This window comes from Saimiri boliviensis, chromosome 7, assembly GCF_048565385.1.
Source record: "Saimiri boliviensis isolate mSaiBol1 chromosome 7, mSaiBol1.pri, whole genome shotgun sequence".
NCBI lineage: Eukaryota > Metazoa > Chordata > Mammalia > Primates > Cebidae > Saimiri > Saimiri boliviensis.
Window position 1 is genome coordinate 24,149,319 of NC_133455.1, and position 241,657 is coordinate 24,390,975.

Here is a 241,657-nt window from a genome sequence, read left to right on the forward strand (position 1 = left end):
ATAAGCCAGATGTGGTAGCACATTCCTGTAATCCCAGCTACTCTGGAGGCTGAGGCAGGATAATTGCTTGAACCCAGGATGGGGAGGCTACAGTGAGCTGAGACCCCGCCATTGCACTCCAGCCTGGGCAGCAGAGTGAAACTCTATCTCCAGGAAAAAAAAAAAAAGGCAACAAAAGAGGTGACTCTCAAACAAACCTATGTTTCCAGGGAGAGCCATCTGTGATTCAAGGACATTTTTATAAAATTCCATTGAAAAAAAATTCTTAGGCTTTCATGACATGAAAAAAAAAATTATTTCACAATGATTCCAAATAATTGTGATCTAGGCAGAGTATTGACGGTGGCAAGACCATTGGGCTTTGAAATCATGCTGATGTGGGTTCAAATCCTCCCTCCATGAGCCGTGACTTAGAGCAAATGGCTGAGCTTCAGTGTCCTGATTAATTACTTCACCATGTGGTTGAGAAAATGAAATGACTGGTATTGAGCTTCTGGCACAGGGGCTTGCTCATGACAAGCACTTAATATCTAATGAAATTAATTACTTTCAAAAAGCCTAGACATACCCACATGTACAGAGGAAGAACTCAGCAGTGGTTCAGTTCTCCTAGACTCTATCTCTTTAAGACACAAGTATTTTCTAGAATATAATTGGAAGGCTTGAAAACAATGTTATTCATAAACTCTTTCCGTCAAACACAGGAACAGTAATAGAAATGTATTTCTTCAAACAGCTCTTAGTTTCAGAAAGTCACAGGCATCAAGTTACATTTTTTTGTTTTGATTTGTTTTAGAGATAAGATCTTGCTCTGTTGCCCAGGCTGGATGGAGTGCAGTGGCATGATCATAGCTCACTGCAGCCTTGAACTCCTGGGATCATATGATCCTCCTGCCTCAGTTTCCCAAGTAGCTAGAACTACAGGCACACACCAACCCTGGTTAATTAAAAAACTTTTTTTTTAGACACAAGGTCTCATTATGTTGCCCAGGATGGTCTTGAACTCCTGGCCTAAAGCAATCTTCCTGCCTCATCCTCCTAAAGCACTGGGATTACAGGTGTGAGCCCTGCACCTGGCCCCCCAAAATTATTAAGTGACCACATGGGCTAACAAAACAAGGCACCTGGAAAAAATCACCAGTCCTGCTGCAAATCAGACCCTTTATGAGAATCCAGATGCCTTCCCCCACCAATTAAATCAGAATTTTCAGCGATGGGGTCTGACTTTTGTACGTTTTCGTTTCTCTAGGCTGGAGGAGCACTAGCCTCTTGTTGGAAGCCTCCCTACCTTCCTCTCCCACACCTTTATCACAAACATCATTGAGAGAGACAAAAGAACATACTATATACACAACTAAGAAGGCGAGAACAAAGATTATCGATCTCCTGGTCTGCTCCACTCACCAATATTTATATTTCCAAGTATATTTCAAAAATTTAAAAACTGGTTCCCTGGACTGGGCAACATAGCAAGACCCCACTTCTATTAAAAACTTAGCCGGGTACAGTGGTGCACACCTGTGGTCCCAGGTGCTCAGGAGGCTGAGGCAGGAGGATCGCCTGAGCCCAGGAAGTTGAGGTTGCATTAAGTTGAGCTATGATTAAGCCACTGCACTCCATCCTGAGCCACAGAGTGAGACTCTTATCTCAAAAAAATAAAAATAAAAATTGGTTCCCATTGAGTTAAACTACAATGTTAAACATAAACTTTATGTTGTTGGACCCAAATTACAGTGTCAGAAGGACTCTAGACAAGGAGGCCATCTCCAGCAGGGGAATGTTCTAGCTTTTCTCAGCTTGAGTCAACACCAGTCAACATGTGAGGTCCCTTCAAAGTAACCCAGAGCACCTCCCCCCAACCTGTTTTTCCTTGTATATCTTGAAGGTTTGGCAAGGTTGAAAAGCCAACACCGCATGCATACAACAAAAAGTTCACTTCTCCATCAAACCTTTGCTGAGACTTATATGAAGAACAAACTGAAGCAGAAAGTGAATTTTAACAGAGAGACGTATTATCTAATAATGCAAACATACTAGCAACATGCTAAAGTCTATTTTTTTTAAATGCAAACAATTTACAGTCCTTGACCTTGCCCTGCTTGGATGCAAATCAAAAGCAGCCAGTGACTTTCACACAATTAATTATTGTCTTAAACCAGAGGTTTCCAGTTCAACATTAATAACTGACTTCCTTGTGTTACCAATTCCAAAAGCTTTCAGAGCTCTAACTCACCTGGGAAGGGAGGAAACAGGAATCATTCCGCCAGGTTCTCAGAAGCCTCGCAAACCTTGCCATGTGGAACCTTCCAGCTCCACACCCAGCACGCGGGTACTGACTTTGCAGAGGCCAGCTCCTCAGTGTTGAATGCTCACGTTCCTCTTCGTGGCTGGAAACTTCAATATCCACTCAGACATTCCCTCCACTGGGAAATTTCTTCTTCCTGGGCTGACCTAGCTGTTGCTGCCTTTTTGTTCCCATTACACGGACGGTGGGTGCACACGGGTCTGCAGACCATGGCTGGAGATGCCTGTTTTCCTATAGCTCCCAAGCTAGGAGTGGTTTTTACATTTGCTAAATGCTTAGGAGAAGAAAAATTCATGACACATGAAAATTATATTAAATGCAAATCTCAGTGGCCATAAATTAACAAAGTCTTATTGGAACATAACCTCACCTGTTCCTGTACATTTCGCCCATGGCTGTTTTCTGTGCAATGAGTTGTTGAGCAGTTCCCACGGAGAACAGATGACCGTAAACCCCCAAATATTTATCACCTGACCCTTCGCAGAAAGTTTGCCAACCCCTGACCTAAAAGGCTAAAACGGCCTTTTATGCATCTTTGCATACCGAGTGCAGGAATATAGGAGACTTGACACGAGAAAAAAGCAACTATCACATAGCTAAGAGTTCATCAAAACGAGTTGCCTCATTTCTAAAGAATCAGTGATTACATTTTCCGAGGGTCACAGACCACTTATGAAGCTGCCCTGTGTTCTAAGTGTCACCACATGACTAAAGTTCAATATTTATACATATACATATTGAATATGTATACATAGTATATATATTGAACTTTAGTCATGTGGTGACACTATGTATATACAACATACGTGTATATATACTATACATATTCAATATATATATACATATATTCATATATATGTACATATTGAATTATATAGACATTTAAAACGCAAATAATTGTGTTTTGAATTATTCCTGGAAACTTGGAGCTCACTGCTCCCAGTGCTGCACAGGGAGAGAAGCGTGAAAATCTAAATGGTGTAGAACAATTATCCCTTCACTTCTCCTTTGGCTAAAGGGAGCCACTGTTGTTTAGAGGAAGATCCCAAAGTTACCAGAGGGCAAAACGACCATGCCTCCTCCTCCTGAAAGCCTGTTTGCTGACCACAAAATGCAGAATGATAAACCCTTTCCAACATAGATAAGGAAAGGAAGCTGTATTTTCAAGCAAACCTCGGGTCTCCTCTCCCTAACCTTTTATGAAATGCAGTTGCTAGTCTTGAGATTCTGGCTGAATGCATTCTTTCTTGCCCATTTAGTTAAAAGCGTCTCTACTAAAAACAGAAAAATTAGCCGGGCTTGGTGGCGCACGCTTGTAATCCCAGCTACTTGGGAGGCTGAGGTGAGAGGATCACTTGAACCCTGCAGGCAGAGGTTGGAGTGAGCGGAGATCGCACCACTGCACTCCAGCTTGGGCGACAGAGCCAGACTCCCTCTCAAAAAAAAGAGCACACTTGGGGCTTCCTTCTTCGGACTCTGGGGGATCCCACAGAGCATCCTGACGGTCCCCCACTACCTGAGCCTGGGCTGGGAGCCAGTGCGCCATTAGGGAGTCTTCCCGAAGCCCTGGCCTCACCCCCGAGTTCCAGATGTCTCGGGGTCTAGAAATACGGGCTGAGGGGGGATGAAGGAGGCTCCCCTCGACGGTCACAGGGCTTGGCAGAATGCAGCCATGACCAGCACGCCATGTTCTCCGAAGAAATACTCTGCTAAGACCCCTTTGGGGTCTCGGCTGACACAGCAGCCAGTCTCTCAGCCCTCCACGGTGCTCGGAGTGGCGGCGCAGCTCCAGGCTGGGGGTGGGGCCCAGAGCTCAAGGCAGGCAGCGGACAGACGGATGGGCGGCCCCTCCCGCAGACAATGGTTGCTATGGGGACCCCGGCAAGCGCCAAGGGCAAGGGCAGCCCAAGGACGTCCACAGATCTGCGGCCCGGACACAGAAAGGACACTCGCAGAAAAATTTTTAACAATCTTTTATTACCAAACCCCGCGTAGGACCAACTCTAACCTGACTAACAGCAAAAATAGTATCACTAACAAGATAAAGGATGGAGGTGTAGACCCAATATTCTCTCTTAAAAAAAGGATTGGGAGGAAAAAAATATATACATATATACACACACACACACACATATATATATATGTATCTGCGTGAGCACTTCTTAAAAAACTAAAACATTTCAGTATTGCAGAAAAAAATATCCCAAAGTGATTTCAGTTGGTAAGAAAACAGCACTTGACAGTCCGTGGTGCCCTAAAAACCCCAACTCGAGATAACCTGAGGAGAAAATCATCCCGACCCCATAAAGACAAAATTCCTTCTTCTCTTCCTTGTTCAAATTCCACTGCTTATTCCACCAACACTCAAGGGACAAGGCCCAGCTTACTGAGGGCTCACAGCAATCCTAGCATCTTCCTCTACTACAATCAGGAAATTGAGCCCTAATTTCTGGGCCAGATTCTGGAAACTTGCAAAACATCCCTATGCTTTGAGGGGCCCGAAGACTCCTTCAAAGATCAAGGGGGCAGTGGAACAGGCAAAGACTGGCATGCTTGCCCTGCAGGGCTGAGACAAGAGGACCTTTCTAAGCAATAACACCCCAACACCTGTCACTAAAACAGGCAAAACTACGAACAGCAGGCACCAAACTAGGACTGTGCCTAAAAGGTGCACATCTCCCGTCCACCGTAAAAGGCAAGGGAGACAAAGACAGCCAACTGAGTATTTGACCTCATCTGTCTTCTGACAAGTTGGCGTACTTTAGGCTGAAGCCATGTTGCAGAGAAAGACATTTGGTCAAAAGGTAGCCTTTGCTGTTTGTGGCTGAATACAGCTGCCATTCCTGGGCAGCCTGTTCGTGGCTGCTTTTTGGAAACTTTTCCTCCTTATGCAGAGTACCTAAGAAATAACAGGAAAATTTTCAATGGAACTTCGTAACTGACAAAAACGTTAACAGTAGCTTCTCAAAAGAAACCAGTGGAGACAGGCCACCCCTCAGCTGCTGATCACAGCTCCTTCCAGTCGATGGGCTTCTTGCCAGACTTCCGCAGCAGCTCATTAGTCTTAGAAAAGTGTCTACATCCAAAGAACCCTCTATACACTGACAACGGGGAGGGATGAGCCGTCTGTAGGACATGGTGCCGCTTCTGAAAAAGATCAAGAATAAAAGGTGGTAGACTTGGGACTTTTTTTTTTTTTTTAAAAGGACTGTGGCTGCGGCACTTTAAGACCCTATGCAATTCCCCTTTGCCCTCTGTAAATTCTCTCACTTCCCTAAGTGGAGCACTTAGTATTTGCATTAGAGCATAAGTCCATCTGTTGAGCAGCTACCTACCTTTGCTAGGCTCTGAGAAAGAGGACCAGCCTCGGCCTTCAAATGGGCAATTATGCAATTTTCGTGTGCTCTTACCGTATAGCCAGCAATTTCCATTGCTAAGATTGTATTTGCTAAAGGACATCATGATGCATACATACACAGATAACTACTCAACTTATTAATACCATGGACGGGGTTAACACCATGGAAAACCCATCCTAAGTAGAACATATCCTAAGTCCAAGATGCATTTACGACATATAACCTGCTGACAATCACAGCTTAACCTACCCTACCTTAAATATGCTCAGAACACTTAACGTCAGCCTGCAGTTGGGCAAAACAAAGCTTATTTTATAATATAGTGTTGAGTACTTCATGTAACTCACTGAACACTGTACTGAAAGTGAACAATAGAATGGGGCCCGTCATGGTGGCTCACACCTGCAATCCCAGTGCTTTGGGAGGCCAAGGTGGGAGGACTGCATGGGGCCAGTTCACAACCAGCCTGGGCAACATGGCAAGACCCCATCTCTACCACAAAATTTAAAAGTTAGCCCAGTACGATGACGTGCACCTGTAGTCCTAGCTACACAGGAGACAAAGGTGGGAGGATTACTTGAGCCCAGGAGTTCGAGGCTGCAGAACGCTATTTATAATCATGCCACTGCACTCCAGCCTAGGTGACAGGGGAAGGTCTTTTTTGAGATGAGTTCTTACTCTGTCACCCAGGATAGAGTGTAGTGGCATGATCGTGGCTCACTGCAGCCTCCGCCTCCCAGGCTCCAATGATTCTCCCACCTCAGCCTCCTGAGTAGCTGGAATCACACAGGTGTGTGCCACCACGCCAGGCTAATTTTTTGTTTTTTAGAGACAGGGTCTCTCTATGTTGCCCAGGCTGTTCCCAAACTCCTGAGTTCAAGTGATCCGCCCACCTTGGCTTCTCAAAGTTCTGGGATTACAAACATGAGCCACTGCTCCAAGCCAAGAGATCTTAACTCTTAAAGAAAAAAAAAAAAAAAAAAGTAAAAAAAAAGTATGAGTGCTCCAAGTATGGTTTTATGCACCAGTGTAAATCCAAAAAAAAAAAAATAATAAAGTCAAACTTCATTATGCAGGGACCAGGTGTACCTACACAAATAGGTACAGATGAAGGGACTCACTGATGCACTCCCTTATGTCAGCTAAAACCTAGTATAAATCCAGTGTTACAGAACTGGATATATTTTTCTAAAGTTCTTACAGTGTAACACCACATAACTCCTAGAAAAACATGTGAAAGATAAATATACTGAAATGAGATGACCTCCAAAATTTATCAAGTAAACAAAATGCAAATAATTTTTTTAAAAAAACTTTAGAAAAAAACTCAAGACACTGTATTTTGTATTTCCTTTCAGGGAAAGAAACAGTGGAAGCCATTTACTTTCCAATTTGTGCCTTTCTGAACTGGTTGAAGAGTCTTGCAGCTCCTAAGGAAGAATTAAAAACAAAAAACAAAAAACAAAAAATTTCACCACAAAAGGAATAGTTAGCAGCCAGATGTGGCAGCTCACGCCTATAATCCCAGCACTTTGGGAGGCTGAAGCAGGAGGATCATTTTAAGTCCAGGAATTCAAGACCAGCCTGGGCAACATGGGGAAACCCTGTCTCTACAAAAAGCACAAAAATTAGCCAGCATGGTGGTGCATGCCTGTGGTCCCAGCTACTCAGGAGGCTAAGGTGGGAGGACTGCTTGAGCCTAGGAGGTCAAGGCTGCAGTGAGCTCGGATTGGGCCAGTGCGCTCCAGCCTGGGTGAGCAAGACCCTGTTTCAAAAGAAAAAAAAGCAATAGTCATACCTGACCTAATGACAGGGATACATTCTGAGAAGTGTGCTGTTAGGCAGTTTCACTGCTATGTGTACACCATAGGGTGTCTGTACACAAACCCAGGCGGGATAATCTATTACACTAGGCTATATGGTGTAGCCTGTTGCTCCTGGGCCACAAACCTGTACAGCTCGTTACTGTACTGAATCCTGTAAGCAACTGTGACACAATGGTAGGTACTCGTGTATCTAAATGTGGAAAACATGCAGTAAATATACAATACTATAATCTCATGGGACCACCATCATATATGATGTTGCAGTTTATGACTGAAACATCATTATATGGCATATGACTACTTTGGTTTTTTTTAAAATGTCAACTATAGTTATTTCAACAGGGGGATATAGATCATTTTTGCTTTCCTCTTAATTCTTTTCTGTATATAAAAACTAACAAACAGGCCGGGCGTGGTGGCTCAAGCCTGTAATCCCAGCACATTGGGAGGCCGAGGCGGGTGAATCACGAGGTCAATAGATCGAGACCATCCTGGTCAATATGGTGAAAGCCCATTTCTACTAAAAAAAAATACAAAAAATTAGCTGGGCGTGGTGGCGCATGCCTGTAATCCCAGCTATTCAGGAGGCTGAGGCAGGAGAATTGCCTGAACCCAGGAGGAGGAGGTTGCGGTGAGCCAAGATCGCGCCATTGCACTCCAGCCTGGGTAACAAAAAAAACAAAAAAACAAAAACAAAAAAACAAAAACAAACAAAAAAAAACCTAACTAACAAATCACTGTTTCTTAAAACACTGCTGCCTTCGAGGGGTCGGTCCCGGAGAGATGATGCAGGGTGATTAAAGCCGGGCAGCCCAGTGTGGTGAAGGACACAGAGCCTGGAGCCTGAATGCCTGGGGTCGAGGCCTATCTCTGCCAGTCAGTAGCTGTACCACAGGGAAGTTGCTGCAACTCAGCTTCAGTTTTCATCTGTAGACTGGGAATAACAATAGCACCCAGCTTATGAAGTTACTGTGACCAATCAAAGGAGGATCACAAGTGCCGAGTGTTCTTAGAAGTCATGGACGTCAAACACTGAACACACACGCAAGCAGAACAGGCCCCTGTAAATGTCAGCTTTGCTGAGCTTCGAAGAATCCCAGAAGAAAATGACCTCCACACCGTGGGCAGAGCAAGCAGGATATGCAAAAGCAGGGAAGTGGGGCACAGTGAAAAAGTAAAGGGGAATGGGTCAGCCTAGCAATCAGAGTGCAAACAGGGAGAAAGTTAAGGCTGGGGGCCACCCCTGCCGCCGAAATCAGCTCTTCAGCCACTGAACCCTCCAGGGAAGATGAGGTGAGGGCCTGAATGAAGGCAAAGGTGGTCAGGCGGGGACAGACTTGGAGGGGGAAGAAATAACACAGGTATGAACGACTGATTGTATATGGGAAGGGGGTGAAAAAAGGACAGAAGAGGGTAGAAAGGTAGGCAGGTGTCAGTAATGGCATCAGATTTCTGCTTGGACAACCGGGCAGATGGTGGTGCTTTTCGCTGCTAGGGAGTACAGAGAAGCAAGTTTAGTGAGGCATGGATGAGGAAAGGAGAAATTTTGTCTGGAAAATGTTGAATTTGGTATGTTGATAATAAGAAGGCACACTATAGATCAGGAGAGACACTGGGCTGGAGATATGCAACTTGCCTTTAATGATCAAGCTACTTTAACAACTGTTTGCTTTCAGACCAAAGCATGATTAAAGACTACCAATATACTGAGTAACAACAACACTGGCCATAAACCTCCCTAGGAGACAGAGATTAGCAATTACTCCCACGCACACTTCTTACATACCTAGATAATCAGATCTTACCAGTTCATACCCATCAGATCTTAGGTCACTCATACAAGTGTATGCCCACCTCAAAGCCTTTGAGTCAAGTAAGATACTGCATGCAAAGTGCTCAACCTGGCCAGGTGCGGTGGCTCATGCCTGTAATTCCAGCACTTTAGTAGGAGGCCGAGGTGGGTGGATCACTTGAGGTCAGGAGTTCAAGACCAAACTTGCCAACATGGTGAAACCCCTCTCTATTGCCTACAGCACCAGCTGCACTCAATCACAAGCTGGCCAGTTGCTTTCCTCACTCATCACTCCTACAATTTGCCTAGATTCTTCTCAGTTTTCAATGGGAAACGCTTATAAACAGGCCTAAGGGAAAATATATTCGGGATTCCTAGAACTCTTTATTTTGTTTCAAAGTGTTTAAAAAAAAAAAAAAAAAAAGACATACCCTATCAATGGCACTGCCCTTCTTCTGAGCATAAGAGCCCCAGAGCAAGAATACAAGGCCATTCGTGTTCTGATTTAGCCAGGACACAACTGCATCGGTGAATTGCTCCCAGCCTCTCTCCTTATGAGAGTTGGCCTGATGTGCCCGAACCGTGAGGACAGCGTTGAGTAGCAGAACACCTACACGCAGGAGAGAAATAGGTTAAATGTAGGCTCAGGCAAATCAGCCCCAAACCCAGCAATAGGGGCTAAATTCATGATGAAACCCGTGCTTGATGGGATCCAGTGTAGCTGAATGAAATAGGCCATACGGCCAGCAGTGACCTCTGCACAGGATTAGAGAGTTTTATTCTCACCACTGCCCTTTCAGCTTCTTCCAAGTTTACTGCAGTGAACATGCCTTATATCCTTTGTCAAGAGGGATTGTCCTAAAAAATATCCTAAGTGATATTAAATAACTCAGAACACAAAAAGTAGGCCAAAACATTTCATAGAAATAAAAATCAAATAGAAAGAAATCAGAGTAAACATTCTTTCCTCATCCTGGTTGTAGACAGTTTAAAAAAAAAAAAAAAAAAAGGTACATAAGCAGAAAAAAGGCATCTGTAAAGAAGTAAGAAAAAAACATGAAAAAATTAAAAGAAAAATCTCCCAGATAGGTATTAACAACCCAAATGTCAAAATGAACAGACTGTGGCCACCTTCAGAGTAGTCAAAAGTGAAATGGATACATTTAAAATATTAACAAGGAACAAATCTTTGTCTTGCAAACTGTAATTAACATAAGTGGCCAGGCACTTGGCACCTGGGAGGGTCTCAAGGCCAGGAGTTCAAGATTGGCTTGGGCAACATAGTAGCCATCTCTACACAATAATTTAAAAATCAGCCAGGCACAGTGGTGTGCTCCTGTGGTCCCAGTTACCTGGGAGGCTGAGGTGAGAGGATCACTTCAGCCTGGGAGGTTGAGGCTACAGTGAGTCATGATCATACTACTGCACTTCAGCCTGGGTGACAGACTGAGACCTGTCTCAAAAACAGGAAAAAAAAAAAAAAAGAAGAAGAAAGAAGGAAGTAAAGAAAGAAAAGAAAGCAAGCAAACACTGGCTGCAGGATAAAACAGATTTTTTTTTTCATCTATAAATTAGTCATTTATTAGCATTCTCTAGTTCTTCATTATAACCCTTTAAAAAGATAAACAAGCAAGACAGAAAAGACTGTCAGTATTAGTCTAAAAAACATCTGGCAGGCCAGGAGTGGTGGTTCACATCTGTAATCCCAGCACTTTGGGAGGCTGAGGCAGGTGGATGACCTGAGGTTAGGAGTTCGAGACCAGCCTGGCCAACACAATAAAACCCTGTCTCTACTAAAAATACCCCAAAAAAAAAAAAAAGAAAAAAAAAAAAATTGGCCAGCCATGGTGATTCATGCCTGTAGTTCCAGCTACTTAGGAGGCTGAAGCCTAAGAATCGCTTGAACTGGGAGGCAGAGATTGCAGTGAGCCAAGATCACACCACTGCAATATATCTAGCCTAGGCAAGAGAGTGAGACTCAGTCTCAAAAGAAGATAAAACAAAAACAAACAGACAAAAAAGATCTAGCAGTAACTGGCTTACCTTGCTTGGCCCACCCAGATAAATCTCCATGGCCAGGATGGACAAAACCCTCTATGTCTGTAGACAGCTCTTTATAAATGTTCTCCAAACTGAAAGCAAGCCACGAGAAAAACAACAATCAGAATCTTAGGCATAATTTGAAAGTTCAGTAACGTCTAAGACACATGTGAAAAGGTGAGAAGTTATAGCCAGCCCTTGGAAGGCACACTGGCACATGTGGCACTGATAAATGAGATCATCACCACCAGTCCTCCTTCTAACAGGTCAATCTGCCAAAGACCTTTACTCTAGTCCATGCTTGGAAGAGCGCTTTGGAAAACCTAAGTAAATCAACCCAATAGTTACACCCCTAACCCCCACTGCTGCTCAGTGACAGTTTTCTGTCCTTAGTGTATTTACGTATATATATTACACACCAAATTCTCCAAAGCATTTTTCCTTTCTTTCGAGACAGAGTCTCGCTCTGTCACCCAGGCTAGAGTATAGTGGCGCGATCTTGGCTCACTGCAACCTCCACCTCCCAGGTTCAAGCGATTCTCGTGCCTCAGTCTCCCGAGTAGCTGGGATTACGGGTGCCTGCCACCGCACCCTGCTAATTTTTGTATTTTTAGTAGAGATGGAGTTTCACCATGTCGGCCAGCCTGGTCTCCAACTCCTGACCTCATGATCCGCGCGCCTCAGCTTCCCAAAGTGCTGGGATTACAGGGGTGAGCCACTGCACCCAGCCCAAAGCCGTGGTTCTTAACCAGGAGTGATTTTACCCACTCCAAAGGACTTTTCGCAGTATGTGTACATTTTCCATTGTCATGAGTTGGGGGTTGCTCCTGGCATCCAGCGGTATAGGCCAAGGATGCAGCTCAAGATCCCGCAATAGCACAAGACTCCTCCTCCACAATGAAGAATGACTCAGCTTCAGTGTCGTGGTGCTGAGGTTGAGAAATCCTCCTCTGAGGCTGGTGAAAAGTGCCTGAGATAGTCCCACTTGTCATATGCTAAGTACACATCTGAAAGGAATCACGAATGGACTGCAGTCATCCGTAAGGCAACCGTACCTGGGCGGAGGCGGAACAGGCCTTTGAACACTGAAGCAGAGCCCATGAGCTTGATTAGGTCCATGATATGGATCCTGTCCCAGGATGACAACCTTCACCTGTGAACCACCAAGGGTCAGGAATTAAATATTGTAATACAGGCAGCATAGACCTTGCCTTAAACATAAACAAAACAAACGAAAGACTTCTATGCCACAGATTGCTAACAGCAGAGTTGCTAGTCAAAGGATAAGCGTATTTTAAACTTTCAAAGATATGTACCTAGCTGCTTTTTTAATTTTTTGAGACAGGGTTTTGCTTTGTCGCCCAGGCTGAAGTGCAGTGGTGTGATCATAGCTTATGGCAGCCTCACCTTCCTGGGCTCAAGTGGTCCTCTCACCTGAGCCTCCAGAGTAGCTGGGACCACAGGAGCGCACCACGACACCTACCTAATTTAAAAAAATTCTTTTTTGTAGAGACAGGGCCTCCCTTCTGTTGCTGAGGCTAGTCTCAAACTGCTGAGATCAAGCAATTCTCCCTCCTAGGCTTCCCAAAATGCTGGGATTACAGGCATGAGCCACTGTGCCTGACCCCTAGTTACTTTTCAACAAGTTAAAGCAATTCAGATTTCTCCCCAGCAGCATATGAGGGTGTCTGCTCCCCTATATCCTCTAATAGGCAAAGCCAGAAGAGAACGAGGTCAGATGGAAAGGGCTGTGGGAATAGGTGGCAAGAGACAATGAAATGAGGTCCCTATCACAGGCAGTATTGCAACACAGGCCAGCTCATCCTTTCCATCCAGTGCAAATCTAGTCTTCATTCTCAAGCTTCTGCTCGTTGTGTTCTTAGACTCTTCCTCTACAGCTGACGAGCTCTATCCTTCAGAATCCAGCTCCAGATGTTCCCATGCCCAGGAGACTTTTAGGGACCACTTGTCCTTCCCCTTGGTACTCACACCATGCCAATCTATTCTCTTGTGAAACAACCCGTCCCTGCAGGGCAGCTTTTGGGCCCAGAGCTTCTGGCCCTAGGGGGAGGATCCTGGGTGAGCCACCTAAACTCCCACACTCTCCCAGTGCTGGTGTGTCAAGAAGCCCCACTGGCCCATCTGATCCTCACAGGTTTGAAACTAGTTTTTGAGTCTTCTCTCAAAATATTCGGTTAATACTGATCACTGGTATTCAGAATAGGGCATTCAAACAAGAAGCAAACTAGTACTGATTTTAATGAAATTCAATTTAGTTTCTAAACCAAAGAGCTAGAGTCCAAGTTCATGTTCTAAAATTAAGCTTCCAAGATTTTCTAAGTATTAGGCGTGGCTCCCTTATCAAGATGGTTTACTCAACTATTTCACTTCTACTTCATTTCACAGGTATTCATTAAATCACAAGATTCTTGCCCCAGTTTACAAAATGGGGGAGGAAAACAGGTAAGAAACCTAAAAGTCCAGTATCAGCAGGTGCTAAATGCATCATAGGAAAACCAGATCATAGAGGTAGCAGGCAACAGGATTCAAGGAGGCACCACAGAGGCATCCACTTGATTTTTAAGAGACAGAAGTGTCGGGAGGGGTTTGTCGCACTGACCAGCTCTGGAGTGGGAGCTGGAGGTAGGGCTGAAAGGTAGGACACAGCCCTATTTAAAGAGGATTGCTCTGCTTTCATTGTTCAACAGTAAAGAGCCAGTTTTGTTTTTTTTTTTTTTTTTTGAGACCAGAGTCTGGCTCTGTTGCCTAGGCTGGAGTGCAGTGGTGTCATCTGGGGCACACTGCAACCTCCACCTCCAGGGCTCACATGGTTCTCCCACCTCAACCTGAAGAACAGCTGGGATTATAGGCATGCCCAATCATGTTTGGCTAATTTTTGTATTCTAGGAGAGACCGGGTTTCACCATGTTGGCCAGGCTGGTCTTGATCTCCTGACTTCAACTGACCTTCCCACCTTGGCGTCCCGAAGTGCTGGGATTACAGGCACGAGCCACCACGCCCGGCCCCACAGACTTCTGAACATGAGACTGATGAGAGCCACCAAGCAGCAACTGTTAGTAAGATGAACTAAAGCAAAGGGATCTGTTAACAGAACCATAAAACCGTTCAGGCCAAAAGTAAAGTTTTTGAAAGTGCTAACTTTAAGACAGTGTGGTCAGGTCAAGGTGGGTTCGACTATAGCTGCAAAACATTTAACTGTTTTGTGTGTCAGTTTGAACTTCATTGGCACCAACATAATATGTAACACTGCGAGAGGTTTCCAGATTTAAAAAAAATAGGAAAAATAAGAGTATAGGATGTACATATTTTTCCTTTTTGCTGTATAAATAGCACGTGTTAAATATTAAAAAGAGTAAATACAGGCTGAAATACAGTCAGCCAAACCTCACCAATTTCAGTGTTTTATTTACTGAATGGTGGACTGTGGCTTAACTCCGGTGTCCCTAAGTTAAAAATACTATTTGACGCCTTCTCCCCAATAAAAATCAACAACTTATACTTACATCTCTTATGTCACACATCTGGGTCCAGGTGAAGACTTGGTGTTGGGGTGGATAAACCGTGTAATGCTTTCTTTCTTCTGCAACAAATCCCATTAGCTGATTTAAAGATAAACTAGACTTAAAATCAGATTCTCATTGGAAACCGTAAGAATTCATAAGAAAGCTTCTAAGGCATGTTATTTGAAACATCGTGTTTTATATCCAAATTCTTTTTAAAAAACAACAACAAATTAAAACAGTGCCCGCGCCTCACCTAAGTGGTTCAATCAGGTCAATTCCCTGCCTCTTTCTCTGGGCTGGGTCCTGACAGTACCACTCCTCCCCGTTTCTCTTTAAACGTCAAGCCAGGTTTCATTCAGGATGGTTGGTGGTTTTACCATGCCAGCCTTTCCTGGACAGCAGACTATGTGGCTAAAATGAAGCCACGATACCATCTCACCGGTCATTAACAACTTTAACCAATATAAAGGTGCAGATTAAAACATCACGGCTTTCTTAAACCCCTATGTGAGTAAGGACGTTGAAGGGGGTACAACCTGAGCCTACGGAAACGTGTACTTGGCTGGCTACACTAACAAGACAAAGGGCCGGCAGCTTCCACATTTACCACTTATGGAAGGTGTATTTCCATATTCACCTTGATAAAATACGGTTTCCCGAACTCCCCGCTGAGGTGCTTCTTCCAGCTCTCCCCAAAGCCCACGGGCACGTTGCGGGCCGCGAGTCTGAGGAGGGCCGCGGCCTTGTTTCTCTGGATCCGGTCCAACTGCTCCGCACTCAGCGGCGAGGAGGGTGGCGTCCCGGGCTCATCCTGCTCGGCCCGGGCCTTCTTGGCGGGGCTGGCCTGCAATGAGTCCCCGCAGAGGCTGCTCCAGAACTGTAGCGGCCCCTTCCCAGGCGTCCGCAGCTTCCGGCCCAACCCCCACAGCCCAAGGCAGAAGATGCCCATTTGTGGAGCAGGGCTGAGAAAAACCGGACAATAGGAGGCCAGGGCTAGGCCTGCTCCGGGAACTGGGAGTTAGGTTCTAAACTGGAACGGGGAGAGAGGCTGGGAAGCGTCCCCGCGGGGTCCCGAGGGGTATCGCGGGGACTGGGGACCCTGCACAGATGCGCCCCGCCCCCGCCAGACCCGCCTCCCGCGTCCCCACGTGGCCTTTTCGCGGCAAAAACCTTCCCTCTGGGTCCCGCCCCCCTCCTCTGATTGGACAGCGCGCCGAGCAAGGCGGGCCTACGGCGCGCGGATTGGCGCGCTGGGCCCCGAGGCGCGTTCCCATTGGCTGACCCCTCAGCATGGCGGCCCACGGGGAGACCGCGGCGGCTGTTTTGAACACGTGGAGGCTGTTTGGAAAGGGGACCCAGGGTACGGAGTCAGAGGCGCGCTCCTGCACGCCCTTCAGTCAGACCACCTTCCTCCCCCTTCACCACCCCAGCCCCGGCCCCACGCCGCGCCTCACCGCCGCATCTCCGCTCTCTTCAGCCACGGCCACCACGCCAGTCCCCAGGTCAGCCGGCTCGGGGCTGGGGGCGCGTCGCTTCCTGGCGGGGCTGGGGGAGAAGAAGGAGTAGAGCGTCTTCTGGCCGATCATCCCGGAGCCGAGGAGGCAGCGAATGCGCGCCGCCGGGGAACCCGCGAAGCTGGTCCTGGCTGTGGCGGTCAGCAATTGGCGCCAAGCGGCCCGCGCATGCTCCGAGCGGGGGGCTTTGCTGGGGGCGGGGGGCTGTGGAAGGCCCAGTGCGCATGTGCGGGGGGCTGCCTTGCAACGCCCCTGGGAGGAGGTGGGGCGTGCAACGGTGCCCCGGAGCCTATTATTTCATTAGCTTTGTGCCTTCGTCTCTACTCAGACCGTTGGGAAGTCTCTCCAGGCTCAGCTGCAAGAAAAAAAAGCCGGGCGCGGTGGCGCATGCTTGTAATCCTAGGGCTTTGGGAGGCCCTGGCGGGAGGATAGCTTGAGGCCAGAAGGTCGCAGCTGTAGTGAGCTTTGATCCGGCCATTGCACTCCAGCCTGGGCGACGGAGCGAGACCGTCTCTGGCGTGGCGTGGGGGGTTGGGGGAGAAAAGTACCTGCCCCTTAGGGGTGTTGTGGGAGTGCAATGAACAATATAATAGTACTGCCCAGGCTTGATGGCTCAAGCCTGTTATCCCAACACTGTAATCAGAGGCAGGTGGATCGCCTGAGGTCAGGAGTTCCAGACCAGCCTGACCAACAAGGTGAGACTTCGTCTCTACTAAAAATAGGAAAATTAGCCGTGCGTGGTGGCGCGCGCCTGTAATCCCAGCTACTTGGGAGGCTGAGGCTGGAGAATCCTTTGAACCCGGAAGGTGGAGGTTGCAGGGAGCCGAGATTGCGCCACTGCACTCCAGCCTGGGTGACAGAGTGAGACTCCATCTCAAAAACAAAACAAACACACAAAAGATATAATAGTATTTGTTGAACTGTTATATACATTATCTAATGGAATTTTCATGGCCTATTTTATGACGATAAACTAAGGCTTAGAGCAGTCAAACATTTTGCCTAATGTATCAGGCTTGTGGGAGACTTTTGGTTCATAGAGGTTAAACCCCAACGATTTATTCTCCAAATGACACCACTGTGCCTCCTCCCCACCACTACTAATACACTTAGGATTCTCTTTCCCTCCCTCACATCCAAACCATCCATATCTCCCTTTGGTTCTTTCTCCAAAACAAACCTCAAATTCAACTGCTGCTCTTGCATCTCCGGGCTACAGAAGACCAGCTGCGAAGTGTTCTCCTTTCTAGAGAGAGATTTTTTACATCATGACAATACCCGGGACCGGCCCAGTGCTATGGCTCACGTCTGTAATCCCAGCACTTTGGGAAGCCGAAGGGAGGAGCGTATCCCTTGAGCCCAGGAGTTTGAGACCAGCCTGGCCAACATGGCGAAAACCCATCTCTACTAAAAATACAAAAATTAGTCAGGAGTGGTGGCATGCACTTGTAATCCCAACTACTCCGGAGGCTGAAGCAGGAGAATCACTTGAACTCGGGAGGTGGAAGCTGCAGTGAGCTGAGATTGCACCACTGCACCCCAGCCTGGGCAACAGAGCAAGACCCTGTCTAAAAACAAACAAAAAGAAAAAAAAGACAATCTGTGGGTTAAAACCCTTCTATGCTTTCCAAATAGGCCTAGAATAAACCCCAGCTTCTTACCCAGCTCTCAATGCTGCTTCCTCTCTGATGGAAGCCCCCACTACTGAATCCACCTCCAGGCATATTTGCTGGACACACCCAGCTTGTCCCCCGGTGGCCTGCACACCCTCGCTCTCACCATGCCCTGGCCTGGAAAGCCTCAGGTCTCCGCTCAGGATCTTTCCCTGAAAAGGTCTTCTCCTGCCCCACTTTCTAGCCCATTGCTCTATAGCTGCTATACTAGACAAAAGCATCTTATTTATTTGCTTATTTTTTCTTTTTATACAAGTTCTTTTCTTTGTTTTTTTTTTAGAGATGGAGTCTCTCTCTGTCACCCAGGCTGCAGTGCAATGGCATAATCTCAGCTCACTGCAACCTCTGCCTACCGGGTTCTAGCAATTCTCCTGCCTTATCCTCCCAAGTAGCTGGGACTGCAGAGGCACACTGCTACAGCCAGCTAATATTTTGTATTTTAGCAGAGATCAGGTTTCACCATGTTGCCCAGGCTGGTCTCGAACTCCTGAGCTCAGGCAATCTACCCGCCTCAGCCTCCCAAAGTGCTGGGATTATAAATGTGAGCCACTGCGCCCGGCCTTTATACAATTTCTTTAGAGACAGCATATTATTTATTGTTTCCTCATGTGTTTCTGTCTCCATCTCCAGTTGTAACCTGAGTGAAGAAAGGAACTTGCTCCTTCTTGTTGCTGGTGTGTCCCAGTGCCTAGGACAAGGAGCTGAAGTCTAAGAAGGAAGAGAGGCTCAGAGCTGAAAATCATTTGCCCTCAGAGCCACTTTGAGAAAACAGTTCCACAGTTTTGTATGCAGGGAAGCATACACTTAGCATGTGACCCAGCACTCCCACACTTAGGTATTTACCCAAGGGAAATGCAAATATATATTCACACAAAAGCTTGTATGTGAATGTTTACAGGGGTTTTGCTCATAGTAGCCTAAAACCAGTGAACAACCCCAATATGGGACCCACTCCCATGGGGCACCCCGACTATACCAGTAATAGAAAGGAACAAACAAGTGGGTATACAGCTGGGCACAGTGGCTCATGACTGTAATCCCAGCACTTTGGGAGGCCAAGGCAGGGAGATTGCTTCAGCTCACCAGCTGAAGACGAGGCAGATCAGCCTGGGCAATGTGGCAAAACCCCATCTCTACAAAAAACACAGAAATTAGCTCGGTATAGTGGTGCATGTCTGTAGATCCAGCTGCTTGGGAGGCTGAGGTGAGAGGATCACTTGAGCCTGGGAAGTGGAGGTTGCAGTGAGCTGAGATCATGCTACTGTACTCCATCCTGAGCAATAGAGCCAGATCTTGTCTAAAAAAAAAAAAAAAAAAAAGGTAAATAAATCTTAAAAGCAATATGCTTAAGTGAAAGAAGTCACACAAATACTATATATATTTTAGGATTCCTGTCTCAGTCTGTTTTCTGTTTCTTAGAATACCTGAAACCAGGTAATTTACTGACAAAAGGAATGTATTTCTCATAGAGACTGAGAGGGCTGAGGTTGAGGGATTGCATCTGGTGAAAACCTTCTTGCTGGTGGAGACCCTGGAGCCGTGCAGGGCATCGCATTGCAAGGGGCCTGGGTGTGCTAGCTCAGGTCTCTTTTTCCTTTTATAAAGCCACCAGTCCTACTCCCGTGGTAACCCATTCATCTATGAATTCATTGATTGGGACAGAGCCCTTGTGTCCCAATCACGTCTTAAAGGTCCCACCTCTCAATAGTGCCACATTGGGGATTAAATTTCAGCATGGATTTTGGAAGGACAAATATTCAAACCATAGCAGTTCCACATGTATGAAATTCTGGAAAAGGCAAAACCATAGGGAGAAGACAGATCAGTGGTTGCTGACGCTGGGTGAGGGGGCAAGCCGATGAGAGGCCGGAGCGGTTTTATGGAGGGATGGAACTGTCCTAGATCTTGATTGTGGTGGTGATCATACAATACTTACATTTGTCAGAACCTGTCAGAACAAAGCCTCCAATCTCACGGAGCTTACATTCCATTGAGGGACGAGAGGGGGAGAGACAGAGAGTAAGTACAAATTAGGAGCCGGTCGTGGTGGCTCACGCTTGTAATCCCAACAATTTGGGAGGCCCAGGTGGGAGGATCACTTGAGACCAGGAGTTTAAAACCAGCCTGGGCAACATAGCAAGACCCCATCTGTACTTTAAAAAAAAAAAAAAAATTAGCTGGGTGGGGTGGGGTGTGCCTGTAGTCCCAGCTACTCCAGAGGCTGAGACGGGAGGATCGCTTGAACCCAGGAGCTCAAGGCTGCAGTGAGCCATGATCACGCCATTGCATTCCAGCTTGGGCCACAGAGTGAGATCCTGTTTCAAAAAAAAAAAAAAAACAAAACAAAAGAACAACAACAAAAAACAAGAAGCCAAAAAGCAGGAGCCATAATGGAACCAACGTTTGTTGAGAGGTCGGCGCATCCTGCCGCCGCCTCAGGCGCTCTCGTGACACGGGTGCTGCCGCTGCCACTCACAGGTGAGGCAGCTCCACCCGAGGGGAGCCGAGCTGTGGGGGCCCGCACAGCCAGGGCGGAGGGGATGGAGATGGAAGCCACGATGGCCGACTGCAGAACTCGTGCTCCCACTCGCGACAATATACAGGTGGCCCGACGTTCTTTCCGGACACTAAAGGAACCCCCAGAAAGACCTGACACCAAACCACAGCTGTCACTTCAGCGGTGATCCTCAGCCGTGGCCGAACAGACCGATGATCAACCGGAACGCGGCAGCGCTTGCCACGCACAGGGAGGGCCGGCAGGTGGCGCCAGAGGGCCGCCTGGCTGCTCGCTTCGAGCCCTTGCCTGCCGTTCCCAGCGCGCTCCGGAAATGACGCAGCCGATTCGCGGGGTCGCGTCTTTCCCGCCCCCAGTGGTTTGTGGGATTGCGAGTTGCGCAGGGGCTGAGTTTCTACAACACTCTCGCAACCTCCACCCCACGCACGTGTTGCAGTAGTATCAGAATTTGGCGTGCGGTTTACCCGTGTTTACCGCTTTGCGTCTCCTTTCTAAATCGTCTCCGTTTGAGCATTACGAGGCTGACCTATTATAACACTGGTGGGGGGGCCGCGAGGTCAGTTACAGGTCCCTCCTTAAAAGGGGTAACCTGTTGACTTTGGGCAAATTCCTTTCCTTCTCTGGGCAGGAATTTCCCCTTCTGCAAAATGAGGGCTTGGATTGTAGTTTCTAAGTTTAACTGTGGCTTGCAAATTCCCGGGGTGTTCTTTAACAATTCAGGTGCTTGGGCGTGGAGTGCAGAGCTCCGGGTTTCTGCAAGCAAGCCAGCTGATTCTGATGCACAGGTGGACGTGGGAGACCCTGGATCAGATTGTCCCGAGGGTCCGGCTTTAACATCTTCTGCTTCCTTTCTAGGACGTGGTTTTAAACTTGAAAATGAAAACGTAGAACTAGGAATGTTGCTGTGAGACCCCTTGGACAAACTGATTTTTGCACGGAGGACAGAACTTGAGCAATCTCTGTCTTGGCCTTACCACTGACGTCCTTTCTTTACTGTGGCGACGGGATGGATAGATTCCTGGTGAAAGGGGCTCAAGGGGGCCTTCTGAGGAAGCGAGAGGAACAAGAGGCAACTGGAGCAGAGCCCATTGTGTTGGGAGGAGACCAAGAAAGCACAAGGAAGAGGCCCAGGAGAGAGGCCCCGGGGAATGGAGGCCACTCCACAGGCCCCAGCTGGCGTTACATTCGGGCGGAGGGCCTGGACTGCAGTTACACAGTGCTGTTCGGCAAAGCTGAGGCAGATGAGATTTTCCAAGAGTTGGAGAAAGAAGTAGAATATTTTACAGGTAAGCAGAGGGGTGTGTGTGTGTATGTATGTATGTATGTATTGAGGGCTTGTTTGGTGCAATTAATGATCGTATGTTTGGAGAAATCTGAACTCAGGATCTTTATTCACTGATGGGTTCACTAATGGATTCAACCAATATTCTTTGAGCACCTCTGGGCTAAGCCCCTTAGGTGCTTAGGACATAAATTTGAAAAAAACTGGATTTGCCTGTCCCCTGGGAGCTGATAGATGACTCAAGTGAATCTCCACTTGGCTACTGATAAGCATCTTCTGGAAAAGTTTACAAAACAAAGTGAAAAAACGTGCTAGGTTCTACTGCAGACCACTTCAATCAGAATTGCTGCAAGTGCAGGCTGACCATTCGTGTTTTTAAGAAGCTTCCAGGTGATTCTCATGGGTAGTCAGGGTTGCGAATCACTGGTCTCATAGGAGAGATGACAAATAGCCAGTGGTTCTCAGCATCACCGGGTGGACTTGCTGTTGGCAGGACTTGGGTTGCTGGGCCCCACCCCTGTGGTTTAGTTTCTAGGGAGATTCCTGGTGCTGCTGGCTCTGCTGGTGCTGCTGGCCCAGGGAGCAGATGTTGAGAACCACGGCTGTACCCTGTAATGAGGACACAAGGACCTGGCAGAGAGGCATAGAAAAGCCCACAGGAGGCGGGGGCATAGTGACTCACATCTGTAATCCCAGCCCTTTGGGAGGCTGAGCAGGTGAATCATTTGAGGTCAGGCGTTCCAGACCAGCCTGGCCAACATGGTGAAACCCCTAAAATACAATTCCACTAAACTATAAAAAAAAAAAAAAAAAAAAAAAAAAAAAAAAAAACCAGCTGGGCATGGTGGCACGTGCCTGTAATCCCAGGTACTCGGGAGGCTGAAGCAGGAGAATCGTCTGAACCCGGCAGGCGGAGGTTGCAGTGAGCTGGGATCGTGCCACTGCACTCCAGCCCGGGCAACAGAGTGAGACTCTGTCTCAAAATGAAACAAGAAAAGAAAAGCCCACACACCAGGCATGGTGACACACACCTGTAATCCCAGCTACTCTGGAGGCTGAGGCGGAGGATCACTTGAAACCAGGGGTTCAAGTCCAGCCTGGGCTACATAGCAAGATCCCTTGTCGCTTTATCCTTTTATGCCTTGAGACAGGGTCTCACTCTGTCGCCCAGGCTGGAGGGCCAGGGGCACAGTCCTGGCTCACTGCAGCCTTGACCGCCTCAGCATCCTAAGTAGCTGGGACCACAGGCCTACGCCACCAGCCTAGATAATTTTTAACTTATTTATAGGCCTCACTGTGTTACCCAGGCTGTTAACTAAATTCCTGGTCTTGAGTAGTCCTCCTGCCTTGGCCTCTAAAAGTGCTGGGACTGCCTGCATGAGCCAGCACGCCTGGCTCACCATCTCTTTAAAAAAAGAAATGCCCACAAGAGACCCCAGCTATGTGAGCCCCATCTTTAATGGGACCATACCCCCTTAGGCCCCACAGCTGGCAAAACCATCCTAGCCTGCAAACTGACTTTATTGTCTCCAATTTCAGCCTCTTTATTCTGCTCTTACTGTAGTTCAGGCAGTTAAGTTACAGTGTTCACTAAAACAATAGCCCAGGACCATGTTTCCTACTGATAGGACAAGACTCACTGTTCTCACATGAGCGTTTGGGGCAATTGGCTGGGTGCAATGGTGCACACCTGTAATCCCAGCACTTTGGGAGACCGAGGTGGGTGGACCGCTTGAGTCCAGGAGTTCAAGAACAGCCTAGGCAACATGGTAAAACCCTTTGTCTACAAAAAAAAATACGAAAAAAGTTAGCTAGGCATGGTGGCATGCCCCTGTGGTCCCAGTATTCAGGAGGCTGAGGCGGGAAAACTTCTAGAGCCTGGGAGGTGGAGGTTGCAGTGAGCTGAGATTGTGCCACTGCACTCCAGCCTGGGTGACACAGGGAGACCCTGTCTCAAAACAAAAGAAAATTTGGGGCAAGCCAAAATAAATGATTGAGGAGGGGTTTTAAATTACATGGAAAGGCAGGGCATGGTGGCTTATGCCTATAATCCCAGCACTTTGGGAGGCCGAGGCAGGTGGATCATGAGGTCAGGAGTTTGAGACCAGCCTGACCAACCTGGTGACCTGACCAACCCGTCTCTACTAAAAATACAAAAAATTAGCCAGGCGTGGTGGTGGCACGCGCCTGTAATCCCAGCTACTCAGGCTGAGGCAGGAGAATCACTTGAACCTGGGAGGCAGAGGTTGCAGTGAGCCGAGATTGCACCATTGCACTTCAGCCTGGTGACAAAGCGAGACTCTGTCTCAAAAAAAAAGAAAATGCATGGAATGACAGGGAAATGTTATTCCTGTCTTACTGCAATACCCAGGGATTGTGTGTGGGGCATTGGATTTCTGGTGGTGGCGGTGGTAGTGCTGTCTGGATTTCTGGAAGGGGTGTCGGGAGGAAAGGAACTGCCATGTTTCCTCTGCCCAGGGGTGCTGGCCAGGGTCCAGGTGTTTGGGAAGTGGCACAGTGTGCCCAGGAAGCAGGCAACGTACGGCGACGCTGGGCTGACCTACACATTCTCAGGCCTCACGCTGTCTCCAAAGCCATGGATCCCAGTTCTAGAGCGCATCCGGGATCGTGTCTCTGTGGTGACTGGACAGACCTTCAACTTCGTGCTTATCAACAGGTGACGACACCCTGTCTGTTTAGTGGACTCAATGTTTCAAGGCTTCTATCTCCTCCAAAAGGAAGTGTTTAGGCTTCCACCCTGTTTGGTTCATTGGTACACATCATTCTTTAGTGCCCCAGGGCTCTAGGACTGGAACAACGCCAGCATCGGTCTTCCTGGAGCAGGAAGTGAGAGGTGATTAACTCCTGAACATACAGTCAAATGAGATACTTTCTTCTTCTCTTTTTCTTTTTTTTCTTTGAGACAGGGTTTTTCTGTGTTGCCCAGGCTTGGTCTCAAACTCCTAGGCTCAAGTATCCTCCTACCTTGGCCTCCCAAAGTGCTGGGATTACAGGCATGAGCCACTGTGCCTGACCCTAGGCAGTTTCAGACAGCGATAACCATCTTACAAAACATTAAACAGGCCGGTCCGACTGAGAATGGCTGAGAAGTTTGTGTTTAGGGGAAGGTTTCTCAGCGGCAGCACTGTGGACGTTTGGGGCTGAATCATTCTTTGTTGTTGGGGCTGACCTGTGCCTTGCAGGATGTTGGGCACATCCCTGGCCTCCATCCACTAAATGCCAGTAGTGTTCCCCACCCCCAATATCTGACCTCTCAGACAGAATCACCCTAGCGGAGAACCCTGGGTGAGTTTCAGGGAAGGTCACTTTAGATGGAGTGGTTAGAGGAGGGCTGAGGCAGTGCGTTTGAGCTGGTAACTAAATGGAGAGTGCCAGCCACAGACATCTGGAGGAAGAGCAGAGGGACTCTGGAGTGTCTGTGAAGCAGAAATCCTGCTGGGGTGGCCGGAAAGCAGTGAATGAGGGAAAGAAGGAGATGGCATGAGCTCAGAGGTGGACACGGGCCAGACCGTGCAAGGAATGTGGCCTTTAAATGCAGGGCGAAATCACGTGATAAAGGCTTACATAGATCAGCCAAGGGGGCTACAGTAAGATGTGATTTTGGCTTTGGGTGTTTTCAGGGTTTTTTTCTTTTTTTAATTTTTAAATTATTTATTTTGTACTTTAGGATCTGGGGCACATATGCAGATCATGCAAGATTGTTGCACAGGTACACACATGGCAAGGTGGTGTGCTGCCTCCATCCCCCCGTCACCTGTATCTGGCATTTCTCCCTGAGTTATTCCTCCCTACCCTCCCCACCTCCCTGCTGTCCCTCCCTTAGCCACCCCTCAACAGACCCCAGTGTGTGATGTTCCCCTCCCTGCTCATGTGTTCTCATTGTTCAACACCCGCCAATGAGCGAGAACGTGGTATTTGGTTTTCTGTTATTGTGTCAGTTTGCTGAGAGGGTGTTTTCAGTTTTAAAGCATATGAACTGGTCAGGCATGGTGGCTCATGCCTGTAATCCCAACACTTTGGGAGGTCAAGGAGAGTGGATCGCTTGAGCCTGAGTTTGAGACCAGCCTGGGTAACATGGCAAAATCCTGTTTCTAGAAAAGAAAAAAATTAGCTAGGTGGGAGGCTGAGGTGGGAGTCTCACTTGAGCTCAGGAGGTCAAGGCTGCAGTCAGCTATGATTGTGCCACTGCACTTCAGCCTGGGTGACAGACCGAGACCTTGTCTCATAAATAAATAAGTCACATGAACAAATAGGTCAAAAAAACCCCATCATCAGGGTTGGCTCATCGTAGAGCCCGCTGTGGACCTCAGGCCCTCACAGAAACACGGCACCGACAACTGTGCACAGAGCGCAGTTTCACACCGAGCAAATGAGGGCTGGCAGTGCAGGCGTTTCAGGAGATGGTGGTTTTCATGCACTGGGCTTGTTTTCTCATTGCAGGTATAAAGATGGCTGTGACCACATCGGGGAACACCGAGACGATGAAAGAGAACTGGCCCCTGGGAGTCCCATCGCCTCTGTCTCCTTCGGTGCCTGCAGAGACTTTGTCTTCCGGCATAAGGATTCCCGTGGGAGAAACCCCTCGCGGAGGGTAGCGGTGGTCAGGCTGCCGCTGGCCCACGGGAGCTTACTCATGATGAACCACCCGACCAACACGCACTGGTACCACAGTCTTCCCGTGAGAAAGAAGGTTCTGGCTCCACGGATCAACCTGACGTTTCGTAAAATTTTGCTTACTAAAAAATAAAAACGTTTTTAACAGTTCTCTTTTCTCTTTCTCTCCAAGAGCGAGCTGGCATTTCCTTTACCAGTAGGGAACAGAAAGGTTTAAAGCATTTATGTAACAATGCAGAATTCAGAAAGATGATGTTTATAACAGATCAGTGCATTACAAAAGAAAACCACGTGATTTTTTTCCTAACAAAATGATTATTTTATTGCTATAATACACAGCAGATACAAAAGTACCTTTAGCAAATACATATGTCGGCAGTTATTATGGCAAAAACTATTAGTTTAACTTAGGTTTTCCCCAAAAGAACTACTTACTTTGAAAATAACTTAAAACTAGAAATCAGATTATTGGGCTGCTACTTAATGCCTAATAATTTACAAAAGAAGTCAGGTTAAAAGACTTTGCACAGATATTGTTGACATTTACAGCCTTGGCTGAAACCCTGGCCTCTGAGCAAAGAAAGATCTGCTTACAACCGTATGTTCCAAGACTCAGCTCCTTTTCTTCATCTTTTTTTTAATGGTAGATTTCAAAGAGTTAGCAGTGGCAGAACAGCAATCACTTAAAGCTACAGCTTTGCAGTATACTTTAAGGTCACATGATTGGGCATTTGTTCCACCAGACTTGGGTAAAACAGGTGCGTTCATTTCAACATGAAAGCCAAGGTCTGCAGTGGGCGAGGGCAGAACGGACACATAGTTCAAGCTGCCCCTTCCACCCTGGCGCCCAGGGCCTGGAGAGCCTACATAGTCTACTCTGTTGAGAGCAAGAGTTACTGAGTCCTCAGGGTGTCATCTGGGCCCAGCAGACAAGTGACCACCAGGGCTTCCTGCACCATGAGCTGCTGCCAAGGCACTGTTCGGTGTGTCTGCCAGCTCGCCCCCAGCCGAGGAAGCACAGCTCTTAGCCTTACCTCAGGACCTTTTGGATAGGTCTGATTCCAAATCTTATCTCTGATACCAGAGTCAGTTTGAATTTGGTACTCATTTTTTTTTTTTAATTAAAAATCTAGCTTAACACATAGGTATTACTGTATCATCAAAATTCCTTTGGCCCTGGGCTGCATTCAGAGACTTATCTGTGCTCAGTACATACTCTTTGTATTAGGCTACTGGAAATGAATAAATTTAGAATATGGACCTAGAGCAACATGACAATACTAGATGCCAGCTGTAGCTACGTGTTGAAAAGTCAAGCTGCTTTCTTTTTTTGTGGAAAGGGCTGGTTGTCAACTCTAACCCTTCACTTCACAAATGAAAACACTGAGGTCCAGGGAGACTGTAGCCCCATGGTCAGCCCTTCCTTCCTAAGCCAGCTGTCAACTCAGGGCAGAGATTGTCTTTTTATACAAGCTCCTACCCGTAAACCTTAAGAGCTCTGCATGGCAATAAATAAACAGATGAAGGTAACTGTGCACAGTGGATCCTTGTGTAAGAAAGAGTTTTCCACAGTAGAGGAATCAGGTGTTCCAAAGATACTGCTCAGTTCTGGCTATTCACAGTTTTATAATACACTATAATAACATCTCAGTCCAATATACAAAAGATAAAAGCAACAAGTAAGCTTTTCACTTATAACTGACAAAGTAGTGAGAGTTTCCCCAGGGGGCAGATTTGGCAGATGAACCTTGACTCCATAGAAAGAATGGAAAGGTTAGAAAAGGCATAGAAAAAGGAAGGTGTTCTCTAGGCAACTCTGACCTGTTCTCTTGCTGTCCTTTGACCTGGAAGGAATATTTCAGAATGGACGTGTTACAAAAGCAATCGAAAGTGAAAGGCACTTTTTCTTCTAAATTCTTGCCTTTAATAATTTCACTAATTCTTGCCAACAATTTTTCATGGGCCTGCTTATTAAAAATAAAAGATCTATTTGGAAATGTGGGAGGATTAGACAAAGGTACCTCCCCTCTGAGAACACCTAACATTACAATATGAAAAGAGCAGCTTCAAGAATCTGAATTTTTTAAATTACCTGTATCAGATGAGTAAAAAGACACTCTAGCCATAACGAACGCTTTCTTAACATGATGGTGCCATGTACACACACAAATAGAGCTGTTCAGGGAGCCTGATTTGGTATGAATTGGGGCTGGCTCCCAGGTGGAGCCTGCTCTTAGAACACACTGGAAGGCTGGAAGGCTCTAGTGGGGCTGCTTGCACACACAGTAAGTTTTACTTTTTTCCAGGACAGTGCAGACAGTGCCATCGTCTCTAGCCTCACAGGAGAGCAGTCATTCTTCAGACTTGTACTCCTGGTTCTGGTGCTGCATCCTGGAAAGGACACGCTCATAGAACAGCAGGTAGGCGCTGGAGGACAGGACTTCCTGCAAGCTGGCCTTGCGGACGGTGTCATCGGAGACCCACAGCCACTGGTTGCTGGTTGAGAGAGGGTTCCTGGCTGAAGGTGGGGACCGTCGGTAAGTGACAAAGTGTCCAGAGTGCATGTCTCCATGGTGGACGACAACTGCCATCAGCCGGAAGAGGTATGTGGAGGAGCTGAACGACAGGAACACGTGTCAGGGGTTTACAATTTTAACAAAAAAGACTTTATAGGCAAAAGCAAAAGAATCCTAATGTTAAATAGGAGATCAATACAATGGTAAGTCCACACCACCGAATGCTACACAACTATTAAAATACAGATCTGTATTTACTGGCATGGCAATATGTCCATTCAATGAGCATATATATATATATATATATAGTATATGTGGATGTTTGTATCAAATGAGTGTGTTTATACTGTATGTATGTGTGTTCACATACCCACGTATGACTTTTTAGAGTGCATGACCCTAAATGTTTAATTGGCTATCTCTAGGTGGTATCCCAAGAAATTTTTAATTTTCTTTATATTTTATACATACACACATATATACACACATATATATGCATCTGTAAATTTTATGTACTTTAAAAATTCTTAGTTTAAAAGTGATTTCCATTTTGGACAAAAATAAATAGGAATGTGTAATCATGAAACTTAACCTTAAAATGAAAAATAAACCTCTACATTTTCCTGAATTCGTTTCTGTGAAAAGCTAATTTTAGAAGCTAAGAGCTGTGGTAGCTCTAAGATGGGGCTTGTAAAGGGCAGCTCACCTGTAGTCGGGAACGACGGAGAGAGGGAAGGGCATCGGCGCTGACAGTGTTGGCAATAAAGATGGGGAGCAGGCGCCATTCATAAAAATCTGTGTTTTGGGGGCCCCTGGCTGATTCAGAACTGCAAGAGAAAACGGCCTGAGTCAATAAAAATTAGCAGTGGCTCTGTAAACAAAGCCTGGTTTTGATTACCTTGAAAGTTAACTCCCCATAATATTACAAAGAAAAAAACGGATTTCATTTGGTATTATACAGATTCATAAAATAATCTACCCTTTATCCTTAATCCCAAATAGGGGGATAATCTGTCTCAATCCCAAATAGGAAAAACGTATCTAGCTCCATGTTTATGGCTAGCCTGGGATCTTTGAGCTTCCTAGCCCTGTTTGCTAATGGCATGTATCAAAGTTAATCAGTAGCTAATTTACTGGCTTTCAACCTAAACCAAGGTTTCTCAACAGTGACACCATGACGGTTTTGGCTGGATCATTCTTTGTTCTGGGGGCTGTCCTGTGTGTTACAGGATGTTGAACAGCATCTCCAGCCTCTACCCACTAGATACCAGTAGCATCCCTCCCCCAGTAGTGACCACCAAAAATGTTACCAGACATTGCCCAATGTCCCCTGAGAGGCAAAACCCCTCCAAGTTGAGAACCACTGATCGAAGCATCCTATTTTCTTAATTCTGTCAGCTTCTAATGAACACCAACACATAACAGCATTAATACATGTTTATGGGTATAGATAAATAAGGCCATATTTACACGTCTTTTCCTTTCAAGTGTCACTTTTGGAGGCCTTTACGTACCAAGTAGTTTACTGATGACTTTTTTTTTTTTTTTTGAGACAGGATCTTGCTCTGTTGCCCAGGCTGGAGCACAGTGGCATGATCACAGCTCACTGCAGCCTCAAACTTCTGGGTTCAAGCAATCCTCCCACCTCAGTCTCCCAAACTGCTGGGATTACAGATGTCAGCCACCACGACTGGCCCTACTGCTGGCATCTTTAACCACAGCCAGCATGCTCTCAACATTAGTAAACCTGCACCCCAGCCCAGGAGAGGGGGAAGCTGGGGTGAAGAGGTCTTTGATTTAAAACCAGGGCCAAGGACTGAGCCTGAGTCTGCTCCCTACCTCATCTCTTTCTGATGTTAATCTAGTGGCTTGATGAGAAAGAGGAAAACACGGTCTCCCTGACATGATGAGGTGTCAGGCCACGCACAAAAAGAACAAAAGGAGTAAGGGACCCGAAAACAGGAAAGTACGAGGTATGAGACAATCCTGACCCAACTGGGGGCGTTAGGCAGGTGCTGAGTTCAGGCTGTGAGCGCTTAAAGTGAGTGGGTTTTCCTAATCTCTAAAGAACTCAATGAGTCACGTGCGACACCTTTAGAAGACGGCCCAACACTCCATTCTAGGGCCAGTTCTCCCACGTGGTGTTTACTCTTGGACCAATCATCCAAACCTGTGGAGCCTCCACATTCTTGCCAGTAAGACCGTTGGGTGATAAGAGCTACCTGGCTTAACTGAGACCCCAGCTGAGGGCAGTCACGGAATCAGATACAGAATTCAGTAAAGTAGCCATTTCAACCCACAGAAGAGGCTCAGTGATCTTTAGCCAGAACCTGTCCTCCCTACATTTCCTGTACTGACAGGAAATGACATGACTGCAAAAGGAAAAAGAAAAAGATTCACTGGAATGACGTGAGCCAATGATTATATCATTTAGTGGAAAGATCAGAAGGCAAGGCTGCAATTTTAAGCGTTTCTCTCTGTACTTTTTCATCTGGAATATGGTTTCAAAAATGATACATCTCACTACTACATAATTTTAACCTCTTCTAAGAAACCTTCCTTCTTCCACCCCCAATCCTGCTGTTCTCAAGAATTTAAACAACCATTGTACAAGCCTTGTGCTTGTGACATAAGGGACCCAGAAGGTGGTGATGCCAAACTGCTTTTCTCTGTGCTGAAAATTCCTGCTGCATCAGCTGCTCATGCACACACCTGGTGTGGGTGCTGCCGGCCCATCCTGCAGCTCCAGCGTAGGCCCTGGGTTCTTGGTCAGTTTAGGGTTGTATTGACTGGGTTCCGGGGTGGGCCCTGGGTTCTTGTTTAGTTTAGGGTTGTGTTGACTGGGTTTATGTCCAAGGAGGTGGTACTTGTAAATATCCATCATCAGGAACTCATTGAACTGCACATGCTCATGCCGCTTCAGAGGCGTGCCGTGGCTGGACCAGCTCAGCCGCTGTAGGTGGATGCACAGACACTGAGGGAGCTGCGGGTGGAAGAGAAACCGGGAGAACTGAGTTATTTCAGGGCAAGACACTGGGAGTCCTCAAAACAAAGTCAACAGGGTGTGTGGTGTGGGCTCACCTTCCCTAGTTTTAACTGTTTAACAAAAGTGGTCCTCTGGTGTTCCACCTTTTCCCCGTTCAATGTTCCCTTGGCTTCAATCTGAAATAAAAGAAACATTTCTTTGCAGAAATGCCTAAAATAGCACAGTTATGGAGAGCTGCAGACCATGGTGGTGTTATAGTGGCACATAATGGGCACTTGACTGCTACCTGCTGAAATAAACTCGGCTGCCCGGTGATTAGGGTCATTAAATAACAGAAACATCGGAGGGAAGAGAACATGAAGAGTGAACACTGACGCCCTGACACTAGCATGTCATCTATTCTGGTCTCTGTTTTCAGAAATTCTGTTCCATACAGTTCCTCTTGAGTCAGAGGGGAAATAGCTACTGAGGGGAGTCAGGCAGGTAGCACAGGGGAAAATGAAGGTGTAAAACAAATGGGATTGGAGGCAGCTGCAGCAAATTGGAGAAGGCATGTCTCATCGCAGGGTGACAGTTAAGTTTATTTTTTTTTTTTGAAATGCAGTCTCACTCTGTTGCCCAGGTTGGAGTGCAAAGGCATGATCCTGACTCACTGCAGCCTCCAACTCCCGGGTTCAAACGAGTCTTCTGCCTCAGCCTCCCGAGTAGCAGGGATTACAGGTGCATGCCACCACACCTAGCTAAAGTTTATTCTTTAAACAGTGTGCATGAAACAAAACTCATCTGGGAAAGAGATTTGGTCCATGGGCTACCAATGTCCAAACCAGGTTAGGGAGAAATAGAAGTGGCTGAAAAGACCCACTGGGTACAGTCAGAAGAGCTCAGGGTCACTAGTGTGAGACCTCAGCGTCACTGGTGTGAGAGCTCAGCGTCACTGGTGTGAGAGCTCAGGGTCACTGGTGTGAGAGCTCAGCGTCACTGGTGTGAGAGCGCTACATCAGCAGACACAGGCCAGCTGGGAGATGACATTTGGGGTTAAATGCATACCTTTGTACAGTTGTCACACACAACATCCCGCACTGATTCTGATGAGATGAAGTGGTGAAGGCAGTGGTCCAGGGTTAATGGGTGACCCTACAGCATGAGAAGAAGAAAATTACTACAATTCAAAGGACAGCTATACTGAAACTATTAATAGATGGCAGTGAGAAGACCAGAGCTTTATTTTGATGTATGCAGGCAGTGAAGTTTTATAGTCACAACTGGATGTTTCCTGGACAAATGTGAGGCTCAAAGCATCCTAGACTGCTACTACTAACAGATTCTAGAGCATGAGGATGTAACTGGACAAACTTGTGGACTTCCATGCTGTTTTAGGCATCTCTGAATTTGAGGTTAGTGTGTATGTGTGTATTAAAAAAGCCAAAATTTCTGGAGCAAAAGAAAAACCATTCCTCTTCCTCTCCCCCATAATCATGCCACATATTAAAGTTAAGATGGGGTTCAACCAACCATGTATCTGAATAACACATAGTGCCTGAGCCACAGAAAATGCCTCGAAGCCCTTTCAAATTGAAATGTCTTTGAAACAGACTCCAAATAGACCATAAATCAGTACATACCCATGTGGCAGCTGGAATACTTAGTGAAAGGCTATCGAAGGTATCAAATCGAACAGGACTCTGAAACAAATATTGCAGAAAATCCATAAAAGATTTAGGTTTGATTCAAAGTTTTAAAGATGGAAGATATGACTATGAAACAGTTTAATATTGAGATGGTCAACATTAACATAGTAAAATGGAATCCTATTATATTAGAATCAAACTCTATTAAAAACAACCTCGTAAACATAAGAGGTACAATAATACTAAAGAATTGCTTGGAACAACTGAAAGATTAAATACCTGACCCAGTAATAATTTTGGGATTTTATTTTAAGGAAGTAACCCTGGGCATAACTACAAGGATATTCATCAACATTATTTATAATAGCAAAAATTTGAATACAGTCATCATCACTTAACAATGGGGATACATTCTGAGAAATGCATCCTTAGACAATTTCGTCATTTTGTTAGTGACACATTTCGTCAACTGTCATTCATCATTTTGCCATCACAGAACGCATTTACAAACACCTAGATGGTGCATCCTACTACACACCTAGACTATGGTATAGCTACTGCTCCTAGGCTACAAACCTTACAACATGTTACCGTACTGAATGCTGTAAGCAACTGTAAGACAATGGGCAGTATTTGTGTATCAAAATGTAGAAAAGGTACCGTAAAAATAAAGTATTATAATTTTACGAGACCACCATCATATATGTGGTTTGTCATTGACCAAAACATCACTATGCAGCACGTGACTGTAGGTGAAACGTCTAGTGAATGATTTAATAAATTAGAGCATGTCCATAGAATGAAACACTATGTTAAACAAAATACAGAACGTATGATCATGTGGAAAGATGTTCATATTATTCATTGCAAAAAAGCAGACAATGGAGTAGGGGAAGAGAGTTCCTGCTTTTGGTGATGGCAGAGGTGATGATGGCAGAGGTGCTGATGGCAGAGGTGCTTGGGTAGATTAACCTTCCTTGAGATAACAACCGTAAAGTCTGGACCAAGACTATCTGAATGAACGGAGAGCTACCAAAAGCAGGCAGAAATGGAAAAGAAGTCAACTCTTGGAAAAACGGAACTCCATGGATGAGATATGTGTGTTTGTGGCTTTTTTTCCCAGTGGATGTAGTGCTGGGTGGCAAAAAAGCAGCATCCTACAGGATTGACTGGTCAGAAGACAAGAGTTCAAGAATCAGGGCTGATGCAGAGACCGAGGGAAATCCCAGGAAGAAAGGAGACATAGAGGGGATGAACCCCACAGTTTATACCTAAACTCTATTCAGTTCCAGGGCTGATCCCTGAACCACACATGCATAGGTGGAAACTCCAGGGAGCCTGGCAAAAAGTAGCAGCTGGAAGCTAAAAAAACTGAGCAGAGGTTTTGCTGCCCAATGTAGGGAGGCAGAGTTGAGTTTGAGCCCAGCTGGGTTAACTGCAGGCCAGAAGAAAATTAATTTTTCTTCAGAGAAATGAACAGAATCCCTACTCTCTCTGTCTCTACTATAATGTTAAGAACACAATAAAAAATTACTAAACATAAAATACAAAGAAGTCAGCACACAAGGACCTCACAGATGTATCATAAATATGCTCAAAGATGTAAAGAAAAATACACAGTGACAATGAGTGAACAAATTGACAATCTCAGAACAACAATGGAAACGATTAAAAAGAAGGAAATGGAAATCCTATAACTAAAAACAACAATGACTACAATGTAAAATTTGCATAGGCAGAGATTGGAGATGAAAAAAGAATCAGGCCAGGCATGGTGGCTCACACACTTATAATCCCAACACTTTGGAAGGTTGAAGTGGGAGGATTGCTTGAGCCCAGGAGTTCAGGACCAACCTGAACAACACAGTGAGACACCGTCTCCACAAAAATTAAAAAAATAAATCAGCTGGGTGTGGTGGCACTCTCTGGTAGTCCCAGCTGCTCAGGGGGCTAAGGTGGGAGGATGACTTGAGCTTGGGAGGTTGAGGCTGCAGTGAGCTACGATCACGTTATTGCACTCCAGACTGAATGACAGAGCTAAGACCCTATCTCAAAAAAAAAAAGAAAGAAAGAAAAGGAAAAAATCAGTATCAGTGAACAGTGAACATGAAAATAAGTCAATAGAAATGATCTAAAGAACACACAGAAAAAGACTGAAGAAAATTGAACAAGACCTCAGTGACCCATGGAGCCACATTAAGTAAACTAGCAAGTGAAAAATGGGCATAAAATCTTTGTTGAAAAAATAATGGCCAAGAATTTTCAAATTTGGTTTAAAAAAAAGTACAGATTTAAGAAACTCAGCAAATCCCAAACAAGATAAATACAAAGAAAACCACATCTATGCACAGCATGAATAAAGAGAAAATCTTGTAAACAGTGTAAGCAGAAGAAAACGAAATGAGACATAAAAAAGAATGATATAAATAACATTGAAAAAATGAAGGCCAGAACAATGTCCTTAAAGTGATGAATTTAAAATAAACCAAACAAAATCAACAGCACCACTGTCAACTCAAAGTTCTATATTCAGCAGTACTATCCTTCAAAAATGAAGGCAGAACAAAAATTTTCATGTAAATGAAATCTAAGTGTATCTGTAACCAGTCCACCTATAGGAAATGTTTTAAAATAATGTTTTTAGGCTGAAAAGGAAAAAAACATCAAATGAATTTTGATCTACAAGAAAGACTGAGAACAACAAAAGTGATAAATATAGTTTTTTCTATTAATTTCTTTAATAGAAGGTAACTCTTGCACACTATTGTTGGGAATGTAAATTGGTACATCTTTTTTTTTTTTTTTTTTTTTTTTTTTTTTTTTTTTTTGAGACAGCGTCTTGCTCTGTTGCCCAGGCTGGAGTACAGTGGCTCGATCTCAGCTCACCACAACCTCCGCCTCCCAGTTTCAAGCCATTCTCCTGCCTCAGCCTCCCGAGTAGCTGGGATTACAGGTGTGTGCCACCATGACTGGCTCATTTTTTGTATTTTGAGGAGAGATGGGGTTTCACCATGTTGGCCAGGCTGGTCTTGAACTCCTGACCTTATGATTCACCCACCTTGGCCTCCCAAAGTGCTGGGATTACACACGTGAGCCACCACACACGGCTGGTGCAACTATTATGGGAAATGGTAAGGAGGTCCTTCAAAAAGTTAAGAACAGAACTATATGAACTAGCAATACCACTTCCGAGTATATATCCAAAGAAAATGAAATAAAACACACGTAACTGTTTAAAGCAAAAACTATGACACAGTATTGTGGGGTTTATAATATACATACAATAGCACAAAGGCTAGGGTAACAGAACTATACTTTTGTAATATTCTAATATTTTACATGAAGAAGTATAATATTAACTCTAAATAGAATGTGATAAGGTAAAACTGCATAAGGTAATCACAAACACACACACCACACACAAACACATAAGAGTAAAGCTAAAAGGCCAACAAAGGTATTAAAACAGAATACTAAAAAGCATTTCATCAACCTGAAAGAAGCCAGTGAAGGAGGAACCCAGGAACAAGAAAATATGTAAGACAAACAGAAAACAAATGGTAAAATGGCAGACCTAAATCTAACCATATCAATACTTACATTAAATGTAAATGGACTAACCATTCCAACTGAAAGATTGTCAAGCTGGATAAAAAGCAAGACCCATGGCCGGGCGCGGTGGCTCAAGCCTGTAATCCCAGCACTTTGGGAGGCCGAGGCGGGTGGATCACGAGGTCGAGAGATCGAGACCATCCTGGTCAACATGGTGAAACCCCGTCTCTACTAAAAGTGCAAAAAATTAGCTGGGCATGGTGGCACGTGCCTGTAATCCCAGCTACTCAGGAGGCTGAGGCAGGAGAATTGCCTGAACCCAGGAGGCGGAGGTTGCGGTGAGCCGAGATCGCGCCATTGCACTCCAGCCTGGGTAACAAGGGCGAAACTCAGTCTCAAAAAAAAAAAAAAAAAAAGCAAGACCCATTATAGGCTGTCTACAAAGCCACACTTTAAATATAAAGGCAGAAAATAACAGAAAGAAATTACCAAATAAACATTAGCTAGATTAAAAATGAATCATTTAAATAGATTTCAAGTAAAGGAGTCTTAGCAGAGATGAAAAGGGACGATTTATCATGACAAGATGAGTCAACTCATCATAATACGTATGCTTGTATTCAATAACAAAGTTTTAAAAAGTAGCAGAAATATAGCTAAAGAAAAACATATTTTAGCAAACACTTAAGGAAGAAATAATACCAATATTAAACAAAATCTTTCAGTAAACAGAGGAGGGAACATTTTCCAGCCTATTTTATGAGGCTAGTATAATCCTTATAGCAAAGCCTGACAAAGACATCACAAGAGAAGAAGGTGTAAGAACAATGTTCCTCATAAACATAGATACTGATATCCTTTAGGAAATATTAGCAAATCAAATTCAATAATATATAAAAAGAAAAAAGCATCACGATCAAGTGGGGTTTATCCTAGAAATAAAAGGCTGGTTTAACATGAGAAAAAATCAATCACCGTAATTCACCATGTTAACAGAAGAAGAGAATCAAATATGATTATCTCAATAGATGCAGAAAAAGCATGACAAAATTCAATCACTATTACAAAAATTATTAGCAAACTAGGAACAGAGGGAACTTTCTCAGTATGACAAAGGGGTGTACTAAAACCTAAAGCTAATATCATACTTAATTATGAAACACCAAATACTTGCTTCAGGAGATTCGAAACAAAGCAAAGATGTCTGCTATCATCACTCTTATTTAACTCTGTACCAGAAGTCTCAGCCAGGAAAATAAGGCAAAGAAAAAAAAAAAGGAATAAAGACTGGACTGGAAAGGGAGAACTACAACTATTTCCATTCATAAGGAACATGACTGTTTACATACACAGAGAATGCTAAGAATACATAATAAAACTTCTACAGCTTCTAGAAGTAACTAATGTTTACAATATCTCAAGATACAAGGTCAATACATAAACAACTGTATGTCTACATACTAGTGGCAAACAATTTGAAAATTAAAAAATGTTAATTCCACTTACAATAATATCAAAACAAATAAAATGCGAGAAAGAAGATGAATAGTCAACTTACAGATTACAGTTCCTTAACATATCTTACATATCTTTTAATATATGAAGCTTATTTTTAAAAAAACCATTCAACATATTAGTCTTCCGGGTAATGCCACTCAGAACTACAATGACACAGCAAAGGAAACAGTAAGCAAAATGAAAAAGCAACATATGGAATGGGAGAAAATATTAACAAACCATATATCTGATAAGGTATTAATATCCAAAATATATAAGGAATTCATATGGGCCAACAGCAAAAACAAAAAACAAAAAACAAAACAAAACAAAGAAACATGATTAAAAAATGGGCAAAGGACCTGAATAGACACTTTCCAAAAAAAGACATACGAATGGCCAGCAGGTATATGAAAAGGCACTCAATACCACTAATCATCAAGGAAATGCAAATAAAACCACAAAGAGCTATCACCTCAGACCTGTTAGGATGGCTATTACCAAAAAGACAGCATGTGCCAGGCACGATGGCTCATGCCTATAATCCTAGCACTTTGAGATGCCAAGACAGGTAGATCACCTGAGGTCAGGAGTTCAAGATTAGCCCGGTCAACACGGTGAAACCCTGTCTCTACTAAAAACACAAAAGATTAGCTGGGCGTGTTGGCAGGGACCTGTAATCCCAGCTACTGGGAGACTGACGTGGGAGAATCACTTGAACCTTGAACCCAGGAGGCAGAGGTTGCAGTGAGCCAAGATGGCACTACTGCACTCCAGCCTGGGTGCCACAGAGTGAGACTCCGTCTCAAAAACAAAAACAAAACCAAAAAACCCCAGCATGTAACAAGTGTTGGCAAGGGTGTGGAGAGAAGGCAACTTTTGGTGGGAACATAAGTGGAAAAAAGTATGGAGGTTCCTCAAAAAGTTAAGCATAGAATTACAACATGAACTAGCAATACCACTCCTAGGTATATATCCAAAGGAAATGAAATCAGGATCTCAAAGATAAACCTGCAAAACAATGTTCACTGCAGCATTATTCACTGTAGCCAAGATACGGAATGTCCACAGACAGATGAATGAGAAAATGTGGTAAACATGAATAATGGAATATTATTCAGCCATCAAAAAGGGAAGTCCCACCAACTCTGACAACATGAATGAACGTGGAGGACATCTACTGTGTGAAATAAGCCACACATAGAAAGAGAAACACTGCCTGATCTCATATATGAAATCTAGAAAAGTCAAACTCACAGAAGCAGAGCAGATGGTAGCTGCCAGGGGCTGGGGAGGTGGGAGATGTTGCTCAAAGATGCAAACCTTCAGTTATAAGATGAGTAAGTTCTGGGCTGTTAACGTACAGCACAGTGACTACAGTTAATAATACTGTACAAATTCTTGAAATATGCTAAGAGAGTAGATCTTGAGTGTTCTCACCACACACGAGCATAGACGCATGTGCACACACAATCACATACGTATGAGGTGATGGGTATGTTAATTAGCTTTAGATTGACTGTAGTCATCATTTCACAATGCATACATATATCAAATCATCACTTTGTACACCCTAAATATCTACAATTTTTATTGTTGATTAGAGCTCAATAAAGCTGGAGGAAAAGCCACAACGAGATACTACTTTGCACACAGTCAGAAGGCTGGAACCAAAGTGTCAGACAGTACAAGTGTGGGTGAGGCTGTGGAGAAACTGAAACCTTTCATACGCTGCAGGTGGGAATGTAAAATGCCATAGCCGCTTTGGAAAATAGTCTGGCAGTTCCTCAAAAGGTTAAACAGAGTTACCATAAAAGCTAGCAATTCTACTCTGAGGTATATACCCAATTGAAATGAACATACATGTCCACACAAAAACTTGTATGTAAATGTTCACAGCAACATTATTCCTAATAGCCAAAAAGTGTTAACAATCCAAATGCCTGGGCCAGGTACGGTGGCTCACGCCTGTAATCCCAGCACTTTGGGAGGCCGAGGCGGGTGGATCACAAGGTCAAGCGATCGAGACCATCCTGGTCAACATGGTGAAACCCCTTCTCTGCTAAAAATACAAAAATTAGCTGGGCATGGTAGCACACACCTGTAGTCCCAGCTTGGGAGGCTGAGGCCAGAGAATTGCTTGAACCCAGGAGATGGAGGTTGCAGTGAGCTGAGATTGTGCCATTGCACTCCAGCCTGGGTAACAAGAGGGAAACTCCGTCTCAAAAAAAAAAAAAACAAAACACAATCCAAATGCCTATCATCTGATGAATGGATAAGAATGCTGTAGATAAAAAAAAAAAAAAAAAAAAAAAAAAAGCTGTAGATCCATGTAATACAATATTATTTGGGAATAAAAGGAACAAAGTACTAATTCATACCACAATATGAAATAACCTTGAAAATACTATGATAACTGAAAGAAGCAAGACACAAAAGGCCACGCATTACATGATTCCATGCATATGAAGTATCCTGAATATGTAAATCCATAGAGACAGTGGTAGATTCATGGTTGACAAGGAACAGGGGGATGGAAAGAATGGGGAGAGACTGCTAATAAGTATGGAGTTTTTTTTAGGGGGCAATAAAAATGTTATAAAGTTGACTGATCCCAGAGTCAGTAATGGCTGTGAAAAAGATAAAATAAAATGAATTGGGGTGACAGTTGTACAATTCTCTATTTTTGAATGATGTTGGAAATTTTCAACAAATATGCTCAAGCTGTACAGAACATAAAATAAAAAGTTATTTTAAAACCTCAAAAGCAAAGGGGGAAAAAACCAGCCCTAGAATCTACTGTGTCCAATCATGAGCACAGACTCAACCACAAGACTTTGAGACCCTGCCAATCCGCAGTGGGTCTGCTGTTCTTGATGCAGAAGATGCCATCTGATGATCAAATGCCATGTCGACACCGACCAAAGTGGGGCAGTCAGTCCACCCACCAGTGTGCAGAGGCCAGGTAGTCACCAACACCAGTGACCAATGTCAGCTCACTCTCTAGGTCCTTTCAAGAATCCTAACTTTTTTACACTGTTGGCGGGAGTATAAATTAGTTCAACCATTGTGGAAGACAGTGTGGTGATTCCTCAATGACCTAAAAAGAGAAATCCCATTTGACCCAGCAATCCCATTACTGGGTATATATCCAAAGGATTATAAATCATTCTACTATAAGGACACATGCACACGAATGTTCATTGCAGCACTGTTTACAATAGCAAAGACCTGGAACCAACCCAAATGTCCATCGATGATAGACTGGACAGGGAAAATGTGGTACATATACACCATGGAATATTACGCAGCCATCAAAAACGATGAGTTCGTGTCCTTTGTAGGGACATGGATGAACCTGGAAACCATCATTCTCAGCAAACTGACACAAGAGCAGAAAATCAAACACTGCATGTTCTCACTCATAGGCGGGTGTTGAACAATGAGAACACATGGACACGGGGAGGGGAGCATCACACACTGGGGTCTGTTGGGGGGAAATGGGAGAGGGACGGGGGGGTGGGGAGAGATAGCATGGGGAGAAATGACAGATATAAGTGAGGGGAAGGAAGGCAGCAAATCACACTGCCATGTGTGTACCTATGCAACAATCTTGCATGTTCTTCACATGTACCCCCAAACCTAAAATGCAATTAAAAAAAAAAAAAAAGAATCCTAACTTTTGGAAAACCTTGCCCAGAAATATCAAGTGTTAGTATTGTATTTACCTGGTGTTCACAGTGTTTGCAGACCATATTACTAGTGAGTCTTCCATGAAAAGGATGTTGAGACTTCCAATGATTGGATGTGGGGTGAGGTGACCCTGGAATGCAAAAAGTCTTTTGATATGTCACTTTTAGCTCTTTGGCACCATGCTCAACATTCAACTTCCTTTCTAGTATGTGGTAGAAACCCCCTCTGGAGAAAAAAGTTCTTGAAAAGTACATTGAAATAGCTTTCCTCATTGACTTTCATCCAAAAGACATCCCATTCCTTCGTAGGAGAATTTACACAGATCTATCTTTACATGTGGTTTCTGTATAACAGGTAGAGCCACATGTAAAAAAGGAATTTATGTTTAATAATGTCTTTTTACAAACATATTCTTAAAATGTTTGAGATGTCAAAAGAAGGAAACCACCAGTGAACATTCCATAAAGTGAGATAAAATCTTCTGAAATAATCGGAATAAGCAAGTTCTGAATAAGTGAGTCTTTCTTTGGCTAAAATGGGAGTTAGTGGAAAGAACACAGTGAAAAACCCGGGCTCTGGAGTCAGGCAGTCCAGGGATCAGCTTTGCCTCTGCTTCTTATTTGCTACCTGACCTGGGAATGCCTTTAATCTCTGCAAGCCTCAGTTTGCAGAAAATTGGGATAGTTATTATCCCATGATCTCCAGTATCATCAGCTTTGTAGAGCTGCTTAACGAAGCTAAACAGCATGGGCTCAGAAAATATTTATTCCTATTACTACACAGAGGAATTGATAATTGTATCGTTTAAGTCTTAAGAAAACAATTTCCTTCTAAGAATGACTGTGGTAATATGCAGCAAAATTTGGCAACACTGGAAACGCTGAGGACATGACAGATTCATCAGCTTATTATGTTCTTCCCAGGGTCACTTTGAAAAGGTAAAAAGTAAGCCTTTGTGTGAAGTACAAATAAGCCAGTTTGACAAAAGTAAGCTGGGCTGGGGTACAAGGGGACACCAAGAGAATCATGTAAAGCTGTTTCCAAAATACAAGTTCCTTTGCAAGCACATCACATTTCAAGCTGGCCTGTATGTCACCAGAAAAAAAATATTTTTAAAACAAGCAAATTATTATCATATCTTAAAAGTACACGTCTTATGTATTATATTTCAATGGAAAACGGCTACCTCTTGTGCGGCAGGTAATTTGTGTGGGAGTTATTTCTGACTGCTGCTGTAGGGAAAAAAAAAAAACAGACTGAAAATCCTATAATCCCTTTCATCACCCTCACCCCACCCCTACATCTTACAAGTTTCTGTGTTGATTATACCACTAAAAATCAACTTTTAACAAAGCTCAGGTTTCTAAAGGTAGCCTCAATTAGCCTATCTGGCTGGATACTATGCATATTCCTTCATCAAATGCGACAGAAACATATTTCCTCTCTCCAGAATATTTTCATCTTTACTGGTTAACTTTTATGAACTCTCCCAATATTTACTGTTACAGGGAAATGAGGCTCATTTAGCATTCCTATGGCCCTTGTTCCCCTGTATTAAATAGTAAAAAAAATTACATTTTTTCTTCTCAAAGCCAACACAAATTGCAGCAATGAATCATTTAAAAGAGTCTTGACACCCCAAATCAGAGTCACCAACTGTAAAGCATGTAGTTTAAGACCCTCCCCTGGCCTTACTCCCACCACTGATTTTTACTGAATCTTACTTTTGAGTTTAAAGTTGTACAAAGATTACACTTGCCTCTCCTATACTTATTAAATATGTACAATCTGCACAGAACATGTTGGAAATGTTAATGGTTTACCTCCAGGGAATGCACATCAAACAAATGCGTGACCCGAGGCTGGCGGTCTCGCTCATCTTCCAATGATGAGGTAATGACATGGAATAATTCGTGAGCATCCTGTCAAAGGGCAAAGCATTCTTTAGAGAGGCCAGGTGAGGCAAGAGCAAGATCAGAACCACTCCTGTCAGCAGATACTCTATAGTGAATGTGGGTAGAATTTGCTTTCTACCTTCTCAAGGCTCAGCTCACTAAAGGAAAACAGTTATGTCCTAGACACTGTCACAAGTAAAGACCCTCAACCAAGAGGTCCAGGAGCAGAGAGAGGAGAGAAAGCCAGGTGGCTGCCTTCACACCAGCAATCTCCGAGACCATCCTGTTTCACTGAGACAGTCCTGACCCCTGCTCCACTTGACTTCAAAAGATTATGCTTTTTGTTAATTGTGGTAAAATACGCATATCTATAAAATCTATCATCTTAACCATTTTTACATGAATGATTCTGTGGCATTACATACATTCATGTTATGCAATCCCCACTGCCATCCATCTTCCTCAGCTGAAATGCCATACCTGTTAAACACTAACTCTCCATTTCCCCTTCCCCTGCCTCGGCACCTACCATTCTTTCTGTCTCTAGGAATCTGCCTAATGTAGGAACCTCATAGAAGTGGAATCATACAAGGTTTGTCTTTGTAACTGGCTTATGTTCCTTAGCACAATGCCTTCAAGGTGCACCCATGCTGCAGCATAGGGCAGAATTTCCTTCCTTTCTAAGGCTGAATAATAATTCATTGCATGAGAATTTTGTTGACCTGTTTATCCGCTGATGAACACTTGGGCTGCTTCTACCTCTTGGCTATTGCGAATATGCTGCTATGAACCTGAGTATATAAATACCTTCTTGAGTCCCTGCTTTTAAGTATTTCCAGTTGTACCCAGCAGTGGAATTGCTGGATCCAATGGCATGGAACTACTCTTGAAGGATCAACTCAAATAGCCCTGTCCCCAAAAACCCAAGCCACCCCTCACTCTTCCGAGAGTAACAGGATCACAACACAAGCCCTCTGCTTCTCCTCTTGGCACTCCCCACACTGCCACCAGAGCAGTGCTTTAAAAGGCAGATAGCTTTACTCTTCTGCTTTTCACTTTCCAATGGCTTCTACTTAGAGTAAAACCTACCACTCTTATCTGGCCTACAAAGCCCCCAACATTCACAATGCCCCCACCCCTGGCCTCTTTTGTGTTCCTTGGACACATTCAGCTTATTCCCATTTTGGGCTGTGCTCAGACCTTCACACAGCTACCTCCTGTCCTTCACGTCTCTGACAAAGAGCTCCTAGTCAGGGCATACTCCCCAACCAACTATCCAAAGCTGCCTCCACTCCTCTGAACCCAGCCCACCCCCAGCCAATTGAGCAAAGGCCCCTCTTCCAAAATATGCCCTAAATTCCTGAGGCCTCTCAGCTCCCCTGCCTCAACCCCAGTCAGAGCCGAGCCATCTCAGCCAGATCCCCCGCAGCAGCCTCCCACCTCTCTTCGCAGCTTGCATTCTTACCCCGCCAGCCTTCCTTTTCTAACAAGTCAGATCAAACTAGTCCCCAGTTCAAAGCCCTCTAGTGATTCCCTGCTGCACACACAATAGAATCTGAAGCCGCTCATGGCCTCCCAGTCCCTGCACAATCTGCTCCCTGCCAACTTTCGTCAGTTCCTCTCCTCCGCCGCCCGCCCCCACCCTGGCCTCCCTGCCATTCTCCACAGGTGGCAGCTTTATAACCATCTCCGGACTTCCACCCTAGCTTCTTCCTCTGTCTGGAATGCTGTGTACCCAGGTCTCCACACGCTTCACTCTCTTTTATACTTCAGGTCTCCGCTGAAACCTCACCTCCCGAGAGGAGCCTCCCTACCTGGAGCAGTCTCCTCCTGCGGCGTGGTTCCTCCTCCCCTGCCCTCCCCACCCATGCCATGTCATTACCAGACAGTTTCTTGTTGGCATATCCTGAAATTCCCTGCTTGTTGTCTGCACCTACCCCAGCCCATTATCCTTATCCCCAACTTGAATCCCAGCTCCGAGAGAGCAGGAAACACCTGTAGGTCATGTCTGCTGCTACAACCCCATTGCCCTCCACAGGCCCCACCCCAGGCAGGCATTCAGTCAATACTCATTGCCTATATAAATGAATTCCCTTCTGGGCTATAAACTGCAGTATAAAGTGCAAGTAAAAATCCAAAGGTAAATAAGGCAAGGCTCTGGCCCCTGAGGGACTCACAATCCAGGGGAGGTATGTCAGCCCAGCCATTAGCCAACAGCACATCAGGGCTGCAACCCTGTGACAAGCAGGAAGCAGGAGGGCCAGAGGAGAACCAGCACTTCCTCGGGGGCTCAAGGAGCCCTAAAACACCAGGTATCTGGGCCCAGCCTTGAAGCAGATCCCAAGACAGGATGGAGGTGGATCTATAACCTAACCTGGGGGTCAGCCATATAACGACTAGGCCTTGAGGAAAGGGACAGCATTGCAGAGGAGCAGAGCTTGAATGTGCACTGTAGCATCAGACTGACTTAAATCCTGGCTCTGCCTCTTAAATAGCTGTGTGACTCTGGGCAAATCATTCCACTTCTCTGAGCCTCAGTGTTTCTATCTGTAAAATGGGGATAACAGTAACTCCTTACAGGGTTATTTTGATAATAAAATCAGGTAATTTGCATAAAGCAAGCACTGAGCCCAATGCATCCTCTGAAGCTCTAGCTTTAGGCAAAGAAAATGGGAAAGTCTGATTCTGATTGACCAGATCGCTGATAATAGAGATGTGGGCAAGGCCCATGCTAGATGCTCTGGGTACCTTCGAAGAGAAAAAGGCCGCTGGACAGACATGTTCATCTCTTTTTCGCGCAGACTATAGCATCACGTGGGCTCAGTGACTGCTGTGGGACAAAGATGTCAGAAATACTTCCAAGGAGTGACTGCGACTTAAATGAGTCCTTGATGAAGAAGTCGGACTTAAAAAAAGTGATCTGATGGCCTTGGCAACTGAATCTCAAAGTTATCTTCTCAGTTTAGGGAAATGTAAATTAAATAATTCCACTTACCAGAGGAGGATTTTAAAAGTATTTTCTAAGTAGAAAAACATTGCAACATACAATTGGATTAATTGAGATACATTTTAAGAAAGTATAGATATCACCACAACCATGTCTAAAAAGTGACCAGTGGCTTCAGAATAAAGGAAAAACAAGAGAACATCTTTAAAAATAAGGGGAGCTAGAAAGCCTCCTCACCTCCCTTTGCAAAAGTTTCTCAATGTCCCTCACATCAACCCCACAGTTTTGTGAGGTCCAAGATGCCACCTCCCATTTCTCTGGACAGTAGTGGCAGAAGACGCCTACACAAAGCTGGACAAGGCCACGCTGGAAGTGTGGCTGCGGAGGATGCACCTGTATGCCACTGCAGGCTAGATTTTTTCATCCCTAGAGCTTCACTCTCTTGGCCTCTGTTTCAGACTTGTTGTTGCTAGTGGTCTGGCAGGGAGGAGGGTGGTCAAGTTCCAAAGAAGGTAGCGAAGCTGCAGTTGTGGAAAAGGGAGGTGGGAGTGACTCAATACAGCCTTGGAATTGCATATGACATCTGCTTCAGGTTTGGGGCCACTTTAAGCTAAGCTCTGAAAATAGATTTTTTAAAAAATGAGGGTGAGGTCCAGAAAAGAGTCTTACCTGAACCTCTGAGCCTCCAAGGTAAAGTCACCTGCCTCTTTCTAAAGAACCCAGGTGTCCCTATCACTTACCGGAGTGCCAAGTCACTCAAGAACTAAAAAGAGCTTTGCTCTTTGGCAACTGTGTGTTTCTGTCCCATCCCACTAACTTTCTACCCACTGGGTGAAAACCAGCTATATCTCCCCTCTGGTCATGAGAACAGGAACAAAGTTGGTACTCTGGTTCCAAAACACTAAAGTTGTCTAAAATGTCACAGAAATGTACACTGAGGCCAGGCAACTGCAAGGTCAGGCCCCAAGAAGTCACTAGGGGAAAGCATTCTCCAAGCTAAACCTGTTTGAATGTTTTACTCACCTGTTCTTCAAATGATGAGATCTGCCATCTGTACATTCTTAAGACATCCAACAAGCAGCTTGCATCCAAGACCTCATCATCAGTAACTTCTTGGCAGGATAAGGCTGGAAACAAAAAAGGTAAGACAATTATTAAATTCACCAGCATAACTAACCAGAAAACCTGCACAGTATAACATATCAATCAAAGTTAATTAAAAATTTAGGGACTGAAGGATTTACCCTAGAATTAAATATTTTTCATCATTCTTTGTAGCTTTACCTAATGCTTAGTACTCTATTAGGCACTTTATGTTTATTGAATGAATGTAATTTTTAATAAGGCTGCAGCATTTAAATGAAGTAACTGATTCCTGGATCTTCACACTATCATCATCAATATAAATTTGTTGCAAGGTTCTTATTGAGTAAAATGATTTTAATTCACAACTCTCAGGTTTGGAGAGCCCTTAATCTTTCATCTAGTCCAACCCCATATTCAGTGCTACACTCCTCTCCACAGGGCTGTTTCCCATCACTGTAAGGCCTTTGCTTCTATTTGTTTACATTTGCGTTTCTGATTTTCAAGGCAAGGTATCAAGCTATATACAGCAGCCTGAAAGGGTCTTTTACATGATTTATTTTTCTCTCTCTCTCTTTTTTTTTTTTTTTTTGAGACAGAGTCTTGTTCTGTCACCTAGGCTGGAGTGCATTGGCGTGATATCAGCTAACTGCAACCTCCACATCCTGGGTTCAAGTGATTTTCCTGCCTCAGCTTCCTGAGCAGCTGAGATTACAGGTACGCGCTACCACGCCTGGCTAATTTTTTGTATTTTTAGTAGTGATGGGGTTTCACCATGTTGGCCAGGCTGGTCTTGAACTCCTAACCTCATGATCTGCCCACCTCAGCCTCCCAAAGTGCTGGATTACAGGTGTCAGCCACCTTACCTGGCTGAGTGGTTTACTTTTCAATCACAGGTAGAATCAGGCCTAAAAAAAGTTTGATGGGCTTATGAATTTATATTATAATTACTTCTAGAACAAGGATTGGCACTATTTTTGGTACTACTCAACGCTGCCATTGTAGCACAAAAGCAGCTATAGATGTAAAAAGAAAGTAACATTTCAGGACCTTCTACATGTATTATGCCAAGGGGAAAAGAGCTGGAAACAGTCATGTAACACAGCGCTTTTCATCTCCGGCACATGGCTGCTACTTTCTGACCTTTGTGTTGAGATGTTACATATTAACTAGACTCCCTGTTCTTCACTCATACCTAGGCTGAATGACACTGGAGATAGAGACCCTTGTGATTATTATCTCTTTACAACAGAAGGGTGGGCAACCCCCTAAGAGTGTAATCCACAGTAGCCAATCCAATCTTATATCTGTATGTTAGCTACCGTATGGAAAATGATCTAATTCTGTTCAGCACCTCCGTTTTTGTCTATATAAATGATCCCTACTTTTCCCCACATTGGGAGCACTGATCACCATTTCCTGGTATTTGTGTGTCCCCAGGCAACTACCTTCACAATTTGTGCTTGAATAAACCCTTTTAGCTGGATCTCGAACCCTTTGATTATTTTAGGTTGATATAGGCAATACCTAAACAAATGGGCATGACTGTGTTCCAATAAAACTTTATTGACAAAAACAGGTGGTGGCCTGGATTTGGCCTATGGGCCATCCTGTGCAGACTCCTGACTTGGCCACCCTCTTCCTGTCTCATGTTACACTGGACCAATACTGCTAGAGTGTAAGAGAAAAAAATATAGGAGCCTGCCTCTCAGTGCAGTTTCTGGAAGTTCAGTGACAACCAAGATACAGTAGGCCAGCCTGTTTTTCCTTTCCGATTTGCCATCAATAGACTTGGAAGATTCCTTTAAAGCCCAGACTTCTGGGCTGCTCTGCCTATGGAATAGCCATTCTTTTATTCCTTTACTTTCTTAATAAACTTGCTTTCACTTTAAAATCATCATCATAATAAATCCTCGGCTTCTGCATCAGTGTGCATATACTCTGGGCCAGTCCTTTCCCTCCCAGGACAAAGGGAGCAGGGTTGGAAAAGGAATCGCACTTTTCTCCCACACCCCTTGGGCAGCCATTCTGTTAGCTCCCCTGCACCGGCCACCCCCAAAGGAAAATTTTAATGCCCCCATTAACCCAATTTTGTCTAAAATACTATGGGCAACTTGGCAGTATCTACTAACATTTTTGTATCCTACAATCCAGCAATTTTACTTTCTCAGGATCTACCCTAGAGAAATGCATGCTTGGCCGGGCGCAGTGGCTCACGCCTGTAATCTCAGCACTTTGGGAGGCCGAGGCGGGCAGATCACGAGGTCAAGAGATCAAGACCATCCTGGCCAACATGGTGAAACCCTGTCTCTACTAAAAATACAAAAAGTAGCTGGGTGTGGTGGCGTGTGCCTGTAGTCCCAGCTACTCAGGAGGCTGAGGCGGGAGAATTGCTTGAACCCGGGAGGCGGAGGTTGCAGTCAGCCAAGATCCCACCACTGTACTCCAGCAGTGCTCCATGTAACTTATCATTAGGGAAATGCAAATTAAAACGATACCATACCTTTAGGATGGCTACTATCAATAAAAACAGAAAACAGTATGTGTTGGTAAGGAGAAACTGGAACGTTTTTGCATTGCTGGTGGAATTATAAAACTGTGCACTCCAGCCTGGGCAACAGAACAAGACTCTGCCCCAAAAAAAGAAAAAAAAGGGAATGAGGTTTGCAAATCACATCTGATAAGGGATTAATACCCAGAATATGTAAACTTAGAACTTATAATACCCAACAACAACAACAACAAAAGCAAATAAGGCCAGGTGTGGTAGCTCACATCTGTAATCCCAGCACTTTGGGAGGCCAAGGCAGGCAGATCATAAGGTCAAGAGATAGAGACCATTGTGGCCATGAAACATGGTGAAACCCCATCTCTACTAAAAATACAAAAATTAGCTGGGTGTGGTGGTGCGCACCTGTAGTCTCAGCTACTGGGGAGGCTGAGGCAGAAGAACTGCTTGAACCCAGGAGGCAGAGGTTGCAGTGAGCCAAGATTGCACAACTGCACTCCAGCCTGGTGACAGAGCGAGACTCTGTCTCAAAAAAAAAAAAAAAAAAAAAAAAACCCAAACAATCCAATTCAAAAATGGGCAAAGTACTTGAACAGACATTTCTCCAAAAAAGAAAAAAGATACACAAAATGGCCAATAAGCAAATGAAAATATGCTCCATGTAACTTATCATTAGGGAAATGCAAATGAAAATGATACCATACCATTAGGATGGCTACTATCAATAAAAACAGAAAACATGTATTGGTGAGGAGAAACTGGAACGTTTGTGCATTGCTGGTGAATTATAAAACTGTGCACCATCTGTAGAAAACAGCACAGCAGCTCCTCAAAAAATTAACAGAATTACCATTTGATCCAGCAATTCTGAGTATTTACAGAAAATAACTGAAAGCAGGGACTTAAACACTTGGCTTAATTTCATTCTTTGGCTATCATGAATAATGTTCACAGCAGCATTATGCATGATAGCCAAAGAATGAAAACAAGCCAAATATCCACTGACTGATGGATAGACAAACACAATGCTGCATATACATGCAACAGAATATTATTTAGCCCAGACTGGGCACGGTGGCTCACATTTGTAATCCCAGCACTTTGGTAGGCCAAGGTGGGCGGATCACTTGAGGTCAGAATTTCGAGACCAGCCAGGCCAACACGGTAAAACCCTGTCTCTACTAAAAATACAAAAAATTAGCCAGGCATGGTGGTGCATGTCTGTAATCTCACCTACTCGGGAGGCTGAGGCAGGAGAATCAATTGAATCTGGGAGATGGAGTGGCAATCAGCCAAGATCACACCACTACACTCCAGCCTGGGTGACAGAGTGAGACTTCATATTAAAAAAAAAGATTATTCAGTCTTAAGAGGGAATGAAATTCTGATACATGCTATAACATAAATGAATCCTGAAGACTTTAAGTGAAATATGCCAGTTAAAAAAGGATGACTATTACATGAGTCCACTTAATGAGATACATCTTATAGATGAGGAAACTCACCACTTAATGAGGTCTGAGTCAAATTCAAAGAGAGAGAAAATAGGGCAGTGGTCACCAAGGGCTGGGGGAGGGGAGAATGAGAGTGACTGTTTTGTGGATAGAGTTTCAGTATGGGATGATGAAGAGTTCTGGAAAGGGATGGCGGTGACTGCTGTACAGCAGTGTGGCTGTATTAATCTACTGAACTACACACTTCAAACTGGTGAAAATGGTAAATTTTATGTTACGGATATTTTGCCACAGTTTTTAAAAGTAGGCAAAGGATATAAACAAGCAATTCACAGACAAACTCTAAGACCAATACACTCAAAAAAGAAACAGTGAAGGAGGTAGAGCTACATGTACTAAAATGGACGCTTCTCTAATGCTTATTATATTTGGCCATGAAAATCACAAACAAAACAAAACAATATACAGGCCAGGTGCAGTGGCTCATGCCTGTAATTCCAGAACTTTGGGAGGCTGAGGCAAGCAGATGGCTTGAGCCCAGGAGTTCCAGACCAGCCTGGCCAACATAGTGGAATCCCATCTCTACTAAAAATACAAAAATTAGCCGGGTGTGGTGGCATGAACCTGTCATCCCAGCCACTCAGGAGGATGAGGTGGGAGGATAGCTTGAGCCCAGGAGGCTGAGGTGCAGTGAGCCAAGACTGTGCCATTGCACTCCAGCCTGGGGTGGAGTGCAAAAAACAAAAAACAAAAACAAAAACAAATAACAAAATACATCATTTATATGGATGCATACAAACATATTTAAATACACAGAAAAGGGTCTGGAAGGATCTACCTATAGCTTCCTTTTGGGAAAGGTGGAGGGGAGCAGGATAGGAGAATTGACAAAGGGGACTTTGGATTCTCTGTAATGCTTTAATTTTTTTTTTTTTTTTTTTTTTTTTTTTTTTGGTTGAGACGGAGTTTCACTCTTGTTACCCAGGCTGGAGTGCAATGGCGCGATCTCGGCTCACCGCAACCTCCGCCTCCTGGGTTCAGGCAATTCTCCTGCCTCAGTCTCCTGAGTAGCTGGGATTACAGGCACGCGCCACCATGCCCAGCTAATGTTTTGTATTTTTAGTAGAGACGGGGTTTCACCATGTTGACCAGGATGGTCTCGATCTCTCGACCTCGTGATCCACCCGCCTCGGCCTCCCAAAGTGCTGGGATTACAGGCTTGAGCCACCGCGCCCGGCCCAATGCTTTAATTTTTTAAAAAGAGAACGATTCATGCATTACTTGTATAATTAAAAACTATTTATATGCCAGGCATAGTGGTTCTTGCCTGAAACCCCAGCACTCTGGGAGACCAAGGTGGGCAGATTGCTTGAGCTCAGGAGTTCGAGACCAGCCTGGGCAACAAGTCAAAACCTTGTCTCTACCAAAAACACAAAAAATTAGCCGGGCATGCTGGCATGTGCCTGTAGTCCTAGCTACATGGGAAGCTGAGGTGGGAGTATCATTTTGAGCCTGGGAGGCAGAGGTTGCAGTGAGCTGGGGTTGCGCCACTGCACTCCAGCCTGGATGACACAGCAGAACCCTATCTCAAAAAAAAAAAAAATTTTTTTTTTTAAAAAAACCAAAAACCAAAGTAAGAGGCATTGGAAAGCAGCAGAAAAGGGAGCAGACATCCTGAGATAGCAGCCCAAGGATGGCTCTGGCTCCTAGCACTGGGTCCCATGTGAACAATAAGGGCAGTGCTGAGGTCAAGATTAGGGTAACTCATGTGGACATTTCAGCTTTCACATAATCTTTGGAGTGGTGTTTTTAACCCATTTCCCATTTTCCCCAAGAATACTCCTTTCTCTAATCCTAATGTAACATCATACACATAGACAAGTTCTATTTAGAAATAACTCCAAGAACATGGCTGGGTGTGGTGGCTTACCCCCGTAGTCCCAGCACTTTGGGAGACTGAGTAAGGAGGGTCACTTGAGGTAAGGAGCTTGAGACCATCTCAGTCAACATAGAAAGACCCCACCCCTATTTAAAAAAAAATTTGTTTTAAAGGCCAGGGGCCAGGCGTGGTGGCTCACGCCTATAATCCCAGACTTTGGGAGGCCGGATGGATCACCTAAGGTCAGGAGATCAAGACCAGCCTGACCAACATGGTAAAACTCCGTCTCTACTAAAAATACAAAAAAAAAAAAAAAAAAAAAAAAAAAAAAAATAGCCAGGTCTGGTGGCGGGCGCCTGTAATCCCAGGTACTCAGGAGGCTGAGGCAGGAGAATCACTTGAACCCAGGAGGCAAAGGTTGCAGTGAGCTGAGATTGTGCCATTGCACTCCAGCCTGGGTAACAAAGCAAGACTCTGCCTCAAAACAAAACAAAAATAAAACCAAAAAGAAAAGGCTGGGCATGGTGTCCCACGCCTATAATCCTAGCACTTCAGGAAGCTGAGGCGGGTGGATCATTTGAAGTCAGGAGTTCGAGAGCAGCCTGATGAAACCCTGTTTCTATTAAAAATACAAAAATTAGCCTGGTGTGATGGTAGGTGCCTGTAATTCCAGGTACTCAGGAGGCTGAGGCAGGGGAATCGCCTGAACCAGGGAGGTGGAGGTTGCAGTGGGCTGAGATTGCGCCACTGTACTCCAGCCTGAGTGACAAAGCGAGACTCTGTCTCAAAAAAAAAAGAAAGAACTACAAGAACAGTTTTTATATTTTCACATTTAAAATCAGTCAGATTTGCTTCAGCCTCAAAGAGCATGTTTACGTAAAATTAGATGAACACTGGCAGCAAGTTGCACTTTTTTTTTTTTTTAATCTAAACCAGAAATGGGCTAAAACAAGAAAAACAGGATAGTAAAAGAAATTATTCTCAAGTCACCTCTTCTACAGAAAAGTACACTTACTTCATAATGATTTCTGTGTCAAGCAGAGCTCACATGGGAAAATAACTCAGTGAAGCAAGATTTAGCTGAATGTTTTTTAAACCCAATTTTCTCCTTACAGTGAGAGCAATATATCCTTATTGTTAAAAGTAGAAGTATAGTTTTTTCCCAAAAATGATGTTTAAAACTGCTAATGACTGCGCAATCCCAAGATGACCACTGCTAACATTTGAGCCTTTATCAGTGCAGCCTTTATCTGTGGAAGTTCCTGCCTGATGAAGTCAAATTATATTTTCTATGCTGCTCATTAAATTTAATATTACAGCCTACGCCTTCTCCCAAATTACAAAAAAAATTCATAAAAGCGATTCTTAATGGCTGTATGCCATCGATTGCGTAATCATTTTCCCATCTAAGTGCTAGCCAAGCCCTACCCTGCTTAGCTTCAGACGTCTGATGAGATCAGGTATGTTCAGGGTACTATGGCCAGAGGTGATTGCTTAATCATTCTGTTAGATATCTACATTATTTCTCTTTATTGTCATTATAATTAGGTATTGGAGATCTTTGTGCATACATCGTGCTCTATATAATATCCATGGAATGTCAGCGGATGTTGTGAAGAAAAAAAAAAAACAGTTCTACAGTCAAAAAAGTTGGTTTAAAAATGAATTTGGGCTGGGCGTGGTAACTCATGTCTGTGATCCCACCACTTTGGGCCAAGGCAGGCAGATCAACTGAGGTCAGGAGTTTGAGACCAGCCTGGCTAAAGTGGTGAAATGCCATTTCTACTGAAAATATAAAAATCAGCCAGATGTGGTTGGCATGCACCTGTAATCCCAGCTACAAGGGAGGCTGGGACAGGAGAATTGCTTAAACCTGGGAGGCAGAGGTTGCAGTGAGCCAAGATTGTGCCACTGCACTCCAGCCTGGACAACAGAACAAGACTGTCTCAAAAATCAAATCAAATAAAATAAAATAGAAGTTGAGGCCAGGTGCAGTGGGTCATGCCTGTAATTCCAGCACTTTGGGAGGCTGAGGCAGGCAGATCACTAGAGGCCATGAGTTCGAGACCCGCCTAGTCAACATGGCAAGACCCTGTCTCTACCAAAAATGCAAAAAAATCACCTGGGTGTGGTGGCAGAGATCTGTCATCCCAGCTACTAAAGAGGCTGAGGCAAGAGAATCACTTCAACCCAGGAGGTGAAGTTTGCAGTGAGCTGAGATTGCACCACTGCACTCCAGCCTGGGCAACAAGGTGAGATTCCTAAATAAATAAATAATGTTGGGTAGGTTTTTCTTAAAAACTTTACAAGCCAGTGTATATTGTGACTCTGCAAGTTGGGGGCCACCATGCAGCCATTCCTAAACTTGCTTTTAGGACTCCATTTTTCAAGCTAGTTAAGTCACAATCCACGTTTCTAACCATTTTCATAAGGCAGACAGACTCCCAGACATGGAATTACTAGGTCAAATGGTACTGAATATTTCACAAGCTATTATTGTGTAGTTACAAACTGCTTTCCAGAAATGTTGCACTAAGTTACACCCCTGTTGGCAGCATATGGATGTACTGTCTAACAGCTAGCCAGGGCTGCAAATCTGTTTTTTAATCTTTGCTGACAGGTAGAAAATTGCACTTTTATTTTGTTTATACTTCTTTGATGATGGTCAAGTTGAACATTTGAGTTTGTTAGCAGTTTGTATTACTTCTTTTGTGAATTACCTTATTTTCTAGGTAAAATGGACTTTTTTTTTTTTTTTGAGACAGAATTTCATTCTGTCACCAGGCTAGAGTGCAGCGGCACAATCTCAGCTCACTGCAACCTCCACCTCCTGGGTTTAAGTGATTTTCCTGCCTCAGCCTCGAAGTAGCTGGGACTACAAGCACGCGCCACCACACCCAGGTAACTTTTTTTTTGTATCTTTAGTAGAGATGGGGTTTCACCGTGTTGGTCAGGATGGTCTCGATCTCTTGACCTTATGATCTGCCTGCCTCAGCCACCCAAAGTGCTGGGATTACAAGTGTGAGCCACTGCACCCAGCCAGATTTTTTTTTTTCACTTTAATGTGTTTGAAACCAGAGTACTTCTTACAATGAAACTGTTTATGTGGCAATGGATTTCCTTCCTTCCTTAAAAAGCTGCTATTAAATTGACAATTTAAAAAATAAGTGGTTCCATCTTTGTTTTTTAAAAAACACCTTTTTGTATCTATTGGGCTCTTAGTGCTTTGTTTTGTTTTTTTGTATAATGACCTATATGATCTTTTCCTACAATAAGGCTATTAATTCTTTGTCATCTGGACTTCTTTGAAAAGGTACATAATCCCCTTGAAATTCCCATCTAGATACCTTTCAGAAGGTGCAACAGTGTTAAGGACAAATACTGATGTGAGGGGGGCTCCTTCTGATCCCTGGTGTACTGAGTGGTGAACTCTTCCAGCCACTTGATGAAAGCAGGACAGGCAGACAGGCCTTGAAGCAGGGAGTTCATGAAGCAGGTGTTCCCTAAATTGACAAGGCCAGGCACAAGCCCTAAAATGAAGCAGGGGGGAGATGAGAACAGCTTATCACATTTGACCCATTTCTCTCCCATTTGGGACCCAGAGTTCCATCACTGTGGCCTTAAATTTGGAATCCTAACCCAAGAAGATCCTTATCCACAGAGATCTGGCGTCCAGGCCTTCTGTCTGTGCCAAGGCTTGGTTCTAGTACTGCTCCTGCAGACTGTAAGCGCAGAAGGACAGATCCCCCTTGTATGTTATTTTTGAAACTTATCATGGTATCTAGCATTGCTTGGTTCTTTCCAAATGTATAAAAACACTTAGTAACCATCTCCTGTCTTTTTCTCTTCCTCATTCTCCCTCACATGCTCTCTTTCTTCTTTAATCAGAAAGCAATGTTTCTCAGAACAGAAGAAAACAATTGTTCTGTTGTTACTTCCCCAGTTCAATGACTCTGTTCTTATCTTAACAATCACTGGGAAAGACACCACTATACCAATTCTGATCAGGCTTTCTGCAGAGATCAACATAGTCTAATACAATTCTTTCTTCTGCTGGAAATCTTTTTGAAAAAACTTTTTATTATCAAAGTCCTCAAAGACACACACAAGGAAGGAGAATGTATAATTAACCTCAATTATAACTGTCCCCAGATTTAACAATTATCAAATTTTGCTACATTCTTCTTTTCGCTACATTTCTTCTTTTTTCTTTGCTGAATTTTAATCAATGTTAAATAGAGCAACATTTACAAAAGAGAGCATTTTTTAAAAATAAGAAAATAACATTTTAGTAATGAAGGCATTCACTTGAAATTTTTACCAGTTCCTAGTAAGCTAGCCCAAGAGAACACAAATGTATGATGTAATCAGTCAGTTTGCACTACTGAAAAATACAATTGCCATATTAATGAGAACACTTAAGACAATTACGCCGTTTGACATTTTTCATTACAAAGCATGCCTCAGACTCCAGTCTGGAGAGGGGCTGAAATAGAAATGTTTTTACTACAGGATATAAAGTAATGGCTAATGGTAAAAGTACTGTTTCAAAACCCGAAGTCATCATTTTAAAGATACAGAGAACAAACATGACCAACCTCCTCAATTCTTTGAGCTGTTTTCGGATAATAGGGATTTGGGTCAAGTCTAAAGACCACGGTGCAGTGTTCTCATTCTTACCTTTTCTACGCTTCTTTCTTTCTGTAATGGGTCCCCAAATAACATATATTCCTGCTGCAAGAGCAGCAGCAATTCCACCTATCACTCCCCAGTTCTTCATGACTTTATATCTAAAAAAGAAAACAAGTTTACTGTCTTCCCTCAACGCAAACACAATACGCGAATATACAGATATAAACAGAATAACATTTTGTCAAAATAACCCATTAAACCTAATTTCAAGTTAAAGTGATATATAGTCATAGGATTACATCTTGAAAATCAGGATGTCTAGACATTAGGATTTAAAATCTAAGTCAGCCGGGGACAGTGGCTCATGCCTACAATGCCAACACTTTGGGAAGTCAAGGCAGGTGGATCCCTTGAACCTCAAAGTTTGAGACCAGCCTGGGAAGCATGGTGAAACCCTGTCTCTACTGAAAACACAAAAATTCGCTGGGCACGGTGATGTGCACCTGTAATCTCAGCTACTCGGGAGGCTGAGGCAGGAGAATCACTCAAATCCAGGAGGCAGAGGTTGCAGTAAGCTGAGATTGCACCATTGCACTCCAGCCTGGGTGACAGAGCAAGATTCAGTCTCAAACAAACAAACGAACAAAAACAAACAAACAACAACAAAACAACAACAACAACAACAAAAACCTAAGTCAGATCATAACATTCTAAAGGCTACTTCTCTCTCTGAGAAAAAACTGAGGTTACCTTCTGCCTCTCACTCCACTTCCTCATAGAATGTCACCAGCCAGTGCTCCAACCTCAAGGCCTTTGCACTGCTCTTCCCTCTGCTCAGATTGCTCTTCCCCCAGATCACTGCTTAGCTGACTCCTTTACCTCCCTTCGCTTCGCAAGAGGCCTACCAGAACACATCATCGGGACCTGTCCTGGTCCCCTTGACATGATTCTACTTTTTCTTTTTACCATAGTACTTACCAGCTTCTAACAAAACATTCATTTATTCACTACGTTTGTTTGTTTTCTTTCTTTTTTAATGCACTGGGTTTGTTGTCTGTCTCCCTCAGCTAGCATGTACTTTGTTTTACTAACTAACAAGCTCAAATGTCTAGATCATGCTTGGCACATAGTAGGTTCTCAATAACATTTATTGAATGACTGAATACTGGAGAAAATATACAGAAATGAATTTCTCTTTTAGAATATTAGACAGGGAAGGGGCACACATACAATGGTATGAAAGAGCTGAGTATTTATGAAGTTAAAGGCTTCTTAACTTCAGGCTTGACTTGAATACTGAAGTTATTCTTTTGCTACAAATTAAGAAATTTCACCAGCAATTTAAAACATTGTTTTTATACAAAGTTATGTATTTCTACAAAATAAGGCAAACCATCTATGTGTATATAGCTTTGTGATACATATCTGCATATGTGTTGCCCATGTATATATACTTGTTTGTGTGTGTGTAATACATTATTATCTCAATATTTGGATCATGTGAATATTATTTTGATTTCAGTTCATTAAACATTAACTTCAGTAAACATTAACTAGAGTCACTGGTGACAATAGTGACTCTATTTTATAATCAGCATTTCCTAGTGTCATAGCTGATAGCTAAATTTTAGATAAATATTTGTTTTTCAAGACAGAGTCAACAGAATATGCACCAAACTTGGTGAAGAAAGTGGGATCCCACTATTCTGGTTCAGTCCTGGCTTTGCTACTTCATTCGGCATAATTTCACCTTCTAAGCCTTAGCTTCCTCATCTGTACGATGGGGACAATCCATAAGACCTACCTCACAGGGTTGTTGTGGGATTAAATAAGTGTGAATGCATAGAGTACACAGTAAGAACTTAATAAATGTTAGTTGCTACAAATTAAGCATTATAATCTCAGGTTCATTCATGAAAACCATTCTTTCTTTCCTTTTGTTCTTTTTTTGTTTTTGTTTTGTTTTTGTTTTTTTGAGACAGTATCGTGCTCTAGTGCCCAGGCTAAAGTGCAGTGGTGCCATCTCAGCTCACCGCAGCCTCCACCTTCTGGGCTCAAGTGATCCTCCTGCCTCAGCCTCCCGAGTAGATGAGACCACAAGTGCACACCACCACAGCCAGATAATTTTAAAATTCTTTTGTAGAGACAAGACCTCACTATGTTGCCCAGGATGTCTTGAACTCCTGAGCTCAAGCAAACTGCCTGCCTCAGCCTTCCAAAGTCCTGGGATTACAGGTGTAATCGCCCAGACAGCGAAAGGTATTCTTGAAGATTCTTAATGCATCACTGTGCTTTTACACAATACAATGATACATGAGTTCACAAAAGTGGCTACTAAGGTTAAAAGGACTGTTATTGAATACTAAAGCACTTTGCCAGTGCCTTAAAATCCCCTTATCAAACACTAATATTTATGGGTGCATACTCTATGCCAGGCCCTTTAACAATCTTATCTTATTTTTAAAACAACCCCACAGAAGCAAGTTCTACTATCACTTTCTTTCTTTTTTTTCTTTTCTTTTTTCTCTCTTTCTTTTTTTTGAGACGGAGTCTCACCACTTTGTCACTCAGGCTGGAGTGCAGTGACATGATCTTGGTTCACTGTAACCTCTGCCTCCCCGGTTCAAGTGATTCTCCTCCTTCAGCCTCCTGAGTAGCTGGGATGACAGGCGTGCACCACCACGCCCGGCTAATTTTTTGTATTTTTAGTAGAGATGCTGTTTCACCATGTTGGTCAGGCTGGTCTCAAACTCCTGACCTTGTGATCCGCCCGCCTCGGACTCTCAAAGTGCTGGGATTATAGGCGTGAACCACCACACCCAGCCTACCACTTTCATTTTTATAGCTGAAGAAACTAAGTCCCCAATTTCGTCACAGTGAGTAAAGGAACATGGCTCTGAATCACGCCTGTTTGTCTCCCAAGTCTGTGCTTAAAACCACAAAGTTCAAGATGGCAATTGAAGGAAAGAGTGTAGAGGGGATGGGAGAGAGGTCTCGTCCATGTCATTAGCTGCGTAAGGAAAAAGCACCCAGGGACAAGTGGTGACTTTGGAAACTCCATTCCTCTGCAAAATGACATCCCCAGGAGAGTGGTGAGGCCTAAGGATGAAAAGATCTGGCTTCTCCTCTCAGCTCTGCTATCAGGTTAGCTGTGGGGCCACACTTCCCACCTGCAGAACGGGGGCACTAGACAGGATAGCTATTGAGGACTTTCAGCCCTGGGATAATAAGCTCTTTAGACTTGCTCCAGTTCCAGAGGAAGCCGCCGTGAGCAACAGGTCTCAGTCATTTGGGGTCAGCAGTGGGGGAGGGAGGACTCAGTTCTGAAAGCAGGAACCCTTGGGAGGGTAAATAAGAGGGAAATGGGGGCCCTGATACGACTGGGAACCCAGGCAATCAAGGAGTCCTAACAAAAACGAAAGAGCCTTAACAAGACCAAGCAACCTTAAGAGGTTAAAGGGGCCTTCACCAATTTAGGAACCCTTGCAAAATAAGGGCCTTTACTCACTCTAATAACATCGAGAACCCAGGCAGAAGTGGGGATCCGTATTAGACTAGAGGGCGAGCTGACAGGAATAGGGGGAGGTACTCAGAAAACGCAGGGCGTGCAGGCCCGGGGCACTTATAGGACTGTAAGAACCACGCCAAGATTGGGGAACCCTGGAGGTCCAGAAACATAATTATGAGTGGGGGACCCAGAAGGATTGAGGGTATACCACCAGAAGGACTGAGGCGCTGACAGAATTCGGGGCCTAGAGGCACCGAAAGGACTGGGGGCACTGATAGAATTCGGGGCCTTGGCAAGACGGGAGGGCCCTGGGTGTCCTGCGAACAATGACAGGAGGGGGAGGGACCGACAGACCCGGGGAGTGCAGACAGCATCTGTGTTGCCGAAGGACTGGAGGCCCGTCCCGTCTCCCACCTAAGGGCACAGGCCTCCAACCCTAAAGGATGCAGAAGCTTCCGGACTGCCCGTGCAGGCCCTGGGACCCCAACTAGGGCATGAAAAAGCCGTCACGGGCCCAAGCTGAAGACCTTGGTCCCGGCCTCTTCGGCCGCCCCGCCCCCCAAAAGCTCACCTGACAGCCGCTCCGGTACGCAGGAAGCGCTGAATGGCCCTGTCGGCCGCAGTCATCGCCGCCTCGGCCCGGGAGCTCAGCATTGCGGCCGCACCGGAGGCCTGAACCCGCCTCCGCCGCTACTGCCGCCGCCGCCGCCGCCGCCGCCGCCGGACCGAGGGCTACGAAGGTTCCCGAGACAGCGGAACCTGCGGCCGCAGTCCCAGCACTTCGGCGGAAGGTAGACCGCAGGACCGCGCCTATGGGGATCGGAAGTAGCTGGCGCCGGAGAGCAATAGCTGACGGACCACAATTTTTTTTTCGTTTCCTGTAGCAACAGGCGCCGGCATCGGTTGCTACGCTAGGCTCAGCTGCCCAGGGCGGCTTGGTTTTCAGATTTTGATTAGGCTCCATTCATTCATAAATATAGATGGCACGCTTCTAGGATGGACCCTGGGTCATGATTTGAAATTTTCGATGTGGAGAAGAGGCCCCAGGCCAAAAGTCGGGTCAGGCCTCTGCTATAATTAGTTATTATTGTGGCCAGAGTGGAAATAGGTCATAAAGGAAGGAACTTTAATGCGCATGAGTCTCATCTATGATGATATCAGTAGAGAAACCAACGTCTTTAATAATAATAGCCAACAAACTTATTGTTTACTTAGGTGCTAGGTATAGAGCTAAGCATGTCACATGCGTTATTTACATTTAATATTCACACCAGCTCTACATTACCCACATTTTACATCTCAGGGAACCCAAAATATTTAAAGAGATAGTAAGTTTTTGACACAACTTGTAAGTGGTGAAAAGAGATTGGCATTTCAGTCTGTGTATCTCCAGAAGAGTACTCTCCAACAGAAATATACAGGAGCCACACAGGTAATTTTACATTTTCCAGTAGCCACATTAAAGTAAAAAGCAAGAGCTAACCTGGATGCTGCGGTTTACGCCTGTAATCCCAGCACTTTGGGAGACCGAGGCTGGTGGATCACCTGAGGTCAGGAGTTCAAGACCAGTCTGGCCAACATGGTGAAAATACAAAAATTACTGAATACAAAAATTAACCAGGCGTGGTGGCAGGCACCTGTAATTCCAGCTACTCAGGAGGCTGAGGCAGGAGTATTGCTTGAACCCAGGAGATGGAGGTTGCACAGAGCTGAGATCATGCTACTGCACTCCAGCTTGAGTCACAGAGTGAGGCACCATCTCAAAAAAAAAAAAAAACAAAAAAAAAAAAACTAACAAAAAAACACAAGAGGCCAAGCATGGTGGCTCACGCCTGTAATCCCAGCCCTTTGGGATGCCGAGGTGGGTGGATTGCTTGAGGTCAGGAGTTCGAGACCAGCCTGGTCAATATGGTGAAACCCTGTCTCTACTAAAAAACACAAAAATTTTCGGGGGGTGCTGGCACGTGCCTGTAATCCCAGCTACTTGGGACACTGAGGCAGGAGAATCGCTTGAATCTGGGAGGCAGAGGCTGCAGTGACCCAAGACTGCACCACTGCACTCCAGCCTGGGTGACAGAGGGAGACTCTGTCTCAAAAAAAAAAAAAAAAGCAAGAGGTAAATTAATTTTAACAATATATTTTCCTCGACCCAATATGTTTAAAATTTTGGGCCAGGTGCAGTGGCTTATGCCTATAATCCCAGCACTTTGGGAGGCCAAGGTGGGAGGATGGCTTGAGGCCAGGAGTCCAAGACTACCCTGGGCAACACAGCAAGAACCCATGGCTACCAAAAAAAGAAAAAAAAATTGTCATTTCTATCTGAAAATTATTGATGAGATAATTTACATTCTTTTTTTTTTTTTTGGTAGTAAGTACCTCTCAATTTGGAGTACCCACTTTTCATGTGCTCAATAGCCACAAGTGGCCAGCAGCTACTGTATTGGACAGCACAGTTTATAAAGGGTTAGGGCCAGGGAGAGTTTTGCTCTCTTTGAATCACTTTCTCCGACTTTGGACTGAGTAATTGCATTCATGCTGGGGATGGTGTCGCATACCTGTAGCCCAAACTACAGAAACAAAACAAACAAAAGAAATCAATGTGTTAGATCAGCGGTTCTCAAAGTTTTGTTCTCAGGATCTCCTTGTAAGCTTAAAAAGGATTCAGGGATTTTGTTCATATCTAATTGTATCCTGTTAGAAATTAAAACTGTGGAGTTGGGTGCTATGGCTCATACCTATAATCCCAGCACTTTGGTAGGCCGAGGTGGCTGGATCACCTGAGGTAATCAGCTTGGCCAGCATGGTGAAACCCCATCTATACTAAAAATACAAAAAATTAGCCACGTATGGTGGCATACTCCTGTAGTCCCAGCTACTCGGGAAGTTGAGGCAGGAGAATTTCTTGAACCCAGCAGGTGAAGTTTGCATTGAGCTGAGATCATGCCACTGCATTCCAATCTGGGCGACATAGCGGGACTCCATCTCAAAACAACCACAACAACAACAACAACAACAACAACAAAAAAAAAAAAAAAGAAAGGAAGAAAGAAAAAGAAAGAAAGAAAGAAGAGAAATTCAAATTCAGAATTTTTGTTTCTTTAAAATTGAGGTATGTAGGCATATCTTGTTTTATTGCACTTCACTTTCTTGTGCTTCACAAGTTCAAGGTTTGTGGCAACCTTGACTACAGCAAGTCTATTGGGACCATTTTCAACAGCATGTGCTCACTTCGTGTCTCTGTACCACATCCCGGTAATTCTTGCAATATTTCAAACTTGTTTTCTTTAGTTTTTTGAGATAGGGTCTCACTCTGTCACACAGGCTGGAGTGCAGTGGCACAATCTTGGCTCACTGCAACCTCCACCTCCAGGGGTTCAAGCCATTTTTGTACCTCAGCCACTCAAATAGCTGGAATTACAGGCACACGCTACCATGCCCGGCTAATTTTTGCATTTTTAGTAGAGATAGGGTTTCACTATGTTGGCCAGGCTGGTTTTGAACTCCTGCCTCAGGAGATCTGCTTGCCTTGGCCTCCCAAAGTGTTGGGATTACAGGCGTGAGCCACTGCACCCAGCCCCAAACTTCTTCATTATTATTATGCCTATTAAGGTGATCTGTGATCAGTGGTCTTTGATGTTCTATTGTAATTGTTTTGGGGTGCCACAAACGGCATTCATGTAAGACAGCCAACTTAACAGTACTGTGTGTGTTGTAAGTGCTCCAGTGACTGGCTGTTCCCACCTCTCTCTCCCTCTTCTCAGGTCTCCCTAGTCCAGACACAACAATATTGAATTTCAGTCAATTAATAACCTCACAATGGCCTCTAAATGTTTGAGGGATAGGAAGAGTCGAATATCTCTCACTTTAAATCAAAAGCTAGAAATGATGAAGTTCAGTGAAAAAGGCAGGTCAAAAGTCAAGACAGGCTGACGGCTAGGCTCCTTGTACCTAATATTTAGCCAAGTTGTGAATTCAAAGGAAAATTTCCTGAAGGAAATTAAAAGTGCTACTCCAGTGAACACAATGTAAACTAGAAATCCTAAGCCCCCAACTGACTGAAAGGGCCCCCTCTTGGCAAGGGGGACCTTCGAGAAACCTTAAACACTGAGTTCCCAGCCATGATGAAATGGGAGTTCAGACATGCCTCATTATATACACTATCTTCCTTTAGAAGTTCAGCCACAACTGACCAGCACTGATGCTAAAACAGTGATCATAAGACAGACAGAGTGGACTCTGTAGCAATAAGATATCAAAATATAAACAATATCTAAGGTTATGCCGGGCAAGGGTTAAGTCACACCCCTACATTTAAAGAATAATCTGTTTTATATCAAATTTCTTTCTCTTCTTTCTTTTCCCTCCCTCACTCCTTCCTCTTTCTTTCCTTTTTTCTTTTTCTCTCTTTCTCTCTCTCTCTCTTTTTTTCCTCCCCTTCCTCCCTTCCTTCCTTTCCCTCCTTTCCCTCCCTTTCTCCCCCACTCCCCTCCCCTCCCCTCCTTTCCTTCCTTCCTTCTCCCTCTGTCACCCAGGCTGGAGTGCAGTGGGGCAATCTCGGCTCACTTCAACCTCTGCCTCCCAGGTTCCAGCGATTCTCCTGCCTCAGCCTTCTGAGTATCTGGGACTACAGGTGGGTGACACCAGGCCCAGCTAATTTTTGTATTTTTAGTTTCGCCAGGTTGGCCAGGCTGGTCTCGATCTCCTGACCTCAGATGAATCAAGATATGGAATCACCATTGCCTGCAAGTGACCCCCTGGCTCTTTGTACTCACCACCCCCCCACCTTTACCCACCTTCAACCTCTGGCAACCACTGATGGAAATAGAAATATTTAAAACCCAACAATACTGAAGCAGGCCAGCACTTTGGGTGACCGAGGCGAGTGGATCCCTTGAGCCCAAGAGTTTGAGACCAGTCTAGACAGCATGGTAAAACCCTGTCTCTACAAAAAAATACAAAAGTTAGCTGGGTGTGTTGGCATACACCTGTAGTCACAGCTACTTGAGGGGCTGAGGTGGAGGATAGCTTGAGCCCAGGAGTTAGAGGTTGCAGTGAGCCATGATCTGCCACTGCACTCCACCACACAGCCTAGGCAACAGAGCAAGACCCTGTCTCAAAAAAAAAAAGCAGCATACATTTTATTAGACATCAGACCGATATCACTCATTGTATAGTCTCTAAAAAAACTCCGAGATACACTGATGTGTGAATGGGAGTGGGAAAGGCTTAGTATTATTATGAAAAATTCTGACCCCGTGAACCTCCTAAAAGGGTCATAAATACCCTTAGGGGGCCTGCAGACTATACTTTGGAAACCACCACGTTAGTCTGCTGGGTGAATACTAAAATTAGTCTAGCTCATCTTTTGTAATTTTTGTAGAGGCAGTGTTTCACCATGTTGCCCAGACTGGTCTCGAACTCGTGGGCTCAAGTGATCCACCCTCCTTGACCTCCCAAAGTGCCCTGTCTTTAAGTGCTATGCTTACCCACCACACTCTGAGTAAGCCCGGAGAGGAGAGGGCTGGCCCAGAGGATGGACCATAGTTTGTAGCCCTTAGAATATGCAGAGCTTGCTTCCTTTTGTCCTCAGTGCTGGGTCTTAGCGTCTCTTGTGGAAAAAACAAGATGTTTTCACACGTATAAAATATTTGTTTTGTTCACAGGTAGAAAGAATAAACACAGAAAGATTCAAACATTCACAGGATTTTCATTTATTTTTTCCTTATGTGGTTGTTTTGGAGGCCAAAACAAAACAATAACAAATGTCTCAAAATCATTTGAATTCCACTTCACACAGTATGTCAGAACTGTCTGTTGTAGCTCTCACTTTTTCTCGTCAATCTTCTGACCATGGTCTCAATTATGTCCGCAGCACATTCTGTTTTTTTTGAGATGGAGTCTCCATCTGTCGCCCAGGCTGGAGTGCAGTGGTGTGATCTCGGCTTACTGCAACCTCCGGCTCCTGGGTTCAAGCGATTCTCTTGCCTCAGCCTCCCGAGTAGCTGGGACTACAGGTGCATGCCACCACGCCTAGCTCATTTTTTTGTATTTTTAGTAGAGACAGGGTTTCACTGTGTTAGCCAGGATGGTCTCAATCTCCTGACCTTGTGATCCACCCGCCTCGGCCTCCCAAAGTGCCGGGGTTACAGGCGTCAGCCACCACGCCTGGCCAGCAGCATGTTCTTAGCACTGATTCACTCTTCTCCCCAGACAAGTTTGTGGGTTGACCCCCAAGGCCAGAAGAGGATGAAGTGTAGAGTAAACGTCATTTCTTAGATAAATAAATGTTGAGAGAACACAAGAAGGGTTTCCTCAGTTTAAAAAAAATCATCCACCTTTATTATTTACACAGCAGCCATGGAGGAGTGAAGGGTGGTTTTACTAAGAATTATGCTGGGGCAGCAGGTGTTGAACTGAGACCATCTCCAAATATGTGGTCACCCTAGTCAATGAAATAAAAAATCTTTGGTTCTAGATCTGGCTCAAAACTTCCAGCTGGCCAGGCATGGTGGCTCATGACTGTAATCCCAGCACTTTGGGAGACCGGGGGAATGGATCACCTGAGGTCAGGAGTTCGAGATCAGCCTGGCCAACATGGTGAAACCCCGTCTCTACTAAAAATACAAAAATGCTGGACATGATGGTGCACACCTATAATCCTAGCTATTCAGGAGGCTGAGGTGGGAGGATTTCTTGAATCTGGGAGGCGGAGGTGGCAGTGAGCTGAGATCATACCACTGCACTCCAGCCTGGGCCACAGAGCAAGACTCCATCTCTGTTTCAGTAAAACAGCTTGTCCTTCAAATAGTTGGTGGGTCTCGTCCAATTAATTGAAGTACTAAAGAGGAGGGGAAAAAAAGAGACTGGTCTGGGCGCAGTGGCTCATGCCTATAATCCCAGCACTTTGGGAGGCTGAGGCAGTTGGGTCACAAGGTCGGGAGATCCAGACCAACCTGGTCAACATGGTGAAACCCCATCGCTACTGAAATACAAAATAAACAACAACAACAAGAAAAATTAGCCGAACATGGTGGTGCGTGCCTGTAGTCCCAGGTACTCAGGAGACTGAGGTAGGGGAATCGCTTGAAACCAGAAGGCAGAGGTTGCAGTGAGCTGAGATCGCACCACTGCACTCCAGCCTGGCGACGGAGCAAGACTCCATCTCAGAAAAAAGAAGAAAAAAAAAAAAAAAGACTGACTTCCTCCAAGCAAGAGGGAATTCTGCTCACAGTCTGTCTTTAAACTTGAATTGCAACACTGGCTTTCCCTAGGTCTCCAGCTTTCTGGCACACACTGTAGATTTTGGACTTGCTAGCTTCTACAATTGTGTGAGCCAGTTCTTTAAAATAAGGCTCTCTCTTATATCTATATCTATGTCTACATGAATAGCTATTTCTGTATCTATATGTCTATTTCTATGTCTCTGTATCTGTATGATCTATATGTGCGCACACACACACACACGTCCTACTGATTGTTTCTCTGCAGAACTCTGACTGGTACAATGGCATCACAGTTTCCTCACCTGAAACATAGTGATTGCAACCACCTGCCAAAACTTGTTATCAACAAGACCCCATGCTAGGTACCTACATGTACTGCCCTGTTTTATCCTCCCAACAGCACCCCCAGTAGGTTCTATTAAAATCCCATTTCACAGAAGAGGAAACTAAAGCCCAGAGAAGTGAATTGACTTGGCCAAGGTCATACTGTGGGTTTGTGACCAGGCAGCAGGTCTGCGTGGTTCTAAGGGCTGTGTCTTAAGCTGAATAATTCTGCCTCAGACCTGAGCCCATCAGGCTGGGACCATCACCCCACACCCCCACTGTGATCTGCACCCCACATTTCTGTTGGTTTCAAGACACTGCCTGGGCATATGGATTAACCTAGCCCTGATTCTAGCTGGGATCTCATTTACATCAGAGTGGGCTAAAGAGGGGATAGGAAATAGAAAACATAAGTAGCTCTTACTCCTTCAGAAAGATGTTTGGCCAGGCACAGTGGCTCATGCCTGTAATCCCAGCACTTTGAGAAGCCAAGGCGGCTGGATCACCTGAGGTCAGGAGTTCAAGACCTGCCTGGCCAACCTAGCGAAACCCTGTCTCTACTAAAAATACAAAAATTAGCTGGGCATGGTGGTGCATGCCTGTAATCCTAGCTGCTAAGGAAGCTGAGGCAGAAGAATCGCTTAGAACCCGGTAGGTGAAGGTTGCAGTGAGCCAAGATTGTGCCATTGCACTCCAGCCTGGGTGGCAGAGAGCGACTCTGTCTCAAAAAAAAAAAAAAAAAAAAAAAAGTTTGACCTTACTTGTAACAAAAAGAATGCAGATTAAAACTATGATTAGAAAACTTTTTTTTAACCCATCAGATTAACAAAGCATAAAGAAATGGGATAACATAGTGATGATGGTATATGAGTAAATAGAACACTTGGGTATCTCTGTGAGAGGTATAGTCTCCAGGGAGAGCAATTTGGATGTTTATCAAAATTACAAATCTTCATACTCAGTGACAATATATTTATCATATATGTGGAAGAATAAGCATATTTATTACAGCATTCGAGAGGTTTTTTTCCCCAATTTTTTTATTGTGGCAAAATACACATAACATAAAATTTGTCATCTTAATCATTTATTTTTATTTTTAGAGAAAGTCTCACTCTGTTGCCCAGGCTGAAAGTGCAGTGGCATTATCACAGCTCACTGCAGCCCTGAAATCCTGAGCTCAGATGGATCCTTCTACCCCAGCCTCACAAGTAGCTAGGACTGCAGATACAAGCCATTGTACCTTGCTAATTTTTCTTTTTTTGTAGAAATGGAGTCTCATTATGTTGCCCAGGCTGGTCTCAAACTCCTGGCTTCACTCAATTCTCCCACCCCAGCCTCCCAAACTGCTCAGATTGCAGGTGTGAGCCACCATGCTTGGCCAACCATTCTTAAGTGTATAGTTCAGTGATATTGAAAGACATTCATAATGTATGTAACCATCACCACCATCCATCTCCAGAACTCTTCATCTGCAAAACTAAAATTCTGTACCTACCTCATTCTACACTCTCCTCAGTTCCTGGCAACCATGATTCTACATTTTGTCTCTATTTATTCAACTACTCTAAGTATCTTATGTAAATGGAATCATACAGTAATTTGTCTTTTTGTGTCTGGCTTATTTCACTTAGCATAATGTCCTCAAGGTCCATTTATGGTATGGCATATCGCAGAATTTCCTTCCTTTTTAAAGCTGAACAATATTCCTCATTATATACCACATCCTGTTTATTCATTCATTGATGGACATGGGTTGCTTCCAAATTTTAGCTATTGTGAATAATGTTATGAGCATGTGTATACAAATATCTCTTCAAGACACTGCTTTCAGTGCTTTTGGATATGTACCGAAACTGATGTGAATTCTATATTTAAGTTTTTGAGGAACCGTCATACTTTTTCCACAGCAGCTGCACCATTTTACATTCCCGCCAACAGTGCATGAGGGTTGCAATTTCTCCACCTCCTTGCCAACACTTGTTATTTTCTGTTTTGTTTTAAGAGTAGCCATTATAATGGGTGTGAGGTGGCATCTCATTGTAGCTTTAACTTGTATCGCTCTAGTGAGTAGTGATGCTGAACATCTTTTTATGTGCTTATTGGCCATTTGTATATCTTCTTTGGGAAAATATCCTTTTCCCATTTTTGAATCAGGTTATTTTGTTATTGAGTTTTGGGAGTCCTTTATATACTCTAGATATTAATTTCTTATCAGATATATAATTTTCAAAGATTTCCTCCTATTCAGTGAGTTGCTTTCTTACTCTTGATAGTGTCTTTTGATGCACAAAAGTTTTAAATTTTCATGAAGTCCAATTTATCAATTTTTTTTGTTGTTTCCTGTGTCTTTGGTGTCATATGCAAGAAATCACTGCCAAATCCAATGTCACAAAGGTTTTGCCCTATACTACTTTTTAAGAGTTTTATAATTTTAAGTCTTGCCTTTTGGTATTTATCCATTTTGAGTTAGTTTTTGTACGTGTTGTTAGGTAAGGGGACAACTTCATTCTTTTGCACATGGATATCCAGTTTTCCCAGAACTATTTGATGAAAAGACTGTCCTTTTTCCATTCGGTGGTGTTGGTACTCTTGTCAAAAGTCATTTTGACCATGTATGAGAGAGTCTGTATCTGGGCTTCATTGGTCTATATGCCTATCTTATGCCAGTACCATACTGTTTTGATTAGTGTAGATTTGTAGTAAGTTATGAAATTAGGAAGAGTGAGTCCTTCAGCCTAGCTTGTCTTTCTCAGGTTGTTTTGGCTATTTGGGGGTCCCTTGAGAGTCCACATGAATTTTAGAATGGGTTTTTCATTTCTTCAAAAAATAAATGGGATTTTGACAGCGACTGTACTTACTCTGTAGACCTCTTTGGGTAGTATTGACATTTTAATGATATTAATTCTTCCAATCCATGGACTTGGGATATGTTTCCATTATGTCTTCTTTAATTTCTTTCAGCAATATTTTGTGGTTTTCATTGTAAAAGTCTTTCACCTCCTTGGTTAAGTTAATTCCTAAGTATTTTATTCTTTTTGATGCTATTGTAAATGGAATGGTTTTGTTACTTCCTTTTCAGATTGTTCATTGTTAGTGTCTAGAAATGCAATGGATTACTGTGTATTGACTTTCTTTGTATCCCGCTACTTTGCTGAATTCATTTATTAGTTCTAACAGTTTTTTCAGGGACTCTTCAGGGTTTTCTGCATATGAAATTATATCCTCTGAAAACAATGATAATCTTCCTTCTTCCTTTCTGATTTGGATGCCTTTTATGCCTTTTTCTTGCCTAATTGCTCTGGCTAGAACTTCCAATACTACGTTGAATAGAAGTTGTGAAAGCAAGCATCCTTATCTTTTCCTGATTTTAGAGGAAAAGCTTTTAATCTCTCACCACAAGTATAATGTTCTGCAACATTGTTTTTAATAATAAGAGATTGGAAGCAATCTGAATATCTGGCGAAATTATTATATACCCACACAGCAGAGTTCTGTGTAGCTATGAAAACAGTGAGCCAGCTCTTTCTGTACTGTTAGGAAAGATGCTCAGATGTATTGTTAAGAGAAAGTAGGGGGCTGCAGGAAAAAGGGGAAATGCTATCATTTGTGTGAGAGAATGAAAGATTAGACATGTATAATTGTATTGATAAATAAGTAACTGGGATCACACATTGCTTGCCTCTGGGAAGAGAACCGTATGGCTGGGACAGAAAGGAATATCTTTTTGTTCTTAGTGACTTTTGTACCATCTCCATGCAGTATTTACTCAAAAAATATTTTAAAAGTTGAAAAACATAATGGAAACACAACATCAAAGTTGACATTCCTTTTGGGGGTAAAAAAAGCTCATTAGAAGCTTATACAAAGTGAAAAAAGGTCAGCTAATATGATAAATATGGTCACAAACTTGTAAAACGATATCTATGTGTGAATGTTACTGAAAAGAAAAAATAGAGATTATGCCTCTTAGAGTAGTCTCTCCGGGTTACCTCTCTGTGGTAAAATTACTAGTAATTTTAATTTTCTTCCGAATGTTGTTTCATAATATGTGAGTTTCCACAATGATTATTTACTTTTTATAATTAAAAAATTTATTTGAGAGATTACTCTATAAGTGTGTCTTTCTTTATGCAGTTGTTCTGAATTGTCACAATCTTTGAATTCAAACTATTTTTTTCTGGTTGAACTTCAATTGACAGAGGGATCCTAAAATCCCAGTTTAAAGATTTTCTTGTCTCAGATCTTCACAACAATAAACCCACAGTTCTACCTTCCAAGGTAGCTCTTTAAGGAATGCCATGATAAATCCTTTATAACAATTATTTGCTATGGAATAGTCATCACCTAATTTATATGATTGATAAGTTCATACTTCACATATATTCATTTTCTTAAGTCGTGAAACCCCAGCAAGCTTTCAGGAACTTGAATGTAATGAGTTGTGCATGTGTCCTCCTATTTGTTGCTAATTTATGTGTTGTCAGCGACTGGGTTTCTTTTGTTTTCCCCAGCAAGAATTGCATTTGCCTGAAAGTCACCTCATCCTGTTAAAACAGAAGTCCTGTAAGTCTTCAGTACATTGCTTTGCTGATCATCTAATCTTAAGGAAACAATTGTTTTCTTTCTAATTTGGAAGGTCCTCAACTGAAGAGACTATCAGAGCCCAGCTCAATTGACTGATGAGGAAACAGAGGATCTGAGAATTTAGATGAGGGCAGAACCGGAAACAGATACCCCATTTCCTGATTAGAGAATCTGATTCTTTCTCCACTGTCTCTTCTGAAAATTTTGATGATGTATGGCAATATGGGAGAAAAGCTGAGTGTGGTAGCCTCCAAGATATGTCCCCAATGACCCCCATGTTCTGAATTCACGTCTTACATTGAATAAGGGTGACATGTGCAAACAAAAAACTATTGTGAGAGTGGTGCTATTGTGAATTCCAAAGCCAGGTCACAAAATACATTGTTGCTTCCACTCACTTTTTCTTTGAACACTTGCTCTAGGAAAAGCCAGTCACCATGTTGTGAAGATGCCCAGGCAGCACTGTGGAGAGGTTCATGTGGCAAGGAACTGAGGCCTTCTGCCAACAGCCATCACCATCTTGTCAATTATGTGAGTGCATCATCTTGAAAGTGGATCCTCCAGCCCCAGTTAAGTCTTCAGATGAGACCACAGCCATAGCCAACATCTGACTACAACCTCATAAAAGACCCTGAGCAAGAGACACCCAACTCAGCTACTCTTGGATTCCTGACTCACAGAAGCTGTGTGGGATAACAAATGTTAATTTTTTTTTTTTTTTTTTTTTTTTTGAGACGGAGTTTCGCTCTTGTTACCCAGGCTGGAGTGCAATGGCGCGATCTCGGCTCACCGCAACCTCTGCCTCCTGGGTTCAAGCAATTCTCCTGCCTCAGCTTTTTGTATTTTTAGTAGAGACGGGGTTTCACCATGATGACCAGGATGGTCTCGATCTCTCGACCTCGTGATCCACCCGCCTCGGCCTCCCAAAGTGCTGGGATTACAGGCTTGAGCCACCGCGCCCGGCCTCAAATGTTAATTTTTTTAAGGATGCTAAGTTTTGGGGGTAATTTCTTACATAGCAAGAGAAGTACTATACTAGGAGTAATGTTCCTCAAAGTGTGGACTGTATACCATCTACCTAAAATGCCCTTGAGCTGCTTGTTAAAACTGTGGGTTCCAGGCCTCATCCCAGTCAAGTGGATCAGAACATAGCAGTGTAACGCCTAAGAATCTGCACTTTGACAAGCTTCCCTAATAGTTTCCCTAACAGCTTCTCAAATAGTTTCTACTTCCCTGATAAACTCTAAAGTTTCCCCAAACTTCAGGTATTTTGGTAGCACTCTAATTTTTTTTTTTTTTTTTTTTTTTTTGCCATATCTAGACTTCACCTTCACTATTTTATTAATCAACCTGTGGCATATAATATTTTCAATGTTCTTTTTAAAAACTGTTTTCACAGTTAGAAAAACATATTTTTCTAAATGTGAAAATAAGTATCTACATCTGATAATTAAAATGTGATACATATTTATATCATACATCACCTCAAATCATCTTGATTACATTCAGAGGGAAACATTCCATCCATTACATTCAGTGTAACACTGAGATAGAGAAAGAAAGAAATGAGATAGAGGAAGAAAGAAAATTCTTATCACTAAGTGATAAGAACAATCACAACACCCCACATTTTAACTAGATCAGTTCTAAGTGCTGACTTCTGTATAATCTCCTTGTATTCTCACTACACTCATGGGCGTAGATAAGGTGTGATTAGTGTCATTTTGCAGATGAGAACATTGTAGGAACTTATCTAAGGTCACAAGACTAGAACACAAGCCAATCTCCTGTCTTCCCACTCAAAGCTTTTTGCAAGATATGACATTCCTCTATGGCCAAAATAAACTGTAGAGAACTACAGAATAAGACACATAAAAATATAGAGGGTACACTACTGTAAAAGAATGTAACAGGACATGTAACTTGAAATGAATCATAGATCTACAATTAAAAGTTAAAACTAAAACTTTCTGAAGAAAAGTAGGAGAAACATCTTTGCAAGCTTGGGGTAGACAAAGATTTCATAGATAGGTTGCAAAAAGCACAAACTAGAAAAGAAAAAACTGGTACATTAGATCTTATCAAAATTTAAAATTTTTGCTCTTTGAAAGACACTGTTAAAAAAAACAAACCATAAAATGTTTATAATACATATACCTAATAAAGACTTGTATCTAGAATGCATAAAGAACCCTTGCAATTCAATAAGAAGACAAACAATTCCCTCCAAACTGGCAAAATATCTGGACAGATACTTCACAAAACAGGATATGAGAATGATCAATAAGCACAAGAAAAGATGGTCAACATCACTAGTCATCAGGGATACAAAAATTCACACCATAATATAAAACCACCACACACCCATTAGAATGACTGAAATTAAGCAAAATGAAAATATTACATGTTGGTGAGGATTTGGAGCAACTGGAACTATCATACATTGCTAGCAGGAATATAAAATAATATCCTTTGGAAAACTCTTTGGCAGATTGGCATAAAGAGAAACATAAACTTACCAAAATGATCCAGCGATTCTTATTCTAGGTATTTGTTTATCCAAGAGAAAGGGAAATGTAAGCCCACACAGACTGTTTGTTAGAGCATTGCAGGTAAGTATTTTAATAAATAACATTAATTGCTGAAGCAATTAATAACAATTGCAGCAAAAAGATTTGACTAACAAAATGCTTAAAAGGAAAATGTTCACTATTCACAATAGCAAAGACATGGATTCAACCCAAATGGATGTTGGGCTTAATACCTAGGTGATGGGTTGATCTATGCACCAAACCACCATGGCACACTTTTACCTATGTGACAAAACTGCATATCCTACACATGTACCCTGGAACTTAAAATGAAAGTGGAAGAAAAAAAAAAAAAAAGAAAATCTGAGGAATGAGATATTCAGGGGCTTTAAAAAATTCAGACATATTCCTGAGTATCTAGAAGGATATACACATGTTCAGGGCTGTCTACACGCTTAGGATAAACCTGAGAAGGCCCTAAGTTCTCACATCTGGCTGACCTTGATGTTTGACACAGTAGGAAGTGAAGGCTAAGATAGAGTTTTCAGCTGACAGGCTAACGGTTGAAGGTATGCCCCAACACACACACAACATTCCTTGAAAAAGACTGGAAGATTTATTGGTTGTAGGCAGTTCCAGGCATTTAATCTCTAGCAGTTCCAGGCATTTGATCATTAATTGACAACTAAACTATCTAAATCTTCAGTGGCCACACCTGTAGGCCACTAACTGGCTTATGGAAGTAGTTCAGAAAAGTCACAAAATAAACAGCAACTACAAGCAGCAGCAGCAACAAGCCCTGAAGAGGGAGTAAGATCTGATTTCATGCTCAGCTTTTGATTATAAAATTGACACATGCAAATAACAAAAAAAGTAAGGCCTATGCACAGGGGGAAAAACAGTAAAAACTGTTTGAGAAAGTCCAGACATTGAACTTCTAAAACAAAGACTTTAAATATATTTTAAATATGATCAAAGGAAATCAGATGTAAAGATCTAAGGGAAAGAATGAGAACAATGTCTCCCCAAATAAAAAATATTAATAAAGAAATTATTAAAAGGAATAAAGTAGAAATTCTGAAATTGAAAAGTAGAATAACTGAAATGAAAAATTAACTAGAGAGCACAATAGCAGATCTGAGCAGGCAAGAACATGAAGATAGGTCCATTGAGATGAGTAATGGAAGGAAAAAAGATTGAAGTAAAACGAACATAGGCTCAGGGACCTGTGAGACTCCACCAAGCATACCAATTTAGGCATAATGGTAATCCTAGAAAGAAAGGAGAAAGACAAAAGGGAAGAAAAAATACTTGAAGACATAAATGACCCCAAGCTTCCAAAATTTCATGTAAAACACTAATCTATACATCAAAGAAGCTCAATGAACTCCGAAAGAGGATATTTCAAAGAGGTCCACATCTAGACACATTCCAATTAAACAGTAGAAAACCAAAGACAAAGAGGATTTTGAAAGCAGAGAGAAGCAACCCTAACATAAAAGGTATCCTTAGTAAGACTGGTAGCTGATTTCTCATCAGAAACCGTGGTAGTCCAAAGGTAGCAGAATGATCTATTCAAAGTACTAAAACAAAGCTGTCAACCAAGAATACTATATCTGGCAAAACTATCCTTCAAAAATGAAGAAGGAATTAAGACATTCCCAGATTGTTAAACAAAACAAAACAAAACAAAAAAACAGATTTGTCACTAGCAGACCTACCCTATAAGAAATACTAAAGGGCACCTGTAATTCCAGCACTTTGGGAGGCCTAGGTGGGTGGATCACCTGAGGTCAGGAATTCAAGAGCAGCCTGACCAACATGGTGGAAGCCCATCTCTACCCAAAATACAAAAATTAGCTGGGCATTGTTCACACCTTTAATCCCAGCTACTTGGGAGGCTGATGCAGAAGAATCTCTTAAATCCGGGAGGTGGAGGTTGAAGTGAGCTGGGATCATGCCACTGCACTCCAGCCTGGGTGACAGAGTAAGAAAAAGAAAGAAAGAAAGAAAGAGAAAGAGAGAAAGAGAGAAAGAGAAAAAGAGAGAGAGAGAGAGGGAGGGAGGGAGGGAAGGAAGAGAGAGAGAAAGAGGGAGGGAAGGAGGGAGGGCCGGAGGGGGAGAGAGAGAGAAAGAAAGAAATAAAGGAGAGGGAGGAAGGGAAGGAAGAAAGGAAGGAGGAATAAAAGGAACATTTCAGGCTAAAATCGAAGGGCAGTAACAGTAATTCAAACCCACATGGGGAAATAAAGAGCATCAGTAAAGTTGGCTACATAAATAAACATAAAAGAAAGTATACACACACACACACACACATATATACATATATATATATATATATATATATATTTTTTTTTTTTTTTGAGATGGTCTCACTCTGTCACCCAGGCTAGAGTGCAGTGGTGAAACCTTGACTCACTGCAGCCTCCACCTCCTGGGCTCAAGCACTCCTCCCACCTCAGCCTCCCAAGTAGCTGGGACTACAGGCACATGCCACCATGCCCAGCTAATTTTGTTTATTTATTGCAGAGATGAGGTCTCACTATGTTGCCCAGGCTGGTCTAGAATTCCTGAACTCAAGCAATTCTCACACCTAGGCCTCCCAAAGTGCTGGGATTACAGACATGAGCTGTTGCACCTGGCCCATGTATTTTTTGTGTATAACTTTTTTTGTGTATCTGATTTCAAAGGCAATTTCATAAAGCAATAATTATAAATTTATGCTGATGGGCATACAATGCCTAAAGATGTAATCTTAACCATAACAGCTTAAGGAGAACTGAGATACATATAAGAAAATTTTTTATATATTATTGAAATTAAGTTGTTGTCAATCCAAACTAGATTGCTATACACTGAAATGATAATGGTAATCTCCAGGGCAACTACTAAGAAAATGACTCAAAGTTATATAGTGAAATAAAAGACAAAGGAAATAGAATGGTACACTAGAAAATATATATTGAACACATAAGAAGACAGTAGTGGACTGAGTGTGGTGGCTCACACCTGTAATTCTAGCACTTTGGGAGGCCAAGGCAGGTGGATCATCTGAGGTCAGGAGTTCAAGACCAGCCTGGCCAACATGGTGAAACTCCATCTCTATAAAAAAATTAAAAAGGGAAATGAGAAAATATTTTGAGTAAGAGTAAAAACACGAGGTACAAGTTGCACTATTGTGGAGAGAAGACCACTATTCCTTTGATAACAATGACTCAGACACCTTGAGCTGCTTTTGTTTGATGAGTTTTCCTTAGGTCTGGACAGGTTTACCAGCTTTTGAATTACCTCTTCTTGTTTATATAACAGCCCTCTAGGAACACACTGTCTGAGGAATTAGGGATTTTTTCCTGGGAGACTTTGGAGTTTGTCCTTTGAGAAGATATACAGTTGTTCTCTCTGCCCTTTTTGGCCTCCCTAGTTATTGTACCGATTAGACATCTAGTATTTTCGTGGAGGGATGAGCTATGTGACCAAGGGACTCTTTAAAGTTGTGCGCCTTTATATTTTTTAACAAGGGTTTAACTTCTTACTTAACCAAGCCTCACCTTTTACCAGCTTCTGTGGCAAAGTCAAGAGGTACTTATCTGCTCCCAGCACAGTGCCAGGGACCTAAGAGTGACTTCAGATGGAAGTGCCATCCCATCAGCATGGCTAGCAGACTAGGGACTTTCCATCAATGTTTTAGTTCCCTTTCCCTCTTTTTTTTCTTTAAATCATGTGAAATTTGCTCATACGAATTGGGTCATTCTTGTCATACCCAACTGAAACAGAGTCAAGAGGCTCAGGGAGAAAAAGCACTCAGGGCACATAGCATTGCTCCAGGAATGTATTAATAATTCTCTGTAAGCCTGGCTGCTCAAACTGCCTGCTGTCACCTGAAACCAGTGTTACTAAAACAACCTGCTGTGACTCTAAGACTAATGTTACCCACCCCTGTCACTTATCAATTAGAACTTGCCAGCTCCTTTAAACTTTATCAGTGCCAATTAACTTCCTTTCAAAACAATACATAACATTTCTCCATTTTATAAAAACTCCTAACTTTGTTTGTTCTTTAGACATTCTGAAGACTACCTGTTCTATGTGTATGCCTTGAAGTGCAATCCTTCTTTCTCAAATAATAAACTTTAAGTTTAGAGGTTCACCTCTATATTTTGACTTTGACACTCCAACTTAAGTTTCCCAAAGAAAAAAAGACAACCCTGTTTTTGAATTTAAATCCATGGTCTTTTTTTTTAAGTGCCATTTTCATAACTACTAGAATACTGTCTTGATAAGAATAGGATTTAGAACACAGTTGATTGGGGAACTGCTTGTACGTGGCACATGCTTTTTATTTTCACTATTTTAGGCTAAGGGGCAGCTTGTCAGTCTCTATTCCAGTCTCCTTTAAAATATTCACTTTTGTTTTAAGAATCTGAGGGGGGAAATCATGATGCATTGCTCTGGTGTGAAATAAAACCCATCTGGCTTTTGGCATGCCCCCATTTCCCAGACAGATGGATAATGTGGTGGGCTGGAGGCAACTGCCTTTAAAGTGTGCAATTTAGTGGGGTTTTAAAAAAGTATATTCACAGGGTTGTGCAACTATCACATCTAATTTTAGGACATTTTTATCCCCTCTAAAAGAGTCCTCATATGTATTAGCAGTCAATCTCCATTCCCACTCCCCATCCCCATTCTCAAAAGACCACTGATCCACTCTCTGTCTCTATGGATTTGCCTATTCTGGATATTGCATGTAAATGAAATCATACGATATATACAACATGTGGCCTTCTATGCCTGGACTGTTACACCAAACACAGTGTTTTTAAGGTTCATCCATATTACAGCATGAGTCAGTACTGCATTTCTTTTTTATTGACAAATAATATTCCATTGTATGGATATACCATATTTTGTTTATCCATTCATATCAGTTGGTAAACATTTGACTTGTTTCCAATTTTTGGCTATTATGAATAATAACGGTATGAACATTTAAATACAAGTTTTGCATAAAGCATTTGTTATTTATTTATTTATTTATTTGAGACAGTATCTCATTATTTCTACCAGGCTGGAGTGCAGTGGCATGATCTTGGATCAGTGCAACCTCCATCTCCTGGGCACAAGTGACCCTCCTGCCTCGGCCCCCTAAGTAGCTGGGATGACAGGTGCAAGACACCGTACCCAGCTAATTTTTATATTTGTGTGTATGTGTAGAGATGGGGTTTTACCATGTTGCCCAGGCTGATATTGAACTTCTGAGCTCAAGTGATTCACCTGCCTTGGCCTCCCATAGTGCTAGGATTACAGGCGTGAGCCACCATGCCCAGCCTGCATGGAGCATTTTTTTTTCCTCTTGGGCATTCACCTAGCAGTGGTATTACTGGGTCAGGTGATAACTCTACTTTAAACTTTTAAGGGGTTGCCAAATTGTTTTCCATAGTGGCTACACCATTTTACATTCCCACTAGCAGTGTCCAAGTGTTTCAATTTATCCACATCCTTGTCAACGCACTTGAGGGCTCAAGCAATCCTCCTGCCTTTGTCTCTCAAAGTGCTCGGATTACAGGCTTGAGTCACCACGCATGGCCTCTACCTTCTGTTTCTATGAGTTTTACCACTTTTGAGACCTCCTGTATAGAGGAATCATGTAATCTTTCTTGTTGTTACTGGCTTATCTCACTAAGCATAATGTTCTTAAGCCTTGTCCATATTGTAGCTTCTGTTGGAATGCCATTCATTTATATGGGAGAATGATATTCCATTGCATGGATAGACCACATTTTGTTTACCCATTCATCTGTTGATGGACACATGGGCTGCTTCCACTGTTTGGCTATTGTGAATGATGCTGCTACGAACATTTGTTGTTCATATTTTTGAGTCCCTGTTTTTAATTCTTTTTGTATATACCTAGGAGTGGAATTGCCAGATCATAGAGCAATTCTACATTTAACTATCAAAGGAACTGTCAGTGGCAAATTTTAAAAGTGCTGTATCTCATACAGCTGAATTGGAAGTGAAGATGACGTGCTCTGGAAAAAAACTGAGTTCAGGGAGTCAAAAAGTGGATCCAGCACGACAGATACAATGCCATTGAGGACACATGTGTAGAGTTTGAATGAAATTGTTCCATAAGTATGATGAACAAAAGTAGCATTTGTAAATAGGTTATTGTTTTATGTAATGTGCTATGTTAAATGTATGCAGTCACATTAATAAATTAAAATTTTAAATAGACATTAAACATTTTTATCTAGTTCTATAAAATATACTATAGTAAGATGACTCAGCCAGGTGCAATGGCTCACTGCTGTAATCCCAGCATTTTGGGAGGCCGAGGTGGCCAAATCACCTGAGGTTGGGAGTTCAAGACCAGCCTGACCAACATGGTGAAACCCCATCTCTACTAAAAATTCAAAATTAGCCAGGTGCGGTGGTGCATGCCTGTAATCCCAGCTACTTGGGAAACTGAGGCAGGAGAATCACTTGAACCCAGAGGCAGAGATTGCAGTGAGCCGAGATTGCGCCATTGCACTCCAGTCTGGGCAACAAGAGCAGAACTCCATCTCAAAAAAAAGATGGTTCAAAAGTATGCTTTTTGTTGCTACTTTTTTAAATTAAACATTTAATTTTTGTATAATTTTGAATTTACAGGAGAGTGATAAAGACAGAACAGAGGGTTCTAGTATACCCTTTGCTCAGCATCCCCTGATTTTTGAAATACTGTATATGTTTAAGATGTACAACTGCATGATTTGATATATGTGTACATTGTAAAATAATCACAGTCAAGCTAATGAACATATCCATACCTCATATACCTACCTTTTTTGTGTGTGTGTATGGTGAAAATGCTTAGAATCTACCCTCTTAGGAAATTTCAAGTATTGTTACCTATATCACCTTGTTGTACATTAGATCTCCAGAATTTATTCATATTGTATAACTGAAACTTTTTACACCTTGATCAAACATCTCCTATATCTCCTTTCTTCCAAAAACTTGTTTTTGATCTTGTATTAAGATCTTGCTTATAGTGGGGGGTTGGCATTTATTTGCTTCATACAATCATTTGCCATGCACATGAATATCCACCATCTTGTTTAATCTCCACAGCAGACCTGTAGGTTGGTATCTGTCTCTATTTTATAGATGAGGCAACTGAGACTCAAAGAGGGAAAATAACCTGTCTACCATCACACAGGTAGTAACTCACAGAGTGGGGTGTGTCTGACTCTAAAGCTGGTGCCCAATACGCAATGGCTGACAGCTGGGCAGGATGACAGGATTTTTGTAGGTGTGGGAAAGGTATAAAGTAGGTACCCTGCCTTGATATTACAATGTAACTTGCAGGGAGAAAGTGAGCATGTATTCAACAGTAGAAAGTATAGTTCAACATGCTGCTTGGTTAAGAATGTAGAGTGTTGTACAGATGCTGGCACGGGGGGGATTATGGGAGGACTGGAGGACTCTGGGAACTTTCTCAGAGGCCTTAACAAATAGGATACCATTAATGTCAATCAAAACTTGTCCTTCTCACTCCACCTTCTAGGAACCTTCCCTACCCACAGCCTTCCCTCCTCAGCAGCTGTGTTCCCTGTTATGGACTGCCATATGCTCTGGCTGACAGAGCAGGAGCACCGTCATCTCGGACAAACACTGCCACTTTAAGTTTCAGCTCTTTTTCTAATCTCATGCATTTCAAGGAAAACATTTCTCTTCTAATAACAGGCAGCCAGGAAAAGCAGACAGTAAAACACAGTTAAGTCAGCTCAGGCACAGAGGGAGGGGGGAAAGTCTCTTGGGTAACCACCAAACTTCATATCCATACAATGGGCCCCAGTAAAACAGTGGGCCCTAATAAGTAGATTCCCTTCCCTTTAGGTGCAATAAGATAGGAAAGCTAAATGCAGACTCAGGGGGCCAGAAAATGCAGCAGCAGGAAAATGTATGGGAGCAGACACACAATTCTCCTTCCCAGATAAGCAAGACAAAGAGACACAGAAACATTCTGAGCCTGTGATAAGCTCTCCCACCCTGAACGCTTAAAAACTCAGTCTGTAAGAGAGAGTGCCTCTGACCTAACTTGTCCGGAAGCCCCTCTTAGGTTTATTCTCCAAAATAAACTTGTCTTTAACTGTTGAACCACTTTTCATGTTTCTTTCCTCTTTCTTTAATTCTTACACTGGCCACAGGTGATTGGTCCAGATGGCTAGCTCTGGACCAAACTGCAACCAATATCTTTCTGTGGCACGTCTCCATGATCCATATAAGCTAGTTTAAAAAGATGTACTGTGGCAATCAGAAGCTTCTCTTAGAAGGTAGAAAACTTGACATGATTCATGACTGAGCAGTTGTAAGAATGCCATGTAATTAGGTAAGGACCACAGCAAGCCAACATTTTAATTATACATTAATATTTTCAAATCTCAAGGACATTTGATATTGTTTGGATATTTGTCCCCTCCAGATCTCATGTTGAAATGTAATCTCAAGTATTGGAGATGGAACCTAGCAAGAGGTGTTTGGATCATGGGAATGGATCCTTCATGAATGGCTTAGCACCATTCCTGTGGTGGTGAGTAAGTTCATGAAACATCTGATTGTTTAAAAGTGTGTGGTAGCCAGATGTGGTGGCACACACCTGTGATCCCAGCATTTTGGGAGGCTGAGGTCGGTGGATCACCTGAGGTCAGGAGTTTGAGACCAGCCTGGCCAACATGGTGAAACCTCATCTCTACCAATTTACAAAAATTAGCTAAGTGTGGTGGTGGGTGCCTGTAATCCCAGCTACTTGGGAGGCTGAGGCAGGAGAATTGTTTGAACCTGAGAGGCTGAGGTTGCAGTGAGCCAAGATTGCACCATTGCACTCTATCCAGCCTGGGCAGCAAGAGAGAAACTCTATCTCAAAAAAAAAAAACAAAAAACAAAAAACAACTGTGTGGCACCACCCCCCCACCCCTTGCTCCCTCTTCGCCTTCCATCATGATCCTAAGTTTCCTGAGGCCCTTACCAGAAGCAGATGTCAGCGCCATGCTTCCTGTACAGCCTACAGAACTGTGAGCCAATTATATCTTTGTTCTTTATAAATTACCCAGTGTCAGGTATTCCACCATTACAGCAATGCAAAAATGGCCTAATACAATCCAATTAAAAAAATGGGTGAGGGATTTGCATAGACATTTCCCCAAGGAAGATATGCCAATGGCCGATAAGCACATGAAAAGATGCTCAACATTGTTAGTTATTAGGGAAATGCAAATCAGACCACTTCACACTCACTAGGATGGCTATTATCAACAAGTGTTGAGGAGAATGTGGAGAAATTGGAATCCTTGTACATTGCTGGTGGGAATGTAAAATGGTACAGCTGCTGTAGAAAACAGTTTGGCAGTTCCTCAAAAACTTAAACATAGTTACCATATGACTCAGCAACCCTTCTCCTATTTATATACTCAAAAGAATTGAAAACAGGGACTCAAAGGGACATACTGTAGACCAATGTTTATAGCAGCATTATTCACAATAGCCAAAAAGGTGGAAACAGCCCACGTGTCCATCAACAGATGAATGGATTAACAAAATGTGCCATATAAGTACAAAGAAATATTATTCAGTCATATAAAAGAATGAGGTTCTGATAGATGCTACAACACGGATGAACCTTGAAACCATTATGTTGAGTGAAATAAGCCACACAAAACGATCAAGTATTGTATGATTCCACTCTTATCAGGTAGCTAGAGTAGGCAAATTCATAGAAATAGGTAGTAGAATAGGCCTGGTCCAGTGGCGTGCACCCGTAATCCCAGCACTTTGGAAGGTTGAGGCAGGAGGATCACTTGAGGCAGGAGGATCACTTGAGGCTAGGAGTTCAAGACTAGCCTGGGTAACATAGCAAGACTCTGTCTCTACAAAAAATAAAAATAAAACTTAGCTGGGCATGGTGGTATGCACATGTAGCTTCAGCTACTCAGGAGGCTGAGGCGGGAGGATTGCTGAGAAGGTTGAGGCTGCAGTGAGTCATGATGATTGCATCACTGCATGCCAGTCTGGACAGCAGAGTGAGACCCTGTCTCTAAAAAATAAAAATAAAAAAAGAAAATAGAATAAAGGATACCAGGGGCTGGGATGAGGGAGAAATAGGGAGTTATTACTCAATGGGTAGAGTTTCTCTTTGGGATGATCAAAAAAGTTCTGGAATTCAATAGCATGATGGTTATATAACATAATGAACATACTTGATGCCACTAAACTGTACACTTCAAACGTTATGATACATAGTTAAGGACTGAATGTTTGTGTCCATCCCAAATACACATGTTGAAGCCCTAACCCCATAATGTATATTTGAAAATGGGGCTTTGGGGGAGTAATCAGGGTTACAGAAAGTCATGCAGGTGGGGCTGACATGATGAGATAGTGCCCTTATAGGAAAATATACCGGAGAGCTTGCTTTCTCTCTTTATGCTTATGTGCCAAGGAAAGAGCATGTGAGCATACAGAGAGAAGATGGCCATCTGCAAACCGGGAAGAAAGCCCTCACCAGAGGTCTGGGGTTACAGGTGTGAAGCACCACGCCTGGCCCCTAAAGGGGCTATTTAGAATGAGTACAATGAATATTCATAGAGCCCTGGAAAGCCCCACTTGACACCAGGATTTATAGAAAAGGAGGGGTGGTTAGAGCAAAAGCCTTCAGAGACTTTTGAATCCACCATTGGAAAGGTACCAGATTGCCCAGCTCCCTCTCCCAGCAATGTCACAATGGGGCTACTGACAAGTGTTTGGATTGGATGTCTGTAGACAAGTGTCCACCCTCTCAGCCAATCAGCTGTGGCCAGGAATCATGTGATACCAAATGCAGTGCACAGCAGGGATGGGGAGATTCCTTTAGAAATAAGTGTGAGTGGGGCAAGTTGTAACTGACTCTCCAGTATGAGGCGAGAAGGAGCCATGATTAAGTTCAAACTATTATTGTGACGGACACATAGTTGTTGTTCCATTAATACTTACTCGATAAATAATACATTGGAGCTTGGGTACCACCATATAATTAGTTTTCCCAACATTTGATTTGCTTAAAGTATCCAGTGTTTCAATAATTTCCATTTCTCCTACCATACCCACAATGGGTGGTTTCTTTTGAGACACTCAAAGAAAGCCTAGCAATTATGGACTTAGGCTGTGGAGACAGACGGCCTGGGTTTTAAGTCCAGATCAAGTCTTTCCTGTCAGTGTGACCTTGTGCAAGCAAACCTACCCTTCTCTGAGCCTTGTTTCCTCATCTTACAAAATAAAAATAAAAATCACACCTGTTTCATAGAATTGTTGCAAAGATCAAGGGGGACCATGGTGAAATACACAGCCAGGGGCCTGGCATACATTCAATTTTGGATTTTCAAGTCCTTTTATGGATTTGGTATGAGATTGTTCTCAGTTCTCAGATTGGTTTCCTTGTACCCTCTTCCAACTTCCCCCTCCCTTTGTCAACAATGAAAGAAAAAAAAAGTTTCCTTCTTCCTTTAGTTCCTTGTAAGTTCCGATTCAATCGTCATCCTCATAGCTCCTGCCAGCTGCCATCATGGATTATCTTGGCAGTTTTCTGTTGTATCATTTTTCTGCTTTTCTCTTCATTTGTTCCCACTCGATCAGTGGTTTTCACTTCATGGTGCTGGGAAGCTTTTTAAAAATACCCAGGGCCAGGCTCAGTGGCTCACGCCGTAAGCCCAGCACTTTGGGAGGCTGAGACAGGCGTATCACCTGAGGTCAGGAGTTTGAGACCAGCCTGACCAACATGATGAAACCCTGTCTCTTCTAAAAATACAAAAAATTAGCTGGGCATAGTGGCAGATGCCTGTAATCCTAGCTACTCAGGAGGCGGAGGCAGGAGAATCATTTGAAACAGGGAGGCAGAGGTCGCAGTGAGCTGAGATTGCTCCATTGCACTCCAGCCCGGGCAACAAGAGCAAAACTCCAGCTCAAAAACAAAACAAAACAAAACAAAACAAAACCCTGAGGCCGGGTGCAATGGCTCACGTCTGTAATCCCAGCACTTTGGGAGGTCGAGATGGGAGGATTGCTTGAGCCCAGGAGTTTGAGACCAGCCTGGGCAACATAACAAGACCCCATCTGTACAATAAATAAATTAGCTGGTATGAGCCTGTGGTCCCAGCTACTCGAAAGTTTGAAGTGGGAGGATTGCTTTAGCCCAAGAGGTCAGGGCTGCAGTGAGCTGTGCTCATGCCACTGCATTCCAGCCTGGGCAATAGAGCAAGAACCTGTCTCAAAAATAAATAAATAAATATTGAAAAAGTAAAAAACACCCAGGCTTGGCCTCACCTCCAGAGAGTTGGGTTCAATTTGTTTGAGATACAACCAGGTGATTCTTATATGCAGCCTGAATTGAGAACCATTCATTCAACAAATATTTATAGAGTACCTTCTATGTGCCAGATACTGTTCTAGTACTAGGACACATCAGTGAAACCTCATGGAGCTTAAGTTCTGAAGGGGGCAGAAATTCTAGTGAGAGGTGGGCTAGGAGAACTATTGAACTAGCTAGGATCTTGAGGGGAGAGACTTTATTTTTTTCCTATTTTTATGTAGAAATCACCCAATAACGCTTGTTGAAAGGATGAGTGATCTTTGGCCTTCTCATACCTAACTTACATTTTTTTTCTTGATTCGTTTCACTAGACCCTCAGCTCCACGATGACAATGACGGGTTGAGTTGGTCTGTCATACCTCCAGTGCCTATTACAGTGCCTGGCACATAGGCGCTCAAGAAACAGTACTTAAATGCATGGCTGTATTTGTTATAGCAGCTCGGGTTTCAAGAGTGATTACTGATAACATTAATGAATCCCTGCAAATAACATTTAGACAGGCGTCGTCAACAAAAGGGTATTCTTTGGTTCCTGGACAACCATTTCACAGACTGGTGTGCCTTACAGGCATCTCAGTAGTGCATCACCAGCCAGAGAGCCTGTGAACTCCTCCGAGCAGAAAGGCTCTCCCTGCCCCCTCTCCCCGCGCAGCTCGCTCTGCCCTCCGCCTCCTCCTCTCCGCCCACTCTCGCCGCGGTCTCCTGGCGGCGGCGGCTTTGTCTCGTGGGCTAGTCCCCAGCGGCTCCCTCCCCAGCAGCTGCTGCCCGCGAGAGGAAGCCGCGCGGGTGCTGTCCAGCATCCCGGTGCTGAAAACCGGAGGGCTCGTCATCCACCACTACCATGTAAGAGCCATGAGAAGGGCTCGTCCTGGCGCAGCGCGGACATGGAGGAGGACTTATTCCAGCTAAGGCAGCTGCCGTGAGTATCATGGGGGCGAGCAAGAGGCAGACAGGCTTTCTTTTAAAAAACGAAAACCTGCAGGGGGGGTGGGGGGGGTGCATCTCTACATAGCTTCTTGAATTTAAAGGGAACTGTTTCAGAGGAAGGAATTAGGGCCTGGAGGAGACAAGCCATTTTCCTTCCCCAGCAGCCCAGCTTCTGTATCTCTGACTCAGTTCCATTTTTCAGATCTGTCAGGACCTTATGGGGAACGACGGGGTTTATGATTTCCCTTTTAATTCTCTCAATCCTGAAGGGATTTTGAGATGTGTGCTTTAAGAAAGCATTAGCTGCGGTTTTGAAATGTGAACAGAATTGGTGAGTCCATGCAATGACATCGGTCCTTTCCAGCCCTAATCCTATGCTGTGAAATCCATAATTTTTCTGCAAGGTCTTTTGGAACGGAATGATACTGATGTTGCAAACTGGTTGCTAAAAAACTGGAATGCCTTCCTAGAGGAGAGGGTTGGGCAAAGTCCTGTTGTTTATGAAGTGTATGAATGAGAAGGCTGTGCACGGTGGCTGAAACCTCTTGCCTTCTTCTGAATGAAAGGTTTTTGTAGCAGCTAGCTAGAGTGAGACTCACCATCGGAACATCAGGAATATACTCCTTTGAGGATGGGGATTTTTAAGGAAAACCAAATTTGCTCTGAGAATCTTGGGGGAATACCAAGCAATGGAAAGGACAGGAGCCTTGTAGAGGGGCTTACAGACTTTTCCTACCACAACCAGATAGTGATCTGTTAAGTAAATTCGAAGAGTATGAAAGGGGGCATTAAAAAGAACATTGCTGGGGGAAGGAGGTTGTTTTAATTTTTAGAATCACTAAGCCATTTGTGTGGTAAGAGTAGATTCCCTTTGGGTTTGCTAGAAAGGATAAATTATTGTTAGTATGTGTGTATTTTCTTGACTTTAAAAATGGTGGATTTTTTTTCTATAAGCTACTGAGGAATTCTCCCAAGTGACTTTTAGTGTGACTGATACAGTTCTCTGAGACTCTGAGTACTGAAGGTGATTGTAATGTTTACTTTTCAATCAGTGTAAAATTAATTTTCACTTAAAATTTTAATTAAAATTTGCTTTAAATCTTTTACTAATTGATGTACAAATGGCATATCTGATTATGTAATACAGCATTATTTCACAAATGCTAAAGGATGTTTAGTTATAATATCCAGAGGTCGATATAAGAGCACATAAAAATGTAATGGTCTGATTACAAATTTCCCAAGGAAAACATACTTTTTTGAGAATGAATATCATGTTCAAAAATAAAACTATTATCCCCAAATAAAAAATAGTTTAGTATCGGAAATGTGAACTGTGGTACTCAGAATAAGATTGCATATTGGAACTGTGGTTTTCCTGGGATACATTTTTCAATAATGTCAGAGCATGTGAACTTTTCAAAGATTCATGTGTATATGAACTTTGCAAAAGGGTCATGCATATTTAATCTATTAATATATAGACCAGACATTATCATAATTCCTTCCTTAATTGAAAAAAGGAAAAATAGGAAGTTCTTACTTATTTAAATTTAAACATTTAGGCTTTTATAGGAATATAATATAATATACCAATAAATAAAGGTAAATAAGGTTCAAAGAAAAGCACAAGAATAAAAAGTAAGTCTCCTTTCTTTTCAAGCCCCAGTCCTATTCCCCAGAGTTAAGTTTCTTGATTGTTCTTTCTGTGTTTAATAGGCATAAGAGCATATATTATCTATTAGAGAGGCCAAATTGTATACTGGTTAAGTACATTATCTCTAGAATCAGACATACTTGGATTCAAATCCTTTCTCTGCCACATCCTGGCTGTGTGACTTTAAGCAAGTGATTTAACCTTTCTGAGACTATTTCCTTAGCTACACAATGAAGAACATAACAGTACTTAATTCATAAGGTTATTGTGAAGCTCAATGAAATAATGCATGCTAAGGCAGGCACAAAGCACTCAATGCATATTAGCTATTATTATTACATCTGAAAAACTATAAAAACAAAATACATAGGTTCACTACACCAGACTCCTCAAAATCTTAATCTGCAAACCCCAAATGACATTTGAATCAAGTCAAAATTAGCCCTGAAATGTGTTGACCTCAATTTCTAAAAAAAAAAAAAAGAGTAAGCTAAAAGGAATGGCCACATGAATCTGAGTGGGTTACAAATCACGATTCAGATGTTTTTTAAACCACACCCTTCGTATATTATGCACAGATTGCAGGCAGCAGATTTCCCGAGAGCAATATGGCTAAAAAAAAAAAAAAAATTCAGAGTGCCTTGCAGAGGGTTGGCAAGAGTGGACTTTGGAACAGGCTGAGTCCCGTGGGAGGCCAAGTGTTAGCAGATTATAAGCCACTAAGTAGTTTACATGGTTGGGGAACGGGGAGAGGGAGTGAAGGTGTCTAAGAGAATAGTCCTTCCTCCCACTTGAAGGCACCTCACCTTCACGCAGCTCTGGGGTGGTTCATTCGAGACCACAAAAAACCACTGCCACTCACATGCTGTCCACTCTGGGACAGCACCACATAGAGGAGATATGAGAGGCTGAGAGTTTGCATCCAGTTCTCCCTTTTTGTGTGACCTTGTTCAAATCAGACTTTTCTAGGTCTATTCTTTCTAGGATGATTTCTTGAAAGCAAGTTTGTAGACCTTGATTGACCGATTGCTTCATTCATTCATTAATTCATTCACTGATTTAGTTGGATACTATCCTAAGTACAAAGGATTCTACAGCTGAGTGAGGTAGAATGGTTCTTGCCCTTAAGCAACTCACAATCTAGAGCTGCAATGTCCAGTAGTACATGCAGCCACTAGCTACATGTGGCTATTTAAATTTAAGCTTAAATGAATTTAAAGTATACAGTTTGCACATGAAATAATTTATATAGTATAACATGCAATATAAAATACGTGGCTGGATGTAGTGGCTCACACCTATAATCTCAAAACTTTGGGAGGCCAAAGCGGGCAGATCATTTGAGATCAGGAGTTCGAGAACAGCCTGATCAACATGGTAAAACCCTGTCTCTACTAAAAATACAAAAAAATTAGTCAGGCATGGTGGCACATGCCTGTAGTCCCAGCTACTTGGGAAGCTGAGACAGGAGAATCGCTTGAACCCGGGAGGCAGAGGTTGCAGTGAGCAGAGATTGTGCCACTGCATTCCAGCCTGGGCAACACAGACTCTGTCTCAAAATATATATATATATATATATATATATATATATATATATATATATATATAAAATATATATTTTATAAAATAATTAAAATAAATTTTAAAAATCTGTCCCTCAGTCATATTAACCACATTTCAAATGCTCAATAGCTACATGTGGCTAGTGGCTACCACATTGGACAGCATACATCTAGGCCAGCGGTCTCAACGTTTTTGGCACCAGGGAGCAGTTTCTTGGAAGACCATTTTTCCATGGATGGGGGTGGTTAGGTAGGGGAAGGGGTTGGGATAAAACTGTTCCACTTCAGATCTTCAGGCATCATATTCTCATAAAGAGTCTTCAGCCTAGACCCCTTGCATGTTCAGCTCACAAAAGTGTTCATGTCCTATGAGAATCTAATGCCGCTGCTGATCTGACAGGAGGCAGAGCTCAGGCGGTAATGCTCACCCACCACTCACCTCCTGCTGTGCAGCCCAGCCCCTAACAGGCCATAAACCATTACTGGTTATCGGCCCTAGGGACTAGGGACCCCTGATCTAGGACATTTCCATAATTGCAGAAAGGTCTATTGGACAGCACTGGTTTGGTAGAAGGGAGAACACTGAACACATCACTGCAAATAATTATGAGAATTGTCTTAAGTGCTATCAAGAACTAATACAAGCCTGGGCAATATATTGAGACCTGTTTCAAATAAAAACATTTTTTTTAAAATTAGCCAGGTCTGGTGGCTCATGCCTGTGGCCCCAACTTCTAGGGAGGCTGAGTTAGGAGGATTGCTTGAGCCTGGGAAGTCAAGGCTGCAGTGAGCCATGATCGCAACACTGCACTCCAGCCTGAGTGACAGAGTGAACTAATGCAGGGTACAAGTAAGGAGACTAGTTTTAGATGGGAGGGAGTATCACGGAAGGCTTCCCTGAGGAAGTGACGTTTGACCTGAGCCTCTGGAGATGTGTAGGAGTCATCCAAGAAAAAGAGGATGAGGAGCATTCCGGAAAGAAGAAACTGAATGGGTAAAAGCCTGAATTGGGAAAAAAGCTTGGCGTGTCTCAAAACCAACCAACAGATCATTAATGAACAAGTGGCTTGAGGGGCAACTGCTGAGGACAACAGGGACCAGGCCATACGGGGTCTTGTATTATATGACAAGGAGTTGGGATGTCATCCTGCATTTGCTGAATCTACTGTCTCCTTTCTTACAAACACTGTCTTTCAAGATTGAGTATGGGTCCACTATTTTAATAAATCTGTCCCTGACTTCTGCCGGTCTTAATAGCAGAGGTAAAAACGTGGAAACACTGAGGCAGACCTGGGTTCAAACTCTAGCTGTGGCCCTATCTGGGTGGCCTCGGGCCAAAGACTTCTTCTCCCCAAGGCTGAGTGCCTATCTGCAGAGTCAGAACAGTGATAATACCTGCAGGGCTGTTGTAAGGATCAGGGAGATCATCACTGGGATGCTGTCAGCACAGGGCCTGGCTAAGTAGGGGCTCGATTCGTGGTGCTGGTGTTTCCTCCACTGTGGATTTGTTTCCCTGATCTTCCAACTTATTAGATAGTAGGAGTGCCTGGAAGCCACATTCTCTTGTGTAAAACACTAAGAAGATGCCTGCTGTGGTATGAGAACACGTGTCTGAATTTGAACTCTTTGTCTGTCCTCCACCTCCTCCTTTTTCAGCCTCCCTCATCTCACCTGATGACAACTCCAATTATCCCATTCAGCCAGAACTCTGGAGACAACTTAGACTCCTCTCTTTCTCCCACTCTCTGTTTTGTTTTGTTTTGTTTTGTTTTGTTTGTTTGTTTTTGTTTTTTGTTTTTGAGACAGAGTCTTATTCTGCTGTCCAAGCTGGAGTGCAATGGCATGATCTCAGTTCACTGCAACCTCCACCTCCCAGGTTCAAGCGATTATCATAGCCACCCCTGTAGCTGGGATTACAGGCACACACCACCATGCCCACCTAATTTTAGCATTTTTGTAGAGACAAGGTTTTGCCGTGTTGGCCAGGCTGGTCACCTGGCACCAAGTGACCCTCCTGCCTTGGCCCCCAAGTGCTGGGATCACAGACCTGAGCCACCACACCTGGCCTCATTTCACTTTCAGTCCATCAAGAAATCCTTTGGGCCTGCCTTCAGCTTACACCCAGGCTCCCACCCCTTCTACTGCTGTCCCCTGGTTCAAGTCCCCATTCTCTCTCACTGGGATTGATTGCAGTGATCTCTGTGCTCGTTTTCCCACTCCTGCCCTTGCCTCCCTATGGCCTGTCCTCAACCCAGTGGGCAAATGGATTCTTTAAAAGTCAGATCATGTCCTCCCTCAGCTCAAAACTCTCCCATGGTTCCTATCTCATCTCATCTCTTTCACTATCCTACCCACATGCTGCTGTTCCTCAACCATGCCAACCAGGATCCACTCCCTAGAAAGCTCTTCTCCAAGGTACCTGTTTCACCCTCATCAAGTTGCAAATGCCACCTTCTCACCAAAACTTCCCCTGATAACTCTCTTTAAATTTGCAGCCTTCTCTTGTACCTGTTAGGATGGCTACTACCGAATAACAAACACCTGAGCCGGGCTTGGTGTCTCACGCCCATAATCTCAGCACTTTGGGACACCACTTTGGGAGGACTGCTAGAAGCCAAGAGTTGTAAGACCAGCCTGGGCCACAAAGCAAGAGCCCGTCTCTACCAAAATTTTTAAAAAATTAGCCAGGCATGGTGGTGCATGCCTATAGTCCCAGCTGCCTGGGAGGTTGAGGAGGGAAGACTGCTTGAGCTCAGGGTTTTGAGGCTGCAGTGAGCTATGAATGTGCCACTGCACTCCAGCCTGGGTGATAGAACGAGACCCTGTCTCAAAAAAGAAAGACCAAACAAATCAGAAAGTAACAAGTGTTGGCAAGGATGTGGAGAAATCGGAACTTTCACACACCGTTGGTGAAATATAAAATAGTGTAGCCATTATGGAAAACAGTATGGTAGTTCTTCAAATATAAAAATACAAATAAAATTGCCATATGATCCAGTAATTCGACTTCTGGTTACAGATGAGAGACCAGGGGGAGGAGGGTGTTGAAGAGATCTTTGTACTTCTGTGTTCAGAGCAGCGTTATCTGCAATAGCCAAACATGAAAACAACCCAAGCCCGTGGACTGATGAATGGATGAATAATACTCCATTGTGCAATATTACTCAAATCTCCTCTCTTAGCAATTTTCCAGAAACAAAATGTGGTCTATTCATACTTGGAATATTAGTCAGCCTTAAAAAGGAAGGAAATCTGGGCTAGGCACGGTGACTCATGCCTGTAATCCCAGCACTTTGGGAGGCCGAGGTGGGCAAATCACTTGAGTTCAGGTGTTCAAGACCACCCTGGCCAACATAGCGAAACCCTGTCTCTACTAAAAATACAAAAATTAGCTGCGTATGGTAGCACACACCTGTAATCCCAGCTATTTGGGAGGCTGAGGCAGGAGAATCACTTGAACCTGGGAGGTGGAGGTAGCAGTGAGCCAAGATCATGCCACTGCATTCCAGCCTGGGCAACAGAGTGAGACTCCATCTCAAAACAAAAAAAAAGGAAAGGAAATTTGGACAGTCATACAATGCAGATGAACCCTGCAGACATTGTGCAAATAAGGCAGTCACAAAAAGACAAATCCGGCACAATCCCACTTACATGAGGTACCTAGAGCAGTCATATCCGTAGAGACAGAAAGGAACTTGGTGGTGTGGGAAGGGGGAATGGGGAATCGGTGTTTAATGGGCACTGAATTTAAATTTAAATTTTGCAAAATGAAAAGAGCTCTGCAGATGGATGGTGGTGATGATTGTACAACAACGTGAACATGCTTAATGCCAGAGAACTGTACATTTTTAAATTGTTAAGATTGGGCCAGGCACAATGGCTCACACCTGTAATCCCAGTGCTTTGGGAGGCTGAGGTGGGCAGATCACTCGAGGCCAGAAGTTTGAGACCAGCCTGGCCAACATGGCGAAAACCCATTTCTACTAAAAATGCAAAAATTAGCCAGGTGTGGTGGCATGCACCTGTGATCTCAGCTACTCAGGAGGCTGAGGCATGAGAATCACTTCAACCTGGGAGGTGGAGATTGCAGTAATCAGAGATTATGCTACTACACTCCAGCCTGGGTGACAGAGCAAGACTGTGTCTCAAAAAAAAAAAAGCTAAGACTGATTAAAAGACATGCACAGAACCTGAATTGTCCCAAGGATTTCCTTCTCTCTTAGGGCTGAGTAGTATTCCATTGTGTATATGCCACATTTTCTTTTTCCATTCATCCCTTGATGCACACTTAGGTGGATTCATAGTTTGGTGATTGGGAATAATGCCGCAATGACTATATGCCTATTGCTGTTGAACTTGTCCCAGGTAAACTCTTTGAGCCTACGTTAAGCCAGGTAAAAAACTGTGTTTGAGTTCTAGGGGAGAAGATCGCTGCACAGAGACACAGGACCAGAGGAGGTGGCAAAGGCACACATGAACTTCCTGCTGGCTCCCATCCCCCTGAGACCTAGTGGGGCCAAAGGGGAGGGAGGATCCCTGGACCAGGAGGAGAGACAGGGCATCATGGTCACCAACTTTAGGCAAAAAGTAGGGACTTATTGTAATAGCCTGGGCATCCTCCAAGGGAACCCCCAAAACCTTTAAAACCTCACACTCAAAGCTGCTCAAACCCCTTCATTTCAATGTATGCCAGCCAGCTTCACCTCTTAGGAATGTGCGTTTCAAGGACTTAAAGGGTAACAGTCTGGGCTGGGTGCAGTGGCTCTCGTCTATAATTCCAGCACTTTGGTGGGGGTACAAGGCAGAAGGATCGCTTGAGATCAGGAGTTTGAGACCAGCCTGGGCAACATGATGAAACCCATCCCTACTAAAAATACAAAAATTAGCCAGGTGTGGTAGCGCAGGTGGTCTGTAGTCACAGCTAGTTGGTTGAGGCAGGAGAATCTCTTGAACCCGGGAGGCGGAGGTTGCAGTGAGCCGAGATAGAGCCACTGCACTCCAGCCTGGACAACAGAGCAAGATCCTGCCTCAAAAAAAACAAAACGAAACAAAAAACCTCACACTCAAAACTGCTTGCACACCTTCATTTCAAAAATGTTTACATTTTATGCCAGCCAGCTTCACCTCTGAGGAATGTGTGTTTCAGTGACTTAAGGGGAACGATCTGGGCCGTGTGCAGTGGCTCGCGTGTATAATCCCAGCACTTTGGGAGGTCAAAGCGGGAGAATCACTTGATTTGAGGAGTCTGAGATCAGCCTGGGCAACATAACAAGACCCCCTCTCTAAAAAAAAGTTATCTGGGTGTGGTGCCTGTGGTCACAGCTACTTTGGAGGCTGAGGCAGAAGGATTGCTTAAGTCTGGGAGGTCAAGGTTGCAGTGAGCTATAATTGCACCACTGCCATCCAGCCTGGGTGACAAAGTGAGACCCAGTCTGAAAAACAAAACAAAACGAAAACCACAACTGTCTGGAGGCCTAGAAAAGAAAGTCTGCTCAAAAAGAGGCCATTGTTTGGGTGGCCTTGGGTCTTAGGGAGGATTATTCTAGGGCTCCCTGGCCTAGACAGTGGCTTTACAGCCCCAGCTAAACTCTTCTCTGGGCTGTCTAAAAGAATTATGCAGATTTGCATGTGAATGTTGCGTGATGGTGGGCAATTTATTTAGCTTCCTTGAGACACAAGGGGATGCCCGGTCAGCTTTGAGGGCATTTTCAGCTCTACAAGCCTCATTCTCAGCTCCCTAGATGAATGTACCTGGCACCAGCCTGGATCATGACAGTTATTCTGGTATATTTATTAACTTATCTATTTAATTATTATTATTATTTATTGAGACAGGCCCCCAGTCTGTCACCCAGGCTGGAGTACAGTGGCATGATCATGGCTCACTACAGCCTCCAAACTCCTGAGCTCAAGCAATCCTCCTGCCTCAGCTTCCTAAAGTGCTGGGCTTAAAGGTGTGAGCTACCCTGCTTGGCCTGGTGTAATTATTAATTGCATCTCATTCACCCTTTAACCCAGGTTTTTCAGCCTCAACACTATTCACGTTTTAGACCAGACAAAATACTTTGCAGTGGGGGGCTGTCCTATGCATTGTAGGATGTTTAGCAGCATTTCTGGCCTCCTCTACCCACCAGAGGTCACTCTCACTCCCACCAGTTGTGACCATCAAAGCTGTCTCTAGACATTCCTGATGCCCCAGAAGACTAAATTGCCCCAGTTGAAAATCACTGCTCTATGGCTGGGCGCGGTGGCTCACGCCTGTAAGCCCAACACTATGGGAGGCCAAGGCAGGGAGATCATCTGAGGTCTGGAGTTCAATACCAGCTTGGCCAACATGGCAAAACCCTATCTCTACTAAAAATACAAAAATTAGTCAAGACTGGTGGCATACACCCGTAATCCCAGCTACTCAGTAGGCTGAAGGGTGAGAATTTCTTGAACCGGGGAGGTGGACGCTGCAGCGAGTGGAGGCCATGCCACTGCACTCCAGCCTGGGCGACAGAGTGAGACTCTATCTCAAAAAAAAAAAAAAAAGTTAGAAAGACAAATGACCTTGAAAGTTGCAGCACAGGTTTTTTTGAAAGTCCTCCAATCAGAAGAGTAACCCACTCCTCTCTGCTGAGGCCAAGTCAGAGAATGAGTAAGTGTGTGTGTGCCCGACTCAGGCAGACCTGGTTTTGCATCCTGACGTTCTGGCTAATGTGGTGGGTGATCTTGGGCAAGTTTCTTGTTTTTCTTTAGGCCTCACTTTTATCATCTATAAAGTGAGGACAGCAATGGCACTCACCTCCTAGGGCACAAGTGTTCCTTGAGATGATAATAATAATATTCTTATCATCTCATAATGTGCTTAGTGGAGCTACCAGCCCCTGATAAGGGCTTCATGAATGCTAACTATGATTTTTGTTTTTTGAGATGGAGTCTTGCTCTGTTGCCCAGGCTGGAGTGCAATGCTGTGAACTTGCCTCACTGCAACCTCTGCCTCCTGGGTTTAAGGGATTCTTCTGCCTCAGCCTCCTGAGTAGCTGGGACTACAGGCATGCACCACCACACCTGGCTAATGTTTTGTATTTTTAGTAGTGATGGGGTTTCACAATATTGGCCACGCTGGTCTGGAACTCCTGACCTTGTGATCCACCCACCTCGGCCTCCCAAAGTGCTGGGATTACAGGCATGAGCCACCAGGACTGGCCGATTTATTTTTTATCATTACCTTTTGTCCAGGATATAAGCTAATGGTCCGCTAACCTAGGAACAAGTTCATTGCTATTCAGGTTGATCGGGGTGGCAGAAAAACGCAAATAAATAAAATCTACAGAGAACTAAACTTCCCATTAATTATAGATGTCTAACAAATTCAGAAAGGGAAGGAAACTTAAAGGTCCTCACATCCAACCCCTCACACCCCATCTCCCCGGTTCAGAGCGGGCAGGCATCCGCTGGTGCCTTTCAAACTTCTATGGCTGCCATCAACATTTTATTAAAATTCAGGTTCTTGGGCCCCACTCTGTAGAGATACAAAAGCATTATTAGGTTTAGAGTATGGCCCAGGAATCGGCATTTTAATCAGTTCCTCAGGGATGTTCTTGGCTTCAGGTACAGAAGCTTTGGCTAAGGGTCAAGAACATGGGTTTTCGAGTGACTTGAGCCAGGGTCCTAACACACAGTATATTATCTAGGAGGCCTGGGACCACTGGTGTAACCTCTCCTAGCCTCATTTTATTTGTCTAAACTGTCATGGTGGCTCATGTCTGTAATCTCAGGCATGGATTTTTTTTTTTTTTTTTTTTTTTTTGAGACAAGGTCTTGCTCTGTCACCCTGGCTGGAGTGCAGTGGTACAGTCATAGCTCACTGCAGTCTCAATCTCCTGGGCTCAAGTGATCCTTCCACCTCATCCTCCCCAGCAGCTGAGACCACATGTGCATCCCACCACACTCAGCTAATTTTTTTTATTTTTTGTAGAGACATGGTCTTGCCATGTTGCCCAGGTTGGTCTCAAACTCCTGGGCTCAAGTGATCCTCCCACCTCAGCCTCCCAGAGTGTTGGGATTATAGGTGTGAGCCACTGTGCCTGGCTGAAACTAGTTATTAATAATACTTGCCTCTTATGATTGTTGAGTGCATTACATAAGATAGTTTATAACACTCAGGCTTGGACCTGGCATGCTGAAGTGATGCATAAATATTAAATATCATTACTCCTGAGCCAATCACATGGACAGCTGCCTCTGCTGCAATGCCTCTCATGAGAGGGAGCCCAGAGCCTTCTAAAGCAGCCGTTTTCATCTCTGGACTTCTCTGCCTGATAAGCCTCCTCTTTATACTGAGTTGAGATCTGCTTCCTTCTTTCTTATACCCAGAAGTTCAAGCTCTGTTCTTAGGACTCAAGTTGGGAAGTACTTTCTTTCACAGGTCAGAAGCTCAAATATTTGAGAACAGAGGTTCATCTCCTGGGAAGACTCTTCTCAAATCCTGCAGAGGGAGTGCCCCAGGTCTTGTCTTGAAGGAGACAAAGCAAGTCCATATGTTAGTGACCTTGGCAGTCTCTGCTGCTCCAAGTGCACAGCATCTAACTCTATTTGTTGATAAATTTCAGATTCCAAAGGCACCCAAAGCCACATCACCAGGGCATCTGAGACAAAGCTGAGGGATGCTGGTTATCAGTGTTTTTGAGAGTTCCCCAAACAAGATGACCCCTTGTTGCAACCCTGCCTTCCACTGGCAGATGGACCTCCCTGTGAAGATGTCTTCCTGTACTATTTGGAAGAGTTGGGGAGAAAGGGATGAATATGAAGCAAAAGCCTCAGCCCGCCACCTCTGCAGCCCCCGTAATCCAAACCACCATCACCTCTTCCCCCACTGGCCACACAGCTTCCTTCCTGGCCTCCGTGACTCCTCTTCAGCCATCTTTTTGTGTTAACCAGGCCTTTGATTGTTTATATTCTGATGCTTTGACATCTTGGAGCCTTGCTGACCCATGGAGGAGCTTGCCCCTCTCAGAGTTAACTAATTCCTAGAGATAGCAAACAGCTCCTCTGCTAGCGTGCCTTTCCTATACAAACCAACCAGGCCAGAGCCTATTTCCCTTCAGCTGCCTCCTTTATCCAGCTCCCAGACTCTGGGCCACATCTGCCTACCCTCATCACCCCAGAACCAGGCATGAGACAATCAAGGACAGCCCCTATGCTCCAGAGATGGACGAAACTATTCAAACGAACCGATCCTAAACCTATAGCCTCTGCCTTGCCCATTTCTTTCCTGGGAAACCACAACAAAGGCTCTTGCTCCTGTTCTCCCCACATTCCCTCTGCCTCCTGACAAACGCTGGGGCTGCCGTGTGTGCCCCTCACAGTGTGGTATGGCACTTCTTGGGATCTGTAAGTATGATAGAGTACATCTTGCCAATGACTTGCATCTCATCATCTTTCAGCCTTGCAATACCTTAATAGTGTTAAAACTTATGTTTTAAAACCATTTTCTGGGGTGGGCATGGTGGCTCACGCCTGTAATCCCAGCACTTTGGGAGGCCAAGACAGGCGGATCACCTGAGATCAGGAGTTCGAGACCAGCCTGCCCAACTTGGTGAATCACCAACTCTACTAAAAAAAAAAAACAAAAATTAGCCAGGTGTGGTGGCAGGCGCCTGTAGTCTCAGTTACTCGGGAGGCTGAGGCAGGAGACTTGCTTGAATCCGGGAGGGAAAAGTTGCAGTGAGCCAAGATGGTACCATTGCACTCCAGCCTGGATGACAGAGACATATTCTGTCTCACAAAACAAAACAAAACAAAATAACCCGTTTTCTGCCATTGATTCCTCCTCCTGTGGGAGAATATGCTGAGTGACCGTCTCAAAACTTAACTCTGATCATCTTCCACCCTCTCACTGCTTCTTGAAACCCTTCTAAGTCCCACTGGTCTTAGGACAACACAGAAAATCCTCACTGTGACTTTGAGGGTTCTGTGTGATCTCAGCTGCCTCTCTGACCTCTAAGGTGGGTCCCTGGTCCCAACTCCAGGCCTTTGCACTAGCTGTTCTCTCTACCCTCCCCCTATTTGTGTGGGAACACCTTTGTCCCCTTGATCTCTCTCAGGGAGGTCTTCTCTGATCACTCACTTTTTTTCTTTAGGCCTCAGTTTTATCATCTGTAAAGTGGGGACAGCAACGGCACCCACCTTCTAGGGCATAAGGGTTCCTTGGGCGCCATTGCTGTTCCCACTTGCACCCTGTTTGCTTCCTCCTCAAGATATATTTCCTTTGCAAATGTATAATGATGTATTTGTTTATTTGTATATTAACCACCTCCCCAGCCGGAGCATCCATTTCTCAAGGGCAGGAACCATGTCAATTTCATCCTTCACTAGACCTCAGCATTCAGCACATAGCAGCCCTCAGTACATGCTTATGGAAATACTGAACGGTCTTGCTAGGCTCTTCCAGATACTATTGATAGATAGACTCCTTTGATCTCCATGGAAACCCTGTGAGGTAGGAATCACCATCACCATTTTATAGGTGAGGAAGCCAAGGCTCAGAAAGGTGAAGCAGCCTCTAGGGTCACACAGCTACTGAGTGGTGGGGGGAAGGGATTCTAACCCAAGTCAGTCTGTTTGCAGAGTTGGGCTCTCTTCTCCACTATGGTGGACCATCTCTCTGTGCAGGACTCTGAATGCCACGCAGGGATAATCACAGCTTAAGCTTCCTTTTCAGCCTGATAGCTTGAACTCTGATAGGCTGAACTCAAGGGATAAAGCTCCAGAAGCCCAGATGAAAAGAGAGGAAATTTCCTGTGGCTCACGTCTGTAATCCCAGCACGTTAGAAGGCTGAGGCAGGAGTATCACTGAAGTCAGGAGTTCCAGACCAGCCTGGCCAACGTGGTGAAACCTCATCTCTACTAAAAATATAAAAATTAGCCAGGCGTGGTGGCCGATGCCTGTAATCCCAGCTATTTGGGGAGGCTGAGACAGGAGAATGGCTTGAACCTGGGAGACGGAGCTTGCAGTGAGCCAAGATTGTGCCACTGCACTCCAGCTTGAGCAACAGAGCAAGACTCCATCTTAAATAAATAAATTAAATTAAATACCTGAATCAGGGGCGGGCATGGTAGCTCATGACTGTAATCCCAACACTTTGAGGATCACTTGAACTCAGGAGTTTGAGACCAGCCTGGGCAACATAGCAAGACCTTGTCTCTACTAAAATTTTTAAAAAGTTAGCCGAGCATAGTGGCGCATAGCTGTAGACCCAGCTACTTGGGGGGGCTGAGGTGGGAGGATTCCTTGAGCCTGGAAAGTTGAGGCTGCAGTGAGCCCAGATCATGCCACTGCACTGCAAGCTTGGGCAACAGAATAAGACCCTGTCTCAAAAAAATACATCAATAACAATACCTGAATCAAATCACAGGCGCTAATTTAAGGTACCGAGGAAAATTCTATGGTGGTACAAACAAGATCTTTAGGTTGACAGCTATTTCCTCAAGTTCTTCTCTTCCTTAAATAGCAAAATTATGTAAAACAAATGTTCCCTGCTATTTTGGTAAATTATATGCTATATATATACATATACAACAAATGGCAAGAAATTGTGAGCCAGCCTGTTTTGAAAAGCCTTCATATATTTAACATATGCCACTGCTATTTTCTTTTTCTTTCATATTACTTTTTTTTCCCCTCAGGAAATCTTGGCTCATATAGTTGATAAATTCTTTTAGGAACCTGACTGATTCAAAATGTAGACTGGCTTTCTGAGTACTGCATAATTTAATGTCAAAGGTCCCTCTTTATTTCTGTTTTAAAACAAACTCTAATAAACAAAAGTGCCCTCACTTCTTGTGGTTTGCCAGAGAAAAGAAATGTGAGCAGGTCCAGATTTAAAACTGTGGGGAGAGGCTGGGTGCGGTGGCTCTCGCATGTAATCTCAGCATGTAATCTCCCACCTTGGGAGTCCGAGGTGGGCAGATCATGAGGTCAGGAGTTTGAGACCAGCCTGACCAATATGGTGAAACCCTGTCTCTACTAAAAATACAAAAATTAGCCAGGTATGGTGGCACACGCCTGTAATCCCAGCTACTCAGGAGGCTGAGGCAAGAGAATTGCTTGAACTCGGGAGGCAAAGTTTGCAGTGAGCCAAGATCATACCACTGCACTCCAGCCTGGGTGACAGAGTGAGACTCCATCTCAAATAATAATGATAATAATAAAACTGCAGGGAGGTTGGGCATGGTGGCTAGTGCCTGTAACCCCAGCACTTTGGGAGGTTGAGGCAGGAGGACCACAAGAACCCAGGAGTTTGAGACCAGCCTGGACAATATAGTGAGACCCTATCTCTATAAAAAAAAAAATTTTAATTGGCTGGATACCGTGGTGCACACCTGCAGTCCCAGCTACTGTGGAAGCTGAGATAGGAGGATCGCTTGAGCCCAGGAGTTTGAGGGTGCAGTGAGCTTTACTGCACTACTGCACTCCAGCCTGGATGACAGAGCAAGACCCTGTCTCGATAAATAAATAAATAAAACTGCAGGGAGCTACGTTATTTTCTCAAAGTTACATTTTACAAGGGTCAATGGACTCCAAACTCGGGGTAGAGAGGTCACTTGGAGAAGACTGCTTGCAGGAAGCTCCTATTTCCTCATTGCTCACAATTTTCCTGTTCATCAAGCTCAGTGAATGCTCACGATCGTCTGCAAGCCGGATGTCACCACCACTTCACAGACGAAAGTAGAGTGTAGCCATGCTTAGCCACGTGCTGCTCCATCCGCTAGGGCCGGGTCAATAGTCGCTGTTGTTGTTTATATTTATAGTAAGAGCGGTAGATGCCCAGGTTAAAAGTCTCAAACATTACAGAAGCGTCCAAAATGAATAAACAAAGAAAATGTGTCTTCCCTCAAAACTTCCTATTCCCATCCAGTTCTCCGTCCCAGAAGAAACCAGTTAGACTTCTTACATGTCTTTCTGGAATGCCTATGATTGTTTAAGCATATCTCTTCTAGAATAGTATTTCTCAGACTTGAGCATGCACACAAATTGCCTAGAGACTTGTTAAAATGCAGAAGCTGATTCAGTAGGTTTCATACAGGGTCTGAGACTCTGCATTTCTTGTTAATTTTTTTTTTTTTTTTTGAGACAGGGTCTTGTTCTGTCACCCAGGCTGGAGTACAGTGGTGGAATCACAGCTCACTGCAAACTCAAACTCCTGGGCTCAAGCAATCCTACCACTTTAGCCTCCTGAGTAACTGGAACTTCAGGCACACGCCACTATGCCCGGCTAATTTCTGTGTATTTTGTAGAGATGGAGGTCTCGCTTTGTTACCTAGGCTGGTCTATAACTCCTGGGCTCAAGCAATCTTCCAGCCTCAGCCTTCCAAAGTGCTGGAATTACAGGTATGAGCCATGATGCCTGGCCAAGACTCTGCCTTTCTAACAAGCTCCTAAGGGGTTGCTGAGGCCTCTGGTTCAGGACCACACTTAAGTTTTTCTTTCTTTTTTTTTTTTTGAGATGGAGTTGCACTATTTTGCCCAGGCTGGAGCGCAGGGATAGCCTCTCAGCTCACTACACCTGTCTCCCAGGTTCAAGCAATTCTGCCTCAGCCTTCTGAATAGCTGGGATTATAGGCACAAGTCACCATGCACAGCTAATTTTTGTATTTTTAGCAGAGATGAAGTTTTACCATGTTGGCCAGGCTGGCCTCAAACTCCTGATATCAGGTGATCTGTTTGTCTTGACTTCCCAAAGTGCTGCGACTACAGGCTTGAGCCTCCGCATCCGGCTGGGACCACACTTAAGTTTTTGAGTAGCAAGGATCTAGCTCACAGGACCATATTATACCACTTTTTCTTTTTGGAGACACAGAGTCTTACTTTGTTCTCCAAGCTGGTCTTGAACTCCTGGCTTTGAGCAATTCTCCCACTTCTGCCTCCCAAAATTCCAGGATTACAGGCCTGAGCCACTCATTGTGCCCAACCCATTTTATAGCACATTTAATAATGAGCCTCAACAATCTTGCCCTGTTGACCCTTACTGATCAACATGTGTGTATGTATGTGCGAGTGTGTGTTTTTGTGTGTGTGTTTATTGTGGTAAAATATATGTAACATAAAATTTACCATTGACAATTTGTTTTTTTGAGATGGAGTCTACCTCTGTTACCGAGGCTGGAGTGCAGTGGGGTGATCTCAGCTCCCTGCAACACCTCCCCCTCCTGAGTTCAACAACTCTCCTGCCTCAGCCTCCCAAGTAGTTGGATTACAGGTGTGAGCCAACATACCTGGCTAATTTTTGTATTTTTAGTAGAGACAGGGTTTCACCATGGTGGCCAGGCTGGCCTTGAACTCCTGACCTCAAGTGATCTGCCCTCCTGGGCTTCCCAACAAGACCATCAACAATTTTATCCAAAATTAGCTGGGTGTGGTGGTGCATGCCTGTAATCCCAGCTACTTGGGAGGCTAAGGCAGAAGAATCACTTGAACCTGGGAGGAGGAGGTTGTGGTGAGCCAAGATCATGCCATTGCACTCCAGCCTGGGTAACAAGAGCAAAACTCTGTCTCACAAAAAAAAAAAAAAAAAAAAAAAAAAAAAAAGTGTACAGTTAAAGGCATTAAGTACATTCACAATGTTGTGCAACTATCACTATCATCCACCCCCAGAATGTTTTCATCCACCCCAACTGTACCCATTAAACACTAACTCCCTAGCCCCCCTTCTCCCCAGCCCCTGGTAACCACTATCTTAGTTTCTGTTTTTGTATTTTCTTGAGATACAGCTTCACTCTGCTGCTTGGGCTGGAGTGCAGTGGTGCGATCTGGGCTCACTGCAACCTCCGTCTCCCAAGTTCAAGTGATTCTCCTGCCTCAGCCTCCTAAGTAGCTGTTATTACAAGCGCCCGCCACTATGCCCAGCTAATTTTTTGTATTTTTAGTAGAGATGGGGGTTTCACCATGTTGGCCATTCAGGTCTCGAACTCGTGACCTCATGATTCACCTGCTTCAGCCTCCCAAAGTGCTGAGATTACAGGCATGAGCCACCACAGCTGGCCACCACTATCCTACTTTCTATGTCTGTGAATGTAACTGTTCTATGTCCCCTCGTTAAGTGGAATCCTCATATAGTAGAATCCTCATCTAGGTAGAATCTTTTTGCGACCGGCTTATGTCACTCTACATAATATCTTCAAGGCTCATCCATGTTGTAGCATGGGTCACAATTTCCTTTCTTTTTGAGCCCGGATAACATTCTACTGTACGTATTGATGACATTTTGTTTATCCATTCATCTCTGGTGGACACTGGTTGTTTCTGCCTTTTGACTATTTTGATACAGGACAACTTAAAAAATTTTTAAACATTTTATTTATTTATTTATTTATTTATTTATTATTGGATACAGGGTCTAGCTTTGTTGCCCAGGCTGGAGTGCTGTAGTGTGATCGTGGCTCACTTCAGCTTTGACCTCCCAGGCTCAAGTAATCCTCTCACCTCAGCCTCCCAAATAGCTGGGAACACAGGCCTGCCCCACCATGCCTGGCTAATTTTTTTTATTTTTGATAGAGATGAGGGTCTCACTATGTTGCCCAGGCTAGTCTTGAACTCCTGGGCTTGATCGAGCGAGTCTCCCATCTCGGCCTCCCAAAGTGCTGAGATTGCAGGCATGTGCCACCCTGCATGGCTATGAAGACATTTAAAAAGTGGATGTCCTATATTCATGTAATCATCCCTGTCCTAATGATCACTTCTAGTGTCCTTTTATCACAGTCAAAGCTGCAAACAGCATGCTAGCACCAGAAGGGACTATAGCAGGGTGGCTGGGACTGGAGACTCTGAAGTCAGATGGCTTTGCCAAAGCCTGGCTTAGCCACTTACTGTGTGACCTTGGGCGAGCTTCCAGCTCCTCCGTGCTCACTGTCCTCATTTGTAAAACAGGGATAGTGGAAGCGAATATCAAATAAGGTAATCCATAAGGCACTGAACTCTGGGTATATTCCCATATATCCTGACACATGGCAAACTAATGGTCCATATCAGCTGTTCTTTATTATTATTATTATTATTATTATTATTGACAGAGTTCGCCATGTCACCCAGGCTGGAGTGCAGTAGCACAATCTCGGCTCACTGCAACCTCTGCCTCCTGGGTTCTAGCAATTCTCCTGCCTCAGCCTCCTGAGTAGCTAAGATTACAGGCGCCCGCCACTGTGCCTGGCTGATTTTTGTATTTTTGGTAGAGATGGGGTTTTACTATGTTGGCCAAGCTGGGTTGAAACTCCTGACCTCAAATGATCTGCCTGTGTGCTCGGCCTCCCAAAGTGCTGGTATTGTAGGCGTGAGCTACTGTGCTCAGCCCCAAATCAGCCATTATTGGTATCATAAGCAATTGCCTACTTGTTTCCATGTCCGTAATGAATTGCCAGCAGAACAAAGCCGGTGGGAGCACAGAACATTTAAACATTGTGAAAGATATCACAAATTACCTTCTAAAGGGTTGCAGTGGTCACTGTTAGTCCCAGAAGGAAGTAGGGAGCTGTGGACGGTCCCTGTGGAGAAGATGTGATAAAAGGAGTACTCAAAGATGATGATCAAGCCACACAGCGATTTTTTTCTGTGATATCCTCAGAGTCAAGGGTGCTGATCCATTGACCTTGCCTTCATCCCTAAAGATCAATTGATAGTGCACGTAAACGTTCATGTCCTTCTCTCCCCAGATAATTTGCTATGTGTCCATCTTCTGTGAATACCTTAGGGGACTGTTTACATTTTTAATTTTGGGGTTGCTGTTTTGGGGCTGCGGGTTCTACTCATTTGTAGTTTTCTCTCTGGCCCATTTCACACCACACCTCACTTAGTGGGTTCCAGATGTGAAATGTCACCCCCACCATGGGCCTTTCCCATCACCCAGTTTATTTTTATTTGCAGCATGTCTTTTTTTAAAAATACATATTTTATTGCACTTTAGGTTCTGGGGTACACATGCAGACCATGCAGAATTGTTGCATAGGTACATACATGGCAATGTGGTTTGCTGCCTCCATCCCCCATCACCTATATCTGGCATTTCTCTCCATGTTATGCCTCCCCAACTTCCCTACCCCCTCCCTTATTCCCCACAACAGACCCCAATATATGATGCTCCCCTCCCTGTGTCCATGCGTTCTCATTGTTCAACACCCGCCTATGAGTGAGAACATGCGGTATTTGATTTTCTGTTCTTATGTCAGTTTGCTGAGAATGATGGTTTCCAGATTCATCCATGTCCCTACAAAGGACATGAACTCACTGTTTTTTATGGCTGCATAGTATTCCGTGGTGTATATGTGCCACATTTTCCCTGTCCAGTCTGTCATTGCTGGGCATTTGGGTTGGTTCCAGGTCTTTGCTATTGTAAACAGTGCCATTTGCAGCATGTCTTACAATGTGCCAACCATCTATATAGTGATGTCCATATATACTCGTTATTTTTCTTTTTAAAATTCTTATCCCCTCCTGGTAGACTACGAGCACTGCAGAAAGGCGTTGAAGTCTGGTGACCTTTGTGATCCCAGCAGCGCCACTGGGCCTGACACAAAGCAGGTGCTCATTCAATATCTGTTGAATAAGGGATTCCAGTAACATCCGTGGCAGTGTTAAGAGTTAAGGATTTTCGTGTTTTATTTGTTAAGGTGGAAGAATACACATAACGTAAACTTTACCATTTTAACCTTTTTTTTCCCCTTAGAGATGGGGTCTTGTGGCCAGGCACTGTGGCTCACACCTGTAATCCTCACACTTTGGGAAGCCGAGGCAGGTGGATCGCCTGAGGTCAGGAGTTCAAGACCAGCCTGGCCAACATGGTGAACCCTGTCTCTACTAAAAGTATAAAAATTAGCCGGACGTGGTGGTGCCTGCTTGTAAGCCCAGCTACTCCAGAGGCTGAGGCAGGAGAATCTCTTGAACCCGAGAAGTGGAGGTTGTGGTGAGCCTGGGTGATGGAGTGAGACTCCGTATCAAAAAATAAAAGATGGAGTGTCGCTGGGTTACCCCAGCTGGTCTTGAAGTCCTGGCCTCAAGCAGTTCTCTTGCTTTAGCGTATCCCTGTAGCTAGGATTACAGACATGTGCACCACCCCACCCCCGCCACCATGCCTGGCTCTATTTTAACCATTTTATTTATTTTTTATTTTTTCCCATTTTAGCCGTCAACGAAAGTGTGCAATTTTACAAGGTTGTACAACCCTCACCTCTTTCTAGTCCCAGAGCATTTTCATCACCCCAAAAGGAGACCCCACGCCCATTAAGCTATGAATCCCCATTCCCTGGCAGCCACTCATCTGTTTTCTGTTTCTATGAATTCTCAATACTTCATGTAAGTGGACTCATATCTATTTGAACTTTGTGACATTTTAAAATGTGAAACACCTGTGAATATGTGGTGATGTGGCGATGGAGACATGGTGGCTTCAGCTGATTTGGGGATGAATGTTGGTGATTTCCCGTGGTTCAACCTAATAGCTGTGTTTAATCCTTTGGTTAGACAGCAGAAACAAAGACATTTCTCTCATTGTTATGTATGTGATTTTATATGCTCGAAATGTCTCAAAATAAAATATCTTTATGAAAAAAAATAGAGTGAAGGGGAAGGAATGGAAGAGTTTGAAGAGGTGGTGCCCTCTCATTGGCCAGAAATACAAGGTTTTAAGCCAGACAGACCTGGGGTTCAATCCTGGCTCCATGCCTGTTCAGCTATGGGGCTGTGGGTAAGCCATGTGACTTCTGGGGTCTCAGTGTTCTTGTCTGTAAAACGGTGATAATAATACCAATTTCAGAGGTGCTGTGCGGATCGAGTGCACAGAAAACAGCGGGAACTTGCACAGAGCACAGACTTGATGCTATTAGAGCGTGACCGTGGTAGATGGGGTGAAATGTTAGCACTGAGCTTCAAACCCTCCCGTCTGTCTGCCAACCCTGTGCTGGGGCCTGCATTTCCAGCCAAGATGAGCTTGACAGCTCAGGTTTTCCAAGCCCAGCCTTGCCAAGGAATGGAATTTCAGGTGTTTACAAAATGGTTGTGATTTAATCTGTCTTTCCTCTTCTAGAACTTGACAAGCTGGTTATGTTCCCTGCACTTCTGAAATCCAGAGATTGACCCTTTCTATGCCAGTGCCACAGTTATTTCTTTGGTGAAATACATGGAATGAGGCAGTCATTAATAATAATAGCAGTACTTTGTACTTAAATATTTCTTTTGTTTTTAACCTTTTAAAAACATGGATCAAATGTGCAGTCTATCTGCTCAAATACTACCTCTGCTATTCATGTCCATGTAACTCCAGACTTTTTTCTCTTTCTTTCTTTTTCTTTAACAAAGAAACAAAATAACCCAGGATCTTGCTCTGTCACCCAGGCTGGTGTGCTGTGGTGCAATCTTGGCTCACTGCAACCTCCACCTCCCGGCTCAAGCAATCCTCCCACCTCAGCCTCCCAAGTAGCCGGGACCACAGGCACACGCCACCATGCCTGGCTAATTTTTGTATTTTTTTGTAGAGATGGGGTTTTGCCACATCACCCAGGCTTCTCTTGAACTCCTGGACTCAAGTGAACCTTTTACTTCAGCCTCCCAAAATATGGGGATTATAGGCATGAGTGACCATGCCCAGTCAGACTTTTGTCTTTTTCTTTTTCCTCTCTCCCTCCCTCCCTCCTTCCCTCTCTTTCCTTCTTTCCCTCTTTTTTCTTTCTTCCTTCTCTCTCTCTTTCTCTCACTCTTTCTATTTTTTCTTTTCTTTCTTTTTATTTTTCTGGTAGGGTCTCTCTCTGTTGCCCAGGCTGGAGTGCAGTAGTGGGATCATGGCTCACTGCAGCCTCAACCTTCTGTGCTCAAGCGATCCTCCCACCTCAGCCTCCCAAGTAGTTGGGACCACAGGCATCCACTACCATGCCCAGCTAATGTTTTTTTTTTTTTTTTAATTTTTCAAAGATACAGTATCTCACTATGCTGCCCAGGCTGGTCTTGAATTCCTGTGCTCAAGCAATCCTCCCACCTTGGCCTCCCAAAATGCTGGGATTACAGGCATGAGCCACCACACCCAGCACCCTGGACTTTCTTCAAAAAGTCTGTAAGGACTCAAAGCCGTGATAGAAAGGACTTGCACATCGGTATCACTATCCCCTTGAGAGATTGTGAGGTCAGAGCACATCTGCAAGGTCAGACACGGCTTCAGGAGAGCAAGAAGTCCAGACTGAAGGGGCCTGCATGGCCCTAGAGGCTGTGGAGCTGGATGATGGGGCAGATGTGCCCAAGGAGTTTGCCAACCCCATTGATGGTGAGAGGGTCCTGCAGTTGGAGAATCAGCCTGGGCCATGGTCAAGGTTGCCTTCCCAGCAGGCAATTTCAGTGCTATAACCCCAAAACCCATCCCAAAGCTGGCAGACAGCACGAGTTTTGTGTTTGGGAGTGAGAAAGTTGGAAGGAGACAGGTAATTTTGTCCCTGAGTCCCAGATGAAGAAACTGTTGCCCAGAGAAATCAAAGCTTCTTCCAGAGCAGCAAGAAACAGCATAGTTTGCAGGAACATACTGCATAAGAGTGGGGCCCGTGGGTCTCAAACTCAAATGCCTGCAGGGCCTGGCAAACGGGACCACATGCCAAGTGAGAGCAACACAGAGCATGTGCAAGGAGAAGAGCAAAAGACCCTTAGGGCTGGAGATAATCCAGAGAAGAGGAGACAGTGGCCAGCTGTGGAGGGCATGACCCATCTAAAACAGGGGTTGGTGGGGGGCTGGGGTCACCACTGCCCAGACCTAGCACAAGTCCAATGCAGGAATGTGGGCTCCAGACGGCCAGGTATTCTACTTTTGCAAGAGACATTGGGATTCTGGCTTTTTATGTGAATTTTCCTTATTCAAACATTTTGGCACCAGGCACGGTGGCTCACACCTGTAATTCCAGCACTTTAAAAGGCTGAGGGAGGATCACTTGAGCCCAGGAGTTTGAGACCAGCCTGGGCAACATAGTGAGAGCCCGTCTCTATTTTAAAAAATGGTATCCACTTTAACCTTTTGAAAATATGATGTGAGAAAGTTTTTGTGGGCCTAATGTGACCTTTAGATGACCAAAATGTTAGATATAGACAGATAAGTCTAAATTCTGAAACAAATGTACTTACAAACAGTATTCTGACTTAATACAAAGATATCCTCACTCACATAACCTACTATGTGAATAGGAAACCCAGGAATTGTGCAGTGCCCAATCTGCCCAACTGTACATGGCAGTCCTGATACTGTAACTCTTGAAGTTATTAGTCTTCCCAACCCCAGTCCAACTCAATAGAAATGCGAACCCTCATCCATTAACTCTCCAAACCATGAGAAGAAGTCTTTCACCTGTCTTGGGCACTAGCGCTGTCCAGTAAGGCCATCTAGGGGAAGCTTTAGCCATCTTGACCAGATTTGCTCTGTTCTCTAGGGTTGTGAAATTCCGTCGCACAGGCGAGAGTGCAAGGTCAGAGGACGACACGGCTTCAGGAGAGCATGAAGTCCAGATTGAAGGGGTCCGCGTGGGCCTAGAGGCTGTGGAGCTGGATGATGGGGCAGCTGTGCCCAAGGAGTTTGCCAATCCCACCGATGGTGAGAGGGCCCTGCAGTGGGGAATCGGCCTGGGCCACAGTCAAGGTTGCCCCCAGCAGGCAGTTTCAGAGGGGTCTTGTGAAGGGGCAGTTGGGAGGGCCCAGAGGGCCAAGGGGTGAAGCTGGAAGTGGGGGTTGAGCCTCCAGGGCTTACTTCAGCTGGCAAGGTTACATCACAATCCCTGCAAGTCAGCATCACTGCATAACACTTGGCTGAGAATGGCACTAACAATGACGATGATGACAAAGATGGTGATGGTGATGATGACGGTGGTGGTGATCATGATAGTAATGATGATGATGGTGATGATCACAGTGATGAAGATGGTGATGATCACAGTGATGAAGATGGTGATGATAAGGATGGCAATGGTGATGGTGATAGTGATGATGATGAAGGTGGTGATGATGAGATGATGGTGATGATTGTGGTGGTGATGATGATGGTGATGATGATGATGGTGGTGATAGTGATGATGGTGATGATCATAGTGATGAAGATGGTGATAATAAGGATGGCAATGGTGATGGTGATGATAGTGATGACAATGAAGATGGTGATGACAGTGATGATGAAGATGGTGATGATGAGATGATAGTAATGATGGTGGTGCTGATGATGGTGATGATGATGGTGGTGATGATGATGCTAGTGATGCTGGTGGTGATGAAGATGATGATGGTGGTGATGATGGTGTTGATGAAGATGATGGTGGTGATGATGATGGTAGTGATGATGGTGTTGTTGGCAAAGATGATGATGGTGTTGATGATGAAGTTGGTGGTGGTGATGATGAAGATGATGATGATGGTGTTGATGAAGATGGTGGTGGTGATGATGGTAGTGATGATGGTGTTGATGATGAAGATGACAGTGGTGATGGTGATGATGATGATAGTGGTGATGATGATGAAGATGATGGTGGTGGTGATGATGATGGTAGTGATGATGGTGATGATGAAGATGATAGTGGCAATGATGAAGATGATGGTGGTGGTGATGGGATGGTAGTGATGATGGTGTTGATGAAGGTAATGATGATGATGGTGGTTGTGCTGCTGAAGTTGATAATCGTGATGATGAAGATGATGGTGGTGGCAATGATGATGGTGATGATGGTGGTGGTGTTGATGATGATGGTGGTGATGGTGTTGATGAAAATGATGAAGATGATGGTGGTGATGAAGATGATGATGGTGATGAAGATGATGGTGGTGATGATGACGGTGGTGGTGATGGTAGTGATGATGATGGTGGTGGTGGTGGTAATGATGGTGGTGGTGATAATGATGGTAGTGATGGTGTTGATGAAAATGATGAAGATGATGGTGGTGATGATGAACATGATGATGATGGTGATGATAGTGGTGGCGATGATGATGGTGATGATGAAGATGATGATGGTGATGATGATAAAGATGGTGCTGGTGGTGATGGTAGTGATGATGGTGTTGATGATGAAGATAATGATGATGATGGTGGTTGTGTTGCTGAAGATGATGATAATGGTGATGAAGATGATGGTGGTGATGATGATGATGGTTGTGGTGATGATGGTGGTGATGATGATTGTGGTAATGATGATGGTGATAGTGATGATGGTTAGGATGACAGTGTAATGACAATGGTGGTGATGATGTTGATTATGATGATAGTGTGATGCTAATGGTGACACTGATGATGGTATGCGAGCAGCTAACATTGGCTGAGCATTTACTCTGTGCCAGGCACTGCTCTAACCAGTTTACATGTTTTATCCATTTAATCCTCACAACAGTTCCAATTGGAACTATTACCAACATCTTCCCCATTTTGCAGGTGAGGAAACTGAAGCACAGAAGGGTTAAGTATCTTGCTGAAGGTTATACAGCTAGGAATTAGCCAATTTGGATTTATACCCAGGAAATCTGGCCTCAGAGCCCACATTCTTACCCATGACCTTGTGCTACCTCTGAGGCAGTGCTGTGGGACCTGTTCTCCAACTTCCCTCACTTCTTAATGCTGTTGGATAAAAACATTCTATGAATTCCTGTAAAGACTCAGATTCCAAATCTAAGAAATGTCTAATGATTTGAACCCCAGGCCTGTTGTTGGCAAAGATAAGGTGGCAATGACGGGGGACAGAGGCAAGCTGAGGCTTTACTCTGAGGCTGATCTGGGCCTGACTCCCAACTCTACAACGTGCCACCTGTGTGACACAGGGCAAGCCCATGTCCTCCTCTGTAAAATGGGGCTGATTCTAGGCCTTAACTCATAGGGTTGTGATGGTTATTAAATGAAATAATGCACATCTAGCTTTTGGCACAGTGCCTGGCAGACAGTAAGCACTCAGTAAGTGCCCCACAATAGTGTTACTACTGTTCTTCCTATGGATGACTTTTTTTTTTTTTTTCTGGAGAAAACCACAGCCTGCTAATGTGATCAACACCAACTCACACATCTGGAGAAAATTATTATTGACATACAAGGCCCATGGTTGAAATTCCAAAAAGTTAACAACTCCCAGCAGGGGCTGATGAGATCCTCGGAGGTCGCTCATGGGGCAACCCAGCATCCTCCTTTCGTATTTTTATTTTTTTCAGATGGAGACTCACTCTGTCACCCAGGCTGGAGTGCAGTGGTGCAGTCTTGGCTCACTGCAACCTCTGCCTCCCGGGTTCAAGCGATTCTCCTATCTCAGCCTCCTGAGTGGCTGGGACCATAGGCATGTACCACCACACCGGGCTAATTTTTGTATTTCTAGTAGAAATGCAAAACACATCATTCCATCTGAGTGAGGATGGAAACCCCTAGTAAAGACAGGGTTTCGCCATGTTGGCCAGAATGGTCTCAAATTCCTGGCCTCAGGTGATCCACTTGCCTCAGCCTCCCAAAGGGCTGGGATTTCAGGTGTGAGCTACTGCACCCAGCTGTATTTTTAATTAACTGTTCATTTTTAAATTATTATGGCTTTGCAAAAAAAAAATTTCAGATATAGTACAGACAGTTCTCACATACCCTTCACCCAGCCGCCCCTAATGTTAACAGCTAAAAAAAATATTGTCAACACTAAAAAAAATTAACGTTGGTGTGCTACTATTAGCTCAACTCCAGACTTTACGTAGATTTCACCAGTCATTGTGGTTGTGCTGTTTCCAGATACAATCCAGCACGGCACGTTGGGTTCAGTGTTGGTGTTGCAGTTTAGTTTAGTTTTGCTTTTTTGGATTTTTTTTTTTTTAACAGAATCTTGCTCTGTCACCCAGGCTAGAGTGCAGTGGTGTGATAACAGCTCACTGCAACTTTGAAACCTCCCTGGCTGAAGCCTCCCAGGTAGCTAGGACCATAGATATGAGCCACCACTCACTGCTAATTTTTTTTTTTTAATTTTTAGTCTCACTATGCTGCCCAGGCTGCTCTTGAACTCCAGGGCTCAAGTGATCCTCCTGCCTCAGCCTCCCAAAGTGCTGGGATTACAGGCATAAGCCACAGCACCTGGCCATCTTTTAGTATGTTTCAAAAACTTATTAGCTTATAAATGATAACTATGTTTTTTCTGAGCATGAAAATAACACCTGTTTATTTGGAAAGCATTCAGACATTAAAGAAATAGCCAAAGTAGGAAAGTGAGTATTGTTTTCAAAGACGAGTCTGGTAACAGTTTGTAAGATGTCCACCCCTGCTTGGTGCACTCACACACACACATATACACATTTTATCACAAAGAAAACTCCTGCAGTACGTACCTCTCCACAACCTTAGCTTTTCACTTAAGAATAAAGCGTTCACATCTTTCCATCTGAGTGCCGATGGAATTGTGCCTTTCAAAAGTATTTCAGGCCAGGCGTGGCAGCTCACATCGGTAATCCTGACACTTTGGGAGGCCGAGGCGGGAAGATAGCTTGAGCTCAAGAGTTAAAGACTACCCTGGGCAACATAGTGAGCCCTCATCTCTACAAAAAATAGAAAAAATTAGCTGGGCATGGCAGCATGTGCCTGTAGTCCCAGCTGAGTAGCCTCTTGAGTAAGAGGCTGAGGCAGGAGAATGACTTGGGCCCAGGAGATAGAGGCTGCAGTGAGCTCTGATTGCACCACCGCACTCCAGCCTGGGCCGCAGAGCAAGACCCTGTCTCAAAAAAAAGCAAAACAAACAAAAAAGTATTTCTTTTTTTCTGGCCATGGAAAAAATAAAATTGTAAAAGGAAGAAAGTGAATTCTCATATAATTTTTTCCTTTCCCCCTCTGACAGCAAACAAATTAAACCATAATTCAAAGCCTTGTATATATTCTATGCATAGACACATGTGCATATATTTATGCCCACATGCATACATTTCCAAGAATAGAACCATGCTCAGTACTTTGTTGTCGATCTTGTTTTGTTTTCAAACATTAGTTAAAAATATACTTTGTGTATCTTTCTATATCTGAACATTCCTATTAACATTTGAGTCATATTTCATAATGTAGATATTTAATAATTTATATATGTATAATATCTGCTTAATAATTTATTTAACCAACCCCCTGTTGACGGACGTTCTGGGTTTTTCAGTTTCTCCTGCTATAAGCAATGCTGCAGTTGTAGGATATCGCTTCACACCGGAATATTGTTCTAGGATAAGTTCTAAAAGCAGCATGTAGTGCCTTTAATTTGCTTGGCTGGGGACCACCCCAGGCAACCCCACTCGAGGACAGCTGGAAGGCACACTGATTCCTTCCTCCCCTCTCCCTTTCTCCTTCCCAGATACTTTCATGGTGGAAGATGCGGTGGAAGCCATTGGCTTTGGAAAATTTCAGTGGAAGCTGTCTGTTCTCACCGGCTTGGCTTGGGCAAGTATTTCTGGGGGGCAGTGGCTCAGTCTCCAAGAAACCCCCATGCTGTTCCACTGGGTTTCCATGGTCTGTAAGGAAGGACACAGTTCTTTGCACATGGAGACTTTGATTGAATTCCAATCAACAAAATTTGTGTGGAGTGAGAAATGGTGATAACGAGGTGTATGCTTGAAGAGAGCTGGATGTGGTTGGCCGTTGCCCTCAAGGAGGAACTGAAGTTTCTAGCTAATTAAGTGGCTTTTAACTCTTTGGGCTCAGGGCTACTGTGAGATTAAGGTGTCAGCTGTGGATCTCTCCGTAGAAAAACATGCACAGGTTAAAAATGTTCCTTCTGCTTCAAGACTCTCAGCATCCCTCATTCAAATCCCCTAGTTACGGCAAACAGCGCAGCCAAACCTTTAATATACTTGAAATTAATTTTTGTGAATGGCAGGAGATGGCAATCTAACTACATATTTTTCCAAATGGATCATCAATTTCCCCACATTTCTCCCACTAATTGGAAAAGCTGCCTTTATCGTATGCAAAATTCCCATGGCCACATGGGCTGTGCTTCTAGGTTCCACGTCCGTCCTAGTCTGTCTAGTTTCGTAAAGGCACATGATGTTTAATTGCTAGGGCTTCCGAGTTTGCTTTAATGTATTAAAAGGTCACACTTGTTAACTACACTGATAATTATATTCTATTCTACATGAACAAATTACCTATAAGCCAAAGACAAGCTAGTCTTTAATTGCACTAAAAATATCATTGTCTCTCTGCCTTTATGAAAATGTTTTTTTCCCTCAGATTTTAGGAATATGTTTTCCCACTTTGTTTGTGGGGTGCTCATATTTTTTATAACACAGAAAACACCCACAAAAATAATATAAAATGTCTATCTGTCCATTCCTGCAATGGTGATGCAGTTTTAACTGCTGGAGCTTTAAGTGTGGTTTGATGTGCGGCAGGGCACTTGCAGTGGGTAGAGAGGGGTATGCTCTGTCTCTGCCTCTGGGGTTATGGACTTGGCCAGCCTTCCCTGGCACCAAGCAGCGTCCTGGCCTCATGGTGTCTCCGTCCTCTCTGCAGATGGCTGATGCCATGGAGATGATGATCCTCAGCATCCTGGCGCCACAGCTGCATTGCGAGTGGAGGCTCCCAAGCTGGCAGGTGGCCCTGCTGACCTCGGTAGGCAGCCCAGCAGCTCCCTCCTGTTGCATACAGTTCTGCTCCCCTGGGGTGTCCTGTGGGATATCTTCCTTCTTCCACTGCCGAAGGCTCAGCAGAAAAGAATTAAGCCCTGATGGAAGCACTGTCCTCCCCCCACCTCACGTATCTTAGCAGGTTTATAGCCAACTCTACTCCACCCAGAGGGTGTCCCGGACATCCTGTTCCATCGTGAGGAGCTTGAAACCCACCTGTGCATATCACTTAAACTTTATAAGCCTGTTTTCTTGACTGCAAACAGGACATGCCAATCCCCACACCCCTAGGATGATTTGAGGACTGGAAACAACACAGTGCCTGGCATATAGTAGGTGTTCAATAAATTGGAGTTATTGCTCCTTGGAATTAAGGCTTGAAGGAGGAGGCTGCAGAACTCTTACTTTTTGTCTGGAACAGATAAGCAGCAACCTCTTAAAAGAGAGAGGAATGGGCCAGGTGCAATGGCTCATGCCTATAGTCAAGGCGGGTGGATCACCTGAGGTCAGGAGTTTGAGATCATTCTGACCAATAGGGTGAAACCCCATCTCTACTAAAAATACAAAAATTAACCGGGCATGGTGGCACCTGTAATCCCAGCTACTCAGGAGGCTGAGACAGGAGCATTGATTGAACCTGGAAAGTAGAGGTTGCAGTGAGCTGAGATCGTGCCATTACACTTCAGCCTGGGTAACAGAACGAGACTCCATCTCAAATTGAAAAAAAAAGAAAAAGAAAGAAAACAGAGAGAGAGAGGAATGGCCAGGCTGGATAAGAGGATAACAAGGATAATCACAAAAGCTAATCACTAATACTTAGTGGAGCACTTACTGTGCAAAGGCCTTTACTGCACTGCATACAATATATGCATAACTTACACGTGCTCTTTAATCCTCACAGACCTATGAGCTAGGCACTATGATTAGTTGAGCAAAATGAGGCACAAAAAGAGGTTAATCACTTGCTCAAGATCACAGACCTAGCCAGTAATGGAGTCACTGCCAATTCAGGATGCCTCCCAGAATGCTGCTTTTTTATAGATAACTGTTCTGGAATGGCCTGAGTGCCTTCCACACAGCATGACCTAGTCTGATATTGGCAATAAGGTCACGCAGCTCAGTGGGAAGCACTTCATGGCACAGACACCTGTGTTTTTGTTGTTTAGTCAGCTCCAGAATTGTGACCTTGAGTGAGGTGCTTGATGGCCATATTTTGTGGCCTGCAAAATGGGTTGACAATGCCTGTTTTTCTGCAGTGGGGTAACAAAATACACACAGCACCTAGCACGCACCAGGGGCTGAGTCCATGATACTTCTTTCTTATATTCCTCCTTCTCACCAATACCTCCTAAAGAGTAACTGCAGGCTGGGTGCAGTGGCTCATGCCTGTAATCCCAGCACTTTGGGAGGCTAAAGTGGGCAGATAACTTAAGGCCAGGAGCTCAAGACTAGCCTGGCCAACATGGTGAAACCCTGTCTCTACCAAAAATACAAAAATTAGATGGGTGTGGTGGTGTGTGCCTATAATCCCAGCTACTTGGGAGGCTGAGGCAGGAGAATTGCTTCAACCTGGGAGGTGGAGGTTGCAGTGAGCTGAGATCTCGCCACTACATTCCAGCCTGGGTGACAGAGTGAGACTCCGTCTCAAAATAATAACAGTAATAATGATGTTAATAATAATAACTGCTGGTTTGTGTTTTTGCAATGCAGGGCCTTTCTGGTCTCTTGCCATTGGATTATAACAACCACAATTTACTGAGCACTTATTTTGGGCCAGGCTAATGGTTTTGCATACATTATCTCTTTAGCCTTCTCAAGCCTATGAAAGAGGTGTTTTATTACTGTCACTTCTACAGATAAAGTAACTGAGGCTTAGAGAGAGACATTGACTTGCCCAAAGCTCAGACAGCCTGTAAGAGGCAGAGGCAGAATTGAAAGCCAGGCCTGGCGGGCTCAGAGCCCCTGCCTCAGGCTACTTTCTTGTGTTATGAGGTTTAGACCTGTTAAGTCTCATGGCGAATTTTCTATGGAAAAGTTAAGAGTCCTGCAGGAGTTGCTCCAAAGGCATGAAGTACCCAAGGAGGATATTACAAATGCACATTGTTGCCACTCAAAATACTGTGTAAGATGACCATAACTACTGTGATATAAGGAAATACAATGCAAGATTACCGTAATTACTGTAATATACAACCAGTACTAGGCTGTGCCAGAATCTCTCCTTTTGGGAAAAATGGGTGTTTTGAGGGATACTTACCTCTTTCGAGATGTAAGAATATCACTTAGCACATGACTAAGGCAACACTTTATCCCAAGACAGTAATCTTCAAACATCTTTGTTCTAGGTTGATCTAGAAAAGAATTAAAAACAAACCTTGTAGAATCCAGGACTGTCACACGTTTTTACATTGACATGAAATTTTTTAAATTGTAGGTTGCAGATGATACCATTGGGAATGTACTGAAATATAAAAATAAAAATAAAATGACTATATCATTTTAAAAAAATGTGTCTAATGAAATTGAAATACTTACCTGACATCTACCATCATTTGCTTTAAAATTAGATGAACAAGCTCTTTAGAGGAATTTGGAAAATTTGCACACCTGTTTTCTTGGAATTGATATTTCCATTCATTTCTCCATATAATTTTATCTTAATGTTTTCTTTTCTTTTTTTGAAATAGGGTCTTGCTGTGTTGCCCAGGCTGGAGTATAGTGGTGTGATCTTGTATCACTGCAACCTTTGCCTCCTAAATTCAAGTGATCCTCCCACCCCAGCCTCCTGAGCAGCTGGGGCCAAAGGCACATGCCATCACACTCAGCTAATTTTTGTACTTTTAGTAGAGACAGAGTCTTACCATGTTGGTCAAGCTGGCCTAATGTAATGTTTTCTTGTTTGAAAGGATCACATTCATTATCCTATTACAATTCTCTGTGACAGAATAAATAAGTGTTAAATTATTAGTTTTAATTCTCTGAGAAGGCTCTAAGCACTAAAGGTTTTCTCCTGCATTGACTTATTATAATTTTTAGTAGTATGCAATAGACCATAACAACAAGATATAATTAATTTTGGTAAATAATTGTTAAACATAAGCAAGCTTTTATCAGAAATGTATCCCTTAATGAATAGTGTGGAATGTTTCCCAAATATTTTATGTATTCCTGAATGATTATTGCTAAAGTGAGACAGGGTTCAGCACCAGTTATGTTCCTATTTGTCATTTCTCCTGAATGAATATGCATATGAAAAGCTGTGTTCACACGAAAAAAAGTTTTGAGGAACTGACGGATTCGCTAGAACCCAGCAAACTGATGCCACTTGATTTTTAAAAACACTTTCCAAAATGTGTGTGCCAAAGAGCACGCGGCTTTCATTTCTGAAAAACTATGTTCTGTGATCTAACTTGCCTACAGCTTGATTAGACTGTCCTTCGATTCTGTTGAAAGTAATAAGAAAGGTATCGGAAACCAGATGACTTGCAGAAGGATTTGTCAGGGCATCATTGGCTCCCCTTCGGAGGTACCCTGAAGGGTTTCCATTGAAAAGCAATGCCCTTTGAGGTGCCCTGGTCAGACTGGCCTAGAGAGGCATGGTGGAGGGGTGGCTGAGAAAGAGGGAGTCAGGCAGGAAATGGAGAAGACCCCTAACTCGTTCTTGAAAAAGAGTCTGCAGGGAAGCTGAAAACTTGGAAATGAATTCCCTTAAAATGATCCATTCGGGACCAGATGCAGTGGCTCTTGCTTGTAACCCCAGCACCTTGGGAGGCTGAAGTGGGAGGATCATTTGGAGCCAGGAGTTCAAGACCAACCTGGACAACAAAGTGAGATCCTGTCTCAAATAAATAAATAAATAAATAAATAAATAAATAAATAAATAAATAAATAGATAAATAAAATTAACCAGGCCTGGTGGTGCACAGCTGTCTTACCTACTCGGGAGGCTGAGGTGGGAAGATCACTTGAGCCCAGGAGGTTGAGGCTGCAATGAATCGCAACCACACCACTGCACTTCAGCCTGGGTGACAGAGCAAGATCCCATCTAAACAAACAAATAAAAAAAAATTATACGTACATAATCTGTGTCTGCTTCTACCTTGAAACACTTCTGTATACCATCCCCACTTCTCACCCTCAGACATGCCACAAGAAATGCTTTTGGGGTCAGACCAAACTGAGGCTGTGCCCTCCCCTCTCTGGCCCTCAGCTGCCTTATCTGTGAAATGGGGATAATAGAAGCACCCCCCTTGTAGGGCTCCTGCAAGGCTGTGGTAAGATGTGTGCATAAAGCCTTCAGCATGGTGTCTGGCACTTGCAGAGGGAAGAGCGTGGTGATGAGGCGCCAGTCTGCCTGCTCTGGTTTAAGACTTGTCTCTACCTTCTCCTTTCAGGGAGGCGAGCCGGTTTCTTAACCTATCTGAGCCTCAGTTCCCCATTCTGTCAAATGGGTAGGATCATTCAAGCCTCACCAGCTGCTACTCCAAGGATTAACAATGTAACAATTGCTTTGCCTCCCACATAATGAGTGGTTTCTCTTACTAATAGTTTACAGCTCCCAGCCCAGCCTCCCTGTGTCTGATTTTCCTACTCTCCAAACTCCACCTTGCAGCCCTTGGTATTTTCTCAGCAGTAGGGCAAGTGTTTCTTTGGGAAGGTGAGAAACTGGTCAAAAGCTAGCTCCGGGGCCAGAATGCCTGATTCCAGTGCCGGCTGCACCACTTAACACCTGTGTGACACTGGTTGCGCCTTTGCCTCTCTCTGAGTCTCAGTTCCCTCATCTGTCAAACAGGAATAATAATAGCACCCTCCCAATGGGATTGTTGGGCAGCTTGCCAGAAGCACTTAGAATAGTGTTTGACCTTGGCAGGTGCTCAGTGAATGTTAGATCATGGCTGTTACCTCGAGTGTGACATCACTGCTTACATTTGTTGTTCCTTTCTGTGCAGTGCTCCAAGTCCTCTGTCTAATGAAAACTGTCTTTCCCCCACAGGTGGTCTTTGTAGGCATGATGTCCAGCTCCACGCTCTGGGGAAATATCTCAGATCAGTACGGCAGGAAAACAGTAAGGCAACCTCTTCTAAACGCATGTCCTTGGGGGTCACTTGGTGATGGTATGGACAAGTAGCAAACCTGTTTTGCGTTAGCAATTGGGAAGCCTAATGAGGATTACGTTAAAGTACTGTGAGAAGACGTTGTTGTAAGGCTGCTGTGGACTCTTCAAAGCATTCCTAGTCGGGTCCAACCATATACATTTTGGAATCTAGACAATCGGTGCCTATTCATATCTCCAGGACAGGAACCATATCCTCATTGGCTGGGGCAGTCAAGAGATAGTAGATAAAGCCATTGATTCTCTTGCCCTAAAGACAGCCATTTCTCAAATTTTTTGTTTGTTTGAGACAGGGTCTTGCTGGGGTGCAGTGGCACAGTCTCAGCTCACAGTAGCCTCAACCTCTGAGGCTCAGGCAATCCTCCCCTTAGCCCCCCAGGCAGCTGGGACTACAAGCATGTCCCAATACGCTCAGCTAATTTTTGTATTTTTTTGTAGAAATGGGGTTTCACCATGTTGCCCAGGCTGGTCTCAAATTCCTGGCCTCAAGCGATCCTCCTGCCTTGGCCGCCCACAATACTAGGATTACAGATATGAGCCACTCACTGCACCCAGAGAGCCATTTCTCCATCCCAGCAGGACTGGGCTCCAGTGTCTGCTGTGGGAACCTGTTCACGAAGACGCCCTGAATGATCTGCCTTCCCTTCCCTGTCCCACTTCTCCACTCCCCTACTGGAATCACTGCTCAAATAACTACCTGTGCTAGGGTCCTTATCTTTGAGCCAGCTTTTGGGGGAGCCCAGACATGATACGAAATGGTTTTGCAAACAAGAAGGAAGAGAGACCTTACAGCTCAGGGCCTTGAAGTCAGGTGGACCTGGGTTCAGTCTCAATTTTGCCACTTCTGGCTGTATGACCTTGAGCGAGCAAATTGACTTTTTATTTATTTATTTTTTTAGACAGAGTCTTGCTCTGTCATCCAGGATGGAGTGTAATCGTGCAGTCTCGGCTCACTGAAACCTCTGTCTCCTGGGCTCAAGTGATTCTCCTGCCTCAGCCACCTAAGTAGCTGGGATTATAGGCACTTGCCACCACACTCGGCTAATTTTTGTGTTTTTAGTAGAGACGGGGTTTCACCGTGTCGGCTAGGCTGGTCTCAAACTCCTGACCTCAAGTGACCCAGCCACCATGGCCTCCCAAAGTGCTGGGATTACAGGCATGAGCCACAGCACCCGGCCAAATTGACCTCTCTGATCGTCCATTTCCTAATATGTATAAAGAAGAAAATAACAGAACCTGTACTGGAGGGTAAATAGAGGTGAATTAGGGTTAATTGAGGTGTAAATCACTGCTTCTTTTGGGGTTTTTTGTTTTTGCTTTTTGAGACAAGATCTTGCTCTGTTGCCCAGGCTGGAGCGCAGAGGTGCAATTGTAGCTCACTGCAGCCTTGACCTCCTGGACTCAAGCAATCCTCTCACCTCAGCCTCCCAAGTAGCTGGGACAAGACTTGTCCCACCATGCCCAGCTAACTGTCTTTTAATTTTTATATTTATAGAGAGACAGGGTCTCACTATGTTGCCCAGGCTGGTCTCAAACTCCTGGCCTCAAGCAGTCCTCCCACCTCAGCCTTCCAAAGTGCTGGGGTTACAGATGTGAGCCACTGTGTAATCACTTTGTACAATAGCAGGCATGTGGTAGGCACAGGACACGTGTAAACTGAAACTCCAAGTGTAACTTTTTTTTTTTTTTTTTTTTTTTTGAGAGTGAGTCTGACTCTGTTGCCCAGGCTGGAGTACAGTGGCGTGATCTTGGCTCACTGCAACTTCCACCTCTTGGGTTTAAGCAATTCTCTGCCTCAGCCTCCTGAGCAGCTGGGATTACAGGCATGCACCACCATGCCCAGCTCATTTTTGTATTTTTAGTAGAGACCAGATTTCACCATCTTGGCTAGGCTGGTCTTGAACTCCTGACCTTGTGATCCACGCACCTTGCCCTCCCAAAATGCTGGGATTACAGGAGTGAGCCACCGTGCCTGGCCCAACTATAGCATTTCTGACAAGTCCCCATGCAATATCAATGCTGCTAGTCTTGGGACCACACTTTGAAAACGATTGGCTTAGACTAAGAATAATCTACTACTGGAGCTGGGAATGGGCTACCTGAACAAACCTAGAATTCTGTTAGGAAGGAAGAAGTGAGATCTGGATGCTCGGTAGGTAACAGGCAATCTCCACTACAGCTAGCAAGTCATGGGCCTAAAACAAAATAGTGCCTTGTCTAGCAGGCGCGATACAAAGTGTGGTTCATGCATTAGCTCATCCAATCCCCATAATAACCAGTGAAGTAGGTGCTGTTATCACTCTGACTTGACAGAAAAGGAAACTGAGGCACAGAGCGTGGGCAACTTACCCAGGGCCACACGGTTTGTGTGTCACAGAGCCAGGCCTTGCTCATTCTACATCTAGTGCTTTGTCTTCACTGTGATGCCAGTGGCTTGAATGTGTAGGTGCTCTAGAAGCAGGCGATGGCTCAATGAATGAGTGAATGTTCCAGCAACGCCGTAGAGGAGGCAGACTCCTGCTGCATGCCCTCTCACTGCTACTGCGCAGGAAACTTGGGCCAGCAGACACCTGGAAGACAGTGATCAATATAACAGCTAGGACATGGTGCTCAATGTAACGGTCAAGAATGTAAGTCCGGAGGCAGAAGGTTGGAAACTAAATGCAGCCACGATGGCCCTCGTGGTCTTCATTGGTGATGGGGCTGGAGAGGGCAGTTGGGAAAGCCTCTCCCAGACTCCTCAAGGAAGCAAAAGCTGCTATTCCCCACCTCCCGGTTAACCCAAGAAGGAATTACTCTTGTCCTCAGTGGCAGCTCTCTAGATCCTGCTCCCATCTGCCCTCCCACCCATTTCCTGTTTCTGGAGCCTATGAGTGATGGCATCGTGATTTGCTGGTTGGAAGAATGAACAAGAGGGACAGGACAGGAGGGAGGGAGGGAGGGAGGGATGGGAAAGGGGGAAAGGAAAAAGGGAAGGAGGGGGAAGGAAGGAAGGAGGGAGGGAGGGAGGGAGGGAAAGAGGGAAAAAAAGGGAGGAAGGAAAGAAGAAGGGAGGGAGGGAAAAGGGACAGAGGGAGGGAAGGAAGAAAAGAGGGGCCGGGCGTGGTGGCTCATGCAGATCACCTGAGGTCAGGAGCTCAAGCCCAGCCTGACCAACATGGTGAAGTCCCATCTCTACTAAGACTACAAAATTGCGCTGGGCGCGGTGGCTCAAGCCTGTAATCCCAGCACTTTGGGAGGCCGAGGCGGGTGGATCACGAGGTCAAGAGATCGAGACCATCCTGGTCAACATGGTGAAACCCCGTCTCTACTAAAGGTGCAAAAAATTAGCTGGGCATGGTGGTGCGTGCCTGTAATCCCAGCTACTCAGGAGGCTGAGGCAGGAGAATTGCCTGAACCCAGGAGGCGGAGGTTGCGGTGAGCCGAGATCGCGCCATTGCACTCCAGCCTGGGTAACAAGAGCGAAACTCCGTCTCAAAAAAAAAAAAAAAAAAAAAAAAAAAGACTACAAAATTAGCCAGGCGTCGTGCCACATACCTGTAATCCCAGCGACTCAGGAGCAACACTGTGCCATTGCACTCCAGCCTGGGCAACAAGAGCAAAACTTCATCTCAGGGAAAAAAAAAAAAAAAAGAAAGAAAGAAAAGGGGGAAAGAAGAAAGGAACAAGGGGGAGAGGCAGGAAAGGAGGGAGAGAGGAAGAAAGGAAGGCGGTAGGGAGAGAGAGTGAGGAAGGGAGAGAAAGAAGAAAAAAGGAAGAAAGGAGGGAGGGAAAGTGGAAGGAGAGAAGGGAAAAAACACTTCTGAAAATAGAGTCGTTTTTGTTTCGGTGGAGCTGAGCAGCAGTTAAAAGAACTGTAAACCTGTGGGTGTCTGAGGCTGAACCCAATGTTAATCTTCAAGCCTTTAAAATCAACAAAGGAGGCCGGTTGTGGTGGCTCAGGCCTGTAGTCCCAGCACTTTGAGAGGCCAAGGCAGACAGATCACCTGAGCTCAGGAGTTTGAGACCAGCCTGGGCAATATGGCAAAACCCCATCTCTATAAAAAATACAAAACTTAGCCAGGCACAGTGGTGGGTACCTGTAGTGCCAGCTACTTGAGAGGCTAAGGCAGGAGAATTGCTTGAATCTGGGAGGCAGAGGCTGCAGTGGGCCGAGATTGTGCCATTGCACTCTAGCCTGGGCAACAGAGCAAGATACTGTCTGAAAAAAATAAAATTCATTTATTTGTTCCTGAGACAGACATGCACACGTGTGCACACATGCACACACACACACACACACACACACACACTCAGGAATCCATAATGAGGAAATTTGCGGAAGCCCAAATTCTGCTATCCAATTGCTGAAGTATAAAGCAGTGAGGAATATAAGGGAAAGTGAGTAAAAATACCTTGACTTTGGGCTTAGACCCAATGCTGCGTGACTAAAGCAAGCCACTCCTCACCTAGGGCCAAAAGTTCCTTATTTATATTAGAGGAGGTAGGATTAGGTAACATAGATACTCATAGCTACCATTCATTGAATCCCCAAAATGAAAGGGCAAGTGGGTTTTTGTCCCTGTGTCTGTTCTAATCATTTATTAGAGGATGCCAGAAACATGGACTTGAGGAGTCAGAAGACTCAGTGGGACAGTGCTGTGATTGATTAGTGATGTCTGCCACACGCACAGCACTGAAGAGTATGCAGGGAATTTAGTAAACTCCACGAGGAAAGCGGTTGCATTTGTTTTGTTCACTGAGTTGACCCCAGAGCCTGACCTCCCTGGCTCAGAGTGCGCAATCAAGAAATACTTCTCGAGTGACTGAGCTGGGGTGGATGAGAACCAGACCTCCTCATTTCCACTCTCTGCTACTTTCTTATCCTCTCCAGAGTAGCAACTGCCTCAACTAATGAATGTTCATTGTTGACCTGGAAAGTTCACAAAGGTTGTTCCTGTAGGATCCTAACTTCCCTTGGATGAGTATGTTTACTCTGCCACCAGGGGCATTAATTCACGTGGTGTTCCCATATGGACATCTTCATGTTGGTGAGGGGCCTCAGAGGAGACAGCTCTAAGCTGGGATTTTAAATAGATTTATAGAGGGGTTTTCAGATTGTAACCATATTTTGGCACCTTCCGGAAGAGTAGTTCGCAGTGCAGAGCTGGGGGGACTTAGCAATGTCTAGAGACCTTTTTGATTGTCACACCTTGGGGGAGGGGTGTGCTACTGGCTGGCATCCAGTGCGTAGGGGCCTAGGATTCTGCTCCACAGCCCACAGTGCATGGGACAGCCCCCACCACAAAGAGCGACCCAGTCCAAGATGTTGAGGTTGAGAAACCAGGCTCTGGAGAACACGTGCAGACAGTATCACCAAGTTGTAGTGATGTGGCACCCGTTCTTCATGATCTTTCTTCATCTCCTGGGCCTGCTCAGCCCTCATTTCAATATTTACCTAACAAGCTCATTTTGACAAATGAAATAATGCAGTGTCATTGTGAAAAGCCTGGGTTTTGAGGCCAGACTGCTTGGGTTCAAATCCCAGCTCCTCTACTTAAGGGCTGTATATTGGGCAAGCTATTCAACTTCTTTGTGTCTGTTTTCTCATCTGTAAGTGGGATAATCATAGCCTCTCCCATAGGACTGTTAGGAGGAGTAAATGGCTCTTGTACATAAAGCTCTTGGCACAGAGGAAATTACATAAATGTCCATTATTATACCTATCATTTGCCAAGCTTGTGGTGCCTGTAAATGGCAAAGCCAGCACTGAAATGCAGGCATGCCTGGCTCCAGAGTCCACACCCTTAACCCTGACCATGGCTGCCAGGAGACATAACTTAATTATTCCCCAGAATTTCGTTGATTAGTTGGACATTCACTCATCCCAAAGAGATGAAGCCCAGGAGGGCTGCCCATATGGTGTCCCACCAGTTCTCCCAACCAGCATGATAAATTCCACACCCAACATGAAACCGGCCTGACCAGAGAGAGAGAGAAAGAGTCCCCAGATTGCAGAGCTTCCTCCTCCCCAGCATGGAATTCTGGCCCAACCTCAGGAAGGACAGATCAGATTCTAATTATAAAGCTTCCCCAGAATTCCCCCAGGAACTGGGCAAGCCAGGCAGCTGGCGAGCCTTGGCAACCACCGAGAACCTCCTAGATCCGCCCTGGCTTAGCTACAAGGTTCCTGCCAGGCCGTTCACTGTGTGATACTGCGGGGCATTCACATGCAGGGTTAGGACTCAGGGAGCCACTTTGGTTCCTACAGAAGTTTCTACCACCTGGGAGTTTGTGGCGGCCACGGAAAGGCGAAGGCAACTGTAGGTGTGTGGTCTTGAAGACGTGGAGATAAACACATCCAGGTTCATATCACAGTACATCCCTGTTGACCGAGGTGACCTTTAGCAAGATGCTTCACCTCTCTGAGCTTCAGTTTCCCCATCTGCAAAATACTCCATAATAGGTATTTGAATGGGGGAATTAAATAAGAAAATGTATCCAGGCATGGTGGCACGTGGCTGTGGTCCAGGCTACTTGGGGGCTGAGGTGAGAGGAGTGCTTGAGCCCAGGAGTTCAAGGCTGCAGTGAGCTGTGATCGTGCCACTGCACTCCAGCCTGGGTGACAGAGCAAGATGTCATCTCTAAAAAGGAAAGAAAAGGAAGGAAGGAAGGGAGGGAGGGAGGGAGGGAGGGAGGGAGGAAGAGTCTAATACACTTAGAATATGGTATGGACCTGTAATGCTAGCACTTTGGGAGGTCATAGTGGGCAGATCATGAGGTCAAGAGACTGAGACCATCCTAGCCAACATGGTGAAACCCCGCCTGTACTAAAAATACGCAAAATTAGCTGGGCATGGTGGCATGCGCCTGTAATCCCAGCTACTCAGGAGGCTGAGGCAGGAGAATCATTTGAACTCAGGAGATGGAGGTTGCAGTGAGCTGAGATCACACGACTTCACTCCAGCCTGGCGACAGAGCAAGACTCTGTCTTAAAACAAAACAAAACAAAACAAAACAAAAACAAAAAACGGTATGGAGAGATCATTCTCTAGTTCAAAAGCCATTAGGTCTATGTTATCTTTAAGAAGGTAGTGGAGGTATCTGGCAGGCACTAGGACCGCCTCCGAGGATCCTTGGGACTCCTCCACCTGTGACTACTGTCCTTTGGTTGAACGTATTAGAGAATACCACTGGCCATATTTGGCTCACGGGGCACCAGGCTTTCTAAGCTACAAGTTATAAACTGTAATCCATAGGCCAAACACGGCCCCCCGATGTGTTTTATTTATCCTACACAATGTTTTATAGGATTTTGAATCAGTTGCCTCCATTTCAAAAATGACATCTTGCTTAAAAATAAAGTTATGATTTTTTTTTTTAATCAGGTAATCTGGAAGCCTGGAACCCACATTTTATCATGGTAACTTTTGGCTAGAGTTGAACAGAGGCTGACAGGACAGGTCAGGTTCTCTGTAATTCTGCCAGGCCCCCCGATCCTTGCTGTGTTACACTTGCATTGTGGATTTATGTTCTCTGTCAGAGGTAACTGGGAGCCATCAAAGGCTCTAGAGGAAGGGAGTGGCTAATCCAAAGTTGGAAGTTCTGGCTCCAATCTTGGCACTACTTACTGATCTTCAGCAAATCGCTCAACTACTTTGGCCCTTGCCATGCTAATTTGTAAAGCAGACATGAAAATAACAAACTTTGTTCACAGGGCTACTGTGGGGATCCAGAGTGACGATGCGACACTGGTTAATAAAATGCAAATGAAAGTTCCATGAAGTCAGAGATTCTGGCTGCCATGTTCCCTACGGTAGCCCAGGGCCTAACAAACAGCAGGTGTTCAATATATGCATATTTTATGCATGAATGGATGATTAATACATATCTTTGCCGGGCGCGGTGGCTCGAGCCTGTAATCCCAGCACTTTGGGAGGCCGAGGCGGGTGGATCACGAGGTCGAGAGATCGAGACCATCCTGGTCAACATGGTGAAACCCCATCTCTACTAAAAATACAAAAAAATTAGCTGGGCATGGTGGCGCGTGCCTGTAATCCCAGCTACTCAGGAGGCTGAGGCAGGAGAATTGCTTGAACCCAGGAGGCGGAGGTTGCGGTGAGCCGAGATCGCGCCATTGCACTCCAGCCTGGGTAACAAGAGCGAAACTCCGTCTCAAAAAATAAAAAAAAAAAAATACATATCTTAATGCTCAGTACACAGCAGGTGCTCAACATATGTTTATTGAATGGATGGATGAAGAATATATGTCAGTGTCTGGTATACAGCAGGTGCTCAAAACATGCTTATTGAATGAGTAACTGAATGAGCAAATTAATGAATGCATAATGCCTATGCGTCTACCCCTGGAGCCTGATATACAGGGGCTGCTCAATAAATGTAAAAAGAAAGAAGGGAGAGAGAGAGAAGAAGGAAAGAAGGAAGGAAGGAGCTCTCAATTTGCAAAGGGCAGAATAGATATTAGACAGAATGACAGTCACAGTTAATGAGAAGCCCAAAGGCCCAGGAGACATTTCTGCAGAGTCCCAAACGAGCTCTTGGGTGGGGCTGCCTGGTAGTACCCCTGCTTTTGTAATGGCCATGGCAGTCCTTACACAGGCTTGCTGAGCCCTCATTTTGGGGCAGCTGGAAAGCCCTGGCAGCAGCGGACAAATGCAGAGCCAGCTGCAACCTGTTGTGACCAAACAGGACCGATTAGCGTGTCTCTGCTGCCTGGCAGCGGGATAATCCAGCTCCCAGTGGACCTTGAAGGAGGGTTAACTCCCACGTGCTGCTCTCAGTGCTTTCTTTTCTCCCACAGCTGCTAATTAATTCTTGTATTTGATTCAAGACTCCTTAGATTCCAAGGAAGAAAGTCCCTATTAAGTTAGCTTAAACCAAACAAAAGGAATTAAATGTCTGCATGGCCAGTACCGATGTTACGGATTTAGGAGTGCAAAAATGTTGCTTTATTATTATCATCGCTTCCTGGACTTTAGTAAATCCTCAGCCACTTATAATCTTATTATTCACTTAATATCTTTCTGCTTTTTTCTTTTTTTTTTTTTTATTTAATTTTTGTAGACCAAGGGTCTCACTATGTTGCCCAGATTGGTCTCAAACTCCTAGCCTCAAGTGATCCTTTTGCCTCAGGCTCTCAAAGTGCTGGGAGGACAGGCATAAGCCACCTTGCCCGGACCTTAATAACTTTCTTTATATCAAATTGCTGTTTAAAAATCTATCACCTGTAATATGGGGCTAATAAAAAATGGTAATATATTTTTGGAAATGAAACTATGGAGTCTTAATTGGAAGATCAATAACAATTGCCTTAAGTAGGAAATGTCTGCAAAAATAAATGCAACACAAACAAAACAATTGTTACTAAATTCTAAGTGGTTATGGTAGCCCCAGTGCCTTCTGTGTTAAACAGAGAGCAGAGTAGCTACATTTAAAAGGTGTTGGCTGGGTGTGGTGGCTGATGCCTGTAATCGTAGCACTTTCGGAGGCTGAGGCAGGTGGATTGCTTGAGTCCAGGAGTTCGAGACTGGCCTGGCCAACATGGCGAAACCCCTTCTCTACTGAAAACACAAAACTTAGCTGGACATGGTGGCGCAAGAGGAGGCTGAGGCAGGAGAATTGCTTGAACCCAGGAGGCAGAGGTTGCCTTGAGCTGAGGTACAGTGAGCCACTGCACTGCAACCTGGGCAACTGAGCAAGACTATATGTCAAAAATAAATAAGTGAATAAAAATAGGTGTTAAAGACCGACTGCCACCTCATGGACTCTTTCTCTTTGACATAATCATAAAAATGACTGAAATGAAAAACAACTTCCTTGCAAGGAGATGCAAAATTATTTAAAAGATTCTCTCTGCCACCTAAAGTCATTTTCTAAAAGCCACGAAATCATCTAATAGGCCTCCAAATTTCCTCACTCAGCTCCTTTAATTCAGTTTAATATCTTAAAGCAAAACATCAGTATGTTTCATGCTTTCCCCCTGAAGTGTTCCCAGGGGAACAGGAAGGTGAACTCACCCTTGGAGTTCTGGGAAGAGTATTGCAGAAAGAGGCCTGCCCCAAACCTCACACAGCAGGTTGAAAATTCACATGAAATTTGCATTCTACCCTGTCATAATTGTATTTGTTTACCTTTAATTTTTTTCCAATCCATATGGGTAATTAACACTCCAGAAATATATACCATGTTTGTCTTTTTTTTTTTTTTTTTTTTTTTTTTTTTTTGAGATGGAGTCTCACTCTTTTGCTCAGGCCAAAGTGCAGCGGCATGATCTTGGCTCACTGCAACCTCCACCTCCCGGGTTCAAGCAATTCTCCTGCCTCAGACTTCCAAGTAGCTGGGACTATAGGCACCCAGCACTCTGCCTGGCTAATTTTTGCATTTTTAGTAGAGTCAGGGCTTCACCATGTTGGCCAGGCTGGTCTCAAACTCCTGGCCTCAAGTGATTCGCTGACCTCACCCTCCCAAAGTGCTGGGATTACAGATATGAGCCACCGCGCCAAGACCCATGTTTGTCTTGAAGCTTCGTGTCCCTCTGTGGTTCTTGACCCTATTGAACAGATGTTCCCTTTACTTTAAGAATGTGAGCCGGGCGCGGTGGCTCAAGCCTGTAATCCCAGCACTTTGGGAGGCCAAGGCGGGTGGATCACAAGGTCAAGAGATCGAGACCATCCTGGTCAACATGGTGAAACCCCGTCTCTACTAAAAATACTGAAAATTAGCTGGGCATGGTGGCGTGTGCCTGTAATCCCAGCTACTCAGGAGGCTGAGGCAGGAGAATTGCCTGAACCCAGGAGGCGGAGGTTGCGGTGAGCCGAGATCGCGCCATTGCACTCCAGCCTGGGTAACAAGAGCGAAACTCCGTCTCAAAAAACAAAACAAAACAAAACAAAAAAAAGAATGTGAAAATTTTGCCTCTGTAGTCCCAGGTACTCAGGAGATCGAGGCAGGAGGACCCCTTGAACTCAGGAGTTCAAGACCAGAGTGGGCAACATAGCAACACTCTATTTCTTTTAAAAAGTGAACAATTTGAGGGCTGGGCACAGTGGCTCACACCTGTAATCCCAGTACTTTGGGAGTCCGAGGCGGGCAGATCACCTGAGGTCAGGAGTTCAAGACCATCCTGACCAACATGGAGATACCCTGTCTCTACTAAAAATACAAAATTAGCCGGGCATGGTGGCACATGCCTGTAATCCCAGCTACTCGGGAGGCTGAGGCAGAAGAATTGCTTGAACCCAGGAGGTGGAGGTTGCAGTGAACTGAGATCACGCCATTGCACCCCAGCCTGGGTGACAAGAGCAAAACTCCATCTCGAAAAAAAAAAAAAAAGAACAATTTGAATAATGCCTTCTTAACTATGCAGAAAAAATTTTCAAAGATAAAAATTTCCACATACTTTAAAAAAGAAATAAACCGGGCGTGGTGGCCCATACGTGTAATCTCAGCACTTTAGTACACTGAGGTGGGTGGATCACTTGATCCCAGGAGTTTGAGAACAGTGTGGACAATATGGTGAAACCCCACCTGTACAAAATATACAAAAATTAGCCAGGCATGGTGGCACACATCTATGTTTCCAGCTACTCGGGAGGCTAAAGTGGGAGGATCACTTGAGCCCAGGCGGTGGAGGCTGCAGTGAGCCAAGATTTCACCACTGCCCTCCCAGCGTGGGCAACAGAATGACACCCTGTCTCAAAATAAAAAACAAGAATGAAATAAGTTCTTTGTTTGGTTTGCAAATTAGGAGGATGCAAGAGTATGTCATTCATTAAAATAACCTCAAAGTGAGTTTGCCAACACAGGAAAACACCTTTATATTATGTTTCATTCTTCACAGTAAAGATATCACTCAGTACCATTATATGTCGATATAGTTTTATCCTGGTACAACAGATGTTAGAATAATGATGCCAAAATAAACTTGTTAGTGAGAAAAAGAAATCGGTTCTGAAGTTCTAACAAGGAGAGAGAAATTTTTAAAGGCATTAATAAAATAACGTTTATTTTTAATATGCAAATCTTTTCCCACAACTCCATCTAGATGGCAAGAGGAGGGGGTCAAGATCTGCCCCTGGTTATAAATACGTTTGGATTTAACTGAATATTGTTGGTGCTTTTTCTTTACATTTGACCTTTTGAAATAAGGGTTAGATCAGTCTAGTCGTAGATAAACACTGTGAACGGAACCTGACACTGGAGCTTCCTTCCAGGATCAGTGGCTCAAACGCTGCACACAGCGCTGTCATTGACAGCACGATTTTCTGAAAGGAACAATTCTGTAAAGTTCCAGGTAAAACAAAGTAAATTTTCTTTTGACATACCTGAAGGTTGCATTCATTCTAGTTGCATTCCTGAAAAACTATATTCACACTATGCCAAAAAAAAGGAAAGTCTTGAATGTGTGAAAAGGGGTGTAGGTGCAGATAATCAGAAACAACGTTTCAGCTGCATGATGGGTGGGCACAACATTCGAGATGGTTGGGATCCAGGACAAGTCTATTTTCTCTCCTGCATTGTAGAATATCTGACATGTCTGGGCCCAGATTGGCATTCAATGCCAATCATTGGGACAACCAAGAATGCCCCACGATTTTCTCACCCATCCCCCATGGGTTGGCACTCCCCATACAGAGGGCCCCAGTACCCTCTTTGTTGTGCAGATTCCCTTTAGAGTGACCACATTATCGGCAGCTTTCAATGCAGTGCAAACGCTACCTGGAGGTGCCGAAAAGCCCTCGTGATTCCATGTCTTCCTTCTCCGCAGGGGCTGAAGATCAGTGTGCTGTGGACTCTGTACTATGGCATCCTTAGTGCTTTTGCACCCGTGTACAGCTGGATCCTGGTGCTCCGGGGCCTGGTGGGCTTCGGGATCGGAGGAGTCCCCCAGTCGTAAGTAAATACCCAGTGCTGGCTATGCAGCCTGGACGCCCATTGAGAGGTCTGTTCATGGCCTGGGTGGGGAGGTAGGGGCTGAGATGGTAGGGGGCAGGGATATAGAGAGGCTACACCGGGGCTTCCAGGATCAAAGAGCTGTGATGTAGCAAGCAACTAGCATCATTATCATATTGTTATGATCAGCAACAGCAGCAAAACAACACAGTGGCTGGAAGATTGGGAAAGTGAAATAATACATCTAGCGTTGATTGACTGTTCCACTTGGACGCATCGCAGCAGCCCAAGAGGTGTGTGTTATTGTGATATTGCAAGCTCTGTTTTACAGTTGGGGAAACTGAGGCTCAGAGAGTGAAATCATCTATCTGAATCACATGGTGGGTAAGCAGAACTAGGAACCCAAGTTTGTCTGCCTGCAACATCCATGCCCTTAGCCACCATGAACGCTGCTTCCTACGCCCTTCTAGCCTAAAGTCAAGGCAGGGTGTGATGCCCACCACATGTCACAAGGGCATTAATTTGCTATTGCAGTTGTAGTTTAAGGTACTGACAATATTTAGAGCTGTAGGAAGAAGCCATTGTCTCATGGGGGATTGAGGAAGACTTCCTATTTGTGATGGGCCCTGAAGCAGAGCTTGGCAAACTATGGCATATACACAGAATTTGACCTGCTGACTGGTTTTGTAAATAAAGTTTTATTGGAACACGACACACCCTCCAGTTATGTATTATCTATGGCCGCTTTCGTGCCACAGTAACAGAACTGAGTAGTTTCAGAAGATTTATGGCCTGCAAAGCCTGAACTATTTACTATGTGGCCCATTCTAGAAAAATATGTTAGACCCCACCCTAAAAAATGATAATAGCCGATATTTAGTATTAACTATGTGGCAGTTGCTGTTCTAAACGGTTTACCCAGATGATCTCCTTTAACCTCTCATTTTCCCTAGAAGGTAAATTCTACTATTACCCCCATTTTACAGACAAAGAAACTGAGGCACAGAGAGGTAAAGTAACTTGCTCCAGGCAACTCAACTAGGAAGTGGCAGAGCTGAAATATGAACCTGGACCTTCTAACCCCAGTGCCTGGGCAATAACCTTTGCATTTTACTGCCTTGCTACTAAGAAGGCAAAGGATTTGGAAAGACCCATCTTCTCCAAGGAGACTTGGAGAAGATGTAGGATGTTTTGTAGGAAGAGAACTGCATGAAAAGAGGAAGCTGTAGCCGAGGCTGGGGAAGGCTAATTGTCTGGTTGGTCAGCTTGGAGGGATGAGATCTATAAGAATTGAAAGCTGGCTGGGTGCAGTGGCTCACACCTGTAATCCCAGCACTTTGGGAGACCAAGACGGATAGATTGCTTGAGCTCAGGAGTTCGAGACCAGCCTGGGCAACATGGTGAAACCCCGTCTCTACTAAAAATACAAAAGTTAGCCTGGGCATGGTGGTGGATGCCTGTAGTCCCAGACACTTGGGAGGCTGAGGCAGAAGAGTCGCTTGAGCCCGGGAGGCAGAGGTTGCAGTGAGCTGAGATCATACTGCTGCATTCCAGCCTGGGTGACAGAGATTGACTCCGTCTCAAAAAAAAAAAAAAAAAAAAATTGAAAGCTGAGGTTGGACGGGTAGGCCAGAGGAAGCTTGTTAAAGGCCAGAGAGATTCTACTGGTGATGAGGAGCCACTGAGAGTTCTTGAGCCGCAGAGGTACTTTAGAAGTATTAATCTGGCTGTGGCAGGTGGAACGGGTTACAGGGAAGGGATCATGTTGCAATAATTTAGGGAAATTTTGCAAGAGGACCAGGTCGATCCCTGGTCGTGTATTCATTTATTTCACCAACATTTCTTGAGCACCTAGAACTGCTAGTGCTGGGGATGCAGCATTGAGCAAGAGCGCCATGGTGCCTATTCTAGGGTGGGATCCTGGGGAATAGGCTTTGAGATGGAGATTACAGTGCAGCTGGTTACTAGGAGTAACACCTGGGAGAAAACTAGGCCTGGCAGAAGGGGAGCCTAAGTTGCAATACCATTGCCACAGAGGCCTCTGCTCAGCCTACAGGGGTTCAGAAGCTGAGCTGGCCCTTCAGAAGTGTTTCAGATTGGGGAAAGGGGGCTAGACCGTTTAACCTTCAAAACAACCAGGCATCGGAGGCGGGCTGCCCTCAAGGACGGAGCATGACCTTGGGCAAGGCAGCTACTTTTGGCCAAGGCAACTTCCACAAGGGACTCAGCCATGAGCTCTTAGCAGGCAATGCTCCTGCTCATTCTGGAGGGAATAAATGCCTCAGTCCTGAAGGGCAGACCACGTGGCACATCACAGCATCCTCCACAGTCCAGGGTGGATGACTTGCTTCAAATGTAGTCATGCGTCACTTAATGATGAGAAAGTGTTCTGAGAAATGCATCAATAGGTGATTTTGTCACCATCCAAACATCATAGAGTGTCCTCATACAAACCTAGATGGGACAATCTCCTACACAGCTGGGCTATACAGGGCAGCCTATTGCTACAAATCTGTACAGCATGTAATGGTGCTAAATACTGCAGACAATTCTAACACAATGGAATTTGTGTATGTAAACATATCTAGATATAGAAAACCTACAGTAGAAACACAGTATTAAATTAAAAAAAAAAAAAAAAGGCCAGGCATGGTACCTCACACCTGTAATCTCAGCACTTTGGGAGGCTGAGGTAGGAGGATCACTTGAGCCCAGGAGTCTGACATCAACCTGGGCAACATAGCGAGACCCCCCTCACTATTAAAGAATAATAAAAATAGGCCAAATTTGGGTGCATTGCCGATGAGTTAGCCCTGCTCTGCAAGGAGCAGTACTCTTCAATAAAAGACTGCAAAATAAATAAATAATAATAGAAATCACAGTCTTACCATCTTATGGGACCACCATCATATATGTGGTCTGTGGTTGACTCAACTGTTACACAATCCATCACTGTCATCAGTTCACGCCACCTAAGAACAGTTCCTCCAGGTTTGTGGTTACTCTCTTTTCTGCAATAAGCTAATCTACAGTCCCTGTGATTGCTGCTGGCCTCGTGGCTGCAGTGGATGTCAATGTCTCCCGCCTCTGCTCCCCATTCTAGATTCCTCTCAGCTTCAGTGAGCACTCCCACTGATCTAGACGATGTACTTGGATGGGTGACCGAGACTTCACACCTAAGGGGTTTGAGTCCCTGGTCACCATGCCTCTTTTAGGCCATAGCTGCTGTGCTTGAACATTTCACACCAAAATTGAGCAGGGGAATATCAAGAGATGGCTGGTATATCACCTCGGTGCCCCTGTGAGAGATGGGGCTTATTAAGTCTTAATGATGGTTAGGATCAATTTCTCTGACAAAATGCTGACTCTTTTTCTTGCCTCTTTTTCTTGACACAAGGAGCCCAGAGTTACTCGGTGGAAGCTGTTGCTTAAAGTCTAATGGGGCCGGCCCCAGTGGCTCACGCCTGTAATCCCAGCACTTTGGGAGGCTGAGGTGGGGGGATCACCTGAGGACAGGCATTCGAAACCAGCCTGGCCAGCATGGAGAAACCCAACTCTACTAAAAATACAAAATTAGTTGGGTGTGGTGGTACATGCCTGTAATGCCAGCTACTTGGGAGGCTGAGGCAGGAGACTCGCTTGAACCCAGGAGATGGGGGTTGCAGTGAGCTGAGAGCTCGCCACTGCACTCCAGTCTCAGTGACAAAGCGAGACTCCATCTCAAAAAAAAAAAAAAAAAAAAAAAAGAAGAAGAAAGAAAAGGTCTACTGGGACTCTTGCTGTGTCTCCTGTGGAAGCTTTCCCTCCCTGGGAGCCAGGACCGCTAGAGTCACAGAGCCTAGAAGTTGTAGGATGTGAAGTACAAATCCCCTGACGTGGGTCACTGGGACTGATGACAATGAAAGCTACTCTTACTTCAACCCCTTCATTTCCAGACCCATGAATCTCTTCTCCTGGGAACGAAGCATCATAATGACAATGGACTTGAGTGGGTATTGTGTCCTGGAGGACAGTGTCCCATGGTCATAGGGCATCATTTCCAAGCTGACACCTTAGTGTCACCTTTGAAGGACTGTTCCATTGTTTCCTCAGGTATCATCTTCAGGATAGCACAATGTGTGATAGGACCAGCGGATTCCATGGCCATATATCCAATTTTTTTTTTTTTCGTGACAGAGTCTTGCTCTGTCACCCAGGCTGGAGTGCAGTGGTGCGATCTCAGCTCACTGCAACCTCTACCTCCCAGGTTCAAGCGATTCTCCTGCTTCAGCCTCCCAAATAGCTAGGACTACAGGCACTTGTCACCATGCTCAGCTAATTTTTGTATTTTTAGTAGAGACGGGGTTTCACCAGGTTGACCAGGATGGTCTCAATCTCTTGACCTCCTGATCTGCCTGCCTCGGCATCCCAAAGTATTGGGATTACAGGCATGAGCCACCATGCCTGGCCAGCACTCAAGATTTATTAACAAGCATTTGATCTGCTGAAGGTTTTGGTAAGAAGAAGCTCAAGCGTCATTGTGATGGATGATGGATGACAGATGAATGATTCAAGGTATCATTGTAGAAAGAACAGGGACAGGGGAGATAGGACCACATGGATTTAACACATGAGCAAACCCCCAGCCTCTTCCTGCCACTTGGAGGCTGGAAGGATGGTGAGTGACTCTCAGCTCCCCTTCATCCTTCCCTCCTTTATTCATGATTAATTCCTCCAGGGCTCTGGAGAGTAGCATTTGACGTACACTTCTGGATCTGGGATGAGCTTACAAACCGCTGGAGCTTGAAGTAAAGGCTATTAACAGAGCCACAGCCATAAATCTGGGCTGGCAGGGGCTTGTGGACAATGTGCTCCGCTTCTGGCCCAGCTCCAGGAACTCCGGCAGACACAACCACTGCCCTATTCGTGAGCCGTTCATTGAGTATGATCCAGTTTTCCCCTAGTGGCTGGAAGGAATGTACTCACAGAAGAGCAAATCAAATTCCCTTACCAGGGACACTCAGAGATATGGCAGCAGAAATACACCTCAAACCATCACCTGGATTTTCTTCTCATCTAAGGAAAGATAAAGGAATTAAATATTCAGAATGTCCATAGAGATTCTTGTTCAAGATGGTAGAGTGAGAAATTACATTTTCTATTTCTTCTTCCACATTTCCTGGAAATGACATAGAAGTAGTAAGAAATAGAATAAATCTTTTGAGAGAGACAGGATCTCACTCTGTTACCCAGGCAGGAGTACAGTGGCACGATCATGGCTCACTGAAGCCTTGAACTCCCAGGCTCAAGCGATCCTTCTGCCTCAGCCTTCCAGGCACACACCACCATGCCCAGCTAATGTTTTCTATTTTTTGGTAGAGACAGGATCTCACTATGTTGCCTGGTCTTGAATACCTGGCCTCAAGCAATCTGCCTGCCTCGGCCTTCCAAAGTGTAGGGATTACAGGCGTGCATCACGGTGCCCAGCTAAGAAACAGAATCAATCCTTAACAGTGCTGGAGAGCAAGACAATGGTGCCATCAGTGGATCAGAATTTTGAGAAGCCTCTGGAAGCTTATACGCAGATGGGATTGCAAGGTTGGAGTAACTGGAACAGAGAAAACCACATCCTCAAACAGCAAAGGGGCAGGACTACAGAGGGGAAGAGAGATTCTTCCCACTGGGCTCTGGCAGAATGGCACAGGACACCAGGGGAATGAAATGAAGGCCGTGGAGGAGCTGGGAGGGCCTATCCCCCACGTCAAGGGTTAAGATAACCCTTAACATGCTTATCTTAAGGGTTCCCGGCTTGCATGCCTGCTCCCTACCTCTTTCCCATTTAGTTGTTCATGTATTGAACACTACTATAGCCTTTCCATTTGTTTATTGAGCTATTACTACATTCCCAACACTGAGCCTCGTGCTTTACATGTTACCACTTTAATGCGCACAACATCTTAGGAAGTAGATATTACCGTCATCTCCATTTTACAGGTACAAAAACCGGAGCTTTGTAGGACTACGTAGCATGCCCAAGGTCACATAGCTAGTAAATGGCAGAGATGAGGTCTAAACATCATTTGACCCTCCAAACTTATTCTCTGAACTACTCTGCCAAATAGCTTTTTATTTATTTATTTTTGGGGGGCGGAGTCTCGCTCTGTCGCCCAGGCTGGACTGCAGTAGTGCGATCTCTGCTCACTGCAACCTCCGCCTCCTGGGTTCAAGCGATTCTCCTGCCTCAGCCTCCCGAGTAGCTGGGACTACAGGACTGCGCCACCACTCCTGGCTAATTTTTTATATTTTTAGTAGAGACGGGGTTTTGCCATGTTAGTCAGGATGGTCTCAATCTCCTGACCTCATGATCTGCCCGCCTCAGCCTCCCAAAGTGCTGGGATTACAGGCTTGAGCCACCGCGCCCGGCCTCAGGCTGGTCTTAAACTCCTGACCTCAAGCAATTCATCCGCCTCAGCCTCCCAATATGTTATGATTACAGGCAGTGGCCACCACACCCAGCCTAAATAGCTCTTTTATCTGTGAGGAGGCAAATAAAAACTAGCAAAGAAATTACAGAAGAAATCTTTCACCACCCAAGAGAGCCACTGGCTTCCCACCACTGTAACTCCATCCACTTATATAAAAATAATGTCTTAATTATACAATGTTCCATCTAGTTATAAAAACGGCTCCCTTACGTTCATTATCTGGAAACATTTAGTTGGAGATATTTTGATGGGATTAAATGCAATTAAGAGTTTCCATTAATTTACGATAAATTTCCATTAATTTACGATATCCTACAATAGCAACTCATAAAACCAGATGAAAAAGATTTTGCTGTATAATTCTTAAAAGCTCAACAACCAGAAGTCCTCATAATGTACTCTGAATTTTTAGTAAAATGTCAATTAGATCATTAAGGAGCCCGTTCCGCTACCTGATCTGTGCTTCTCTATGACCCCCCTTCTCTCCTCCTTTCCTCATTCTTTTCTTCCTTCCCCCAGAGTAGAGATTCTCATTCTTGATGATAAGAACAACAACAACATTAACCTTAATAGTGATGATGACGATGATAATAAAGGACCTTACCAAGTGCTGGGCACTTTGCTAAATTTTCTGCTCAGACTACCTTATTTGATCCATTGAACAACTGTTTTATCCCCATATGACAGATGCGAAAACTGAGGCTTAGCGCTCACAAGGGACTTGCTGAAGGTCAGATAGTCACTATTACTATTTTTGAAACTGGATTTCGCTCTGATGCCAAGGCTGGGGTGCAGCAACACGATCATACCTCCCTGCAGCCTCAAACTCCTGGGTTCAAGCAATCCTCCTGCCACAGCCTCTGGGGTAGCTAGGAGTACAGGTGTGTGCCAACACACCCAGCTACTTTTTAAAAAATTTTTTTTGTTGAGATGGGCTGCAGGGGAGAGGGTGGGCGGTCTCATGACCCAGGCTGGTCTTGAACTCAAGTGATCCTCCTATCTCGGCCTTCCAAAGTGTTGGGATTACAGGTGTGAGCCATTGTGCCTGACCAGATAGTTATTAAGTGTAGTGTAGGGGGACTGGGCGGGCGCCGTGGCTCACGCCTGTAATCCCAGCACTTTGAAAGGCTGAGGTGAGTGAGTCACTTGAGGCCAGGAGTTTGAGACCAGCCTGGGAACCACGGCAAAACCTTATCTCTACTAAAAATACAAAAATTAGCTGGGCGTAGTGGCACACATCTGTAAGCCAGCTACTCAGGAGGCTGAGGCAGAGAATCACTTGAACCCGGGAGGCGGAGATTGCAGTGAGTTGAGGTTACACCACTACACTCCAGTCTGAGGGACAGAGTGAGACTCTGACAAAAAAAAAAAAAAAAAAAAAAAAAAAAAAAATTGGAGTGTAGGGTTTGCTTTTACTTTGTAACAAACCACCTTCACATGCATGGTTAAAACAATGATTAATTCAACTCATGATTCTGCAGTGAGGCAGTTTGGTGGCTCTTCTCTGCTCCATGGGGCTTGCTCATGTGTCTTCAGTCCGCTGAATCATGGGGCATCCAGGCATCTGGTCCCGTGGCATCTGGACAGGGGTTGAAGGCAGCAAGCAGAAGCCACAAAGCTTCTCGAGGCCTAAGCCTGGAACTAGCACATCAGTTCTGCTACATTCTGATGGTTAAAGCAAGTCACAAGGCCACCCAGATCCCAGGGAGGGGAAAATGGACTCTCGATGGGACGTGCTGCCGTCACACTGCAAAGGTGCATAGATACCAGGGGGGAAATACTGGAACAGCTTTGGCAAACCAGTCGCCACTGGGTTCAAATCCACGTGTGTCTGGTGTCAAAGCCCTGACCATGTCGAACAACTATTTCAAAGGGGTTCCAAGCATATAAAGTCAGAAGGTCCTGTTAAATCATGTGTCCACGGCGTCTCTGGTACTGATTTGGAGCATGACTCTGGAGTGTAGAGCTGGTGGTTCTTAGCAGATTTCTATTCCCTTTAAGGCAGGTAAGAGGAATCCCATGTAGAATCCCAAATAATTACACCCTTTCTCTACAGAGGGACATCAAGAAAGACTAGACTTTAATTCAAGCAAGGAAATTAAACATAATTTCATTTTTGTCATTACAGACTATACTTTTGTTTTAGAAAATTTAGAAAATGCAAATAAGCACCATCAGAATGATAACCACGTCCCGCTGCACCATGCCTCGCCAGAAAATACCAAAACGCTGTTGGCACTGGGCCTATGTTTTTTACGTCCGGTAGAGGGCGCCATGCACCGCAGCCAAACACCACTTACGTAAGCGGCTGCGATGGGAAACCCGGAGTAAGGTAACCCACGCCCTACTGGGGTTTTAGCTGCTCTCAAACGCAATACCACAGGTAGCTGCCTAGCTGTTCTGCCTTGAAACCTGCCTCCGAACGATCTTTAAATTGGTGTCTACAATGAGCTTGTACACAAAGCCTGTCCTGGTTCCTCCAAAGTCCAGGCAGAAATGCCAGACTGAGATCACAGGGTCTTTCTTTCCAAACACGCGATCCAAATGACAAGCCGTTAATTGCCCAGTGCTGTAAATGTGATTATTTGCAGTGGGAATTTATTTATGCCAGAATCAGCTGATTCTTGGCATTGCTAATTTCATTGCTCATTCTTTTATTTTTCAGTGTGATTATAATAATTGCCATACTCTGGATAAAGATCAAGTAGTTTGTTTTCATAATGAACTGCTATAAATAATGGCCAAATGTGGGCCACAACAATTATAGGAAAAGATGTTTTTGTGGCACAGGTGGCAAAAGCAAGAAATTGAACACAACCTAAGCATTCATTAATAGGGGACAGTTAAATAAATGATACCACCGAGATGAGGAAGGCTATGCAGCTGTTAAGAATAATGCTCAGGCTGGGCAAGGTGGCTCACGCCTGTAATCTCAGCACTTTGGGAGGCTGAGGCAGGTGGATCATGAGGTCAGGAGATTGAGACCATCCTGACTAACATGGTGAAATCTCATCTCTACTAAAAATACAAAAATTAGCTGGACGTGGTGGTACCATGCCTGTAATCCCAGCTACTCAGGAGGCTGAGGCAGGAGAATTTTCACTTGAACCATGGAGTTGGAGGTTGCAGTGAGCAGAGATCATGCCACTACACGTCACCCTAGCGACAGAGTAAGACTCTGTCTCAAAAAAAAAGAATAATGCTCAGTAGCTGGGCACAGTGGCTCATGCCTGTAATCCCATCACTTTGGGACGCTGAGGCAGGCAGATCACCTGAGATTGGGAGTTCGAGACCAGACTGACCAACATGGAGAAACCCCTGTCTCTACTAAAAATACAAAATTAGCCCGGTGTGGTGGCACGTAATCCCAACTACTTGGGAGGCTGAGGCAGGAGAACCACTCCACCTGGGAGGAGGTTGTGGTGAGCTGAGATCACACCATTGCACTCCAGCCTGGGCAACAGCAAAACTCCGTCTCAAAAAAAAAAAAAAAAATGATGCTCAGCTTGACATGGTGGTTCATGCCTGCAATCCCAGTACTGAGGCAGGCAGATCACTTGAGCTCAGGAGTTCAAGACCAGCCTGGGCAACATGATGAAATGCCATCTCTACAAAAAAAAAAAAAAAATTAGCCAAGTGTGGTGGTGCATGCCTGTAGTCCCAGCTACTCTGGAGGCTGAGGTGGGAGGATCCTCTGACCCCAGGAAGTCAAGGCTGCAGAAAGCTGAGATCATGCCACTGCACTCCAGGCTGGGTGACAGAGTGAGATGCTATCTCAAAAGAAAAAAATAGAAAGAGTAATTCTTGGCTGGGCATGGTGGCTTATGCCTGTAGTTCTAGCACTTTGGGAGATCAAGGCAGGAGGGTCACTTGAGCCCAGGAGTTTGAGACCAGCCTGGGCAAAATAGTGAGACTCCATGTCTACAAAAAAAAAAAAAAAAAAAAAAAGGAAAAATTAGCCAGGCATGATGGTGCATGCCTGTCGTCCCAGCTACTTGGGAGACTGAGGCGGGAGAATCATTTGAGCCCAGGAGCTCAAGGTTGCAGTGAGCTATGATCGCACCACTGTACTACAGTACAGACCTTGTCTCAAGAATAAATAAATAAAAGCAGTAGTCTCTATTAACATGAAAAGATTTCCATATTGTTTTATTGAAGCAGATCTTAACATAGAAATTCAAGCAGGAAGTTTCCTCTGGGAGACTCAGCAGCAGGTCCTCCAAATGGTCTCACTTCAAGGATGAGGGAACTGTCCATTGACAGCTACTCCCCGGAAGTTTAAATTCTTTGGCACTTCCGGCCTGCCACAAAGGCTGGCGGAGCAAGCTTTAATGACCAGAGAAAGTTCTCTGGAAAGAGTCTTAAGTACTGGCAGTTGGAAGTTGGGCCAGCATGCGTGGACGTGCTGGGAATGGGGACATTTGGGTGGAACGCTGACTGTGTGCTGTGTGTGTCAAGAAAAAAAAGGAAAGAAGTAAGGGAGGGAGGAAAAGGTAGGAAAGAGGGAAGGAAAGAGAAGGGAAAAAGAAATAGCATGTTAGTTGAATTTATTTACTTATTCGTTTATTCATAGAAAAGAGGCTGAAAGATTGCAGGCCAGGCATAGTGGCTCATGACTGTAATTTCAGCACTTTGAGAGGCCGAGGCAGGTGGATCACCTGAGGTCAGCAGTTCGAGACCAGCCTGGCCAAAGTGGCAAAACCCTGTCTCCATTGAAAATACAAAACAATTAGCAGGGCATTGTGGCATGCACTTGTAATCCCAGCTACTCAGGAGACTGAGGCAGGAGAATTGTTTGAACTTGGGAGATCACACCACTGCACTCCAGCCTGGGTGACAGAGAAAGACTCCATGTCAGAAAAAAAAAAAAAAAAAAAAAACGAAGCTGAAAGGTTGCAAAGCAAACCCTGATCAGTAGTTTTGGCTTTGGGGGAAGGGAATGGAAGTTGGGGTCATGGGGAGAGGAAGAACCATCGTATTCTCCTCAGGCTTATGTATTGCTAAATTGTTTTACAATGAGAATGCGTTCATATAATACTCTATAACTAAAAAAAATGAAAATACTTCATGAAATAGGTTATAGGTCCATTATAAAAACAAATCCTTGATCTCTAAAGACAGGAATAACTTTGCCCTTAGAATATACTGCTGCACATTTTCGCATGGAGTACTTTGACTTTGGTGCAGAAAAGCTAAACATGGTATTATGATTGATTTTTAAAAACAATATAAGCATACCATTTGGAAAATAGAATAAAATGTCAAAGTCATCCATGGCAATTGCGGCTGTCTTTAGCAACCACTATAATCTTGGTCTCTGTTATCAGGGTTCGGTTAATGAAATTCCTCATGGTTTTTGTTGAGTGAGGTACTGGAGGGAATGTAAATTGGAACAACATTTTGGAGAATCACTTTGGTAGTATATATCTCAAATCATAAAAATAAGGGTAACCTCTGACTCAGATTCTACTTAGAGGGATCTGTCCTAAGGAAACAATGTGAAGACAAAGACTTCAGGCTACAGATGTTTAAGGAAGTGTTGTTTGTAACTGAAACCATCCCAACAGGGCAGTGATTGATGGGCTGCATGATACAGACAAACCTAGTTTAAAATGGTTGGCGTCTTTGCTTACGAACTTACTAGCTGTGCAATCTGGATCAAGTAACAACTTCTTTGTTGATCCACGTAGACATGAAAATGGTGCTAGTCCGTTCTCACAGTGCTGTAAAGAACGACTTAAGATTGGGTAATTTATAAAGAAAAGAAGTTTAATTGACTCTCAGTTCCTCAGGCTGTACAGGAGGTATGACTGGGGAGGCATGAGGAGACTCACAAGCATGTTGGAAGGGAAAGGTGAAGCAAACATATCTTCACATGGCAGTGGGAAAAAGAGTGAAGAGGGAAGTGCTACACACTTTAAATAACTGGATCTCATGAAAACTCACTCACTGTCACGAGATGAAGGGGGAAAACCACCCCCATGATCCAATTACCTCCCACTAGGTCCCTCCCCTAACATTGGGAATTACAATTCAATGTGAGATTTGAGTGGGGACACAGAGCCAAATCCTCTCTCTGTATTTCTCTTTCACACACACACACACACACACACACACACACTCACACTCACACACACACACATTGGGAATTGTAATTACTTACCCCCACTGACTTGCAATACTTATTGAGTGAGATAATCCATGTAGAACATCTAGAACAGTGTTAAGCGCATCGTAGATACTTACTAAAAGGTAGCTATTATTAAGGATAAGGTTCATGCATGTGATAGAATCTATTCTATGATGCAAGAGTCTTTTAAGTGGCATGGAAATGCTTATTTATAAAGCAGATTGATAACAGGCATTCAAAACTCTTGAGTATGATCTCAGCTATGGATTCATACAGAGAGTAAAAGAAAGACTAAGAAAGAGAGAATGTACTAAAATACTTACACTATGAAGTGAGACTGGCTGGCATTGACATTTTCTTCATTCTTTTATCTAAAAAGAGTCACACAGAACTACTGAAGCCCTAGCCTTTCTTCTGTGGCTCCTGAGAATTCTTCTTGCTTTGGATAGAGGTTCCTTTGCTCAGAATCCTAAGAAGGAATTTTACTGATGATAGAACTGTGTCTAAATCTCAGTGGTGAGACATAGATAGACAGACAGACAGAGATAGATAGATAGATAGATAGATAGATAGATAGATAGATAGATAGATAGTGGTATTGCTGAGGCTAACTTTTGAAAAGTGAAATGCTCTGTAGGGAAAAGTGCCATTGATTGGGTTGCATAGAAGCAGACTGAACCAGGGCAGAGATTCCTGTATAAATGATTTATTGAGAGACTGTTCTTGGGAGAAAGTTGTAAGAGTGAAAGATGCTAAGATAAAGATACAGGGAAGAAGTTCACAAGGATGTGGTTTCTTCTGGACTCACCTGAGCACACAGGGAGCTAAGGAGTGTTCATTGCTCCACAGAATCTGACCCTCACCCTCACCCCAATGCCAGGCTGTAGACTGGCATACACATACATGCCAGTCTGCAGCCTGCCCTGGGGAGATGGGCATAACTCCTAGGTACCTCTGTGGTTAGGCAGCTCCAGTTGCTCAAGAGCATCCCTAAGAGAAGGTTACAGGTATGAGCCCTTAGCAGAAGCAGTGAGGTGGGCACGCTGACCTAGTAAAGGGATCCCAGGGGATCTAAATATGTCCCCAGCACCATCTGCCTTCAGAGGGTTAAAGGAGATTAACCTCCCTTTATTCCCCAACCCCCACCCCTTAAGAGGAGCTAGGAGAGTAACATGAGGCCATTTAGTAGCTCAGATGCCTGGCTTAGGTGGGAGATATGAGAGAAAAGAAGGCCTTCTCTCTCTCTTTTTTTTTTATTACTCAAAGTTTCATTTTTTATTTAGCTTTCTGACTCTGTGTTTGCACCTTCAACACTTTCACAACGATTTTCTGCTCCTCGATAAGGAAAGCATGCTTGATCCTGTCATGAACACATTTAGCACACATGGAACCACCATAGGCCCTACTGACATGTTTCTTTGTTTTGGACAAACTCATAAGAACTTTAGGTCGTACAGCACGAACTCCTCGAAGCCTGCCTGGGCACACACCACATGCTGATTTTGGTGCTTTCCCAACCTTCTTAGTATAAAGGTAAACAATTCTATTACCAGGGGTCCGGAACAGCCTAGTTTTGTTATAGGCGGTATTGTAGGACAGTCTACGTCGGTATGTCAAATGCTGGACCATTCTGAGTGCCTGCACACAACGTCCCCAGAAGAGCAAGAAGGCCTTCTCTTTTAGGAAAATTGAAGGCAGCAGGGGGTAGGTGGGAGCAGGGTTTTGTTTAAAAGTTCCCTTCTCTGTCCATCATGCCCAAAGGCTGAGGAAGTGAAAAGGAGGAAAGTGTGGAAGCAGCAGACAGAGGAGTCAGCCAGTGCAGTTGGTTACATTGAGTGAACAAGTAAATTGAGCAAAGACGGAACTGTATTGAGGATACTGAGACCAGATTTCCCATTGTTGGAGAAGGGAATTGCAACACAGAAGTAAAGAAGGTTAGAAAGACCCCTAAGATAACTAACTGAAATTAAAAGTATAAGTATGAACTCATTGTTTTTAAATAAATATACACAGATAGAGATAGATATGGTGAGTGTGTGAAGAGAGAGGAAGAGAAGTAAGACAGAAATAGATGATTGTTAGATAGATAGATAGATAGATAGATAGATAGATAGACAGACAGATAATTTCTTAGCTGTGCCGACCGAGAGGGCCCAGCAGCAGTGACACCCCAAAAGCAATGATCACACTGAGCACAGAGATTTTGGTTTCTAAATACCATCTTCTGCCAAAGGGAACCAGGGCTTCCCGGAAAGGTGATGACAGACTCCAGGGCTGGGGCAAGGGAAGATGAGCTGGACATCTTGTGCTAGAAAATAGGGATGACCTTGAGGAATCATGGAGACATGCCAAAAAAACAATAGGAATCAGCTTGAAGGGGCTCCCACTGGCCAGATCTGGGACAGTCTGCCCATTAAAATAATAACAGGTTGCAGCCTGGGCATGGTGGCTCATGCCTGTAATTCCAGCACTTTGGGAGGCTGAGGCAGGCAAATCACTTGAGGTCAGGAGTTTGAGACCAGCCTGGACAATGTGGTGAAACCTCATCTCTACCAAAATTAAAAATTAAAAAATTAGCCAGGCATGGTGGCAGGCACCTGTAATCTCAGTTACTCAGGAGGCTGAGGTGGGAGAATTGCTTGAACCGAGGAGGTGGAGGTTTCAGTGAGCCAAGATTGTGCCACTGCACTCCAGCCTGGGTGACAGAGTAAAATCCTGTCTCAAAATAGTAATACTAACAATAATGATAATAATAATAACAGGTTGCAACTCATGAAATAAAATTGGAATCTGCTGGTCCTTACTGATTAGATGGCTAGATAAGACAGATAAAGGAGAGGAGGAAAGCTCTTCTGAGCATCAAAATAATAGCAAGCTACAACCCACTGTATAAACAGGACTCCATAAGTCCATACTGATTGAATGGATAGACAGATAAGATGAAAAGAAGAAGGAAAAGTTATTTCTTACAGTAGAATGTCAACTAATAAATGTAGAAGGAATGACAGAAATAAAAAATGCCATTTGTGGGGCTGGGTGCAGTGGCTCATGCCTGTAATCCTGCTGCTTTGGAAAGTCAAGGCAGGAGGACTGCTTGAGCCCAGGAGTTTGAGACCAGCCTGAACAACATAATGAGACCTCATCTCTAAAATAATTTAAAAAAAAAATTATCTGGGCATGGTGCTGTGTGCCTGTAGTCCCAGTGCTATAGTCTTGGAGACTGAGGTAAGGATGGATTGAGCCGGGAAGGTTGGTTGAGGCTGCAGTGAGCCACGATGGCACCACAGCACTAAAGCCTGGGGATAGGGTGAGACCCTGTCTCAAAAACCAGATAAAAACAACCACGGGTTACCGTTGCAGTGGAAGATGATGTAAATAGAGATAGTCCATGGCTAAAGCTGGTAGGTGGAGGTTCTATGGGGAGGATATTGGCATAACTATTAATATTTCCTGACAACGGAGAAATATTCTTCATCACGAATGTAAAGTTATAACTTAGGGTGGAGGAATCTGTCAGACCAGATTACCAAGCTGGTCATCTCCATCACCAGCTTGATAAGGTGATGAAGATTAATGTCACTGGTGACAGGTTGACACTGTGTGCCCTGGTGTGCTGAGAAGAGCTCAGGTCGAGGTGTTCCTGCCAAGAAGACATTTTCCCGTGGACTTACTGGGTTATGGGTAGGGCTCAATGGCAGCAGTTATGAAATTCGAGAATTACTTGGGGAGTTAAAAATGCAGGTGAGGCTGGTTACGGTGCCTCACATCTGTACTCCCAGTGCTTTTTGAGGCTGAGGTGGGAGGAGTGCTTGAGGCCAGGAGTTCAAGACCAGCCTGGGTAACATACATCTCTACGAATGATAACAATAATTAGCCAGGAGTGGTGGTGCATATCTGTAGTCTTAGCTACTCTGGAGGCTGAGGCAGGAGGATCACTTGAGCCCAGGAGTTCAAGGTTGTGCGGTGACCTATGATTGCACTTCAGCCTGGATGACAGAGTGAGACACAGACTCTAAATAAATAAATACAATAAAATAAAAATGTAGATGCCAGGGCCTCATCCCTGGGGGTCTGTTTCTGGGTCTAGGGAGGGAGGGAGCTAGAGATCTATATATTTAACCATCATCATCCCAGGAAATTCTGACGTAAGTGGTCCACTGACCACTCTTGGTGGAATGTTGGCAGGAAATTCAGAAAAACCGTAGCCATTTTCCCACCCAGTTCCGATCTTAACTCCCTTTCTGTCTCTTTTACATTCCCAGGGTAACGCTCTATGCCGAGTTCCTTCCCATGAAAGCCAGAGCTAAATGTATTTTGCTGATTGAGGTAAGGAGAGTGGCCTGGGTCTCCAGAGAGTGTGGACTCTGGCAGGGGATTCTCAGATGTCTTTGGCCACAGGTCAAGGAAAAGGGGGTTTAAGAAAAAAAATATTATAGACTCAATATGCAAAAATGTAAAGGGATCAGTTTCATCAATTCTCACATGCCCGTTTTACAAGATGGATAAATTCTTCAATTTACAAGAACATTCAAGCTATCATCCCTCAAAAAAAAAAAAAAAAAAAAAATGGCAGCAAGAGTATGGAAGAGTTGGTGTTGAATAGTGTGGCATGAGTAGACCAGACTCCTGCCCCCACATCCACATCATCACCCTCCTCCTGTGTTTCTGGTCCATGGACATTCTTGACCATTTCTGTGGCCTACAGACTGCCTTAGAACTCTCAAGGTCCAACTAGTCCTCTCAAGTTTTTCTTCCAGGGTCTCGTGACCCATTTCCAACCTTCCAACCATGATCTGAAAGATCTCAGAGCAAATACAATGTCCATGGCCCCCCACCTCATGCAGCTGCCTGACGGCCCCCTCCACACAGTGGCAGAATGGTTTATTTGCCCCTGCTGGACATTGATCCCAACAGTGATGACTGTGAACCCACTCTGGTGTCCCCAGTCACTGTAAGCACACTGACAATATTAATCACATTGCTCCCACAGCCCAACATCCTGACAACATCTGCTCCTTACCAATTAGGGTGATGCTTCAGTGATCCCCACTCATGTGGATGAATCAGTTGTTTAAATACTGAAATGCATCTGGGACTTTGGGAGGCCAAGATAGGAGGATCATTTGAGGTCAGGAGTTTGGGGCTGCAGTGAGCTGTGATCACACCATTGCACTCCAGCCTGAGTGGCAGAGCAAGACCCTATCTATTAAAAAACAACACCAACAACAAAAAGAAGGCTAGGTGGCTCATGCCTGTAATTTCAGCACTTTGGGAGGTCGAGGCGGGTGGACCACCTGAGGTCAGGAGTTCACGATCAGCCTGGCCAACCTGGTGATGAAACCCCACCTCTACTAAAAAGATGCAAAAAATTAGCCAGGTATGGTGGCGAGCACCTGTAATCCCAGCTACTTGGGAAGCTGAGGCAGGAGAATTGCTTGAACCCGGGAGGTGGAGATTGCAGTGAGCCGAGATCACAGCATTGCACGCCAGACTAGGTGAGAGAGTGAGACTCTGTCTCAAGAAAAAAAAAAAAAAGTGGGCAAGGGGAATATATCTGGACCAGCTGATCTTGAACTCTGGCTGCCCTTCATTGCCTGACACTCTGTCCCCTCTTGGGACCCTCCAGAGCTTCCCATGATTCAGCAACTAAAGAGTTAAATCCTAGCACAGTGCAGATGGTGTGGGCATGTGTAATTGGTGCCCATTCTGACTGGTCAGTGCATTATTTGTTAGACATTCTTCTCTCGGCCCTGGTTGTCAGCAACCGAAACGGACTGTGGTTTATTTAAGCAAAAACGGACTTAGGAAGGTTTTTAGGAACTCCAAAACGAATGAGGAGACTGGAGGGCCAGACTTTGGAATGGACAGTAATTGTAGAGTCAGGGTCCCAACAGGAAACAGCTACTGAAATTAGGATCATTGCAGATGGTTTAATAAAGACGCTGTTGGCCCAGCGTGGTGGCTCACACCTGTAATCCCAGCACTTTGGGAGGCCAAGGTGGGCAGATTGCTTGAGGTCAGGAGTTTGAGAGCAGCCTGGCCAACATGGCAAAACCCCCATCTCTACAAAAACTTAACCAGGCATGGTGGCACACACCATCTCAGCTACTCGGGAGGCTGAAGCACGAGAATTGCCTAAGCCTGGGAGGCAGAGGTCGCAGTGAGCTGAGACTACACCACTGAACTCCAGCCTGGGCAACAGAGCAAGACTCCATCTCAAAACAACAATAACAACAAATAAATAAATCAAGGGACTATTTATAAAATCCCCGCAAGAGTGTTACCACTTCAGGCCAGAAGGAGCAAAGAGAGGGATTAATGAGCTGCCCAGAGAGTTGTATGATGAAGGCTACGGGACAGGAGCTAGGACTTGCAGCTGAGGGATACAACCAGCCAGGACCACTCTGCAGGGAGGCAGCCAGGGGAATAAGTGCTTCAGTGTTTTTCTCCTCCCTCACTCCCTCCCATGTCTTGCAGGACTCCACACTGGCTGCACCCAATGGGAAGCGCTAGGACAGGGAGCCTGTTGATGGAATTCACCCAAAAGTGGAAAAAGATGGAGAGTGACTTGGGCAGGCACATAGAAGGGGCAATTCTGATTAGGAATTCTGGGCACCATTGGGCAAGGGAGATGATGTCAGTGAGCAAAGTCAGTGTGTCCGTTTCGTACAGCCGTGTTCACAGCCGCATTATTTACAACAGCTAAGACATGGAAGCGGCCGGGCACGGTGGCTCATGCCTGTAATCCCAGCACTTTGGGAGGCCGAGGTGGGCAGATCACCGGAGGTCAGGAATTTGAGACCAGCCTGGCCCACATGGTGAAACCCCATCTCTTAAAAAAAAAAAAAAAAAGGACGTGGAAGCAACCCAAGTCTCCATCAACACACTCGTGGGCAAACAAGCTGTGGTCTGTACATTCATTGGAATATTATTCAGCCTCAAAAAGGAAGGACATTGTGACACATGCTACATCGCAGATGAATCTTGAGGACATTATGCTCAGGGAAATAAGCCATTCACACAAAAAATAATACTTTACAATTCCACTTATATGAGGTACCTAGAGTAATCAAATTCGTAGAGACAAAAAGTAGAATCGTGGTTGCCAAGGGCTGGGGATAGAGGGGGCGGAGAGTTATTGTTTAATGTGTACAGACTTTCTGACCAGGCACGGTGGCTCACCCCTGTAATCCCAGCAATTTGGGAGGCCAAGACGGGTAGATCACCTGAGGTCAGGAGTTTGGAACCAGGCTGGCCAACAAGGTAAAACCCTGTCTCTACTAAAAATACAAAAATCAGCTGAATGTGACTGGGGGCATCTGTTAATTCCAACTACTCGGGAGGCTGAGGCAGGAGAATCGCTTGAATCTGTGAGGCAGAGGTTGCAGTGAGCTGAGATCATGCCACTGCACTTCGGCCTGGGCAACAGAGCAAGACTCTGTCTCAAAAATAATAATAATAATAAGTACACACTTTCATGTTTGCAAGATGAGTTCTGGTGAAGGGGAGTGGTGATGTTTGCACAATATTATGAATGTATTTAATACCACTGAACAGTACACTTAAAAATAGTTAAGATGGTAAATTTTGTTATGTGTATTTTACCATAATAAAAAATTTGAGGCCAGGTGCAGTGGCTCATGCCTGTAATCCCGCACTTGGGGAGGCCCAGGAGGGCAAATCACTTGAGCCCAGGAGTTCAAGACCGGCCTGGGAAGCATAGTGAAACCCCACCTCTACTAAAGATACAAAAAAATAGCCTGGCATGGTGGCATGTGCCTGTAGTTCCAGCCACTCAGGAGGCTGAGGTAGGAGGATTACTTGAGCCTGGGAGGTTGAGACTGCGGTGAGCCATGATTTGAAAACTGTATTTCAGCCTGCGTGACAGAGCAAGACCCTGTTAAAAATAAAATAAAATAAAAGACCCAATATGTTGGCTACCAATTTGACATCGCATAATATTGACCATATTGATCCCCTTAACCAGAGCTGCCACATTGCCCCACTCCAGTGGATGCCATACAAATATACAGTGGAGATGGCACCCTTGTGAGCTTGGCAACATGGCAGCCCTGGCCCTACCCTATAGATCACAGGGAAAGGGTGGCTCTTCTAACCTTGCTGACTCCAGTAACCCCTTACCCATAGAAAGACCCTGGCCCCCAGTGCCCCATAATTCCTCACTGTGTGGACCATGCTACCCCCGTCGCTGACCCCGATTCTCCTGTGCCAGGTATTCTGGGCCATCGGGACAGTGTTCGAGGTCGCCCTGGCTGTGTTCGTGATGCCCAGCCTGGGCTGGCGCTGGCTGCTCATCCTCTCAGCTGTCCCGCTCCTCCTCTTTGCCGTGCTGTGTTTCGTAGGTATCCTTTAAGAGATCTCAGCTTTTGCTACCTGACACCTTACTGTCCACTCTATTTTTGTGGGGAGGGGATGGAGAGGGATACCAAAGCCACCTTTTAAGATTATTATTATTTTTTCGTCAGGAAATGAGACAAGAGAGCTATGGCCTGGGATAGCCCCAGTATGGAGTGTTAGATTTCCTCCAGACAGACACTTCTGAGACATTTTCTAGGGAGATAACTGGGGATGGGAGGATACATTGGCCCCATCGTTGCAAAATCTGCACTTAAAGTGATTATATTGCCCTAGGTGAGACTCTTAAGTTGCAAGTGACAGGAATCCCATTCCAACTGGCTTGAGTAAAAGAGAGAGAGAAATACATTTCAGAGGATTCAAGCTAACTTCAGGAATGGCTGGCTCCAGGAGTTCAATGATCTCTTCATCTCAGCTCTGCAGAAACCACACCCTCTACTGAGGTCTTGCCACATACTCATCATTTCATGGGCACTTGGATGAAACACTTTACAGCCAGTAGGCACTAAAATAAGCCTAGAGATGGCTAGTTATCATGTATGATAAAGACCACAAAAATTCCTGGTAATGACAATAAGTGTTAATAATTATTAAGCTTAACTGTGTGGTATGCATTATCATATTTATTCCTCCCACTAATCACAGGACTATAATGAACCCCTATATGAGTCAGGATGATACAAGCTGCTGAAACAAATAAAGCCCACACGTTTAGCAACATATAGCATGAGAGGAGCTTATCTCTCACTCACACAATAGTTCAGAATGACTTTTCTGGTTGGCAAGCGGAATTTTGGGCCCTGGTTTTGTCCAGCTGGTGGCTCTGCCATCCTCTAGGGCTTTGAAGTCTTCTACAGTCAGACAACAGACTTGCAAAAGGCAAGTGGTGACTGCACATTCACTTCTTAAATGCCTTGGCCAGGAATAGTCTGCTCATACGCCATTGGTAAACACAAGTCACATGGTCTCACCTAGATGCAAGGGGAGCTGGGAAATGTAGTCCCTGTCTGGGCAGCCACATCTGAAGACAACTTTGCACTATGTAAAAGGAAATGGCCTACAGCAAATAGATGAAAGAACTCTGAACCAGATCTTCTAACTTCTAGTCTCATGTTTTCTCCAGTTTACCTGCTGTTTCAAATAGCTGTTGCTCCATTTTTACAGAAATGTATTTATCTAGTCATTTGTGGTTGTGACTTCCATAGGCCTAAAAATCTCTCTGATTTCTTTCTCTTGAACTGAGTTTGCATCAAGATGATGCTGAATACAGGTGAGGTATAACTCCTTAAGAGATGGGGGTGAGAATTCTGATAGTGATCTTAATTTAATTCAGCCTTTGCCTGGAATTCTGAAAGCAGCCCCCAAGTAATAGTAATAGTAACCGTAACAATAATAATAACTGCATTAATCTCGACCAGGCACTGCGCTATGCACCTTACCCGGATGATCCTGTTTAATCCTCTCAAGAACCCTATGAGCTAGGATCTCTTGTCATTCACATTTATGGATAAGGAAATGGAAGCACAGAGACGTCAAGTAATTGTACAGGGTCACACAACCAACATAATAAACAGCGGGGCCAGGATTTGAAGTCAGGTCTCCAGAGCCCCCACCTTAAAGACCCCACACGTAAATAAGAGTGTGTGGCTAGAAGTGAGTGCTCTGTTCCACCCTAACCAGCCACACCTGGGTCTCCTGTCTCCCCATCCCAGTGGCTGCCGGAAAGTGCAAGGTATGACGTGCTGTCAGGGAACCAGGAAAAGGCAATTGCCACCTTAAAGAGGATAGCGACGGAAAACGGAGCTCCCATGCCGCTGGGGAAACTCATCATCTCCAGACAGGTCAGTGCCTGGACCGATGGACTCTGCAACGTGCGTATCAGTGTGCATGCAGGGGAGCGTGTGCACATAGAGTAGGGCATGCAAGTGTGGATACACGTGGGTGTGTGTGTGTGTGCACATGGAACAGATGAGGGCCCAGTAGACAGGACCTGCAAGGGTAATTTGGCTACTTCAATATGTATCGTCACTGCCAAATTCTAAAAATGCTACCTGGAGAATTTCGCCAGTGACTAGAGAAATGTAACGTCTGCTAATGGGTCCTGTACTACTCCTGCTTCGGTTTCGCCTTTCAGCACAGATGAAGTCTGACTAGCAAATGAGATCGATTGGGAAAAGCTGTGCAGTAAAACCACATTAGGAAGGAATGTGCTTAGATCGAGGGGATCAAACCGCACCTGATGTAGATGTTCTTAATGGACGGTGCCTCACTCCACCAGTAACACCATCAAGAAATCCACCACGGTGAAACTTAATGAGCACTTACTGTATGTAGGCACTAGCATTGCACACGTTAAGACAAAAGATTCGGATTTAAGGCTGCAGTTCCTGCCCTCAAGAGCCATCCAAGCGGATTGGAGAAACGTAACAAGTACTCTTAAGCAGATATCAGATCCTATAAAGAAGCTACCTTTTAAAATAAAGTTCTATTTCGGATTGTTTTTATATTATGCAAGAAGAATTAAATGGTATTCCAGCAGGTTGGAAGGAGGTATTTGGTCTGACAACACAGAGGCCGGGGGACCTGCCTCAAATCTCCAGGGGCAGAGCCGGAGGGATTCTGCAAGACGTGCAGAAGCCCATATGGTTGCCTTTGGGGAGAGACCCCTCCCATGGATGAAGGAAAGCCAGGCTGGTCTTGAACTCCTGGCTTCAAGTGATCCACCTGCCCTGGCCTCCCAAAGTGCTGGGATTGCAGGCATCAACCACCGCACCTGGCCATAGCATATATTTTTTTAAAGAACTTTGTAAAGCAAAGATTTTTAAAATTTGTAAATTATGTAAAATTGGCCAATAGGTCATTTAGCTCATCCATCTTTTGGTAAATTGACGTTTGGTGAATTAGTTTCTCAGAACATTCATTGTTGCCACCTTGACCTAGAACTGGGGAAGGCGCCTGTGTATGTGTGAAATGGCTGGACATGCTTTGAACTGGTTTTCTGCTCCCTGGGTCCATGAGTCTGTGCTGAGGTCTGAGGGGCCAGGACAGAGGGATCTGCTTCCCAACTCCAGGTTTCCAGGTTGGAGGGCATGAGATCCATCCTAATCATGCCTCTGGACATGGCTGGGTTCTGGCTGGAGGGGTTGGGAGGCTCCGTCCTGTAGATTTGAGTTCTGGGTTCTCAGAGCTCCAGTGTCCTACCTACCATAAACCTCCCTCCCACCCGTGTGTGCACTAGTCTCAGGCCACCAGCAGGTCTCCCATGCATTTGTAGGGGAGAGAATAAACACCATGTCTTTGTTTTGAAACAGGAAGACCGAGGCAAAATGAGGGACCTTTTCACGCCCCATTTTAGATGGACAACTTTGTTGCTGTGGTTTATATGGTAAGAGCTGTTTGTTGACCACTTTGACCCCCTTCCACTCCCTGTGTCCTGTTTTGGGTTTTGTTTTAATGCAATGCACAAAGAACACTTTGATTTACAGCAGCGTTTGCAAATTTCAGTAGTTTGAACATCATCCTCCTGATTTCTGCCATATCCAGGTCATCATCTGTGTGTACTATTATGTCCTTAATCTTTTTCTTTAACTGACTGCTTTTGCTCAAGCATCTTTTAAAAGGCAACTTTATAACTCTATTTTATTGTGTTATTTTTTTTTATTTTTTATTTTTGAGACAGAGTCGCCTCCCTCCACTGCTCAGGCTGGAGTGCAGTGGCACTATCCTAGCTTACTGCAGCCTTGAACTCCTGAACTCAAGCAATCTCCCTCCTCAGCCTCCCTAAATTCTGGGATTACAGGTATAAGCCTCTGAACCAGGCCTATAACTCTACTTTAAAGGAAATCACTTTAATTGCAGGTCATAGATAGAAAGCACTCTTAAAGAGAAATACCAGAAAAAGTCACCAAATGGATGGTTTGCAGAGGCAATGAGCCTCTGTATGTAAGAGATAAAAAGGCTGGCTGGACGTGGTGGCTCATGCCCATAATCCCAACGCTTTGGCAAGGCTGAGGTGGGACGATCTCCTGAAGCCAGGAGTTCGAGAACAGCCTGGGCAACATGGTAAAACCCTGTCTCTACACAAAATGTTTAAGTTACCCGGGTGTAGAGGCATGCACCTGTGGTCCCAGCTACTCAGGAGGCTCAGGTGAGAGGATCACTGGAGCCCAGGAAGTCGAGGCTGCAGTGAGCTGCGATCATGCCACTGTATTCCAGCCTAGGCAACAGAATGAGACCCTGTTTCAAAACAAAAACAAAAAAGAAATGGGAGAGGGGAGGTGTTAAGGACTCCGTAGCATGTAAGTGACACTGGGATATAATTTAAAAGGATTGAAAGTAAACTTAAAAGGGAATTTGTCTTTCATAATATGATTGAATATTTCTGCTATGTGGCCTTGTGTGGTGGCTTACACCTATAATCTTTGGGAGGCTGAGGCAGGTGGATCACCTGAGGTCAGGAGTTTGAGACCAGTCTGGCCAACATGGTATAACCCCACCTCTACTAAAATATAAAAATTAGCTGGGCGCTGTGGCGGGCACCTGTAGTGGTGAGAACCTCTTGAACCCTGTGAGGTGGAAGCTGCAGTGAGCCAAGATTGCACCACTGCACTCCAGCCTGAGTGACAGAGTGAGACTCTGTCTCAAAAATATATGTGTGTGTGTGTGTGCGTGTGCGTGCACGCAAGTGTGTGTGTATTTATTTATTCATTTATTTATACTATGTCAGTGTCCTCCGTGAGCCCATATTGCCCCTTGGGCACCGCAGGGGTGGCATGTGGCACATATTTTGGGAACCACTGATTTGGTCAACGTGGGCATTCTTTTAAGTTCCAGTTCTGATCCTGTTGGACCTTTTCTTAAATAACAGCCATGGAAGGGAGCTGGAGACAGAAGGTGCAGGCTTGGGGGTGGCATTTGGAGAGTGTGATCACCCTAAACTCCACAATTAATTGGAATTGCAGTCATCTTTCAACTCTGTTTGTACCAATTCATGTACACAGCATTAACAGTGAACAAAAGGCCGGGCACGGTGGCTCAAGCCTGTAATCCTAGTACTTTGGGAGGCCGAGGCGGGTGGATCACGAGGTCAAGAGATCGAGACCATCCTGGTCAACATGGTGAAACCCCGTCTCTACTAAAAATACAAAAAATTAGCTGGGCATAGTGGCTTGTGCCTGTAATCCCAGCTACTCAGGAGGCTGAGGCAGGAGAATTGCCTGACCCCAGGAGGCGGAGGTTGCGGTGAGCCGAGATCGCGCCATTGCACTCCAGCCTGGGTAACAAGGGCGAAACTCCGTCTCAAAAAAAAAAAAAAAAAAAACAGTGAACAAAATTGGCCTAGCTTAAGGTATTGTGTTCTTTTTTAACCAGTTCTCATTTTTCCATTCACTGTTTAGCAGAGGTGCTAATTAACAGGGAAGTGACCCCAAGGTGGTCACTTACAGGAAAGAGGAGAAACAGCTTTGGTAATATACAGAACCGGGGGGTCCGTGTTGAGAATACCAACCTTCGAGCACATGTAATTTGGTTGGGCCAACGCTCCTTGAATACTGAAGCAATTAATTAGAGACTCATTTTAGTGCATTTTGGAAGTCACTAAATTTGCTTGCACACGTTGTAACCTAAGGAAATCAATCACTGGCTTTTGATTATGACTGCGTTTCCATATAACTATTCTACTGGATGAGAATGTTCTGGTCCTGCAAGCTTGAGTATTCTAGTTCCTGGATCAGCTAGGAAGTAATAAACAGTGTTATTCTGCTCTGAAATTTGAAAATCACATGTCTAAGTTGACATACTTGACCCAGAAGCTCTAAAAGATGTTAATGGGACTGTTTTCTTCCGGAGGTTGGTCCCTAAAACCATTTTTCCCCTGTTGCCAGTGGGGTAGACAGCCTTGGAGGTACTGTGTCTCTGGGATAGTATAGTTCTATTACTAGAAAGCTGTCCCGATTCAGACCCCAAGAAAGGGTTCTTGGATTTTGTGCAAGAAGGAATTCAAGACCAGTCCACAGAGTAATGTGAAAGCAAATTCATTAAGAAAGTAAAGGAATAAAAGAGTGGCTACTCCATAGGCAGAGCAGCCCCGAGAGCTCCTGGTTGCCCATTTTTATTGTTATTTCTTGATGATACGCTAAATAAGAGGTGGATTATTCATGCGTCCTCTTTTTAGAACATATGGGGAATGCCTGGCATTGCCATCGCATTTGTAAACTGTCAAGGCACTGGTGGAAGTGTAGCAGTGAAGACGACCAGAGGTCACTCTCATCACCATCTTGGTTTTGCTGGGTTTATAGCTTGTTTCTTTTTGTTTTGTTTTGTTTTGTTTGAGATGGAGTTTCACTCTTGTTGCCCAAGTCAGAGTGCAATGGCGAGATCTCAGCTCACTGCAACCTCTACCTCCAGGTCCAAGCAAGTCTCTTGCCTCAGCCTCCCGGGTAGATGGAATTATAGGCATCTACCACCACACCCGGCTAATTTTTGTATTTTTAGTAGAGACAGGGTTTCACCATATTGGCCAGGCTGGTCTCGAACTCCTGACCTCAGATGATCCACCCACTTTGGCCTCCCAAAGTGCTGGGATTATAGTCAGGAGCCACTGTGCCCAGCCTATAGCTGGCTTCTTTACTGCAACCTGCTTTATCAGCAAGGTCTTTATGATCTGTATCTTGGCTGACCTCCTATCTTATCCTGTGACAGAATGCCTAACCCTCTGGGAATGCGGCCCAGTAGGTCTCAGTCTTCATGTACCCAGCCCCTATTCAAGATGGAGTTGCTCTGGTTGAAACACCTCTGACAGTTCTTGGTCTTTCAAAGGACACAGGAGCACTTCCCTTTGATCATATCATGATGCTTTTTTACCTTCCATCTTCTTGCCCAAGGTCCCTAGTAAAGCCCCCAAACCCCAGTGCAGCCCAAAGACTGGTCCCTGCCGCTGTGGACACTGGCCCTTCCCAGTGGGGCAGGGAAAGGGGACTTGCGTTCCTCTGATCATTTCTTTACCTTTCTTGCTTTCTCCTGGCAGGTTTTCCAACGCATTCTCTTACTACGGGTTAGTTCTACTCACCACAGAACTCTTCCAGGCAGGAGATGTCTGCAGCAGTGAGTATCTTGGTTGTCTCTGCCAGCAAACTACTCCCATACCCTCAGTACATACACAGCCATGCACACACTCCCACCCCAGGCTCTGCCCTTAAGGGACTGGGCCTTGTACTACTTACTACTTCTGTGGTTTCCAAGACACTCTGTAGAAACCTGGACAGTCTTGTCGCGATGGAGCTAACCTTAGTGGGGCCGTATCTTACGTCAGGGTTTGGGCTCTGAAGTTCGCACTGTTCAAAGATAAACCAAGGCTCATTAAAGAAAAACAGACGCAAATTTGAAAAGTGTATCTGAGCAGAGAGTGATTCATGAATCGGTAGAAAAGAGCTGAAGAAAACAGAAACAGGGAACACAAAGCAGATGGGTTGTTTCAAAGTGACTTACCTTATAGGATTAAAATAGAGCAGATTTTCTTGGCATGCCAAGTCAGGTAAACAAGATCCCTTCGCATGGGTTGCTGTGACTCTTCCTTTTAAAATTTATTATTTTATTTGTTATTTTTGATGGAGTCTCACTCTGTTACCCAGGCTGGAGTGCAGTGGTGGGATCTCAGCTCACTGCAGCCTCCACCTCCTGGGTTCAAGCAATCTTCCTGCCTCAGCCTCCCAAGAAGGTGGGATTACAGGTGGCGCTACCACACCTGGCTAATTTTTGTATTTTTAGTAGTGACGGGGTTTCACCACATTGGCCAGGCTGACCTCAATCTCCTGACCTCAGGTGATCTGCCTGGCTTGGTTTTCAAAGTGCTGGGATTACAGGTGTGAGCCACAGTGCCTGGCCTATTATTATTATTGTTTTTTTTTTGAGAGAGGGTCTCATTCTGTCACCCACGCTGGAGTGCAGTGGCACAATCATGGCTCACTGCAGCCTCCACCTCCTGGGCTCAAGAAATCCTCCCACCTCAGCCCCCCAAGTAGTTGGGACTACAGGCGCAAAAAGAAACACCATGTTAGGCCGGGCGCGGTGGCTCAAGCCTATAATCCCAGCACTTTGGGAGGCCGAGGCGGGTGGATCACGAGGTTGAGAGATCGAGACCATCCTGGTCAACATGGTGAAACCCCGTCTCTACTAAAAATACAAAAAATTAGCTGGGCATGGTGGCGCATGCCTGTAATCCCAGCTACTCAGGAGGCTGAGGCAGGAGAATTGCCTGAACCCAGGAGGCGGAGGTTGCGGTGAGCCAAGATCGCGCCATTGCACTCCAGCCTGGGTAACAAGAGCGAAACTCCGCCTCAAAAAAAAAAAAAAAAAAAAAAAAAAAAAAATCAGCTGGACATGGTGGCGTGTGCCTGTAATCCCAGCTACTCAGGAGGCTGAGGCAGGAGAATTGCTTGAACCCAGGAGGTGGAGGTTGCGGTGAGCTGAGATCGCGCCATTGCACTCCAGTCTGGGTAACGAGCGAAACTCTGTCTCAAAAAAAAAAAAAAAAAAAAAAAAAGAAACACCATGTTAGTTAAAGTTATTTATTTGTTTATTCATAGAAAAGAGGCTGAAAGTTTGCAGGCCAGGTGGCTCACGCCTGTTTAATTCCAGCACTTTAGGAGGCTAAGGCGGGTGGACCACATGAGGCCAGGAGTTTGAGACAAGCCTGGTCAACATAACAAAACCCCATCTACACTAAAAATACAATAATTAGCTGGGCATGGTGACGCATACCTACAATCCCAGCTGCTTGGGAGGCTGAGGCAGGAGAATCGCTTGAACTTGGAAGGTGGAGGTTGCAGTGAGTAGAGATTGTACCACTACACTCCAGCCTGGGTGACAGGATGAGATTCTATTGCAAAAAAAAGAAAAAGAAAAAGAAAAAGAAATATATTTGGGGGTAAAATATTTTGATTTCCTTCAGGGTCTGCTATCTGCCGAGTGATGCTCTACTAGAGTCAAGTTGGAGTTTGGTATCTGATTGCCTGGAAGAGTCTGTTTTGTTGGTCTTATGATCTTTGTTTTAATGTTACTGCTGGCAGTTGCCTAAACTCCGAAAGGGAGGGGGTAGAAGAAGGAGGTGTGTCTGAGTCCCCTTCCCATGATGGCCAGAGTTCAGTTTTTCAGGTTTCTCTGGGGTCCCCTTGGCCAAGAAGGGATCTGTTCAGTAGACTGGGAGCTTAGGATTTCATTTTTGGTTTGCAGTGAAGTTACTCTGAGCTGATTTCAGTTGGCTCACCTAGGACCCCACAACACTGGAGCCGTCTGACTATAGGCCTCTCAGTTAATTTTTTCTAATATCATTTCTTTTTTTTTTTTTTTTTTTTTCTGAGACAGGTTTTTGCTCTGTTACCCAGGCTAGAGAACAGTGGTGTGATCATAGCTCACTGCAGCCTGACCTCCCATGTCTAAGAGCTTTTTAAGGTGAATATTCAATATAGGTTAAAATTATGGAGTGAGACTCCCAGCACTTTGGGAGGCAGAGGCAAGAGGATCACTTGAGACCAGAAGTTCAAGAACAGCCTGGACAACATGGCAAGACCCTGTCTCTACAAAAAATTTAAAAAATTATCTGGGCATGGCAGTGTGTGCCTGTAGTCCTAGCTACTAGTTGGGAGGCTGAGGCAGAAGGATTTCCTAAGCCCAGGAGTTCCAAGCTGCAGTGAGCCATGATTACACCTCAGCAATCCAGCCTGGGCGACAGAGTAAGACTCTGTAAAAAAATAAAAATAGGCTGGGTGCGGTGACTCACACCTGTAATCCCAGCACTTTGGGAGACAGAGGTGGACGGATCACGAGGTCAAGAGATTGAGACCATGCAGGTCAACATGGTGAAACCCTCTCTCTACTAAAAATACAAAAATTAGCTGGGTGTGGTGGCAGACGCCTATAGTCCCAGTTACTCGAAGCTGAGGCCGGAGGATCACTTGAACCCAGAAGGTGGAGGTTGCAGTGAGCCGAGATCATGCCACTGCACACAGCCTGAGTGACAGAGCAAGTCTCCATCTCAAAATAAATAAATAAATAAATAAAATGATCATCACAAATCCCCTAAAGAGCCCTCACAAAGCATAGTACTCAGAGCTTTATGGATATGATCCTGTGCAGTAATTCTCATGTGCACATTAAGTCTGAGGACCAAGTTGGCTCTCCACCATGGCTACATAACAGAATCACCCGGGAAGCTTTTAAACAATGCCCAGACCCATTTAATCAGGACTTGTGAGGGCAGGTGAAACCCAAGCATTAGCAAGTTTTAAAAGCTCCCCAGATGATTCTCTTGTGCAGCTGGAGGTGGGAACCACGGGACAAAAGAAAAGCTAATGCAAAGGAAAGTCTCTGTGCTTTTTTATGCCTGTGCTTTTAAGCCATTCTGACTTTTAAGATACAAGTAAATTCTCAGCATTGAACTCAGAGTTGGAGGATAAAAGAATCAAGTTCCTGCTTGTGTTCGGGGTTCGCCCAATTATCTTTTTCATATTAAGGCTCTATAATCATAGTTAACAGTTTTGTTTATTGGTATAAGGATTGAATGAGGTAGTGGAGTCCCATCTCACTGCAGGGATGTGGGGGAGTCTGTGTTCAATGTTCTGCTGATGGAAATCTATTGTAGAGTCAGTCACAGGGTTTGGTATTGACTGAGCATAGACTGCATCTCCTAAGAGCAGAATGCTTAAGCTAAGCATCCTAAGCTTAAACTAATAAGTATACTGGGGAATGTGGTAAAACAGGGGTTAGCAACCTTTTTCTGTAAAAGATCAGGTAGTACATATTTTAGGCTTTGTAGGCCAGTTGTTTGTAGCAGGACAATGGTGGATGGTATGTTGTTAAATTAGGTCCAGCCTAAAGTTGCCTCCTTACATATTTTAAGTTCAGCCTAAAGTTTTCTTCATACATAGTGAACTGAAATCTAACTGGATGTGTGAACAGACCGTAACCTACTCTTGCGCCAGTCACTGATTTCAGCCACTCAAAAGCAGTCAACTGGCCGGGCATGGTGGCTCACACCTGTAATTCCAGCACTTTGGGAGACAAGGTGGGAGGATCACTTGAGGTCAGGAGTTCAAGACCAGCCTGACCAACATGGCGAAACCCCGTCTCTACTAAAAATAGAAAAATTAGCCAGGTGTGGTGGCTCATGCCTGTAGTCCCAGCTACTCAGGAGGCTAAGCCAGGAAGATTGGTTGAACCGGGGGAGGCAGAGGCTGCAGTGAGCCGAGATGGCGCCACTACCTGGCATGTAGCTCTGTTGCCAGTCTGGGCAACAGAGTAAGACTCTGTCTCAAAAAACAAAAAAAAGATAAACAGTCAACTGTTCAAATCCTATTCAAATAAGGCAAACACTGAGCTGTAACCTGTCCGGCTGTTTCTATACCTCGCTTCCGTGTTCTGTCACTTTCCTGCTTCTGTCCGTAAATCCTTGATCACTTGCAGCACCAGTCTGTCTGAACTTATTCTGGCTTATGGGCTGCCTGATTTACACTGTAGTCTTGTTCAATTAAACTCTGTTACATTGAATTTGTCCAAGGTTTTCCTTTTAACAATATAAATGAATGAGCGTTGCTTGTGTTTCAATACAACCTTATTTATTAATGCAAATTTGAATTTTGTATCGTTTTTATGCCTCATGACTTCTTCTTTTAATTTCTAAAAATCATCTGAAAAAAAAATATTTTTAGCACATAGGTCAGGCAAAAACAGGCAAGGGACCAGATTTGGCCAGAGTTTATCAACCCCTGTTGAAAAGCTCTGTCTTATACCTGGGTGGGAAAGTAAAACTATAGAACAAGCCCACCGCTGGAAATTAGGAGACCTGGGTTCCAGCACCAAGTACCTGTGTGACTTCGGGCAAGTCATTTATTTAATATGTATTTTCTACATGCCAGGTACTGGTCTATGTATCGGTGTCCAGGAAAGCCAGAGCTGGACAGAAGTAAAAGCAGTGAAGGAAAATTTCATTTAGTAGCAATTGCAATAGGAAAAGAGAAACCTCAGTATAGAACTGGGTTCCTTTCTATATGCACAAGTATTCAAAGTGGGGATTTACAGCCAGGGAGCAGGGTGGGGGAGTCAGCGGATGGAAAATTGCTAAGAGGAAATGCCAAGGATAAGATGATTTCTGGTTAAACTGACTTGATAAAATTATTGCTGGGCCAGGCTCACACCTGTAATCCCAGCATTTTGGGAGGCAAAAGTGGATGGATTGCTTATATTCAGAGGCTCAAGACCAGCCTGAGCAACATAGTGAGACCCCATTTCTACAAAATGTAGAAAAAATTAGCATGCCTGTGGTCCTAGCTGCTCAGGAGGCTGAGGCAGGAGGATCACCTGGGTCCGGGAAGTCAATGCTGCAGTGAGCTCTGATCACACCACTGCATTCCAGCCTGGGCAACAGAGCAAGGCCCTGTCTATAAAAATATAAATAATAAATAGATAAATAAAAAGATTGTTGCTGAAGGCAAGTATAGGGGAGGAAGCATATCTTTCCTTCTACTTATGCTGTTTTTATGACTGAGTCCCCTATGACAAAAGACAGATTAAGAAGACAAAAGCATATGAACTTATTTAATCTAAGTTTGGTGTAAATAAGACACAGGAGCTTTCATAAGGAAATGAAGACCTGAAGCATTGGTTAAGCCTGAGTATTTTTGTGCTGGATTTGATGAACAATGGAGAGTCATAGAGAAATATGATAGGACAAAGAGTGTGTGAGCTAGTGGGGGGAAGTCAGCAAGCCTTGTTCAGATTCTTCTCTATCTCTGTGTCTTTGGAGATAAGTATGTTCTTCTCAGGGTATAGGCAGGGCACCTCTCACCTGAGGGCTTTATGATCTGCTTCAAATTGGTCATAAAATTGCTGGTCATAGTGGCTCATGCCTGTAATTCCAGAACTTTGGGAGGCTGAGGCGGGCAGATTCTTGAGCTCAGGAGTTTGAGACCAGCCTGGGGAACATGATGAAACTCTGTCTCTATCAAAACTACAGAAACTTAGCAGGGTTTGGTGGCACGCATCTGTGGTCTCAGCCACTTAGGAGGCTGAGGTGGGAGGACCGCTAAGCCCAGGAAGCAGAGGTTGCAGTGAGATGATAGTGTACCACTGCACTCCAGCCTGGGTGACAGAGTGAGACTCTGCCTCAAAATAATAATAATAATAATAATAATAAAACAAAGTCAGAGAATCCTTCCTGGGTTTATGACCAGCTTCAGGGATGAGGGGCAAAGGAAAGTCAGAGGCACCTTCTCCACATGCTGTTCCTCCAATTCTTTTGGCGTAAAATATTCAATATGCCAAGGTGCAGTATTTGGGGACTGGTGTGTCCTGAACCCCATCACAGGCCAGGGTGATAGCAAACGTGGAGCATGAAGAATTGGATCAAAAATATCAAAGCCATGCATTTTCACTACACTCATTCAGCAGTATCTTGTCAAAACTAGATAGAGCCCAAGGGTGAGGATGAATTTTAAAGAAGACTCAGAGAGTGTGACAAAAGTTTAATCAAACGGGGGTTTTGGCTATGTGTGGTGGCTCACGCCTATAATCCCAGCACTTTGGGAGGCCAAGGCAGGCGGACCACTTGAGGTCAGATGTTCAAGACCAGCCTGGCCAAAATAGTGAAACCCCACCTCTACTAAAATGCAAAAATTAGCCAGGCATGGTGACATGTACCTGTAATCCCAGCTACTCAGGAGGCTGAGGCAGGAGAATTGCCTGAATCCATGAGGCGGAGGTTGCAGTGAGCCAAGATCATACCACTGCTCTCCAACGTGGGTGACGGTGTGACAGTCTCTCTCAAAAAAAAAAAAGAGAGAGAGAGAGAGAGTTTTTGTCAGCTGAACATGGCGGCTCACACTTTTAATCCTAGCACTTTGGGAGGCTGAGGTGGGTGGATCACTTGAGCTCAGAGGCTCAAGACCAACCTGGGCAACATGGTGAGACCCCCGTCTCTATAAATATATGTAAAAGTAGCCTGATGTGGTGATGTGCACCTATGGTCCCAGCTACTCAGGAGGCTGAAGTGGAAAGATCACTTGAGCCTGGAGGGTGGAGTGTTGCAGTCAGTGAGTCAGGATTGTGCCACTGCACACCAGCCTGGCAACAGAGTGAGAGCCTCTCTCAAAAAAAGAAAAGAGAGAGTCTTTAGAATACATCAGTGAATTCTAATAACAAAATACAAATATTTCTCCCCTGTGGGCTTATATTTGGGGAGAAGGGGTGACAATAGCATGAGAAATTATATAGTATATTACAAGGTAATAGATGAGTTAAAGGAAAAATTTTAAACAAAAGGTAAAATCATGCCTCTCATACAAATATAAAATGAATACATGACTAAGATTTCAGTTAACTCATTCATTAATAAATGAATCAATTAAGAATTACTGCCGGGCGCTGTGGCTCAAGCCTGTAATCCCAGCACTTTGGGAGGCCGAGGCGGGTGGATCACGAGGTCAAGGTATCGAGACCATCCTGGTCAACATTGTGAAACACCGTCTCTACTAAAAATACAACAAAATCAGCTGGGCATGGTGGCACGTGCGTGTAATTCCAGCTACTCAGGAGGCTGAGGCAGGAGAATTGCCTGAACCCAGGAGGCGGAGGTTTCGGTGAACCGAGATCGCGCCATTGCACTCCAGCCTGGGTAACAAGAGCGAAACTCAGTCTCAAAAAAAAAAAAAAAAAAAAGAATTACTGAAAGTCTGAGTTTGACCTTATTGCAAGCTGACAAGTTAGCCTTTCACAGTTCCCACAGGTGCTAGCTGAAGACACAACACTCCTGGGTCGGAGACAAAGGACTATATTACTCATAACAATTGCAGTAGCCAGAGTATCAGCATTTTCCTACACCAGTTCCTTAAGCCCCAAATCCCCCAAGATAACAGGAAGAGGGGCGGGCAATACCTACAAAAGGACTGATTTATGTAACAGGAGAAGAACCCTGAGCTTAAGGAACCCCGATCTTTTATACTGCACAGTAAGCATTCCTGTCCTTCGCTCTGGAGAGAGATATTATACCTTCAAAAGCCATAATTAAACTACTCTTTGTACCAAGGGGAGACATTCTCTTTCTTCCAAGGCTGTTTGCTAAACAAATAGCCTTGAAAATATAGTCCAGGGCCAGGCGCAATGGCTCATGCCTGTAATCCCAGCACTTTGGGAGACGGAGGCAGGCCTATCACCTGAGGTCAGGAGTTTGAGAGCAGCCTGGCCAACATGGAGAAACTCCATTTCTACTAAAAAAATACAAAAATTAGCCGGGCATGGTGGCACATGCCTATAATCCTAGCTACTCAGGAGGCTGAGGCAGGAGAATCACTTGAACCTGGAAGGCAGAGGTTGTGGTGAGCTGAGATCACACCATTGCACTCCAACCTGGGCAACAAGAGTGAAACTCTGTCTCAAAAAAAAAAAAAAAAAAAGTTGAGCACTCATGAACATAAAGATGGAAACAAGCCCAGGTGTGGTGGTTCACACCTGTAATACCAGCAATTGGGAGGCAGAGGAGGGAGGATAGCTTGAGGCCACCAGTTCAAGACCGACCTGGGCAATGTGCCAAATCCCCATCTCTACAAAAAATACAATAATTAGCTGGGCCTGGTGGTGTGTGCCTGTGGTCCCAGCTTTTTAGGAGGCCAAGGTGGGAGGGTTGCTTGAGGCCAGGAGTTCAAGAATTCAGTGAGCAGTAATTGTGCCACTGCACTCCAGCCTGGGTGACAAAGTGAAACGCTTTCTCAAATTAAAAAAAAAAAATAGGAATGTAGGGCAGAGAAAGGGGCAGTAGTTCGAGTGAAGTTTTCAATAGGGTGATCAGCTTAGCCTCAATGAGAATGTGAAATTCAAAGAAAGACTTGAAGGAAGTGAGGAAATTGATCATGGGGAGGGATAAAGGGCAATCTAGGAAGAGAGAGCAGCCAGTGCAAAGGTCCTGAGGCAGGCACATGCTTTACTTGCCTGAGGAACAGCAAGAAGACCAGTGTGCTGGAGTAGAGTTAGTGGGGCAACAGAGGAAGAAGTAGAAGGTGGGATCAAGGATGTGTTGAGTGCCAGGTAATAAAGGGTCTTGAAGATTTTTGAAGGACTTTGGCTTTTACATGTGTATCATGGGAGGTCATTGCAGAGTTTTAAGCAGAGGAGTTGACTTAGGTTTAAAAGGATCCCTTTGACTGAAGTGTTAGAAAGAGACCGTGGCTGGTGGGGAGGTCAGTGGGAAAAGCGGCAGCAGTATTACTGCTCACCCTCACCCAGCACAGTAAAGTCAAACATCTGCACTGAAGTTTGCAGTGGGAGAAAGGAGAGTGTTTATTTGCAGGGTACCAAGCAAGGAGGATCAGGCAGCTCATGCTGAACATCTGACCTCCTGGGTGACTTTCAAGCAAGGGTTTTTACAGGCAGGGTACATTTCAGGAAAGCAGAAGTTACAGGCAGTCACAGGTCAATCCGTGGAAGCTGTACATTGGTTTGGCCCCCAAAATTGGGATATCTTGAAGAGGAAGGGGCCTTACAGGTGGCTTTAGAGATTCTTTGGTTAAGAACATGAGGCTTTTTCAAGAACTTGAGGTCAGCAGAATGGAATGTGGGCATGACTCTCTCTAGGCCCCTCAGGAAAAGATTTATAATAAAGGGCAGTGGTCAGAGTTGGGTCCTCAGTTCTCCTTTATCTGAGGTCTCCTCAATGGTGGTCAGCATTTTCCATCTGGTGGAGTTCTGGGTTTCTGAAACCGACTCAGGGACATATGTTAAGATGTCATCTTTGGTTTCTGTAAGGAACCAAACATCTCGTGGCTCTAACCTCTTTGGGTGGCTATTATTTTAAGGTATTATTACTTTCCTATTTATTAAGTTCTTCAGTTACTTCTCAAGGCTAGCTAGGTGCCTGGAATTTCCCTTGAAGGGATTCAAGATTTTCCTCTATTTCCATGTTTCGGCGGGTGGGCAGAAGACTCCTGAGATGGGGCTCCTGCTCTGTCTCAGCAGTGGTGAAATCTGGCCAATCCTAGTCTAATATACTGTGAAGGCTGAACAAATAGGATTTGCTGATGGGTTGACCATAGGATACAATAAAAGAGAAGAGTCATGGAAGCCTCTGGGGCTTTCTGCCTGAGCAACGGGAAGGGTGGAGATGCCACAACTGAGATAGGGAAGGTGTAAGTGGACCAACTTCGGGGACACTCACCCTCTCTGAGCCTTACCTGTTAAGTGGCTGCTTCAGATAGGTCGTGTGAGTCCATTTGGACTGCTGTAACAAAATACCTTAGACTGGGTAACTTAGAAACAACAGAAATTTATTTCTGTCAGTCCTGGGGGCTGGGAAGTCCAAGATCAAGGCACCAGTGGATTCAGTGTCTGGTGGGAGCTCTCTGCTTTATAGACAGCATCTTCTTGTGGTATCCTTACATGATAAAAAGGGGCAAACACTGTGTCCTCAAGTGGCAGAGGGGCTGGGGAGCTCCCTTGACCTCTTTAATGAAGACACTAATCCCATTCATGATGGAAGAGCCTTTATGACTTAATCATGTCCCCAAAGTCCCACCTCTTAATACCAACACAGTGAAGGTTAGGTTTCAACATTAATTTTGGAGAGACACATTTCAGACTACTGCACCTTTATCTTTAAGAGGCTAGTCCCATAGTTTGAGAGTAAAGCAGGTCAGGAAGGGAGCAATGTAGCATTCATCCTTCTTTATTAACTCTGCCTGGTCCAGGGATTAAATCTTGTTTCTATGACCTTTTGGCCACTCACTGGGTTCCACTCCAATTCACATTTTTTTTTTTTTTTTGAGACGGGGTTTTGCTCTTGTTACCCAGGCTGGAGTGCAATGGCACGATCTCAGCTCACTGCAACCTCCGCCTCCTGGGTTCAGGCAATTCTCCTGCCTCAGCCTCCTGAGTAGCTGGGATTACAGGCATGTGCCACCATGTCCAGCTAATTTTTTGTATTTTTAGTAGAGGCGGGGTTTCACCATGTTGATCAGGATGGTCTCGATCTCTTGACCTCGTGATCCACCTGCCTCGGCCTCCAAAAATGCTGGGATTACAGGCATGAGCCACAGCGCCCGGCCCAATTCACTTTAAATAAAAAAGTTAGGAGGAGGTGGTGAGGGACAGGAACAGGTGATAAACATGTATTAGTTATCTATTGCTGCATAACAGCATTACCACAAACTCCTGACCTGCAGAAACTATGAGATGATAAATGTGTGTTGTTTCTTAGTGGCCTGAGACAGCACACACTTACCATCTCATAGCTTCTGTAGGTCAAGAGTCCAGACACAACTTAGCAGGGTCCTTTGCCAGGCTGCAATCAAGGCATCAGCCAGGACTGAAAGGCTGCGTTCTCATCTGGAAGCTCAGCTGTGGAAGGACCCGCCACCCCACCTATCTGGGTTGTTGGTAGCATTCAATTCCTTGTGGTTGTAGGACTAAGAAGTTCAGATTCTTGCTGGCTGTCAGCTGAGGCTGCCCTCAGCAACTAGAGGCTGCTCTCAGCTACTTGCCACTGCATAGGCCACCCACATGGCTACTTGCTCCTTCACAGTCATCAAGGGAGAGCGTAAGAGATAGTCCTGGCCGGGCGTGGTGGCTCAAGCCTGTAATCCCAGCACTTTGGGAGGCCGAGGCGGGTGGATCACAAGGTCAAGAGATCGAGACCATCTTGGTCAACAAGGTGAAACCCCGTCTCTACTAAAAATACAAAAAAATTAGCTGGGCATGGTGATGCGTGCCTGTAATCCCAGCTACTCAGGAGGCTGAGGCAGGAGAATTGCCTGAACCCAGGAGGCGGAGGTTGCGGTGAGCCAAGATCGCGCCATTGCACTCCAGCCTGGGTAACAAGAGCGAAACTCCGTCTCAAAAAAAAAAAAAAAAGAGACAGTCCTGCCCGATGGGCATTTCAGTCCTATGTAATGCAATCACATACATCCTGTCACCTTTGCTGTACTCTATTGGCTAGAAGCAAGTCACAGGCCCCACCCACACACTCAAGAATGTGACTACCAGGAAGTGGGAATGGGGGGCCACCCTAAAGTCTGTCTGCCACTAAAGTGCCTGCTATGTGCTAATTCTGGGCTAAGCACATTCGTACCCACAGCCCACTTTCATTCTCTCAATCCACTTGTGTGGTGCTTTTATTTGCTCCAGTTTTATGAGGAAATTCACACTTAGAGAGATGAAGCTAGACTACTACTGCTTGATATTCAAACCTGAGTCTGTCTGTCTCTGAGCCTGGGCTCTTCCTATGGCATCTAAATGGAATCATCCCAGAGAAGGAGGTATGGGGAGCAGGAAGGTGTGATTTGAGACTCTCTATATGAGTCTCCCTCTCCTTCTCTCTCCCAACCCTAGTCTCCAGTCGGAAGAAGGCAGTAGAGGCAAAATGCAGCCTGGCCTGTGAGTACCTGAGCGAGGAGGATTACATGGACTTGCTGTGGACCACCCTCTCTGAGTTCCCAGGTAAGGGACCTATGCAAGGTGAACCTGGGGCAGGCAAACCTGAGAATATGGCAATTGTTCAGCTGGTGGCTCTCTCAGCCCCACCTGGAAGCAAATCCCATTTCTAGTCAGCCAGGGAGTTTGTTTTTAATCCTTACCTATAAGTTGTCAAGAACTGTGAAGAGGCTGAGATTTTACCCTACTTAAAGGCTGTGAAATTAAGCTGCCCAATTTCATGCATGCTGGCAGAAGACATGAGACTCCTGGGTCAGAGACAAAAGAGTATTATAGCAAGCAGCTTGAGTAGTACCTTGGTGACTGTTTCCCTTGCCCCCAAGTCCCACAGGGATGATGAGGAAGGACCCAGGTGGAGGCTACACATGCAATGGATTTGCAATGCAGCTGGGGAACCCCAAACTTAGGGAGCCCAAATATGATTTTTATAATAGTCTGCTAGAAACCTCCTCAAGGGAGACATCATCTGTATTACACTGGACAATAAGCGAACCTGCCCTTTGCTCCAGAGGAAAACAGTATCTCTATCTTCCAATGCTGTTTGCTATACAAACTACTCTGACATGGTAGCCTGGACCCAAAGGGCAGCTGGTTCCTCTGCTCATAAGATGTGTAGTAATATGAGAGACCCATGGAGAATCATCCTCCAACACCAGGCACACTGGAAAGGAACAGTAGAGTGTCAAAAATCCAAACTTGCACATGATGCAAAGATGATCTCTCTTTTTTACTTTAAGAGGAATCATTATTACAACTACAATAATATCTAGTACTTATTGAGTGCCTATTGTATGCCAAGGACTGTGTTAAATGTCTTACAGATACGATCTCATTTAATCTTGTGAAGTCATATGGTTATTCCCATTTTACAACTGAAGAAACTGAGGCTCAGAGTGGTGACATAATTTGCCCAGTGTAGCAGAAACTGTTCCCACAACATACAACTGCCAGGATTCTGGGCCTGAAGACTATCTCAGAAGGAATGAGAAGTCTCTGTACCTAAAAGCAAGCAAAGTAGAAGGACATGCCAGGGAGTTAGCACCTGGGAGCAGCCTTTAAACAATAACTGTGGGATTTGGTGGACAAATACCCCAGTGTCCTTGCCCATCAGCAGGAAGACTCCAAAGCACATGCTCTATGCTGGCTTTTGAGTCCCCCAGTGGAATTCAAGCCCACAGTGGTGACTTGCTCGATACCCACCTTTTGACAGTTGCTTTCCTTTCCCAAATTTACCTCCCCGCTCTCCTGCTGGTCCTTCCTTGGATTACCTCCCAAGTTGATGCCTTGTACTTATATCCTTGTCCCAGGGTTTGCTTCTGGGAAAACCCAACTACGATACTGAGTACCTCACAGCAGGCAGGGCTAAGAGCTGTGCTCTCACCCTAGAATCCAGAGTCTTCAGTCCGATACTGCACTGCCTATCTTTCCTCTAAAACCATTTCCCCACATAGCTCAGTAGGAAAGAACGAAGGCTCAGAAGTTAAACTCAGCATTTCCAATCTCCATTTCTGTGACTTTAAGAAAGTCATGGGACTGACCAGGCACGGTGGCTCAAGCCTGTAATCCCAGCACTTTGGGAGGCCGAGGCGGGTGGATCACAAGGTCAAGAGATCGAGACCATCCTGGTCAACATGGTGAAACCCCGTCTCTACTAAAAATACAAAACATTAGCTGGGCATGGTGGCACGTGCCTGTAATCCCAGCTACTCAGGAGGCTGAGGCAGGAGAATTGCCTGAACCCAGGAGGCGGAGGTTGCGGTGAGCTGAGATCGTGCCATTGCACTCCAGCCTGGGTAACAAAAGTGAAACTCCGTCTCAAAAAAAAAAAGAAAGTCATGGGACTTCCCTCTCTGGGATCCCCTCCCGCAACAGTGTGGGAGCTCTCTCTACTTTTCTTTCTCTCTCTCTGCCTAATAAATTGCTCTCTGGGAATAAAAAAAAAAAAAAAAAAAAAAAAAAGGAAAGGAAAGGAAGTCACGTTACGTGACATTTCTGTAGCAGGAAGCACTTACAATTTCTGTGATTTTACCTCTCTGAAACTCAGATTCTTCTTTATTTATTATGTGTATTGTTTTATTGTTCATTGATGTGTCCCAACCTCCTAGAATAGTTCCTGACACACAGTAGGTGCTCATTAACTGAATAACTGTGGGAAAATGTATTCAATAAATTAATAGCATTTATTTTAGAGGATCGTTTTGATGATTAAACAAGATTATGGATGTAAAAATGGGGCTGGGCATGGTGGCTCATGCCTGTAATCCCAGTGCTTTGGGAGGCCAAGGCAGGCAGATCACCTGAGGTCAGGAGTTTGAGACTAGCCTGGCCAACATGGCAAAATCCTGTCTCTACTAAAAATACAAAAATTAGCTGGGCGTAATGGCATGCACCTGTAGTCCCAGGTACTCAGGAGACTGAGGCATGAGAACCACTTGAACCCAGGAGGCAGAGATTGCAATAAGCCAATGTTGCACCACTGACCCCAGCCAGGGTGACGGTACGAGACTCCATCTCAAAAAAAATTAGATATAGATGTAAAAATGCTTAGCTCAAATTAAATTATTATTACTAATAAGTACTATGCAATACTGCCTCTACTGAGGTAGGGTGTTATTTTTTAGGCCCATTTTATAGATGAAGAAATTGAGGCTCAGAGGAGGAAAGGGACTAGCCCAAGGCCACATGGCAAGTTAGAGGCAAAACGAGGCATTAGAACCTGGGTGTTCTGCTGCCTGGATTCAGTGAATGCCACCATGCAGGCTCCTGTGGGTGCCTGGATTAGTTATCTATCGCCAGGTAACAAATCCTCTTGCAAATGTAGTGGCTTAGGGCCGGGCTCAGTGGCTCACACCTGTAATCCCAGTACTTTGGGAGGCTGAGGTAAGTGGATCACAAGGTCAGAATTTAAAGATCAGCCTAGCCAAGATGATGAAACCCCATCTCTACTGAAAATACAAAAATTAGCCAGGAACGGTGGCAGGTACCTATAATCCCAACTACTCAGGAGTCTGAGGCAGGAGAATTGCTTGAACTCAGGAGACAGAATTTGCAGTGAGCCAAGACCACACCATTGCATTCCAGCCTGGGTGACAAAGCAAGACTCTGTCTCAAAAAAAAAAAGAAAAAAGAAAATGTAGTGACTTAAAACAATGCACACTTATGATCTCACACTTGCTGTGGCTTCTCTGGGTGTTCTACTTCAGCATGTTTCATGTGGCTGCAATCAAGGCATTGGCCCAGGGTCTGCAGTCTCATCTGAAAGCTCAGCTGGGGCAGGATCCACTCCCATGCTTACTCACGTGGTTGCTGGCAAGATTCCATTCCTTGATGGTTTTTGCGCTGAGGGCCTCAGTTCCTTGCTGGCTGTTGGCCAGAGGCTACCTTCAGTTCTTTGCCAGGTGGTCTTCTCCATCAAAGCAAATACATGAGAAGAGCCAGGGAGAGAGAACACCAAGATGGAAGTCACAGTCTTTTATCACCTGACCTCAGAAGTGACACCCCATCACTTTTGCTGTCTTCTAGTCATTAGAAGTGAGTCACTAGGTCTTGTCCACCCTCCAGGGGAGGGGATGATACAGGCTGTGCCACCAGGGTGGGGGGCATTGGGAACCACATCGGGAGCTGCCTACCCCTCCCCGCTCCCCTTCCAGGTGTCCTTGTGACTCTGTGGATTATTGACCGCCTGGGGCGCAAGAAGACCATGGCCCTGTGCTTCGCCATCTTCTCCTTCTGCAGCCTCCTGCTGTTTATCTGTGTTGGAAGGTGGGTGTCTGCAGACCTAGTTGTGAGGATGGGCACAGGTGGAGGTGCAGCTCCAGGTGTGAGTGTAGGTGTAGGTGTGGGTACAGGCACAGGTGTGAGTGCAGGTGTCTGTGTAGACCCAGGCATGGGTGCAGACCCAGATGTGTTTATAAGCCCGAATGTGGGCACAGGTGTGGATTAGACCCAGGTGTGGGTATAGCCCCAAGTGTGGGCACAGGTAGGGGCATAGCCCCAAGTGTGGGCACAGGTGTGGGTTAGGTGCAGGTATGGGCATAGCCCCAAGTGTGGGCACAGGTGTGGGTTAGGCCCAGGTATGAGCATAGGTATAGGTGCAGGCCCAGGTGTGGGTGTTGGCCCAAGTCGGGGTACAGGCCCAGATGTGGATGGAGGCCCCAGTGTGGGCACAGGTATAGCTGCAGGCCCAGGTGTGGGTGCAGGTATGGGTACAAGCCCACGTGTGGGTATTGATTCAAGTATGGGCACAGGTGTGGGTACAGGCCCAAGTGTGGGCACAGGTATAGGCGTCGGCCCAGATGCAGATATTGGCCCAAGTGTGGGCACAAGTGGGAGTGCCGGTGTCAGTGCAGGCCCAGGGGTAGGTGCAGATACAGGTAAAGGTGCAGGTGCTCACTAGGACTGAGGCTCATGGCTGCCTCACAACTGAATAAAAGATCAGGCCCCGGGAGGGGGCCTCTGATGGGAGTTGTCCGGGGCGAGGGGAGCTTTGGCCCCAGTTTTGCTTTCATGATGCCAAATTTAGACTTTTGACATCATCTCCCAATGAGAGCGTACCTGTAGCTATTTAATTCATATGCATATTAAAACTGTTAACTTGTTCAATGTAAATATTTCAAATTGACCCAATTTTAGCATTTCTCCATTTTTCTATTCGCCAAGAGCCTCAAAATACAGAAAAGGCTTATGCCTCTCTTGATCGCTGAGAGGCCCCAGGCCATACCCGGTGAGGAATCTGTGGGCCACCTCCTGGCCTGAGGAAACTTGGGAGATGTAGCTTCAACCCTGAAATGTTGGTGTTCTGGGACATTTGTGGGAACAATGGGACAGAGGGTTGGAATCTGAATTATCCTAAGAATACTGAATAGTGGTTTACTTCCCCCAGCTCAACTGGCCCCTGGCACAGTTCCTGCTGCACCTTCAGCCAAGTTCTTGTCTGAGCTTTCCATTATTTATATATACTTCTTCCTAATCTTGCACCCATCCTGGGCGCCACAGATGTTTTCTTCTCTCAGCCGGGTACTTTGGAGAATGATGAACTTGTAAAAGCATGCCTGTCAAGATGGTACTGAAATATGTATGCCTACATGCCTGTATCAATGAGCGTTGGGGAGGGGTAACCTTTGCCAATTGCAAGGGCGTTAATACTGCCTGGGAAGATAAGACTAGGCTGAAACAAGCAGACAGAAAAAGATGTCATTATCTGTCTTTATCCTCCTCCCCTAGAAATGTGCTCACTCTGTTACTCTTCATTGCAAGAGCGTTTATTTCTGGAGGCTTTCAAGCGGCATATGTTTACACACCTGAGGTAGGAGGGGTGTCTGAGAGCTGCTTGGGAGCGGGCGGTGGGGAGAAAGTGGCTTGGGGGATGCTCTGCTTCCAGAAACCATTGAAACGAATGAGGTGGCTCTTGCAGAGGGAGTGGATCATGAGAGAATTTAAGTATTCTGATCTTTTACAAAGAAAATATATTTCTGTATTGTTTATGTAATTGCGTGAATTGAAATATTATATATAAATGCATATGGTATGCACTCAAAAAGTATGCCCTGAATAAGTAATCACGCTTGTAATCCCAGCATTTTGGGAGGTCAAGGCGGGAGGATCACTTAGACCTGGAAGTTCGAGACCAGCCTGAGCAACGTAGGAAGACCCTCTCTCTAAAAAAATAAAATAGAAATTAGCCAGACTGTGGTGGTGCATATCTGTAGTTCCAACTACTCTGAAGGTTGAGGCAGTAGGATCACTTAAGCCCAGGAGGTGAAGGCTGCAGTGAGCCATGATTACGCCACTGCACTCCAGGCTGCACAATAGAGCAAGACCCTGTAAAAAAAAAAAAAAAAAAAAAAAAATGAGGTAGATGTCTATGTATTGATGTGGATAGGATTTTAAGACACACTACTGAATGGAAAAGGCAAATTGCAGAATAATATATATTATATGATACCATTTATGTATTTTTAAAATGCTATTTCCATATGTATATTTTTTAACATATCTGGGAATACACATTCCAAAGATATCCCTAATAGTAGGGTTCTAGGGGGAGAATTTTCCTGGCAGAGAGAGTGGATCATGAAAGAATTTAGGTATTTTGATTTTTTACAAAGAGAATATTTTTCTATATTGTTTATGTAATTGGGTGAATTGAAATATGTATAAATGCATATGGTATGCACTCAAAAAATATGTCCTGAATAAGTAAGTGAATGAAGATGCATGTACTATAGATAGCCACAGAAAAAACTAGAGGAATATACATCAAAATGTGACAAATCTCTTGAGTGTTGCGATCCTGAATGAGTTGTATATTTTCCTCTTTATGTTTTTATTCTTTGCAAGCTTTCTGCACTGAGCATTTCATTTATTAGAAACATGCCAGCTAATGTAATGGAGAACTCCCAAAGTGGAGTGTTTTGACACAAGAGCAGCATGTCGCTTATAAAAGCGGTCAGGCCAGGCACAGTGGTTCACGCCTCTGTAAACCCAGCACTTTGGGAGGTCAAGGCAGGCAGATCGCTTGAGCTCAGGAGTTCACGACCAACCTGGGCAACATAGTGAAACCCTATCTTTACAAAAACTACAAAAATTCGCTGGGAATGGTGGCACATGCCTGTTGTCCTAGCTACTCAGGGTGGGGCTGCGGTGGGAGGATCACCTGACCCCAGGGAGGGAAATAGAGGTTGCGGTGAGCCATGATTGTGCCACTGCACTCCAGCCTGAATGACAGAGTGAGACCCTGTCTCAAATGAATAAGCGAATAAAATACTATAAAATAAGAGTCCATGCCGGGCGCGGTGGCTCAAGCCTGTAATCCCAGCACTTTGGGAGGCCAAGGCAGGTGGATCACGAGGTCAAGAGATCAAGACCATCTGGTCAACATAGTGAAACCCCGTCTCTACTAAAAATACAAAAATTAGCTGGGCATGGTGGCGCGTGCCTGTAATCCCAGCTACTCAGGAAGCTGAGGCAGGAGAATTGCCTGAACCCAGGAGGCGGAGGTTGCGGTGAGCCGAGATCACGCCATTGCACTCCAGCCTGGGTAACAAGAGCGAAACTCCGTCTCAAAAAAAAAAAATAAAATAAAATAAAATAAGAGTCCAATATGGGTGGTCTAGGTTAGGGGACAGCTTTCCTCCTCCAGTGATCTGGGGACCCAGGCTCCTCACACCCTGTGCCTTTCTTATCCAGGGATCTTACCCCAGGGGACGTTTGGCAATGCCTGGGAATATTCTGGATTGTTATAAGGTAGCAGGGGGACGCAGAAGTGCTACTGGTATCTTGAGGGTAGAGGCCAAGGTTGCTGCTAAACATCCCACAGTGCACAGCAGACCCTCCCCGCCATGACAAAGAATGAGCCACCCCAAAGCATCTGTAGTGCCCAGGCTGAGAAGCCCTGCCTTAGGGCCATGGAGTCCTCCTCCCAGCCAGAAGACAGGGGAGGGGAGAGGCGAAAATGCACCCTTCTTAATGACCTTGGCCTGGAAGATACACAATCCCTTCTCACTTTGCCTAGGGGAGAACGAGGCACGTGGACCCTACTGGGTGCAAACTGAGAGACTGTAAACATTTCCATCTCTCTTTATGAAATTCCTTGAAAGCCCATGACCCAGGCTTCAAGGTGAACTCGTGAAAAGAAGGTAGAGGGCGACATCTGAGTTCTGAACGTGTGGCAGTTCCTGGTGGAAGAGTCTTTGGGGAGTCCCACCCTCGGATAGGGAAGATCCCTTTCCTGGGTTCTCACCCACAGCTTTGCCTCTTGCCCTAGTTCTGAGTTGAACCTCCCATTCCCTTTGGGGCGAGGATCCCTGTCCCTTAAGGGCATAACCAATACAAAAGGGATTTGCCCTGACTCCGGGCTGCCCCTGGTGTTGGTCCCATCAGCCTGGAGCTGGAGCAGAGGGAGGAACCTGCATGTCCCCACGCCCACATCTGTCCCCGGTGTTTCAGGTCTACCCCACGGCAACACGGGCCCTCGGCCTGGGCACCTGCAGTGGCATGGCAAGAGTGGGTGCTCTCATCACTCCGTTCATTGCCCAGGTAGGTGCTGCCCCCAAATACAGAGAGGTGGGGGGTGACAAAACGCACAGCCAGCAGTTACTACATGCTGACCGTCTGCAGAGCCCTTGGGGTGCATTAGCTCATTCTATCCTAACAGCACACCTGGGGACAGAGGAAATATTGCCTGCAGGTGAGAAGACAGAGGCTCAGGGGATAAAATGACATGCCCACGGTCATGCAGTGGAAAGTAGACAATCCAGAAGTCAAACCAGGTCTTCCCTGTGGAGCAGATCCTTGGGCTGCTTTATGATTTGCTTAAAAACAGTTTGGATGAAAACCAGTGGGCCATGGTAAGCGAATTAATGCAAGAGCAGAAAACCAAATACCGCATGTTCTCTGGGAGCTAAGCATTGAATACATATAGACATAAAAGTGGGAGTAGTGGACACTGGGACCTCTAGGCTGGGGAGGAAGGGTGGGAGGCATGGGCTGAAAAAACCACCTATTGGGTATTGTGCTCCCTACCTGGGTGATGGGGTCATTTTTACCCCAAACTTCAGCATCATGCAATATATCCATGTAACAAACCTGCAGTGGACCCACTAACCTGTGACAAAAGCGGAATTTTTTTTTTTTTTAACTAAAGGAAAGAAGGGTTGGGTACTGTCTGGCTCACGCCTGTAATCCCAACACTTTAGGAGACTGAGGCGGGTGGATCCCTTCAGGTCAGGAGTTCGAGACCAGCCTGGCCAACATGGTGAAACCCCCATCTCTACTAAAAATACAAGGATTAGCCAGGTGTGGTGGCAGGTGCCTGTAATTCCGGCTGAGGCACAAAAATCGCTCAAACCCAGGAGGCAGAGGCTGCGGTGAGCTGAGATTGTGCCACCACACTCCAGCCTGGACGATGGAGTGAGACCCTGAAAAAGAAAAAAAAAAAAGGAAAGAAAACAAGCAGGCCAACATGATTTAGTGGAAGACAAATATGCCTGTTCCTGCCTTTTGAATCAGATCATTAGACGTCAGTGCAGAATTCTGCAACTCTTCATGTATCATGAAGCATTTCTATCTAGGGATCTTAGTAAGTCTTTGCTTTTTGAATATCTAGTTTTTCTTCTGTTTGCATCACTTTCTTATTGAGATAAATGTCACATAACAAAATTACCCGTCTTAAAGGGAACAATTCAGTGGCATTCAGCACATTCACAGCTTTGGACAACCACCGCTTCTATGTCGTTCCAAAACCTTCTGATCACCCCAAAATAAGCCCCTGGACCCACTGAGCAGTCATTTCTCATTCCCCACCTCCCCCAAGCTCCTGGCAACCACCCATCTGCTTTCTGCAGATTTGCCAAGTCTGAATATTTCAAAGAAATAGAATTCAAAGACATGTTTAGCCAAGTGTTTCTGTTCTACTTTGGTTTTGGCCATTGTATGGCAGTCCTGACTGATATTGGTTGAGAGTTCACCATGTGCCTGCATGGTGCCAGGTGTCCTCAAGAGTCTTCTCATTAGGAAGTGACACCACTCTATGCCCATTTGGCAAATGAAAAAATGGGCTGGGCACGATGGTTCACACCTGGAATCCCAGCACTTTGGGAGGCCGAAACAGGCAGATGATTTGAGGTCAGGAATGGGAGACCAGGCCGGCCAACATGGCGAGACCCTCTCTTTACAAAAAATACAAAACAATTAGCCGGACGTGGTGGCATGCACCTGTAGTCCCAGCTACTCAGGAGGCTGAGACAGAAGAATTACTTGAACCCAGGAGGTGGAGATTGCAGTGAGCATAGACACACCACCGCACTCCAGCGTGGGCAACAGAGTGAGACTCCATATCAAAAAAAAAAAAAGAGAGAGAGAGAAAATGGGACTCAGCTCTGCCATGTGCCATGTGCCGAAAACTAGGAAGCTGGCACAGGCACTGCACTGTCCCAGAGGAGAGCAGAGTTATAAGGCGCCCAGACTCAAGCTTAGCAGACCCCAGTTCAAATCCCAGCCCCATCCTTATTATCTATATGAACTTGGGTAGGAACCACTTATCCTCGTTGAGCCTCAATTTTCTCCTTTGCAAAATGGGGATGAAGTACTTGGCTCATAGGGCTGTGGCATGGCATCTGTGTTGGTCTGCTTTGTGTCGCTTTAAAGGAATACATGAGACCAAGTAATTTATAGAGAAACAAGATTTATTTGACTCACAATTCTATAGGCTGTACAAGCATGCACCAGCATCTGCTTGGCTTCTGGTGAGGCCTCAGGGAGCTTTTACTCGTGGAGGAAGGCAAAGCAGGGGCAGTCATGTCACATGGAGAGAGAGGGACAAAGTGGGAGAGGAGGGAATCACCAGATTCTTTTTAGTAACCAGATATCACGAGGGGGCCTGATGTTACCAGTACTGTTCAGTGGTTGGTGATGTCTGTGCTTCAGAAGGGATGCTTTCACCAACCTGTGTCTCCTTCCCCAGGTGATGCTGGAATCCTCTGTGTACCTGACTCTGGCGGTTTACAGTGGCTGCTGCCTCCTGGCTGCCCTGGCCTCCTGCTTTTTGCCCATCGAGACCAAAGGCCGAGGACTACAGGAGTCCAGCCACCGGGAGTGGGGCCAGGAGATGGTCGGCCGAGGAATGCACGGTGCAGGTGTCACCAGGTCGAACTCTGGCTCTCAGGAATAGTGACTGATGGGGGACTGAGCTGGTCTTTGAGGCTGCAGAGCTCAGGGGGCTGGCGGGCCCCAACTGGGGCACTGATTGCCAACATCAAGAACTCACCCAAGAGTATGACCTGGACCAACAGGGTTTTGTGTCTTGACTCAGCTTGCTCATATTCATTGAGGTCCACCCAGGGATGGGGCGGTATTGGCTCTAGGGAGTTTTCTGTATATGTGGAGAAAGGTTTGTTCATAACCTGTGGATCTGCATGGGGAAACTACCCATATTAGGAGGGTCTGGTGATGCCAGCAACTAATCGGACACCATCCAGAGTCACCCGGCCACACCCTCGGTGAACAACCAAAAGATCTCTCTGTAGATACCGTCCAGGCCCAGGCCCATGTGACACCTGCCACCCACCCACCGGACCTGTTCAGTAGGTTTCTCCCACACCCACAGCCCCAGGCTTTCTTCTTTGAAGTTGCAGGTGATCTAGGCGTGGTCTCAGCAGCTATTTCCTGGCAGGGCCCCCCTCTGTTTGCCTCCCTAGAGCCTGACCAGTGGATTCTCTGGCAGATGGACATTGTGCATTCAAACTGGAGCCACCTGCCCCCACCCAGGCCCCTCTGGAGTTGCCGTTGTTGGCACCAAGGGATCCAGATGTGTCCCTGGGGACAGCTGGACTTGTACCGGGTGACAGCCTCAGGAAGCTGTTACCCCCTGGGAACTGAGGACTGAGGTCAAAGGAAAGTGAATCAAGCTCAAGTCAGAGCACGGGCCTCCCCTTCTGAAGCAGCCAAGGCCATGGTTGGGATTCTTTCCTGACCCCCTCCTTGGTCAGGCTGAATAGTGACTTTTTTTTTTTTTTTGAGACAGAGTCTTGCTCTGTCACCCAGGCTGGAGTGCAGTTGCACGATCTTGGCTCAATGCAACCTCTGCCTCCCGGGTTCAAGCAATTCTCCTGCCTCAGCCTCCCGAGTAGCTGAGATTACAGGTGCCCACCACCATGCCCGGCTAATTTTTGTATTTTTCATAGAGGCGGGGTTTCACCACGTTGGCCAGGCTGGTCTTGAACTCCTGACCTCAAGTGATCTGCCCACCTCGGCCTCCCAAAGTTCTGGGATTACAGGCGTGAGCCACCACACCCGGCCTGAATGGTGACTCTTGATGGGAAAAAGTTTACTCAGGTTCCAGGCACAAAATCCAAAAGCCAGGGCTTTGGGTTCTGTGTAGATGGCTGAATGGGCAGAGAAACCAAAAGGATGCTACGCCCACCATCTTGTCCCATGGGAATGCAAAGCTGCTCCTCTGTCCAGGGCCTTCTTGGTCATTACACAAAGGCAGCCCCTGGGGTTCCAGTCATGGAGCCTGGCATGGAATGGAGAGGGGCGGGAGGACTCAGGTGTGTGAAACGTGTATGTTTTCAAAGGAAGGGGAGGGAAGCCAACTGGGTTTTGAGTTGGTCTCTGCAGGCAACATCACTTCCGGGATTTGGTTTACTGAAGCCTTTTTTGCCCATGGTGAAGGCAGGGGACCTAGACAAGGAGGGAGGGAGCTGGCAGATCCCATCAAAGGCCAGAGCCGACTGACCTACTGCTTGAAGTAGACGTTGCAAGGAAGCCAATGTGTGCGTTCATCTCCTATTAAAACATGTCAGTGATGGACATCGCAAGAGTCTAAGTTTATTCACTGTCATCACGTCCTAGTGACAGTCCAGCCTAACGGCCTAGCTACCTTTGTTCATCGGAAATCATCTCAATGCTTTGGTATGATCATCTCCTTTACAACAATGGGGAAAGATGTACCATTGACTGCCAACATTGTGGCTGAGCCTGTTGGAAACAATGCTTTCTTCTAATGGTGTGCAGGTCATGATGGGGACTTCTTCAAGCTCAAGTTCTAGATCAACTGCAAACAATACTGTGTCTTTAAAATATGGATTGCAGCCCCCTCAGCCCAGGCAGTTGGAGAGGAGGTGGCTTGGCAGATCCCTGCCTCTCTCTGACAACCACATTTCCTTGAACCATGTGTGGCTGTAACTCTCATTACTTCTGGACAGCTGAGCTCTCCTGGGTAACACAGAACTGTTGCTTGTCTCTTTTGCCTTCCGGCTGGTCAGATGCTGCTGGATGATCGTGTCTGCTCCCTCACCCTAGAATAACCCAGTGAGCTGGGGGCTGGTGGGGGAAGAGTGCTTGGTGGGCAGGAATATTTCCCAGGGACTGGGGTAAAGGGGTTTACACTTGAGGGCTTTCTCTACATGAGAAATGAAAGTTAAAAACTCTTTGCCTTCTAAATAGCCTGCCCTTTTCAAAAAATCAATATTATCAAATGGTACAAGAGCTATCACAAAAGGCACCCAAACCTCTGAATACACGAGACCTTTAGCCAAAGACATTTGTATCTAATTTTGAACAATCCTATTCAAAAAGCTCCTATTTTCGTTAATGGAAATGCCATGTTTCTTTCAGAGTTAGGAAGGATCTAAGAAAGTGGCAGATATTTAATGTAGCCAGAGCTATATATTTCTGTCTTTCTCCTCAAGTATTCTCAAAAACATGTAACTGACCCTGGTGGTGTTCCCAGTGGCATGAAACAGTATCTTAGGAATTAACTTTGAAATGGATATGGATATTCATTGTTTTTAATATAATATTAAGCAATAGAAAGCCTTGAATGATGAGATCAAGAGTCTCCCCTGCCATTACTTTCAATGGCAAAAACCACAATTACTTTTTTTTTGAGACAAAGCCTCAGCTCACTGCAACTCCGCCTCTGAGGATTAAGTGATTCTCTCACCTCAGCCTCCTGAGTAGCTGGGATTACAGGTGCCCGCCTTGATGCCTGGCTAATTTTTGTATTTTTAGTAGAGACAGGGTTTCTCAAACTCCTGACCTCAAGTGATGCATCCACCTCGGTCTCCCAAATGCAATTACTTTTGCACCAACCTAATAACAGTCATCCCAGTCAATAGTGGTTTAAACCATTAGAACCAAAACCAGGCAGAGATCAGGAAAGGTTCAACACTCGACAGTATCATCAAGAACACAGCTTCTTTTTGACTTTCCTTTTCACCATCCTCTACATGTTGGCCATTTGACTCTGTGCTTGAAACCTCATGGTCACAAAATGGCTGCCCTGTGCCAGATGTCATATTTATTTTTGAAGAAGATAGAATGGGAAAGGGGCAGTCATAAAAGGTTTTCTTTCAGAAGAGTCTGTTGCTTCTGGTTAGAAAAGGAAGTCCCCCAGCAGATTTACCGTTGCTTCTCATTGATCAGACCAGGGTGGTGTGCTGATCCTAGCACGCATCCTGCTGTAGGGCTGGAAGAAAGGGCCTGCCAGTATTAATGGATGCCCACAGCCTCTTGAACACAAAACTGGGATTCTGTTAGCACAGAAGAATAATAGCAATGGCTGTTGGATGGGCGATGGTTGCGAAGAGGAGCCTGCCATGGTTGTGTAGGCTGCAGTGCCCTCATCAGCGCTGTTTCCATTGCAAGAGGAATAAATTCTACTCGGGCTAATTAAAATGTAAAAATCAAGCTTTATTGTAAGACTGGGATCAGTAGTTAATTTCCTACTGGAGAACGTCAGGCAATGCAAATCAGTGAAATGGAAAAGGCATAAAGAACAAGAGCAGGGACTGTAGCAGAGAGAGAAACACCAGCCCTGTCTGCAGAGGGTGGCTGCAACTCCCTTCCACCTGATGTGCCACTGTCTGTCCAGTGTGACCGGCTCTTCCAACGTTTAAGAGAGGAGTCTAGGTTTTTCTGTGAAATCTCCAAATATTAGTGTATTAGATCAAAAATGTTCAAATGACGTTTGAGTTCAATAAAATGCATCTGCAGTGAAGCTTTGGTTGATGAGCTGATGGTTTGTAGCTTCTGACAGTTTAGAGAGATTGCATAGCAAGAAAGTACAGCCTGGTGTCATTCTGTGGAACAGGGAGCTGGGCCCTGAACCACCAGGACCCAAGACCACTGCCCCTCTGAATCTGTGGCGCTCATTTCTGCCCTTTTCTGCAGACTGGCTCCCTTCTGTTTCCTCGTGGCTGCTGTGTATGCATGATCATGCACAGGGCTTCCGTGGGCTTGTAACAGCTCTGCAAACACACCTGACTCAGCTGCTCAGTGCCCCACTTCTGAATCTTCAGGAAAGGAAGCTGATTGGCCCAGTTTAGTGTTGGGTAGAGTCCTAGTCCAATTCAGTTGGGTCGTAAAGGAGTGGTGGGGAGGTAGATGTGGTGGCACTGTCCTGCCCTTTAGCAGGGTGGCACAGACAATTGTGGTATGCCTGTTCTCAAGTCTGTTCATCAGAAACAGATCATGTCACGGCAAGCGGTCAGTATGCATGGACTATCCAGCGTGTACTGGACATGATATTCAACACTGAGGATGCAAAAAATCATAAAACATAGTCCTGGCTGGGTGCAGTGGCTCATGCCTGCAATCCCAGCACTTGGGGAGGCTGATGTGGGAGGATCACTTGAGGCCAGGAGTTTGAGGCTGCAGTGAGATTTGATCATGCCACTGTATTTCGGCCTGAATGATGGGGTGAGACCCTATCTCTTAAAAAAAAAAGAAGAAGAAGAAGAAGAAGGCTTGCCGGGCACAGTGGCACGTGCCTGTAGTCCCAGCTACTCAGGAGGCTGAGGTGGGAGGATTGCTTGAGCCCACGAGTTCTGGGCTGTAGTGTGCTATGCCGGTCGCGTGTCCGCACTAAGTTCAGCATCAATATGGTGACCTCCCGGGAGCGGGGGACCACCAGGTTGCCTAAGGAGGGGTGAACCGGCCCAGGTCGGAAATGGAGCAGGTCAAAACTCCCGTGCTGATCAGTAGTGGGATGGCGCCTGTGAATAGCCACTGCACTCCAGCCTGGGCAACATAGCGAGACCCTGTCTCTTAAAAATTAAAATTTAAATTTAAAAAAAAGAAGGCTGGGCGCGGTGGCTCATGCCTGTAATCCCAGCACGTTGGGAGGCCTAGGCAGGTGGATCACCTGAGGTCAGGAGTTCAAGACCAGCCTGGCCAACATGGTGAAACCCTGTCTTTAAAAAAATTTAAAAAATTTAAAAAATAAAAATAAAAAAGAAAAGAAAGCTGAGCTTGGTGGCTCACCCCTGTAATCCCAGCACTTTGGGAGGGCAGATGGGAGGATCACTTGAGCCCAGAAGTTTGAGACCAGCCTGGGCAACGTGGCAAAACTCTGACTCTAAAAAGGTGGTGTGCTCCTGTGGTCCCAGCTACTTGGAGGCTGAGGTGGGAGAATCACCTGAGCCTGGGAAGTTGATGCTGTATCGTGCCACTGCACTCCAGCCTGGGTGACTGAGTGAGACTCTGGTTCACAAAAAAGGGGAAGAAGAAAGAAGAAGGAGGAGGAGGAGGAGGAGGAGAGGAAGAGGAAAAGGAGGAGGAAGAAGGAAGAGGAAGCGGGAATGAGATCTTCCTTATCTTTGGGCTCCCACAGTGTACTAGGGAACATGCATGCACACATTGTGATACAGTGTAATATGGGTGCTGACAGAAAGTGTCATAGGAGACCCAAGGGATGCCAACTCTGGAGCTCTAGAGCATCCTGAAGCATCTTCTGACTCCTCAAGGATTTAGGGATTTCAGCCAGACTTTGGTCACTGGTGGTACCTTACTATATTCCATATTTGAATATCCACATACATCACATATAATCATTCTCTCTTTTTTGAGATGCTGTTGCCCAGGCTTGTGTCGAACTCCTTGGCTCAAGTGATCTTCCCGCATCAGCCTCCCAAGGAACTGGGATTACAGGAATGAGCCATGGTGCCTGGCAATAATCATTCTCAATTCATCAAGAGTATTCTACGACGAACCATTAAAATTCCCCAACCCTCACGATGCCAGAGAAGACAGTGCTTTCTAAATTCATCAATAAGAAAACAATTCCACTCCCGATAGCATCAAAACAAATAAAATACTTAGGAATAAATTGAACAAATGGAGTATAAGACCTACAAACTACAAAACATTGCTGAAAGAAATTGAAGATCTAAATAAACGGAGAAACATTTCATACGCATGAGTCAGAAGACCCAAAACTGTTAAGATGTCAGTCCGTACTCTCTAAATTTACCTATAGTTTCAACACAACTCCTGTCAAAATCTCTCAGCTGGCTTATTTTCATTTTTATTTTTATTGCAGAAATTGACAAGCTGGTTTTTTTGTTTTGTTTTGTTTTTGTTTTTGAGATGGAGTGTTACTCTGTCACCCAGGCTGGAGTGCAGTGGCACAGCCTCAGCTTACTGCAACCTCTGCCTCTTGGGTTCAAGCGATTCTCCTGCCTCAGCCTCCCGAGTAGCTGGAAGTACATGCATGTGCCACCATGCCCAGCTAATTTTTGTGTATTTTTGGTAGAGTTGCCTCAGCTGGTCTTATTGCCTCAGCTGGTCTTGTTACTCTAGCTGGTCTTGAACTCCTGGTCTCAAGTGATCAGCCGGCCTTGGCCTCCCAAAGTGCCGAGATTACAGGCGTGAGCCACCATGCCTGGCCTGGCAAGCTGATTTTAAACTCATACAGAAATCAGAAGGACCCAGAAAAGCCAAAACAAAAATCTTGAAAAAGAGGAATAAAGTTGGGGGACTCACACTTCCTGATTTTAAAATATACCACAATGCTATGGGAATCAAGTGTGGTACTAGCATAAGATAGATCCATGGAATAGGGTCCAAAAATAAGCCCATACATTTATTTTTATTTTTATAATGGAGACAGCATCTCACTCTGTCATCCAGGCTGGAGTGCAGTGGTGAGATCACAGCTCACTGCAGCCTTGACTTCCCGGGCTCCAGCGATGCTCCCACCTCAGCCTCCCAAGTAGCAGGGACTACTGGTGTGCATCACCATGCCTGGCTAATTTTTTGTATTTTTGGCAGAGACAGGGTTTCCCCATGTTTCCCAGGGTGGTCTTGAATTCCTGAGCTCGAATGATCCGCCTGCCTCGGCCTCCCGGTGTTGGGATTAGAGGCATGAGCCACTGTGCCTGGCCAAACCCATACATCTGTAGTCAACCAGTTTTCCACAAAGGTGCCAAGACAATTCAATGAGGAAAGAATCACCTTTTCTGAATTCATCGAGCTGCTAAGAACTCACTGAAAATCTGGTTGCAAATTGCCTTCAGGACAGACGTAGTGTTAGGCAAAGGAAAAGTATAACACATCCTCCGATAACCATTGTTTTGTTACAATCATGATGAGAAAAAAAAATTCCAGCAGGGGCCTCTGTCTGTGTGGAGTTTGCTCTTCTCTCCACGTCTGCATGGGTGTTCTCCAGGTATCCTGATTTCCTCCCACACCCCAGAAATGTGCATGTGATATTTATTTGTGTTTTTATTTTATTTTAATTATTTTTTTGGAGACAGCCTCGCTCTGTCACCCAGGCTGGAATGCAGTAGCGCGGTCAAGGCTCACTGCAACCTCCGACTCTCGGGTTCAATTAGTTCTTGTGTCTCAGCCTCCCATGTTGCTGGGATTACAGGTGTGCACCACCACACCTGGCTAATTTTTTTAGCAATGACATTAAGTGAAGACTTCCTGTATAGAAATCAAACACTGCAAAATCTACAGAACTATCTGGGTTGCAGGATTTCCCTATGATCCTTCTATTCTGAATTTTAGGACACATTTTCAAGGAGGTTCTTACCATTTGCAGAAAGAAGAAGAGGGTCATTTTGGTTCTGAATGTGGTGACTCCTGGCCCCATACAGTTTTGTGAGTTCACTGTGTACTCAGTCCTATAGGATTTCTACTGACAACTAGCCTTGGCTGGCAGGTAGGGATGGATCATTCTCCCTAGAGCAGCTGTCCCCAACCTTTCTGGCACCAGGGACTGGTTTCATGGAAGACAGTTTTTCCACAGATGGGGTGCTGCAGTGGGTGGTGGTAGTTCAGGCATTAGTTAGATTTCTCATAAGGGGCCGTGGTGGTGGCTCATGCCTGTAATCCCAGTACTTTGGGAGGCCAAGGTGGGTGAATCACTTGAGGTCAGGAAGTTCAAGACCAGCCTGGCCAACATGGTAAAACCCTGCCTCTACTAAAAATACAAAAAATTAGCCAGGCATGCTGGCACGCCCCTGTAATCCCAATTACTTGGGAGACTGAGGCAGGAAAAATCACTTGGACCCAGGAGGCGGTGGTTTCAGTAAGCACGCCCAGCCTGGGTGACAGAACGAGAGTCAGTCTCAAAAAAAAAAAAAAAGATTTCTCATAAGGAGCACGCAACCTAGATCCCTCGCGTGCACAGTTCACATAGGGTTCGGGTTCCTATGAGAATCTAATGCCGCTGCTGATCTGACAGGAGGCGGAGCTCATCGCTCGCTCACCCACCGCCCACGCCCTGCTGTGTGGCCCAGTTCCTAACAGGCCACAGACCATTATCAGTCCTCGGCCTGGGGTTGGGGACCCGTGCCCTACAGAATTTTAGGTTAGGTGAAGAAATCACTTTGGTCAAAAACTAAATGCTGGGTCTCACTCCACGCACCGGGAAGTGCCCCTGCCCAGGGAGCCTTGTTAGAGTCCTCTCATCTTGGCCCACTGGATATGAGGAAGAGAGAGCTAGTTCCCTTCCAATGTGTTTGCAGAGAGAGTTCAGGAAGAGGCCCAAGCAATCCCTTCATAGCTCATACTCCCCTCTTCCCCACAATTTGGATTCAGTGTTGTGTGGTAGTTGAAAGTGAAGCGCTAGGCTGGGCATGGTGGCTCACATCTGTAATTCCAGCATTTTGGGAGGCCAAGGTGGGCGGATCACAAGATCAGTTCTAGACCAGCCTGGCCAACATGATGAAACCCCGTCTCTAACAGAAATACAAAAATTAGCCGGGCGTGGTGGTACACACCTGTAATCCCAGCTACTCGGGAGGCTAAGGCAGGACACTGTATATAAAAACAAAAAAAAATCCCCAGTTTCAGGTGTTCTGTTATAAGCAACAGGAAATGGACTAAAACAGTTCTCTAGGAAGGGGTTCCTTGTAGGATGATCCCTCTAGTGGCCCCTCCTCAAAGGTTACATGGTGCCCCTGGGACCACTCAGTGACTAGCTGATGCCATTTGGAATCCTGGGTGTGGAACAAGCACCACGTGTTACTAGTTCAATGCCTCACCTCGCTGCCTCTTCCACACGCCCGTTGTATGTATAACCTCCTACAACAAATACAACAGATACAACAAAAGCTGTTCTAGCATTTTCTCAGATTTGTTTCATGGCATTCATGGGAGCTCTGGGCAAAAGATTTCCATAGCCAGATAGGTTTAGCAGGCACTGGGTTAAATAACATCAGATCGTTGCCTTTGCTGCAAGATTTTTCAGAACCTTTATTGTGTTAGTATGACTTGTAATCAGGTTACTTAGCCTCAATTTTCTGTGGCTCTGGGAAGTTGGCCTCTTTGATTTTCTGAGCTTAGTCCTTTCTTCTGAAGACTCATGGAATCACAGCCCCCAGCTGTTCTTTATAATGCCAGTTCCAGAGAAGGTAGAGGGATTTTGGCAATGAGAGGGGCCCCATGTTGGGCTGCACCCCTCTCCAGGCATGGACTTCATGGTTTTCTCTCACCTCATGCTTCTTTGGGGAAAGAAGTGAGGGATAAGCAATGGCTTATGAAGGAGCACATTGATTCATTGGCCAAGGGGAGAAGGGAGTTCTTGTGGGGCAGGCAGCTGTCCCTGGGGTCTTCAGAGGTGGGATGGTGGCATTCTGGACAACTTCTTTTCCTCCAGGATTCTCCCAAAGAGCTTGGCTGCCTCCAGGGCACATCCCCAGTGGATGGTGAGCCCGTAGCCTCCATGGCCATAGTTGTGGATGATCTAGGAGAGACAAGAGAGAAGGTGGCCAGGTCTGAGAGGGACAGTGGAAAGAATAGATGAAGCTCTTCTGCCCTGGAAGGCTCAGGAGCCTCCTGAAGAGTCCTGGGCAAAGCCAGATGCCCCCTGAGTTTCTCTTGACGCCTAGGTGGAATGGTAGGGACCCCCTGGAACAGTAGCAAGAGCTTATGGGGACACCACAAAATGGATATCTGGAAAATAGCTTTGAGTCAAATTCAAATTATATCCCAGCCCTGCTCTCCAGCTGTGTCCCAATTTGGGGAAGTGACTTCACCTCTTAATTCACCCCAGTTTCCTCATCTGAATCATGAGGAGAACTGTCCCTATTCCAAAGAGCTCCAGAGGAGATTTAATAAGGTCATTCATGTAATGGACTTGCTGCTGAGTCTGGCGCGAGGTGCACATCCAGTAAGTACTCATTTTCCTGCTATTTGACCATGGACTCTAGAAAATCAACCCCATTCACCATTTCACCACCACCATTAAGACTGCCATTGATAGGGGCCGGGCGCGGTGGCTCAAGCCTGTAATCCCAGCACTTTGAGAGGCCGAGGCGGGTGGATCACGAGGTCGAGAGATCGAAACCATCCTGGTCAACATGGTGAAACCCCGTCTCTACTAAAAATACAAAAAGCTGGCTGGGCGTGGTGGCGCGTGCCTGTAATCCCAGCTACTCAGGAGGCTGAGGCAGGAGAATTGCCTGAGCCCAGGAGGCGGAGGTTGCGGTGAGCCGAGATCTCGCCATTGCACTCCAGCCTGGGTAACAAGAGCGAAACTCCGTCTCAAAAAAAAAAAAAAAAAAGACTGCCATTGATACCGTCATCTCTGCCACATCATTAACATCACCATCGAGACAGTTGGCACAGCCATGTTAACACTGCCTTTGAGATTGTCACTGCTGCTGTGGTATTAACATCTTTGAGAGTGTCATTTCTATCAGCACCAACTACCATCCCTACTCCCAATCACACCATTATCAACACTGATCTCATCAGTACCACATCACCTCTAGTAACATCACCACGGCCCCCCCATGTAACCTTGAGCACGTCCTTTACCATCATTGAGCCTCAATTTCCCCATTTATAGAGGAGGGGATATTAATCACTACTACCCCTGCCTGCCAGGGAGCCCGTGTGGAACCTGAGATCAGGTATGACTGTTCCCTGAAAATGCCAGAGCCATCTGAGGAGTGAAGGAGGGCATTGCTTTCCTTGCCATGGGAGCATACCTCTGTGTTTGAAGGTCCAACGCGAAGCTGTTCTCTTTCTAGCCGAATTTGGGGGCGTACTGGCCGGAAGCCAGTCCATTCACCAATAATTCTTGCATTCTGGAAAGAAAAGTACTGATGACTCATTTTCGGATTTTTTTGCCCTGCTGCCATCTTTAGGTAGTAAGGAGTTAGTTTTTAGCATCTCATCACCACTGCCAGTATAATCACAGTCACCTTTATCAATCACCACTACCACCAACATCATCTTCATCAGCTACCAACAACATTGCCATCACTGCTGCCACCCTTCCACCAATTCCATCATCAACCATCCTCACCATCAGCCACCACCATACTGTTACCAACAGTCACCACCTTATCAGCATCATTATTACCATTCTCAGGATTTCCTCACCATCAATACCAACTACCACTTCTACCCCTATCCTCATCACCATCACTACTGTCATCACCACTTGCAGACAAACGGGAAAACCAAGGGCTCTCAGCCATGGCCAGGTACGATTCATTAACCCATAGCCAGAACTTCCCTGTACATTGTCAAATTCTGTTGCATTTCACATCCCTTGCTGGAATTAATTTGCTCAATTGTCCTAGTGGTGGCAACTTCCCACCCTGAAGTGTCCTCATGACCAAGCTGCCAGGATCTTGTCTAAGGCACTGCTATTTCTCCCTACCTTACCTTCAGTGTGGGTTCCAGTCTGCAGCAGCCTTCCCAAATGGTGTTGTGGTCCTGGATATTGTTTTGTTCACTCCAGTTTCCCAACTGGCAGATGCCCCCAAGAGTAACTGTGTGGGTCCTAGATACAAATAAGGAGGGTCAAGGATGAAGGAAAAGAAGGCTTTGAGATGAATAAAGGTCATTACCATCAACCTTGTCAACTCTACTAACAACAGCACCATCACTACCTCAACTACCATTGTCACCAACACTAACACCCACCCCTAACTCTTCCATCACCATTTCCATCAATGCTGTCACCTCTATCAACAACATTGTCTTCCCAAATACCATTTATAGGTAATCACCACCAACCGCATTCATCATTTCACCACCACCATTAACAATGTTGTTGATGCTGCATCGTCACCACACCATTAACATCGCCATTGAGACAACATGGTTGGTGCAATGATGTTATTAACATCACCTTTGGGATTGTCAGCTCTGTTATGGTATTAATACCATCGACAGTGTCATTTCCATCAGCACCAACTACCATCCCCACTCCCAATCGCACCTTCATCCACATTGATCTCGTCATCAGCACCAGGCCACCTCCATTAACATCACCACTCTACCACTCTTATGCCAATCACTACCCCCATGAACATTATCTTCCCCATCAATACAATATTATTCCTATTACCACCATTCCACTATCAACAATATTATCATCCCATGAACACCACCACTGGTTTAAGTGACATTGTCATCGCCACCATTAACATTACCATCACCATCAGCCCCAACCGCCATTCCCATTTCCACTCCCATTATTGTCATTCACACCACTTTTTTTTTTTTTTTTTTTTTTTTTTTTTTTTTTTTTTGAGACAGGATCTCGCTCTGTTGTCCAGGCTGGAGTGCAGTGGTGTGATCATGGCTCACTGCATCCTTGACCTCCCAGGCTCAAGCAATCTTTCCACCTCAGCCTCCTGAGTAGCTGGGACCACAGGCATATATCACCATGCCTGGCTAATTTTTGTAGAGACAGGGTCTTGCCATGTTGCCCAGACTGGCCTTGAACTCCCGGGCTCAAGCAATCCTCCCACATAGGCCTCCCGAAGTGCTGGGATTACAGGTGTGAGCCACCTACACACCACTTCTAGTGTCACTGCATCACATCCACTGCCTTTGTCTCCAGCATCACCGCTATTGTCATCCAAAAGACTGTTCACCGTAGACCTCAGCTGAGGCTGAGTCCGCCTTCCCAGGAATTCAGTAGCTCAAATTCACTTTAACAACACTGAAAGGGGCCTGGTACAGTGGCTCACACCTGTAATCCCAGCACTTTGGAAGGCGAGGTGGGTGGATCACCTGAGTCAGGAGTTCGAGACCAGCCTAGTCAACATGGTGAAACCCCATCTCCACTAAAAATACAAAAAATTAACTGGGCATGGTAGCGGGTCCCTGTAATCTCAGCTATTTAGGAGGCTGAGGTGGACGAATCGCTTGAACCCAGGAGGTGGAGGTTGCAGTAAGCCAAGATCACACCGTTGCACTCCAGCCTGGGCAACAAGAGCAAAACTCTGTCTTAAAAAAAATTAGTAAATAAAAAAAATAAACAAAAACATCGAAAGGGAACAACTGTGGGGAAGAAGGAGGCTGGGGCAGGCAGCAGGGGGAGGAAGAGGGCATGAGGGGACGTGTCTTCTGCCCTAGAACAGTCCAGTTTTACCCTGGGATGATGTATGGGCAATTGTAGATGCCACTGTCTGGGTCATGGGTGAGAATGAAGTGCTTCATCCAAGGGGCGTCCACCTGTTGATTCAGGACAGGAAAGTCATCAGCAGAGGTGAGTCACTGGGGCTGCCCTTGCTCCCCTCTGTGGCCAGATGTCCTGACAAGAGTGGCCAGACCTCTCATGACCCTACGGCCCAAGTCTGCACCTGACTGCTTGCTTCTTGCAGGAAGAGCCACCCTAATCGGCAGTCACCCCTGCTCCCTGAAGCATTTCGTCTCCTCACCCACATGTCCTAAGAAAAGCCCCAGTACACACATGTAAATGTATACACATGAGAAATAAAAATAAAATTCTAAGCCCCCAACTGACTGAACAGATCCCCTCTTGGCCCTAGGAGCCCCAGAGAAATCTTGCAGCTGAGTTCACAGCTGCGATGGGATGGAAGGTCCGACATGCCTCATTATACACCCGCCTTGATGACCTGATGAAAGGGAGGCTTTCTTCTCTAAGGGGTAAGCAGAAACCAGCCCTTTCAACAGACTCCACACTGATCATGTCAATGACCAGCTTATCTTCCCAGGTACAGAACTTCCTCCATTCCTTCTTTCTTCAAACCTTCATCTTATCTTATGTAAAATGTAGATTTACTGGGCACTAACTAAAGTCTCACAAATATGGAATCATTTGTCTCACGGCTGCACCGTTCTCCCACTTTTTTAAAAAAAGAAAATGTATCAACACTAAATCTCCAGGGAACCTCTTTGGAAAACAAGGGTCACAGGTGCATCTGTGACTCATATTTTTCCTGGGTGTGCCCTCAAGCTGGTTCCATAAACCTTGATGATTTGAGCCTTATGCCTCAGTCACTCATTTTGGTTGTCACACTTATCATCAACCCACATTAGGCACACACATGTACCCATACACACTTGCACACCTATGAACACTCACAGATGCACAGGCACACACACCCTCACACACATGGACACACATCCTCACACATGCACACACCCTCACATACATGCACACACATCCCTCAGACACACACCCTCACATACATGCACACACCCTCACATACATGCACGCACCCTCACATACATGCATACACCCTCACATACATACACACACACCCTCACATACATATACACACACCCTCACATACACACACCCTCACATACATGCACACACCCTCACATACATGCACATACCCTCACATACATACACACACACCCTCACATACACACACACACCCTCACATACATGTACACACACCCTCACATACACACACACCCACACACATACATACACACACACCCTCACATACATGCACAGACATACCCTCACACACACACACGCGCACACAGCAAGAGGCAGCATGGAACAATGCTTCCACACACAGGCCCTTAAGCCAGGTTGCCTGAGTTCCAATCCCAATTCCACTGCTTAGTATTGTGTGAACTTGTGCCTGTTACTTAACTCTTTCAGTTTCTTCATCTGTAAGATGGCAATAATGATATGGTAGTATCCAGCTCAAAGGGTCGTGGTAATCACTAAATTAATTAATACAATGGGTGCTGAGAGTGATGGCTTACACCTGTAATTCCAGCACTTTGACAGGCCAAGGCGGGGGGATCACTTGAGCCCAGGCATTTGAGACCAGCCTGGACAACATGGTAAAACCCTGTCTCTACAAAATATTTAAAAATTAGCTGGGCATGGTGGTGGCATGTGCCTGTAGTCCCAGCTACTCAGTAGGCTGAGGTGGGAGGATCACCTGAGCCTAGGAGGTCAAGGCTGCAGTGAGCCATGATTGAGATACTACACTCTAGCCTGGGCAACAGAGGGAGACCCTGTTTCAATCATAATAATAACAACAACAACAATTAACACAATAAAGTGCTTAGGCCTATATCTGGTGCTTGGTAAACACTCCGTAAATGTTTGCTATTTTTCTTGCACATACAGGCATATGCTGCTCCCACATAGGTACAAGCCCATACACGCATGCTTCACCATCAAGAGGAAATCCTGAAAGAGCGCAATGGAGGCGGGGCTGGTTTGTTTTTTTAACATGTCAATTCCCGGCAGTCTGGGGGTTCCTCTAACAGATGTTCCCGATCTGTCCACTATCTTGAGAGAAGAAATAAGCATGCAGAATGACCTTCCTAGTAACAAAACCAGGAGGCTCACCCTCACACTCACCTTAATGATCTGCCCCCGGCCTGGCTGCAGCAGAGGGTCTGGTTGCAGCGCCCCAGCCCATACCCCAGTGCAGTTGACAATCACGTCCACGCCTTCTCTTGCCAGCTGGTAGCAACAAACAGGGTAGTGGGGGATGAAAGGTGGGGAAGACCCTGGTATTCCTGTTCTGTCTTCCCCTTTCTCCTATCCCCAATCTGTCCACTACACGATGAACAGTAGAGAGAGGTCTTAATGAGGAATCAGAGGGGCCTGGCTCCAAATTTTCCCTCTGACATTGATCTGATGTGTGACCTTGAAAATGCCTCTTTACTTCCTTCATGCTCAGCTGCCTCTGCAAAATGAGGCTGCCCATGCCTGTTCACAGGCTACTATGAGGCTCCTGTACAACTCTGCATATAAAAGTGGTTGTAAAGCAGTTTTTTGGATGGAGGAAATCTTCCTGGAACCTCCCAAAAGAAGTCGGAAAGGAAGCAGAGATAGTTCTCTTTCTCCTTATGACTTTTTTTTTTTTTTAGACAGAATCTCTCTCTGCCACCCCGGTCGGAGCGCAGTGGTATGGTCTTAGCTCACTGCAACCTCCGCCTCCCAGGTTCAAGCGATTCTCCTGCTTCAGCCTCCTGAGTAGCTGAGACTACAGGTGCCCACCACCACGCCCAGCTAATTTCTGTATTTTTAGTAGAGATGGGATTTCACCATGTTGGCCAGGATGGTCTTGATCTCTTGACCTCGTGATCTACCCACCTCAGCCTCCCAAAGTGCTGAGATTACAGGCGTGAGCCACCACTCCCAGCCTTCTGACTCCTTTTAACTTTATTCTCTTGCCTTCTACCCTGCCAAGATATTTGCAGAAGACACGTTGAAACCCCTAGCTCTCTCTAAGGATGAGATGATCAATGGTTCAGGCATGCGTGTCGGGCTCCCAGGATCCCCAACCCAGCCCCAGCGACTCTCATCCCAAGTCAGTCATGGGACACACACATTGCAAGGTATGACTATTGTTCCTGAGCGAGTGATAGAGAATGAGGACTGCACTGAGTCGACCATGTATCTCCTTTGTCCATCAGGGCCTGATCCAGAGCAGGTTAGTCCATAACATAGCACTAGTAGCTACGTGCACGGAGCGCCTTCCACGTGCCAAGCAGGATTCTAGATGCAGGGACTGAATGAAGCCATAAGGCAAAGCTCTTGTTGCTGGTGCCTGGAGATGGTGGCTGCTCCTATCATTATTGTTAGTGGTGGTGTTGCTTTAGAGGTGAGTCAGCTGAGGGCCTGAACTTTGCAGAAAAAACAACCCAGATGTCAGTAGGGCTAGGAAGCAACCAAATATCTGACCTTGGAGTGAGTGCAGCTGACACTGAGAAGAGGCGGCCAGCTCTCTAGCTCCAAAACTCACTGAGGCTCAGAAATAAATTAGCCCCTAATGGCCACCATGATCCCAGTGTTCCTTTGTTCCCATGACCAACATTAAGTCAGAGACCTCCTTCAGAATACCTGAATCCTCCTGCGGCAAGGGTCTGGGACAGGCCTGCGGGGATCCTAGGAGCCTGAGAAGGGGGGCCCCGACTTAGCAGCAGGAAGCAGAGGCCTCCCCTCTTCTCCCTCCCCTATCCATCCCACCAGCCCTGCAGCTCACCTCCTCAAAAGACTCCACCTTCCGCTGGAAGAACTTCACTCCCCTCTCTGTTAACCTAGGATGGTCAAACACATCAAAAAGCCCAGCATTCAGTTCTCTGCCCCATCCCGCCGAGAGAGGCATAGGGATCTTTCCCAAAGAACCTACTGCAGACGTTACTCGCACAGGATGCTGCTTGAGAAGATGGCTATGTAGTCAAATCAGCTCATGAGCACCTGGCTGTACTGGTGGTCCACAAAATCTCCCATGGGAAACCCAAGATGGTCCAAGCCCCTTGTTAGACAGATGGAGTTGGAGAAGAGCCTTGCTGAAGGTCATAGAGTGAGTCAATGATGGAGCTGGAACTCAAACCCCGCCCTCTTAGCTCCAGTACTTCCTATGACCACCACATTGCTTTGTAACAGCAAGGGGGCGGAGATTCAGAGCAGAGAAGGGGAGAGCTGTACCAGTGCCAAATTCCCCTTTGTCAGGAGCTGGGCATGAGGAGGGAGGGAGGCTGAGGACATCACCCACCCTTTAAACATCCCATAGGAAAAACATCTATCACTATTAGAAATATACTAGAACCATCCAAAGAACAGGAAATAAAACAAAAAGAAGGTGAAGCATACCCTCAGAACTATCTCACTTCCATCATGTCCTCAAGATAGAAAAACTATGGGGATGTTTTTCCTGGAAAAGATTGGACAAAAGTCATGTGTCCCCAAGTTAGGAGAAATAGCCATGTCTTACAGTGATTCCCAAATATGGCTGATAACTAGAATCACCAGGAACTTCTTAAAATGTAAATTTCTGCTGGGCCTGATGGCTCATGCCCATAATCCCAGCACTTTGGGAGGCTGAGGCAGGAGGATCGCTTGAGCCCAGGGGTTTGAGATCAACCTAGGCAACATAGTAAGACCACATCTCTACAAAAAAATTTTAAAATTGGATAAGTAGGAAAACTCACTGTTCATTTAAAAAAGAAAAATAAAGAAAAAAGAAAAAGAAGAAAAATTAGATAGGTATGGTGGCACATGCATGTGGTCCCAACTACTTTGGAAGCTGAGGTAGGAGGATCACTTGAGCCTAGGAGGTTGAGGCTGCTGTGAGCTGTGTTCATACCACTACACTCCAGCCTGGGTGACAGAGTAAGATTTTGTCTCAAAAAAAGAAAGAAAGAAAAGAAAAGAAGGAAAGAAAATTTTTGAACCTTATCCCAGAAGTTCTAATTCAGTAGGTATAAAGTGGGGTCCTGAAATCTACGTTTTAAAAAGTCTTCTGAGGTCATCTGATAAAAGCCACCACACATTCCATATATTTTTAATTTTTTTTTTTTGAGACAGGGTCTTGCTGTCAGCCAGGCTGGAGTGCAGTGGTGTGATCACAGCTCACTGCAGCCTCCACCTCCCATGATCAAGCCATCCTCCCACTTTAGTCTCCTAAGTAGCTGCGACTATAGTGTGCACCATTACACCTGGCTAATTTTTGCATTTTTCTGTAGAGACAGGGTTTCACCGTGTTGCCTGGGCTGGTCTTGAACTCCTGGGCTCAAGTGATCTGCCCACCTCAGCCTCTCAAAATGCTAGGATTACAGGTATGAACCACCATGCCTGGCCTAAAAATCTTAATAAAATAGTAATATATAAAAAATGTGGCCGGGTGCGGTGGCTCAAGCCTGTAATCCCAGCACTTTGGGAGGCTGAGGCGGGTGGATCACAAGGTCAAGAGATCGAGACCATCCTGGTCAACATGGTGAAACCCCATCTCTACTAAAGATACAAAAAATGAGCTGGGCATGGTGGCACGTGCCTGTAATCCCAGCTACTCAGGAGGCTGAGGCAGGAGAATTGCTTGAACCCAGGAGGCGGAGGTTGCGGTGAGCCAAGATCGCGCCATTGCACTCCAGCCTGGGTAACAACAGTGAAACTCCGTCTCAAAAAAAAAAAAAAAAAAAAATGTATGGAACATCCCTTAATATGAATGTATATGACTGTAAATACCAATGTATCTCTCAAGTGAGTGTTCACTAATTTAGAACACGGCAAGATTCCTATTAACGTTAGAAACAAGGCAAGGACATCCACTATCATCTGTATGAGTAACATTGTTGTACACGTGTTGGCCAAAGCAGTTAGAGAAGAAAAAAAAAAAGAGAGGAGATAAAAAAAGGCAGCTTATATTTGCAGATGATGTAAACATATCTGGAAATCTTGAAAGAATACATTTAAAACCATTACACAAACATCGGGGATCTGAAAGAGGTTGTTAATAGACATCATGTGTGAACAGCTGCCCAGGTGGTTCTGATGCCCAGCCAGGCTCAGGAACCACTGTCTCTGTACCCAGTGGTGATCAGGACCAAGGACAGCTCCCACACCAGGCCTAAGGGTTTTCTTCAAACCTTGGGATTGGTCCGTGCAGGGGGAATCCCATGAACCATCATCTACTACAGCTTGGTCTCTGAGAGGTGCCTCCCTCAAAGTGAAGCTTAAAATCTCACCTTTCATTCAGCCACTGTAGATAGTTCCTTCCCTCCAGAATTAGGCTTGTGTGGAACCAGCCACAGCTAGAGTCACAGCAGGCAAAAGGTGGAAATAAAGGTAAAAATCAGAGCTCTATTTGAAGGCTATGAAATGGAGGTGGGAGCAGTGTTGTTCTGTGGGCCCAAAGGGTAATGCCAGGACCGCAAGCTGAAGTTCAAGGGGGGAAGTGATTTTGAGCTCCATGCAAGTACAATTTTTCTATCAGACAAGGCCATCCCTGACATTGGAGAATGCAAGGGGAGATTGGATGTGCATTTTAGAGGAGATTCAGGCATGGGGTGGGGTGAGGAGAAGACTAGAGAGGCATCAGGCTGTAGAGAAAAGAAAGGAGGGGTGAGGGGTCATACAGACTGGGTTGGAATCCCAGTTTGACCACTTGGATGTGTGATCTTAGGAAGTCACTTAGCCTCTTTTTTTTTTTTTTTTTTTTTTTTTTTTGAGATAATCTCACTCTGTCACCAGGCTGGAGTGCAGTGGCACCATCTCCAACTCCCTGGTTCAAGTTATTCTCCTGCCTCAGCCTCCTGAAGAGCTGGGATTACAGGCACACACAACCACACCCAGCTAAATTTTTGTATTTTTGTAGAGACAGGGTTTCACCATGTTGACCAAGATGGTCTAGATCTCCCGACCTCATGAGCCATCTACCTTGGCCTCCCAAAGTGCTGGGATTACAGGTGTGAGCCACCACCCCCGGCCATCATGTAGCCTCTTTAAACTCAGTATCTTCATCTACAAAAACAAGATGGTTATATAAGCTTCTGGGCTTGAGATCTGTGATTTCATACCCCCTATTCTCTCAGCCCAAAGACCAGTTTGAGTGGATAGCCTCTCTGAAGGAGCGGGACCAAGGACCAGGAGACCAAGGTACCAGGGCCTGGGTGGGACAGGAAACTGGTGCCTTTATCCTCTGCTGCCTCTGGACAGGTCTGTCTAACTTGTGGGGCTCCAGCCCCCTTTGCCTGTGACAATAAACTCACCTGTAATCTGGAAATATATCCAGCTCTCTGGGGGTCAGCTTCCGAAATCCCAGAACTGCATCCTTCCAGGAAGGATCCTAAGAGGAAAGAGAACGGAGTGCCAGGAGGGATGGAAGTCAATAATAATGATAATGGGCCAGGTGCAGTGGCTCACACCTGTAATCCCAGCACGCTGGGAACCTGAAACAGGTGGATCACCTGAGCTCAGGAGCTCCAGACCAGCCTGGCCAACACAGTGAAACACCACCTCTAGTTAAAAAAAAAAAAAAAAGGCTGGGCGCGGTGGCTCAAGCCTGTAATCCCAGCACTTTGGGAGGCCAAGGCGGGTGGATCACAAGGTCAAGAGATCGAGACCATCCTGATCAACATGGTGAAACCCCGTCTCTACTAAAAATACAAAAAATTAGCTGGGCATGGTGGCACGTGCCTGTATTCCCAGCTACTCAGGAGGCTGAGGCAGGAGAATTGCCTGAACTCAGGAGGCGGAGGTTGCAGTGAGCCGAGATTGCACCATTGCACTCCAGCCTGGGTAACAAGAGCGAAACTCCGCCTCAAAAAAAAAAAAAAAAAAAAAAAAAAAAAAAATAGCAAGATAGGTGGTGCACGCCTGTGATCCCTGACATTCAGGAAGCTGAGGTAGACTCCGTTTTCTTGCCTGTATCATGATTATTATCACTCTTGGCCAGGCGCAGTGGCTTGCGCCTATAATCCCAGCACTTTGGGAGGCCAAGGCAGGCAGATCATTTGAAGTCAGGAGTTTAAGACCAGCCTGGGCATCATGGTGAAACCCCCTCTCTATTAAAAATACAAAAATTAGGCAGGCACGGTGGTGCACACTTGTAATCCCAGCACTTTGGGAGGCTGAGGGAGGTGGATCACGAGGTCAAGGGATCGAGACCATTCTGGCCAACACGGTGAAAACCTGTCTCTACTAAAAACACAAAAAATTAGCTGGGCATGGTGGTGCATGCCTGTCATCCCAGCTACTCGGGAGGCTGAGGCAGGAGAATCACTTGAACCCGGAAGGCGGAGGTTGCAGTGAGCCGAGATCACACCATTGCACGCCAGCCTGGGCAGCACAGTGAGACCCTGTCTCAAAAAAAAAAAAAATGTTCTTGGTCCCCTGAAAGGTAAAGAAGATAATATGGATAAAGCCCTTAGCACAGTGCTAAAGGTTGAAGGAACCTTGAGAGCTGGCATGGGGCTCTGGGCACAGAGCCAGATTACTCTCTCTCTAAGCAGCCTGAGCAAACCCTCCCAGGGCTGTGATGTTCCTGTTAGCACATTGGGCACCATGTGGTCACAGATCACCTGGGTTTAAATCCCAGCTCTGCTACTGGCAAACTCTGTGGCCTTGGGCACGTTACTCCATTTCTTGGAGCCTCTGTTTTCTCATCTAGTAAGTGAGGCTAAGGACAGCACTTATCTCCTGGTTATTGAGAGAATTAAATGAGTCGCTAGCTGTCAATTAGTTAGGACTGGGCCTAGCACATAATAAATGCTTTGGCAGTTTTTGCTATGATGAGTATTTTATTACATCTTGATAAAAAGTCCCAGGACCTTCAGAGGCACATGAAACCTTTTGGCGTCAGCAGCAAGTACCCGCACTGCAGAACACGTGTGCATTTTAACCATGCTAATCAAAGGCTGGTTTCCATGGACATCAGAAGATTCTTTGTCCTCTGCCAATTTAATAGCAAAATTTGAAACAAAAATAATTTTTCAAAGCAAAAATAAAATTTAAACCAAACCTGTTTTGAACCCAGGAGTCTGTTGCCTACAAGACTCAAAGCACCCCACTCTCATCTGTGATTAAGGCTGTGCCGTACCCACCCTCACCATCCCAGCCCTGCGTGCTCATCCTTTGTGTTCCAGAACTGCTCACCCACCGGGATGACTTTATGGAAGAGGTTGTAGCCCGAGATTAGGAACAGGCCCATTTTTTCAGCGTTGGGAGAATGGATGTGGCTCAGGAGATAGTCAAAGGTCTGTTGGTTCCATTCCCTGGAAGGGTCACGAAGAGTTTGGTCACCCAATGCCCTGAGCTAGGCAAAAAACCTTAAGTCAGCTGGCATGGGGCTGTGGCATGATCAGGAGCTTGGGGTGTAACCAAAACCCAGAAATCCACCGTGTTCACTCTTACAGCTCCCCAAATGCCTTGGGTCTTCTCTCTCCCAAATTTTCTAATATTTCCCCATTAATAGGATAAAGAAGAGAGGGCATGAAGGCTGCCCCAGCATAACCACTTGGAGTACACCTCCGGCATGGGATTACCTGGCTGATGAGTTCAGTGAGGGCCTTGGCCTGGCTTTGGGGATTATGAGCCGCACTGTTCAGCCTGGCTGCAGGCAGGCCTCCTTGGAAACACTGGTGGCTGCCATCGACTTGCAGCTCCTAAAACTTTTCCTCCTCCCCCTGGGCACATAGCTCACCTACATTTCCTACACCCTCTTGTAGCTAAATGTGACCGTGTGATTTGTTTGTGGCCAAGGGACTCTAAAGACTGCATGAGTGATCCTGCGTGATCCCTCCGCAGTCAGAGGCCCATGACAATGGTGACATTAAAGTGACCTCAGGAGCCTCATGGAAAAATGACAGAGCCATGAGATGGAAGGAGCCTGGGCCCCTGAATCACTGCCCACTGATCAGAAACATTGGTTTTTTATAGGTGTATGAATTAAAATTCTGGCTGGGTGCAGTGGCTCATGCTTATAATCCCAGCATCTCAGGAGGCTGAGGCAGGAGGGTCGCTTGAGGCTAGGAGTTTGAGACTAGCGTGGGTAACAGAGAGAGACCCTGGCTCTACAAAAAATAAAGAAAATTAGCCAGGTGTGATGGCATGCATCTGTTTGAGCTGTTATTCATTGGGCTTTCCATTTGCTGAGGCAGCTGGCAGTTTCTAAACTAACATAATCACCTTTGCAACTTCTTTGATAAATCAGTGCATCCATCCACCCACTTAGAAGTTTTCCAGATTCGGCTGTGCAATGGCTCGCACCTGTAATCCCAGCGATTTGGGAGGCCGAGGAGGGAAGATCACTTGAGCCCAGGAGTTCAAGACCAGCCTGAGCAACAGAGTGAGACCCTGTCTCTATTTTTTTTTTTTTTTTTTTTTTTTGAGTCAGAGTTTTGCTCTTGTTACCCAGGCTGGAGTGCAATGGCGCGATCTCGGCTCACCACAACCTCCGCCTCCTGGGTTCAGGCAATTCTCCTGCCTCAGCCTCCTGAGTAGCTAGGATTATAGACACGAGCCACCATGCCCAGCTAATTTTTTGTATTTTTAGTAGAGATGGGGTTTCACCATGTTGACCAGGATGGTCTCGATCTCTCGACCTCGTGATCCACCCGCCTCGGCCTCCCAAAGTGCTGGGATTACAGGCTTGAGCCACCGTGCCCGGCCCTGTCTCTATTTTAAAAGATAAAAATTTGGCCAGGCACGGTGGCTTACACCAGTAATCCCAGCACTTTGGGAGGTCAAGGCAGGCAAATCACCTGAGGTCAAAAGTTCGAGATCAGCCTGGCCAACATGGTGAAACTCTGTCTCTACTAAAACTACAAAAATTAGTCAGGCATGGTGGCAGATGCCTGTAATCCCAGCTACTTGGTAGGCTGAGGCAGGAGAGTCACTTCTACCTGGGAGGCGGAGGTTGTAGTGAGCCAGGATCATGCTATTGCACTCCAGCCGGGGCGACAAAAGTGAAACTCAATCTCAATAAATAAATAAAAATAAATATTTATAAATTTTAAAAGAGGAAGTTTTCCAGATTCACCAATCATGTGGTATTGACAGCCATCCATTTTGGGGAAGACGAGACAACGCCTCCAAGTATCTGGCACAGAGCAAGGGGCTTAACATTTATGAATCTTTTCTATATTTTGTTCCTTGAGACACAGTCTCACTCTGTCGCAAGTGCAGTGGCAGAATCTCAGTTCACTGCCACCTCCACCTCCTGGGTTCAAGCGATTTTCCTGCCTCAGCCTCCAGAGTAGCTGGGATTACAGGCACACGCCCTGGCTAATTTATTGTATTTTTAGTAGAGGCAGGGTTTCACCATGTTGCCCAGGCTGGTCTGGAACTCCTGGCCTCAAGTGATTCTCCCATCTCAACCTCCCAAAGTGCTGTGATTATAGGCGTGAGCCAGCACGCCTGACATTTTCTTTATTTTCGCTAGATCAGAGCTTCCACAAGGGGTTTGCTATTCGTGATGGGAACCCTGACCCCCTCTGCAGACTCAATCCCATGGGCCCCCCAGGCTACCATATGTGACCCTCAGCTCACGCCTCCTGTGGGTTGCTGCTGTCACAGACGTAGGGCTGCCAGAGGCCGGCGGCCACGTCGGTGGTGGTGAGCGGGGTGAAGCGGTCTGCGTAGACCTTTATGTCCAGTGGCTGTAGGACTGAGTGGTAGCGCTCATGGATGCAGAGGGCGGTGGACAGCCCGATGACTCCCGCTCCGATCACCACCACATGCATTGTACCAGCCTGTAGGAAGGAAGAGTTGAGGCACACCATCATCACCATCATCTCCACCAACCTCACTGCCATTGCCACCATCCACTGAAGGCTTAGAAAGTGCCAGACACCGCCAAGCCCTTTTTATATTTAATCTTCCCAATGACCCAAAGGAGATAGGGATACCGTTGTTCCCATTTTGCAAATGGAAACACTGAGGTACGGAGAAGTGACCAAGACTTGCCCACAGTCACATGGCTGGTAAATGATGCCACTGTCTCTGGGGAGCCTCCCCAGACACCCTGTTTCTGGGCTGGGAATAGAAAAGACCCAGCAGATCACCTGACCAACTGGAAGCTGGGTAGGCCAGAGGTTAGCGCAATGGGATCTGTCTTCAGGACTCAGCTCTGCCACCTACTGGCCATTTACCTTGGGGAAGATGCTTCGGCCTCTAATAACCATACTTCAGGGGATGGATGGGAAATTGAACAAGTTACCAAAGATAACAAATTGAACAAGCTGCCCGGTGCAAAGGAAGTGATGTACTGACATTTGTGCAGCACCCACTGTGAGCCAGTTGGCCCCGGCACTAAGTGCTTCACAAGCAACAGTTCATCCAAGTCTCCCAACACTCTTCCGAGGTAGAGGCTGCTGTTATTGGTCCCGTTTTACAGAGGCGGAAGTTGAAGTTCAGAAAGGTGATGTGACTTACCTAAAGTCACACAGCCAGTTAAGTGGTGCAGCTGGGACTTAATTTCAATTTGAGTAAATTCGACACACGCTTAATGCCCACCTACTATGTGCCAGGCTGGCAGCTAGCAAATGTGGCTATGAGCATGACAGATGCAGTGTCTGGCCTCAGAACTTGGTCTTCCAGTACAGAACTCCACCTGCCTTGGGGCACAGGGCTGATTGAGCCCTGAGAAGTTTAGAAGCCTACCAGCTTTTACCCTAGAAGCCGCTTAGGCCTGCACAGCAGGGAAATATTCTGCAGGCTCCTGCTGAGGCAGAACAAGAGAATTGTTTGTGCCCAGAAGAGCCAAATTCAACTTTCCCTCCTCTTCGCTCACAACTCTCTTCCTGCAGACCTCAGCTCCTGGCAACTCGGTGGCCCTGGACAGTGGGACATTCTTAATATGGCCTAGTTTTATAAAGGAGGGGAAAACGGCTCCAGCCCACAAGAACTGGACTCTGTTGGGGTTTCAGAAGCCAAGTTGGAGATAGAATCAACAAACGGAAAGGTATCATTCCTCTAGGCGATTCTCCTTCCAGCTTCCAGCCTGAGCTTGGATTCTGGGACTCGGGGACAGCCCCTCTCAGGGACTCTTGGTCTCCTCTCTTCCCTCTTTCCCCATACTTTGCCTCTGGAGATACAATCTCCTCATCTGTGAAATGGGGGTAATCCTAATCTCACAGGGTCATTTTAAGGATTAAATGAGAAGTTTAACAAAAGTTCTAGTACAATGCCTGGCAGAGTAAGCCCTCAACACACAACGGCCTCCTTCTGTCTCCCAGCACTTTGAAATCACATTGAACAAAAACATTGCAGGAACAAAAGGAGAGAGGGAGAAAGGAGAGGCAGAGTCAGAGCCGGCTTCGCTTCTGACTTCCTGTGTGACCTTGGCTAAGTTAATTCCCCTCTCTGAGCTTTCTGACTGTCTCTGCATACTTTCTGGAGAGCTGACCACTTTTTTTTTCTTTTTTTAAGAGACAAGGTCTCACTCTGTCACCCAGGCTGGAGTACAGAGGCATGATCACAGCTCACTGCCACCTCCAACTCCTGGTCTCAAGCGATCCTCCCACCTCAGCCTTCCAAAGCACTGGGCTTTCAGGTGTGAGCCACTGTACCCATCCCCTTGACCATTTTTATATGTTAACAATGAGAAGGCAGAAGAATAAAGGGCTTTCTGTGTTTTGCAAATTCTCCATGATGAATCCAAGAGACAGCACAGCCCGACCTGAGGATCAGACAGACCCAGGTTCACAGCCTGACTCAGGCACATACCTGCCATGTAATCCTGGGCAAGTTCCACCTCACTGACTGAGGGTGACCAACCTCCCCAGCTTGCCCAGGACTGAGGGTCCTCCCAGGATGCAGACTTTCAACTAAAAGTCATTGTGTTGCCGGGCGCGGTGCTCAAGCCTATAATCCCAGCACTTTGGGAGGCCGAGGCGGGTGGATCACGAGGTCAAAAGATCGAGACCGTCCTGGTCAACATGATGAAACCCCGTCCCTACTAAAAATACAAAAAATTATCTGGGCATGGTGGCGCGTGCCTGTAATCCCAGCTACTCGGGAGGCTGAGGCAGGAGAATTGCCTGAACCCAGGAGGCGGAGGTTGCGGTGAGCCGAGATCGTGCCATTGCACTCCAGCCTGGGTAACAAGAGCAAAACTCCGTCTCAAAAAAAAAAAAAAAAAAAGTCAGTGTGTGAGAGTCTCAGGCAAACCAGGGTGAGTTGGTTAATCCTAATTGAGCCTCAGTTTTCTCGTCTATAAACTTTTTTTTTTTTTGACACAGAGTTTCACTCTTGCCACCCAGGCTGGAGTGCAATGGCACAATCTTGGCTCACTGCAGCCCTCCGCCTCCCAGGTTCAAGCGATTCTCCTGCCTCAGCCTCCCAAGTAGCTGGGATTACAGGTATGCAGCACCACGTGCAGCTAATTTTTGTATTTTTAGTAGAGACGGGGTTTTCCCATGTTGGCCAGGCTAGTCTCAAACTCTTGATCTCAGGTGATTTGCCAGCCTCAGCCTCCCAAAATGCTGGGACTACAGGCATGAGCCACCATGCCCGACCTCATCTATAAACTTTTATGAGAGCAGACATAGCTCCTTGCCTTATTATCTCCTCACTGAAATATCAGCTCCTGGACACCCAGGTGGTGAGAGATGGAGCCCAGGCCAGCCTGACTCATAAGCCTGTGTGCTTAAACACCGTACTTGCCAGTAAATCAAACGGTTTGAAAAATCTGAGCATCAAGCAGGTAAAGAGGAATAGCCAAAGGTTCAGAGTCCTGCATTTCAAAAATAAAATAAAATATAAAATAAGACAAAATAAAATAAAATGTCTGTGGGAATTTTTAGAGCGTTGGTGGGAATAGAATGGAAAATGAAAAACGGCCGGGCAGAGTGGCTCACCCCTGTAATCCCAGCACTTTGGGAGGTCAGGCTTGGCGAATCAGTAGGTGGAGGTTGCCGTGGGCCCAAATCACACCACTGCACTCTAGCCCGGGCAACAAGAGTGGAACTCCGTCTCAAAAAAAAAAAAAAAAAAGAATTGAAAAGGCAGAAAATATGAGTCCTAAGCATTCGTTATATGAGTCAAAGTTGATACTGATTACAGCAACGTGTGTGTGTGCGTACGTGTATGTATTAAAATGCAAAAGACATGCAAGAGGTCCTCAGATCTGGCAGGCCCAGCGTCAGGCTAAATCATTCATGCATGTAGGTAATGAACTTTTGGACTTAAATGCACCCAGCTCGGTTATTCAATTGGACATTTTCATGTTGTTGCTGATGTTTTTATTAGTATTGCATTTCTTCTCTGTTTTATGCCATTACTTCAACCCAGCAAGCTTGGAGTATACATCCCAGAAGATGCAAACAGCTGGGATTATTATACATATATATACATATATATATATATATATATATATAGAGAGAGAGAGAGAGAGAGAGAGTGTGTGTGTGTGTGTGTTTGTGTGTGTATTAAGAATGTCTGTGTAAGTATGGAGCAGGAGGGGAACCAACGTATTTTGGTCTCAGCCACTTGCCAAAAGCAAGTAGAGGCAGTACACACATAATCCTCTTAATCCTCTCAACTGCTCTCATTCTGGAGGCTGGGACTGAGGTTCAGGGAGGAGAAGCCACCCACCCAAGCTTACACAGTCAGTGTGGGACAGCATTCGGATCGAGACCCAGTTCTATCGGTGCTTTCTGCCTTGCTCCAAAAAAATATTCGGGCAGTCGGCATGCAGTCACACTTGATGCTTTACGCTTGTCTTTCAGTCTTGTATTTATCTGCCTATGACCCCGCCTTGTCCCCGAGAAGGCAATCCGAGACAGCTGATGCCTTTGATAGCTACGTGCTCATAGCCAAAGAATATGAAAGACTTGTTTTAAAAAAAAATCAGTAAGCCAGAGGTGAGGCATTTGAATGAACACAACCAGTTCTCCCTGGTTGCATCACACGGCTACTTCTTATGAAGCTGTTATTTGCACAGTTTCTCCTTGAAATGGAACAGGAGCTATATAAAACTTGAGAACCAGGCCACCAACTTCCTCACCAAAGATAATAATAACTACCATTTGAGTCCTTGCTAAGTGCCTAGATCTGTTCTAAGCACTTTACATGCATCACCCCTTTTAACGCTCAGATTCACCCTCCAAGAGGGGAGTTATGATCCCCATGTTCGAGATGAAGAAACTGAGGCTTGGGGTGGGGACGCCACTCACCTGTGGTCTCTCTGCTGGATGTTCGAGAGGCTGAGTCTCTCCTTTCCAGTCACTTGCCTTGGGCTATAATGTTGAGCCATGTTTGACATTGGGAAGACATGAAATCCTTTGCCTCTCCCCTCTCCCAGCCCCCTCCCCCAGCTCAAAGGTGCATCTGCCACTCACCGGAGGTACCAAATTGCTGGAGAGACCACACAACTGCAGTGCTGTGACACAGGATGTTACTTCGCCAGGGGAAGTTCCTGATTCTGGGGCGTCTTGTCTCCAGCCCTCTGTCCGTCAGCCCGCACTGGAGCACAGGGTCAATGTCGGGAGCTGTGGACGGGGCACGGCTCAAGGGGTGGGGCTCGGCACTGCACTGCCCACAGAGACTGGACCTGGGCCCAGCTGGGAGACCTCGCCTACCCTCACTCCCCGTCACTGAAAAGTTGCTTGACTTTTCTGGCTGATCTGAAGCCCCTGTGGACAGGCCTCGGGGGAGGGTGGACGGGCATTCGTGGAGGGCTGATGAACACAAGACCTGTCTCTCTGGCCAGCTGGAGAGGATCCCCTTTCTTCCCTCTTCCTGCTGCCACCCTGGGGGAGGGTTGGGACATTCCCTGGTGCACTGTGGGCCTGGGCTGCAGGGTAGGGGGTGGTCAGCCTGGCAGCCCCTGAGGGGAGAGCAAAGGCACAGGACAGGGACTCCTAGGGCCAGCCTGATGCCATTCCAGGACGCTGGGGGATGAGGCCAAGGAGAGACTGGAGGTGACGCCTGTGTGGGCCTTGAGGATGCGTGGCTCTTTGCTCCCGTATCCCAGAGACGCAAGCGGCAGGACTCCAGACTCTTGCTCTGCCAGGGATAGACACGGAGCTGCGATTTTTAGAGCCCAGAGACCTGACTGTACAGATGGGAAGACTGAGGCCTAAGATAGAGACCAAGCAGCCCAGAGGGAGGCTTTCTTCTTTGGGTCAGCTTTAGCAATCCGGCCTCTAACACCCTGCCTTTAGAATCATCAATTAAAAAGGCGAAGCTGAAATCAGAAAATGCATGCAAAATACTCAGTGCATAGTATTTTTTCTTTCTTTTCTTTTTTTTTTTCCTTTGGAGACGGAGTTTCGCTCTTGTTACCCAGGCTGGAGTGCAATGGCACGATCTCGGCTCACTGCAACCTCCGCCTCCTGGGTTCAGGCAATTCTCCTGCCTCAGCCTCCCGAGTCGCTGGGATTACAGGCACGCGCCACCATGCCCAGCTAATTTTTGTATTTTTAGTAGAGACGTGGTTTCACCTTGTTCGCCGGGATGGTCTCGATCTCTTGACCTCGTGATCCAACTGCCTTGGCCTCCCAAAGTGCTGGGGTTATAGGCGTGAGCCACCGTGCCCTGCCCCTTTCTCTTTTTTTCTTAAGAGACAGTGTCCGCTGGGCACAGTGGCTCAGGTCTGTAATCCCGACACTTTAGGAGGCTGTGATGAATAGATCACCTGAGGTCAGGAGTTCAAGACCAGCCTGGCCAACATGGTAAAACTCCGTCTCTACTGAAAAAAACAAAGAAATCAGCCGAGAATGGAGGCGCGTGCCCATAATGCTAGCTACTCAGGAGGCTGAGGCAGGAGACCCACTTGAACCTGGGCAGCGGAGGTTGCAGTGAGCTGAGATGGCAACACTGTACACACCAGCCTGGGAAACACGGTGAGACTCTGTCTAAAAAAAAAAAAAATCACACGTGTAAATTCAGAGAGGAGAAGATACTTTGTTTCTTTCTTTTTTTTTTTTTTTTTTTTTTGAGACGGAGTTTCCCTCTTGTTACCCAGGCTGGAGTGCAATGGCATGATCTCGGCTCACCGCAACCTCCGCCTCCTGGGTTCAGGCAATCCTCCTGCCTCAGCCTCCTGAGTAGCTGGGATTACAGGCATGTGCCACCATGCCCAGCTAATTTTTTGTATCTTTAGTAGAGACGGGGTTTCACCATGTTGACCAGGATGGTCTCGATCTCTTGACCTCGTGATCCACCCGCCTCAGCCTCCCAAAGTGCTGGGATTACAGGCTTGAGCCACCACGCCCAGCCGAGACTTTGTTTCTTATAAGGGGTTATAGCCTACAAGATGAGCAGCCCACAGGCTGGGAAGTATGCCTCCCACCAAGACAGGAGACAGGCACTTTGAAGGAGAAGGGGTTGGACTCGGAGCTCTGTGCCGAAGGGGTTGGCTGAATGATATATTCAACAGGTTACAGGAGAAGCTATGAATATTTGTTTATGAAGGTGGTCCCAACACATGTGTATGAACAAACATGCATATAACATACAGCGCATGTTCCCTTTGGGGTGGAGACTTAACATTTAAATGTATTACAAGTAAGCCAGATTTGGTGGCTCATGCCTGTAATCCTAGCACTTTTGGAGTCTAAGGTGGGTGAATTGGGTGAGTGCAGGAGTTTGAGACCAGCTTGGACAACATGTTGAAACCCCCGTCTCTACAAAAAATACAAGAAGTAGCCGGGCGCAGTTGTGTGCACCTGTAGACCCAGCTACTCGGGAGGCTGAGGTGGTAGGATTGCTTGAGCCCAGGAAGCAGAGGTTGCTGTGAGCTGTGATGGTGCCACTGCACTCCAGCCTGGGCAACAGTGTAAGACCCTGTCTCGATCAATCAATCAATCAATGTATTACAGTTAGAACCTACCCATCAAAAGATCTTTGCAGGAAATGCAGGCACGTGAGTGTTTGATTTCTGTGACCCCACCAGAAGCAGTCCGTGGTCAGTGGTCTTTTTATTAGGAGAAAGTTACTAAAATCAGTCTCTTGTTCAACCAAAGCTGTGGTTATGACTGGTGGAACAGGGTGTCAGTTGGGCGTCTGTGAGTTGGAAGAGTTGTCATTGTTTAATATTGCTTCTCTTGAGATCAGTACTTGAAAAATAAAAATCTCTTAACACAATTAGAACATGGTTTATTCCTTAAGTGTAGGGGCAGGTGACTTAACCCTTGCCCAATGTGGCCTTAGGCCGTGTTTGTCATTTGGTATCTTATTGCCACAAAGAGTCTATTCTAAGACTATACTTTCGGGGATCATTTCTGTAGTTCGTTACTAGAGAAGTTTCTCTGAATGTGTTTAAAAAAATTTTTTTAATAAAAAAAAAAAAGAGTGTTCTGTCAGGCTTATGATTTTTTTTTTCTTTTTGTGACAGAATCTCACTCTATTACCCATGCTGGAGTGCAATAGAATGATCACAACTCACTGCAACCTCTGCTTCTGGGCTCAAGAGATCCTCTCACCTCAGCCTCCCCAGTAGCTGGGACCACAGGCACGCGTCACGACGCCTAACTAATTTTTGCATTTTTTTCTTCTTTTTTTGTAGAGATGGAATTGGTCTCAGACTCCTGGCCTCATGTGATCTGCCTGCCTCAGCCTCCTAGAATGCTGGGATTGCAGGTGTGAGCCCCCACATCTGGCCCTCTATTTTAGCATGAATGCTGATCAGTTCTTGTATCTAAATCACAAAAGGAAGGAAGGGAGTATAACGTGGTGTGTCTGACCTCCTGCCCCAACGTGGCTGGGAACCAAGTTTTTAAAGTTTTTCTGGGGTTCCCTTTGCCAAGAAAGGGTGTTCATTCAGTGGACCTTTAGGATTTTATTTTGAGTTTACACCCCAAACTGGAAACCACCGAAATGTCTATGAGACAGAGAATAGATAAACAAATAGTGATGTTTTCAGAAAACAAACAACCCCCCCCAACCAAAACAACAACAAAATTACACAATGGAATTTTATGCAGCAATGAAAAGGAAAAATACTGTTATATATAGTAAACTGAATGAATCTCAGTCATTTGGTGGAGAAGAAGCAGTCAGACACTTAAGAGCTCATATTGCATGCTTCCATTTTTATGAAATTCAAGAACATACAAAATTAATTGACAATAACAGAGGCTATGGGAAGAGCAGTTACTTCTGGGGGAGATACTGATCAGCAAGAGGCAGGAGAAAATGTTCTGGGAGGCTGGAAATGTGCCCCTTAATCTGGGTAGTGATTGCAGGGGTTTATGCATATGTTAAAATTCATCAAGCTGCGTATTTAAAATTAAGATTAATGCACTTAACCCAATTAGAGAAGAAAGAGAAAAGGAGAGAGGAAGTAAGGAACAAAGGAAGGAAGGAGGGAGAGAGTGGAGGGGAAGAGACGGAGGAAGAACAATGAAAGAAAGCTGGATGCAGTGGCTCACCCCTATAATCCCAACATTTTGGGAGTCCGAGTCGGGCGGATCACGAGGTCAGGAGTTTGAGACCAGCTTGAACAACATAGTGAAGCCCTGTCTCTACTTAAAAAATACAAAAATTAGCCGGGCGCGGTGGGTCAAGCCTGTAATCCCAGCACTTTGGGAGGCCGAGGCGGGTGGATCACAAGGTCAAGAGATCGAGACCATCCTGGTCAACATGGTGAAACCCTGTCTCTACTAAAAATACAAAAATTAGCTGGGCATGGTGGCGCGTGCCTGTAATTCCAGCTACTCAGGAGGCTGAGGCAGGAGAATTGCCTGAACCCAGGAGGCGGAGGTTGCGGTGAGCCGAGATCGCGCCATTGCACTCCAGCCTGGGTAACAAGAGAGAAACTCCGTCTCAAAAAAAAAAAAAAAAAAAAAAAAAACAAAAATTAGCCAGGCATGGTGATGGGCACCTGTAATCCCAGCTACTCAGAGGCTGAGGCAGAGAATCGCTTGAACCGGGAGGCAAAGGTTGCAGTAAGTTGAGGTTGCACCATTGCACTCCAGCCTGGGTGAGAGTGAGACTCTGTCGCAAAAAAGAGAGAGAGAGAGAGAGAGAGAGAGAGAGAGAGAAAACAGGCAGGCAAGGAGGGAAGAAGGAAAGAAGAAGAAAGAGAAAGAAGTTGAGAAGAAGAAAAAAGAAAAGGAAAGACAGATTATGCTCATAGTCACACTGCCTAGAGGCAGAGGCGCAAATGTGAACCCAGGTTAGGGTTGCTAGATCTAGGAAATAAATACCAGGACACCCTGGTTTTTTGTTTTTTGTTTTTGTTTTTGAGACAGGGTCTCGCTCTGTTGCTCAGGCTGGAGTGTAGTGATGTCATCTCAGCTTACTGCAAACTCCGCCTCCGTCATTCAAGTGATTCTTGTGTCTCAGCCTCCCAAGTAGCTGGAATTACAGGCATGTGCCACCACACCTGGCTAATTTTTGTATTTTTACTATAGACAGGGTTTCACCATGTTGTTCAGGCTGGTCTTGAACTCCTGGCCTCAAGCGATCTACCTTCTTGGCCTCCCAAAGTGCTGGGATTACAGGTGTGAGCCACTGTGCCCAGAGTGCCCTGTATTTTATCTGGCAACCCTCACCCAGGCTATCTGTGTCCAGAACTGGGGTACTTGGCAACTACTCTATAGCATTTAACTGAGAGCCAGAGAAGGGCCTCGGGCATCAGTGACCAGGATTGGAGGTGATCAGGTGAACAGGTGGGTTCAGAAACTCCTGCACTGTGGGCAAACAAGCATATTTAGTATTATTATTTAATTTGGAAAATGAGCTTGGGAGACAACTATTGTTTTCATGATATAAACTACAGAAAGTAAAGTTCCACAGTATCTTCTTGACTATTGGAATAAGGAATTCCTGCTAGGAAGGATGTGAGACTTTCATCTTTATTAGAAAGGAGAGTGAGTTTAAGAAAAAGTTGGCCAGGAGCAGTGGCTCGTACCTGTAATTGCAGCACTTTGAAAGTCTGAAGCAGGAGGATCTCTTGAGCCCAGGAGTTTGAGACCAGCCTGGGCAACATGACGAAATCCCATCTCTAAAAAAAAAAAAAAAAAAAAAAAAAAAACTACAAAAAATTAGCCAACTGTGGTGGCACCTGCCTGTAGTCCCAGCTACTTGGGAGCTGAGGTAGGAGGATTGACTGAGCCTGGGTGGTTTGAGGCTGCACGGAGCTGAGATCTCACCACTGCACTCCAGCCTGGGTGACAGAGCGACAACCTGTCTCAAACGAAAAGAAAAGAGAAGAAAGCCGGGCGCGGTGGCTCAAGCCTGTAATCCTAGCACTTTGGGAGGCTGAGGCGGGTGGATCACGAGGTCAAGAGATCGAGACCGTCCTGGTCAACATAGTGAAACCCCGTCTCTACTAAAAATACAAAAATTAGCTGGGCATGGTGGCACGTGCCTGTAATCCCAGCTACTCAGGAGGCTGAGGCAGGAGAATTGCCTGAACCCAGGAGGCGGAGGTTGCGGTGAGCCGAGATCACGCCATTGCATTCCAGCCTGGGAAACGAGCGAAACTCTGTCTCAAAAAAAAAAAAAAAAAAAGAAAAGAGAAGAAAAAGTTGAGAAATACTGATATGGTTGAATCTGTCCATTTTACAGTTAGGGAAACTTAGGCGCACTGAGAGAGCCCTGTGGGACCAAGGCCCTTTCCACGACCCTGATGTCCAGACTTCCCTGGTCCTAGTAATGGGAGGCCCTAGACCAGGCGTCCCCAAACTTTTTACACAGGGGGCCAGTTCACTGTCCCGCAGACCGTTGGAGGGCCGCCACATACTGTGCTCCTCTCACTGACCACCAATGAAAGAGGTGCTCCTTCCTGAAGTGCGGCGGGGGGCCGGATAAATGGCCTCAGGGGGCTGCATGTGGCCCGCGGGGCCGTAGTTTGGGGATGCCTGCCCTAGACCTTTGAAAGCAATTTCTGTTTATTTGGCTGGAATTGTAGAAGTCAAGGGTCCTTTTGACCCCACTGGGTGGTTGATAAGCAAAAGGACCTCTGGGTAGTTCCAAAATACAGTCAGGCCAGGGCAAAAACATCATTTACCTGGAGAATTCTCTGCAAGAGTCAACCCTGATGGGGCCAGGAGTTACCAAGTAATAGATTAACTCCCACTCTCTTTCACAAACAAAATTAGCTTGAATCACCTGTATGCAGCAGTATTTAAGTATTTCAAGTATTTATGCAGAAGGAATAAAGTAAAAATCCCCTGTAGCTAATCCCACCAGCAGGAAATAGGGACCATTACTTTGGGCAAATATTTCCGAAGGTTAACATAAACACAGGCAGGTGACAAAATAGGATCATGTGACCTGCTAAGGAGATGAGGAAGTTTCACGTCCATTGGCCTTTCTTTGTAAAGTGCCAATTCTTTTTCCCCATTTTTCTATTGAGGGGTGTTGGTTATTTTTCTTATTAATTTGAAAGAACTCTTCATATGCATGTGTGTCATCCCTTTGTTGCAAATATTTTCTCCAATTTGTCTGTCCTACAAAGGTTTGAAAACTTTTTTAGCTGTGGCTTGCGCTTGTAATCTCTGCTACTCAGGAGGCTGAGGTGCAACTACCCAACGGATTCTTTTTGCCTGCTGTTTAGACAGAGCAGATTTATCAAGTCAGGGGAATTGCAATAGAGAAAGAGTTTAAGATCAGGGTTTGGAGTTTGTTTTCTGTGGGTTTTGTTTGTTTTCGAGATGGAGTTTCACTCCTGCCACCCAGGCTGGAGTGCAGAGGAGCGATCTTGGCTCACTGCAACCTCTGCAAACCGGGTTCAAGTGATTCTCCTGCCTCAGCCTCCTGAGTAGCTGGAATTACAGGCACCCTCCACCACACCTAGCTAATTTTGTATTTTTAGTAGAGATGGGGTTTCACTATGCTGGCCATGGTTGGTCTTGAACTCCTGACCTCAGGTGATCCGCCTGCCTTGGCCTCCCAAGTGCTGGGATTATAGGTGTGAGCCACTGTGCCCAGCCAGGATCAGGGTTTTTCAGGGTAATTTGGTGGTAAGGGGGTCAGCAAGTAGGAGAGTATTGATTGTTCCGGTCGGTCGGAGATAAAATCGAGGAAGCTGAAGGTGCTGAGTCAGTTTCTGGGTGGGGACCACAGATCAGATGAACCTGTTTATCCATTTGGGTGGTGCCAGCTAATCCATTGAGTGTGAGGTCTAAAAAATATCTCAAGCACTGATCTTAGGTTTTACAACAGCGACGTTATCCCCAGGAGCACTTTGGAAGGTTTAGAATCTTGCAGCCTTCAGCTGCATGACTCCTAAACCATAATTTCTAATCTGGGAGCGATAATAATTGTTAGTCATGCAAAGGCAGTCTACTCCCCAGGCAGGAAAGGGGTTTGCTTTGGAAAATGGGTTATTAACATCTTAATTAAACTTTGAGAAAGTTAAACTATAAACTAAATTCCTCCCAAAGTTAGCTTGGCCTATGCCCAGGAATGAATAAGGACAGTTTAGAGGTTAGAAGCAAGATGGAGTCAGTTAGGTCAGATCTCTTTCACTGTCATAATTTTCTCAGTTATCATTTTTGCAAAGGCAGTTTCAGAGACGAGAGGATCGTTTGAGCCCAGGAGTTCAATCTTTTTTTTTTTTTTTTTTTTGAGACGGAGTTTCGCTCTTGTTACCCAGGCTGGAGTGCAATGGCGCCATCTCGGCTCACCGCAACCTCTGCCTCCTGGGTTCAGGCAATTCTCCTGCCTCAGCCTCCTGAGTAGCTGGGATTACAGGCATGCGCCACCATGCCCAGCTACTTTTTTATATTTTTAGTAGAGACGGGGTTTCACCATGTTGACCAGGATGGTCTCGATCTCTTAACCTCGTGATCCATCCTCCTCAGCCTCCCAAAGTGTTGGGATTACAGGCTTGAGCCACCGCGCCCGGCGAGCCCAGGAGTTCAAGTTGGCAGTGAGCTACGATTGTACCAGCCTGAGTGAAAAAACAAGACTCTAATTCTAAAAAAAAAACAAAAACAAAAACTTTTTTGTAGTCAAATCTATTTCCTTTTTTTTTTTTTTTGTCCTTTATGCTTTTTGCATTACCATTTCTTTATAGGGGTGTGTGTGTGTGTGTGTGTGTGTGTGTGTGTGTGTTTTGGTGTGTGGTTTTATGATGTATTTTTACATGGTTATAGCCATGTTTAGAAACCCTGCTTCATCTCTCTCCCTTGCTTCATATTAAAAATTATTCACAGCCGCCGGTCGCGGTGGCTCAAGCCTGTAATCCCAGCACTTTGGGAGGCCGAGGCGGGTGAATCACGAGGTCGAGAGATCGAGACCATCCTGGTCAACATGGTGAAACCCTGTCTCTACTAAAAATACAAAAAATTAGCTGGGCATGGTGGCACGTGCCTGTAATCCCAGCTACTCAGGAGGCTGAGGCAGGAGAATTGCTTGAACCCAGGAGGCGGAGGTTGCGGTGAGCCGAGATCGCGCCATTGCACTCCAGCCTGGGTAACAAGAGTGAAACTCCGTCTCAAAAAAAAAAAAAAAAAAAAAAAAAAAAAAAAAAAAAAATTATTCACAGCCAGGCGCGGTGGCTCAAGCCTGTAATCCCAGCACTTTGGGAGGCCGAGGTGGGTGGATCACGAGGTCAAGAGATGGAGACCATCCTGGTCAACATGGTGAAACCCCGTCTCTACTAAAAATACAAAAATAAATAAATAAATAAAAATTAGCCGGGCATGGTGCTGCATGCCTGTAATCCCAGCTACTCAGGAGGCTGAGGCAGGAGAATTGCCTGAACCCAGTAGGCAGAGGTTGCGGTGAGCTGAGATCGCGCCATTGCACTCCAGCCTGGGTAACAAGAGCGAAACTCCGTCTCAAAAAAAAAAAAAAAAAAATTATTCACATAGACTTTCTATAACTTTTGAAGGTTTTTTTGGGGGGAGGGGGGAAACGAGTCTCACTCTGTTGCCCAGGCTGGAGTACAGTGGTGCAATCTCGGCTCACTGCAACTTCCACCTCATGGGTTCAAGTAATTCTCCTGACTCAGCCTCCCAAGTAACTGGGACTACAGGCATCCACCACCATGTCTGACTAATTTTTGTATTTTTGGTAGAGACGGGGTTTCACCATATTGATCACTCCTGACCTCAGGTGATCCACATGCTTGGGCCTCTTAAAGTGCTGGGATTAAAGGTGTGAGTCATCACATCTGGCCTTTTTTTTTTTTTGAGGTGGAGTCTTGTTCTGTAGCCCAGGCTGGAGTGCAGTGGCGTGATCTTGGCTCACTGTAACCTCTGCCTCCTAGGTTCAAGTAATTCTCCTAGCCCAGTCTCCCTAATAGCTGGGACTACAGGCACACACCACCATGCCTGGCTAATTTTTTGCATTTTTACTAAATACAAAAATTTTACTAAAAATACAAAAGTTAGCCTGACATGGTAACGCATGCCTGTAATCCCAGCTACTAGGGAGGCTGAAGCATGAGAGTCGCTTAAATCCAGGAGGCAGAGGTTACAAGTAAGCCGAAATGGTGCCACTGCACTCCAGCCTGGGAGGCAGAGCAAGATCCTGTCTAAATGAATGAATAAAGGCAGGCCTGACTGGGGCTGAAGATCCATTTTCAAGGTAGTACATTCACATGGCAGTAGGTGAGTGCTGCACAATGGCAGGAGGCCTCAGTTTCTTGCCTTGTGGCCCTCTCTCTCTGGGTAGTTAAAAGTTCTAAATGTTCCCATGACATGGTAGTTGGATTCCCCCAGAATGAAAAATCCAAGAGAAAGTAAGACAGCAGCCTCAGTGTCTTTTATGACCCCTAGCCTCAGAAGTCACATGCTGTCCTATCTGTGATATCCTAGTGGTTACACAGGTCAGTTCTCAGTTCTTTTCTGTTTTTTTTTCTTTTTTTTGAGATGGAGTTTCACCCTTGTTACCCAGGCTGGAGTGCAATGGTGCGATCTCAGCTCACTGCAACCTCCGCCTCCCGGGTTCAAGTGGTTCTCCTGCCTTAGCCTCCCAAGTAGCTGGGACAACAGGCATGCACCACCATGCCTGGCTAATTTTGTATTTTTAGTAGAGACAGGGTTTCTTCATGTTGGTCAGGCTGGTCTCTAACTACCGACCCCAGGTGATCCATCCACCTCGGCCTCCCAAAGTGCTGGGATTACAGGCGTGAACCCTCACGCCTGGCAGGTCAGTTCTATTTGTTATGTGAACAGGGCATGAATATCAGGAGATGAGGATCACTGAGGGCTTATCTAGGAGGGACATCATATGTATATTCTCATTTGATCTAACCAATCCTTTCCTATAGGACATTTAATCATTCCATATTAAAAGTTGAGGTTCTTTGGTTTGTTGGTTTTTTGAGACAGAGTCTCACTCCGTCACCCAGGCTGGAGTGCAGTGGCATGATCTTGGCTCACTGCAACCTCTGTCTCCTGGGTTCAAGTGATTCTCATGGGTCAGCCTGCCCAGCAGCTGGGACTACAGGTGCATGCCCCCATGCCTGGCTAATTGTATTTTTGGTAGAGATAGGTTTTCACCATGTTGGCCAGGCTGCTCTCTAACTTCTGGCCTCAAGTGATCCACCTGCCTTGGCCTCCCAAAGTGCTGCAATTATAGGCACTGCACCCCACCAAGAGTTGAGATTCTGAGGCCCAGCAAGGGTCAATGTGTTGTCTGTGATCACACAGTGAATAAAAGGCAAAGTCAGTAAAGAATATACCCCTGGCAGAGGCCAAGGAAGACCTGGATCTGGCAAGCAGGTTAAATGAAGGGATGGGTAGAGGAAGGGAGGCTTCAGCCAGCTCCACACAGGAGCAGAGGTCCCTCAACTGCCTGACTGCTCGTACCTATCGACCCACCCAGAGTGATGCTTCATCAGGAGCCCCAGATACCTGACTTCTATATTTGAGTCCTCTGAGCACCATTACCTGCATAGAGTGGCACATCCGAACTGTCACCTCCCAGGCTAGAAAGGCGGACAGCCTATGCATGGGGCCTGGAGTCTAGTTGGCCTGGGTTCAAACCCTAGCCTTGCTCTGAGCCTCATTTTCTGCAGCTAATGAAATGATAATGTCAGATGCATTCATTTCCCAGAGCTGCTGTAACAAAGTGCCACAAACTGGGAGGCTTAAACCACAGGCATGTACTGTCTCACAGATCTGGAGCCTGGAAGTCCGAAATCAAGTTGTGGGTTTCTCCAGAAGGCCATGCGAATCTGTTCCTCCCTCCTCATTCCCAGCTTCTGGAGGTCTGCTGACCGTCTTGGGGGCTCCTGGGCTGGTGGCAGCACAATTCCAACCTTCAGAAAGCATTTTCTCGTGTCTCTGTGTCCACATTTCACCTTTACTTTTACTTTGTGTGTGTGTGTGTGTGTGTGAGAGAGAGAGAGAGAGACAGAGTCTCTCACTGTTGCCCAGGCTGGCATGCAATGGTGCAATCTCGGCTCACTGCAACCTCCACCTCCCAGGTTCAAGCAATTCTCCTGCCTCAGCCTCCTGAGTAGCTGGGATTACAGGTGCCTGCCACCACACCCAGCTAATTTTTTGTACTTTTAGTAGAGACAGGGTTTCACTATGTGGGCAACTGCTGACCTTGTGATCCGCTCACCTCGGCCTCCCAAAGTGCTGGGATTACAGACATGAGCCACTGTACCTGGCCCAAATTTTCCCTTTTCATAGGACACAGTCATATGGGAATAGGGCCCCGCCCCAATGACCTCTTCTTAACTTGATCGGCTACAAAGACCTCATTTCTAAATAAGGTCCCATTCACAGGAACTAGTGGGTTAACATCTTTTGCAGGGAAACAATTCAACCCACTAGGTTAGGTACTATTAGTAAATAGGACAGCACACTGGGCCTTTCCTGCATACTATGCTGTTCCATTGTCACAACCAAGCTGTGAGGTGAGCACCACCATTTTCTTTTTTCTTTTCTTTTTTTTTGAGACAGAGTCTTGCTCTGTTGCCCAGGCTGCAGTGAAGTGGTGAGATCTCGACTCACCACAACCTCTGCCTCCTGGGTTCAAGCCATTCTCCTATTTCAGCCTCCTGAATAACTGAGATTATAGGCACCCACCACCACGCCTGGCTAATTTTTGTATTTTTAGTAGAGACCAGGTTTCACCATGTTGGACAGGCTGATCTTGAACTCCTGACCTCAAGTGATCTGCCCACCTCGGCCTTCCACAATACTGGTATTCCAGGTGTGAGTCACTGTGCCCGGCTGGGCACTATCACTTTCATATCCATTTTACAGAAAAAGAAAGTAAGTCTTGACCAGGTGTGGTGGTTTACGCCTGTAATCCCAGCACTGTGGGAGGCCAAGGTGGGCAGATTACCTGGGGTCAGGGATTTGAGACCAGCCTGGCCTGGCCAACATGGTGAAATCCCATCTCTACTAAAAATACAAAAATTAGCTAGGTGTGGTTGTGCGCACCTGTAATCCTAGCTAGGAGGCTGAGGTGGGAGGATCACTTGAGCCTGGGAGGAGGAGGTTGCAGTGAGCCAAGATCACACCACTGCGCTCCAGCTGGATGACACAGCAAGAAAGAAAGTGGGTCTCAGAAAAAGTACCTGACCCATAATGTCACGGTTCCTAAGCAGGGAGGCCAGTTTGAATGAACCAGGCGGATCCCAGCGTTTCTTTGCCTCCCTGGTGGGGTTGTCACGGTGATTCCTCTGCTCAGATGTCACCTCACTCAGAAGCTTCCTTGACCACTCATCTAATGGCATCCATTGCTCTGCTCTTAGCCCGCTTTGTTTTTCTCTCAAGCTCTCTGCACAATTGGACATCGTATTTCATTTATTTGACACATATCAGTACCTATCGTGTTCTACGACCCTTGATCTTAATGCATCTAATTAATTATTATTATTATTATTATTATTTGAGATAGAGTCCCACTCTGTCACCCAGACTGGAGTGCAGTGGTATGACCTTGGCTCCCCACAACCTCTGCCTCCCAGGTTCAAAAGCTTTTTGTGCCTTAGCATCCCGAGTACCTGGGATTACAGGCACCCACCACCATGACTGGCTAATTTTTGTATTTTTAGGAGAAATGGGGTTTCACCATGTTGGCCAGGCTGGTCTCAAACTCCTGGCTTCAAGTGATCCTCTGGCCTTGGCCTCCCACAGTGCTGGGATTACAGCTGTAAGCCACCATGCCCAGCCTATTAATTCATTTAAATGCAATATTATTTACCATCTACTATTTTAAACATATTTGCATGCTTTTTTTTTTTTTTTTTTTTTGAGACGGAGTTTCGCTCTTGTTACCCAGGCTGGAGTGCAATGGCGCGATCTCGGCTCACCGCAACCTCCGCCTCCTGGGTTCAGGCAATTCTCCTGCCTCAGCCTCCTGAGTAGCTGGGATTATAGGCACGCGCCACCATGCCCAGCTAATTTTTTTTGTATTTTTAGTAGAGACGGGGTTTCACCATGTTGACCAGGTTGGTCTCGATCTCTCGACCTTGTGATCCACCCGCCTCGGCCTCCCAAAGTGCTGGGATTACAGGCTTGAGCCACCGCGCCCGGCCTGCATGCATTTTTTAAAACTATATTTCCCACTTGATTGAATGCTCTACAAGGGCAGTGATTCCATTTTGTTCACTGCTGGGCCCCAGATTCCTAGGCTAGTGCCCAGGAGAGCAACAAACATAGTTTGCTGGGTGAGCTGAGTGAATGAGAAAATGACACAATGCTTGGGAAGTGCCTGGAACATACTGGGTAATGGCATCATAATGACATGTTTTTTAAAGCCCAAATGGAGATTGAGTCTTATATCCATTTCCTATGGCTGCTGTAATAAGTTCCCAGAGATTTAGTGGCTTAAAACAACATAAATTTATTTTTATTTATTTTCTTATTTTTTTTTACAAGTACTGACCACCAGTGAAAAACAACATAAATTTATTCTCTTGCAGTTGTAGAGATCAGAAGTCTAAAATCAAGATGTTGCCAGGACTGGACATGGTGGCTTCTGCCTATAGTACCAGCCACTAGGGTGGCTGAGGCAGGGGGACCGCTTGAGCCTAGGAGCTCAAGACCAGCCTAGGAAACATACCAAGTCCCTCATTTATCTTTTAGAGACAGGGTCTCACCCCATCAACCAGGCTGGAGTGCTGTGGCATGATTATGGCCCACTGCAGCCTTGATCTCCCAGGCTCAGACGATACTCCCACCTCGACCTCAAGCATATGCCACCGTGCCCAGTTAATTTTTTTTTTTTTTTTTTTTTTGGTCGAGACACATATGGGTTTTGCCATGTTGTCTAGGCTGGTCTTGAACTCCTGGGCTGAAGCAATCTGCCTGCCGTACCTCCCAAAGTGCTGGAATTACAGGCACGTGCCACTGCATCCAGCTGAGACCCTCATCTCTTAAAATAATAAAAAAAAACCTTTAAAACTCAGCTGGGCATAGTGGTGTATGTCTGTAGTCCCAGCTACTTGGGAGGCTGAGGTGGGAGGATCCCTAGAGCCCTGGAGGTTGAGGCTGCAGTGGGCTGCTGTGGTAATGCCACTGTACTCCAACCTGGGTGACAGCTCTGTGAGCAAGATGCTGTCTCAAAAAAGAAAAAAAAGGTATCAGCAGGGCCCCATTCTTTCTGGAGGCTCTGAAAGGAGAATTCATTTCTTGGCATTCTCCACTTTTAGCAATTGCCTGCATTCCTTGGATTGTGGCCTCTTCCTTCACTCCAATTCCTCACTTCCATTATCACATCTCCTACTACTGACTCTGACCTTCTCACCTCCCTCCTTAAAAGGACCCTTGTGATTATACTAGGACCTCTCAGGCCTCTTCCAGGAAAACCTCCCCATCTGAACATCCTTAGTTTAATCACATCTGCAAAACCCTCTCAGCATGTCAGGTAACATAGGCAGGGATTCTAGGGATTCAGGATATGGACATTTTAATAAAGCTTATCAGAGCTTTATTACCCCTGAATTTCATTTTGAAATGAATAATTAAGGAGGAATTACAAATTATTTGTTTTAAAAAGCGAACGATTGGCTGGGCATGGTTGCTCATGCCTGTAATCCCAGCACGCTGGGAAGCCGAGGTGGGTGGATCACTTGAGGTTAGGAGTTCGAGACCAACCTGGCCAACATGGTGAAACCCCGTCTCTACTAAAAATATAAAAATTACCTGGATGTGGTGGTGGGCACCTGTAATCTCAGCTACTTGGAAGTCTAAGGCAGGAGAACCATTTGAACCTGGGAGGTAGAGGTTACATCGAGTCAAGATCAAGCCTCTGCACTCCAGCCTGGGTAACAGAGCAAGATTCCATCTCAAAAAAAAAAAAAAAAAAAAAGGAGGGGGGCCCTTCTCTTCCCGGTTCTTCCCGGAGTCAGGAAAAGCCGAGTTGAGAGGGCAAAAAAAAAAAAGGAATTATTTGCACCAACACTTCCTGAAGCTGCCCTGGAAGAACCTGTCTTTGCCTGAGTTCTTTTTTTTTTTTTTTTTTTTTTTTTTTTTTGAGACCGAGTTTCGCTCTTGTTACCCAGGCTGGAGTGCAATGGCACGATCTCGGCTCACCGCAACCTCCACCTCCTGGGTTCAAGCAATTCTCCTGCCTCAGCCTCCTGAGTAGCTGGGATTACAGGCATGCACCACCATGCCCAGCTAATGTTTTGTATTTTTAGTAGAGACAGGGTTTCACCATGTTGACCAGGATGGTCTCGATCTCTTGACCTCGTGATCCGCCCACCTCAGCCTCCCAAAGTGCTGGGATTACAGGCTTGAGCCACCGCGCCCGGCTTTTGCCTGAGTTCTAAAGCAGAAAAACATAGGTTTGAATACCAGGTTCACCACTTCCTAATTACATAACTTGGGGCCAGTGCCTTAACCACTCTGTGCGTCAATTTCCTCACTCATGCAAAGAGAATCACAGGGTGACAAGAATGAATGTACCTAAAGTGGCCCAACCCAGGAACAGGCCCAGGGCAGACCCACAGTACCACTGTCACCAATGCACAGGGGCTGTAGGAGCACAGAGAATGGGCGCCTAACCCAGCCATGGAGCAAGGAAGGCTTCCTGGAGGAGGTGATCTTGGAGTATAAGGGGGGGAACATTCACATGTTAATAAATCATGTCCCCCACAGACTCACAAAGCACTTTGCATAGTACCTAGCAGAGAGCAAATAACTCAATAACTCACTGTATTTTAGTAGTTGCAAAACTGAGTTGCGACTACAAGGAGGAGGTCAAAGATGATTAAATAAACTATTAGATGATGAAAAATTATGATACCGACTGGAAAGAGCTCACTGCAGGGGAGGAGACTTCAGAGCTTCCTCTTCTGGCTTGTTCCCCTCCTCCTCTCCTAGGGCTTCTTGGGACCTGCCCTGACTGAGGCCTGGGAGCTTTCACTTCCCCTTTTCCACCCTACCCCTCTCAGAGGCCACTGGACAGGCCTTTTTTTTTTTTTTAGACAGAGTCTCAAAAATGGCATGATCTCAGCTCACTGCAGCCTCCGCCTCCTGGTTGCAAGCGATTCTCCTGTCACAGCCTCCCAGGTAGCTGGGATTACAGGCGTGTGTCATGCCCAACTAAGCCACAGGCCATTTTCTTTTCTGTCTTTCTTTTTATTTTTTTTTTTTTTGAGACGGAGTCTCTCTCTGTTGCCCAGGCTGGAGTGCAGTGGCACAATCTTGGCTCACTGCAAGCTCCGCCTCCTGGGTTCAAGTGATCCTCCTGCCTCAGCCCCCCTAGTAGCTGGGATTATAGGCACAAGCCACCATGCCCGGCTAATTTTTTTTTTTTTTTTTTGAGACGGAGTTTCACTCTTGCAACCCAGGCTGGAGTGCAATGGCGCCATCTTGGCTCACCGCAACCTCCGCCTCCCGGGTTCGGGCAATTCTCCTGCCTCAGCCTCCCGAGTAGCTGGGATTACAGGCAGGCGCCACCATGCCCAGCTAATGTTTTGTATTTTTAGTAGAGACGGGGTTTCACCATGTTGACCAAGATGGTCTCGATCTCTTGACCTCATGATCCATGCGTCTCAGCCTCCCAAAGTGCTGGGATTACAGGTGTGAGCCACCGCGCCCGGCCAATTTTTGTATTGTTTGTAGAAATGGAGTTTTGCCATGTTGGCCCAGACTGGTCTTTTTTTTTTTTTTTTTTTTTGAGACGGAGTTTCACTCTTGTTACCCAGGCTGGAGTGCAATGGCGTGATCTCGGCTCACCGCAACCTCCGCCTCCTGGGTTCAGGCAATTCTCCTGCCTCAGCCTCCTGAGTAGCTGGGATTACAGACATGCACCACCATGCCCAGCTAATTTTTTTTTGTATTTTTAGTAGAGACGGGGTTTCACCATGTTGACCAGGATGGTCTCGATCTCTTGACCTCGTGATCCACCCGCCCTGGCCTCCCAAAGTGCTGGGATTACAGGCTTGAGCCACCGCGCCCGGCCCTCAGACTGGTCTTGAACTCCTGAGCTCAGGTGATCCACCTGCCTCGGGCTCCCAAAGTGCTGGGATTACAGGTGTGAGCCACCATACCCGGCCTATCACAGGCCATTTTCATAAAAGGCTTTAGAATGGCCCAAAGTGTAAAAGACTGGATCAAATAACAACAGGATCAATAAGAGCGCCTTGCTGAGCTACACTGCAGTCTGAAGTCAATGAAAGAATCAGTGACACAGCATGGATTCAGTTTTTATCTAAAATGATGATATTTTGGCCAGGTGTGGTGGCTTAAGCCAGTAATCCCAATGCTTTGGGAGGCCAAGGTGGGGGGATTGAGTGAGGCCAGGAGTTTGAAACCAGCCTGGGCAACATAGCAAGACCCAGTTTCTGCCAAAAATAAAAAGTTAGCCAGGCGTGGTGATGTACACCTGTAGTCTCAGCTACTCAGGAGACTGAGGCAGGAGGATGGCTTGAGCCCAAGAGTTCAGGGCTGAGATTGCACCACTGAACCTTGTCCTGAGTGACAGAGTGAGACCCTCTCTCTTAAAAATTTTTTTGTAAATATTTTGGCCAGGCAGGGTGGCTCATACCTGTAATCCCAACATTTTGGGAGGCTGAGGCAGGCAGATCACTTGAGGTCAGGAGTTGAGAGCAGCCTGGCCAACATGGTGATACCCCGTCTCTACTAAAATACAAAAATTAGCCGGGAGTGGTGGCAGAGGTCTGTAGTCCCAGCTACTTGGGAAACTGAGGCAGGAAAACTGCTAGAACTGGGGAGGCAGAGATTGTGGCACACTGCACTCCAACCTGGGTGACAGAGTAAGACTTTGTCTCAAAAAAAAGAAAGAAAATTGTAAATATTTTGTTCATGAATTTTGCATTAATTTTGATTTTCTAAAATATTGCATTAAAATATTATTTATCTTAATCATCAAATTTTTAGGGGTAACCTCTTATATCTTGCACCCTCACCCTGGTCCCAGCCTGATTCCTGAGGCTTTTCTTAGGGACCATTCCTGGCTCTATGGTGATGGGACAAGACAGAGAAATGGACCCATTATGACAAGGCAGAGTGACACTTGCTGTGTGTTTGGGGGTAGGATATCCTGGAAATGACACTAATTAAGGGACATGGAAAGCTTTTTGGAGGTGATGTCTGGCAAGAGTTAGTTGTGAGGAAGAAGAGGGCTCTCAGCTCTAAGAGGAAGTGAGAAGGGTTGAGACAGCTTCCAAAAAAGTTGGGGTGAGTGCAAAAGCAGGCCGGCTAGAGCAGGCAGATTTAGGATTCGGGGCCATGGACCAAGATCAGATCTAGGTAGGAATTTCCTGGCGACGAGTCCATGGCATTTATTTATTTTATTTTGAGATGGAGTTTCACTCTTGTTGCCCAGGCTGGAGGGCAATGGCAAGATTGGCTCACTGCAAACTCCACCTCTCGGGTTCAAGTGATTCTCCTGCCTCAGCCTCCCGAGTAGCTGGGATTACAGGCATGTGTCACCACGCCCAGCTAATTTTCTGTATTTTTAGTAGAGACAGAGTTACTCCATGTTGGTCAGGCTGGTCTTGAACTCCCGACCGCAGGTGATCTGCCCACCTTGGCCTCCCAAAGTGCTGGATTACAGGCGTGAGCCACCGTGCCTGGCCGGCCATGACATTTATATAGGCAGTAGTTCTCAGACCACCCTCCCCAGACCAGAAGCATCAGCATTGCCTGGGAATTCATTAGACGGGCAAAATTTCCAGCCTGAGAGCAAACTATGTGAACTGGAAACTCTGGGAGGTAAGGTCTAGCAAACTGTGTTTTCTCCAGGGGATTCTCAAACGCTCAAATTTGAAAACGAATGTAAACGAATAAAAGAAAAGTAAATCAAATGAAACAACACGCATTACAATGTGGAAATGCTTAGTGCTCCTCCCCGAGGGGACACAGGGGTCTCAGAAGCATGGGCCTGCCAATAAGGAATGTGTGTGGATTTGAGAAATCAAATATTCTCTACTTAACTGAATTTTGTCCACAATTTTGCCTTATGTTTGACATTTAAGTACCTATGATGGTCTGTCCACCTAGAGCGGGGCTTACAAACGCGGGCACCTCGTGTGGGATGCTTTAACGTTAGGAGAGGTGTTGCTATCCATTATTTCCTTTTCTCTAAGGATGGTTGAACAACTCTTAACAAAACTCCCAAGCAAAACAAAGTATATTCTTCCTCTGCTTTTGTTTTTTATTTTTATTTTCTGGGGGGCTGAGGCTCGCTCTGTCACCCAGACTGGAGTGCAGTGGCACAATCTCGGCTCACTGCAACTTCCGCTTCCCGGGTTCAAGTGATTTTTCTGCTTCAGCCTCCTGAGTAGCTGGGATTACAGGTGTGCGCCACCATGCCTGGCTAATTTTTTGTATTTTTAGTAGAGATGGGGTTTCAACATCGTCACCTTACTGGAAATTGAGTTAAAAAATACTAGGTGTCAGGTCTCGATGTGCAAGCCCGGACCCAGAAAGTCTAAAGTCTCGCCTGCCTCGGCTGATCACCCCCACCCCGCTCCTGGGTTTGCCATTACCCCTGATCACCTAGCAGAGCTTCCCCCTGGACATCAACCCACCCTGCCATCTTAACTGTTATTATAATAATGCGATATTCCTCAGCCCACCTTGCCATCTTAACTGCTCTTCTCTGTGAATATCCTGCCGCCCCACCCTACCATCTTAACTACTCTTATGCCCTACCCCACCTGCCTTTGTAACTGAACTTACGGTAATGTATACTCCTTGCCCCTACCCCCACCACTGTAACTGATCTTACTCCGTAACACCCCGGCCCCCTCCCCAAAAGATTTGCCTCGACCTATAAAACCAACTCCTATCCCACCGCCCTTTGCTAACGCCCTTTTTGGCCTTAGCCCACCTGCACCCAGGTGAATAAACAGCCATGTTGCTTACACAAAGTCTGTTTGCGGGTCTCTTCATTCAACGTGAGCGCTTTTAACACTAGGCCAGCCATGGTGGCTTGTGCCTGTAATCCTAGCACTTTGGGAGACAGAAGCAGGAGGATTGCCTGGGCAACATGGTTAAAACTTTTTAAAAGGGCTGGGCGCGGTGGCTCAAGCCTGTAATCACTTTGGGAGGCCGAAGCGGGTGGATCACGAGGTCAAGAGATGGAGACCATCCTGGTCAACATGGTGAAACCCCGTCTCTACTAAAAATACAAAAAATTAGCTGGGCATGGTGGCACATCATGCCTGTAATCCCAGCTACTCAGGAGGCTGAGGCAGGAGAATTGCCTGAACCCAGGAGGGGGAGGTTGCGGTGAGCCGAAATGGCGCCATTGCACTCCAGCCTGAGTAACGAGAGCGAAACTCCGTCTCAAAAAAAACAAAAAACAAAAAACAAAAAAAAAACTTTTTAAAAGGAGCTGGGCGTGGTGGTGTGTACCTAGAGTTCCATCTACTCAGGAGACTGAGGCAGGAGGATGGCTTGAGGTGGGGAGATGGAGGCTACAGTGAGCTATGACTGTGCCATTGCACTTCAGCCTGGGCAACGGTAGTAAGACCTTGTCTCAGAAAAAAGAAAGAAAGAAAACTAATTTGTGTTGATGTATGAAATGGAGTTAGGTTCTGGCTTTAGATGATTATAAATGGGTTTTTCACCCATTAAATATTTTGTGGGAATGGAGCAATTCTTCTTGGGGAGACTGTCCAGTGCATTGGAAGACAT

The 241,657-nt window shown here is 45.3% G+C and overlaps 6 protein-coding genes and 1 pseudogene across 9 annotated transcripts; 3 read left to right on the top strand and 4 right to left on the bottom strand.

Moving 5' to 3' along the window:
- Positions 1 to 4,221: 4,221 nt before the first annotated feature.
- UNG (uracil DNA glycosylase) lies at positions 4,222 to 16,525 on the bottom strand. Its single transcript, XM_003932276.4, has 7 exons — positions 16,301 to 16,525; positions 15,484 to 15,690; positions 14,847 to 14,942; positions 12,378 to 12,475; positions 11,326 to 11,414; positions 9,714 to 9,892; positions 4,222 to 5,452 (listed from the first exon to the last, which is right to left on the bottom strand). Exons 1-7 carry the CDS (start codon positions 16,430 to 16,432, stop codon positions 5,312 to 5,314), a joined length of 942 nt encoding a protein of 313 aa, XP_003932325.2. The 5' UTR covers positions 16,433 to 16,525; the 3' UTR covers positions 4,222 to 5,311.
- Positions 16,526 to 20,886: 4,361 nt separating this feature from the next.
- On the top strand, positions 20,887 to 26,615 carry ALKBH2 (alkB homolog 2, alpha-ketoglutarate dependent dioxygenase). 2 transcript variants are annotated; one of them, XM_003932277.4, is made up of 4 exons: positions 20,887 to 21,104; positions 21,404 to 21,834; positions 24,309 to 24,507; positions 26,292 to 26,615. In XM_003932277.4, exons 2-4 carry the CDS (start codon positions 21,555 to 21,557, stop codon positions 26,596 to 26,598), a joined length of 786 nt encoding a protein of 261 aa, XP_003932326.2. In that variant the 5' UTR covers positions 20,887 to 21,104; positions 21,404 to 21,554; the 3' UTR covers positions 26,599 to 26,615. The 2 variants fall into 2 exon arrangements, with proteins under 2 accessions (XP_003932326.2, XP_039327822.1); XM_039471888.2 differs by lacking the exon at positions 24,309 to 24,507.
- Positions 26,616 to 26,730: 115 nt separating this feature from the next.
- On the bottom strand, positions 26,731 to 63,021 carry USP30 (ubiquitin specific peptidase 30). 2 transcript variants are annotated; one of them, XM_010342897.3, is made up of 13 exons: positions 62,816 to 63,021; positions 58,785 to 58,894; positions 57,452 to 57,634; positions 48,203 to 48,306; positions 44,161 to 44,259; positions 43,524 to 43,566; positions 42,373 to 42,467; positions 33,590 to 33,649; positions 33,015 to 33,101; positions 32,063 to 32,143; positions 31,694 to 31,964; positions 29,688 to 29,808; positions 26,731 to 29,081 (listed from the first exon to the last, which is right to left on the bottom strand). In XM_010342897.3, exons 1-13 carry the CDS (start codon positions 62,896 to 62,898, stop codon positions 28,817 to 28,819), a joined length of 1,602 nt encoding a protein of 533 aa, XP_010341199.3. In that variant the 5' UTR covers positions 62,899 to 63,021; the 3' UTR covers positions 26,731 to 28,816. The 2 variants fall into 2 exon arrangements, with proteins under 2 accessions (XP_010341199.3, XP_003932408.4); XM_003932359.4 differs by having other exon boundaries at positions 26,732 to 29,081; positions 43,524 to 43,569.
- A 26,868-nt stretch (positions 63,022 to 89,889) lies between these two features.
- Positions 89,890 to 193,964, top strand: SVOP (SV2 related protein). The gene is made up of 16 exons (XM_003932278.3): positions 89,890 to 90,210; positions 114,867 to 115,027; positions 119,754 to 119,839; positions 120,914 to 121,012; positions 126,020 to 126,091; positions 138,906 to 139,030; positions 155,887 to 155,950; positions 159,858 to 159,983; positions 161,713 to 161,841; positions 163,312 to 163,385; positions 167,025 to 167,101; positions 179,363 to 179,470; positions 183,115 to 183,226; positions 184,688 to 184,769; positions 187,412 to 187,501; positions 189,927 to 193,964. The coding sequence occupies exons 1-16, from the start codon at positions 90,176 to 90,178 to the stop codon at positions 190,131 to 190,133; spliced, it is 1,647 nt and encodes a 548-aa protein (XP_003932327.1). The 5' UTR covers positions 89,890 to 90,175; the 3' UTR covers positions 190,134 to 193,964.
- On the bottom strand, positions 152,870 to 153,268 carry LOC104652051 (large ribosomal subunit protein eL34-like). Its single transcript, XM_039472268.2, has one exon. The coding sequence runs from the start codon at positions 153,251 to 153,253 to the stop codon at positions 152,900 to 152,902; it is 354 nt and encodes a 117-aa protein (XP_039328202.2). The 5' UTR covers positions 153,254 to 153,268; the 3' UTR covers positions 152,870 to 152,899.
- Positions 193,965 to 199,287: 5,323 nt separating the features above from the next.
- DAO (D-amino acid oxidase) lies at positions 199,288 to 220,300 on the bottom strand. 2 transcript variants are annotated; one of them, XM_010342899.2, is made up of 11 exons: positions 220,013 to 220,300; positions 215,220 to 215,422; positions 212,830 to 212,944; positions 210,941 to 211,017; positions 209,918 to 209,983; positions 207,436 to 207,490; positions 205,803 to 205,907; positions 203,595 to 203,677; positions 201,875 to 201,992; positions 201,190 to 201,288; positions 199,289 to 199,940 (listed from the first exon to the last, which is right to left on the bottom strand). In XM_010342899.2, the coding sequence occupies exons 2-11, from the start codon at positions 215,411 to 215,413 to the stop codon at positions 199,809 to 199,811; spliced, it is 1,044 nt and encodes a 347-aa protein (XP_010341201.1). In that variant the 5' UTR covers positions 215,414 to 215,422; positions 220,013 to 220,300; the 3' UTR covers positions 199,289 to 199,808. The 2 variants fall into 2 exon arrangements, with proteins under 2 accessions (XP_010341202.1, XP_010341201.1); XM_010342900.2 differs by lacking the exon at positions 209,918 to 209,983 and having other exon boundaries at positions 199,288 to 199,940.
- Positions 220,301 to 222,873: 2,573 nt separating this feature from the next.
- LOC120365241 (small nucleolar RNA U3) lies at positions 222,874 to 222,948 on the top strand (annotated as a pseudogene).
- Positions 222,949 to 241,657: the final 18,709 nt, after the last annotated feature.

Excerpts from the sequence above, each read along its gene's own strand:
- ALKBH2 (XM_003932277.4), top strand. The coding sequence starts at position 21,555 with ATGGATAGATTCCTGGTGAAAGGGGCTCAAGGGGGCCTTCTGAGGAAG. Across the intron at positions 21,835-24,308 it reads AGAAGTAGAATATTTTACAG|GGGTGCTGGCCAGGGTCCAG; the intron begins GTAAGCAGAGGG and ends TCCTCTGCCCAG. Across the intron at positions 24,508-26,291 it reads AACTTCGTGCTTATCAACAG|GTATAAAGATGGCTGTGACC; the intron begins GTGACGACACCC and ends TTCTCATTGCAG.
- USP30 (XM_003932359.4), bottom strand. The coding sequence starts at position 62,898 with ATGCTGAGCTCCCGGGCCGAGGCGGCGATGACTGCGGCCGACAGGGCC. Across the intron at positions 43,570-44,160 it reads TTGATGTGCATTCCCTGGAG|CAGCAGTCAGAAATAACTCC; the intron begins GTAAACCATTAA and ends TTTTCCCTACAG. Across the intron at positions 42,468-43,523 it reads AATTACCTGCCGCACAAGAG|GGTCACCTCACCCCACATCC; the intron begins GTAGCCGTTTTC and ends TTTGCATTCCAG.
- DAO (XM_010342899.2), bottom strand. The coding sequence starts at position 215,413 with ATGCATGTGGTGGTGATCGGAGCGGGAGTCATCGGGCTGTCCACCGCC. Across the intron at positions 207,491-209,917 it reads CTACAGTGGCTGAATGAAAG|GTTAACAGAGAGGGGAGTGA; the intron begins GTGAGATTTTAA and ends TGACCATCCTAG. Across the intron at positions 201,289-201,874 it reads GACTGGAACCCACACTGAAG|AATGCAAGAATTATTGGTGA; the intron begins GTAAGGTAGGGA and ends TTTTCTTTCCAG.
- LOC104652051 (XM_039472268.2), bottom strand. The coding sequence starts at position 153,253 with ATGGTCCAGCATTTGACATACCGACGTAGACTGTCCTACAATACCGCC.
- UNG (XM_003932276.4), bottom strand. The coding sequence starts at position 16,432 with ATGATCGGCCAGAAGACGCTCTACTCCTTCTTCTCCCCCAGCCCCGCC. Across the intron at positions 12,476-14,846 it reads AGATGTGTGACATAAGAGAT|GTGAAGGTTGTCATCCTGGG; the intron begins GTAAGTATAAGT and ends GGTGGTTCACAG. Across the intron at positions 11,415-12,377 it reads CCTGTTCCGCCTCCGCCCAG|TTTGGAGAACATTTATAAAG; the intron begins GTACGGTTGCCT and ends GCTTGCTTTCAG.
- SVOP (XM_003932278.3), top strand. The coding sequence starts at position 90,176 with ATGGAGGAGGACTTATTCCAGCTAAGGCAGCTGCC. Across the intron at positions 183,227-184,687 it reads CTGTTTATCTGTGTTGGAAG|AAATGTGCTCACTCTGTTAC; the intron begins GTGGGTGTCTGC and ends CTCCTCCCCTAG. Across the intron at positions 184,770-187,411 it reads CATATGTTTACACACCTGAG|GTCTACCCCACGGCAACACG; the intron begins GTAGGAGGGGTG and ends CCGGTGTTTCAG.